The 234,492-nt window shown below is 42.5% G+C and overlaps 2 protein-coding genes across 7 annotated transcripts; both read left to right on the plus strand.

The window, feature by feature from the left end:
- The first annotated feature begins 470 nt into the window (after positions 1-470).
- c7h8orf34 (chromosome 7 C8orf34 homolog) lies at positions 471-126,805 on the plus strand. Of its 4 annotated transcripts, none has more exons than XM_070553371.1 (15): positions 471-889; positions 28,997-29,141; positions 34,228-34,359; positions 37,981-38,100; positions 43,739-43,767; positions 44,690-44,853; positions 46,969-47,135; positions 73,315-73,441; positions 80,554-80,639; positions 80,740-80,816; positions 97,296-97,422; positions 108,196-108,665; positions 112,486-112,582; positions 123,001-123,039; positions 123,767-126,805. In XM_070553371.1, the coding sequence occupies exons 1-15, from the start codon at positions 821-823 to the stop codon at positions 123,772-123,774; spliced, it is 1,857 nt and encodes a 618-aa protein (XP_070409472.1). In that variant the 5' UTR covers positions 471-820; the 3' UTR covers positions 123,775-126,805. The 4 variants fall into 4 exon arrangements, with proteins under 4 accessions (XP_070409472.1, XP_070409471.1, XP_054607134.2 ...); XM_070553370.1 differs by having other exon boundaries at positions 472-889; positions 73,315-73,450; positions 123,767-126,804; XM_054751159.2 differs by having other exon boundaries at positions 472-889; positions 80,743-80,816; positions 123,767-126,804.
- A 65,030-nt stretch (positions 126,806-191,835) lies between these two features.
- sulf1 (sulfatase 1) lies at positions 191,836-232,268 on the plus strand. 3 transcript variants are annotated; one of them, XM_054751154.2, is made up of 21 exons: positions 191,836-192,041; positions 207,146-207,450; positions 207,785-208,024; positions 208,452-208,603; positions 212,902-213,071; positions 216,078-216,228; positions 217,296-217,471; positions 217,588-217,716; positions 218,069-218,125; positions 219,597-219,723; positions 222,334-222,544; positions 222,995-223,241; positions 223,821-223,917; positions 224,006-224,097; positions 224,189-224,260; positions 224,879-225,051; positions 225,184-225,326; positions 227,456-227,579; positions 228,560-228,593; positions 230,109-230,159; positions 230,686-230,945. In XM_054751154.2, exons 2-21 carry the CDS (start codon positions 207,276-207,278, stop codon positions 230,717-230,719), a joined length of 2,655 nt encoding a protein of 884 aa, XP_054607129.1. In that variant the 5' UTR covers positions 191,836-192,041; positions 207,146-207,275; the 3' UTR covers positions 230,720-230,945. The 3 variants fall into 3 exon arrangements, with proteins under 3 accessions (XP_054607129.1, XP_054607130.1, XP_015810735.3); XM_054751155.2 differs by lacking the exon at positions 230,109-230,159; XM_015955249.3 differs by lacking the exons at positions 228,560-228,593; positions 230,109-230,159 and having other exon boundaries at positions 230,686-232,268.
- Positions 232,269-234,492: the final 2,224 nt, after the last annotated feature.

The raw sequence follows: 234,492 nt of genomic DNA on the forward strand, positions 1-234,492 counted from the left end.
TTAGCATCATCTTGTTTCCTCTGGCGTTGTGGGTTTCTGGTTCTGGCAAACGCACCTCAGAAGAGAGGGTTGAGTGTTCCATGACCGTGTTTGCATAGAAAACCTAGCTTGTTCTGTAGATTTGTTATAACAGCTTTAATGTCATTGAACCAAAAAGCCAAGATTCATTGGGGCTGTATGGTTCATGTGTGTGTTGAAAACGCTCTACTGTCAGCTTTTTTGGACTCGCCTCCATTTGTAGAACATTTAATAATTTATACATAAACTATAGTTTTTGTTTGTTCTTTACCGTGTGAATAAAAATAAAACGTGCCTACGTGGTTGGTTAGTAGTTCAGTGCTTATAATGAACTTTTAATTCATGTAAGTAATTAAAAGTAGTGGATTACTCAGTTTTGCTGGTGTGATGCCTCGTGTAAAGCTACTGCAGGAGTTACAGCGTCCATTCAGCCTTGTGTGCGGAGAGGGTCAGTATAAAAGCCGGTGGACATTAAATGGGAGTGGCGGAGTGTGTTAGCACCAGCAGCCAGTGAGCAGAAGATTTGTAATCTCTGTCAGAGCGCTGCGGTGCCATTGGCTTCTCTCCTCCTGAAGAGCCACCGGCACCGAGTCAGCGAGGGGGGAAGGTCCCGGGCTGGCTCTCCAACATGAACCGGTCTCCTCACAGCCGCCTGAAGAAGCGCGTTCAGAACTGATCCTGGCTCAGTTTCAGGGACATTAGACGCCTGGGTCCTGAAGGACGTATGACTCCACCGGCGCATCTCCTGTTCTCATTCTGCTAAAAGCTACTGGCAGTTTTTCCTTTTTTTCCCCCTTTCTTCATGGCGTCTCCTCAACAGTCAAGGATTCAGTCGTATCTGGAGAAGAATAAAATCGGACCCCTGTTTGAGGTGAGCGCACAAAACACCCAGAAGTTTATTGGCTGATTTGCGCCAAACTGATATTTATTTATAGTTGTGTGCTTTAAACGAGCAAACGCCTGCTGTCACTGATGATTTCAAGCAGGTCACTCCTCGTAGCCCGTGTGTTATAGGCGTTAAACAAATCTGCAGGTCTCATTGAAAACCGTGTGTTGTGGTGCACCAGGCTCTCCGCGTGAAACGTCCCACTGCGCTCCGTGCTGGACCCCTCTGCACTGGAGGCTGCGTTTACCTCCACCATCAGTCTGTTATCTGCATTTCACAAGATGGAGATGTAGCCTCACTGGCTGACTCACTGTTAAAGTTTTGCAAATTTTCTAGATTTTTAGCCAAAATTTGGTGTTTGAAGCCAGCCACACTAGTTGAAACTCAAAGCATTCATGACACCTACATTGTTTGCCAACACAGTCAAAATATCCAATTTCACAGGCTAACCTTTAACCTGAACCAGAAAAGCAAATTTAACAGTTCTTGAGCTAAAATTTCTTTCTCAGTAGCTGAGAATAATCTCCATTTTATGTTTTCAAATACTATGTATATGTATAGATTACGTGTAGTCCGATATATTGGTTGGCTGATAAATCAGGTTGATATTTACCATTTTTAAATACATCGGCTGAAATACCTCAGTAGTATGGCTGATTTAGAGTCAGGCACATTCAAGGGCAGGCCAGTGCTGCTATTTAAGTGTTTCCGTTCTTAAAATAAGTAAGTAAATAAATAAATAAATAAATAAAAAATAAATAAATAAATAAAAACCATACTTTCGATAAATGTTTTAAAACAATTCCGTCTTTTTATAAGAATAAAGTAGAATTAGTATGTGGCAAAATGAGTTGGCGATATAAATAAATTTAGGATAAAAAGCTTGCAACAACGCCACCCTGGGTTAACCCCCAGAGAAGGGTAGAATAAAGGCCCGTAGTTTAAAAAATAAATCACGACGGGAACAGATGGTGTCTTTCCAATGAAACAAATCTTTATTAAAATATCTCAGCTGAAAACATGAGTGCTCGGAATCCAATATCACCAGTTATTCCACGAGAAGTAACCACTTTGGCCCAGGGCCAACTAATACTAAATGGAGTTAAACCTACACAAATTAAACGCATGAAACGCACCAAATAATAATAATAATAATAATAATAATATATGAAACAGCAAACGAAATCTGGATACTTCCTTTTAAGCCAGTGGGCTTTCTGGTGGTTGCCCCGGCAACCAGGCGTCTGACGCCCAACAATTAATAAAACAAATCAATACAGATGAAACCGATCAATGCAGACGAAACAGATCAATACAGACGAAACAGCAGGGATGCAGCCCCCTGGGCACACCACCGGCTCCTGAGATGGAATTGGTCGTGGCAGGACGGCGAGATGGAGCAGCAGAGGGGCCGGTGTACCACCGACGACGTCAGACGCTCAGCTGATCTCGGTGGAGTGCTGCAGACAAAGCCGCATGACAAAGCAGCTCTTAAGCCAACCGCGCACCCATCCATTTTCATCCGCTTATCCGGAGTCGGGTCGCTGGGGCAGTAGCCTAAGGCGAGAGGCCCAGACTTCCCTCTCCCCAGCCACTTGGGCCAGCTCCTCCGGGGGAATCCCAAGGTGTTCCCTGGCCAGGTGAGAGACATAGTCCCTCCACCGTGTCCTGGGTCTACCTTTAAGTCTCCTCCTGGTTGGACGTGCCCAGAAAACATCACCAGGGAGGCGTCCAGGAGGCATCCTGACCAGATACCCGAGCCACCTCAACTGGCTCCTCTCGATGTGGAGGAGCAGCGGGTCTACTCTGAGTCCCTCCCGAATGGCAGAGCTTCTCACCCTATCTCTAAGAGAGAGCCCAGCCACTCTTCGGAGAAAACTCATTTCGGCCGCTTATATTTGCGATCTCATTCTTTCGGTCACTACCCAAAGCTCATGACCATAGGTGAGGGTAGGAACGTAGACTGACCGGTAAATCGAGAGCTTCGCCTTCTGACTCAGCTCTCTCTTCACCACGACAGACCGGTACAACGCCTGCATCACTGCAGATGCAGCACCAATCCACCTATCGATCTCATGCTCCAGTTTTCCCTCACTCGTGGACAAGTCCCTGAGATACTTAAACTCCTCTACTTGGGGCAGGATCTCATCCCTGACCCGGAGAAGGCATTCTACCCTTTTCCGAATCAAGACCATGGTCTCAGATTTAGAGGAGTTGATTCTCATCCCAGCTGCTTTACACTCGGCTGGGAACCGCTCCAGCGAAAGCTGAAGATCACGTTCTGATGAAGCCAACAGGACCACATCATCTGCAAAAAGCAGAGACCTGATCCTCAGGCCACCAAAATGGACGCCCTACACACCTTAGCTGTGCCTAGAAATCCTGTCCATAAAGGTTATGAACAGAATCTGTGACAAAGGGCAGCCTTGGCAGAGTCCAACTCTCACTGGGAACGAGCCCGACTTACTGCCGGCAATGCGGACCAAGCTCTGACACCGGTCATACAGGGACCTAACAGCCCGTATCAGAGGGCCTGGTACCCCATACTCCCGGAGTACCCCCCACAGGGCCCCTGGAGGGACGCGGTCAAACGCCTTCTCCAAATCCACAAAACACATGTAGACTGGTTGGGCAAATTCCCACACACCCTCCAGGATCCCCCTAAGGGTATAGAGCTGGTCCAGTGTTGCACGGCCAGGACAAATACCACATCGCTCCTCCTGAATCTGAGGTTCAACAATCTGACGGACCCTCCTGTCCAGAACCCCTGAATAGACCTTACCAGGAAGGCTCAGGAGTGTGATCTCCCTGTAGTTGGAACACACCCTACGGCCCCCCTTTTTTACACAACGTCCTGAGTAGAGGTCATCAGCACACCGTCCCCACTATAGATAGCGTTGGTAGCGCACTGCTTTCCCCCCTGAGGTGCCGGATGGTGGACCAGAATCTCCTTGAAGCCATATGGAAGTCTTGCTCCACGGTCTCACCAAACTCCTCCCATGCCCGGGGTTTTGCCTTGGTGACCACCCGAGCCGCGTTGCGCTTGGACTGCCGGTACCCGTCAGCAGCCTCTGGAGTCCCACAGGCCAAAAAGACCTGATAGGACTCTTTCTTCAGCTTGACAGCATCCCTAACCGCCGGTTTCCACCAGCGGGTTCGGGGGTTGCCACCACTACAGGCACCGACGATCCTGCGACCACAGCTCCGGTCGGTCGCCTCAACAATGGAGGCACAGAACAGGGTCCATTCAGACTCAATGTCCCCCGCCTCCCCCGTAACACTTTGAAAGTTTTGTCGGATGTGGGAATTGAAGCTCCTTCTGACAGGAGACTCTGCCAGACGTTCCCAGCAGACCCTTGCGCAGCCACACTGCAAACAAACAAAACTGGCATGTCTCCCTGGATCAGCACAACCCTCCCCAAGCAGAGGCAAGGACTTACGGTCATTGCGCCGCTGGATCAAATCAGCCTCATACGGCCGACACACCCACACGGGCAGAGAGCTGACAAGGAGTACCTGGATGCTGTGTTAACTCTCTAACCTCATGCGCAGCTCCATTCTGCAATTGCACGCTGCAAACAAATTAAGATGGAGAAATGAGCATGAACTAACGCCACACCGGCAACACGGAGGGAGTGTACTTACGATCGCAGCTTGCACTTGGAGTCTCTCAGTACCCCAGCACCTGAAGTGCCATTCCAGAGCTGTCATGCTGGAAGAGCAGACACCTGCCTTTTATTGGATGGCTCACCCCGCCCTGCAGTCAGCCTAATGTGAGCCACCTGGTTCTGTACTGGGATGGGACCAGACAAGATCTGTCTGTCCCATCACAAGTAGAAAAACCCAAATCCGGCGATCTCTACTAAAGATACAGGAAAATATCGATACACTGAAATATTGCGATATTTAACCCTTTGGTTGATTTTTAAAAGCAGTGTGTGGATTTTTTCTATTAACAATCTTCATGCAAACATTTAGTGTTTAAAACTCCTTGTTATGTTCTTTCTGTGTTTTTTGTTCCATTTCTGTTGGTTTTCTGTTATCTAACACACAGAGCAACAAAGTTTTTGGCCTTATTTTGCTACAGTTTCAGCTACTTCCAGTCGCCTTCGGCAGAGCTTTGGTGGTGTCACTTCTGTGGCTGTTTATCGATGGGCAGTAGTTCATGGGACTTTGTGATTGACAAGGAAGGCACGGGCAGTAGAGGGCAACATCGTCGACAGATGGATGTGACACCACCAAAGCTCTGACAAAAACTTTGCTATTCCGTGTGTTTGTAAGAACAGAAAGCCAGTGGATTTAGTGTGTTGTGTTTTGTGTGGTGCATTTCAAACTGTGACTGCTAGGTGGCAGCAGCTTGCAGCATTCAGATAGAAGAAAGTGATATAGCGATAACGCTGGAAGCTCTGGTTGGAGTTCTCCAACTAAATTCAGTCTTAAAAATTGTGAAATTTTACAGCAGGCATCACTAGAATCATTATTAGATTCAAATGAACACTGCGATCACCTGCACTTTTGTCTTTGCACACCTTTGCCATGCATGGAGGTGGCACACAGACAAACAGGCTGTGCATGTAAAACAGATGTGGGCTTGTTTCAGCACCCTGGACAGAGACTTGGTACAGAGGACGGTAAATCTTCTAAGTCCCAAAGCAGTCAGTGAGGCCAAACTGCTCAATAATAGGCCTCTGGTGTGTACTCTCCTTGTTTGTTTTTCCTCCATCCGTATTCCCCTTTCACCTGTCTGCCTCCCCTGGCCTCCTGTTTGTATTTCAGCATTATTTTTCCTCATTTTAATCTACACCCATTTCATATGACAATAGAAGATGATTAAACCAAGTGCAAAGGCGATGCAGTTAATGGTGATCAGAAGGACATAATGATGTTTGTAAGTCATCAAAGAGACGCTTTAGGATGCAGATCCTTTCTGAGTTGTTGTATGCTAAATGCCGTATCGTAGAGCTGTAGCAATATATGAACTCTTTTCGCACTCCTGAGAAAATGATATAGTTTCTACCCAGGTTACTGTTGTTCTCAAACAAAATTCATTAAGTGCATTCGACTGTAGAGAAAGAGATTTTTTTTCTTCTAATTAGAAAAATCCGGGAGAAGATTGTATTTCTGTAATTTCATCAGATGTCAGGTTTTGGTGCAGCAAAGGGAGCGATGCTACACAAAATGAAGAGAAGCTTGTTTTAACTGGTTCAAATGAGAGACTCTGTTTTATGGGACTGGCGTTTGCATCAATTTCAAGATGGGAAATACAGATTAGCCTAAATACTGTCAGTGATTTATGTGATTATAAGTTACCATTCCAACGTCTCAACCACCATGGGACATAACTACCACATTATATCCATATGCCCCAGGTTAAAGGTGCAGGAAGTGTAAGATGAAGTGTTTTTGCGTTGCCGACCAATTTAAGCAGTTCTGAACGTGGCAGTTTAATCAGTGAATGTTTAAGCTATATAAACACCTATAACTAGCCAGAAGAACTGCTTTAAAGTTAAAGTCCCATTATTCATCGTCACACTGGAGAAATTCATCTCCATATTTGACCCATCCACGTTTGGAGCCGTGAGCTGCAGCTGTGGCCGTGCTTCGGGAACTATTTGGAAACTTTAGTTTCCAGCTTGATTAGTAAAGATTATATATATATATATATATATATATATATATATATATATATATATATATATATATATATATATATATATATATATATAATTAAATGAATCCTGCCACATATGCATATAATTATAAAAGAGGAGATAGGGCTAAGAACACTTTTATAGGCTGTTAAATAGAACATCAAGAAGAAAAAGCACAAGAAAAAAATAAGTTTGCTTTTCTGTTGGCATCATCAGCCTGGAAGTAAAATGAAGAGAGTGATGTCTTTGAACATTGGTGCTTTCTACTCTCGTTGGCAGAATTGTACTTTCTTTGTCTACCACTAGGCAGAGAAGTGGAAAACTTAAATGAGTGTTACTTTAAGGCAATACTAAGCAGTTCTGGCATGCTTTTAACAGCCCCTGGTGTCCGTCAGTACAAACAAAAGGGAAACTACATCTTCTCGTTGTGCGTTCTTCTTTTTAACACCTTAATCTAACAGCTGAAATGACTCCTCGACCTTCATTAGTTTCTACAGGAGTGATTATTCACTAAATCAAACAAATCAGCTATGTTTACCATCTAAAACATGCGGGAATCAGGCTGGAAGCAGACTGCAGCACCAGGCATGTCAGCTCCACTCTACTAAGTCCAGCAGGGACAACTCTGAAGTTGCAAGTGTGGTATTCTGGCCACAGAGGGCGGTGGAGGTCTGAGGGACATTTCATTAACCCTCTAAAGGGTCATTTAGCACATGCTGGCTCAGGAAAATGATTTAAAAATATGAGAATGTTTTAGAGTATGCCCTTGATTAAAAAAAACTGTGAAAATGAGCATTTTTGTTTGCTTGCTCATATACGGCAAAGAGCAGAATTATTTTCTGTTCAAATATACGAATGCTTTTTATTTCAAAATGTGGTCCCTAAACTTCTGCCTCTCTTCCTAACCTGTCTGGACTTGATTTTTCTTGCATCATCTTGTCTAACCATTACCTCAGAATGTTCAGATTTTTTGTTGCATACTTAATTTTTGTATATCCAAAGCTCCAAGCACTCTGGTGCAGTATTAAACTGTGAGTTTCATGGAGTGGGGGGTTCATTTACTCTCTCTCAGCTTATGATTTACCAGCGAATTGATTTTTTTCCCCACTCTAATGAAATGGTTGCTCTGCAGAGATAGCAAGCTGAGTCAACACCAACGGAATATCTCCAAGACGTTCCTAATAACTGGAGTAATTGCACTCTGAGTTATTGTAACACGTTTTAGGTCAATTGATTTTTTTTTATACTTTTTTCATTTAATAACGGTGTCAGTGTTTCTTCTTTTGTTCTGGATAGAAAAAATGAACTGTGATATTTGAAGCTTGTAGTCAACAGAGAGCTATAACAAGCATCTGTTTGCTTTTGAGCTGCACAAAATGTCCCTTTATCCTGCATTTGTCAACATAACAAGACCACATGCCTCCATGTTTGTTTTAAAGCTTTATTTTTCTTACATTCTGCAGTTTTGTGATGAATCTGCAAGCGCGTGACATTTAAACTTATACAACGAGAGGAGTAGGTTGGAAATTGAGACGTCTATGCCTTCAACAGCACACGGTGCTCTCATGTTCGTGCCTGCTGTGATGTGACCATCGTATCCGAGGGAATGTAACGGTTCTGTTGAAACAGTCCACGGGTGGCTCACACAAACCTAAAAGAGATCAAAAAGAAATGTGACTGGACTGGACTGGTCTCATTTACAGCTCGCTTCTGTGAAATGAGAGATGACAAAACCATTTTTTTCCAAATTGCATTCAGTGAAGATCTGATTATGTTTTATAGATTTCAGGTGGGGACATGCTACACAACTCTCACAGTTCTTACAGATTTAGAGAAGGCCAGGAGTTCAGACTAGAGCCTCTTTTCCACTGGATGTGAAAGCCTCGCGAAACGTAGGCTAAACATACGCCGTTAGCGTGGACAGGTTCCTTTCCACCGGCAGAAAGTGCCACGGTTTGGACTCGTCTCAGAAGCGAATGGACGCTTTATTATGTTTTGAGTCTATTTTGTTATGCGCTGCGCTTCAAAAAGAGATTAAACATCACAGATTAAATCGGGCCAGACAGGAAGTTAAAAAACTGTGTAAAACATCTGGAAACTTTCAAAGTAAAAGTCACCTGCAGATAAACTTACTTAATTTCCTATGAAACCCACGCAACCGATGTGAATGCAGCTGTCTTTCCCATTGCTTGTTATTGTGTGGACTTCTGAAATCCCGTGTGATGTTGCCATTCTCCCGTGAATTTGTGACCTTGCGGTACCAGTAGCGTGAAACACCTTCGCTTCCATTTAGCATCTGAAACACTCCCGGTTGGTGCTTTACAACACAGTCATTCACCCAAGCCCACACACGACCATACACCGGTTGCGGTGTGCTACAGTTGCCCTGGAAGAAGCCAGGCTGCTGAAGACTGGGTCTACCAGTCCCTCCGACCAACACCAGGAAGCGGTGTGGGTTAAGTGTCTTGACCAAGGACACAATGACTACGACAAACTGAGCGGGGCTTAATCCTGCAACTGTCCGGTTGTGAGATGGCCCCCATCTCCTCTGTCACATCATCTCAATATTGACCTACTTTTCTGTACAACATTGCTTTAATTTAGTTCAGGTCTGCAAATATTTTAATTAATTTTCTAGCTCCCTTCAGGTCCAACCACATCATTTCAGTCAGGTTGGGGTCTGGAGCTTCATTCTTGGCTTTTTTGGCCGGTCTGTAGTAGATACGCTGCAGTTTTGGAATAATTGTTTCATGTTTCATGATCCAGTTTGGTCCAAGCATCAGCTGTCAGTCAGATGCTCAGATGGAAGTTAATGGTCAACTCAGTGCCTGCAATGATCCCAAACCATCAATCTTCCACCACCGTGCTGACTGCTGGTATGCTGTGTTTGGCATTTTCCTGAAGTGACCTTGTGTTGTAAGGGTAAACATCTCTGCGATGGTCTCACCTGTCCAAAGGACATTGTCCCCGATATGTTTTGGTTCATTCAGATGCAGCATTGCAATCCGTCATCATGTTCTTTTTTAATCAGTATGACAACTGTCTCATGAAGCTCATTCAAACAATGTAATTTCCCCCCTAATTTTACTGTGATGACCTTTGACCCTCCTAACTAAAGCCTGACATGTTACTCTTGGGTTTCTTTGCCGTTATTCAGTGTGACCTTGTGCTGAACTTGGTAAGAAGAACTTGGTGTCATTTTAATAACGTCCTGACCAATGAAACCCAAGTCTTCCTTTTTCCATGATTCTAATATTCTTCAGCATCACTCCACTTGATTCTACACGGAGACTTTCACCGGCTACTTCAGGAGGGACTCTGGTATGAACTGCATTTGCTTTTAGCTTATAATGTCGGCAGGAATCTTAATCAGCAAACTGCTCAGATTATTTCATTTGCGTTACTATTTATAGTAAAGTTAATGACTTTATCTCCGCCTGTAGACTTCTCAGAGTGATTGGTATTTCCATCCACGTGGAAAAGATTCATTTCAACCTGCAAGTTTTATTTTTTTTTCTTGTTTCCATCTGAGTTTCTGCACTGCAGCTATTCAGTGCTGCAAAAATCCAGGCAGCATTTGAGCATACACGCAAACAAGGACACACACATGCAGCAATCAGCCATAACACCTCCCTCATACTGATAACCCCCTCCTGTCCACCAGCACAGCTCTGACAAGTCAGGACAAAGAACATCAGAAAGGCCTCCCAAGGTCTCTGGTAGCGCTCGGTGATGTGTCCTCTGGGTTCTGTTGATTGGGGAGTGGGGTCTCTGATGATGAGTCTAACCTCCCACAGATTGCCATCAAACCCCTTGTGATTGGTTTCTGGGATATTTGGAGACTAGTCGAAAGCCTCGCTGCTCACAAGTGCTGATACTTTACTGAAGTTATTTTATAAAGTGTTACTAATATTATTTTGGAGTCTTATTTCAAAGTAACATCAAAGCATTGTTAAACACAAAGATGAAGGATTTCAGAGTATTTTTACTCTGAGTAAACCATGCAAAACTGCATTATTAAACAAACAAATTCCGCTTGAGGAGGAAAACCTCCGTCAAGCGTTAGAATAGACTCATGAACATAAAGATGGAGAAAAACCTGTCTCTTTAATCATCGAATAGTGGCATTGTCATGTTGTATGTTGAGAGCTAAATTCTGTCCAGTCAGCTTGTGGGGCTTAAAGGAACACGTAATAAGTTTCCCGCTTCTCCCCCTACTGGTGGAAATCAGAATAACAACAGATGTAAACAAGCTGCTACAGCCTCCAACAACTATGGAGGAAAAAAGTTTTTTTTTAATTGTTTATCAGAGGAATTTCCAAATTGTTTACATGGCAGAGGCGGAACTTGCATCTTATACTGCAGCCAGCCACTAGGGGGCTTTTGGGTACAACTTTCACTTTATATTCCTGTGTCGTAGTAATATACATATCAGTCATGTGTACCTTTTTTTAAAGTTGTAGCAATTAATACATATTAATTATGACCAATAAAATGTGATGATTTCATATAAATATGAAATATCAATCTGACCGATCTTAGAATGTTTAATCAGAAGATGCTAGGGTTCTTTGCTTCTTTAGTGACCATAAACACACTTCGTATAAATTCAGACAGAGTCAGTATTATAGTTTATAAAATTAATTTAATTCTTTTTCCTAAACTAATAATTTATACATGACAAGATATGAATAATGAGATGTGGTGTGGTGGAAGTGAGGTGTTGTGATGGAAGCTAGAAGTTGTAGTAACCGTTCTTTGTATCTGAGAGAAATTGTGAAATCTGGGTGTAAAAGAATTTGTTGTTTGGTTCTAAACTAGAGAGTTGTTTATTAAAAACTGCATCAGACACAATCTGTCGTGCCAAGTTACGCACCCTTGGTGTGGAGATTCTCGTTCAATTGGGGGGGTCGTGCTGGTCCCTGCCAGTGGAGTGAACCTCTGATATCAGGAACCCGTCGATACAGTAGATCCGATAAGACCCGTTCAGTCTGAGATCCCTCGAGGTGAAGGCAGGAAGCTGGAATGCTTTTTTGCGTCTAAGGTTGATGTTTGTTTGGCTCTTAGAAGAGCCGGTTGTCTGGTATCAGCTGCAGCGTTGCAGAGAGGTTTTGACAGGAGGTCAAAGGAGAAGATGGTTTCAAACATGCTTCTTTCCCGATTTGGTCGGTTCGAGGGTCAGCTGGAAACTGAATTACTTGGGAAGTAATTCTTGTTTTATTAAACTAGTTTGTTATGATTTCTGACCAAGTTTGGCCATTCAGAGTTTGACACGTTTCTGAGTATTTACCAACATCCCTCAGAAAGCCACGCCTTCCTTCAGACACAAGATTCTTAACACTGTGAATAAGAATCTTTAACCTTATGTGATGTGTATGAATGTAAACAATGATTAACTTGTTAAATCAAACACATAGTGATTTGTGATATAAATGGATCATTGTAAGAGCAATATTCATTTTAAAGCCATCATTGAATTAAGCACAGGTTAGTCAAACATTTCAATTAAACATCTTATTCATTCATCACATATGATCATGTAAGCTTTATGACCTGTAAAAGTCATGGATTCTTCCTTTATTCAGAGTGAAGAATGTTGACGTCTGATGTTCACACAGTGAGTGCAAGAACCTTGGGTGATTGTATTGTGTATTGTGTTCATGGCATGTAAACAAGCACTGCAGAACCTTCTGGGTTTCGAAGGCTAAATAGAAAGTGTAGATCAAAGGTCACTATGTTAGTCAATGTAGATGGTGAAAAATGGACCCTTTTGGACGTTACAAAGTGAAATGGTAGCAGTAGCCAAAAAGACGGACTAAATGAATGTTTGTACATGTTTGCATGCACAATTGTATTTACACATTTCTTTGTATTTACAAAACATTTTTCTGCACCTCCAGTTGTAGCATTGAAGTGAAAACAGGTAAAATAACAACATATGAATATATTTTCATCTAGGTGTAATTAATAAAGTTAAGTCCATTTTGAGCCTAAAAGACACAGAATTACATAATTCATATATATGAATCATTGCTTTATATAGTTGAAATGAGAAATGACCCTTGTATACTTGTATAGCACCTTTTTGAGTCAGAGGACTCCAAAGTGCTTTTCACTACAGTGTATCATTCATTCATCCATTCACACCCTGCTGGTGGTGATCTATAATGCAGCCACGGCTGCCCTTCCAAGCACAGGTGCCACCAGTTCCACCACCAGCAGGCAAGGCATTCTCTGGCAGGAGCCGGGATCAAACCCGCAACCTTCCAAATACTGAACAACCTGCTCTATCTCCTGAGCTTCTGCTGTCCTGATTAATAATCTATAGAATACTTAATCACAGAGAATCATCCAGCAGAATGTTTGCTCTGATGTGAACGCACGCCTTGGTGTGAGAATGAGTCGTTAGAGATAAACCCGGGAATGTGATGAAAGGCGATACCATGTTGGGAATATGAACACATCCATTGTAGCTGGAAAAATCCACTCCTGGTGTTTGGAGTTATTAACTAACTTTGCTTCACTATCAACTTTAAAACTAGATGGGATCGTTTGTAGTATTTACACAGATCAATTTTGAGCGATCTTGTTCATCGGTATACAGATGTGTGTGTGTGTGTGTGTGTGTGTGTGTGTGTGTGTGTGTGTGTGTGTGTGTGTGTGTGTGGTGACAGCAAGATGAGAGGGTAGTTTTGTAGTTTCTTTGTGTTTGTTTGGCACCAAGAGTCAGAGTAGCATTCTCATCGTAACTTCTGAATGACTTCACGTTTTTCTTTGTCCTTTCCTGTGGATTCCACTCCTGCGTGTCCTTTTTGTAGAGCTGCCGTGTTTAATATATAGTTGGCACTAAAACTTTGCTTCTGTTTATGCTGAGTCTGCCAAAGAATCGTAAAACGGTGTTCACTTCAGCTAACGTACTGCACAGGTACTAACCCCCAGGTGTCTGAAAGGCAGCTGTGGAGATATCTTCAGAATAATGAACTGAAACTCCCGTTGCTCCTCTTTCTAGGGGGCTGACAACACACCTCACTGCACCTGTGAGGATCAGCCAGATAAAGGTGTTTTTCTTACAGATGGCAGACATGTTGAAGTTCTGTTCAAGCATGATGCACTGTAAACGTGCCGGGATTGCATGAAAAGTTGCGTCCTAGACTTTAACTCATGGCTGCTTGTACCATTGTAGTTTGAGTCTTGCAGCCAGCAGAAAGCGTTGGCATGAGGCAGGATAGAGCGGTAATGTTAAATTATTTCCTGAGATATTCAGAAATAGCAATTGTCCTTCCATCCATTTTCTGAACCCGTTTTGTCCACGCAGGGTCGCGGGGGTGGGGGGCTGGTGCCTATCTCCAGCGGTCAATGGGTAATCAGGCGGGGTACACCCTGGACAGAATGCCAGTCCATCCCAGGGCAACACAGAGACACACAGGACAAACAATCATGCACACACACACACACACACACACCTAAGGACAGTTTAGACAGACCAATCAACCTAACAGTCATGTTTTTGGACTGTGGGAGGAAGCCGGAGTACCCAGAGAGAACTCACGCATGCACAGGGAGAACATGCAAACTCCATGCAGAAAGATCCCAGGCTGGGAAGCGAACCCAGGACCTTCCTGCTGCAAGGCAACAGCTCTAACCACTGCGCCACTGTGCAGCCGAAATAGCCATTGTGGTGCTTTGAATGTCATAGTTTCAATTGCAAACTCTTCAGTCGGTGATACAGATACAAACAGTTGTTATTGTTAACATGATGGGCAGTGTTTGTTGATTAGTTGCCTGCAGTATTAACAGGAGAGGACGTGCAAACACTGCCACTGCTGTGTTGAAGTTCACTAGTCCGGAGCGTGTCAAAAACACGACATTCACTTAGTTATCGCATGTTTTGGCGCAAATGCTTTTGTATTTTCATAGTGTTTCCGCCCTTTGATGAAATATCAACTTTGCAATTTGCCCTGTTGTCGTCCTTTCTTGTAACGTATAACTTAACTTTCGAGAGTTTGTGCCACTTAGGCGCCATGTTTCCTGCTGAGGAAATGCACAAGCTACGCAATGTAGCTTGCGTGAGCTACGCAACGTGCATGGTGACGTCATTTGTTCCAACTGGAATTGATAAGGAAATTGTTTCCAAAAGCAGTGAGAACGGTTCGCAACAAGACGGAATTTCCCAGAGGATTTTCCAGCGGGATCAATACTATTCTATCAATCAATCAAGAACCGGTGTTTAACTCTCACCCCTAGTTTTCCCCTTATAAATAAGATTATTTAGAGCAATTTTTAAAACCTTATTATTTGCATTTCTCTGTTTTGATAGGAGAAAACTCCTCAAATGAGCTCTTAGAAATTTTCTCCAGTGACACATATTGGTTTGGTGTAAAACTGCAGTGGGTCTATTGCATAATCATCAACATATATAATAATGGAGAAAATTAATGCAACAGTAATGGTTAAAAGAAAGAAACAAAAAAAAAACTAGTGGCTGGATGCAGTATTGCTTTGAAGTCCAGCGCTTGACTGGTAAACCAAGGGAATCGTTTCTTGATAAAAACACACTTGCACAGGTAGCGAGACTCGTGTTGTGATGGACCACAGTCACCAATTCTTGTCATGTGTCTTGCCCATGTATGTCTGATCTCTGAATTGTGTGTACTGAAACTCAATTTCATTTCTCTGTATGTCCTGTACATACGGTAGAATTGACAATAAAACTGACTTTGACTTTGACATCCTTTCTGCTGAATGCGTAAGCAGAGCACAATGTAATAGAAGCGTTTCCCTCCAAGGGGGGACATGCCCCCACCCACCCCCACCCACACACACACACACACACACACACATACACACACACTTTTTCCAAAGTCAGTTTTTGTCCCCTGCACTTTTCACCGTCCCAAAAAAACATTACGCTGTATTAATTGGACACTGGTTGAGCACTAGGACCAAGCGTAAAACAACCGCTTGCGTTGAAGCCTGTATCCCATTAGAACCATTCATTAGCTCATCTACTGGCTCTGCTGATACTTGCTAACGTGTGATTGGCCATTCCTGCCACCTGTGTACTTGACAGTTCTGCAAGATCACGTGTGATTTCGGTAGGATAACAAGCAAAGAGAAAGACTGCAGCATGTATCAAAAAGGTTTCACAGGTAATGACCTTTTTTTTTATAATTTAAGCAGCACGTGTCCTTTTTTGAAAGTTTCATGATATTTTACATTGTGTTTGACTTCCTGTCTGACCTAATCTGAACTGTTGACCTTTGTGCTTTCTAGAAGCGTAGCGTGTAAAAAAATAGACCTGAAGCTTCTGGTACGTGTCCAAAATGTGCTAAACTTCGTGGCGGGTGAAAACGCACCCATCCACTGTAACAGAGGTTAGTTGCTGCGTGCTACGCTGACTTTACTTAACGGTGGAAAGGCCCGGCTAGAATATTCTTATTGTTGTTTGTTTATTTTTAATTAGTAATTTGATGCTTATGAAACTGTTTGCCAGTGAGTAGTTTGGGGGCTTTCAGCATCCCATTTCAGATGGACTGAAGTTATACGTCTTATTTTCAAAAGGAACAATGGTGGAAACTTATTGGATCATATCAAAAATCTGTTTTGTTCAGTGCAAAACTAATAGAAATATTTGTTTTTCCATTGTGTCTCCAATTTAACTAAAGGCAAAAAATGTATAAGAAGCCTCTAACATTACACTATATTACTATATACACTTGAAAGCCAAGTCTAGACAAATTGTACCCAAGTACCTTCCAGCTTTACCACTAAACCGTCATGCCACAAGTTTAGCATCTTTGAAGCCAGTCTCCTCCCAAACCCTGCTGGGATCCATCTCTGGTCTGAGTCATTAGTGCTTGCATGTATTAGTACTGAAGCTCAGGTGGGCAGGTGACATGCGTTTTGAGCTAGGCTTTCCTGCATTACTGCTGCGTTTCCCTCTGGGGGCCTGACAACTGGTATCACATTTGCATTCAGTTCTGTGAATAAATCAAATTTATCATTAATTTCACACCTAAAAAGCAAAGAAAAGGCGTGTTTAACAACGCCGCTGCAAGTTGATTGTAAGATGCTCCAAGTCCTGTTGCAGTTTACCCTGAAATTCAGATACAAAATGTATTTGTTTTTTTTAAAGAAATGCCACTTTGTAGTTTTGTTTGTAAAATGTGTTCAAATGGAATCAGATTTCTGTTCAGTTCTTTCAAACAGATGAGACAAAAGCCACCTCAGGACAGCCGTCTAAAAAGTCAAAAGTCCAATTCAAATCCAGTTTTATTCAATTTAATTCAATCTTGACGTTATATTTCCAACCTCATGCAGGGAGTTCCTAGTGACATTTTGTTTTTATTGCAACCATTTTGTCTTCAGCTTTGTCTCTGGTCCCCTTTAGCTTCTCTCTGATTTAAAAAAATGTTTGGTAAAACGTTACAATAAGGGTCCCTTTATTTACATTCCCATTATTCTTAAAGTAATGATGTGTATTTTCCCTGGCAATAGGAGGCAGCACATACCTAAATCATTACAAGCAAGCGTTATTTTGTGTTTGAGTAATACCTTACCAACGGATGGACATTAGGGTCAAAAATCCCTGAGAGGGCAATTTTTGAACGAGTAGTTTGTCAGATCGTTCAAAATGACAAGTGCATCAGACTCCCTTTCATCACTGGCAACGAGCGAAGAGGTAAATGTGTAAAACAACATTTATGAATGGCAAACGTTGCTGTTTGTTACAAATCAGCAAATGTGTTTTGTCCTCATGGGCTCCTGTAGAAGGAAACATCACGACTAATATGGCGTTGCCAAGAGACTCATCCCAAAATCCACTATCTCCGCTCCGCCCCCGCTTTCCGCCGCCGCTCACTTCCGAACTCAAATTATACTATACCCGCTCTACAACGGCTCCGCTACGGTGCGGAGACCTGAGGTGCGCAAACAGGCATGCGTGGGATTTTCGAGATCTTGCAAGACAGTCCGAGCAATAAATGCGGAAGTTAGATCCAAACACCTGCTGTGTTAGCCTGGCAAGCCAGACTAAATAAATGTATTATTTAGTCTGGCCACGCTCCATTGACGGCTCTCGGTTGTGGGGCGGGTTCTACCGTTGTCTTTCGAATGATCTCCGCATTCTACTGGACAATGAATGTGGCATACTCTTGTTTCACTCTGTTGCATCATCCCACCCACCAGGCATATAGAGTGCCCTGATTGGCCCACAAAGCGGATAAAGCTCTGTGATTTGTTCACTAAGCAGATAGAGCACTTTGATTGGCCCACGATTATGGACCAATCACAGCGCTTTATGTGTTTGAAACCCCTCTAGAGAGCTGTGATTGGCTAGCCAGAGTCCTGGTAGGAGCTGCGGAGGTTCCAGTGGAGCGTGCCTAGACCAAACTTTGCAAAGAAAGAATTTGGTCTAGTTCACTAGGCTACTGTTGTGTGGGAGAAGCATCGAAATGAAATGTTTAATCTGCCTATCATTTGTGTTGAGAGATCAGCAGTGTTTGGATCAACAAAGGGTGACTACTTTGATAGTGGAAACTGTATTTATGGCTTATTTTTGTTTATTTTTATTTTAAAAGGGACCTTTATTGTAAAGTGTTACCAACATTTAATCTCATGTAAATGCAGGAGAGAAAATTCATTTAAAATGTTACCCTGAGAAGCACAGCTTCACTTACTTATAACTTTGGTTATCACAAACGTTTAAAGGGCGAAAGGTGGGTGATGTTTTAGTCTGTCTGCATGCGTGCCTGTTTGATATCGTTATATCTTCAGTTGACCATCAGTGAGTCGTGGAGGATGGCTGCTTATACTGAGCCAGGATCCTCTGGAGGTTTCTTCCTGTTAAAAGGGAGTTTTCCTCTCCACTGTCGCTGCATGCTTGCTTAGTATGAGGATTGCTGTATAGTCACTGACACTATTCAGTGACTTGATGCAATTTGCTGGGTTCCTTATATAGGAAACATTATTTCTGATTGGCTTAATGAACTGTGAATTGGAATGTTTATTATGTGAAGTGCCTTGAGACGACTCTTGTCGTGATTTGGCGCTATATAAATAAACTTGAATTGAATTGAATTGAATTGAATTAATAATGTGAACCTCTTTAAAAGCAGATGTTTGCTGCTCTGGATCACTCAAGCGCGTGTTAACTCAGTGTCAAGGTGGAAAGACATCAACAAGGAACTGGGAGAAGCATCCCTTAGTGCTCATCGGCCCGGGAAGGGTTACAAGGCCATCTGCGAGCAATTTAGTGCTTCGTGCGTCAGGTTCTAAAGTGGAAAGACAGTTGTCAGTCATTCCAGGAGTGGATGGCTCAGAAGGTTCATGCGGAGGTCAGAGAATGCTCACAGACATTTCAAAACTATAAACCTTTCCAGCCTTCCAGCTCCGTCTCAGCCTGCACAAGCCTTAGTCATTTCAATGTTAAAGTTCAGAGTAGAAAAGCTTATTTTTTTGTTGAGATTTCAGGAGAAAATCTGTTTCTTACAAGAATAAAGTAACAAGTCAGTTTGGCAAACTCAACTCCCAAGAGCAATGCTGTCTACAGGGATATGACCAAATGGGAGATTTTTAAACTCGACACAACAAAAACAACTCCAACCGTGTCGGGAAGTAGCATCAACAAATCAGCACCTTCTAAAAAAACCAAGCAAGGGCGGAGAAATCTCTTCTGTAGCAATGATCTCAATTTTGAAATGGGAGAGATGATGTGTGGTCAGGAGTGGGTTAACGCGCAGCTCTCCCTTCAGATGCAGTTGGAGTAATTACTACGAGACAGACAGCTGAACACGGCCCAAGGCTAAGATGGTCCTGGTGGATCATGGGAAAAAAGTGGGTGGAAGAATCCTAACCAGGAAGATCAGCCCAACCCTAACCCTGTGTTTGGGTTAACCCCAACCTTATGTTCAAAAACATAAATACATGCATTTTTAACAAATGTATAGATATAAATAGTTGTTCAAGGATAAATTCACAATTATGATTGAGTTTTATTTGTAATTGTAGTAAAACAAGTTCAAAGGATCCATTTTATCCTTTCTGAAATTCAACTGGAGTCACGATGAGAATTTATCATGCAGCCTGAGACGGGCAGATCAAGACTCAAGAACAACCTTTTGGGTTACTGACGGAAGCCAGAAAATTTAATCTCCCAGAACATCCTTGAGTGATCGAACATGATATTTAAAGCCTCTAAGAGTCGTTCTGTTAGAAGGGAAGGTCCAGACTCCCTGCTTGCAGAGACGGCAAAAGGACATGTTGTACTTAGCAGCTCAGAAAGTCATGCGGCTGCACAATATATATCGACATTTTATCATGATTGCATGTTGATATCACAAAAGACCACTTGGTGAATTTCAATAACCATGCTTGACCAATCAGATTAACTCTCACTGCTCTTGATTCTTGGCATAGTTATCCATCCCGCATATGTGAACATAAAATCTGGCCTCGACCCATAGGCAGAGCTGACAGTCGTAGACGTAGGGGTTTGCCTTTCAAACAGTCTCTGCACGCAGTGGGAGAACGCTAGGGCCAATCAGTGCAACAAACAATGTGACATATTCATCACTACAGAAACCAGCGTTTCTAACCCTAACCCCATTGGTTCATTCGTATGGTAGTTTGCCATACACTGCCCTTTTTAGAAATAAAGAAGCTCCTCTATCTGTCTGTCTCTCTCCATCAAAGGAAAGCCCAAATCAAAATCGGCCACATATGTCGACAAAGCTGTTTGAAACAAGAGCCATTCACGAGCTGCCACCGTCTTGGTTGTTTTGCCCCATCGCAGCTCTGCTGTAGTCGTAAAACAAACAAAAAGCTCGTAATGGTGCCAGTCTAAGGTCTCTCTAGCACTGTGACTGGCCGGCCTACACAGTCGAGCTTATGGTAGACCTGCTGAGACTACAAGGTTGTAACTGTCCTGACAAAGGTGACCATTACACACGCCAGAACTGTTCAACTGAAAAAAACGTAACATCCACTTTGACATGTGGGTTGCTTGTTGTCGTCGAGGTGGTTTATGTCAGACTATCTCTGAATCGGCAAACACGGCCAGGACATGCGGTCATGTGGTGCCTTCACTTGCGGCAGAGGGCAAGCTCTGTCCGAAAAGTGGTGGGACAGTTCAGCACTTTTTCTTGAAAACCTTAGTGGTTGAAGAAAATAATAGAGTGGTCAGAAAAGAAAATGCTGGGTGCAGCGCTTTCATTCTCACTGAGCAGATAACGCTGGCGGAAAAACGATGACAGCTCCTAGAAAAATACACGCAACAACATGAAAGCAGAAAGGACACGGAGGCTGAACAGTGGTGCATTTCATTTAAAACTTTATTTTGATGTGTTTAAGCATTAACTTTTAAAATGTTCATGTATTATTCTCGCTCTGTATGTAGTTCTTTCCTTACTCTAGGGTTGGGGTTAAGGTTACCTTTTTTCTAGGCGATGAAAGTAAAAGACAACACGTTAAAGGTGCACTTTACCAAAGGCGGGAAGAAGCATTTCTGCTCAATTTTCCTCCAACGATTTCCACTTGATCTTTTCTGCTTGTTGACTCAAAGTCTGGACCTCCTCCAGCAGCTTCGTCCTACATCACTTTCTCATCATGACACAAGACAGTTGATTCATTTCATCAGAGTTTCTTTATTTTTTCTGTAATGGCCTCTTTGACTGGAAAAATCACATCACACAAACACGGACGTCACCTCAATCCCATGAGATGACTTTGGATTCTTCTGCTTTGTTGATCAGAGCAACATCTTCAGATATTCTAACATTTTGCAATCTCTGAGGATGTTTTATTTTTTAGTTTGGTAAAAATGAAAAGGTGACTCAGCAACTGTCATCTACCAATGCATCCACAACAAAAAAGGCACTTGTTGTTTTCTCCTTGATGAGCTAAGCCAGCATCTCACTGGGCTGGGACTGTTGGAAGACATAAAACAGTTACATTTGCAAGAAATTAGTGCAAATGTGCACATTTTCTTGTGATTTGGTCACATAGTGTCCCAGTACTGCTTTTTTCAAGGGATCTCCGTTCTCCCGTGTGAGGCACAAGGCCTTTCTGCCATGACCCTTAAACTTTTAATATGTTTGAGAACAAATTTTCTTTCAGAAAATTCACTGAGAACAGCTAGCAGTAATAGTTTTGATTGCATCAAATTATCCTAATTTTATTTGCTGTTTGGTCAGCAACCCCTCTCAAAGTTGTCCCTCACCCCCAAATTCCACAACCTCCGCTCCGTTCCGCTCCACTCCGACATGAACGCCGGAGCAAAATCGGTCCCGTTGTAGTCAATCAGAGCAATTCCACTACTGCGGCCGTGCTCCGGCAGTGCGGCGCCGTGCGCTGCCCTCTGTTCCGGCATCCGGCAAAAATAGAATCGATCCTATTTTTGCCGGACGCCGGAGCACCTCCGCAGTAAATGGACAGGAATCACAACCGTCCAACAGGAAAAGGAGCAAGCACACTTTCCGTTTTTCACAATAAATCGATAAACAAAAGGCGTTTTTTTGTTTCATATGCACAGGTTTAACAACTTTTAACAACTATCAATGGCGGCTGAAGTTTAAATGCACAAATGTAAGCCATAAATACAGTTTCCACTATCAAAGTAGTCCCACTTTGTTGATCCAGACACTGCTGATCTCTCAACACAAATGATGGGCAGATTAAACAGTTCATGCCGATGCTTCTCCCACACAACGGGTGTTTGGATCTAACTTCCGCGTTTATTGCTCGGACTGTATCGCAAGATCTCGAAAATCCCGCGCATGCTTGTTTGCCCACCTCAGGTCTCCGCACCGGAGCGGAGCCGTTGTAGAGCGGACACCAGTAAAAATGAGTCCGGAAGCGAGCGGCTGCGGAAGGCGGGGGCGGAGCGGAGGTAGTGGAATTTGGGGGGTCAGTTCCCTCATAGGTGATGAATTGAGGAGAATTCCAGGTGCCCAAGAGACCGTTTTAGTTTGAAATGTGTCATGCATCCATCCAGTCAACTTCTACTTCCTGAAACAGGAGAACCAGAGCTTGTTTTTCCCCCACAGAAAACAACTAAGAAGGCATTAATTTATACTAGAAACCACACCAAACGTATTGAAATAGCAAGTCTATGCCCACTTAAGGTAAAAAACAGGTTAGGACAGGGGTCCCGTTCAGCTCCCGTCAGGCTCTGCAGCAGCCTGTTAATCACCAGTAGATTCAAACCAGGTGTGTTTAAGCAGAGAAACAACTAAAACCTGCAGGACAGCGGTTCTTAAGGAGCAGGATTGCCATCCCTTGGGTTAAAAACACAGAGGCAGTACTCTTCTGTCCTTCAGTCTGACAGTTATTTACTACCCTCAGAACTTTTCCTTGTTTGCTCGTCTCTTTTGGAACTTGTTTCCACCGTCCATTTGGGGGCCTTTGTTGAGGTTCAGCACAGCGTCAGACAGTATCATGACTGTCATTGTTCCCAGAGGGAGTCCTTCAGAGCTTTCAAGGACACGGTTTGTTTCTTGGCCGGCTGACAGCTTGTCAATTACCGGGACCAAACTGAACTTCCTGATGTCCGCAGACATCTCCCTTACCATCAGAGATGAACTGCAAGAGTCACCTTTTGACCTGCTATTAAGCCAGTGGTGCAAAGGCTCTGGCTCTTTGCCTGAGCAGACACAAAGGAAAAGGAAGCTGTTCTGCTGATATGATGTGTAGGGTACTGGAACACAGCCTTTTATATGTGCGGGAATATTTTAAACCTACAGCTTTATGTGATTATCAGTGAAGTGATGTGACTGTATCAAACAGGAACCAGGTTATAGAAAGCTTATAATCACCATGGGAATGGTGAAAGTTGCCTCTCTGTTTGTTGTGAAGGAATGAGCGTTTCTACGTCTTACAGTTCCTCCTCCCAAAGGTGCTGGACTGGATTGAGATCTGGTGACTGTGAAGACCGCTGGACTCATGTATACTCTTGATTGTATTCAGTAAAACAGTTTGAGAAGATCTGATCTTTGTGACATGGTGTATTATCCTGCTGGAAGTAGCCATCAGAAGATGGGTCCATGTGATCATAAAGGGATGGACGTGGTCATGTTGTGGTTCACAGATGGTGTTGTGCAGACCGTCGTTGGTGAAAATCCCAGTAGAATACTCAGACCAATGACCATGCCATGTTCAAAGTCACCTTCTTTCTTCTCCATTCTGATTCTTGATTTTATCTTCAGTCGTCTCGATTCCTAAATGCAGTTGCTTGCTGCACTGTGATTGGTTCATTCATCATTTGTGTTCACAAGTAGTCAACTACATGTACCTGATAAAGTGGCCAGTGAGTGCTCATGATCTTTGTCAAAACAAAATTTTATTGCAGATTCAAACTGTTTTTGGATTTGGGAACACTTTACAATAAGGAACCCTTTATTAACATTACTTAGTGCATTATAAAGCATTATTAAACTATTAAAGTATTAATAACTGCTTAACCATATAATGTCCTGTATTTCTAGGCAGACAAACACCCCTGGCACTTTGTCCTTACATTAAGGACACTTAATAGTTAACAATAATGGTAGCGTTAATAAAGGGACCATATGTTTATTAATGCTTAGGAATATACCGTACTTTCCAGACTATTAGTCGCACTTTTTTTCATAGTCTGGGCGGTCCTGCGACTTATACTCCGGAGCGACTTATATACCAAATTATGTAGGCTACACCATGCTGCTGCAGGCCGGCTCCGGACCAGGAATGAGCTCCCCTTCCCCGCTGGGAATAAAAAATACACAGCCATCACCTGCTGAAGCCTGTGGTGCACCATTACGCACCTGATCTGGCCCAGGAGTGAGCCATCACCTGCTGGAGACTGTGGCGTGCAGCTGCAGGCTGGATCGGGCCCAGGTTTCAGCTCACCTGCCCCGCAGCGAATAAAAAACACACAGCCATCACCTGCCGGAGCCTGTTGCGCACCATTGCACACTGGATCCGGCCCAGGTTTCGGCTTCTCTGTCCCGCCATCACCTGCTGCAGCCTGTGGCGCGCTGCTGCGGGCCGGCTCCGACCCAGGAATGAGCTCCCCTGTCCCGCTGGGAGGGTTTCAAACACTGCCATCCTCTGCTGGAGACCAAGGTGCGCTGCTGCGCCAGCGTTTATTCTGTTATTGTTACCGGTACTTGTCTTGCAATGTGAAACGCTTGGTCTCAGATTTTGTAAGAAAAATAATAAACTTCCCCCCCAATGCGACTTATATATGGTTTTTTTTTCTTCTTCGTTATACATTTTATGGCTGGTGCGACTTATACTCCAGAGCGACTTATAGTCCGGAAAATACAGCACTAAGTAACGTTAATAAAGGAACCCTTATTTTAAAGTGTTACCTTGTGTTGTTTTTATAATTTTTTTAAGCCTTTGGTAATGCTTCCTGTTACTGTCCCCTATTTACTAAGTACTTACATAGTAATTACATTGTAAGTTAAAGTGTATTATTGTGTAATTAAAGTGTATAATTGTATCAAAGTGTAATTATTGTGTAAAGCAGTATTTACTGGGAATGATTAATTAAAATTAAGACTAGAATTCAACCTGAGTTACATGGTAATAACTGTTTAAGAAACCAGAAACAATAATACACTTTAACTTACTATCCTAATTACTAAGTACTTACATGGTAATTAAAGACTGTAAACGGAAGCATTAACAAAGTTTTTTTTCTTAATTTAATAAACACGAGTCATGACTTAGGTTTTTATCGCTTGAGTCACAGTTCTGTTTTCACGTAAGTGCATGACAGCCAAACCAGTCAAAATGATGATGTCATAGCTCCACCTCCAACCACACATACTACCCATCTTCCCCCATTTTCTTAGAGTTTTTTTTTTTTTTTGTGGCAGCGTTACAGTGCCACATACAGGCCTGGCATATTTACTACAGTGTTTTGAGTCATCTTCATGCGGGTCAAGACATTTTGGGGATATTTTTTGGACAATTGTTCTTATTTTCAGGAGAATGATGCAGGTGGACTACCAATCTCCTTAATTTGTTTGTGTCTTTTCAGCTTGCCTTCTTGGCTTTAGGCATCCAAATCACAACTTTATTTTTCTAGTTTCTAGTGGGAAACATGAAATCCTCAGCTTAATGAAACTGAACAAATTATTAAGACCAGTTGTTTTACGCTGCTTACTTTTAAATGCATTAACTGTCATTTATAGACCATATATCAATAGATTTGTTTTATTACCTCAGGTGTCCAATGCATCTGAACTTATACCTTGCTGTAAGATGCACATGTGCACAACAAATTGCTCCTTTTGTCTAACAAGCAAGCTTGTTTTATCTCCTGTAGGTGTGGAAGGGATGTGCAGCTAGCAGGGAAACATGCCAACACACTGCCTGTTTGTCCATTCACATACTGTTTGCTGTCAGAGCAGCTGCGGCTGGGCAGGAATGTCCCCCTGAACAATTACCTGATTAGCTTTCTGTGCACAGCCGAGGCTAGCCAGCTATAATGCACCCTGTCACCCTCCCCTCCCTTCTCTCTCCACCCCATTCTCTAAAGTACACATATATGGATGCATGTCCACAAGGGCAAATGCAAAACCAGCTTCCTGAGCAAAAGGCTGCAGGATTCTTTGTGTCTTACAAACACAAATGATCATTTTCCTCTCAGATTCCTGCCAGCTTTCTGCAGCAACCTAATGGTTTTTCGACTCCGCTGCAACAGTCGGACTCTTCTGTACTGACTGGCTCCAACTGGTCAAGCAGAGTTCATTCTCATATTTTAAAATGACTCCCTCATTCCTTTTCACCCATCTGTTTCAGAAGGGCAGATGTTCAACATTCAATCATTACTTAGTCAGAAAAATAGAGAAAATGATTTGTTTTCTGATTACTTTCATATTTTAGTTTTTGTGTTAAGAAGTCTTGAGCTTGTTTGAGAAGGTTCAGCGGAGACATGATTGCTCAGCTGGTGTTGAATTCCTATAAAGCATTTTATGAATTTAAAGTGAGAAACCACCTCCTCCTTCCGCTCCAGTTACTGCTTTATATTATCCCAAACATTCTCTTAAATGTTCCTTATATACATTGTCAGTTAATTCTGTAATAAACATTTCTTCTGCCTCTCATATCACAGCATCTCACCACCACATGGTTTCATTACCTGCTGGTGAAATCTTAAGCTCATCAATGCGTCCTGGAAAATGAAAACCACAATAATAAACTAAAATCAATAAAACATTATTTAAATGCTTGTTTTATTAAATACAATTTAACCTCAATGTTGACATTATTTACATTGTAAGCTTGTAGATGATTAAAGCAAAGATGACAGCAATATTTTTGTCCTGAATTTAAAATTTGAGTACGGTGTACAGTTTAGGACATTCTCAGGTCTCAGACATCAGACCACAGAAAGGTCTCAGGATAAAAGCCATCAGACAACAAAAGAATCAGGAAAATTAGCTTCGAGAAAAAGTCAAACCCTAAGGTGTTAGGAAAAAAGTTGTGGTTTTGGTTTGACTATTTATTTTCTTGAAGCTGTTTTTCCTGAGGCTTTTTTCCTCTATGATCTGAGACCTGAGGAAACAAAAACGGTGATAATAAATACGATGAGATACCAAAGAAATCTCTATTAAATTTACAATTTTGTTAAAAGCAAACCTGAAATTAAGAAAAAGACCCTGGAAGAAATCTAATCAATAATTTGCATGACACACCCTAAGCAGAAGGTCTAGAGAGCATACACACTTCTTCATATTTTTATTGTATTCTATCTCTTTTATTTGCATCAGCCCACATGAATCAGATGGTGCTGAGTGAAAACCGTTTCCTGGGGCTGGAGGCTAGGAGGGAGATCCGGTCGTCCGGTTGGGGTCTGGGGTGGTGGGTTGCTGTGCTCAGAGTTGGGCGGGGCAGCCTGCTCATCAGCACCCCAGCAGAAAGGGTCGAACTCTGGGAACCGGTGATGGTTGTACCCCATGTGCAGCAGTACTGGGACCAGAGTGAAAAGGGTGTGAATGGGGAGCATGAGGGAGGGAGTGTGTGACTGTGTTTGTGTATGACTGTATATGTCAGGTGGGGCTTTTGACTCCTCTCTTCTCCTGGGACTTCTTTTGATGATATAGATCTTCGCCTCCCCTCTCCCTGCCACACCTGGTGTGGAGTGCGGTGCCTTGGTCTGCCTGGGTCGTGGCTCCCTGGTCAGGGGTTTTAAGATTTTTGGCGTCTGCCTGACCAATCCCGGTGGCTGTCTGGTGGAGTCTGGGTCCCTGGGCTCTGCTGGGTCCCCGGCGGGGGTGGTCGCTCCTGAGTCCCGGGTCGCTGGGTCACAGGCTCGGCCGGCTAGGGGGTGGGAGGCTGCGGGCGGGCCTGTGGGCTTGCCGCCAATATCTCCGGGGAATCGGTCAGCTGCTGGTTGTGGCCCCCCGGGGCAATCCTCTGCGCCTCTCGAGGGGCGGGGGCTTTTCTGGTCGCAGTCTCCTTGGAGTTCCTGTGCTCTGGGGCAGCTCCTGGATCTTTGGGACTTGGAGCTCTCTCCGTCTCCTGCACATCTTTAGGGGGCAGATCTGTGACCCCTCACACTCTCTGTTGGACGCTTTTATAGAGAAACCTTACATAAACAAGCGCATGTACACACAGGTGCTCACATGGTGCTCTCATAAGTATGGACTTGGGCACGTTCAACACATGTCTTAAGGCTGTCGTTGCCACTAAATGCACCATGATTTATTATCGTGTGATTGGTCAGTTAAACAATGTTGTTTATATATCTCTTCATCAAGTTGACAGCGATAGCTTGATCTTGTTGTATTGTTGTGTGTCCCTTTTTTTCTATTTCTCTTTCTGCAGGTCTAGAAGCAGACTCTTGTTCATTATTGTTTATTTTTGTGGACCCCCCCCCCCAACACACACACACACCTTTTGTCTCTTCCTTTCTCTTTCTCTTTCACCTCTGTCTCCGTGTCTGGTCGGAATTAAAAAGCATTCAAAAACAAAGTTTTAAGTATCAGGCGTGACATTAAAAGCAGACGCTTTGGTGCTCCACCTGAGAGTAAATCTGTAAGGCTTGTCACCAGCATTCAGACATCAATTCTGTTTGCTTCACAGCCAGACAGGACACGGGGAAGAAAAAAATAAATAATAAATCAAAAAGATTACCGCTTTGGAGCATCACTGAGTAACCAGATGCTGCCATTCTTGTTGATTTTGTTAACATCTTAGTTTGAAAAGAAGGGAATTTCAACCATCCATTGAGACAAACTGTTTTCTTGTTTGTTTGACTTTTCTGTTTTTAACTATGAGCCTGAACCAGATGGATTAATGACTCCACCACGAAGACCAACAATCTCAGAGGAGTCAGCTGTAAAACCAAACCACGTAGAGCTACATTAACTTCCTCTGTTTCACTTCACTGACCTCTCACTTCAAAAGCAACTTTTATCTGGTGTTTCTCTGCTTTGCTCGGCTGCTGCAGGAGTTGATGACCAAACTGATAACTGAGACGCCGGACCACCCCATCCCCTTTCTCATAGATCACCTGCAGACCAAGCAAGACAGCCCTGGAAAACTGCACAGAGCTTTCTCTGGTTCAGCAGCTCTGTGGGCTCAGAGTTCTCCAGGTTGGAACACACACACACACACACACACACACACACACACACACACACACAATTTTTGACAATGTTAGATTCAGACTGATCTTTACTCTTTGCTTTTTGGTAAAGCACATTTTACCTCATATGTTTTATTAATTAAGCAAAGACTTACTTAGAAAAAACTTAGAATATGGAAATCTTTGAATAAAACGTAAAACATTAACATTACTAACAGGCCAAATTTCTAAACATAATGCCTTGAACAAACGGAATACAAAAGTGTTTTATTTTCTAGTTTACTTGCAATTAGCTGCAACAGCTGAGCTAAACTGTCTTTGTTAAGTAAATAATAATGTAAGATGGGTGGTGTCAGATTCTTCCGTGTAAGGCTTAGACATGTGAGAGATTGTAGCTCTCCTTTTGGAGAATTGCTTGTAGACCTTTACTAAAAGGTTGCATCAAGACAAGGTTTGGTGCAAGGTGCAAAGACATTTCTGCAGATTTTAAAGTACTAAAGAACTATTTTTCAAATATGAAGGGGACTTATTATGCAAAATGAACCTTTTGCGTACTGACCTGTGGGTCTCTACTGACTTTATAACACTCCATACCTTAAAAAGTGTTTGGTTTTAGGACTTTAGGTGTTTAAAATGTGTGATATTCATCGACATATAAATATTGGACAATGGGTTTCCATAGACTCCAATAACACGTTTTTGAAGGTAAATGGGAGGTGGCCACCACCGCCATTTTGACCGTGTCACAGGTTCCGTCAAGCTCAGACAATTCCACAAAAGGGAAGAGAGGTGGAGCTGAGGGTGGGGCTGTAAGGCTGGGATCGACTGATGACACCCGTTCGAACTAGCTACAAGCTAACCTGAAGCTAACCCAAAGCTAACGCGGGGGTGGGAGCTAAGCTAACAGATGTAGCAACCTAGCTACAACCGGAGTTAACTGTGCACAACACCAGAGCTTCTGAGTCAGAGATACGCCGGGCTGACCGCTGGGTAAAACCGGGTGGAACACAGAGGTCTCCCGAAAGCTGCTGAAAGCCGGCAGCCGCACAGCAAACAGAAGCCGTGATCAGACAGAGATGCACCGAGCTGTGGGGAGGGGAGAATGGGTGGAAAACATCGGTCTCCCAAGATCTCCACAAGCTGATAGTCGGAACCCAGCTCCACCAACATGATATATTTCAACCCATTATCTAAAGTGCAGCATTATGTTAAATGAACTGGGTTTTACCCTATTACATTTAAATTTCATGGTTAAACAGTACATGTTAAAATCTAAGCTCAGCTCGGCAGTGACCTAAAATCCATAAATATAATTTTACTTACCGAAAAAAATGAAGTGGAGACTCCTTGGACGCTCTATTAGTGCAATTAATACCACAGCAAGTCATTTTGTCCAACAATTGCACAAAAAATATCCAAAACAGAATACACAAACACAGAGACTCTAAATCCCGGAGCAGTTTCCAGGCCAGACCAAGGCTCTACTGAGGCCTTTCCACGGAGCTAGCTCTGTGGTCACGTGGGTCTGATGCTCATTAATTATACAGAATTTTAGGCTTTTAATACACTTAAACAGAAGAGTGAGAAAAAAATTCACCCCCCTCAGAGTTGTCATGAGTGTAAACTAGATCATTTAAACTACAAACATGTTTTGGTACCAGGCCGTAAACATGTTTATTTCTGCTGTGAATTTGATATTTTTAACATGGGAGTCAATGAGGATTTGCTCGCTTCTGACACCAGCCCCCAGCGGATGAGGGTGGAACTGCAATTTTTGGTACTTCCGGGTTGGCCTCAATTTTTGAGCTGCATTGCGGGGGCTTGGTGGTATCACAAATAGAGGAATTAGAAAAGAACCACTTGCTGCTGCAGGAGCAGTGGCTCACCTCCAAACCCCTCCCAGATATCGGAGCTTTTCAGCTTATTGACCCTTTGCACCGATGTAACCTAATCACATGGGTCCACCATGGTGGACGGCAAAACAGTGAGCGACACAATTACAAAACAAAGGGAAAAGTAGAGCCTGAAATTGTTTTTGCGATCAAAACAAAACTCCAGCTTTGCTTCAACTAGTTCATGCCCAGTTCAGTTATCAGAAGAATTAGCGCATCTAGCGGGGGCTCATAGAGAGCGGTATGTTAACTAGCTTACCAACGTTAGCTTACGTTCTCTCCTCAGCTGTTCACCAATGTAAACATGTTGCTGACTTTGCCTAAATTCACCCCTCTGGATTTATAACTTTGTTATAAACAGCGTTTCACTTTACACCGAAGCTGATTTTTAAAAAGTCCGGATCCCTACCAGCTCCTGTTGCTGGTGGTGTTACCGGGTTCAGCTGCTGCTCTCACACCGGAATGAGAAGATCTCTGAACGGCGACGCTCATATAAATAAATAAATAAAGTAATTTTAACACACGTAATCATACATTGGAGCTTTAATATTGTTAATAATTATCTCGCTTTACTCTACAGTGGATGGCGCGCAATTTACTATCAATAACTAGTAACATCACATTTATCCCTGTCCCTGTTTTCCTCGTGAAATAAATGAACGTTAATCTTACCCGGTAAAAACGTGTTCGCTGCAGATCTGAGGGCTGCTAGTCTGCTTGATTGATCGCTGCAGTTCATCACCGTCCTCAGTCTCCATCAAAGTTATTAAAAAGACAAAACGAGTTGAGTTTACATCCTTGTCTGTTAGTGCAGCCAACCACGCAGCAAGCTAAAACCATTTTACTGCCAAATCAACTAAATAAAAGCGATAAAAGGCTACAAACTGGCTTGTTTTGACTACCTTCACTGGAGTTTCAAAAGGTGTAAACGGTCTTTTTGCCGCCCATCATGGCAAAGGGGGCGGTCACATGAGTGGCGTGACGTCACGTGCAAAGGATCAATAGCAGCCTGAGTGGGGGGTGTGGCTCGGGCCAGCTCCAGCTGGTTTTCTTAAAGTGATAGAGCCCTGAAACAGCTCATTCTGGAAGGTATTGAAAATGCCAAAAATAAAACAGCTTTAATTGCTTTGTGTGAGAGGGATTTTAGTGCAAGGAACATTATTAACATGTTTTGAATCGACCATAGTACCATTATAACTTATAAAAAGTCAAATAATGTCTAATGTAATTGATTTCTAAGTAAAATGTTAGCATTCATGCTGAGGAAGTAGAGATGAAGAGACTTGGTTTCAAGTGATCAGAAATTAGACTAATTTTCCTTAAAAAATATAAATGAACCACCAACTAAACCATTCAGGACACTGAAAGCTGAAAACTCAAGGAAAAATCCCGAAATCGCCTTAAACAACGCTGACTATGATAAAATACCCTGATATAATACAACAAAGGTTTAATCAGTCTGGAAAAGAAACCAAACACCGAGCCTCACCTCATTAATTCAGTCCCTTACAGTCAAACACGAGGGGTGACGGGAGGATGTTGGGAGGTTGTGCTGCTGCTGCTAAATGAACAAAGATAAAGGATGAATGTGGAACAAAAAACCTTTCCAAGGTGCTGGGAATCTCAGGCTGGGGCAAAAGTCTGCTCTTAAACAAGTCAGCATCCACAAACATGCTGCCAGCAATAAAAAAGCCTGCTTCAAATGAAGATGGGGACATCTTAAGTGACTCATCTGGAGTCTGGACCAGAAGCCAGAGAATCCACAAACCCTGATGATCCACATCCAGCCTCAGAGCGATGGAGATTCTTCTGAGGAAGAGAAGGATGGAAGAAATATCTTTGATTTTTGCTCCAAAAAGACTCGTCTAAAGAACAGGATAAAAGATTCTGCCGTGATGGACTTGTTTAAAGGTCTAGGGTAGTCTAATTTAGGTTAAAACTGAACAATAGAACGACATTTTTACTCTTTCTGTTATCTTTGATATATGATGAACACGCATTCGATTCTGAAACCAATTTGTTTTTGTCCCATAAATAAAATCCTTTAATTTTCATACTCATTACACTCTCTGGGCTAGTATGCATTGCATCACATTTGGAAAGCAAGTAGCCACTGTTATAGCGGATGGGTGTGCTTCCATCAACTATAAAGCATCATGCTTTGCAAGCGCCCCAGAAGCATCGAGATGCGGCGCTGATGTCCAAGCCTCCTTTCCACTGGACGTGAAAGTGGCGTATAATGAAACAGAGGCGCTTGACTCGCGAGCTCTCTTTCAACCGGGAGCGATTCTGCTACAAAACGGGAGCAACAGCGTTTCATCAGAACCTATGAGGTCACAAGATCACAGGAGAATCGTCAGATCACGCGTGATTTCGGAAGTTACAAGCAAACAGAAAACCGCTGCATGTATCCCAAAAGGACTGTGGCTTTTTTTTCTGTTCTGTTTGCATCGGCTACGGGGGTTTCACAGGAAATGACGTACGTTTATCTGCATCTGACTTTTATTTTGGACATTTCTGGATGTTTTACACAGTTTGTTTTTTTGACTTCCTGTCTGGCTTGTTCTAAACGACATGATTTGGAAGCATAGCGCGTATAAAAACTCTCACAGAGAAAGGAACTCATGGCTTAAATGCATCTTTTATATTACGCGCCACCTACGCATGCGGTGGAAAGTCGGGATAACGTACCAGAGAGATCTGCTGATAGAGGTGCCATTCAGCCCCTATCAGACATTAGAGCTTCTCAGCTTACAGCAGCCTGAGCGGGGAATGGGTGGCCAAAGCCAGTTTCAGCTTGTTTTATTAAAGTGACAGAGCCCTGAAATGACTCATTCTGGAAGGCACTGAAAATGTCATGTATAAAACTGCTCTATTTACTTTATGTGAGAGGGATTTAGTGCAAAGAAGTTCATTTGCAATGACCACAGAACAATTATAACTTAATATGTCCCTTTTAAAAGAAGCATAAATAGCTGTGAGATGGCAGCTGGTGGTAATTCACTTTGCTAGTGGCTAGGTGTTAGCTTTTTTAGGCTATTTCACAAAATGTGACATTCAGGAAGCTCCAACTGGTGAGATGGACGTTTTTTTCTAAAGTTTACACAGAGACACATTTTAAAATCATTGAAATTTTCTTTTTTAACTGCCTATATTTTTCAAGATTTTTATTTATTTTTGACACTTTTTCTTTCTTACCAGAAAACAAGAACTCTCGCAGGGAGTACAGCAAAGTTGAGAAGCCATGGCAAATTACCCCGAAGAAACCCAAGAAGTCAAAAAGTGACCTGGCTGTTTCGAGTATCTCTCCACCATCACCAGAATCCAAGTCCTGTAAGTTTCACTTGTGCACAGGGCTGACTGCTTCTCTTTTATCTTGATCACACAGACATTCCCAATCCTCTCCAGACTACGATGCTGCACCGTTTTCAGACCTGTTGCATCACTTGTTTCCCAATTACAGGCTCTATTGACTTTAATCTTTATTTTAATTTGATGTAATTATATCTAATTAAAGTTAGTCACAGTGCCCTCCTTCCAGCCTCCCAGAGCACTGCAGATGAGTTCATTAGAACGTGCCACTTTCTACATTTAATCTTGCTTTACACCGGAGTGAATTATTCACAAGCTTCTGTCATACATGTAGAACAGATGGAGAAACTTTTTTTGAAATAAGCGACCCAATCAGTGATGTTGGGGTGAAGCATGAGCCCAAAGGCGGTGAGTTTGGGTCAGATTGGGAGGAAGCAGAGCCAGACTGTTTCAATAATTCAACACGCAATGATCTGTCACTGCCACAGACGGGCTATTTTAGGCTGTGGTCATGATCAGGAGGAAACGTGTGAGGGGATGAGCAGTTGAAAAAAGGAAATAGTAACCCAGGAGAAGTAGGACAAAAGACACTGAGGTGTTCTTAAAGGTGTGGAACACAGAAAACCCGTTTTTAATGATTATTTCTGATCGGTCACTCTTGAGTTTCATGCAGGCTGAACATGTCCTACACCTACCTCCTGCATTAGCTTCTGATGGAAAACATATGTTGAAACTCAAAGTTTAGAAAAGCCTGACAGATCTACGTCACACTGCCGCTGACGACGGGTAAGGCTGTTGTTTTAACATAAAGGATTCAGCAGCGAGCATCCCGGCTAGTTTAAGCTAGGCCTTTACTATTTTTAACTGACGAGGGACGAGAGTGCTGGTTACCTTCTTGCTCCCAAACGTGTTTTGTGAATGTTAAGGAGCATTTTGATGCTTTTTTTCAATGTAAACCTGTGAGGCCTTTTACATTGTGTTTTAAAGTACTTTTTAATGGATAATTGGGAGTTTAGTAAAATTTTAAATCCTTTAATATTAAAACAAGGGCTTGAAGTTTCCCACCTTGCACATGCATGCTCTACGCCCATGTCCTTAAAACTTTCCACCGTAACGGGTCGTAACACATGTTGCAAGTCAGTGGTTCAGCCAGGTTGCTGCTATCCAATCCGAGGCAAGATCCTGCCGCCTGAAGCTTCGCTGTTATGTGGCTCATTTCTAGTTCCTGGAAATGGTGCACCGGTATATTTTTTCCCCTCAAGAACGACTTACAAGACATTCATTCCTACTAGAGACCACTGCAAATGTATCGATTAAACGAGCGAATCACACCTTTAACTTTACTTCTGTCTCTTTAGAACAGGGGCCACCCTGTGTGAAGCGGAGAGTTACTTCATGGATACTGAGCTAAACGAAGGGCTACCAGGTTGATACAGTACTGACCTTTGAACTGGAATAGATCAGAGTTTAACTAAACTTCATGAATATTAAACATGATTGATTGTTTTTAAAGAATATTGTAGTGTTTAAATCTAAATGAATGCATTTGGGATTAAAAAGATGGCACCAGATTTTTTTTTCTTGTGCAATTTGGAGAAAAGGCCGGTGGGCACCTTATGTACTATCCAGCAGGGGCGGATTTAGGACTGAAGAAGATCCGGGGCTTAACACACACACACACACACACACACACACACACGTGCGCACGCACACATGCACACACACGTGATACGCACTAGTCAACATCATATATATTTGTCTTGTACCACATAATGTTTAATCTGAAGCTACACATTAAGCATATTCAGGGCAGAGTATTGTTCCTGTTAGTGTTTAGTGTGAGACGATAGTAAATATTCCCGCGTTCTTTCTCCAACAACTTTACCTGATAGTAAGCTAACTTTAGGCAAACCAGCAGCACAACAAATATTTTCAAATAAGACTCACAAACCTGAGTCAACACCAGTCTCATCAAAGCTGGGGTTCTGTTGCGGTACTTTTGGTCTAAAAAATGTCCTTTTGTCCATCTTCACACATACGTTTCAGGCAGAGACTGTAGAAGAAGCTGGCTGCTGAAGGGCTTCTTCTTCAGTGGTGGAGGCTCAGGCAGGCTGTATACAAACTACTGCCAGCTGCTCCCTCTCTGTTGGACTTTGGTACTGCATGTTACATCCGCGATTTAGAACCGGGGCTTTTCATAAAACATTCGGGGCTTGAGCCCAAGTAGCCGGGCCTAACGCCGCCCCTGCTATCCAGGTGCACCACGGTGCCCGCAGACACCAGACTGTAAGACAAAGTCAAAAACTTGAAGTCACAGGACATTAAATATACATATGTGAGTTATTTTGGTGAGCAGAGGTCATGGAATCTTTAAGAATCCAAAGAACTTTCTTTAAAGAGCAAGTCACCCCCTACCAGATTCTTACTCAAATCCCACTTCCTGTTTAAAAAATGCAACAAATGTTGTTGCCTAGCAGACCGAGAGGGTGGAGCCGCTAACAAATACACACACATAGACTCACAATGACATTGTGACATCATATGGTACCATATAACATCATAGTGTACCTCTTAGCCAATAGCGACATCAGATTTTACTTCAAATGCAGTGCTGAGTTTTTACCTGACGACGGTGCAACACTGACAGTTTTAGGCGGAATATTTAAATTTGAACTAAGATGCACTAAAGTGCCGAATTACTGACTACATTTGTCTGCAGCACGATCAGACACTCATTTATATCAGCAAAATAAATGTTGATTTGGAGTGACTTGCTCTTTTAGCAAAACGTATCATCTCTCAGAAACACACCAAAGACTCTGAATCAGTTATTTGAAAAATGACTGCACCTCTCTGTCCTTTAGAGTTCTGGCTTCTTGACTGATGCTTTAAATACTTGAACCTGAACACTTAACCTCTGCAATCAAAAGCACCAGATACAGCGTGACCTATTTGCTGCTGCAGAGGCGAGGAGAAAAGCAGAAAAGCCCTTTTTTTTGGTCAGAGTTAAGGAAAGGATATTTTTTCTTTATCGGAGTGGATTTGGCAGAAACATTTGCTCTGTGTTTGTGGTCGCTTTTAATGCCAAGCAGCTTAGTCCGGGTAAAAAGGGCAGGGGAAAACAGGCTGTAGCAGCTGTGTGTGTGAAGGTTAATGTTTACTTTCTGCACCTGTCAGCTGATGTTTGTTTCATTTGCATTTGCAAGAAAACGACTTGGTTGTTTTCTGTGTCTGTTTAAGCAGACATGAGAATAAGAACGTTAGATACGGGCGAATGAACCACTTCCCTTCAAAGATGGTTGCTCTTTGCTCTTATTAATAGTGTTTGAATCAAATGACGTGTAAATGAAGCATCATTTCAGAGCGGCGGGTGGCATGAGAACACAGTAGCGGAGTATGTGGGTCATTTCCTGCTCCTCTTTGAGTTGTTTTTGCGAATCAAAGAGATTGACAGACTCTGTCCTCCTGGCCTCAGACCAGTGAGCTCTGTGCCTCTGGAAGCAGTGTGATGACTTCTCTGCCAGTGCTCTATTTCTCTTCATCCTGCGGCAGAAGCCCCAGAAGCTGGAACTTCTTTTTTTTGTGTGTTGTTGTTGCAGTTTCAGGAGTTCTGATGTGAAATGTTCTGTTTGTGGCGTGCAGTGCCGCTGTCTGTTGAGTACCCGTCCTGGGACTGGAGGGAGAGCCGCGACTTCGATGAGCTCAGCCACATTCTGCAGGAGAGCAAGAAGCTGGGCAAAGCCCTGGAGAGCCTGTCGCGCAGTGAGTTTGAGAACACCCTAACAAACTGAGTCTTTGATCCAAAAGAGACAGAAATCATCCTCAAATTTGTGCACAGACTTGATACAAATATGGACTTAGCTACTGGTGAGGAAAGCCAAAAAAATAAATAAAACTGCCTGGTTAAATTCTACTGAGCTTATATTTTTGTCAAAGTTATTAAAAATATTTCCAAAGGCTCTTTTGGTAAACTGGTTTGGATGCTGTGCTGCATCAGTACTTTCTGCAACAACTTTGGGTGTTTTGTTTTGATGCTGTGTAACCATGGAAACCGCGGGGTTGTTTACATGCACGAGAATCTGACTTGAGCTCGCCAGCTGTTACCTGAATCTCCGATGAGTTAATGAAGAGAAGTTTCTGATGCAAGGTTGGGGTTAACCGTAACCCTGGGGTAAAACAATAAAACACAGAGGAGGTTTAAATGTGACAAATAAATATGGAGCACTGAGGAAGACAAAGGCAGAATATTAATAACACTGTATGATGCGTTCCACCACAACTTGGCGGCTGCAGCATCTTGCTGCTCAACTTTCAGACTCTGGTCACACAGGAAAGCAGCTGATGGCTCTTCTATAGACAAAGGGTCATTTCTGCAGCAACAGAGTTTACTCTTTATTTCAAGTTCTGTTTTGTTCTTTTTATTAAGAGATTTTCTCACCTTAAAATCCTGCATTAATTCCAGAGTTATCTCAGCATCTAATTGTCATGGTTTGTGCTGAGCTAAACTGGTTTTGTTTTCCTCTGAGTGCCGTCTGCAGGTGGGCGTGCCCTGGAGAGCACAGCTGTTTCTGTTCAGCCCATCAGTGGCCAGGGTATTTAAGGAGCAGCGTGACAACTCGCCTGTGCCGGATGATACTCCGTCTTGGGTAGTTCCAGCCGCTACCAGTCCTAGCTCTTGTCATCTCAGAATACATTTTTGTATTTTTTTATCCTGACTCCGCATTTATCTGATCTGTTCTCCTGACCCATCCAGATTTCCCTCCCCTGCAAAGAACATCACACTTCAATAACTTTGGATTCACTCAAGCTTTCAGCCACGTCGTTCACCTCTGACCACCAGCTCTCCACCGCCTACCTGCTCACCTGGACACACCTGCAGCCAACTCCCTGTGCTCAGCTCCCAGCTCAGTGGCCTAGTGGTAGAGTGTCCGCCTTGAGACTGGGAGATCAGGGTTCGATTCCTGGTTGGGTCATACCAAAGACTTTGAAAAAATGGGACCCAAAGCCTCCCTGCTTGACACTCAGCATTAAGGGGTTGGATTGGGGGGTTAAACCACCAAATGGTTCCCGAGCGTGGCTGTGTCTGCAGCTCACAGCTCCCCCAGAGGATGGGTCAAATGCGGAGAACAAATTTCGCACACACATCAGTGTGTGTGACAACTAATGGGACTTTAACTTTGGTCTCTCATCTCCCGCTCAGCCAGATCTGACCTGCCTCCCTCCTTGGCTTCCCAACTTCCTGAAGACCAACACCCTGAAACTCCTCAACCCTCTGGATCGTCGTTTTTTCTCTCCTCCACAAAGAATTTAATAAAATGCATAGAAACTTTTACTTACCTCTGGTTCTGTGGTGATTCTTCATGTTGTGGGTCAAAAAACTACCCTCTAACATGACAGGATCATCCGGCCAACAGTCTGACCCCATTGCTGAATCACTTCCGCCTGCTTTAGCCACAATGTTATCCCAGCACGACAGCTCCATACAGACCCTCACTGATCAGCAAGCTAACTAATAGGCATCTTTTCCAGTTAGAATCCATGATTCGACAGATGAATGACTGACTCTCTGTTCCCGCTGCTCCTGTTCCTCCGCCAGCCGCTCAACAACTTCCGGTTCAGTCTGGTCCATCACATCCTTGGCATTTCTGAGTCGCGGACTCACCACCTTCCGACACCTTCTGCTGTGAGTTCGGCAAAGTCCGAGGTTTTCTTCTACAATGCTCATTGGCATTGGAAAGATCCCCAGAAATATTCTCCAGCGATCCTGTTAAAATCTCCTACATGGTTGGTTTACTCCGAGGTCGGGCGTTTCAATGGGTGGAGGCTAAAAGCCGTGACACCAACTTCCTTAAAGGGTCACTAGCAAATTTTCTTCTGGATTTTAACGGAACGTTTGGTCAATCTGAAACTCCTGCTGAAATAGCCAAGTCGTTGTGGAACATGAGACAAGGAAAAAAAAACGTTGCTGATTTTGCCATCGATTTTAGAACTCTAGCCACAACCTCAAAGATGGATGCCAATTCCTTATAGGGAGCTTTTTCTCAGGCCATGAATGACCAGATCCAGGATCAATTAGCCCTTTGTCTCGATATGAAGGATCTGGAGGACCTGATAACATTAGCCACTCGTTTCAAAAAAAGATTAAAGAGCCGTCCTAAGTACGCTAAACCATGTTTTGTGTCCACTATGCCCAGCCAGTCTACCCGTCCCGCACCATCTCCTGTGCAATCACCCATTCTGTCCTCAGCCACTGTCCTGTCTGATGAACCTATGCAGATAGGCCGTGCCAGTTTAATCCCAGAAGAAAAACAACACAGTTTTTCTTCCCGGTTATGTTTATACTGTGGTAACCCAAGTCATTTTGTGCCTAACTGCCCAGTTCGTCCAAAAGGGAGAGCCCACCAGTGATACCTGGGGTACTGGTGGGCAGCAGCATGGACCATACAGCCTCCCGATGTTGACTTTCAACCAGCAGACTCACCCTACTACAGCCCTCATAGGTTCTGGTTGCGAAAAGAACCTACTGGATCAAACCATCGTTTCCCAGCTGGGAATTCCCACAGTACCTCTCATCCCCTCTATTCGGGCCTCGTCACTGGATGGAAACTTGCTGACCACCGTCACTCATCAAACTGTACCCATCAAACTACAGGTTTCTGGAAATCATCATGAGGTTATCACATTTTTTGTTTTTCCCTCTCCTCAGTCCCCCATAGTTTTGGGAAATGACTGGCTGGTTACCCACAACCCTCACATCAATTGGGGAGCTAGTCAGCTAGTGGCTTGGAGTCCTTTTTGCCTATCCCATTGTCTACTGTCTGCTACTATTTCTGCTCAGGTTCCTGTGTCCAGTCCTTCGACGCCACCGGACCTCTCTGGAGTCCCTCCGGAGTACCATGATTTACAAACCGTTTTCTGTAAGGACCGGGCTGCATCTCAGCCACCCCATCGGCCATACGATTGTGGTATCGATCTGCTCCCGGGGGCTACTCTTCCATCCAGTCGGTTGTACAGCCTGTCTAAACCTGAACGTGAGTGTGTGGTCACCTACATCTCGGAGTCCCTTGCATCAGGTATAATACGGCCTCCCACCTCACCCCTGGGCGCAGTTTTTTTTTGTGTGTCTAAGAAAGACGGCTCCCCGAGTCCTTGCATAGATTACAGAGGGTTGAATCAAATCACCATCAAGAACAAGGATCCTCTGCCTTTGTTGTCGTCTACATTTGACCCTGTACAGGATGCCACCATCTTTACCAAACTGGACTTCTGAAACGTCTACCATCTGGTCAGAGTCAGGGAGGGTGATGAGTGGAAGACGGCCTTCAAGACTCCGCTGAGCCACTACGAATACCTTGTCATGCCTTTTGGCCTTACCAACGCCCCCGCTGTCTTCCAGTCTCTGGTAAACTCAGTTCTAAATGATTAGATCCATAAGTTCGTAACTGTATATCTCAATGACATCCTGATATTTTCCAAGTCCCTTCCTGAACACCATCAGCATGTCCGAGCAGTCCTGCAATGCCTTCTGGAAAACCACCTCTTTGTTAAAGCCGAGAAATGCGAATTCCATGCCCCCTCTGTGAAGTTCCAGGGATTCGTCTTGGAGAGTGGGCGGTTGAAGACCGATCCGGAGAAGGTAGACGCAGTCCGTGAGTGGCCAACTCCCAAGACCCGCAAACAATTGCAACGCTTCCTTGGTTTCACAAATTTCTACCGACATTTCATTCGTAATTACAGCCTGGTAGCATCTCCCCTGACTCAGCTAACATCCACAAAAACACCTTTTGCTTGGACAGATGAAGCCAACAAGGCTTTCCTCGAGTTAAAGTCCCATTTTATCCGAGCCCTCGTTTTGTCTTGCCCTGATCCCTCCATGCAATACACTTGAAGTTGACGCCTCGGATTCTGGTGTTGGTGCTGTTCTCTCTCAAACCTCCCCGTCTGACAACCTGCTCCACCCTTATGCTTTCTTTTCCAAGAAACTCACACCAGCGGAACAGAACTACGATGTGGGAGATTGAGAGCTGCTAGTTGTGAAGTTGGCCCTAGAGAAATGGCGCCATTGGCTAGAAGGAGCTGAGCACCCTGTCATAATATGGACAGACCATAAGAATCTCGCCTACCTCAAGGAGGCCAAGAGGCTCAATCCACGACAATCTCGTTGGTCCCTGTTCTTCACCCGTTTTAACTTCGTAATTTCTTACAGACCCGGAACCAAGAACATAAAACCAGATGCCCTGTCTCGCCAATTCGCCTCTGACAAAGACCACGAACCTGCCACCATCGTCCCACCATCCTGAGTGTTGGGGTCCATTTCCTGGGACATCTCCCGTAAAGTCCTGGAGGCCCAAAGACCGACCCTGACCCAAGTAATGGTCCTCCCCGCAAGTTGTATGTTCCCCAACTAGTCAGAGAGGCAGTAATACATTGGGCCCACACCGCAAAGTTTTCCATCCACCCAGGGGTTGGACGACGCACCCTCGCCCTGATCCGGAGGTCATTCTGGTGACCCTCTATGTTCAAGGACGTCAAGGAGTAACTCACCGCCTGTCAGATCTGCGCCCGGAACAAAGCCACCAACCAACCTCCTGCTGGTCTGCTGAAAGCTCTTCCCATTCCCTTCCGTCCATGTTCCCACATAGCCCTGGACTTCGTTACTGAACTGCCTGTCTCTAAGGGTTTCTCCACTATCCTCACCATCGACAGATTCTCCAAAGCCTGCCATTTTGTCCCTTTGAAGTCCCCCCTGTCCTCCACTGAGACTGCCAACCTCCTGATAAAACACGTATTCAGACTCCACGGCATCCCATCCGAGATCCTGTCTGACCGCAGCCCCCAATTTCTTTCCAAGGTTTGGAAGGAGTTTGCCACCACATTGGGGGCCCGAGTCTCCCTCAGCTCTGGTTACCATCCCTAGACGAACGGTCAGTGTGAGTGGCTCAACCAGGAGTTGGAAGCCATGCTTTGTTGTGTGTGCTCCTCAAATCCTACCAGCTGGAGCACCCAACTTCCCTGGATTGAGTACGCTCACAACACCCACATCTCTTCCACTACTGGACAGTCCCCGTTTGAGTCCTCCCTTGGTTTCCAGCCTCCCTTGTTCCCGTCAGATCTTCCTGCTTCCATCACTGTCCCTCTGGATCTCCGTTTGATGGATCCTCCACAAAGACTTTAATAAAATACATAGAATCTTTTACTTACCTCTGGTTCTGTGGTGATTCTTCATGTCGTGGGTCAAAAAACTACCCTCTAACATGACACTAATGTAATGGCGCTTGATAACTTTTCTAAAATATGGTCCCACTAAATTAAAGGTTTAAAGGTTGGATGCTTGAGAATGTTTCTGCAACATAAAACCGTTTTGTTTGTAATATATTGTTTTTTTGACCTTTCTCTGCAGGCATTGCCATCTCTGATGAGCTTGACCAGGTATGCACTTATATTTAAACTCCTTTACCTTGTTGTTGCTGGTGAAGGTACTCAGTCATCAGGTCATGGTAATCCAAAAGGCTTCAGATGAAGGCAACTGGACTACTTTGGTTTCTTGAAGATGTTTTGTTTATCATCTGAGGAGCTTATATAATTGATAACTGAGACGCCAGACCACCCCTGTGTTATAAACTGTTTATACACAGTTTATAACTGGATACCGGCCCTCCAGGGCCAGGATTGGGCACTCCTTATTTAAAGGAAACAAAATGAAAGTCTTGCAAAGGGGGTGATTATTTTTTATATTCACTGTAGAGGCTCAAAGAACAGTTTTCAATTCTGAAACCAACTCCTTTTAGGACATCTTTAAAAGCTTTATTAAGCCCCAAAAGCTCTGCAGTCATAAGAAAATAAACTTGTCATGTTTTCATTTCACTACACCAGATGTTCAACAGCAGCACAGCTCTTGAACTTCTTTAGTTATCTCGTGGGGGTGGAATGAGAGATTTTTCCACTGGCCTCGCTGCTTCACTGTGTGTCTTACCCACCAATCTCCGAGTCTTTGTCCTCGTCGGGTCTCAATTCTCTCTAGGCACAATAACGCAGCGGCTGCATGAACAGAAGCTGCACAGACCCGTTTAGAAATGATGGCTCAGGATGAGGAACGCAGCATGTGTTTCAAGCAAAGTGGAGCAAATCATTTCCTACTTAGTTTTCTGCAATTTAAAAAAGAAAATTCTAACAAAGAAATCAATAAAAGGAGAGAACATGCTTCAATCATGCAAGTCTGCAGGAGTTCCAATGGAGATCTTTTAGTTTTTTTATGTGGAATCATGTGTAAAGGTGCAGTAAATGTAATTAGCATCATTTCACAGATAAAAAATGTTTAATATCCTTCATGTTTAAACTTTATTTTTTTCAGTCTTTTTTGGGATACAACACAGTTCTGCGTCCTCGGGTGGTGGGGGAGTGGATCGGCCGTGACGACAACGATGCAGACCCACTGGCCGCGGAGATGCTGCACCCTCCGGTCCCTCGAGCCAAAACTGAAGCGTGCTGGAGCGGAGAAAACAGCCCAGCTCACAGGTTAGCCACTCTGTTACTAGTCTTCATAAGCGTATGAAGAAATGTATGAAAGGACAAAATAAACTTCCAAAGCTTCACACAGCTGTTGGCGGTTGTACAAAAAACCCAAGGAGGTAGAGCTCTGACTCCTGCTGCCTGAGGAGTGCCCGTCTGAATGGGTTTGATAATCCCATTTCAAAGGCGCCATCAAACATGCTTGCCATGAAACCGCCTCAACCCAGTTTCAAATTAAAGCTAACCTCAAATCTGTGCACTCGGAGACAGAAGAACTTTGTGCAGGCCATAAAAAAGAACTATAACTCAGGGGGTGTTTGGAAATAGTATGCATGTTTTAAATTCATGTTTGCAAAACTATTCATATGTGTGTGTGTGTGTGTGGCGAATTAAAGGAGGCGAGGATATAAAACCATAAATCAAGAGCAGGCCGGAGCTGACACACGCACAGTTAATCTCATTAGATTACTGGATTTCTGGATTATTAGAAGTTAGGATAAACTTTGAGATGTAGGCGTTTGTGGGCTCTGAGTAGTGTTTCAGGAGACTCCTGCTGCTTTCTTCATCATTATTCAGGCTTATCAGATCATTTTGATCAACTCTTTATTGAGTTTTTCTCTGTAAACTTGCTCATTTATTAAAAAATATCAAGTTTCAGAAAAATTAAGTATATTTATTAATCCTCAGAGCAGGTTTATAATTCATAAATAGGCTAAATTTGACCACTTGGATCAAGTGGAGGCTGTCCAAAACCACCTAAGTAGGTCATTCTTTCTGGTGTTTCACTTTCAGACTCAGTTCTGGAGTTCATTTGAAATTTTTAACCTGTTTGTCAAATCATTTCATCTTCCTCATTTGACTTTTATAGGGTAGCTTGTTGCTTTTGACTTTTTATTACAGCGCATCTTCACCAACGATCACAAGAGGAGGTGACATCGTGCTCTGAAGCGTTTAGAAAAATCAACACGAACTTGTCATCCAGCGTCTGTCAGAAACCAACATGAATATGTTCTTGGTTTAAACATCGTAAGCTTTCAGATGTTTTAGTTAGTTGTAACTCAAATAAGTTCTGCTTGATTAACAGGATCACACTTTTTTTTCTTGTTCTGTTCGATTTCTTTATTTTTAAGTTCTCATTCACTCGTTTTTCTTTGGCTGTGGTCTCTAGTGTAAATGAATGCCTTGTGAGACTTTCAGTGGAAAAAAGCTCTGGCGCTCCTGTTTCAGACGCTAGTCAGAGGAGTGAGGGGCAGAAAACGACAGGAATTTGAGTCTTACTCATTAATAATCATGATATTCAGACATGCCACCTCTGACTGGCTAAGCAGCATAACTCTTTTGCTGCCTTCATTCGCTCTGCGACGTTGATATTTTATCTCCACAAAAAACACAATCCTAAAGGAGTTCTGCCATGTTGTGAAAGTGCTAATGCTAACGGTTAGCTTCTACTAGCTAGACATGCTCTGCTCTCTCCTGGGTGCTAAATCAATAACAGCCTTTCTCGAACACGATCCAAAATAGGGGAGTCCACAAATCCTAATTTTCTCTTGGAGGTTAATGCAGGAAATGGGGTAGAAGACTATTTTCACATTCAACCTGCATGTGAAACTCAGTAACCAATCGTATTTCAAAAATGTAAGTGAACTTGGCCTTTAATCTCACTATGTCTCACCTTTATTTAATGTTGAAATATAAAATAAATGTGAGTCTTCTGTTACCGTTAAACACTAAAACAGCTTATGGAGACACAAACTACCTAATGTAATTAGAACAAATATCCAGAGATTAAATAACTGCATCAGTCATCTTTGACCCTTTGTTGTTGGCTGGAAATAGAAGTCATTAAACAGCGATTAGCATCAGATGAACACTCCTCCGGTCCTACAATCCACACGCTCAGAAAATGAATTTCCTCACCGTGTTGGGAATTTAGAAGCCAGTTTACTTTGAAACTTTAAGAAAGTTAGCTTTTTGACTCAGTCAGGGACAAAATGCAACCAAAAAAGAACGCATCCATCTTTCTGATACTGAAATTATTGAATAATCCAGTTTTTCAAGGAATAAGAAAGTAAAAAGTTAAACTTTCTCACTTATTTGGATTATTGTTTATATTTTCTTCAGTCTGAAGATGGAAACAAAGAGCAAAGGGTTAAAGGAGCAGCAGCAGCACCACAAGAAGCTCCTGGCAGCCATGTTGTCCCAGGACTCCTTTGATTCTATCAGTAGCCCCGCCCACTCTGTCCTGGAGGAAGAGATTGAGGATGAGGACGATGCTATGGAGCTTCTGGGTAATATCATCTTATGCTATTGAAATGTTTTTATTTTAATTTTAAAAATATACATTTTTTTCAGTTTTTACACAAACACCTTAAAGAAGACATATTATGATTGCTTTTCTTAAGTTATAATAGTTCTATGGTCAATATAAAAGATGTTTATGAAGTTCTTTGCACAAAGTCCCTCCCACATAAAGTGATTTCCACAGTTTTTTCTTCTTATTTTCAGTACCTTCCAGAATGAGCCATTTTAGGGCTCTGTCACTTTAAGAAAACAAGTCGGAGCTGGCCACACCCACCTATCCCCCTCTAACCCCCAAATTCCACTACCTCCGCTCCGCTCCGGTCCGCCCCCGCCTTCCGCAGCCGCTCGCTTCCGAACTCAATTTTTACTGGTACCCGCTCTACAACGGCTCCGCTCCGGTGCGGAGACCTGAGGTGGGCAAACAATTGCTTTGCTGACTTTAGGATTAATAGAAGTAGTTTGTTGTCTGTTGTCTCTGCAGACACGGGACACAGTTACCTCATTCTGAATCAGACCTGGTTCCTAAAATAAAAAGTGTCCAAACGCTCTTTCAGTTTCTTTCACTCGTTCTTAAGTTTCTTCTCTTTGACGAGGTAATGCTCATCAGCGGGGGTGAATTTCTTAATTAAACAGCTTGGCGTTTCTCTGCCCAGCAAATGCTCAAGCAGCAGGTGGCACAAAACGCAATTTAAAGCCTAACTGAAAGTTCAGCTGTTTTACAGGCTGACTCCCTGGTTAGCTAACAGTGGCTGCCTTGTAGAGGAACATCAACCCACAGCGAGCTCTTTTGGTGTCTAACACACGCTCCAATTATAGCGCCTCGGTGTCGATCAAGCAGCCTCTGTTGTGTTGTTGCTCCGCTGTGACACACGATGAGCGCGTGTCTTTGTTTCCTGCTCTTGTGTCACAACCCGTCTGCTTGTTAGCTGAAGTTTTTCTCCACTGACACATCTTCAAAGGTGTGTGACAACCTCAACGTGACATCCTTCCTGATTGTTGGTACGGTTTACAGCTAAACATCCTAAATCACATCCGAGGAAAATTCTTTATTTTTATCATATCTGAGTTTGTTCCAACCTGAGGGATCTTCTAAAGTCAACATGTTTATGTGCTTCAAAGTAATACAAGAGTGGGAAAATGGGCTCCCAATGGGGATGTCTCTGGCTTCCATTATGTCCCAGTGAGGGTGTCTAAAACATTAAAGTGTAAGATGATAGCCAAAGCGAATACTGCTTCAGTTGTATAAAAATGAAGCTAACAGGAACTGCCACGGTGTTATACATTCTAAGTCCCACCTACACGCATGCACACATTCACGATGCTTTTATAAACCATCAGATTACAGATAAATACATTAGGACATGAATGTTTGAAGAAGAAGCAGCAAGGTGTGTTAACCTTAGGAGTCAAAACCTGAAAATCTGACGTATGTTTTTGGGTTAAAGGACATCTTCAGTTGTTTTGGACTGAATGTGAGGTTTCTGCATGTCAGTCCATCGCTGCATGTTTCTGAATCAAATGTAAGAATTGCAAAAGTTTAGCCTCAGGTCAACTTTCTCTTTTACAAAGTTCTGGAGACGTCTTCTCAGTATATAGGCTATAAAATAATATATAACATATAACCGCTGTTCTTTTATTTTCTACTAACTTCTAGCTGAACAACTAAAGCAAATCGATGGTATAAAAACAAAATATCAATGACTGATAATTAGAGTTTGACTGTTACGGATTTTTAACAATCTCCAGTACTGGTGAACTTCTATCGCTGCACCATCGAGTGTATCCTGACCAACTGTATAACAGTCTGGTATGGGAACTGTTCCGCCTCGGATCGGAAGGCATTACAGAGGGTCGGGAAAACTGCCCAGCGCATCGCCGGTGCACCACTTCCTGCCATAAAGGACATCTACAGGAAGCGGTGTCTGAAAAGGGCAGGGAAAATCATCAGAGACCACAGTTACCCATCACATGCACTGATCACCCTGCTGCCCTCTGGGAGGCGCTACAGGAGCCTCCGGACTAAGACCACCAGGTACCGGAACAGTTTCTTCCCAACAGCTGTCAGACTCCTGAACTCTGCCTCCTGACATATGACCTACGTTAAACTCATGGACTGCTTGTATTAACTACAGCCTGTACATACTTATAGTCATAGAATACTCATAACATACTTCATACCCTGTACATTATAACATATGTAATAGATCCATTTCTGTAATATACTTACACATCTATATTATTACTAATATATATTGTAATACATCTATATCACGGCTAAAGCACTTCTGGATGGATGCAAACTGCATTTCGTTGCCCTGTACCTGTACATGTGCAATGACAATAAAGTTGAATTCTATACTGATATGAAGAGGTCATGGCTGATATGCGCTGATGATATTTTGGGTAAATCTTCATGGCCTATATTTAGACGTTTTCCACCTTAGTTTAATGCTAAATAGTCAGTAATAAAAACAGTGGTAGATGAACAACACTTCATTATAAGGTTCACATTATTAACGTTACTTAGTGCATTGTTAAGCATTAATAAACTAAGGGTCCCTTTATTAATGTTACTTAATGCATTATTAAGCATTAATAAACAAAGGGTCCCTTTATTAACTCTACCATTTTGGTAACTGTCAAGTGTTCTTAAGGACACAAAGGGGCAGGGGGAGGGTGTCTGCTAATGGATTGCATAATATGGTTAAGCAGTTGTTAATACTTTATTAATGCTTGAAAGTGTGACATTAACTTGTTAGCTTATTGATCCTTACACCAGTGTGTGAATGGGTGGATGACTGTGTTGCAAAGCACCTTGGGGGGGTTCCATGACTAGAAAGTGCAATATCAAATACATGCCATTGGCCATTTACTGTAAAGTGTCGCTGGCATTTCTAAACCTGTCACTTTTTGAGCACTGAATTTAACCAACTGGGCCTCACCACTACATATTTTAAATACAACGAAGGTTTCTAAAGACAAAAACATGGCTGCGCCATGGGCTCCCCCATGTCACCTATTGTAGCCAACCTTTACATGGAGGAAGTGGAAAGAAAGGCTCTTGGCTCTTTTAAAGGGAGAGCACCCACCCACTGGTTCAGATATGTGGATGACACCTGGGTCAAAATCAAAACACAAGAAGTGGCATCCTTCACTACGCACATCAACGCTGTGGACAAAAACATCAAGTTCACCAGGGAAAACATAAAGGACAACTGCTTGCCTTTCCTGGACTGCGCTGTGCACTTTGAAGAAAATGGCAACCTCAACATCGAAGTGTACCGGAAGCCCACACACACGGACCAGTACCTCCTCTTCGACTCACATCACCCTCTGGAACACAAACTTGGAGTAATCAAGACCCTACACCACCGGGCAGAACATGTTCCCTCTAAAGGTTGGTTTATGCTTGACGCGTCCGCGAGGTCCGCACGGCTCCGCGCGGAAAAGTTGCGTCATTTTGCGTCATTTTAACAACCACGCCCCTCCACCGCGTCTCCGCACGGCCCAAGATTTCCGCAACGCGCACCTCGGAAAATTTCTAACCACGCGGACGGTCGGACGCGGAAAAACATGGCGGACCGGCACGGCAGAGGTTCGTAAATACAGACATTTGTATGATTCAGCTCTCAGAGATCTGTCATGCCACCACTCCAGCCAGGCCCGGTTTCCCCAGCAACCACAACCAGCTCATCATCTACCTGATTCAAACCACCTGTCTCACATTAACTCATCAGCTCCACCTGCAACCACCTCTATATAACATCAGGAGAAACACCAAGCCAGTGCCAGATTTTTGAAAGCATTTGTTAGTAGATTATCCAGCATTCTAAAACCCTGCCTAAACCTCAAGTTCCTGACCTTGTTTCTGAACCTCGACCTTGCCACCTGCCTGCTCCCTGACTGGATTATCTCACAGTTTCTGATCTTCTGGACTCCTGACCTTGGATTTGTTACATGGACTCTGCCTCTGGATTTCCCCTCCTGACCAAGCCTTCTGCTACTGCCCTTCCTACAGACTGGTAACACTCCCCTGTGTGTTCTCAAATAAAAACTTTAAAGCGTCTTACTGTGTCTGGTGCTTTCACGGGTCCTCCAGCCCTGGTTGTTACAGAAAAATCTGGCCACCATGGACCCAGCACCGACACAGGAATGGCAGCTCGGTGTGGAACGCTCCATTTCTGGTCTGGGAGACAAAGTAAACGAACTCCTGGATCTGCTCCGAACCGGTGACTCATCTCGTCATGTGACCGACGTCCCGATGGCTTCCGCATCCCCGGTCCAGTTCCGGGTCTCCCCTGTCCACGAACCTCGTCTTGTTCCACCGGAAGTTTTTAAAGGTGAGCCCAAACAATGCCGCCCCTTCCTCACCCAATGCGAGATTCATTTTGAACTACAGCCTTCATCGTTTCCAACCGAACGCTCTCGCGTGGCTTATGTGATCTCGTTATTGTCGGACCAAGCCAAGGTTTGGGGCACCGCTGAATGGGCTAAGGACTCTCCTATCTGTTTTAATTACCGTGCTTTCTCGAATGAACTCATTCGGATTTTTAACCCTGTTTTACCAAGTAGGGAGGCCACCCGAGGATTATTGATTTTGGAACAAGGAACCCGGAGGGTTAACGACTATATCATCGACTTCCATGCTGTGGCTGCAGGGAGCGACTGGAATGAGGCAGCCCTCATGGACATGTTCTATCAGGGTCTCTCGGACCGGATCAAGGATGAATTGGCAACTCGAGAGTTTCCTAGAAGCCTGGAGGACCTCGAGAATCTCGCCACCCGCATCGACCTCCGACTGTTGGAGAGGCGGAGAGACAGGTCCAGGAGACCCATGCCACCTGTCAGTCCCCGCTCTGCGCCCATAGGTCCGGCAACTTCACCTGGAAACGCAACTGTGAGTAACTACAACACACCACAGTCCTCCCATGATGAACCCATGCAAATCGGGAAGACCAAGCTCACAGAAAAAGAGAGATCTAGACGTCGGTTACTCAACCTGTGTTTTTATTGTGGGGGCTCAGATCACAGCGTACGTAACTGCACGTTAAAAGGGCATGCTCAATAGAGAAGGGGAGGGCTCTATTGGGTCGTTTGGTTCCAAAACCCCCCGTACGACCTTTTGCCTCTGCTACGTTTTTTTATGCCAAACAGGAGCACAGCTGTCCTGTGTTTATTGACTCTGGAGCTGACACAAACTTTATGGACATTTCTTTTGCTGAGTCTATTGGCCTGCCCCTGCACCCCATCGCCCGGACTCAAGAAGTGCAGGCTATTGATGGACACATCATTTACCAAGCCACCCATGAAACTGACCCAATCACCATGAGGCTTGGGGGGAACCATGTCGAAACCCTAAATTTCCTGGCCATCCCCTCTCCTAACATCTCTGTCATCTTGGGAATCACCTGGTTGCGCACTCACAATCCACAGCTGGATTGGCGTAAGGGGGAGATTTTGGGATGGTCTGACCAGTGTATGTCCCAATGTTTGACTAATGCCTCTCCTAGTCTCCTACGTACACCTGACTCATCGGAAACCTACCCGGACCTCTCAAAAGTCCCTATTGAGTACCATAACCTCAAGGAGGCTTTTAACAAGCATCGTGCTACCAGGTTACCTCCTCATCGCCTCTATGATTGTGCCATTGATTTATTGCCTGGAACTTCACCCCCTAGAGGGCGTCTGTTTTCCCTTTCTCTTACAGAGCAAGAAGCCATGAGGAAATACATCCACGAGTCCCTACAATCAGGAATCATCCGCCCCTCCTCTTCTCCGGCTGGTGCTGGATTTTTCTTCGTGGGGAAGAAGGATGGTTCTTTACGACCCTGTATCGACTACAGAGGACTTAACAACATTACGGTAAAGAACCGCTATCCTCTCCCTCTTATCAACTCTGCTTTCGACTCCCTTCGAGGTTCCCAGGTTTTTACCAAGCTTGATTTGCGCAACGCTTACCATCTGGTGCGCATTCGAGAAGGGGATGAGTGGAAGACTGCTTTTAACACCCCAAATGGACATTATGAATACCTGGTCATGCCCTTTGGCCTCACCAACGCCCCTGCTGTTTTCCAAGCCCTCGTCAATGATGTTTTACGTGATATGGTGGGGAGGTTTGTGTTTGTTTACCTAGATGATGTCCTTGTGTTCTCTCCCGATCTGGACACCCACAGAAGACACGTCAGAGCAGTCATTCTCAGGTTGCTGCAAAACAACCTCTTTATAAAAGCAGAAAAATGTGAGTTTCACAAGGCCTCCATGTCATTCCTGGGATTCATACTCTCCCCCAATCAGATCTCCATGGACCCCACCAAGGTGACCGCTGTGGTTGACTGGCCCCCTCCGACAGACAGAAAGCAGCTCCAACGCTTCCTGGGGTTTGCTAATTTCTACCGGCGGTTCATCAAAGGTTACAGCAGGATCGCTGCACCTCTCCATGCCCTCACCTCTAACAAGGTCAGTTATGTGTGGACTGATTATGCTAACCGGGCATTTCTCAAACTCAAAGAACTGTTTACAACCGCTCCAGTTCTCCACTCCCCGGATCCTGCACGCCAGTTCATTGTAGAGGTGGATGCCTCAGCTGTTGGTGTAGGCGCCGTTTTGAGCCAGCGCAGCTCTGATAACAAGGTTCACCCATGTGCTTTCTTTTCTAAGACCCTATCTCCAGCTGAACGAAACTACGACGTGGGTGACCGGGAACTGTTGGCGGTTAAGCTCGCCCTGGAGGAGTGGAGGCATTGGCTTGAGGGGGCTATCACACCTTTTCTGGTCTGGACTGACCATAAAAACCTGGAGTATCTACAGACAGCCAAGCGTCTCAACCCCCGTCAAGCCAGGTGGGCCTTGTTTTTTAGCCGTTTCAACTTCCACTTGTCTTACAGACCTGGCACCAAGAATACCAAGCCAGATGCTCTATCTCGGATCATGGAACACCAGGTACCTGAACCCAACGCCTCCACGGACTCTACAGTCCTCCCCAAGGGGGTCCTGCTGGGCGTCTCCCGCCTAGCTCTGGAGAACAAACTCAAGGAGACAGAACATCTCTACCCAGCACCTCCTCAGTGCCCGCCTGGTCGGATCTACGTTCCTGACCACCTACGGACAGAGGTATTGTTATTCTGTCACAGTTCTCGCCTTTTTTGTCACCCAGGCATTACCAGGACTATAAACGTGGTCAGAAGCAGATTCTGGTGGCCGGCGTTGGCCAAGGACTCCCGGGAGTTTGTCAGGGCCTGCCCCGACTGTGCCAAAGCAAAGGCCTCTCGTAGACCCCCTGCCGGTCTTCTACGACCTTTGCCCGTCCCACACCGGCCCTGGTCTCATCTGAGCATGGATTTCGTCACAGGCTTACCTCCATCTAACTCCTTTAGAGTTATCCTCACAGTCGTGGACCGTTTTTCCAAGATGGTCCATCTGGTCCCCCTCAAGAAACTCCCCACCGCATCTGACATGGCTGATATCTTGGCACGTGAGGTCTTCCGCCTCCATGGTCTTCCACAAGACATCGTCTCGGACAGAGGACCCCAGTTCGTGTCCAGGTTCTGGAAAGCTTTTTGTGCCCGGTTGGGGATTCAGGTGAGCCTCTCCTCTGGGTTTCATCCACAGACCGACGGACAGACGGAGAGACACAACCAAGAAATGGAAACCAAGCTACGCCTCTTGTGCCAGGACGACGCCACAACCTGGTCCCAGAACCTGCCTTGGGTGGAACACGCTATGAACTCTCTACCCACTACTGCGACAGGTGTGTCTCCCTTTTTCACTGTTTTTGGTTATCAACCCCCTGTGTTTTCCATTCAAGAGACCCTGGCCCACGTCCCCTCTGCCTATGCCGCCGCCCTCAGATGTCGCCGTGCCTGGTGGTCCGCTAGGCGCCATCTCCTCCAAGCCTCTGCAGTATATGCCCGCTCGGCCAACAGGCGGCGCATTCCGGCTCCCGCATATAGGGTGGGTCAGAAGGTCTGGCTGTCGACGGCCGATATCCCGCTCAGGGTGGACTGCAGGAAGTTGGCTCCCCGTTTCATTGGTCCCTTCCCCATTTCCAAGGTCATCAACCCTGCTGCTGTTCGCCTCCGCCTTCCCAGGGCCCTTAGGGTCCACCCCTCTTTCCATGTGTCAAAGGTGAAACCTGTGGTGTCCTCGTCTCTCGTGCCCTCCTCCGGGCCCCCTCCGCCCGCCCGGCTCCTTCCTGGTGGTCCGGTCTGGGCTGTGCGGCGGGTCCTCCGTTCCCGGCGCCGGGGCCGTGGGCTTCAATACCTGGTGGACTGGGCTGGTTTTGGTCCTGAGGAGCGGTCCTGGGTTCCCGCTCGCCGCTTCGTCGACCTCTCTCTCCTCCGGGACTCCCGCCGCTCCCGTCCTGGCCGGCCGGGTGGGCCGTCCGGTGCCGGCCCTTGTGGGGGGGATTCTGTCATGCCACCACTCCAGCCAGGCCCGGTTTCCCCAGCAACCACAACCAGCTCATCATCTACCTGATTCAAACCACCTGTCTCACATTAACTCATCAGCTCCACCTGCAACCACCTCTATATAACATCAGGAGAAACACCAAGCCAGTGCCAGATTTTTGAAAGCATTTGTTAGTAGATTATCCAGCATTCTAAAACCCTGCCTAAACCTCAAGTTCCTGACCTTGTTTCTGAACCTCGACCTTGCCACCTGCCTGCTCCCTGACTGGATTATCTCACAGTTTCTGATCTTCTGGACTCCTGACCTTGGATTTGTTACATGGACTCTGCCTCTGGATTTCCCCTCCTGACCAAGCCTTCTGCTACTGCCCTTCCTACAGACTGGTAACACTCCCCTGTGTGTTCTCAAATAAAAACTTTAAAGCGTCTTACTGTGTCTGGTGCTTTCACGGGTCCTCCAGCCCTGGTTGTTACAAGATCATTGTGATCAACATGTTGTTAATAATTCTTGGAGAGAAATAGCTCGCACTGTCGGAAAAGACGAGAACGCTGTTAAAAATGCTGAAATGCCGTGTTGTAAACAGTAATTTCTACTTCTATTATGGTGTAGTGTTGGATGCATGCTGTAGAGCTCCATGCTGCCCCGTTCAGTTTGGGAGAATATTGGCTCACCGCAGAGACGAGCCGCACAAACCATAAACACTGCGAGTTGTGAAGCGCGTTCCATCCGCGAGCCGCATCACCGCGCGGAAAGTGAATGCGTCAAGCATAAACCAAGCTTAAGCCGGAAGGGAAAAAGAAGGAACACACACATATAAAGGAATCACTTAAAACATGTGGCTATCCTAATTGGGCGTTTATAAAGTCAGCAAAGATGCAAAGAAAAGAAGACCAGACACCAGCGAGGGAGGATAAGAAAGACAGACGCAGCAACCTTGTCATGCCCTATGTAGCCGGTGTATCAGAGAAACTCAGGAGGGTTTTCTCCAAACACAACATACCAGTGTACTTCAGGCCCAGCAACACACTCAGACAGAAACTGGTTCACCCAAAAGACAAAACTCCTAAACACAAACTGAACAATGTGGTGTACGCTGTACAGTGCAGTGAAGAATGCCCAGACCTCTACATCGGAGAAACCAAACAGCCACTTCACAAGCGCATGGCACAACATAGAAGAGCCACCTCCACGGGACAGGACTGTTGAGTGTCTGACCTCATGAGGAAATTACTATGCAGTGATTTTCTCCAAAATGACTGTGCTTAAATTGCTCTGAAAAGCAATTAATCATATCAGCGCCAAGAAACTTCATTTCCCATGATGCTTTGTACACGGAAGCATTGGGATGATGTCACCGCCTAATACCAGAAACACGTTCTGCGCATGTGCGGGAGGCCGTGGAGCTTTTCCCGCGAACTAAGACCATAAATCTTCAGCAGAGACAAAGAAACCTCGTTCTTTTGCCCAGGATACCTGGCGGTAAGGACACGCTTGTCGAACGCTCCGACTCCCTTGAGCACGCGGAAGCTCTAAGTGCCCAAGTTGAGCCCACGGGACCGCTGGAAAAAAACTAAACTGCACGCCCATCAGATCTGCTCGTTTCTGCTCCCCTCCAGCTGATGTTTGAGGACACAGAACTGCGAAGGAAAGCAGCAACTCCATCCAGCTCTCAGAGACGCTGTAAGTTGTCAAACTCAGCACAAAAGAAACTTCGTTCTCTTTGTGTCCAGCCCGTGGAGAAACACTCACGGAGAACGCCAAACAACGGAGAAAGCATCAAACCGACGGATGACGCTGAAAACTGCGGAGAAACACGGAGAACCGTCAAATCAAACAGCGGGGGACGCCTTGCTGTTCTGGTGATCAGAAAACTCATTTCTCTCTCTCCTTTTCTTCTCCCGTTTCCTCTATAGTCCAGAATAAGCAATAAAACTGCGCTATTGCTTAAAAAGTAGCTTCGTGTCTTCCTCTTTCGTTCCCAAAACACGTCCGCCGGGTCATTTTGAATAAATAAACTGCTTATTGATCATTGTTTGGTATCTTTAAATGTTTTCTGCTTGGCCACGTGGTTAAACTAAAAGATATTATTTGTGATTAATCCTTTGTGTTGTTTCATGATCCTTTGAAATGTTTTGAGTGAATTTAAGGTTAAGTTACTGATGATTCTAAGTGCCTTGGAAGTTAAAGTGCAAGTTGCCACTCACACTTTAGCCAGACAAAGGGGTCAGCCATCTTGTATTCAAGACTCCATTTTGAATCCATACACATGCACACACACACTACTCCTTTGTGAGAACAAAGGACCCCATTCATACATCCTCCATCACACGCAAACACATCCATCTTCAATCATATCACATGGTTATTATTCATTTATGCCACTGTTTATTCATTTGACAAATTGTTAATTAAACGTTATAAAATTCAGATTTTCGTCTCCAGTAGCTTTGTTGTGTCGAAAAGAAGTCTCTGCTCCGAGGATTCTACGAACTTCAAGAAAGACTGATAAGAGTTTTGGATTCAATTTTCCCCCGGTTAAAGGGGAATGGTGCCCCGTATATCTAAGAATATCTTAATTAATTAATAAATCAGTAAATATTCCCATATTTACAGAATTTATTGAAGAATCCAAAAGTAAGTTAAAGCTTACGAATTGTTCGCTCCTAATAACCCCAACAGGACTCAGCAGTTCATTTGCATCTAAAGGACAAAGGTCATACTTTCGAGGATGCCAACGTTCACATTTTGGACAGAGAGGACAGATGGTTTGAAAGAGGAGTAAAGGAAGCCATTTATGTCCACTGTGAGCAACCATCTTTGAACAGAGGCGGTGGTTTACGACACCAACTGTCTGCCATCTATAATCCAGTTTTGAGATCCCTTCCTAGATGCCTCAACGCCCACGCATATCCTGGGCCATCTGACCTCAGGAATTCACATGATACGGTGGGGCCAGGCTTCATAATGAGCTCACCCGAAACTCTGGCTGAATAGGACCCACACCCACCCTCACACCTGGGCTCATGTGTTTATGTAGAAGATCATCAGGGGGTCTTTTGTTCCCTCTTCAGGGGGAAACTCCCACTGGGTGTGAATCTGGGACTCTCCACCATTTGACCTAAGAACTGAAGAAGCCTCTCGGATGAGAGGTGAAACGTCTTCAAGCAACTCAAAGAAGTCCAGACGCTTTTCTTTCAAAGCTCCTTAGACTACAATGACCTGGATGACTGAGAACCTTCACAGACATATTGAGCAGTATTGGACATTTTAAGCCCCTCTTTTGTTAGTTACTGTATTAATGATTTTCTGTCTTACAGTTTTAAGTGAAAGACGCCTTCAAAAGGCAAAACACCAAGGTTCTTACATCAGCATCACAGTGATGGCCCAACACGACAATAAATAATAGTGTTGAATACAACCCTAAAAGTCGGGCGGACACTGTGTAACTTTTTCACTCGTAGCACTCAGCTTTAGCTCAAACTGTACGACTTCTTCGCAGGGCAGATCTCACGAGCTCACACTGCACGACCCAGTTCTCGGATGCAATCTGACTGCTCACACTGTACGTCTGGTAGCAACACGTCGGACCTAAAAATATGCTAAAAATAGCAGTTTTTACACAACACGTCAGACTTTTTTGTCTTGTTTTGCCTGCTGTCCTTCAGGAGTGTTGCAGGAGGACACACAGGGATTTATGGGGGTTGGATGAGGAAAACGAAATAAAGAAAATAAATCTGTTTTGTGATCAGTTTAATTTGACATAAACACGACAAACACGCTTTCTTGACAATCTTTGAGTAAAAAAACGTGTAGAAACAAAAACGAACAGCGTGTGTTATTAGGGAAATAGCGGGCTAGCGGTGTTGATGCAGGATTGCGCATGCGCCGTGAGCAGTTCTGATACTTTTTGGGTCGCAGCTGCTCGCAGTGCCGCTTCAACAGTGCGATACCCTCACGAGGGATGTGCAAAATATTAAACACGCCAGAAGTTTGTGCGAGCTCACGATTGCTGACCGGTAGCTGGCCACGTGGTGTTAATCGCCTCTCGTAACCCCCTGTACACTACACGACGCTCGGCGCAAAACTCGCCCCGATCTCGTGGATTCTCGCACGAGTGGAAAATCGGCTCAAAAAAGTGAAAAACTCGCACAGTGTACGCCCGGCTTTAAGCCGGGCGTACACTGTGCGACCATAAGTGGGATGCTGGTGGTCTGTGATAGCCGTCCTCCATCATAACTCTAAGACTTGGGTTTATTCTCCCTCGGCCTTTAGTCCACTGTCCAGGGCTGTAATTCCAATGAAACAATGCCGCGAGGTCATTTCTGATTCTCAGTCACAAAGCCCTCCAGAGAGGCTGCTCTGTGTCTCGCTGCTGGAGGATTTATGAAAAGAAATATTACTGACATGTTCTGTGAGATCAGAATAAATACTCTAGTCTATTTTTTCCCTGTAAATCTTAGGTTTTATGGACAAATGGGATTGGGATTAAAGATGGCTGTAACCTTATTTAGCAAACTATTTTATTACAGGCAACATATTGAGATTTTTCATCCCTTCACAACTATGGTTCTGAGTAAAAGTCAGAAATAATTGCTTTTCAAGTCTTGGCTAGCTTCCTGAATTGTTTTGGAGGTCACATCAGTACTGATGAGCTAGCGGCTAATGCTAATCTGGTTCGGCCAAGTATTTAGCTGCCTTTCACCAAAATTTAACATGTATTAGATTACATTTGCACAGAAAGACACTTCAAAAGGGCCAAAATGTGGGGTTTCTTTTACGGCTCAGTGAAGTTGATCCCAGCTTCCTTTTGACAGAAAACCAAACTCATCTTTGGCAGCTACTCAAATTATTCAAGCTTATCTTACTAAACCTATTTATTTTTTACTTCTTTATTTTAGATTTCAGAATCCAATTTTTTTTTATTTTTTTGTAATTTTTGGTTTCTCTAATTTCTCTCGCTCTCAGAGAATAAACTTGTACACTGTAGGTCACACGGGTACTTTTTAAATCCTATGTGTATAAGTGAACATGAATAGTTGACAAGTTTGTCTTCTCTACAAAGGATAAGAATATGTGATGAAACTGGCCTTTCCCTTTCAAATCTGGCTTAGACGGACCTCTAATGGTCAACCTGTTGAGTTACAAGAGCTCAGTGTGTGTGTGTGTGTGTGTGTGTGTGTGTGTGTGTGTGTGTGTGTGTGTGTGTGTGTGTGTGTGTGTGTGTGTGTGTGTGTGTGAGAGAGAGAGAGAGAAAGAGAGAGAGGCATTGGAATGCAGCTGGGAAAATAAAGGACCTCTGATGCCTGAATGACTTTAAAAAGAAACATCAAAAGCTCACACCAGATACGAATCACAAGAGTCAATCAGTGGTTCTTCTGTCGTCACTTGGACAGAACGTAGCAGACGCCACCTGCTAATTGGTTCCTTGTTGGAGCTAATTGCTGTTTCAGTCAAACCCCAGAAAACGTGATCCAGTGAGAAGTGAAAACAGCCTGTGTTTGGCTGTGATCAGTCATGATCATCCAAGAAGGGAGCCACAAACGTGTGCCAAATTTCCACTAGGTGGCAGGAAATGCACACAAAATGGTTTTAATGTACAATAACACGTCTAAGGCTTAAAGATTTAAATGTTATAAACTCCATTTCTGTAATGAGTTTGCCCATTTCATGTTTTTGCACACTTTTATAGGGTTTAACGATGAATCTGGAGGCATTTATGGTGCATTTAGACAAAGTTTCCTCAGTTTGAACTCAAATCTAAACCCATTAACTTAGGTTAAAGTTTGTTCCTCTCAAAAGTTTCCAAAAATTCTAAACACCAGGAAATCAGGGGTCAGCTCCTATTCCTTTTCCAGTAGCTCTCTGGTACACATGACACAGTGATCCCACTTGCTTTTATTAGTTCCGCATTTAATATTAACCGCAGTCAAAGCCATGCTGAAAGTCAATATGACTCACGTGTTGTTATAAAAACATGGAAAATGTCAGGATTTTTGCTTCAGCTGGGTGGCGGTGAGACGGCGGGAAGACATTTATCTCAGACTAGAAACAAGCAAAGTTCAGAAACTGGCCTTGCTGCAATATTTTAGGATAAGGTGCTGCTGCAAAGTGACTTCTGTCCTGCAAAGTGGATATGTTACCAAGTAAATGTCTAGGTTTGCCATAAGCTATATCTTCTAAAGCAGCAATGCAAAACATGCTAAGAATGTTGATCTTTCATCCTTTTCCAACCTTTTCTTGACTTTAAATAAGATCTCATGAGAGGATTTATGCAGGACCGCTCTCATGTATGCATATTTATTTTTGTGAACGGTAACAGTTTCTTCCATTGTGGAGCGACAGATCCTCCTCCAAACTGCTGCAGCGTGTTAGCTCAGTCTGGCTCGAGTCCTGAAACAGGAGAAGAAAATGTAAGAGCAGCAGAGATTTGATGGAGACAAGATGAGGTTGGAGATAAAGCTCTGTCTGATCTTTGATACATGCAGCGTAACACCAACAGCGCCTGGCGGATGAGTTACATTACCTGTGTGTGGCTCTTTTGTGGAGTGCGTTATATCTCTCCTTGATCACGCATCGCCTCCAGTGTGGTGCAATGCAATAGCTGGGATATGGAGTAAAAGGGGAAAGCGAGACCTTTTTTTTAATTTCATTTTCTTCCTTTAAGAAATCCTTTAGTTTCTTTGCCACTGTGGAATTTAACTGAAAAGTGATCTGTGTTACACACCATGGCCTCCGAGTGTGGGTTTGAGATTCGGCGTATGGATCTCTGAGAAACTGAGAGAAAGCATTTAGCAGATAAAAATTCATTCCAGCTTTAAAATTCAACCAGGTATCCAAAATGTGTCCTCCGAGCTCCCTTTGACAAATTGATTCGATTGGACGGAACTTTGCCAGTTGGAGGGATGTTGAACTTGGATGTGGTGGTCCCTGACCGTCACATCACCCCCTCTGAGTTTCTGACTAATCAAATGAGATGTTGACATATTTTAATGTTGAGAGAATCTTTAACTCAAAGATGGAACAAAAATGGCTGTATCTGCGTCATTTATCGACAGGGTGTTAAAACTTGCATGAATGGCATGAATGATGGGGACATGTGGGTTTCTACTGCCTCTATAAACATAAAAAACATGAAAAACCGATCCACCCATTTTCTGTCAGTATTTGGTTTTAGGAATTATGCACCTAAAACAAGCCGTTTCAAAAAGTCCCAGATTGTGATGTCACAAACTGGAAACTTTGAATAGAACCACCTCTCATGTGGAAGAGAGAACTGCTGCAGGAGGAGCAGTGACTCTACTCTGAGCCAAACACTAGAGCAGTGACTCTACTCTGAGCCAAACACTAAACTACAATATCCAACAGCCAAGCTAACACTAAATAACTATGTATAACACTAAAAGCTATGCTAAAGACTAGGATATGCTAATGCTATATGCTAATACTGAACTACCGCTAACCATCCTACACTCGCTTGCAAATCCAACTCCCAACTCGCCACAAGACGTGGCCGAGACTCTCGTTGCTTTTATAACTTTGACACAGAGCTGCTACGTAGTACTCTACTGGTTTACGTAGTATCTTACTCTTTAGCCATTGGCTAAAATTTATTCAAAATGACTCAAATTCTATGTTTTAAGCTGAAGGTGGCGCTATACTGTGGTATTTAGGCAGAATTTATAATTTTTAAAGAAAATGCACCAAAATGCTAAAATAATGAATACACACATTTAAAACACTATTAGACACTCATTTATACAGTCCATCAGCAAAAACAAAAAAGTTGATTTAGACGTTACTTGCTCTTGAAACTGTGAAGAATAAAAATGCTGAAATTGCTTTATTTTGTGTAAAGAACTTCTGAAAAGGTTTTGTATTGACCATAGAACTATTGAAACGTCAGTAAAAAGGCACAATATGTCCCCTTTAAGAATTACCAGACTTATTTAGAGTCATCACACCAAGCTATTAATATTGTGCAGTCATTCCCCCTTCTGAACAATTTTAGGTTGTAGAAAAACCAAATAAAAGTGTGATCTTGGTTTAATCTGTATTTAGGACTTTTAAGCAGCACATTAAATGGCTACAGTCAAGCTGAACGCTGAAACCAGTGAACACCAAATACTTTTGAGCAATCAGCTTCTGTAACGCCATTTGTGGCTAATTACCTTCTTGTATCTTTAAATCCCTGCACGTGTTTGGTGATTGCAGACAAGCGGTGAATTTCTTGACGCCACACGTATGCTCCTCTCATCTCCATTGCCTTCTTTATCGTTGTCCAAACACTATAAGACACAACAGTTGCTGCGGAAACGGTGTAAACCGACACAAACAAAGCTGTATCTTCATTGAGAGGGAGTGAGGAAGGAGACGGGGAATATTCTTTGGTTTGACAGAGACAAGAACCTTCAGGAGCAAAAGTGGTCAGTCTGAATCATGTAAAAGCCTCCCTTGTGCAGGTGGATACGTAATCGCAATCATCTAGTATTACAATGGTCTCGCTGGAAGGAATGGCCGCTGTGCTCCTTACCACCTCAGATGCACTAAAAAGATAGGTTGCAGGGCCTGAAAGGATAGAGATGCTCTATTTAGGATATTGCAGACAAGCAAAAGATAGCAGAGTTACACAAGTATGTAATCTGTAGTCTTGGTATCTAGAGCCACAGATAAAGAATGTGTGTGAATAGATTCTTTATGTTATTCTGGCTCATTTAGATGCTGACACCATTATTTTGTAGCTTTTGTCTGTTTTAGGACTTAGGAAATGCAATGACCCTGTTAACTCTGTTCACTCAATAATGGTTCGATTAATGTTTAAATGATTGCAAAGCATTAGATCAAATCTAGTCTAATGATCTCATTAGTGTTTCCCGGCTCTCCTTTTAGCGTCGGAATCCTCCAAAACTGCACAAGTTGTTGTTTTAGACACCAAGTTAGCTGGTGCGTGAGACGCCATTTTTCTTTCAGCGCGCTGTCTCTGCTCTCACGTGACGACATCACGTTCCTAAACTTTATGGTCTCTAAAAGTTGGACAAAACATTTTAAACTATTTAAGTAAAACTGAAAATCCAACCACGCTTCTGTTTTATACATTAAATGACTTTATTACATTGTTTTAATCCTTGTCTCCTACGTGCACGGTTTTTTCATCACGGTATTGCAAATAGCTTTTTAAACATCGTCTTGTTGGTGAACCGGATACACGTTCACTGGACTAATTAAATCGCCCAAATTGGCCACTGAGAACACGTGATTTTTGCATTCATCACTTTTGGGCTAGGTTATCGTAATTTGATCTATGCAGGGATGAGTCAGGAGGATATTGCAAGACTTGATATGGTTCAGAACAGTGCAGCAGATTCCGGCAGGCGGTTGTTGGCATGAATATGTTACCCTAGTTTAAGCAAGACTTCACTGGCACATCGCTGCAAGATTTTTACATATTGCTTATGAGGTCTTGAAATAGTGTGACTTCCATGTACTCGAAAGACATGTTACACCGATATGCGACGCGCTTTATTTTTATATATATATATATATACGATGGCTTTTGCATCAAGCATGTTGGTCTCCCAGTTGGGCGTACGAAAGTGCTCTACAAATACAACTGAATTCAATAGTAAATAGTCGAATTCAGTCATTGTAATATGTGATATGCGTAATCACTTTTGCAAACTGAGCGATCTGATTGGGTGTTGAAACCAAAGCATTTAAAGTAGAAATCCTGAGTTTTTCTAAGGGCACCATCTAGAGGCAAAATAATGCATTGCACCTTAAGCCGCTCTCCCTACATCTGTGATTACGGCTGGAAGTAAAGCCTCTCGTTCTTGAATGAGCGTCTCTAGCCGGTCAACAAGGCCAAATTCCATTGTTTTTCTCATGTTACATAGTTTTAAAGAATTTGGAGGTCAAACTACTTGTCCATAAGAAATGTTGTCAACTCTGCATGAGTCTAGCTACTTCTGCAAATGTGTGCACACTCTATGATTGACATCTGTGCGTAAGTGGAAGTCCAACGCTATTGGCTAATGCTGAGCTCCACTCAGTTCAAATTTCACGGGGGATGGGCTTAGTAAGAAATGTTAATGTATTTCCTACATTGTATCAAAGTTACAGGGTAAGACTATCGCTTTTATACACAATACCTGAAAAGGGGAAAATTCTTGGATTGCTGCTTTTGAGCTTTGAAAGTGAAAAAATTATTGATTTATTTACACTTTTAGCAGATTTTCCAGTGACGCACGTCTTGTAATAAGTGGTGCATTTATGAAAAAGTCACTTTATATTTCATATTAGAATTTAAACGGATTTGAAGGTTTAAGCTTTTAAAGACAAAAATAAGATTTTATTGCAAATTTCTTTCAGCATTTCCAACGTGTGCTTTTGATCTAAATCTGTTCTGTTAAAGTAATAATGCTGCAAAATAAAATATTTTAAATGGTCCTAAGTGTGATTTTATTTTCCCGGAGTGCCCCTAGTGGTCCATTTTGCAGATATTATTCATGCAGCACAAATAAGTGCATAAACAAGATTTTTGGTAACACTTTACAATAAGGGTCCCTTTATTAATCTTCCTTAGTACAATATTAAACACTAATAAATTAGTATTAACAACTGCTTAATTACTATTATGTCATGCATTAGTAAGTGGACACCTCACCCCTGGCCCTTTGTCCTAATAGTTAATATCGGGAACATTAATAAAGGGATACTTTGTTAATGCGTAATAATGCACTCTGTAGCGTTAATAAAGGGACCCTTATTGTAAAGCTTTGCCAGCTTTTTTAACATAAAAAGCTCCACAGCTAAATATGATGAGTGGCTCAGTAATGCATCGATATATCAGACTGTTGTCTACAGCAGCGTTCTAATTTTGAGCCGAATTTGCGGTTAGAAAGAAAGTTAAAAGGAGGTCTGTGATAAGACTTTCCTCAAACCTCAGAGCTGTGATGTTACCCCACTCATGTGTGTTCCCATATGATTCTGATCAGGGTTTTTACGGCTGCACGCAGAGCCGAGAGGGCCTCGAGCTTTACAGCCGTATTCTCGGGGGGTGGGGGGGTTCAAAGTCAGGGTGCCATTGAAAGCTGAAACATAATTATGATATGTAAGTTGGAATATTGTTTTTACTACCAAGTCAAACAAACGTGTCCCCGTTGTGAGTCACATCAAACAACGTCTGTGTGACGACAAACCGCAGAGTAGAGACGACGTCGTCTTTGAGGCCCGTAATGAAACACAAATGCTGCTTGTGTGTGTGTGAGGGCAGTGAAAAGTGTGGGGTCTGCAAGTGTCATGCCTGAGTGTGCTGCTCACACGTGCGGGTCCCCCACAGTGTGTGTGTGTGTGTGTGTGTGTGTGTGTGTGTGTGTGTGTGTGTGTGTGTGTGTGTGTGTGTGTGTGTGTGTGTGTGTGGAAAGTTTAGTGCAAAGCATCTGTCAAATACACACTATTAATTAGAGCCCAGTGTTTTGTGGGTTTGTGTCGCCGCTGATCATGAAAGAATGGAAAATGCAATAATTTCACTAAGATGAGACGCAGTAAATCACCGCACTTGATGAAATGTAGTGGATCGGACGCGCGTCTCCCCTCCACCCCTGTCTCCACGTGTGCGGTGCGACCTCGGATGATTCCACTCCGCGTATATCTGTCAACGCGTCCTGCAAGAAGGTGTCCATTAAGTTATCTGTGAGGCTAATTATGACTTGTGCTCAGTTTTCCAGCTTTGTGAAGAGCGGCGGCGAGCCAGTCAGTCCACCGCTCTTCAAACAAAGTTAAATTACACAGAAACTAGTAGAGTCTGCTCTCTCCTCCTGCCGGGCTTTTGCTTGTGAGTGAAAGATTGCGGCACGGAATTCCTCATCGCTCAGGCCTTTTGTTGGGAATTGCATCGCTTGAATAGTTACCCCCCCCCCCCCCCCCTCACTCCCCTATCTGCTCACCTACCTCTTCATCACAGACTCGTTTTATTTATCTACCTCGTCTTAGACACAAGGAGCATGCATGGCTGCGCCGATGCCCGGAGAGAGAAAATGTGCCGGGCTGAAAACGGGCGAGTGTGGACAGACGTTTGTTGTGTCTAGACTTGGGCTGGGGGTAAACTGGTCTCAGGGGAGTCGTACTGTAAATTTATCGTGCTGTTATTGTGTTAGAGACATACTGAACTCCATTGTGAGCCCGGAGAGTGTGCACACTTTGTGTTTGACTAAGCAGACGGAGGAAAAGAACACTTACACAAAGCAAACATTGTTTGTTGACAGCCTTTCATAGGAGCACGGATTTGGGAAGGTGCACATGAAAAGATGGCTGAGTCTAGTTTACACAAAGTATTAAAGATGAATCAGTTTAATTGCTGCTACATTTGTTACATGTAACCTAGACGACATCAAAACATTGCCATGTTGAATTCATCCCAATTAGCTTTGGCCTTAACCGTAGTTTGACCAGGAAACCAACACATCCACCCTCAGTGCTTATGATCTTACTCAGAGCAATCTGACAGGACACAAGAATCTTTGGTATCACATTAAGAGCCATGTGGATACTCTTGAGGGCTTATGTTCGTGGTTAGGGTCATTTTTCTGTGATCTTTAGCAAAAATATTCCATACGAGTGCAGTGGCGGTTCTACATCGAATTACTCCCCGGGCGAGGCCCCCTTTGAGCGCCCCCCCCCCCCCCCCCAACCGCCCCCCCCACCACCACCACCACCACCACACCACACCACCTGCACGAACACACGCATGTTTTCTACAAACAGGCATGTTTTATTAGAACGACTATTGAAAATTCATTTTTCTAAGTTGCACATATTTACATTAATTGCTATGAAGTTGTCAGACTGTAAAGCACTATACATTATATACTGTATCAAAATATATAGAATCTAATATACAAAAACAAACAATAACTAAATATTAAGAATATATGAACATAATAGATAATAATAGATAATAAATATTCTAAATATCAAAAATATTTCACACATAACAAACTAAAGATAATCACTACAGCATTGCACTTAGAATAGAAAACACAAACTAAAATTAAAACCTAACCTTGATGCAACGTCATCAATAATGTCATCATATGAAATCTGCTCCCCTACTGAGTGATTGATACTTATCAGAGCCAGGTTAGTGAGCCGCCCCTGAAACATAGGTGACCTCAGGTATGACTTGATCAGGTTTTGAAAAGCTCCTCTCAGCTTGAGCCACAGTGACTGGCAGAGCAGTCCAAAAGTTGGGGTAGATCTCCAATAGATCTCATGATCCATAATATTTTAGAATTGCCTCTGAAATTGTAATTTAAACTGACATAAAAAACTGTAGACTACCAAAAATGCCAACTTTTACAGAACAAATCATGTAAAAATAATCAGTGCAGCCATCTGCAATAAATAAACAGGATAGTTAGTGGTGACTGGGGAGTTTTCTTCTGCTTGTAGAGTTGTTTTATTTATTATTATGTGAACATGATCAACATGTGTTTGTTGTTGTTCAGGCAGGCCACAGGCTGCAGTGAGCATTTAACAAATCTTGAATCAGTAAAAAACGATTCAAGGACTTTTTTCAAACCATTTGAATATTCGTTTCAATATTTCAGCCCTATTAGCTCTGTTAGCAATTAGTTGACCACATTTAACCGTTAAAATCCCAGTTAACTGGTTCAAAAAATTGAAAACATGCATCATGAGAGCTACATACCTTTATCTTTCTCCTCTTTTCTCCTTTTTCCCCCTGAATGGGGCACCTGGTGGTTTTAGCCTTTTTATGTTCATCTCTTCTGTTTGGCTCTTAACTCAATAAGTTTCCTTTAGTCAGGACTAAACTATTTGACCTTGATGGGGGGGGGGGTGACCACAAAATCGTTTTGTTTTTCCTTTTTTTATTCTGCCATTTCACACAATTCAGAGAAACCTGAAAGAATGATAGGCCTGTGTTTATGATATTATGAATGAAATATGGAAGAACGTTAAGATGTGATTGACTTTAGCCATGTTAATACAGTTGATTCAGCCCCTGCACGCTCATTTCATTTGGGAAAGACGCAGAGGTGAATTCCCCCGCCGCACCCCTCCCCTTCCTGTTCTTCATAGACACACGGTGCACGTGAACGTTCTCAGTCAGCAAGAGCGCCTGCAGCTGCAGGGGGCGCCAACTTGCAGTTTCCAATCCAGACACTGTCATATGACAGATAATAGAAAACCTCGGTGCGGCGCAGATTTCCCTTTTTTTTTTTTTTTTACTCAGCGCTTGTGCGCCCCTTTTGTGTCATGAAAAAATGCCGCCCCGGGCAACTGCCCTGTCTGCCCGTGCCTAAAACCGCTACTGTACGAGTGGATTTCAGAGTCAGATTCAGCGATCAGCGATTTCAATGAAATTTAAAGGGGACATGTTATGAAAAACTCACCTTGCTGCCATGTGGGTCTCTGATGCCTTTATAAATACTCCAAACATGAAAAATAAAATATCCACCTGTTTTCTATCAGTGTGTGGTTTAGGAATTATGTCCCTGAAATAAATCATTTCAAAAAGTCCTCGTTTGTGATGTCACAAATGGTTAAATTTGCATAAACCCCCCCTCACCTCTCCAGGCTACGTCACACTGTCATTTAACGTTCATGGACTCACCCTCTTGAAATGCGATGAGGAAGGCTGTTTTTGTTTTAGCGTCCAGGAATCAGGAGACTGTCTCGGTTAGTAGAAGCTAACCGTTAGCATTAGCTACTCCATCACAGAAACCTGCTGCAAACTTAGCATTCAAGTCACCTCATTTGGTTTTTTGACAAAACCTTTAGCATCCTATTAAAAAATAAATCAAGGACATGTCAGTTTCACCATGTTTTTTAACTTTAACAGAGTATTTTGACTTTTATTGCACATTGTGGCTTTACGTGAATTTTAAGATAAGGCAATGCACGTTTGAAATGATGACATCACACAGAAAGCACGCTCATCATGTCAGCTTCATAGGGAGAAGCACCCAGATGTTGCGCTGGTGGAGATGAAATCTAAAAGACATAAACAAGTGTTGGCTTTAACGGATTAAATCCAGAACCTACAGAGAAGTTGGTATTATTCAGTTGTCAGATATTTTTATGCCATCTACAAATACTCTTCTTGGAATATTTTAAATTACATTCATTCCTTTTTGTGGGACTTTAGTTTATTCTTTTAGTCACTAAGGCCTTTCTCTCATCAGTGTGTCGTATTGCCCCGAGTAGAAAGCAACAAGTCAAAAAGACAAGGCAGGAGTTGAGGTGACAAGCAGCTGTGCACACTGAGGTTGTGTTCATTGTCGGGGTCAGGCCTGCTTCGTGGTTTTTATTTTTTTCCCCTCTGGGCTATCTCATGAAAGCTGCAGCCTCACAAGTGAATGTTTCAAAGTGTCGAGTAATGATTTGTGTCTCAGGCTGTGACCCAGAGAAAATCCGGCATGCCACATTAGCGAGTCGCCAACAGAAGAGGGTAGTGGCCAGAAGAAGGAGAAGTTGGAATGGATCGGAGAAAACCGGAATAGGAGGGAAGGCGAGGAACTGAGCAGTTCCCACGACCAGAAAACGGTCCAAATTGCTGGTGGCTCTCTCTGCCCCCCCATGCATTCCACGATGAATGGGACATTTAATATTGCCCTGCTTAAGGGCATTACTGAAACGTAGCTTATCTGTCCTCCTGGAACAGCCTGGCTTCGGAGGGGGTGTTTACTAAAGGGACACTATTGTTAACAGTCTAAATGTAGGAGAAATCAGGAGTGTCCGTGTTTTAATCAGGTTTGATTTTATGTAATCTGAAAGTAAAAATGTAAATGTCCTGCAATTGCTTTTGAGTCAGGTTTTGCACAAGACATGACTGTCTGATGTGATATTTAAAGGCACGATGGCAAATTTGGAAAACAAATTACCTTAAAGGGACAACGTGTAGTTTTTACCCTCTTCACCCATTGCCAGTGTTCAAAGGGAGTCTGATCTTCTTGTAATTTTGCTGGAGGTTGCACTTCCAGGGATTTTTGACCTTAATGGCCATCCGTTGGTAAGGTCTTACTTGAACACAAAAATATACCGCTTGCTTGCACTGATTTAGGTATGTACTGCCCCCTATCGCCAGGGGAAATGCACATTGTCACTTTAAAACATATTTTTTCTTACCTCTTAACAACATTCTAACATAAAATAACTATAAATATATTGTGGAAATAAAAAATAGTGGTTCTCTCGCATTTTTCCAAAAACCTTAACCAATAACACGTTTTGGACCCGAGAGCAACTTTTGGACCACCCGGTTGTTGGTGTCCTCGAACTGCCGCACTTCCCAGGGTCTTCCATTCATAACGTATTTAGCAACAGAACGTCACTTGTGTGAGAGCCTCGTGGCTCAATTATGTCAGAGAAGGAGAAACAGCCGGCTGCTACCACTTCAACATTAGGACAAACTACTAGAGTCCAAAAAAGAAAAACACCATTTGAAGTCCCGGACAGCATAAGATGTTCGGACCTAGAAAGCAGCGACTGGTGTTTAGCGCTATCTCGTTTACTCCAACAATGCGGGTTTCCCGTTCCGGCAGAAGCGTCTCAGGGAACATACCCGTGAGGAGGGATGAGTGTTTGCATTCAAAACCTAGCTTGCACTGTAAAATCGCTAAAGCGGCTTTAATTATTACACGTGTACTAAAAATGTGTTTGTTGTGCAGCTTATTTAAATTCTTCTTGCACTGTAATATAAATAAATATAGTGCTCTTTAAAAATAAAACACCCTTTATCTGGGATTTTGTGATTTAATGTGTGGCTTTCTAGCATTTAGGTATCTGGTCAGAATGATTTTCTATCATCTGACGGAGACGATAGACGAGAGGTATTTTTTTTTAAAGATCCGTGCCACGGTGATGGATGGATGGGAGGGAATTTCTCATGAGCAAGTGTCATCTAATCTAAGCCAGGTGATTTGTCATGCATTCTCCTCTTGCAAGGTGTGAGACCCTTTTCTTCCCCCTCCCTTCTCCATACCAGGGGCTACGTAATCTGAGTGCGAAGGGAAAATATCAATGTTGGTTTTGAATAACGTGTCATACTGAAAGCCAGACATGCACGGCGGTACACGTAAGGTGAGTCTGTCCTGAAGATGACCCTAGACTGGTTTAACAGCACACTCCCTTCCACTGTGGCCTCTTTAAAAGGTCATTTATGCCTAAAAATAAAGCGATGAGCTTAAAAATCACTCTGTGTGAGAGGAATCCAGCAGAGAACATTGATTTTGTATTAACAATATAGAATCTGTGGCAAATCAAATGTGAACGTGTGTGCTGGATGATGTATTGATGCGAAGAATCTACAATCCTGATGGGACATCTGATCCTCTTTAGCCTTGAATCACGTTCAATTGTCAAACTTTCAATCATCAGACGTGGACGGACGGCATCTGAGCTAATAGAGAACAGCTGCACTACTTTGAGATAAAGCAGGTATTTTAGAAAACTGAGGAAATGCAGACATACATAAAATGTAAACTGTTAAAAAAAGAAAGATTCCATGTGCAACTGTCAACCCAAACCCGTTTCAGCCGTCTCCGGTCGTCATATTTTTGTTTATATTTTCTCACCTGCTTGTTACCCTCTCCTGTTTCTGCTCTGTCATGATGTGGCGCTCTGGCCGACTCCCAGAAACAGTCTTGTGGTGATGAGAGCTGTCTGAAAAATACAGAAAGTTATATTGACAAGAAAGAGACTAGAGGATGATTAATGTGCTGCTCCTTTTCCCTTCAGAGGACCTGGATGACCTGCGGATGGAGGGTGTGACGAGGCTGGCTCCGTCCGGCAGCAAGTTCAGCCAGGGACGCAGCTCCTACCAGCCTGAGCCCCAGGCCAAAGTTACTCTCAACATCTGCTCGAGGTGTGCCAGGTAAATGTTTTCCGCCTTCTCTTATCTGGCAGGCTGCAGCTCTGCCAACATGCCAACACTGACTGTAGCATTAAAATGATCTCTTTTTTGTCTTTGTTGGTGTTTTGTGGAGCAGCTATCGCTAGTCCATGGCCTTCTTGCAACAGACAGCAGTCAGGATAATCTGGGTATCAGCTAATCTCAGATTGTATTTATGTAGTTTTACTATCTATATATAAATGAGGATTAGCAGGATGCTGAAGTTGGTTGTGAATAAAATGCAACATTCTGTTAAAACTTTAAATTCAAGTTGATTGTAACAGCTAAACATGTAACATGTATTTTTTTATTTAACTTGTGTTTTTTCAGGAGGATAAACTGCTTGAGATGTAACATCTCGTTTTTCAAGCAGGTCCTCATTCAACTAAACCAATAAAGAATAAGATGGCAGAGTTAATTGATCACAAAACTATATAATAACAAATCAAACTTCAGAAATAATAGAAATACATTTTAAAGATAAAAATGTAATATTTAACTGCTGCGAGTCACTCCAAGAAAAATAAGGGCATTACACTAACATCAAATATAAACACGAAATAAACTTACATCCCAATTAATTGACAATAATTGCATTGGCCTTGTTCTTATTAGCCACTAGCTTAATTCCTTTTTGAAAGTTTCTCCTTAATTGTCAACCCCGGATTTCCACTGGATGCACGACCAGTGGGTGACGTCCATGAAGTGTAATAGTCTCCGTTATGGTCAGTGGGTGTGTTTCCACCATGTGCAGACTTCCAGTTGCTTAAAAATACCTTATTACACGTGAACCCTCTGTGATCAAGGTAAAAAGAACAGAAAGTAAATCACAGACCTTCTGGATACATGTTGCCATCCTTCTCCTTACTTGTTATTGCATAAACTGCCAAAATCACATGTGACCTTGCAGTTCTCTGGTAATTTCGTGACCTTGCAGGACCACCATTTAATGCCCATTTGTGTCTGAAACACTATCGGTGGAAAGCTTGTGGGTAAAACGCCCCTTTTACATTATCTGCCGCTTACACAACCAGAGGAAAGCCTGGGTAAGAATGTCCTGACAGCCCTCTGCTGCAGGTAAGGAACTGACTACCCACAAAAACTCAGAGAACCTCTCTACAAAACCAAAACCGTTCTTTTACTAATGGAAGTAGTACATGCCATGTCCTAAATCCATTCCACATTTTTTCCCATGACTTTTGCTTAAGTAATCATATCTTATCATCGCGTTTATCACTGTTTTTTCCTTGAGCAGCGCTCCATAATCCAGCATCATCCAGCATCGAGCTGGATTTGGTCAGGCAGGTGTGGACAACGTTCTTTTGTGATGCCAGTCGGAGATAAGTGTGTTTCTTCCTGAGACGCCAGGCTCACCTCTGGCTCTTCAGCCTTTACTGTTTGGGATTTGTTTCTTCTTACATTCCTGCATCTTATCAGTCCTGCTCCACACACAGGCTGCGGGATGCTGATGAGGGATGAATTGTGTCCCAGGATTTTAGGACAGTTTATTTACTTGATGTTTATACCCTTGTTACGTGTTTACATCAGTGTCATGAGTTGTTGGATTTTGTGGTGCTTCCCCCCCGTAATTGAAATGTTCCCACTCTAAAACCTGACCTCTAGATCTTTCAGTGGCCTAGTGGTAGAGTGTCCGCCCTGAAACTGGGAGATCAGGGGTTCGACTTCTGGTCGGGTCATACCAAAGACTTTGAAAAAATGGGACCCAATGCCTCCCTGCTTGACACTCAGCATTAAGGGGTTGGATTGGGGGTTAAATCACCAAATGGTTCCCGAACGCGGCTGTGTCTGCAGCTCACCACTCCCCCAGGGGATGGGTCAAATGCGGAGAATAAATTTCGCATACACACCTGTGTGTGTGACAACTAATGGGACTTTAACTTTCATTTGTGTTGCCATTAAGGGAGTTAAGGATGCAGAAGTTTGGGCAGACTTATTAATCTTCATGATTTTCCTGTATAAACCATTAGTTATTACAATTTCTGTTAAATATTTTACAGAAAATGCACAATAATTGTCTAAACAAAACTAGGCAGGTGCATACATTTGGGAACTGTTGTCATTTTATTGATTCCAAAACCTTTCAAACTAATTACTGGAACTGAAAATTGGTTTGGTAAGCTCAGTGGCCCTTGACCTCCATACACAGGTGAATCCAACTATGAGAAAGAGTATTTAAGGGGGCCAATTGTAAGTTTCCCTCCTCTTTGAATATTCTCTGAAGGGGTCTCAAAACAACTCTCACATGACCTGAAAACAAAGATTGTTCACCATCTTGGTTTAGGGGAAGGATACAGAAAGCTGTCTCAGAGATTTCAGCTGTCGTTTGCCACAGTTAGGAACATACTGAGGAAACGGTGATCACAGGCGCAGTTGAAGTTAAGGCTCTAAGTGGCAGACCAAGCGCAAACAGAAGTGAAGAATGGTGCGAACAATCAGAGTCAACTGTAGCGGTCACACTTTATAGTGTGACGACTGCAAATTAATTATGACCAATAAGATGTGATGATTCCATATAAATATGAAATAGCAATCTGACTGATCTTTGAATGTTTAATCAGAAGATTAGTTACTTTTACTTGTTCAGGGACCATAAACACACTTCGTATTAATTCAAACAGTCAGGTATATAGTTAAAAAGGAATTTTATTCTTTTCTAAACTAATGATTATGACAAGATACGAATAATGAGATGTGATGGAGTGGATATGCGGTGATGGAATGTGATGTGTAGGTGGTGTGATGTAAGCTACATGTTTATCAGAATCTTTGTTTCTGAAAGAAATTGTGAAATCTGGGTGTAAAAGAATTTGTTGTCTGCTATAACTAGAGAGTTGATTATTAATAAAACAGCATCAGACGCAATCTGTTGTGTGTACAAACCCTGGCGGAGACCCCCAGCAGATCCGGACTGTCAGAAGTCGAGTGGACCTCACGGCACTGGGATTTCGTAGATTAGCTCCGACATGACCTGTCCAGTCTTGAGATGTCTCCAGGTCACAACAGTAGCTGGAATGCTTGTTTGCATCCAAAGTGGATGTGGCTATTAGGGAGCCGTCTGGCTGTGTCAGCTTGCAGCGTGCAAACAAGGTTTTGACTGTATGTCAAAAGAGATGTCTCAAGGATGCTCGTTCCAAATTGGCCGGTTTGGAACTTTGTGTCATGACTTCCTATCCTTCACCCTCCTCTGCCTCTTCATTCAGCTCACCTGGTCCCTTCACCTAGCTCCTGACAAGCCCTGTTTCCCTGGCAACCACAATCAACTCCATTCTTCTCACCTGTTCCTGTCATCAGCTTCATCCACTTCACCTGCTCCTGACTCCTCGGCACATCTCACACACCTGCTTCCCCTGCTATAAAAGAACCATCCTGCTATCCAGTCTCTGCCAGATTATTGAAAACTTTGTGCCAGTAAATTCTCCAGCCATCCACCCTGCCTGATCTCTGCCTCCGGACCTCATTTTTCTCCTGACCCCTGCCTTGTACTCTGCCTGCCATTTTGACCTTCGCCTGTCTCCGACTCTGTCTCCAGCCTCACCCATCTGGTAACTCCACCAAAAATAAAATACTTTTTTTTTATATAATTTAACTGTGTTTGGCGTCATTACGGGTCTTCTGAGTTCTGATCATGACACTTTGACTGAATTACTCGGGAAGTAATTCTTGTTTTATTAAACTACTTTGTTATGATTTCCAGCCATTCTGGCAAATCAGAATGTTCCATTTCTGGAAGACTTTACCAAAACATTCCTCAGAAAGCCACGCCTTCCTTCAGATACAAGATTCTTAACACTGTGAATAAGAATCTTTAAACTTTATGAGGTGAACCTTAACCTTAATTTGTTTTTTATGAAGATGTGTATGAGTGTAGATAATGATTAACTTGTTAAATCAAACACATACTGATCATAAGATCTGCAATGGATCATTGTAAGAACAATATTCATTTCAACTTCATTGATTTAAGCACAGATTATTCAAACATTTCTTTTAAACATCTTGTTCATTCAACCAAATGATTAATTAACTTGTAAGCTGTAAAGCCTTGTAGGATTCATGTAGATTCACTTTTATTCGGAGTGAGGAATCCAGCAGTCTGGGGCAGAGAGAAAAGGCTTTTGCGGGAGACCTTGACAGTTTATTCATGTCCGCGTTGAAGAACAATGAGTGAGCAAAAGGTTGATTTGTGCATCTGAATCCTCCAGCTGGTGTAACCTTGACTTTGCAGCTCTGGCGTGGATGAAAGGTTACTGCGTCAATTCGATGGTGAAAATTGACCCTTTTGATTCATTACACAACCCACAGACCAGCACCAAAGACCTACAACATCTTCCAGCAACAGATGGAGTCACTGTGCATCATTCAACTATCAGGTACACTTTACACAAGGAGATGCTGTATGTGAGATTGGTGCAGAGGAAGCCTTTTCTCCACCCACAGCACAAACCGAGCTGCTTGAGGTATGCTAAAGCACATTTGGACATGCCAGCTTCAATTTGGAATAATTTGCTGTGGACTGATGAAACTAAAACTGAGTTATTTGGGCGTAACAAGTGGCGTTATGCATGGTGGAACGCGAACACAGCATTCCAAGAAAAACGCCTGCTACTTACAGTAAAACATGGCGGTGGCTCCATCATGCTGTGGGCTGTGAGGCCAGTGCAGGGACTGGGAATCTTGTTAAAGTTGAAGGACGCATGGATTCCACTCAATATCAGCTGATTCTGGAGACCAATGTCCAGGAATCAGTGACAAAGCTCAAGCAGCACCGGGGCGGGATCCTTCAACAAGACAATGACCCTAAACACTGCTCAGAATCTACAAAAGCATTCGTGCGGAGGAAAGTGTAGAACATTCTGGAATGGCCATCTCAGTCCCCAGACCTGATTGTTATTGAAAATCTGTGGTGTGACTTAAAGAGAGCTGTCCATGCTCGGAAGCCATCAAAGCTGAATGAACTGGAGATGTTGAAGAAGAATGGTCCAAAACACCTTCAACCAGAATCCAGACTCTCATTGGAAGCTGAAAGGCCACCCAGCCTCTTTCAACCCCTGCAGCCAGAATATTCCATTTGCAACTTCAGCCTGGCGGGCCGCTCTGTTGGGAAGAAATGGAGCCGACATACCTGGCGCTGCAGTCTGGTTGCAGCACGTTCTCTGCATGTTTTAGATCATGAACCCAGCTGATTTGTTTAATTTAGTGATGAATCACTCCTGTAGGCCCTAAGGAAGGCTGGGAGACATTTCAGCTGTTAGACAAAGGTGGTAAAAGGACTAACGCACAGCGAGGTGATACGTTTTACTTTTGGTTCTACTAAACAAACACTAGGGGGTGCTAAAAGCAAGCCAAAACTGCCTAGTTCCTCTTTAACTGAAATCTCTACCATAACAACCAATGATCTATAGAGGGAAATCATTAACTTTTGCATCCCACTGTATCCTCACTGCCTCTCTGCTCTGATCTGACTGGCTCAGATGTTTATAATCAAAATTGTGTTTCTCTACTGACTTTGCTAGTTTATATTAGACAGGAATTTAATTTATGTCTTTTCATCAGTATATAAATCTAGTTTAAATCACATACAAAGGCAGTAGAGGGTCACTTGGCTCTTTGTGGAACTGACTCGAGTTTGTTTGACCAGCATTCCTCACATGCCATCACCCCTTAGACAAACACATTACATTTTCTGTTCTACTTACAGCCCAGTGATTTTTGTGTGTTATTTGTTGAAATACAGCGCCATCATTCACGCCATCAGACTGCCTTCGAGTCTGAACCTCTTGTTGCAGCGCAGCGCTGCTCTGTGCTGGTTAGGTCGAGCGTGCAGCGCTCTGAGGCCTGTTGTGGCTGTGCCTCTGTATTGTGGTCACATCCACTCTCTTTAATGCACCCAAACAGTTCATTTAAATGGCATGCTCTGTGTGCAGACACATCACAGATCAGGAGCCGTTCCTACACTAGCCTCCTTTTTGGGCTCGTAGCTCTCATTAAATTAACTGCTTTCATATCAGGAATGCACCGAGGGGATGCTAGTCGAGACCCGGGGCTACGAGCTGCTTTTGTTCCTAGACTGAGAAGGACTTGTGATAGTCATCTTGGGTATATTTAATGACCTTTTAAAGGCCATTTAAAAAGAAAGACAAGGGGATGGATGTTTAAAACAGGAAAAAGAAATAAAATAAACTTGAAAAAGTTTTTTTTAAGCAGAAATTACAGAGAGAGAAACCAGGAGACCCAACGACGGAGAATGCTGCTGCTATAAAAGTTAAGGGATTGTACCGATGGCATGGGAGGGGCATGCAGCCAGACTACATCTAAAGCTAATTTCTTTGATGATTTACTTTTTATTGTCATACTTTTCAGTACAAGAGTACAAACGTAACTAAAAGCCACGTGCAACATTACTTTGTTTTTAACACACGGTTTCCTTTGCCATCTTAAGTTTTCAATTGCCATAAAGACAGGCAAATCCCACAAACCTGTTTCTGTTTTTTAATCCTAAATTATAGGAGTTTGGAAAACATAATGATAAAGTACAGCCAGAAAACGTCTTAAAGAGAAACAGAATGGCTGTCTTTTCTTTTATTTCTTTAGGAAAGCTGCTGGTTTTTGTGTATGAGTTTATGTTGGAGCACTGCTGTCCTCGGAGCCCCCATCCAGCATGGTGATCATCTGCTTCAACACACCTGATTTTAATCAGTAGGCCATTAACAGGCTTCTGCAGAGTTCCATAACCTTCTGAACAGGTAATTCCACCACTGAATCAAGTGTGTGCAGAGAAGCAACATAAACATGCTGGATAGGGGATCTTCGGGATGAGGTTTGGACACCCCTGTACTAAAGAAATCCCGGTTTCAGATTTGTTTTAATCAAGGTGACAAGCTTTGATGAAACGATACCCTCAAATTAACCACAGCCGTCATTTTTCACCATCTCACGTTTATTAGAGGAGATTAGGAACTTGGTAAACTTTTCTTTCTTGCATCGTCACCTTAGACGGACACGGATGTCTTTGTGTTTTTCCTCTCAACTGGTATGTGAAGTTTTGTGTTTTGTGGTGTCTCCAGGTTGCAGGGGGACACCTTATCAAACAGCCGATCTGAGGAAGAGCACAGATCTCACATATCTGAACAAGCGGTACCTGACATCACCTGTAAGTTTCAAATCAAAGTATTTTTTTTCTTTTTGTTGCATGCCTGTATGTTTTTGTTTCACTCCCCGTTGTTATCCTCATTTGTCCGTGTCGTCTGGAGCAGCGCAGTTGCCTGGGGTGGACGCAGTGGCGGGCCGACTGAAGGAATGCGAGGCCTTATCTCAAGTGTCTGCCTCTGTAAGTGTCCTCCCTACATCCATCAACAAACAATTAAGGTCACTTTACCGCCATCAATTACCTCGTGGCTTTCTCCTCTGCAGCTTTATTGTCTGAGATTGAGCGAAAACCACCTCAAGCTTCTTGTTAACAGAACTAGACCTGATTCACCTTCGTGTGGGAATTTCAGCTCTCACAGAACAATTGGGGACGATACGGCAATTAGAAATCCACCTGCAGACCTCCAAGAACCCTTGAGTTCAGGCTGAAGCGAGTAAATTAAAGTCCCATTTACAGGTCATTTGGGGACAAAAACTTACACTTTTTTTTAGCATTTCCAAAGGAATCTCCTAAAACAACAAAAAAGGTGCATAATGTCTTTGATTAGGGTTTATCATGTCTTCCTTTTTTTAAGATAATTACTGTCAGGTTCTTTTGTTCAGACATGTAAAAACTTGGCCTGTCATTCGACAAGATTTTTTTTATCTTGATTAATCTTATGAGTTTCATAGTTAACCCAGGATTAATCGTGATTAATCACATAGACATTGCACATTAAAAGATGACCTCACTTTTGCACTTATAAGCTTTATGAGCAGAAAACTATACTTCCTTTATCCCTCGCACTGTCTTTATGGGGGACCCCGCGAGGAAAGCTGACCATTGAGCAGGGTTGATGGTTTATCCCTTGAGGTCCACGTGGCAGGGGTGAGGTGGCGCCCACTCCTCACCCCTGCCACATGGACCCAAGGGGTAAACCATCAACCTTGCTCAATGGTCAAATTTCCTCGCGGGGTCACACCCATTAGGACAGTGGGAGGGTTAAGAAAATGTATGTTTCTTATTGCAACAATCCAAAGCAATGATAAATATTGTCCTAAACGTTCTACAGAAACATTGTATTGTAGTTTCTTTTCTCCCCTCCTTCCACCAGAGGTCTTGCTTTGGTGATTTGGATAAAGGATGTCAGAGAAAACCACATCATACAGCACCAGAAAACGAGGCATACATTTGATAGATTGTTTATTTTTAAGGGATGTGTTTATTCATGCTTTCGTTCTTTTTTAAACACAGAAACAGTTTTGTTTACCTGTTTGTAGCTACAGTTTTGCCGACAGCTGCCGGCTTCTTCAGGCTGACGCTGATGGTGGCGCATCACTTCCTTCTCCGTTTATCTGCGGGCAGCAGAGGACGTTGTCGCCCTCTACTGCCCGCTCTCCCCTCTCCGACGATGCAGTCCCTTGCGTGGTCCAGCGTGTAAACTCCGTCGTCCCTGTTCATGGTCCCACATCCACGTCTCCTTATCTCGATTGCTTCCTTGATCCATCTTTTGTATTTTTGTTGTTCAGTGGTTATGATCCGTGTGCTGTCCCAGTCCATTATATGGTTTTCTCTTAAGCAATGTTCTGTTACGGCTGACTTTTTTATTGTACTTTCTGCTTCTTCTTTTGCTGCTCTTGTGTGTTTACGATTTGCCTCTTTCTCGCACTCCTTTCTGTGTTCTATTGTCCGTGTATTGAGTTGGCGTCCGGTTTCTCCTATGTATGTTTTATTGCATATTTTGCATGGGATTTCGTAGATGACTCCACATTTTTGTCCAGCTGATATTTTGTCTTTTGGGTGTACTAGTCTGTTTCTAACTGTTGTGTATGGCTTTGTTGGTGCGTTTATGTTGTGTTTTTTCATTGTTGCTCTTATTTTTTCCGTTATGCCTCTGATGTATGGTAGGGTTATCACTGGTTTTGGTTCTTGTCTTTCTGGGTTTCTGGTTCTTTTTTTGGGTTGTTCTTTGCTTTCTGTTTTTGTTTGTTGTTTTCCTTTGTTTATTGCCCATGTCGGGTATCTGCAGGTCTTTAAAGCGTGTTGTATGTGTTTGTCCTCTTGTTTACGGTCTCTCTCTTCTGTTATTATGTTTGCTCGGTGATATAATGTTCTGATTACTGACATTTTGTGTATGGTGGGGTGTTCTGATGTCCATAATAAATATTGGTCTGTGTGTGTTGGTTTCCTGTATGTGTTTATGTTTAGGGTCCCGTCGGTCTGCCTGGTGATTTTCATATCCATAAATGCTATGCTGCCTTCTGTTTCTAACTCATAAGTGAATTTTATGTTGCCCGTGTCGTCAATATTGTTTAAGTGTTGTGTTAGTGTTTCTGTTTGACCTTTTGGTATGATTTCCAGTATGTCGTCTACGTAGCGTTTCCATAGTTTTATTTTGCAGTTTGGGGGGGCGGTGGCTATGGCTTTTTGTTCCAGGTCTTCCATGAAAAACTCGCACAGTGTGGCTGATAACGGGTTACCCATGGCGAAGCCTTCCAGTTGTTTGTATATTGTGTTGTCATGGCAAAAGATATCAGCAGAATCATCAGCCCGTTATTAGGAAATACAGACCAACACTGCAAAAATAGTATAGAATTGGCAAAAGAACTAAAGGAAATTACAATAGAAGACAACGACATACTCATCTCACATGACGTCACATCTCTGTTCACAAAAACACCAACCCAAAAAACCATAGACATAGTAGTTAACAGAATCAGACAAGACAAAACTTTACATAAAAGGACAAACCTCACAGCAGATGACATAGCACAACTGATAGGACTGGTAGCTAACTCCACTTACTTCACATACGACAACACAATATAAAAACAACTGGAAGGCTTCGCCATGGGTAACCTGTTATCAGCCACACTGTGCGAGTTTTTCATGGAAGACCTAGAGCAAAAAGCCATAGCCACCGCCCCCCCAAACTGCAAAATAAAACTATGGAAACGCTACGTAGACGACATACTGGAAATCATACCAAAAGGTCAAACAGAAACACTAACACAACACTTAAACAATATTGACGACACGGGCAACATAAAATTCACTTATGAGTTAGAAACAGAAGGCAGCATAGCATTTATGGACATGAAAATCACCAGGCAGACCGACGGGACCCTAAACATAAACACATACAGGAAACCAACACACACAGACCAATATTTATTATGGACATCAGAACACCCCACCATACACAAAATGTCAGTAATCAGAACATTATATCACCGAGCAAACATAATAACAGAAGAGAGAGACCGTAAACAAGAGGACAAACACATACAACACACTTTAAAGACCTGCAGATACCCGACATGGGCAATAAACAAAGGAAAACAACAAACAAAAACAGAAAGCAAAGAACAACCCAAAAAAAGAACCAGAAACCCAGAAAGACAAGAACCAAAACCAGTGCTAACCCTACCATACATCAGAGGCATAACGGAAAAAATAAGAGCAACAATGAAAAAACACAACATAAACACGCCAACAAAGCCATACACAACAGTTAGAAACAGACTAGTACACCCAAAAGACAAAATATCAGCTGGACAAAAATGTGGAGTCATCTACGAAATCCCATGCAAAATATGCAATAAAACATACATAGGAGAAACCGGACGCCAACTCAATACACGGACAATAGAACACAGAAAGGAGTGCGAGAAAGAGGCAAATCGTAAACACACAAGAGCAGCAAAAGAAGAAGCAGAAAGTACAATAAAAAAGTCAGCCGTAACAGAACATTGCTTAAGAGAAAACCATACAATGGACTGGGACAACACACGGATCATAACCACTGAACAACAAAAATACAAAAGATGGATCAAGGAAGCAATCGAGATAAGGAGACGTGGATGTGGGACCATGAACAGGGACGACGGAGTTTACACGCTGGACCACGCATGGGACTGCATCGTCGGAGAGGGGAGAGCGGGCAGTAGAGGGCGACAACGTCCTCTGCTGCCCGCAGATAAACGGAGAAGGAAGTGACGCGCCACCATCAGCGTCAGCCTGAAGAAGCCGGCAGCTGTCGGCGAAACCGTAGCTACAAACAGGTAAACAAAACTGTTTCTGTGTTTAAAAAAGAACGAAAGCATGGATTTACAAAGACACAGCAAGAACACACCTAAGATGTGTTTATTCATTTTTCCCCATTTTAACTTTTTTTATATTTTCATTGTTCATTCATAAAGTCTGGGGTGAAAAAATGAAAAGAGGCAATTAAGATAAAAGAAATAAACTTGATGAAAATCCACTTTTGAAATTTTTGGGATAATCTTTTGATACATTAATACATACATAATCATAACGTGTGACAGTAAAACTTCCCAGCTTTAAATAATTGATGTGTTAACGCTATTTTAACACTCAGCTTTTGGTGTTTTGGCTTTTTCAACTGTCAACTGGAGCCCTCAGAAGTAAGTATTCATGTCTTCTACCACTATGTCCAGCATTAGCTGCCGATAGAAAATAGACGGGGAAACACTTGGATTAGAAAAGCCAGACAATTCCACATCAAATTAAAAATGAGCATACGTGTACTCACCCTTATTGGCCCACGACAGGGAAGGTTGTTGTTAATTTAGCAACCAGGAAAGAGCAGAGCATTTCTTGGCTAGTAGAAGCTAACTGTTACCATTAGCATTTACCACAACATGGCAAAATGCCTTCAGGCTTGTTATTTTTGCAGATAAAACCTTGACGTTGCAAAGCAAAAAGAGCAAGTAGTAGAGTTGCGTTGCTGTTCGCCAGTCAATGTCGAGATGTTTGAATATCAGGAAATAAAACTCCAAATCCTGCCATCCACGGTTCCCGACTCCACTAGCTGACGTGTACTTCCTGAAACAGGAGTGCTAGAGCTTTTTTCTACAGAGATCGTCTCACAAGGCATTTATTTATACTAGAAAATGTGTTGAAAAAAGAAGTGAACTTGGTCTTTAAGATGGAATCAACAACGTTTATTCTTGGCTGCACTCAGCCTAGCTGTTAGCTTATCAGTTCTGTAGAAGTTATGATGAAGAAATGGTCTTAAGTGTAATTGAAATAGAGTGCAATAACATTTACCTTTTAGATAAGAGTGTTAACTATCATTTTGCTAATTTGTGTCAAAAATTAGTAAAAAAAATATTTTTTAATGCTTGAATTGGATTTTGGGAAAGGTCTGACAATGCTGAAGATAGCATCTTTACACAAGAACAAAAAGTTTCTTTTTCTTTCTTAAGTGTTCGATCTGAGTGTTAGACAAGGTTTTTTATGGTAGGCTTTTTAAAATGAAAGGGGTTTGGATTCAGAGCAAGGCTCCGTGTGTGGAGCAGATGCAGAGTGGCTCCTCGCTAACTGGAAGCAGACTTTTGTTGTTGGGAACCACCATCCTGTACTTAAAGACGCTTGGACTTGAACATTAGAGGATAATTTCCCACAAATGTTAAAGTTCTTTAAAACTTAAAGTGAAGATTGCACTTTCTAAAATCCAAATCTAAAGCCAAATTAATTAATTTAGCTTCCACTACTGGAAAGTAACTTTTGATGGATCTTCATACATTTCTTTGTTGCACAATCAAAAGAAAATTACCATTGTGGTCACTTGATACCTGCAAACAAGCTGTCTCTTAGTGCTGTTAAAAAGGTTTATGTGTAATTAGTCATAATAGGTCATTTTAATAGGTAAATGGGGTTTTTAATAGCTTACAATTTTCCATCCATCCTAGATTTTAAGCTGCAATAACTAAACATTGTAGAAGTAAAAACTTTTATGGGGATTTTTTCTTGTTGAAAACACAAATGATCTTTGCATTCGGAGAAAAAGGTCAGTTTGTTTCCTCGCTTGCAGTTTTTGGCCGTTAAGGAAAAAATGCACATGATTTTTACTTTTGTCTAAGTTTAGAAGTTTGGGTCAGACTTTATTATATCCATCTTTATGGCGGTTCATAAATGATGCATGCCTTGTACTGTCGGCTGTGCTATTTTGGGCTGTAAAAGCCTAGTGATGCTGGAAAGTAAACACTGTTAATAGTTATTATTATTAGTCTGATAGACCCCCTGCCTCCGCCAACTCCTTCAGGTGATAATTGGCCCATAAAGACCGTTACGTTCCTAAAGCAATAGCTTGAGCAAATTCACCAATTTCTACGACCTCCTTTGTAAAAGCTGATTTATACGTTTTTATCGTGTTTGGCTCTGAGTGGCGTGGCTGTTTCAGTCGTTAAACCTGCACGAGGAAACTTTTTGCTTCTCTGATAGAATCAAGATAATTGGCGTGATGCAATGCAATGTGCATGATAAAAAACAGAAGCTTTCTGATGGTTTATTTCTATTTCCAGAGGGATTTTGGAACAGTTTAGGGTGATACGCTGTGTGGCTTTTTGTGTTTGGCAACATCATCTTTCCTATACTCATACAGTTGTGCATGAGTTAGACTCGCTTGACTTTTGTTTCACAAGGACTGGGTTGTCTTGAATCTTCAGGTTATTCAACTATACCATCAACAGCACTGAGGAAAGCCTGCATCACGACACAGAAGTGACCAGAAGTCTCTAATCAGGATCAAATTTGCATAAATGACTGTGTGAATGGAAAAAAGGTGAATTAGTATGATGAAATTTCTTCAGAACTTAAAATGAACACAAATTCTGACAAACTTTAGAAAAGTACAAAAAAAAATTATTATTTAGTAAAATAGCCATGATTGAGATAAAACAATATTTTTGATGTATTCATATCCAGTGTTGGGCAAGTTACTTCAAAACTGTAATGCATTATTTATAAAGTAATTCATTACATTACAATATTACTGATTTTAAAATGTAAGGCATTACACTACTTTTGCATTACTTTAAGTTACTTTCACCAAAACAACTTCAGTATGAATCTGGTAATCTGACGCTCAGTGAGCTCATGACATATATGTGGAAGGTGATGTGGTGTCTGAGCTAGGATTGCTGTTAAAAACAGATATGATAACAGTGCTTTAAAATGATTGTTTATTAAATAAAAGCAACAACAATCTGTACTCTCAGCACGCTGCCATCTTACAGGGCCATCTGAGCAGGGAGTGGGGTGGTGGGGGCTCCAAGCCTATAATTGCCTTGGTCCCCAAATGCCTTGATACGGCCCTGGATGTGGAACTGACTTCTGGGGTGATCTGATTCTATCACATGCATAAATATCAAATGCTTATATATTATTGCTTTTCACTGGTAAAAATGTGTATTGGGGATAAATCTGCCTACTTTTTTTCTTTTCAAGCACTTTGTTTTGTTTTCTTGATTTTATTTGAATAATTTCCTGCCCTTTCTCCCTCTAACCTTCCTGCATGCTGCATGTTTTCTCCGTCTTCCAGAAAAACTGTTTCCTAGATTTCCTAGTTTCTAACTAGTCAGCCAAAGGGATCTACCGAACGCAAAAAATAAAATACAAAAGCTTAATATGCGCTGTGCTCCAGCAGCAATGAGTTGAAATCACCGGGGCACAGATTATGAACTCATCTGAAAAGTACATGAAGTACGAGAATAAGGGCTGATATAAACGATTGCAAACGAATGACTTTGTTTTGGTGGAGCAATTTTGTGAATATAACAGCGGCCGCGCGCAGGATGCAGCTGGAGTATTTGAGCCATTACCGTTGCGTCCTCTCTGCTCATAGAATGCCCGCGAAGCTGAGTCCATAAATGACGTCATATACTGGATCTTGTTTCAGGCTTCCTGCCATTTGAATTTTTAGGAAACCCACATCTTGATTCTGGGTTTAAAAATGTATTGTAATTACCGCGTTACTGACAATTGTACCGAGTAAATATTACCATTTTCTTTCCCTGTAATGCCGTACATTACCACATTACAGCAAAAAGCAATGCATTACAGTAACTAATTACTTTTGTACCGCGTTACTCCCAACACTGTTCATATCTGCTTGTGTTCATCTATCCATCTGTTAGTTAATGCTTTGTGTCTAATAGGACGGCAGTACCTAATGTGTACTTGGACCGCTTGAATGAAAGTCTAACGGTGTTATTGCCAATATCCTGTTTCTTTTTGGCGGCGCTGAGCCTGAGTTTTGTACACAAGTCCATAAAACCCATTAAGTAATTCTTCTGCGTGCCAAAACAACAGGAATTCATTATTGCAACCTCTTAGATCCTTTATTTCCTCATTGCTAAAAAAAGAAAAAGGTACTCATTTCAGAAATTGTATGGCAGGAAATAATGCTTGTTAGTTTTAGGTTTCTTGGTAAATAAATAGTAAAAGTATAGAAGTTAGTAGTGATAATTTGCTCTAATAGAGCATCTCTTTCATTGTGTCAAAGTTTGACTCAAGCTTTCTGCAGGGCTGCACATTATTTAGAAAATGTTCTGTAATCTCTATCAATAACATACTGCAAAGGATTATATTAAATCTTTGATTTTAACTCCATGATAAAACAAATTTGGCTATCAAACTGACCCCGTTTGAAAGGAGTAAGGAAAATGTGGTTTCATCTCAACTGAATTTTTAACCTGATCCCGAATAAGAATATTCCCCCTAATATTTAAATGTCCATGTTTCCTGTGTGGTCCATAAAACCACTTCTGGCTGGTTTCTTCTCAGTAAAGTAAAAACTATAAATGTGTTTACTAACGGTGAGCGTTTGTGCTTTAGAAGAACCTAAAAAGCCTTTGCTGTAAACGCGGTTCTCATAGCAGGATTGTTAAATTGTCAGATTGATATAACTATTTTAGTCCTACAGTGTGTGGCAGAGGTGTGGACTCCAGTCACATGACTTGGACTCGAGGCATTATTTTTAATGACTTCTGACTTGATAAAATCTATAAAGACTTACGACTTGACTCGGACTTGAATGCCAATGACTTGCGACTTGAATCGACTTGCATCTGTTGATTTGACAATGACTTGAGCATATTTGATATTTTAGCACAAAAGTGGCACGACATGGACAAAAATCATGAATCATTCTTCGTTCTGGGTTTGATCTTGTTCTGCTGAATGCAGCAGCACTTTGTTTATAACCAGTTTGAGTTGCACTTTCTGCTTGTTTGAGCAAATAAATGAAGCTTTAAGAAGCTTTATTTCTGGAATTTATTTATTATCATTGTCATTAAATTGAAATTGGACAGATGACTTGATTATGCCTTGAAAATTCAAAATTAAGGACTTTGACTTGACTTGGACTTTAGACTTGGTTGTCTTTGACTTGAACTTGACTCAAGACTTGACTGGAAAGACTTGTGACTTGGTCACACCTCTGGTGTGTGGTGTCTGACCACACGACAAGTACCACTACAAGCTACCGGTTTCACACACGAACATTCCACAGTTACATGGAAAATCCCGCTAAACCTCTTCAAATGCAATGTGACTCCAGAAGTGAAGGAGGAGTGTGTAGTGTAATTCTGTCATCTCACTTTCTGATTGGCCAGATGTCAAACTCAACAGGATGCAAGCTCGTTTTTCTCTCAAAAGACGACACAATCTAACACGTTTAAAAAGCTCTGATTGGTGGAAGTGGTCCTGATGTGCTTTCAACACCACACATGGCAGGAATTTCTGATGAGCCACGGTAAAGCCTCCTTTCCACCAGGCGTGGAAGCGTCGTGAAACGTAATTCGCAGCAATTAGACGCCATTATAGTGGACGGGTTCCTTTCCTCCAGCAGCAAAGTGGAATCTAAAAGCACCTGAGTTTAGATTGGGCCAGACAGAAAGTCAGTGTAAAACATTTGGAAACTTTCTAAATAAAAGTAATGTGCAGGTAAACATTTCCTGTGAAACCCCCGTAGCTGAAAAAAAAAGGGCAGAAAGTAAACCAGACCTTTCTGGATACATGCAGCTGTCTTTGTCCTTCCTTGTTTTTGTGTGGACTTCTGAAATCACGCGTGATGTTCAGGGGCGGATTTAGGACTGAAGAAGATCCGGGGCTTAACACACGCGCGCACACGCTTGCGCGCACACACGTGACACGCACTAGTCAACATCATACATATATATATCTTGTACCACATAATTTTTAATCTGAAGCTACACATTAAGCATTTTCAGGGCAGAGTATTGTTCCTGTTAGTGTTTAGTGTGAGATGATAGTAAATATTCCCTTTCTTTCTCCAACAACTTTACCTGATAAGCTAACTTTAGGCAAACCAGCAGCACAACAAATATTTTCAAATAAGACTCACAAACCTGAGTCAACACCAGTCTCATCAAAGCTGGGGTTCTGTCGATGTACTTTTGGTCTAAAAAAACGTCCTTATGTCCATCTTCACTCATGCGTTTCAGGCAGAGAGTGTAGAAGAAGCCGGCTGCTGAAGGGCTTCTTCTTCAGTGGTGGAGGCTCAGGCAGGCTGTATACAAACTACTGCCAGCAGCGCCCTCTCTGTTGGACTTTGGTACTGCATGTTACTTCCGCGATTTAGATCCGGGGCTTATCATGAAAGATCCGGGGCTTCAGCCCAAGTAGCCGGGCCTAACGCCGCCCCTGGTGATGTTGCAATTCTCCTGTGGTTTTGTGACATTGCGGGATCAGCGGTGTGGAATGCTTTCGCTCCCGTTTGTGCCTGAAATGCTCCCGGGTGTAAGGGAGCTCGCGGGTAAACCGCCGCTATTACGTTACACGTCGGTGTCACGACCAGTGGAAAGGAGGCTTAAGTGACGGTAGATCGGACTAATTTGAATGTATTTTTATTTTATTGTTGAATTTTATGTCTGTCTGCGTAAGTGCTTTGTTTTTGCTTTATTGGGCAAATTAACTGCAAATGAAGTTCCTAATGAATAAATTAAATTTAGTTTGAATTTAAATTAATTTTAAAGCCACTAAAGTAATCTGAAGCACAGTGGCATTGCAAAGCTGGGCTCCAGGGAAAAAGACCTGCTGTTCAGCACAGAGAAGGAAGTGTGTGAACATTGTTCTTCAGGGATGCGGGTCGTTGCGGCGCCAGCTAGATTCACCATCACAACTGTTGGGTTTCTGACTTGTTTCGTTTGTCAGCCCTCTGCGGGCTCCCTACGGCCCAAGCAATTGCCTGCCCATCCTTAATGTTGTTTGAATGATGTCAAAAATCATCATAATTATCTCGCCATGTGAGCTGGGCCTTGGGTGTAGGTTTTATGAACCCACAGAAGATCAAATTGGCCAAAAAGCAGAAATGAGATGTACTGGTTGGTCCTGATCATGTTTGTCCATAAGTGTGTCCTTAATACTTCTAGTTATTGTTGGTTTGAGCAAATCCCCAGATTGCGGCAATCATTGCTGCTTACCACACATATAGTAGCACACATGCTCAGTATACTCTTATTTAGTTTTTTGCTTTTGTTTTCAATCCACATGTCTTTTTCACTTTAAATGTGGAATGAATTTGTGTTAAAACAAGACCCATACTTGTCGTTTAAGGCAGAAGCAACTCAGAAGGTTTCCCCCTTTATGTCTTTTTGTTTTCTTTCTTTTTGAATGTTGCAATATTTGAAAAGAGGATCATAAAATTTGGGTTTTTCCACCACTGACACAAATATACTCAAAAGTCAAAGCAAAAATCATGTTTTTTTATATATTTGGAGATGACAAGGCATTCCTCCTTTTTTGTGTGGATTAAAGCATCTAAAGTTAGTATCAAAGCAAATGGGGAAAGAGTTCGTCTCGAATGCTCCTATGTCAACCACGGATGTGGGCAGGAACAATAGCTGCAGCTGAAAACCAAGATCGCTCTTCATCACTTCATTATGTGTTTCCAGGATTTAATCAGATCTCTTATCTTTGAATTTCATCTCCAGTTTCTCAGTAAAAGTTCTTATTCATCATTATGATGTATTTTAATGTTTTCCATGACATGGCTTCTCCAAACTCAATGAACTCACAGTTGCATTCTGATTGTGGTGTTTGTTTATTCACTGATGTTATCTGAGGAGGAGAATTGGTTACGGTCTCCGTATATCCGGGCTAGATTCACCCTCCAGTCTACAGTCCCCAGGACATAAAGCACGGTCCAAATACACGTAGAAAAGACGAGGAGCTTTTGAGTTAACGTTATGCTGTTTTAATCTGCAAAACAAATGTTCCACTGATGCAAGAATTGGTATCTGGGACCAAACAATAATTGCATCCTTAATAAAATTGTCAGATCTGGAACTGGTTTTCCAAAAGAATTTTGGCTGCGATGTCTTAAAACGTAATGATTTAGAGGCCAATAATGATTTTTAAGTCTGTAGGAAATTAAAAAACAGGGATTTGTTGGTGGCCTTGTTTGCAAGAACTGAGAAGAGCCAGAGCAAGAGGAGAAGAAGATGATGTCATGCTGTTGGATTCGGGGAGATACCAGCAGAGAAATAAAAAATAAAAAAAAACTTGGGAGTGGATTCAGCTGTGATGTTCAGCTCGCATCGCTGCTTTTTGAGGACTGTAATTAGATTTTGGTTTGTGGCATTGTGGTTCTGCCACAAAATGCTTCATGTATCTGACAGACATGGAGACCGATGCCGTAGACGCAAGGTTTCATGGTCAGACGTCGAGAAATAAAGACTTTCCTCGTTTTTTCGCTCGGTCTAGTTTACGCTAAAACCAAGCGTGTCTGTGCTCTAAAGAGATACAGTTTTTACAGTATATCACATTACATTAACTATTTGACTTTAATACTATAATGTTCCCATGTGAGTCATAAAATCAACTTCAAGGCAACAAAAAGTAGAACCACCTGCACTGAGAATTTACATGATTTAATTGTCCCTTTTTCTGTTTTTATGGCCGATAAAAGTTGTTCTTTTCAGCTGTAGCAGCGATGTTTCTCCAAAGTGCTCCAAAGCGTTTCTGCTGGACTAAAGTCAGGACATACTTGATCAGGTCATGGCTTTCTGTTTTTTTCTTCTTCAAATAAAAACAGATTTTTGCTTTGTGGTGAAGATCATGTTGGAAAAAAAAATATTGTGTCTGTCAAGTGTCTTCAGGCTGGGAGTGATCTTTTCATTTAGCGTTTGGGCATTCAAACTTAGCTTCATAAATCAAAACGTAAATATATTCTTTTGTCTTTTCGTGGATGCAGCTGTGCAACAGAACAGATGGAGTGTAGCAGCAGATAATAAAGTTTAATCTGAACAATAATTCTTGGTGTTTTGACACAAACTACCATGCTCTGCAGTGTTGGCCAAAAGAGTAGACATTGACCCAAATATTAATCACCTTAAAGTTTGCTGCCTCCGTTTTTGTGATGTCCACCCAACCATTCCGCTCATCACCCTGAAAATGTTCACCAGCTACAAGCGTTTCCAGGGCAACGTGGAGATAAAATCCTTCCAGTGTGTACTGGGTCGACCAGGGGGTCTCCTCCCAGCAGGCCATGCCTGAAAAACCTCCGGGACCAGTATGGCATCCACATTACTGCAGACGTGGCCCTGATCTGTCTTTCTCTTGCTCCTCCATTCCCTCATAATAAAGAACTTGAGACACTAAAGGTGCTTTTATAAAACACACCATGCCGGCAAATCGGCGTAATATTACCGCAATGGTATGTTTATAAACGGGCCATGCCGGCATGGTGTTGCGCGAATATTGCGGCATTCGTTCCGTGTCGCTTGGTAGTAATATTGCGGTAATGGTCTGTCGTCTGCGCCCTGGTGCACCAGAGGCAGATGTCATGATGACGTGGGGAGTTATTGCTGAGCTCCGGCTGGCAAATTTTTTGAAAATGAAAGTAAACACAGGCAATAAGGTTTGCTTTTTGAACAAAATCAGCTGACATGGCAAACTGGAGCGCCGCAGAGCTCCACGAGCCTGTCTGTTAAAGCTGAAGCTCAGATCACCAGAGACTGCACAGGGACTGATGGGGACAGACACTTTTAGGAGCTGCTTGTTAAAAAAAACTTAACGATCACGGCTTCAATTGCAATAAAAAGCAAGTTATGTCCAAGATAAATGGAGGTCTGCGGCAGCGCAGAGACCACCCCATACCCCCCTTCATGCCGCCATCACCTAATCTTTTATAAAATTGCCACGATTGCGCCACATTACCGCCACGGTCTGATCTTATAAACGACCTATATCCTCCCCAGGGAGCCGCGGCAAATTCCGTTTTGAAAACGCTATGGTCCTGTAAAAACAGCTTCAAACTCATACTTAAGAGAGGACTTCTCCCCTGACCCGGAGTTGGAAATCCACCTTTTTCAAGTTGAGAACCACGGCCACTAAATTGGAGCTGCTGATCTTCATCCGAGCCACTTCAAGCAGCAAGAGTTGAAGGTCACTGTTTGTTGGAGTTAAGAGAACATCATCCTCAAAAAGTGGAGACAAGATCCTGCTGCCACCAAACAACACTCTCCACCCCATAGCTGCACCTAGAGATACTGGAAAGGCCAGGGAATTGGTCTTACTACTGGCAACCTGGACCAGACTCCCACTCTGGTACAGGGACTGAATAAACCTTAATAGAGGACAATCCACCCCATACTTGTGTGCCCCCCAGTTAGGACTAGAGATGCACCGATGGATCGGCATTTGATCCCAATCGGCCGATAGCGCCCCTATCGGTTTTGATGGGAGTTTTCAAAATAGATCAAAGCAGACCGAGACCATTTTAGATTAGGTTACATTTCCTTTATTCCCAGATTATGTAGTTTGTAGCACTCATTATAATGTTGTAGAAAATTTCTGGCCAATCCACGTGATCGGTATCGTGATCAGCATTCCTTGATATCGGTATCGGTGATCGGCAGCAAAAAAACCTGATCGGTGCATCCCTAGTTAGGACTGGGCGATTTGGCCTAAAATCAATATCACAATATATTGAGGATTTCACCTCGATAACGATAAATGGATGATAACTACAGGTATGCGCCAAAAGAAAAGTTGTCCACTAGATGGGGCTGTCACATGTATTATGTTGAGTCACACTTTTACGTGACTCAAGGTGTTACAGCTTCTTAAAGGGACATGAACGTTGCCAACCTACACACATCTTTTCATTTTATTTAATTTATTGCCAAGGGAAAATTCATCTCAATAAGCGTCAGAAATTATGATAACGATAAATTATCGCTACCCCCAGTGTACCCCTGGGGACATGGTTATAATCCCTCTCCAGATCCACAAAACACATTTAGACTTGTCGGGGAGAACTTCCATGCCCCCTCCAGCACCCTAGCAAGGGTATAGAGCTGGTTGAGATGTCTGTTTGCAGAAACTTCATAATGTTTTAGAGTCAGCAGATGAAGCCGCTCATAGTGAAAAAAAAAAGACAAAGAAGTGAATCCCAAAGTGCTTTAGTCCTTTGTCATGCCAATTATATCCTGACTATTCATATGCAAAGTTTCTCCTCAGCCAAGGGAGTGAACTCCCTCACATTTTAGCGTCAAAACAGAGCCATGAATAAAGACTGGTAACTAAACATCCTCCAAGCGGAACTCCGATCAACCATTAAAGAAATTTTGTTTCCAGCATAATCGAACTTCATGACGATGCTAAAGGTTTAACTAAGCGACTTGGGGAAGAAGGAATCAATATTTTTTGTCCATGTTCAGGAAACAAAAGTTTGAGAAGAGGTTTGCACTTGTAACATTAAATTACTGTTAGTTGCATTTAATGATGATGGTGCCACGACTGCTGGGAGGCATCAATAGCATCAACAGATGAGACGCTGAACCGCGTAGAAATGGCCCACAGAAGACATTGAGACATATTGGAAACTCCCTCATGAAGTCTTTTTGTTTTAGCTGTTATTGGCTGAAATAAATTTATCATCCTTAGATTTTGTTCTTCGTTTTGCGTAAATATGGTCTTCCATGCGTACCAACCACAGAAAGAGATTCAGGCCCTGTTACAATGGATACAAGTGATGTAACCAGGTGTTAGCCACAACTTCAAATGACTGCACACAATAACTCATCTTCATTGTAAATCGTACTGCAGAGCATAAATATTGCTCTACATGTTAATCCCCAGATGTCTGTGAACCGTACTCCGCATCAGCACTCAGCCGAGTCGACTGTTTCTCATTAAAAGCTTCACATATCGAATGATGTAAGCGCTGGCATCGGAGGCATGGTAACTTATCTGGTGTGAACTAAACAAACAGGTGGTGGAACTGTAGCTGTTAAGTTTTATATCTCACCTGTGTGTGCGCTCGGAGCTAACGGGCACTTAACTCAACGGATCATCTGGCCACACAAAGAAATAAATTGTGTGATCAGGCAAGCTGCCATTTAGGACTTGGCCATGCTTTGTGTGTATAACACATTTTCTTCCTAATTGTACACTTTGTTCAGGAGTGGCATGAGCACAATTGTCAAAACATAGCTTGCTTAAATGTGCTTGGGAATAATTTCAAAGATTGTGTACACTCAAGGGAGCAATTCAGAATTCATTGCGGCTTTACTGTCGTTGCACAATTTGCTGTTGACAGGCTCTTTGCCAACACACGAGTCTGCATGCAAGCCCCTGCTGATGGTTATAAAAATGTCCTGAACCACTACTGACTGTCTCGCTGCTCACATTCACTTAACAAAGTTCCCTCCATGGCTTTCATCTACACTTGCTGTGGTTTCCCGTTTTTCTTTAGCCCATAAAATAATAATTGGCTTTCTTTTTTCAATAGATATGGCTCAGAACATTTCATCATTAGCTGAAAATTATATAAAGCGCTAATTGAAGGGTCTTTCTTCTAATGTGACTGACTTTTCTTTTTTCCTTTTTTTTTGGTTCCCCTAGCGTCAGGCTGTCTGGGACGCTGATCTGAAGGCTGTGAGAGGTGGGAGCTCTGTGGGGCAGACGGGATCACTGCTCGGCGACTCCCTCTTTTCCAAAGAGCTGGAGAACATGGGCAAACAGCTCGCTGGTAGGTGTGTGTGTGTGTGTGTGTGTGTGTGTGTGTGTGTGTGTGTGTGTGTGTGTGACAGAGACAGACTTCTATTAGTGGTGTTAATACAGAATAAATGCTCTGCACTCATTTAAACATGTGATTTGTGAACTTTAGATTATACCAAGGAAACTCAGCGTTTCATCAAATAAGTGTCTTGCTTAAAGCTACAATCTGGAGTTTTCACCTTTCCAGAAATTATGTATACGTTTTTTTTTTTTATCTGTAAAGGTCAGTCTTAGCCAATAGCGTTATGTGTTTCTTTCGGCCATAATTACAGAGACGGTGAGAACAGCTAAATCAGTGGGTGTTTCTCAATGCCAAGGAACCTTACCTTGATGTCTTTTCCCCACCCCGGTTGCCTAGGAGATACGTCATCGCCAAGACGTGTTCCAATGTTCATGTTCTACCAAGGCGTGTGTTCACCAATTGTTAGCCATTTAGCTAGCTGAGCGAGGATACACGGGAGGTGTCTTGTAGCCTAGCCTTGGTCGAAAATTACCCAGAATGCATGGCGGTATTTTCAAAAGAACGGCGGATCAGAAGCCGGCAGCTACTTCGGCGGCAAATTTCAAGTTTAAAAGTAAGTCAACTAATTTAAAATGTTTTTTTTTTTTAGATCCAAAGAAGTTTTCTATTGTTGGTTAGTTGCTTAGTAGTTGCAGCTTCAGTGGCTAGCGGGTACTAACTCATATTTTTAATTTAATAAACATATGCACAATTTAAAAAGTAAAATGCTCGTTATATATTTATATTGAAACTAATACATATAAAATATAACATTATCGCCCGTGTCACGTGACGTTACATCACCACCGTGGAAGCCGCGGTCACTTGATACAAATCTGTTCCATTTAACTGTTTTCTTTGACCAAGAAAGGACGTCAAGGTGCCTTGACATTGAAAAACACCCAGTGACTATGTGTAAAATGAACAAACCCTCTACGCCATCACCTGTAAGTTTCAGAAGAGCTGAATTGATGCCCAGTGGGTGGTTCCCACTGCTGCCATCTTGGTCACGTGATGCATTCCGTAAAATACAAAAATGCAGCTGAAAGCAGGGTTGCGTGGGTGGGGTCAGATGATAGACACCTATAAAACTCTGAGCCAATGTAGCTATGAGCTAACTTAGCTAACAAAAGCTAACAGAAGTTGGCGGGTGCTTGTAGCCAGAAAAAGACAGTTGAGCGACTCTATTTCCCTTTGCCTTCCAGGCTGTTGCACTTTTTTCCTCCTGTAAAATTTTTAAAGTGAGCCACAAGCTGAGGCCTCTCTTGGAGCAAGCAGGGTGACAAACCGCTAGCACTGACGGCTCATCTTCCACCTGTCGATCAAAAGGACATGCCCCTAATTATTCATAACTTCAAGCTTTTATTGCATCTAAACGGATGAGTTAAGAGTTGCCATGATGGTAAACTTGAACTATTAAACCATTAAAATATATGTTTTGTACCAGGCTGTAAACATGTTTATTTCTGCTGTGTAGATGCTCCTTTCAGAAGCCTGCCCCTAGTGGATGTTGGGGGAAACAGCAGTTTTTGTCAGTTCCACTTGGCATTTTTCAGCTTCAAGATGGTATAGTTGGATTAAAGAAATTCTGGATTCTAGCTTTAACTAAGACATGTTCTAATTTAATATAATTATATTTTTGTAGGACAATCAAAATGTTTTTGATATTGCAGCTGAGTTTTGTTGTTTCCAACTTGAAAACGTCAGGGAATTCTAAATGATAAATGACTCGCACTTTTATAGCGCCTGTCAGAGTAAGGACTCCAAAGCGCTTTAAACTACAGTGTATCATTCATCCATTCACACACACATTCACACACTGATGGTGATGATCTATGATGTAGCCACAGCTGCCCTGGGGCACACTGACAGAGGCGAGGCTGCCAAGCACAGGTGCCACCAGTAGAGGTAATTTTTTTTGGAAAACTTCTTTGATTTGCATTTTTCCTGTTTGACAAATTTAGAATGCAGAGAAACTGAACGGGAACCGTGACAGCCGCTCTCATAATGTTTTTATAAAACCTCTTTGATTTTATTCTTCTAATAACAGCAGCTGCTGGACAAAGAAGTAAGCTCAGGTTCCACAGCTTCAAAGCACAGTGAAACAAAGCCATAACATCCAAATGAAAGTTCCGTCTTTCCCATAACCGACCCAATGCAAGTCTGATGATTTGAGGTCGAACGTGTTGAGTCTGATTACGGTCAGAAACGCTGAATCTTGGGTTGAACAGAATTCTCAGATCTGGTTTCCATCTAGATTGGGATGTAGAAAATATTCTGACTGTTCTTGTTATCTCATTCAAAGCTGGAATTTTCTTTCTTTTGTTTATTTTTTTGCAATCCAGTCTATATGAATTAAAGGTGCGGAACACTCAAAAAACTTTTTTTAATGATAATTTCTAATTATCATCGTTCAGTCTGAGTTGTTCATGCAGGGTGAACATTCTCCTACGCCTATCTCCTGCATTGGCTTCTGGTGGAAAATAGATAGTGAAACTCTAGGATTTGAACATCCTCACAGATCTAAGTCACACTGTCACTCTGTCTGGAGTAGAAACATCCAGAGCCACCGTGTACAGGCGTGTGCAGGAAATGGACTACAGGTGCCGCATTCCCCAGGTCAAGCCACTTTTGAACCAGAAACAGCAGCAGAAGCGCCTGACCTGGGCTACAGAGAAGCATCACTGGACTGTTGCTCAGTGGTCCAAAGTACTTTTGTCAGATGAAAGCAAATTTTGCATGTCATTCAGAAATCAAGGTGCCAGAGTCTGGAGGAAGACTGGGCAGAGCGAAATGCCAAAATGCCTGAAGTCCAGTGTCAAGTACCCACAGTCAGTGATGGTCTGGGGTGCCATGTCAGCTGCTGGTGTTGGTCCACTGTGTTTTATCAAGGGCAGGGTCAATGCAGCTAGCTATCAGGAGATTTTGGAGCACTTCATGCTTCCATCTGCTGAAAAGCTTTATGGAGATGAAGATTTCATTTTTCAGCACGACCTGGCACCTGCTCACAGTGCCAAAACCACTGGTAAATGGTTTACAGACCATGGTAATAATGTGCTCAATTGGCCTGTCAGCTCTGCTGACCTGAACCCTGGAGAATCTGTGGGATATTGTGAAGAGAAAGTTGAGAGACGCAAGACCCAACACTCTGGATGAGCTTAAGACCGCTTTCGAAGCATCCTGGGCCTCCATAACACCTCAGCAGTGCTACAGGCTGATTGCCTCCATGCCACGCCGCATTGAAGCAGTCATTTCTGCAAAAGGATTCCCGACCAAGTATTGAGTACATAACTGAACATAATTATTTGAAGGTTGACTTTTTTTGTATTAAAAACACTTTTCTTTTATTGGTCGGAGAAAATATGCAAATTTTTTGAGATAGGAATTTTGGGTTTTCATGAGCTGTATGCCAAAATCAGCAATATAATATTAGAAACAATAAAAGGCTTGAACTCCTTCATTTGTGTGTAATGAATGTAATATATATGAAGGTCTAATGTTTATCAGTGCATTACAGAAAATTGTGAACTTTATCACAATATGCAAATTTTTGAGAAGGACCTGTATATATATTTCCAACTAGTCCAGCTTAACTGACATTAAATGCCATCAAAATATCTTTGCTAATAAAAAAATCTCCCAGATCTTGAAATTTTATCCCAACTCATGCAAACGATCGGCTCTACTTCCTCTCACTTGACCTGATTAAAACCCATATATTTTGTGTGTGGGTGTGATTATTTGGACGTTTGCGTTCATCACTTTGTCCGCTGCTCATCTTTGATGCACGTAATGTCTGGGTGAGTCAGCGACTGCGTTTGTTTCATAAAGATCGACGGTGTTCATGTATGAATCAGACGAAAGTCTGGGGCGGAGGCCAGAGGGGTCGGCGCCGTTCTGTGTCATGTGTCACACACTTGTTTGTTTTAGCATTTCTTTCTTTTCTGTTGGACTGGATCACACTGTGTACAGGCTTCACATACCAAACTGATGTGAAGCCTATCTAGCCAGCTTTTCAATAAACAGACCAGCAGGAGTTTTTAGGAGAACTGAAGCTGAAATACACTAAATTTCCCCACAGGAATTGTTTCACACAGAGTTACTGAATTCAGGGTTCTTGTCGTGTGGGTTTAGGCTTTAGAGAGTAAGTGGTAAATGCAAAAAAAAAAAGTTTTAATAATAAAGGACAACTGCAGAAATGAAAATCCTGCATGGCTGGAGCCTGATGGGGTTGCTATAGGAACTCATAAGGAAGTAAAAAGTTTGATCTGACTGGAAATGTGTACAGGAGCAAGTGTAAGACCCCCCCCCCATCCAAAATGGGGTCACTAGAGATCTTAAGGCCAGGTAATTCGGGTCCTGGAGGGCCGGCATCCAGCATGTTTTAGGCCTAGTCCACACGTAGCCGGGTTTTTTTAAACGAATATCCGCCCCTCCGATAACTTGCATCCACACCACCTCGTTTAAAAAAAAAACTCTGTCCACATGTACCCGGATAAATACGTTGTTAAGGACATGCCAGACCTGTAGGCGGCAGTACTTCCCCCGTTCTTAACCTCGTCCTTCGTCTGTGGTCTTCCGCAAGGAGCAGTAATTCCGCTTGCAAAAACAAACAAGCAAAAAGCGCTTGGACAATTGATAAAGCGAGCGCAGCTCTGAAGGCTTCCATGCTGTCGGCTAGTGTAAACACAGGTCGCACACGTGATGTCAGCATTTTTTTGTCGCGGAAAGTGACGTTGCGGACCTTAAAACTCCGGTTTTGTCTGTCCACACGCAGACACCCAAAACTGAGAAAACGCAGATCTCCACTTTGGCCGGAGTTTTTAAAAAGATCCGTTTTCGTGTGAAAAAACTCAGTTTTCGTGTGGATGACAGGCCAAAACGTAGAAAAATATCTACGTTTTGGCAGATCCCCGGCTACGTGTGGACAGGGCCTCAGTGGCTTCAACACACCTGATTCAGCGGTTGAGTCACCTGTTTAGCAGCTCATCATTTTATGTCGCCTTTATTTAACCCAAGAGAACTCAATCTCATTGATGACGATCTGGCCCAGAGGCAGCAGTAACAGACGCATGATTAGCTTTACAGCAAAGAAAAACAGATGAGATGAAAACAATCACCGGCTGACTGAAATCTGGTGCGTTGAAACTAAAACAGGCTGGAGACCGGCCCTCCAGGCCTGGAATTGAATACCCCTGTCACAAGGTATCTTATCTCATCGGTGCTGAGGCTGGGAATTTTCCAAAATTATATTTGTAAACATTAAATTTATGAAAACCTAATAACACAACCTACAGTGTAAAATAAGGGAAATGACCTATTTATTTATTTATTTTGCCAATAAATGTTCTGAATGAATGAATTTAATGTTTTAGGGTAGAAGTAGGGGTGGGAAGGCCGGTTTCTCTTGGACACAGGAAAGGCAGTCCTTGTGGAAAAAAGGTTGGGAATCATTAATCTGAAACAATGAAATTAATTCTTTACTTTCTTCAAAACCTTTTGCAAACAATTAAGTGTCTAACTGTCCAAAAGTCACAGCACTGTGAGATAACGGTGAGATCACCCATCATAAAAGATTAGTTTAGTAATCCAGTTTTGTTTTCACTCTATAAAAATGTTTTTAAGAGATTTAGACACAACCTGGTGTCACATAATAATAATCTAGTTTAATAAAGAGGAGAATTTGCTCAAGATTGCCTGTTTTTTTAGGTGATTAAAGCTGCAGTGGAGCATGGATGAGTGCCAGAATAAGTGCACACATGTGACTTAGGAAGTGCAGAGTATTTCTGCTTTTTTCTTCATTGTTTTAGTTTACTTTTCAAATCAGCATTTCATGTAGTTGCAACCCTGCAGGGAAATTTGTCAGTACTGGTCTTGTTTATTTTCAGACCTAATAAAGATTGCATGATTTCTTAATAGTTTTATAGCATGCTGTGGCTGTGTTCGCTCTCTCACCACATGTTTCTGCTTTCTGATCAAAGACTTTAATAGATTCGGCCTGTTTCTATTTCTTCTTGTCTCCTCTCGGTCCCATCTTTTCCTGTAAACTTTCTACACTGATGTTTTTTTTTTATTCCCTTAATTTCCAGGAGTCATCTTGTTGCACCAGTGTCAGTGATAATCAACAAAATACATTTTTTTCCAGTGAAATCTGCATCTGATTGGCTGCTGTTCAATGTCACAAAGTCAATAGGACTGGTTTATTAAAAGATCAGCAGTGAAGCGACCTTTTTTGGAAGACAGGATGATTCAAACGGCCTAAAACATGGTGGTTTTTACTGGAAGTGTAAATATGTGGAGCTGAGCAGATCGACGTTACGGGAACAAATTATTAATGAACATGGCCGGTTTGCAGCAGAAATATAATAATAACGTAAGACATGGTCAATGTGGTGTAGGTGGGTTTGAACTCGTTAGAACTTTTATTTAAGTTTCACTTTGGTTTTTGTTCCCTGCAATTAGTTTTTGGTCTTAAGGTCAGGGGCAGTGCAACAGATTGAGCTAATTGGGGTGAAATTACACACAGCTGAAAGATGATGTCATGATATCTGCTGAACAGCCAAAGTTAAAGGGACAATGTGTAGTTTTTACCATTAATCTCAGGAATATTCACCAAAATGTTGGTGAAAATGAATTAAATGATGCCCAGTTGTTGAAAATATTTGCAGCTTCATACATATGACCATAAAGATTGGGTCTAAAATACATGAGAGCGGGTCTAAATCTCTAGGCGACGGCATGTTTCTTTCTACGGGAGCCTGTTGTCACAAAACTTTTACCATTCGTAAACATAGTTACCTCTTTGCTCGTTGCCAGTAATGAAAGCGAGTCTGATGTCCTTTCATTTTGCTGGAGGTTGAATGATCTGACTAAGTACTCTCCCAGGGATTTTTGACCCATTTGGCCATCCGTTGGTAAGGTCTTAAGCCTGATTTATACTTCTCCGTCGGCTCCACAAGGGAGGGACGCAAACGCATCGATAGAGACGTTTTGCTCTCGGACTAATTTGTCACCTGGGGAATGTTGCAAAGCAATTCTCTGCCAGGACAGCAGAGGGCGTAGCGCTTTTCTGGGGTATCATGCCACCATAACACTCATGTATCCAGTCAACAATAGTGTATTTATTAATTTATATATTTCAGAGACTTTATAACACGGACTAATTTGTCCTTCAACACGCTAAACCCACGTTTCCCGTCATGTCCGTCCACAAATAAAACACTTGCTCCATATCTTTGTACTCCTTCAATCACAGGTGAATAAATGTTTATATTTACAAACTTTTTCCACGATGCGTTCTTCAATCTGTTCCGTGTCTGCCGCTAATTATCTTTTTACTTTTTGACGAGGCAATAGCGGTGCTGATGACAAATTTCAAGCAAGCGGCATCCTGACCAATCACAAGATTGCAGTCTCCATCACTTTCGATGGATATTTAAAAATTTGGGCATGTCACCGTCACCCTCTGTGAGCCTGTCAGAGAGCTCTTGCACATACTGTAATGGAGTTGTGTGTCTCCGTACCGACGGAGAATAAATCAGATTTTACTTGAACACAAAAATACTGCTTGCTTGCAGTGATTTAGGTATGCACTGCCCCCTATCGCCAGGGAAAATACACAGTCACTTTAATTATTTTATTTGCATTTATGCAAAATAAATAAATAAATAAATAAAAGGTAATGAAGACTCAATTCAAGGCTGCAGCTTCTTTAAAGAAATATGGCTTCATAATTAGAGGGGCTAAAGCATAAAGTGTCATTGTATTGTCAAATAAATGTGTGTATTTGAATATTTAGGAATGTTCTGCGGTTAAACAGTGAAAATGAACTTCTATGCAATATTTAGAGTTGTGCTGCAGAGAGTTTTCACTTAGCATTCTAAATGGATATTTGTCAGCCAACAGGAACATGTGGTTCAAATTATTGCATGGAAAAAATGTTGTTTGTATGGAAGCGGAGCACCATTTGTTCAAAAACATGGAAGTCAAGGTTCATGAAATACTTGTCGTGCTTGCTTTTGTTTTATTTGACGCCACACATCCACCACTCTCCAGAAAGACACCCCCCCCCCCCCCTCCTCCTCCTGATGACTCACTGGTGGAATTATGCATCTCAGATGATAACTCCCACACAAGTTTTGTTGAACACACGTTGCCAGAGTTTGGAATGAAAGCAAAACAATTGAAGGAGAAGGAAAAAGTTATCCAGATGTTGATCGGAGGAGTTGGGAAACAGAAATTGTTGCTCAAACTACCGGAGAAGCAAACAAGCTTGTTTTGTGAGGGAAAACAGAGGAAATAGATGTCACACTCCGCACTCACTGCGTGTCAGCTTGGAACTTTTCATTTCTATTAAGGGAAACTTGATTCATCACATTTTATAAGGTCTATAAATATTGTCACCATTACCCAGAAGAAGGATTAAAGCCGAGCAGTCACGCCCACTTTAATGCTCTGTAAAATTTGTGAATCATCTGTCCAGCGGTATGCAGACCAGCTTCTTTTCATTACCTCTGAATTATGATCAAAAGCAAGCCTGATGTTATGCTGGAGTCATGGAAGCTAATCTGGGATTTGTACAAAACATTACAAGCAGTGTCACGAAAATATAAAAACGCAGTTCAATCACTGTCATTTCAATCTGTCAAGAGGAACAAAACTGGAGAAGAGAAATCTTAAAGGGAAAGTTCAATTTTTTAATGTGACGTTTTGATCTATGGACCTGTTTCCACTATCGGAACGTCCGAGTAATTTTACCGGACCTTTACGTGTCTGCATGTGTATCCAGTTCACTGGACCTGCACAAAGGATCACTTTTTGGACCATTTGGACCATTTCAGGAACCAGTCGAGTACCTGAACTTTGGTATGTGCTCGGAAATGACGCACTAGCTTAGATGGGTGGGACTTGCGGTTAACTCATGCTAATTGGTTGTAACTTGTTAGGAAAAGAAATCACCAGACGTCACCAAATGACCAGCATTTGTAAAATATGAAGAGTGGCTGGTGAATTGGAGGAAAATATTGCAAAAATGCTGCTTTAAAATGCCCATTTTTAAAAACCTTTAACACCGAAAAATGTGTTTTTTTTTTACGTCACAAAGCTGCTCTCCTCGTCCCCTGAATGGATACAATTATGGTGTATTCCGACAGAATCAAACTCTTGTCTTTTTGTAGACTAAATGGTCACGATATGCTGGCATGTTAGAAATGTCTTGAAAGGGCCAATTTTTTTTCATGGAGACACAAGGACCGAGCCAGCATACTTTTCTTGTTACCTTCCACTCTCCCAGAAATTTCTCAGAATGCCTCTTACTGCTATAGAAAGGCTTCAGTTTGGAAAAAAATTAAGCTAACATCAAATCATTTTTGATACCACAAAAACACCTATCTTAACCCTCCCACTGTCCTAATGGGTGTGACTCCGCGAGGAAAGTTGACCATTGAGCAGGATTGATGGTTTATCCCTTGGGTCTGTGTGGCAGGGGTGAGGAGTGAGCACCACCTCACCCCTGCCATGTGGACCTCAAGGGATAAACTATCAATCCTGCTCAATGGTCAACTATCCTCGCGGGGTCACCCTCATTAGGACAGTGGGAGGGTTAAAACCATAGTATGCCAATATTTCATATTTTTAAAATCATTTTCTTGAGCCAGTATGTGCTAAAATGGCCTTTTCAAAATGTTACTGAAATGTTACTCAGACCTAGTCTAGTGAACTAGACCAAATTCTTGCTTTGCAAAGAATGGTCTAGGCATGCTCCATTGGAACCTCAGCAGCTCCTACCAGGACTCTGGCTAGCCAATCACAGCTCTCTAGAGGGGTTTCAAACACACAAAGAGCTGTGATTGGTCCATAATGGTGGGCCAGTCATAGTGCTCTATCTGCTTAGTGAACAAATCACAGAGCTTTATCCGCTTTGTGGGCCAATCAGGGCACTCTATATGCCTGGTGGGTGGGATGATGCAACAGAGTGAAACAAGAGTATGTCACATTCATTGTCCAGTGGAATGCGGAGATCATTTGAAAGACAACAGTAGAACCCGCCCCACAACCGAGAGCCGTCAATGGAGCATGGCCAGACTAAATAATACATTTATTTAGTCTGGCTTGCCAGGCTAACTCAGACCCCCACCGCCCCATGTGAATAGAACACCGCACTTAGATTAAAGAGTAACTAAACCCCAAAATAACATTTTTTTGCTAATTAACTGAATAACTGGGTCTTTACAAATGCAATCTTTCTGTTTCTGTGCATTTTTGACATGTTTGTGTAAACTTGATTAAATCTAGAATCTAGGACTAAAAACGTCTTAATGCTGCCCCCTGTGGCAGAACAGCGGCTACTGCATTTTAAACTTGTGATTGACTGGCGCTGGAACAATTTCACGTCATCGGTACAGTCTCCTCCCACCCCGCCTCCCTCCCAGGATGGAAATTCCCCACACTTGGCCATGCCACTCTATGCCTCCAGGCAACGCCCACTTTCATAGCATTTTTCAAATCTTGACTGGGGTGGAGTTACGTTTTCTGATGGTGTGCAGTCCCTCTTTAAGGTGTTAAAAAGATGAATACACAGCGAGGAGATACGTTTTCCTTTTGTTTTTACTAATGAACACTACGGGGTACTAAAAGCAAGCCAAAACTACTTAGAATCCCTTTAAAAGGCTAAATTTTCTATTTAGCTTTAAAAAAAATGTGTTTAAATAATCATACTGACATGTTATCCTCTCTCTTCTGCAGAGGTTGAGAAGGACTTGGCCAAACTGGCAGAAGTAGGAAAGATGACCACTCGGAGCTCCAATAATCCACACAGCAGTCTCCACAATCCTCTGCGCCTTCGAACACTACCTGGCATGCTTCCTCTCCAAAGCCTTGTCTCCAGACCCCAGTCCCCCAACTTCTCTAGCATCGGCCTCCCCTTGCATAATCCCAAGCCCACTTCCTTGACCATGGGACGGACAAAGTCTCCCAGCAACCCTGGGAGTAGGACTCCAACCCCTAGAACCCCTAGCAGACCTGTGACCCCTACTAGCTTACTTACACGCTCTAGTTGTAACCCTGGATCTCACAAAGAGGTGACCTTCAGGAGGTCACGAAGTCGCCCTGTGACACCCACAAGTCAGCCGATCCTCACTCGACCTCTGCTGACCCCTCCAGGACTCAGTACTACAGACAGCCTCGGTGCCAGTCTTCGGGCGTATTTATCTGAGGTACGATTTTATGACATTAGCTTTAAGACATCATTTAATAATGGATCTTTGGTGAATGCAAACTTACTTAACCAGAGGACTCATTGAGTTTGAAAGGACACTGCGTTTTCTTCAGCTGAAAACACAAAAAATGCTGTAGTGTGGCTCTTCAAAATAAGAGCTCGAGGTTGTTTATCATTACCTCTTTTCGCATTTTCATTGTAGGTTTTAGTATATTTTGATTCAGAAATATATTAGACCAATTGGCTTATCCTTGAAAACATGAAGTTTCCTGAATATATAAAGGGAAACCTGTTTTAGGCATCTGCTGTCACATAAGCTGTTTTTACAGGACCATAGCGTTTGCAAAACGGGATTTGCCGCGGCTCCCTGGGGGAGGATTTTGGCATTTATAGTAGCAAAGCTGAAGCTAAAATAAACCGCCATCAGGCACCTCTCAAACCAAGACGGGATAAAGGGAGGTCGCTGGGTGGCCCCCCGCATGTGACGTACAGGGTCGTGCATTCAGCGTCAGACTGAAGACACGTCAGACTAATGAAATTTCTTTTTCAGGACCTTTAGCTTTGATGTGACCTGCTTTTTGTCCCGCTTGACGCCCCACTCAGCCAGTGTTTTCACCACTCTGTCGAACAGCTGGCTGTCTCTCACCGTCCCTGTAAAAAGGCGACTAATCTGTTCGTCCGCTCGCACGGCCAAAAGCTCCATGGTCTCCGCGTACGTCCAGTTTGCCATGTTGTTGGTGGTTGAAAGATACGAGTGAGAGGCCATGTTTATCTGTGTTTATATCCCTTCCGGCCGGCACTCGGCGCACAGGATACGTCACTAACGCGACCACCCTCTTTTGGGGGGGCCTCCCACTGTCGCTCCGAAGGAATTAGCGGGGCTGACACGTGTTTAGCCGTCAGAGGCGAGGGGCTCATGCGGAAATATTACTACGAGGCTAAGTGCATCAGAATCGACTTTTATCACCTTTCCCCTTTGCTCCTTGCTGCATTTACGAAACCCACAAATTCGGATTTATCACTCTGTAATGATGCGATGGTCTGTCATATAAAAGAGGCTCAAGTTATGCGATTGGGTGGCGGAGTTGAGTATGGGGGGAAACAAATCATGGAAAGGCAGCGTTGCACTCATCCTGAGTGCTGAATAAAACAGAGAAAAGCTGCTACAGAAGCAAATCGCCTTATATAGCATCACTGGTGTTCTATTTTATTTTTGTAGAACAGGAAAGTGGCAAATTTGTTGCAGATTTACTTAAAATTTTGTTCCCCTAATAGTTTTTTGAGTCACTTCAGCAACTGTTTGATTTAGCGTCTGAACCAAAAAGGTCATTAAAACACACTAAGTAGCGTTTTATTGCCATAAAACTTAAAAAGTAGAACTTTTTTTTCTTTTTTTTTATCTTTTTTGAGAATATGTTTTTATAAATATATTTGTCCTTTTAAAAAAGTAAGTCGAAATGTGATGGACTGCCAGACTTTTTTTTTTCTTGAAATGATGGTTTTTTGGCTTTGCACAGTGATTGCCTGGAGGTAGTCATCACAAGCATGGGCCAGGCGGACGAACAACCCAGCACATAAACCACAAATTGTTATTTTTGCACTTACTTTTTGTGTATTTACTTAACCTCTAGACAGAAACAGTCTAGCTGCCTGTGGAGCAATCCAAAAGTCTTTGTCTCCTGCTTTTAGCTCCATATGTGGCAGAAGGATCCTGCAAGAAAAACAGAAAATATCCTGTTTTAAATGGAAAATCATACAAAAATAGATCAGGCTTACATAATTTGTTTAAAACATGGGGCAAAACTTGTAGAAACTCACTTTAAAAAGATTTTGTATAATGAGATATAATGTGCATTCCCAGTAAAGCTGGCTGTAGAGCACGAGAGCTTTTACAGACAGATTAAGTGTGAGCCTGTGCATGACCTACCGAACACACACTTCGTGTGGGGTTTTAAGGGGAGTCGTGGAGGTCTTTACAGTAGGATGTCATTTCACTGTGGAAAAATGAGCCTGGCATTAAAAAGGGGTACTTTCAGAGGGATCTCTTTTCATATTTTCCTTTCATGATCTACTTAACGGCAGCCCCGTTAAATACGAGCCTTTTCCGAAGGCTCTCTTAATGACTGGGAAAGAGCTTCACGGTCCCTTTGTATGCTTTTATCGACAGTTTTACCAGGTGACACCTAGCGACATGATCCAAAACATTGTTCCAGTGCACACAGTCTGCTTTAATCGAGGTCACCTGTTGTGCTGCTAAAGGACTGGTTGGACATAATGAGACTCTTCAACCACATTTTTGATAGAATATTATTGGTATGACTGGTTAAACATATTTTTGACACTTGACTAGTTTGGCATTGGGACAATTGAAAATGAAGGTATCGGGCTAAACTTTGAAGTTAGGAGATTTGTAGTAGCTGAGAGTCATCCCGAACGTTCAGTCTGATAGCTAACAGATTTTGTGATGTTACATCAGATTTGGCCTGATGTGTTTGCATTTTAAGGTGCTTTTCTTCATGGAGTAAAAGTTTTGTCTTAATAATGAATATTTTCTTGTTTTGAATGTGAATTATTTTTCTTATATATGTTGTTTTACCTTTTGCTGTCTTGGATTCAGATTCTCAAATGAGGCCAAGGGGACACTATGCTTAGGAAAAGGGAAATTTCTCAGATTTATGTTTTTGATTGTATTTTTGTATCATTACTTCCAACTATAGATATCATTCAGGATAAAAGTCACCTCCAGATGATTTGATTTTCTTCCATTTATTGTTTGTTGAACAAATATTTGATATTTAAAGAGCAAGTTCACTGAGAAACCGTTTTCTACTTTTTTTTTTTAGGCTAAATATGAAAATAGTGTTCTACCCCCATTTCTCCCACATTAGCTGCCAATAGAAAATTGGAAACTCTCGGGTCAGAAACAGCCGGAGATTTATTTCATGCTGTAAATTGACATTAATGGACTCACGATGAGAAAGGCTGTTGTTGGTTTAGGGTGCAGGAAACAGAAGAGAATGTCTCGGCTAGTAGAAGCTAACTGTTAGCATTAGCAACCTCACGACATTTCAGAACTCCTTCAAGCTTGTGTGTTTTGTGGGAATTAAACATCAACATTACAGAGCAAACGGGGTCGGGGGTAAAGTTGTGTTGCTGTTAGCCAATCAAAAATGTTAGAATATCAGGAAGTAGGTCTCCAGAGCATGCTGTGTTTTGCTCCCCACTGCTCTGGCTTACGTATAGTTCCTGAAACAGAGGTAGAATCACAAGGCATTCTTTTATTCTAGAGACCACATCAAATGTGTTGGAAAAATTAGTGAACTTGGTCTTTAACATTTATTACCACTGAAAACACATTCCTGTCTGGCTATATGTCATCTGCTACACCAGGGGTCACCAGCCTGGTGCCCAGAGGTCTTTTCTCCTTATCGCACAAATCAACAATAAACAAAAACATTTCTGCCATCTTTGAACCCTTATATGTCCTAAGTGCATATTTTGTGCTAGAACACCAGAAATGTTAGAAAATTAAAAGGTAATATAAGGGGTAAATCACAAATGCATTAAATATAGATTTTAAAACTACACTATTCTTTGAAAAAAAAACAGTTCATTACACATGAAGTTTAGTTTAACTCTGGTAGCCCTGCATATGGCTCAGTACCCATAAAGTAGCTCTCAGCTTCACAATGGTTGATGACTTCTGTGTTAGACTATTTAAACAAACTGATAACTCAGCTGTTAAGTGTCTTTTCTTGCCTTAACTTCCACCGGTTTTCTTTTTATCACCTTTCTGACATGTTCTTTTCTCATTTCAGGATGAGTTTTACCAGCAGTTACAGGCCATCAGACAGCCTTGGCACATCCCCAGTGACACAGACAGCGACATCCTGGAACCTCCTGAACAGGATAAGAGTGAGTCATATACCTTCCTGCTGATTCACGTATTTTTATTCAGTTTGACCGATCCGGGATGGCGTTACAGCTCTAAGCTTTTATTTACAGCTTCCCTCAGCTTCTCTTGGGTGAATCCACAGCTCACAGATCCGTTAATGATGTTACCTTCCTGAAACTTTTTTTTTGTTTTTGGTGAGATTCATTTCACCAGGTCACCTTAGCCAAATAAATCATGACTGAGTTAAAGTAGCTAAAGAAAATGGCTTATCATAAAGTTTTCAGCTGGAACAGAAGGGCAGAATATTTCCATCTTTCACTGTTGGGTGGAATCCTTGTGGGGTTCTTAAATGGGGAAAAGTTGTCATGTAAAATTTTCTTTCCTGGCATCATGTGAAAGATAAATCTCTGATGGGATTTATTCGATTTATACGTGATTGATTGTTATTGAACACTGTAAATCTGTTCACAGAAATGGTCTGGCCGCAATGCAATAAACATAATACTCCAACTTCAAACATGACAGAATTAGATCATTGAATGTTCTGGTTTGTAAATCAAATTAATGCATTTGGCTGAATGGGCCGATAATCAGAACCTCACTGCAGGGAAACTAAGTACTTCTCAGTTCACTGAAATCCACTACGGAGCTGGCAAGTTTAGGAGGCTTAATATTTGGTCAGCTATGCTCGCAGCTCTGATCACGTTAAATGGAACGTTGTCAACAACCTGAAGTACAAAATTCACAGATATACTGGGGAAAACAAAACACACAAAGACAATTCTATAGTAGGTTTCGAGTGTACTGTTTTATTGGGGTTGTGTGGAGTATTTATGAGCAGTAAGCGTCTTACCTGCAGCAGACAATTTGATAAATTGGGAACATTTTCAGATAGGTTTTTTTGTAGAAGAGAGTCTGTTTGAAAGTGGATATGTATTGTCTGAAACTGGTCAAACTCAAACATTTTCTTGCAGTTTACACAAACACAAAAGTATTTACCCAAAGTGACTCACAGTCCATGAATAGGAAAAACTTAAAAAAGTGATCACAAAAGGGAGATTCGTTTGGCTTTTTTAAAGGTGTGGGACACTGAAAACCTATTTTTCTAATTTTATTTTGACTGTAATTGGTCACTCAGAGTTTTCCATGCGGGCTGAACATGAAAATAGTCTCCTACACCTATCTCCTGCATTAGCATTTAATAGAAAATACACGGTGAAACTCTAGGATTTGAAAATCCTGACAGATCAATGTCACACTGTCACTTAACATTCATGGACTCACCCATCTTGACTCACGTCAGGGAAGGTTGTTGTTGGTTTAGCATCTTGGAAACAGAGAACTTCTTTCCCCACTGAGTACAACTTCCAAAACTTCTTCGTCTTCGTCTTCGTCTTCCTCCGCTTATCCGGGTCCGGGTCGTGGGGGCAGCATCCCAACCAGGGAGCTCCAGGCCGTCCTCTCCCCGGCCTTGTCCACCAGCTCCTCCGGCAGGACCCCAAGGCGTTCCCGGACCAGATTGGAGATGTAACCTCTCCAACGTGTCCTGGGTCGACCCGGGGGCCTTCTGCCGGCAGGACATGCCCGAAACACCTCCCCGGGGAGGCGTCCAGGAGGCATCCTGACCAGATGCCCAAACCACCTCAACTGGCTCCTTTCGATCCGGAGGAGCAGCGGTTCTACTCCGAGTCCCTCCCGAATGTCCGAGCTCCTCACCCTATCTCTAAGGCTGAGCCCGGCCACCCTACGGAGGAAACTCATTTCGGCCGCTTGTATCCGTGATCTCATTCTTTCGGTCATTACCCAAAGCTCATGACCATAGGTGAGGATTGGGACGTAGATCGACCGGTAAATCGAGAGCCTGGCTTTCTGGCTCAGCTCCCTCTTCCCCACGACAGATCGGCTCAGCGTCCATATCACTGCAGACGCCGAACCAATCCGCCTGTCGATCTCCCGATCCCTCCTACCCTCACTCATGAACAAGACCCCGAGATACTTAAACTCCTCCACTTGAGGTAGGACCTCTCCCCCGACCCGGAGGTGGCAAGCCACCCTTTTCCGGTCGAGAACCATGGTCTCAGATTTGGAGGTGCTGATCCTCATCCCAGCCGCTTCACATTCGGCCGTGAACCTACCCAGCAAGAGCTGAAGGTCAGAGCTGGATGAAGCTAGGAGGACCACATCATCCGCAAAAAGCAGAGACGAGATTCTCCTGCCACCAAACTCGACACACTCCACACCACGGCTACGTCTAGAAATTCTGTCCATAAAAGTGATGAACAGAACCGGTGACAAAGGGCAGCCCTGGCGGAGTCCAACCCTCACTGGGAACAGGTCCGACTTACTACCGGCTATGCGGACCAAACTCACGCTCCTCTGGTAAAGGGACTGAATGGCCCTTAACAGAAAGCCACCCACCCCATACTCCTGGAGCGTCCCCCACAGGGTGACCCTGGGGACACGGTCATAAGCCTTCTCCAAATCCACAAAGCACATGTGGATTGGTTGGGCAAACTCCCATGCCCCCTCCATCACCCTTGCAAGGGTATAGAGCTGGTCCACAGTTCCACGGCCAGGACGAAAACCACATTGCTCCTCCTCTATCTGAGATTCAACTATCGATCGGACCCTCCTCTCCAGTACCTTGGAGTAGACCTTTCCAGGGAGGCTGAGGAGTGTGATCCCCCTATAGTTGGAACACACCCTCAGGTCACCCTTCTTAAAGATGGGGACCACCACCCCGGTCTGCCACTCCCTAGGAACTTCCCCCGATGACCACGCAATGTTGTAGAGACGTGTCAACCATGACAGCCCTACAACATCCATAGCCTTGAGATACCCAGGACGAACCTCATCCGCCCCCGGGGCTCCGCCGCTGTGTAGTTGTTTGACTACCTCAGCAACTTCTGCCCCCGAGATCGGACAGTCCATCCCCAGGCCTCCCAGCTCTGGTTCCTCCTCGGAATGCGCATTGGTGGGATTGAGGAGCTCCTCAAAGTATTCCTTCCACCATCCGACTATAGCCTCAGTTGGCGTCAGCAGCTCCCCATCCCCACTGTAAACAGTGTGAGCGAGTTGCTGCCTTCCTCTCCTGAGGCGCCGGACAGTTTGCCAGAACCTCTTTGGAGCCGATCGATAGTCTTTCTCCATGGCCTCACCAAACTCCTCCCACGCCCGAGGTTTTGCCTCGGCAACTGCCACTGCTGCACCCCGCTTGGCTATCCGGTACCTGTCTGCTGCCTCCGGAGACCCACAGACCAGCCACGCCCTGTAGGCCTCCTTCTTCAGCCTGACGGCTCCCCGAAACTCTGGTGTCCACCAGCGGGTACGGGGGTTTCCACCACGACTGGCACCGGCCACCTTACGACCACAGCTAGCAACAGCCGCCTCGACAATCGCAGAGTGGAACAAGGCCCACTCGGACTCAATGTCCCCCACTGCTCTCGGGACGTGGTCAAAGCTCTGCCGGAGGTGGGAGTTGAAGACCGTCTTGACAGGTTCTTCTGCCAGGCGTTCCCAGCAGACCCTCACTATGCGTTTGGGTCTGCCAGGTCTACGCGGCATGTTCCCTTGCCATCTGATCCAACTCACCACCAGGTGGTGATCAGTTGACAGCTCCGCCCCTCTCTTCACTCGGGTGTCCAAAACATACGGCCGCAGGTCAGATGATACGACTACAAAATCTATCATCGACCTGTGACCTAGGCTGCCCTGGTACCAAGTGTACCGGTGGGCATCCTTATGTTCGAACATGGTGTTCGTTATGGCCAAACTGCGGCTTGCACAGAAGTCCAATAACAAAACACAGCTCGAGTTCTGATTAGGTGGGCCGTTCCTCCCAATCACACCCCTCCAGGTCAAGCTGTCATTGCCCACGTGAGCATTGAAGTCCCCCAGCAGGACAATGGAGTCCCCTGATGGAGCACTATTTAGCACTCGTCCCAGGGACTCCAAAAAGGGTGGGTACTCTGAACTGATATTTGGCCCATAAGCACAAACAACAGTCAGGACCCGTTCCCCGACCCGAAGGCGCAAGGAAGCTACCCTCTTGTCCCCCGGGGTAAACCCCAACACACAGGCAGAGAGTCTCGGGGCTAACAAAAAGCCAACCCCAGCCCTCCGCCTCTCACCCGGAGCAACTCCAGCAAAGTAGAGTGTCCAACCCCTCTCCAGGTCTCGGGTTCCAGAGCCAATGCAATGTGTCGAGGTGAGTCCGACTATATCTAGCCGGTACCGCTCAACCTCTGCCACAAGCTCCGGCTCCTTCCCCGCCAGCGAGGTGACGTTCCATGTCCCAAAAACTAGTTTTCTTGTCCGGGGATTGGACCGCCAAGGCTCCCGCCTTGGTCTGCCACCCGATTCGCATTGCACCGGACCCTTCATGTTCCTCCTGCGGGTGGTGGGTCCACAGTTGGACGAGCCCATGTATCCGGTTCGGGCTGGGCCCGGCCGGGCCCCATGGGCGAAAGCCCGGCCACCAGGCGCTCGCTCACGGGCCCCAACCCCAGGCCTGGCTCCAGGGTGGGACCCCGGTAACCCTCCGGGCCGGGTACTCCGACTCTTCGTTTTAACCGCCATGAAAGATCCTTCGAACCGTTCTTTGTCTCACCCTTCACCTAAGACCAATTTGTCATGGGAGACCCTACCAGGGGCACTAAGTGGCCCAGACAACATAGCTCCTAGGATCATTAGGGCACTCAAACTCCTCCACCACGATAAGGTGACGGTTCAAGGAGGAGAACTTCCAAAACATTATTTCTTACTAGAGACCACTGAACATGTATTGATTAAAGGAGTGTCCCACACCTTTAAGGAAGACGAGATGATTTCTGTCAGGCCTGTGATGAAACGAAGCCAAAACACAGCAGACAGATGACACATCCAGAGTAACTCCTCCATAGGAATTTCTCCTTGTTCCTTTAACTCCTTTTACCTCAAAAAGCTCTGACTGGTCTATTGCAGGTAAGATTCTGACTACTCATAACTACTCAATAGAACCCCTCTACAAATACAGATGGATCCATTAAAATCATATAAACAGTTTTTATATTTTATTAGTATTTGAAGAACAAGTAGGCTCGTGAAATTCCTTGACACTTGATTAAATGGTACTTTTACTGAACTATATAAGTAAGTATTAAGTAAATTTTATTTATATAGCACTTATCACAGATATAGAATCACAAAGTGCTTCACATAGATCAAAACAAAATAAAACAAAGTCATAAAATCATAACGATTTCAAAACAGAGTTAAAAATAAGAAAATAAAGGTTTAGGTAAAAGCAGCTTTAAATAAAAGGGTCTTTAGCTGTTTTTTAGAAGTGCCCAGACTGTAAATGCTGCATAAGGATAAAGGAAGATCATTCTAGAGTCGGGGTGCTACAGTCTGGAAGGAGCGATCACCTCGACTTTTACATCTGGTCTTTGGAACTTCTAGAAGGTTCTGGTGTGTGGACCTGAGGGCTCGGGTTGGAGCATAATGCTTTAACAGTTCAGTAATATAGGGAGGAGCTTGACCATGTAGAGCATTGAAAGTTAAAGTCAGGATTCTAAAATGAACTCTAACGTTAACGGGTAACCAGTGCAGAGACATCAGAACAGGAGTGATGTGAGCTCTTCGGTTTGCTCCAGTTAGGAGCCTCGCAGCAGAGTTCTGGACCAACTGAAGGCAGCCAAGTGCTTTTTTGTTAAAACATGTGAAGAGTGTGTTACAGTAATCTAGACAGGAGGAGATAAAGGCATGGAGAACCATTTCAAGTTCATGTTTTGACACCAACCTTCGCAGTTTGGAGATATTTCTTAAATGATAAAAACAGTTTCGGACCGATGTCTTTGAGTGACCTTCAAGAGACATTGATTGGTCAAAAATAACACCCAAATTCCTTAAGTTTGTCTTGATGGCAGAGGATAAATGATCAAGTTTTAGACTAATCAGTCAATAATCAATCAAATATTGTTAGCTAAATGCGTTATTAGACCACCGATAGAAAGCTAAAAGACATTTGACATGAATATATTGAAGACAAAAGTCAGTGGAACATTTTTATTTATTTATTTTGTGTCAACAGAAAATTCTGTGGAATCTGTTTCTTATTTTCTCTGAACTCAGATGTACTTAAAGGAGGAATTACAACCCTATCAAATATCAGAACCGGTGTCCATACTCGTTTAGCATTAGCTGTCAACACCTCCTCGTCTTGGAACAGTGTGCTCTATTGATGGTCATATTTCCTGGCAATCAGCCAGACCAGCTTTTCCACATTTTCGTTTGAGTTGTCACTACGTATCCCAATCTTTGTTAGAATTGGCCCAAAAAATAGATTTAGGCTTAAATTAAGAATTGTTCTCAAATTGATGCAACTGATGCTGTTTTTACAGTAAACAATCAGCATCTGTTACTCAAAGTGAAAACTAACTGCACTCGGGATTCAGAAAGTCAGCTTTCACTGATCTTATGACACAAGAGTCTCCATCAAAGCAAAGATCAAGCTTGCGGATGGTTGTCACATGGAAACATAACCCCTCTGACATGTTCCTCTAGAGAGTCGTAGTTTTGCCAAATGTGTATTTTGCACAATAAATGGATAGGTTTCCCTAATAGCCCCTAGGGGCCTGCCCTGAGTCTTGGCAATGCTAATGGCATGCTGAGAAAAGGATATGAAGCACATATTGAATTAGACGTGGCTCAGAGAGTGGAGCGAGACAAGAAAGGAGACCCAGCAGCCACTAGACGTGACAAAGCACTTTCTGGCATGAGAAAAGGCCCACAGGACTGATCGCTAGAATCTGGGTTGTGTGTTGTGATGTTATTAGTCAGGGTGAGATGTGAGCATTTCCCCCCTTTAATCAGATATTTCAGTGATTTCTAGGACAGTTTTTATGCCTTTGTGGCAGCGACACCCATGGCTAGAGGCTCTGATTCTGGTTTTCGGGTCACACGATTGTGTTAAAGGATAAAGACATGATGTGATTACATCTTGCTGGCTGTTATTAAATGAAGTACTTAAGGGCTGAGAAAAAGATGAATGAAAATCAACATAATGCAATACATTGAATATTATGAATAAATGCTGCCAACGAGGTCCGTGAGCATGGGGTTCACATCATTAGTACAGTCAAACCTCTGAATCACAGCAGATGTGTCTGAGCTGAGAGCTACATAATAGGGGAAAATCCTTAACTATTTCCTGTTATTCTATAAACTTCCACTAAGCGTCAACCACACATTCCTCTATGCAGATGAAAGTTGTTCTTGTTCTCTCTTGCTCTGTCTAAACCCTGCTAATACTTAACACCACACTCCTGAATTTGACACAACCGGGTGGACGCACTGAAAAGAAATGTCTTTGGTTAACGGAATATTTGTGGTATTTGTTATTTACAGTTTTCACAGATGGTTTGCACCATTTCGGTTCCATTTATCAAAAAAGTAAAATAAAAACTACATTGCTAGACATGTTCTGAGTGTATATATTTTTGGTGCACTGTTTTGGATTAAATTCAGCAAAAGGAAATGTGTTGAGAAAGAATCTGCCTGTGATGATTGATGCCATGCTGATGCTTGCTTATTTTTGTACAAAAGTATGGGTTTCTAAGCTGTGGGATTAGCAAAGGCGAGTCAGCTTTCCTCTCTTATATCTCCGAACAAGATAAACAATGAAACTTCTCTACAGTGATAACTATTTTTTTTAAAGGAGAGTTATTTTTTCCCTTTGGGGTTTTGGGGTTAAATGATTAAATGTTGGTATCTTACTTTTTCTGAATCAAAGTCATAATGTATGTGGTAAGAATCAGAGAAATGCAGATTTCTCATTATTCTGATGCAGGAGTAATCTGCACAAACTTGAAACCATCTTTGATACCATTTATCCTTTTTTTTCCTTAGTATTGAAAATCATTGACAACTAGATTTCTGCAGAGCATACACATATGCAACATTAAAGGCACAATATGTAGGGATTTTACAGTGAAATAAGCACAAAACAGTCTACTATTCCAATCATGTTGGAAAGAATGTTACATAGAACCAGATTTCCTTCCCAGCCAGCTGGAGGGTTGTCAGTTTTTCTCCTTTCAAAAAAGCTAAAGAGTAGTGATGAGATGTTCACGAACGAATCAAATCTTTTGAACGGGTTTTCTAAGTGAATGATGAGAGCTGAGTCCCTGTAGAGAGCCGTTCATCTTGACTTCCCGTAGCAAACCTCCTCGGAAGTCGGTAAAGCGCATCCGCTGACCCGCTCAAAACCCACCCACCGCTGTGACGGACGTAGCAGGAACCCTAACCAACCCCGTGCGCCTTCACGGACACCGCAGGAACACATTGCTCCTATTACCCCCCCTCCCCCCAGGAGCGGCGTTAGGCCCGGCTACTTGGGCTCAAGCCCCGAATGTTTTATGAAAAGCCCCAGATCTAAAACGTGGAAGTAACATGCAGTACCAAAGTCCAGCAGAAAGGGAGCAGCTGGCAGTAGTTTGTATACAGCCTGCCTGAGCCTCCACCACTGAAGAATCCCGTCAGCAGCCGGCTTCTTCTACACTCTCTGCCTGAAACGCAAATGTAAAGATGGACATAAGGGCGTTTTTTAGACCAAAAGTACCGCGACAGAACCCCAGCTTTGATGAGACTGGTGTTGACTCAGGTTTGTGAGTCTTATTTGAAAATATTTGTTGTGCTGCTGGTTTGCCTAAAGTTAGCTTACTATCAGGTAAAGTTGTTGGAGAAAGAAAGGGAATATTTACTATCATCTCACACTAAACACTAACAGGAACAATACTCTGCCCTGAATATGCTTAATATGCAGCTTCAGATTAAAAATTATGTGGTACAAGACAAATATATATGATGTTGACTAGTGTGTGTCACGTGTGTGCGCGTGTACGCACGCGTGTGTTAAGCCCCGGATCTTCTTCAGTCCTAAATCCGCCCCTGCTCCCCCAGCTCTCTTGGCTTCACTTTGTTCAAATAAGCCAGTCTTTTGAACGACTCTTTGAGGTAAACAACCAACTAATGAACGGCTCCCATGGAAGAGCCATAAATCCCATCACTACTAAAGAGGGACGTATTCTGTGGGCCCGTCAGGTTGCCGTGTCTCTGCCGAGCTAACGCTGCAGCACCAGCATTTGTAATTCAACACCGGCAGGCAAAAAGCTCTTTTAAGAACTGAAGCCAGTAAACAGGAGCGACCCAGAAGTTATTTCTTGTACCCCAAGAAGCGCATTCATCTTTTTGTTTTATGCTAATATCGGGTGAAGCAGGTTCGAGGCTAACGCTGAGCTAACATTTACCATTACTTGAGGCATACTACCGTAATAAGTGTAGTTAGTGCTCACTACTGTAAAAAACCAGAGTACTAGTTATACTTAATAACAGTTGTTAAAAAACAACTCAATGTACAATAATACCAAGGTAATCCACAGCAAGGTTAACATTTTATTGACTTTTAGCCTGAAAGTGGACAACCAAGTCAGACTTCAGGTCCTAATTCATGTGGATCCTGGTTGGTCCATAAGACTTGCACCATTTATGTATTCTTATGGGACAGGGTATCCGCGGGTCCCTAAAAAGTCTTAAAAAGTCTTAAATTATATTTTCCAAATTTAAGGCCCTAAAAATTCTTAAAAATTACAAATAATCCTTAAATACAGTTTCCAAAAGTCTTAAATTACCAAAGACCCAATAAACAAGATTCTTTTATTTCTATAACATTTTGTGAATTTCTAGCTAGTGTTTTTGAGTATGATATTGGCATAAGCGGAACCATACACATTCAGTTGGTTGTGAAAGGGGACCATTTTAAATAAGCGCAGTAGCTGATTAAGCTAGTGGGAACTTGTGCCATGGGGAAGTGCAAGTTTAATGGTAACTGGATGGTTAATCCCACGTTCGTGACGTGGCTAGCACCAGTTCCAGGAAATAACTGGAAATTATAGCTTAAATTTTATTTTAAAAACAGCTTAAATTTGGTCAAAGTGGCCTTAAAAAGGGTCTTAAAAAGTCTTAAATTTGGCTCCCTTAAACCTGCAGATACCCTGTGGGAGAGCTGAGCTAATGTAACTAGCTAACAGCTTCTCAGATTGATTTCAGTCATTAAAACAAATCAAACCCTCAAAATGTAATATTTCTACAATCAAACGTTTGCAGCTTTTTTCCTCCGAAATACTTTTAAGTTGAATATTTAGCTGCATGGCTCATGGAATGTATCTTAGTGGGAAACTGTGAAATGTCTATGTAATAAATAATTAGATGCTAAAGTGATGTTTGATTTGTTTGACATCTCCATGAGAACGTTTCCCTGAGTCTTCTAACTTAGATCGTTCAGGCTTTTATCTACTGCAGGTAAGATACTAACCACTGCTAATTTTCCCACAAGAACTAGCTTAAACATATCTGAGCCACCCCTTTAAGAGTCTTGTGTGTTATACTCTGTTTTTCACAGGTGGTTCGCGGGATGGCAACAAGAGATCTGTGTTTTCAGGTAAGAATTTCTTTACATTAGATCAGTGTTAGTAGCTCTGCTATGGTAAGCAGAGGCTTAAAACTGAGTGGGCCTTATTGTTTTTACATGACCTCATTTGTGGAGCCATAACATGTTACCAAAGTAACACCGCAGAAGCCTCCGCCTTCATTTATGGCCTGGTGGATTACCGTCACAGGCTAAATGGAGGGCACCACGTCTCTGAACTGTGATTGGACGAGGCTGCTCATGTGTGGAGACGGGAACGCTGAATCCCAGTTCCATTAAGTCACTTGGGTTTCAAGTTTACAGCAGACAGCGTCAACTTACAGCATCAACATTTAGGAGAAGGCGAAAGCCTGTCTGGTTTGAGGTCGTCTGTGGATCTCCTTCTTGTGGCTTCGGAGGTGCCCACAGTTCCCAGTGAGCGTGTGCCAGTCTGGAGGCAGATCTGAGAGGCTGCTGATGCTGTTACTACTGCTGCTTGGCTATCACAGAAGCCAAAGCATCGCCACGGCAACCAAACTCAAAGCTCACTGCAATCCAAGAACTCTCCCATCTTATGAAATATAGTGATTGGAACCTCCACGGGGGCTGCCTCATTTTCCACCTCGCATTTTTCTTTAACGTGTTCAAAATGTTAAGAGAGCGTTTGGTAGTAATTGCCTCAGATATTATTCCTGTTGGTGGTTTAACGTCTGATTTTTGTTACTAGGACACTGATGTTTTTGTCTTTCGTTCTTCACAGGCCTATAATGACGGAGCCCAGAGACACTGATCCAATCAAACTATTATGCAAACCACTGGACATTTTCAATACGTGTACAAAGACGATTATTTTTATAAAACAAACAAATAAGGAAAAAAATAGGATTGTATACTTTTTTCACCAATATTTCATACACAACGTACTGTAACTGTATTATAAAGGGAGAACATATTACTTGAGAGTATTGAATATGCCTTTAAATCTTGTTTGCTCTGTAGCATGATGTTAAAACTCCACAGCGAGACCAGAAAATATGCTTTTTGCTGTTAACTGACCCTTCTGCAGGCCTAGTTCATATTAGAATTGTGGGGACAGCACATCCGTTTAATGGTGTTTATTGACATGCACTGTTAAGAGTTGTGGAGGGAACATATGGAATGTTGTTTAATTTATTAAAATGATTTAATGCAGTTGTTCTGTTGTTGATTAATGGACTCTGTTCTTTTGAATTTTGACCAAGAATGTCAACTTCTATACGACAGGAGAGTTCTCCAGGGGATTTTTGGTAAATGTACTCTTTCCACATTTAGCTTTGTTGCTCATAAATGCAGAATTTTACATCCGTTGTCTTCTGCTTATCCGGGGTCGGGTGGCGGGGCAGCAGCCTAAGCAGAGAGGCCCAGACATCCCATCAGTCACCATTCCATCAGTCCCCCTCTCCATCTTCCACTCGTGAACGAGACCCAGAGATACTTAAACTCCTCCACTTGAGGCAGGACCTCATCCCTGACCCGAAGAAGGCATTCTACCCTTTTCCGACTCAAGACTACGGTCTCGGATCTAGAGGAGCTGATTCTCATCCCTGCTGCTTCACACTCGGCTGTGACCTGTTCCAGGGAAAGCTGGAGATCACGTTCTAATAAAGCCAATAGGACCACATCATCTGTAAAAAACAGAGACCTGATCCTCAGGCCAAGTTAAGTTACTTTATCATAAATGTGACTAATCAGGCTCCTCCAGCTGTACAAAATACAACACCAAGGAGTTTATTTTAACTGACGGCCTCCAAACAAGGTCACAGAGTCATTGGATCAACAATCCCTCAAACTCTTTCTCCTCTTCTCCCACCAAGGTGCTGACAGACAAAGAAATCAGTTATGTCTATGACTTTAGAGCTCCTGTGTGTTTTCCTGGGCGTCCATCTGTTAAACTGTGGTCGTCTGAGCAGCCAACGTTAGCTCCAGAGACGCACACACACACACATCACGGACACGGTCTGATTCCAACACTCAAACCCTACTGAGTCTTGTGGTGAGATACACCCAGCCATGCCAGCTCTCTGAGATCGTCCCTGGAGATGTGGTCAACAGAAAACTCAGATCTCATTTCACCACGGCTGATTATTGAAAGGATGTGTGAGAGGACTAATCACTTAAAACTCCATTCTGTAAAACATGGTATGTAGACTAATGTCCCACTTACTTGAACACATTTTGTTCTCATTAGAAGAGGATGTGGTCAGAAGATATGCGCGGGAATCAAGACACGGTATGATTTAGTCACAGCGGTGCCTTGATATAATCTTTATAGCACCGTAAACAATATTTTCCTGTCAGTAAAGGGTAATGGCTAGCTTTTCTTATGACATTTGCATATTCCTTTTTTTGGTAGAGCTGGGAGGCGCTGGGGTGACCGCCATCTGTTGTTCCGCGGATCTCTAGCATGCTAACTCCTGTTTTCTGTCAAAATTGTATGCAAGTTCATATGTTTTCTGTGGATTTTCATTTTATGTGTTTCAGCTGAATATGAAGAGAAGCCAGGTCAGTTTTAGAGATGAAGCTGTACGATCGCAGATGTCATGCATAGGCAGAAATGTGAAACTTTTTATTTGTTTCTTAAATTCATTGCTGGGACACCCGTTGTTCATTTCTTTTTTACAGGGATGCTTACTGGTTATTTTCTGTATGTATGTAAATAAATTCTTGAATGTGTCATGTAAGAAACGGATCAATTTAATTTCAGTTTTCTTCTGGAGAATGACCTGCAGCATCTTCATACACCAACGACTTTCAAAGCCACTGTAGGGACCACCCAGAAAGAGGGTCAAACATCAGTGTGCTTACTGGGAGCTCTGGACCACCATCAGTGGTCATCTGCTGTGGTCAGCTGAGATTCAGTCCAACGGATAAATGTATGGTGGATTTTGAACGGAATAAATGGTCAGTACCATTGGTATCCCAAAGGTATATTTTGTGTGTTTGTGTGTGTACCGGTCTACACATCAAAGTGAGGACCAAAAGAAGTTGTTTTTTTTTTTACCAGCAAACTGATAACATTTTGCTGGTCCTCACTTTGGTTCAATGTTACAGAGCTCTACTGGTTAGTTTTAGATGTATGGTGTGAATTAGGTTTCTGTTAGGGTTAGGGTTAGGTGTAGACTGGTTAGGGTTAGGCACAATCCAGTCACTAATATGAAAGGAAGTCAATAACGGCCCTCACAACGAATGCTAGATTAGTGTGTGTGTGTATTGAATCAACTGATCTGGGCACAAAACAACATTTAGAGATCAACTTTATTCATCCTCAGTAGTCTCCAGTAGAAATGAATGCCTTGGAAGTTGTTCCCTGGGGGCTCTGGAGCTGGAGTCAGCTGGAGAAGAAAGTGGAAAGTGGCAGAACATGGCAGAATCTTATGGGGTCTTATTTACTGATATTTGGACATCTCGCCTCTGATTGGTTAACGGCAGTGTGACTCTACCAACGACTGTCTGCTTTGCAATGTTGATGTTTTATCTCCACAAATGACCCAAGCCTGAAAGAGATCTGCTGTGTGGTGGAGTTGCTAATGCTAAAAGTTAGCTTCTGCCAGTCGAGACTTTCGCTGCCATATCCTGGACGCTAAACCGACAACAGCCTTCCTGTCGTGAGTCAAGATGAGTGAGTCCATGAATGTTAAGTGACAGTGTGACATAGATCTTTCAGACTTTTCAAACCCTAGCATTTCACCGACCATTTTCTATCAGAAGCTAATGCAGGAGATAGGTGTAGGAGACTATTTTCATGTTCAGCCTGCATGAAAAGCTCAGAGGGACCGATTATAATAATGAAAAATAATTTTAAAAGGTTTTATCTGTGAAGTTGAACTTTGTGTTGGAAGTCAAAAGTGCTAATTTATTCTGATCCTTTCTACTTCTCCCAACAAACTGCAACCATCAATAATAATTTGGTTTCAATTATAAAGACACTTCTTATGATATAAGGAAACAAAATGAGTGTAATCAGAAGTAAACTACAGTTTGAATATTTTGGGAATAACTTTCTATTGAAGCCCTCCTTCAGTAGATTAACCCGATGATATCTACATGGCTCTGTTTTATCGGGAAAAACAATCTGGATTTTGTCACGTTTGCTCTAAGATGAGAACCACCCACGCTCACAACAAAATAGCCCCTTTTGTTCCTTAACTTGTGTTTCTTCATGACTTTCATCAGCTGGACAGTAAAGTACCATTTTAGTCTCATTTTAGGCCAAGCCAAAGCACTTGTCAAGAGCATTTTCATAGTTTTGTACAACTGTAGTAAAAGAAGCACTAAGGATTGAATCGCTCCCAAACACCAAAAGGATTTAGTGTTCCCACTCTGGGATGTATTATGTTTGTCTGAAAGTTTCATGACTATTGGCGCAACTGAATCAGCACCCAAAATATTTCTACAAACTTAGATAAAAAAAATGATGCAGCCAGTGCTGTTTCTGGTAGATCATATAATACGGAGCATATGTTCAAATAAATACGTTTAAAGAGGTATTTTTGGCTATTTTTAGAAATGCTTTTTGTAAAGGTTATAAACAAATATCTTAGAAACTGTAGATAGCTTCTTGAAAGACATCTGCTTAGAGAAATTGACTGATGGTGACAACCCTGTTGATAAAGCAAGAAATTCCACTAATTAACCCTGATAATGAACACCTGTGGGACGGAAACCATTTCAGGTGACTACAGTACTCTTGAAGCTCATCAGGAGAATGCCAAGAGTGTGCAAATCAGTAATCAGAGTGAAGGGTGACTATTTTGAAGAAAGTGGAATATAAAACATGTTTTCAATTATTTCACCTTTTTTGGTAAGTACATAACTCCACATGTATTCATTCATAGTTCTGATGCCTTCAGTGAAAATCTACTAATGGAACTGGTCATGAAAATAACAAAAACACATGTATGTATATATATATATATATATATATATATATATATATGTATGTATGTATGTGTGTATATATATATATATATGTATGTATGTATGTATGTATATATATGTATGTTTGTATGTATGTATGTATGTATATATATATATATATATATATATATATATATATGTATGTATGTATGTATGTATGTATGTGTATGTATGTATATAAATATATATATGTATGTATATATATATATATATATATATATGTATGTATGTATATGTATATATATATATATATATATATATATATATATATATATATATATATATATATATACACACATACATATATATATATGTATGTGTAACCCAGAAGCTAGAACCTTAATGAGGTATTAACTAATTGGCTTACTAATATGATCCATCCTCAATTTAGATAAAATATAAAATATAAATTAAGGAAATTAACAATACTAATTAATAGATATCTAATTAACTAATAGATAATTTCATAATGAATTATTGGAAGGGTGAATAACTAAAATAACGAGTTTAATATTAAACATCGGTTAAAACAAGAATCTTGAACATCACTAACAGAAACAGAAGAGGAAAGCTGTATACTATTGGTCCAGGTGGGAATCTGAAATTTCATTGGCTGAGAGAAATAAGTCCCGCCTCCGCGAAATAAAACCGTGCGACGCAGCTGAGCGAGAGGAGAGACAAACGGCTGTGCAGCACGCAGATACAGAAAGCAAAGACTGAGCGGTTAGAGAGAGAGAGAGAAAAAAAAAACAACGGTCGAGGCCGTGAAGAACCCTGATTTGGGTGCCGCATAGATAGAGGGAGAGGCGGACTTGACTCCTTCTAATAAGAGCTAGGAACTTGGAACCAACGCGATTTGTGTGGAGACGACAGAGTGAACCAATCCTCTGTAGGAGGGAACCGTTGGAGCGCGTTGGCTGGGTTTTTTTTTTTTTTTTCCTTGGGTTTGATCCCGACTCCTATGATCACTCACTTGGAACGAGAACTGGATTTCTTCCTGACGAGGGAGATGGCGAGCCTTAACCACTGAACGAACCAGGACATCTCAAGTAACTGAAGAGCAGACTGCTCTCTTCTGTGAACAATCTCAACGGTGCGGTAGGAAAAAATCGCACCACCGGACTCTGACTTTCACCCCAAGCGTGGGGATTTGACTTGACGCCGGCTGACTTGTGACTCATATGATCAAATCTCATACCGAGCATTTTACTATTGTCGATTGTTTTCATCTGTTTTTGTGTGTTATCTTTATGTGTTATATTTCCCATTATTATTAAAATTTAGTATATAAACCGTTTCATGCTATACCCGTGACTCCAGTCATTCTTAAACAACCTCCAATTCTCCCCGAACCTAATTATTGGCCCAGTTGTTTATTTTTTCTTTTAATTATCTTATTGTATCCTGTAATCCGGTTACATAAAACTTGGCGAGCCAGCCAGGAGAATTGTAGAGTTGTTACCTTAGCTAACCATTGACTGACATCATAAGAGTGCCTGGAGGTCACAGTGGTTTGCCATTTTGGCATTATTGGTACTTTTGAGTGTTTTAAAATGGAAGTTGTGAAAACAGAAAAGGTCAAAGTTTCAAATGCTGTTTTAATCAGTGGGTTAACTGATACAGACCTTGATAACGAAGTCTTTGGGTTTATGGAAGGATTCGGACCAGTTAACAGGCGCATTAAGTTACCAAACTGTGATCAGATTATTGTGGAGTTTCAACATGAAGCCACTGTTAAGGAATTAAAGAAACAATGTTTACCCTATGACAAACCTTGTACTAGGAACCCAGATGTTTTCTTCCATATTCAAGACCTAGCCAGCGCGTACAGTCTAGAAACTAGCACATCTGCCACTGATGCCTATCTGTCAGAGCTCAGGGACATAGCTGCGCGTAGCAATCAATCATTTAAAGACCTTCTAATGGAGGAACTGGCAAAAATTGGGGAATCTTTAGGAAGGGATACCCATGCATCTGAACCAGTCACTGAACCAGAGCCAATGCTCCATAGTGACCAAGTTACATATTCCCTGCCTTTAACACCAGAAGTTAACTATATGAACAACTCAAAGGACAATTGTCCACCTACAGAGACTGGAAAACAAAACCCTTGCATTCCACCAAATCTTTTAAACACACCTGAGGTTCAGCGAGTTATTGTGGAACACATTGTTAAAAGCAGTGAGGTTATCCCTCCGCCTACTTCACAATACAGACTAAAACCGTTCTCAGGGCGAGTTCCACACCCTTCTTTTGAAACTGACTATGATACTTGGCGTAGTAGTGTAGTGTTATGCATAAATGATCCTTCACTCACCAAGTCCCAAATTGTACGAAGAATCGTGGAGAGTCTGTCAGCCCCAGCAGCGAGCATCGTTAAAGCTCTTAGTCCAAAATCCGACCCGGAAACGTACCTTGAACATCTCGATTCAGCTTACGCAGCTGTCGAAGACGGCGACGAGCTCTTTGCTCGCTTCTTAAACACAAACCAGGACAGTGGTGAAAAACCTTCCGATTACTTTCAGAGGTTATACACCTTGTTAAACCTAGTTATTCAGAGGAATGGAATTTCCTCCAGTGACGCCGACCAGCAGCTGCTCAAGCAGTTTTGCAGAGGCTGTTGGGACAGCTCGCTGATTTCAAACCTGCAACTCGAACAAAAGAAAGACAACCCGCCTCATTTTACAGCACTTCTCCTCAAACTGCGCACTGAAGAAGACAAACAGGCTACTAAAGCAGCACGCATGAAACAACACTTAGGGGCACAACGAACTAGAGTGTATTCAAATGTGCAAACAACATGCTCTCAGAGTAAAAACACTTGTGAACTGGAAATAGATGATAACTGTGATGACTTACGCAAACAAATCGCTGAGCTCAGGAGCCAAATTGCACAGCTTAAGGTTAACAACACAGATAAAAAGGCAAAGAAAACTCAAAAAGAGTCAAAACCCCGTGTGGGGACTAAAATTCCAGATGAGCCCAAACAGATTCAGCAGATAACAGCAGTGGTGCCCAGACCAAAGCCTGGATACTGTTTTAAGTGCGGAGAAGATGGGCACATAGCTTCTAGCTGTAGCAACGAGCCAAATCCAGCACTAGTTGCAACTAAAAGACTTGCTCTTAGACAGGAGCAGCGCGAGTGGGAGATGTCAAAGCCAATTGCTCAGTCTCCTCCTTTAAACCGGTAGAAGCTCCTATCGTGGGACAGATAGGTGGTAAAGTAGAACCAAGTCCCTCTAAGGAAAGGACAGAGAGACTTTTTTGCAAGCCAGTTCATGCTCATTCAGTGCCAAAACTTCCCAAAAGATTAGTGGGTGGGCGATGCACAGCTACAGTCTCAGTTAACAGTGTTGAATGTAATTGTTTACTGGATTCAGGGTCCCAGGTAACCACCATTGCCAATTCTTTTTACCAAGAACACTTACCTGACCTCTCAATTAAACCCATCAGTAATCTGTTAGAAGTCGAGGGCGCAAACGGTCAAGCAGTTCCTTATTTAGGATACATAGAGATAAGTGTCACATTTCCAAAAGAGCTCGATCAGTCTGGACTTGAGTTACCTACCCTTGCGTTAGTGGTTCCGGATATAAGCTCAAACTCTGATACACCACTACTCATTGGCACAAACACACTCGATCCTTTGTATGAGCAATTGTCTGCCAATAACTTACCTGATTCCAAGGCACTCTCTTATGGGTACCAACACGTGCTAAAAGCCTTAGCAGTCAGAAAAAAACAAAGCAAAGATGGACGAGTTGGTGTGGTGAAGCTTCGAGGGAGAACCCAAGAAGTTCTCCCTGCAAATAAAAAACTGTTACTAGAAGGGTTTATGCAACCCAGCCAAAACAAGCATGAGCCTTATGCACTCATTGAACAACCCACCAATGGTTCTCTACCAGGGGGTATAATTGTAGACTGTTGCCTCATTTCCTTACCTTCACATGGTCCATACAAAGTACCTGTTGTACTAAGAAACGAAACTAACCATGACATCACATTACCCACTAACTGTGTGATCGCTGAGTTAGTTAAAGCCGATCGTGTTATGCCATATCCAGAACCTGACAAAAGTGATCAGAAAGTACTTGCGGCGTGTAGTTCGCAGCAACAGACTTCACCTTCAAACCCTCCTCTCAGTTTTGACTTCGGTACTTCGCCCTTGTCCGAAGAATGGAAAGGGAGGATCACCAACAAACTTAACACTTACTCCGATGTGTTTTCGCACCACGATCTTGATTTTGGTCATACACAACAGATAAGACATCACATCACCTTAAAAGACGAGACCCCATTCAAACAGAAATCTCGGCCGATCCATCCACATGATTATGAAGCCGTGAGAAAACATTTGTAAGCCCTCTTGGAAACCGGTATAATAAGAGAGTCGGAGTCTCCATTTGCCTCACCAATAGTGGTAGTTCGGAAAAAGAATGGTGAGGTACGTCTATGTATAGACTATAGAAAGCTTAATCTGCAAACCATTCGCGACGCATATGCCCTGCCTAACTTGGAGGAGTCCTTTTCTGCTCTCGCTGGATCACAGTGGTTTTCTGTGATGGACCTCAAGTCAGGTTACTATCAAATAGAGATGTGTGAAAAGGATAAACCTAAAACTGCTTTTGTTTGCCCGTTTGGGTTTTATGAATTTAACCGTATGCCACAAGGAATAACAAATGCTCCAAGCACTTTCCAACGGGTTATGGAAAAGTGTATGAAGGACATTAATCTGAAGGAAGTGTTAGTTTTCCTAGACGACTTGATCGTCTTTTCCAACTCCTTGGAAGAACACGAAACCAGACTTTCTCACGTTCTTGAACGGCTTAGAGAATACGGACTCAAGCTATCACCAGATAAGTGTCGTTTTTTCCAGACATCTGTGCGTTATCTTGGACATATAGTATCTCGAGATGGCATAAAAACCGATCCAGATAAGGTGGAAGCACTCAAAACATGGCCGAAGCCTCAGACTTTGAAGGAACTCCAATCTTTCTTAGGATTTACCGGTTATTACCGACGCTTCGTTAAAGATTACTCAAATATTGTCAAGCCACTAACATCTCTCACGGCTGGTTATCCACCCAAACGGAAAAACTTTAAAACACCACCATGTAGATCAAAGTACTTGAACCCCAAAGAACCCTTTGGGAATCGTTGGAGCCAAGACTGTGAGAAGTCCTTTCAAACTATTATTGAAAAACTTACCACTTCGCCAGTTCTTGGCTACGCTGACGCAAAACTCCCATATCTAGTACACACAGATGCTAGTACGACCGGACTCGGTGCAGCGCTATACCAAGTGCAAAACGGTGTCACACAGGTAATCGCTTATGCAAGTCGCGGTTTAAGCTCTAGTGAAACTAGGTACCCTGCGCACAAGTTGGAGTTTCTAGCCTTAAAGTGGGCCATAACAGATAAGTTTCATGACTATTTGTATGGGAACACATTCACTGTCATTACTGATAATAATCCGTTAACTTACCTCTTAACAACGGCAAAACTCGATGCAACGAGCTATCGTTGGCTAGCTGCGTTGTCCACCTATAATTTTGACATCAGATACCGTGCAGGTACACAGAACGTTGACGCGGATGGCCTGTCTAGGAGGCTGCATGATAAACCTGAAGACAACTCAAAATTCACTGAGGAATGCCAACGACTAGATGAGTTCCGATCTCATCTTTTATCCTCTGTCAAAGAAGTCGAGCTTCAACTTCAAGCCGAAGCAGTGAAGGCAACATGCCAAAAGCACATGGTCTTGGATGAGACTGATTCTCCTTGTGGTTTAGTTCAGTCACTTGCCATGTCTGCAGCGGCCATTCCAGACCTATTCCAGTTGGAAGACAATAGTGACAGTTTCTTTGCTGTGCCCAAGTATAACCATGCTGACCTTGTCTCCTTGCAGAGGAAAGATCCAACCATTGGCCGAGTCATTCAGCTGCTTATGACTGACAATAAACCGCCAACTGATACTATTGCAGAACCCCCGGTGGTTCTTAACCTTTTGAGAGAGTGGAAACGGTTTGAGTTTCAAAATGATTTACTGTACCGGAGACGCCAATTAGGACCAGAGACATCATTGCAGTTAGTCTTGCCTGATTCATTACGTTCAACAGTCATGCAAAGCCTACATGATGATATGGGGCATCTTGGGGTTGAACGTACGACAGATCTCATTCGGTCCCGTTTTTACTGGCCAAGAATGGCTAGTGATATCGAAATCAAAGTTAAAACTTGCGAAAGATGTATCCGTCGGAAGGCCCTCCCTGACAAAGCTGCTCCAATGGTGAGTATTACCACCACCAGACCTATGGAGTTAGTTTGCATGGATTTTCTCTCCATAGAACCAGACAGTAAGAACACTAAAGATGTCTTAGTGATTACAGACCATTTTACAAAGTATGCAGTGTCCATCCCAACCAAAGATCAGAAAGCCACCACCGTCGCGAAGAACCTGTGGGAACATTTTTTAGTCCACTACGGGTTTCCTGAGCGTCTTCATAGTGATCAGGGACGGGATTTCGAATCACGTACAATCAAGGAACTTTGTTCTTTACTTGGTATCCGTAAAGTCAGAACGAGCCCTTATCACCCTCGTGGCAACCCCGTTGAACGGTACAATCGTACATTACTCAGCATGTTGGGAACTTTACAAGCCACTGAGAAACATCACTGGCGCGATTTTGTAAAACCACTTACTCACTCGTACAATTGTACAAAAAATGACTTGACGGGATACTCTCCCTACGAGCTAATGTTCGGTAGGCAGCCTCGGTTGCCTATAGATATTGCCTTTGGGTTACCGCATTTGAACAAGCCCTCTATAACTCATTCTCAGTATGTTAAAGAACTGAAGAGTCATCTGGAACAGAGTTATGACATTGTCATAAAAAACTCTCAAAAAACAGCGAGGAAGAACAAAGAACGGTTCGACAGAAACATTCGTGAGTCCACACTAGGTGTGGGAGATCGTGTTTTAGTCCGAAATCTTCGCTTAAGAGAAAAGCATAAATTAGCAGACAAATGGGAGCAAACAGTGTATATAGTTCTCAAACAGATGGAAAACTTGCCAGTATACACTGTAAAACCAGAGAACGGAGAAGGACCCAACAGAACACTCCACAGAGATCTTTTACTGCCTTGTGGTTTTCTCTCTTCATTAGAAAATGAAACAGAACGCGTTACGAAACCTAGCAGACCTCATACAAGACAGAGTTCAGCCTTAGAACCTGACCCAGATGAGCCACTTGACGAAGAGGTAGATGAGTTTTATTACTCTGATCTTCCACAAGTGCTAAACCGGCCATCCTATCAAATAGCGGTCACCTTGCCAAATAGGGAACTCATAGCAGATTCAGGACCGGTAAATAATATTCAACAACAAAACACACTATCCTTACACACAGGGGATCGCAAGGAACCAACCTTAGCTGGTAATGAAAATGCTGAATTGTCCTTACTTGACAAAGGCATCAACACCGAAACATTCTTACCTGACAGAATGAGTGAAACTGCGACATTCTTACCTGAAAGAGTGAAAGAAGCAGCAACATACTTACCTGAAAAAACGAAAAAAAACGAAGTATACTTACCTGACGTAGAAACGGGGGATGAAACTAACACAAACCTACCTCAATTGGATGGTGTCCTAAAGTCGCAGCAACGTGATGTAAGTTTTGAACCCATCATACACGATCAGACACATACATCTGAAAAGACCAAAGTCTTAGAGAATAGCTCATCAGCTCTGTCGGAAACAGAGAGCTCACTTCGTCCTGTCTCAGTTGAGAATCAAACCGAAACGGATGAGCATGATACTGTGCAACCAGAGATGTATGTCAGGAGATCTGAACGAAGTAGTCAGCCTCCTCAAAGACTAACTTACTCTCAATTGGGCAATCCACTAGTGACCGTAGTTAGGTCCCTTTTCCAAGGACTTAATAAAGCTTTTATTGACTCTCTTACTCAAGAAGTTGTGTACCCCGTAGAAACAATGCACAGGGACGTGCATGATATTTAATGGGGGAGGATGTAACCCAGAAGCTAGAACCTTAATGAGGTATTAACTAATTGGCTTACTAATATGATCCATCCTCAATTTAGATAAAATATAAAATATAAATTAAGGAAATTAACAATACTAATTAATAGATATCTAATTAACTAATAGATAATTTCATAATGAATTATTGGAAGGGTGAATAACTAAAATAACGAGTTTAATATTAAACATCGGTTAAAACAAGAATCTTGAACATCACTAACAGAAACAGAAGAGGAAAGCTGTATACTATTGGTCCAGGTGGGAATCTGAAATTTCATTGGCTGAGAGAAATAAGTCCCGCCTCCGCGAAATAAAACCGTGCGACGCAGCTGAGCGAGAGGAGAGACAAACGGCTGTGCAGCACGCAGATACAGAAAGCAAAGACTGAGCGGTTAGAGAGAGAGAGAGAAAAAAAAAACAACGGTCGAGGCCGTGAAGAACCCTGATTTGGGTGCCGCATAGATAGAGGGAGAGGCGGACTTGACTCCTTCTAATAAGAGCTAGGAACTTGGAACCAACGCGATTTGTGTGGAGACGACAGAGTGAACCAATCCTCTGTAGGAGGGAACCGTTGGAGCGCGTTGGCTGGGTTTTTTTTTTTTTTCCTTGGGTTTGATCCCGACTCCTATGATCACTCACTTGGAACGAGAACTGGATTTCTTCCTGACGAGGGAGATGGCGAGCCTTAACCACTGAACGAACCAGGACATCTCAAGTAACTGAAGAGCAGACTGCTCTCTTCTGTGAACAATCTCAACGGTGCGGTAGGAAAAAATCGCACCACCGGACTCTGACTTTCACCCCAAGCGTGGGGATTTGACTTGACGCCGGCTGACTTGTGACTCATATGATCAAATCTCATACCGAGCATTTTACTATTGTCGATTGTTTTCATCTGTTTTTGTGTGTTATCTTTATGTGTTATATTTCCCATTATTATTAAAATTTAGTATATAAACCGTTTCATGCTATACCCGTGACTCCAGTCATTCTTAAACAACCTCCAATTCTCCCCGAACCTAATTATTGGCCCAGTTGTTTATTTTTTCTTTTAATTATCTTATTGTATCCTGTAATCCGGTTACATATGTATATATATATATGTATATATATATATATATATATAAAGGATGGGTAGTTTACATCTTTCTTATGAACCATAAAATGTGAGATTTCATAGAGATATAAATCTGATGGAACTTTGACCATTTTAACCAGAAGATCAGAACTTTTTATTGCAGGGATTACTTGACACTTCGTATTAACTCCGAGGAAAGAGAGACAGTCAGGTTTATAATAGTTAAGAAATGTATTTCTACACAATTTAAACAAGACTAACTTAAACTCTCTGTGTACTGATGGACTAAGGTGGAGTGAGATGTGAGAGGATGGTGTGTGTGTGGAATGGGATCAGAACCTTAGGATCCGGAGAAGCATTTAGTTTTGAGTGGGAGTGAATGTTTTGCTCTAAATTTTAGTAGGAGATTTATAACACACATGAGACGCCATCTGTTGGTCTACGTACTCCAGGGGAAGCCTCCGTTCAGATCCAGAATGTCGAGGTCCTCTTGGACTCTCCTTGGAACTGAAGCCGGTAGAAAAGCAGCGGTGCCGACCAAACTAGTCTTGGAATGCTTCCAGGTCATGACAGGTTATCATTGGCATCAGCGAGACCCTGAAGGGGTTGTGAGGTTCAGCTTTTATTCTGAAGGAACCGTTGAGGTCAGGTGTGACGTGCAACAGATTTTATCCAGCTTGTCGAGGTTCTTTTGGCTGAAGAGGAAGTCCGGATGGCCTGTACAAGGCTTCTCTAGAACGCTTTGAACTAAAGAAAAGGTGGCGTGAAATAGTTTTTATAATTGTCATATTTTGGTTTACTGGCGAATCAGAATTTGACATGCAAAAGAGGGTTTATACAAACACCACATAAAACCACGCCTCGCGTCAGAAACGAAGGTTCTGATTGGATCAGACAAACAGAAAGGTGTCGTGTGACTTAAGCATTACTCTGTGTCATCAGTGTCTAGTGCAGCTGTCCAAGATTATAATTACTTGTAAAATACTACTGATCACAGGATTATAATATCAAGCAATAACAGTGTCATTTCACAGACTGATTGAACATTGGGCTCACATTATTATTGGTAATAACAAATGTTGTTGGATTATGTATTTATCAAGAGAGTTCTTCATCTTGAGCTGTAAAAGGTGAAGCAGTTCAGATGAGCAGAGGGCATGAAAGACCTTGGCCAATTTCTCATGTACATTGGGCTGCATATTGGGGGCTTTTTCCCCCCAAAGGAGATTTGACCGCATTATTTGTTTGTCTTATCATAAACGTGCAATTCCATGACTTTCATTAGGTTGCATTTCTGGATTATATTACCTAAAGAACACTGTAAAACACACCTTTTATAGATCTTAATATTGCTAAATTAAAATGATTTGTAAATGTGGGGTTTCTACACTTTTTTGTTTTAATGAAACATGTCGAACCTATCTTAAATCAATTTGATATTCCGTTCTAATCTGTTGCCTGAGGCAGCTGAGTTGAAGCGGACTTTGGCCATCATCGGTACCACACTAAACCAGAACATATCCATCATCGTTGCGTGGAAAGTTGAGGCTTCTGGGTTTGGCCAGACGTCACGAGTGCTGAGGGACTTGCTGTCTGAAGAAGTACATTGCTGTTTCCTAACACATTCAGCTGTTTATTGGCCTCCCTTTACATAGTATGTTATTGCAGAAAATCATTATCATAATTTTGCTAAAATCTAAGATTTTCTGATTAACAGCACAAGGATGATTCATCTCTCTTAGTAAGTCGTTAGAGAGAAAAGATCAGAACCAGAGGTAGTAAATTATTTTCAGAGCTGCTGGAACATCATCACGTGTAACGTTGTTTCAAAGAAAAATCCAGAGGGATTACATAGTGGATGGATGAGCATAAATCCTGTCGTGATCTCTGCCTGATTGGATGGCTTTGCTGTCAAATCTCAGGGACTCACAGGCGTTTGAGAAGAGACTGACATCACTTTGCACTTCAAAGGTACATTTTAAGACTTCATTTAGCTAGAATAGCAGTCTGAGCTGTCTTGTCTGTGTTTTTGTTTCTTTCTCACAGACTAATTTATGTTTTTTTCTGCCTGACCATGATGTGGTTGGGATTCCAGACACTTTAGGGATCATTTCAAAGACTTGGCCGTGTGTGGGTTACACATTTTAAGTCCTTGCGGTGGGTGAAGCTTAGACCTGGATCAGATGACTCATCTAAACTGTCTGTCTATGCGTTCGGGGTATCTTGTGCACGTATTGTGTTCGTAATCTCTCAAGTACAGAGATCTGATCCTGTTCTAGTGGTGCGCTGTGAATTGGAAATATTTGGTGTAAGTGTTTTTATTTTTTAATCCAAGCCTGACAGCAGAGTGAAACCAAATATAGTGGCAGCAACACAAAGAACTTGCTAACCTGATCATATGTATAATATACTGTCAAATTTCTTTTTATTGTTATCTGCCAAATGTCCCTCAGGGTATTTTGGAACGTTTCCACCGCAGCAGTTTATCTTGGGTTCCCTTTTTCCAGAAGCACCAACAAACCGTCTGGATCCCTGCTCTTTTGTGTTTCCATTTATAATATTAAGTTGCGGGAAATTTACTGAGTCCACACAACCGTGATTTATTGCACTTTCTCGTGCTGCTTTGTTCCAATTGGCTGCCAGAGTTCCAGTTTGTGTTGTCACTCGTTTGTCTCCTGCTTGAGTCTGCTGGTGCACAGCTGGGAAACATTAATCTGTGGGGGTCTTATAATTTGGGTCTTAACAGATGTACCCTCTGTAAATTTTTACTTTATGTAAATTTTTGGCATTTCACTTGGCTTGTAAAAATACTTATGTGAAGTCTTTGGGGATTGCTATTCATGCAGCCCATAAGTTGCTTTTCCCAAAGTTCAGTAACACAACCGCATTCTAACTGGATTCCTATTAATGTATTTGATATTTGATATATCGGCCATCTAGAGTCCTGGAACCCCCCAAGGTGCTTTACAACACACTCAGTCATTCATCCATTCACACACACATTCACACGCTGGTGGGGATGGGCTACGTTGTAGCCACTGCTGCTCTGGGGTGCACTGACAGAGGCGAGGCGGCCGAGCACTGGTGCCACCAGTCCCTGTGACCACCACATTGGTTAAGGGGGTTAAGTGTCTTGCCCAAGTACACAACGATAGCGACAGACTGAGCGGGGTTCGAACCTGCAAACTTCCGATTACGGGGCGAGCACTTAACTCCTGTGCCACCATTGCCCATGCATTATATATAAATACTTTACAGGTGTGGGTGACTGAAAAAAAAAATTTAAATGTTTTTTTTATTATAATTGTTCACTCTGTTTTTCATGCAGGCTGCACCTATCTCCTGCATTGGCTTCTGATAGAAAATAGACATTGAAAATCTAGGATTTGAAAATCCTCGAAGATCTACGTTGCACTGTAAATTAGCATTCATGGACTTACCAATCTTGACTCATGGCTGTTGCTGTTTTAACGTCCGGTAATCGGCAGCCAACGTCTTGGATAGTATAAGCTAACTGTTAGCATTAGTAACTCCACCACACAGCAGAAGTCCTCCAGACTTGTGTTAGTTGTTGAGATAAAACATCCATGTTGCAAGTCAGTGGTAGAGTTGTGTTGCTGTTATCCAATCTGTGGCGAGATTTTCAAATATCAGGAAATAAGACTCCAAATTCTGACATCTGAAGCTCAGCTGTGATGCCGTAGACTTGGTCTCCTGAATCACGGGTTTGTGGGCTTTTTTGTGCCCTGAGTACTGTCTGCGAGGCATTCATTCCTTCTAGAGACCACTGCAAATGTAGGGTGTTTCTCAATGCCAAAGAACCTCGCCTTGATGTCTTGTCCCCACCCCGGTTGCCTAGGAGATACGCCATCGGGAGCTGCCAAGAGTGTTCCAATGACCGAGACGTGTGTTCTCTGTTTGTTAGCCATTTGGCTAGCTGAGCGAGGATACACAGGAGGTGTCTTGTAGCCTAGCCTTGGTCAAAAATTACCCACAATACACCGCAGTATTTTCAAAAGGACGGCGGATCAGAAGCTGGCAGCTACTTCGGGGCAAATTTCAAGTTTAAAAGTAAGTCAAGTAATTTGAAATGTTTTTTAGATCCAAAGAAGTTATCTATGGTCGGTTAGTTGCTTAGTAGGTGCAGCTTCGGTGGCTAGCGGGTAGTAACTCACTTCTGAGTTCATACCCGCAAAGTGCCTTGACATTGAGAAACACCCGTATTGATTAAAGAAGTTAGCCACTCCTTTAAAAAAAACGTTGTCATGTTTTTCTATGAGATTCTTTTAGCCTTTCGCTCTTTTTTGATCTTTAACACCTTGATCTTTTGAACAACCTTAATTACCACTTCAGGTTACAATTTAATTTTAGCTGTAAAAATTATGCATATCTTTAACTGGTTTTCCATTGTATTATATGCAGAAACATGGTGGCGTAGGACTGAATGCTGATGATGTTAGGAGCCATTTGGGAGTGAAAAGTAGCTTGATCGGCCGTTTGTATAATCTCTAAAGTATCTCTTACTACAGATAATGTCTGTAGTAATGCCAGAAGAAATGTGATCTTTCAGCTGCTTCACACCTGTTACTCCTTTTCTCCCTTTTCGTTTCTTCTTCTCACTTGGAAGGTATTATCTCCCGTAGTTGGCACACAGTGTGTGAGCGTCCTTTCTGCACGAACATTGTCATCAGCTTCAGTCTCATTCAGTTACAGTTGAGGGCCACTGGCTGTAACTTTGTAAATAGCGAAGGACAGACTGATTCTCACGGAATGAGTAATGTTAGAAGTGTTTACTTTTATTTCTCCCCAATCACTAAGACGATGCTGTTCCCCCTCATCAAAACCAAACGCTGCCAAGAGTCTGATGTCAGTTTCCCAGCTATGCAACGAGAAGTGGAATTAGTTAGATGGCACGATATGGTCCTGCAGGCTTGAGGGAACGAGAACTCAGTGCAAACTTGTTTTCACTGACGTTGTCATGATTTGTTTAGGATGCTGACCAGAAAACAATCCTTCACTTTTATGGCTGTGAGTAATAAAGATTTTTCATCTGGCTGCACAAAATGCTTTTCTTTTAATGGGTTCTCTTTTATGGTCCGGAACAAAGAACGATTAGGTGTCTGTTCAGCTGTCCCAGAACATTTTCCTTCCCTGAATCCTGAAGTCCAGTCAATTCTCATTTTTACGTGGGGCTATTTACTGTAAAAGTTTTGTAATGTAATGTTTATCCACGTTGAGTACCTCTGAAACCACAGTAAGTCATTTGAACCACAGGGAGACAGTTGAGTCAAAGAAAATGTTGCATAAGATTACACAGCAGGTAGGCTACCTCAACGATGAGGTTTGGAACAGAGCAGCAGCCACAACGTCTTTGTAGAAACCAGATATTTTGAGAAATCACTGAAGAAAATGGGGAACATCTTTTAAAATTGAAACTCAGGAGTTTGAGCCATACTGTACTTGGTAAAAGTTAGGGATAGCCACTAATTTGTGGAATGCAGAACTCTAGAAATAAAATAAATATCCCTGAAAAGCATTTGTACTTTAAGTATTTTTGTCAGACTTCATCTCATTGTGAATAGGTAGGGAATGAATGATGAGAAATGATTCACAACCAAGAGATGTAAGTGTCTCGCCAGGTATTAACAGCAAGTTAGCTCATAGTTGGGCTTGAGTGTATGAATATAGCACACAGTTTAATAGCTGCAGACAAACAATGAGGTTTGGGTCAGAGGCTTGCTGTTCTGATACATTTCCATTAAGCTGGCATATGTTTAGGATTTTCCAGCTGTTTGGAAGAAGAAAAGAGGCTCTATTAGAAGAAAGATGTTAGGGCTTATAGGGTTAGGGTGAACACATGTCACCAGCAGCTCTGTGTACTTTTCTTGCTTTGAATCAAATAGAGCTGAAGAAGTGTGAGGGGGATGAACTGTACCATCCCTCCACAAGAGGGCAGAGACGATATTGGTGAATGAGGTCAGCCCGATTTCTCTTTTGTTGTTTTTTTAGTCCGAACCTTTGTGTGGAGTTGGTATTAGCTGGTATTGTTTTGACCATCTAAAGCGGTGATTGGCGCGTTTGCTTGTTTTTGATAGTCGTTGGATTTTAGTTGTACAGAAAATGACCACTAGTGTTTGCAGATGGCTGGACCTGCACTTGAAGTTGGCTAAAGTTCATAGATGATATTTTTAGGCACCCCACACCCAGGGGTCTATGTCTATCTCTGTTTCTGCTCAGTCTGTGAAAAAGAATTATGAAGTGATCATAATGCTTTCACCTGCTCCTCATTGTTGGTTGTCAGACATCAACGCAAAAGAGCCTTGAGGGTTTGATTTACAGGAACATGTGGTCTGGGCTGCTGTTTGTCCTTGCAGTCGGTGTGCCGTTACAGAGCCTTTGACTCTTTAGAAGGCCCCATATGGTGCAAAAGTCATCTGAAGTTGTCTCTCTGGGATTAATTTGGAATGCCAAGCTGGTTGAGGGTTTTTTTTTTCTTGTGGGGAATAGAAATTTTTATAGACTTAACTTAAAATCCATCCATCCATCCATTTTCATCCGCTTATCTGGAGTCGGGTCGCAGGGGCAGAAGTCCCTCCACCGTGTCCTGGGTCTACCTTTAGGTCTCCTCCTGGTTGGACGTGCCCGGAAAACCTCACCAGGGAGGCGTCCAGCAGGCATCCTGACCAGATGCCCGAGCCACCTCAACTGGCTCCTCTTGATGTGGAGGAGCAGCGGGTCTACTCCGAGCCCCTCCCGAATGACCGAGTTTCTCACCCTATCTCTAAGGGAGAGCCCAGCCACTCTTCGGAGAAAACTCATTTCGGCCGCTTGTATCCACGATCTCGTTCTTTCGGTCACTACCCAAAGCTCGTGACCATAGGTGAGGGTAGGAACGTAGATCGACCAGTAAATCGAGAGCTTCGCTTTCTGACTCAGCTCTCTCTTCACCACGACAGACCGGTACAACGCCTGCATCACTGCAGACGCAGCACCAATCCGCCTATCGATCTCACGCTCCAGGTTTCCCTCACTCGTGAACAAGACCCCGAGATACTTAAACTCCTCCACTTGGGGCAGGACCTCATCCCTGACCCGGAGAAGGCACTCTACCCTTTTCCGAATCAAGACCATGGTCTCAGATTTAGAGGAGCTGATTCTCATCCCAGCTGCTTCACACTCGGCTGTGAACCGCTCCAGCGAAAGCTGAAGATCACGTTCTGATGAAGCCAACAGGACCACATCATCTGCAAAAAGCAGAGACCTGATCCTCAGGCCACCAAAACGGATGCCCTCCACACCTTAGCTGTGCCTAGAAATCCTGTCCATAAAGGTTATGAACAGAATCGGTGACAAAGGGCAGCCTTGGTAGAGTCCAACTCTCACTGGGAATGAGCCTGACTTACTGCCGGCAATGCGGACCAAGCTCTGACACCGGTCATACAGGGACCTAGGACGCACTGCCCCCCCCCCCCCCCCCCCCCCCCCCCCCCGAGGCGCCGGATGGCGGACCAGAATCTCCTCTAAGCCGTACGGATGTCTTGCTACATGATCTCACTAAACTCCTCCCATGCCCGGGTTTTTGCCTTGGCGACCACCCGAGCCTCGTTCCGCTTGGTTTGCTGGTACCCGTCAGCTGCCTCTGGAGTCCCACAGGCCAAGACTCTTTCTTCAGCTTGACAGCATCCCTAACCACCGGTGTCCTCCAGCAGGTTCGGGGGTTGCCACAATGACAGGCACAGACGATCCTGCGACTACAGCTCTGGTCGGCCGCCTCAACGGGTGGTGAGCCCATGGGAAGGGGGACCCACGTTTCCTGTTCGGGCTGTGCTCGGCCTCCATGGGTGAAAGCCCGGCCACCAGACGCTCGCCAACGTGCCCCACCTCCAGGCCTGGCTCCAGAGGGAGTCCCAGTGACCCACGTCGGGGCAAGGGAACACGGTTTCCATTTATATAATTCATCATAAGAGGTCTTTGGGCTGCTCTTTGTCTGATCCCTCACCTCGGACCTGTTTGCCATGGGTGACCCTACCAGATGCATAAAGCCTCAGACAACATAGCTCCTAGGATCTTTGAGACACTCAAACCCCTCCCCCACGGTAAGGTGGCAGCCCAGGGAGAGGCTTAACTTAACTTAAAATCCTTTTATCAAAACAGGTTTTTCACCACTTTGCTTACAATTGTTTTGAATTCTGACACGTTTTAAATAGATGGTTAGAATTCCCATTTATGTCTGTCTAATGCCATTAGTATCTTTATTTTTCTATTGTAAGCCTAATTGATGAGCCTACAGGGCTGCAATGTAAACAGACAGCTGGTGGGAACCCAATGTGTCTTGGACAGAACAACCACCCAGTCCATAATGTACCGAAGTTTGAATTGTTCAGTCCTTCCTCTGTGGCTGTCGGAGCTGAACTGAGGCGAGGACATAACCACACAAAAGAAATATTTGTCCAATCTGTCCAAGCAAACTCCCCAATTGAGGGCTGAACTTTCCCATTGCATTGCTATCTCTGTGTGACAAGCAATTGAAATGGGGGCAAAAGTGCTTTGAACCAAACAGCTGGCAACCTTTGAATTTAAAAGCAATTGTGAAGGTTCATGGATTACTTATCCAAATGTGACTTTAGGGTTTGACTGTCCAACCTCAACATATGGCATAATACATTGAGGTAGTTAAAGTACACAATTTTTTGATAGAGTTTTGGGTTTTTTTTCTAAACCAAGCATTGTGGAGGCAAGTGAAACATTGAAAATGACACAAAAATTCATCTGACTGTATAAATTGTTATATGGAAATTCTTTAAAGGTTCACTAAAAAAACATTTTCAATGACAATTTCTGAATATAATCTTCTCCAGGCTTGTGTTATCTGTGGAAATAAAACATAAATGTCGCAGAGCAAACAGGGTTACTGGTAGAGTCGAGTTGCTGTTATCCAATCTGAGGCAAGATTTCCAAATATCAGGAAAGACTCCAAGTCCTGCTGTGTTAAGCTCTCCTCTGATGTGGCATACTCTTCCCTGTTGATACAAGCATTTCTGGGCTTTCTACAGCTTGCAAGGCATTCATTCCTATCAGAGACAACTGCAACTTTATTGATTAAATGAGTTTGCCACACATTAAATCATTGAAAATGATTAAAACAACTTTAATGTCCCCATTATGTACCACATTTAACATTTTACAATCTGAGCAGAATGGTGTTCAAAGAAACGTGTCCCAAGCAAATCAGAAAATAAGGTCCTCTTCTTTTTTATCACCAAGCTTCTTAGATGGCTTTGCCAGTGTGAAGTGAAAAGGGTTGCCAGGGTGGTGAATGCTTGTTGTTTGCTCATGTCCAGACCTGTAGAATGGATGGGGACACAGATGGGATTTCTCTCTGGTTGACTTTTCTTTGGACCAAGCTTCTCTGTGTTTGGACAGACATGGAATGGGAATCTCCGCTAGAATGAACAAGCAGCTCTTTGAATTGGGGGGGGGGGACTAAAGACTTAAGACTTTCACTCAAGGTGGCTTGAAAAGGATATGAGAGATGGGTAGCGAAGATGGGAGGATCGTTGAGAAGAGGTCATAGTGACTCCTCTGTTTAGTTGCAGTTTTTTTTTCTCTAATGATCAGAAAACACAATTTAAGACCCGGTTGGCCATTAGGTTCATGAGTGTGTGCAGAGCATGTGGGAGATTTCTGTTCAATGACAATTCAAGCAGCTTTCAGGGTTTGCCTTCAGAGGCTCCATAGCACTATAAAACTTCAAAGCATGGACTCGGAGTATCATGTGGGCTTGTTTGCATCCATGTGGACTTGTTCTTTTCTTTGGAGAACTCTTTAGAGATTCATTAAACAGCACACTTTCAAAAAGAAACAAATAGTCCATCCAAAAAACACAAGTTTTGTTCAAATTTAACTTGCAAAGTTTTTTTATCACAAGTTATAACTGATAGGAGTGGCTGAAACACATTTAGGCATGATTGGTCTACTGAAGTCTCCAAACACAATTTCTATATAAGTGAAGATAGAAGTCTAACGTTTCACACTTCACAACTAAACATATTTGCTTTTGAAAAGATCCCCATCCACTGAAGTATCTGCTGATACTGCTGGCCCAAGTTTGCCAATGAAATGATTAAATCAGGAGAAGAAAAAAATTGAAATGCTTTAGAAAAGAGAAAACTTTTGTGTATTCATCTGGCTTCAGTATGTTGATTTTTATTGACTACCTGGAAAAACACCAAAACCTATTGTTTGGGGAAGGAAAATCCAACATGACATGACGCATCTATTTATCTGTTAGCTTTTATCAACATCCTTTTATCTCATGCTTTTATTTATCTCTATGTATATTTGGGTTGCATGGGTCCATGATGCTCTACCTTCCGTTATGCGTGTACAGCACTTTGGTTTGCCAACTGGCTGATGTAAAGCGCTTTATATATGTTGATATGTACCAAAGTAACAATGGAGTCTTACAAAAATGACTATTTTGATTACTTTGTCATTTGTGGGTACTTCAAAATAAAACATTTAGCTTACTCATAGGAAAAGTCAGCGATCTGCACAAATTATTTTTGATTGCCAGGATTCAGGAAAGGTATGATGAAGTACCTGGTTAATTCAGATTAGTTAATAAAATTTACTTTTTCCCATTTTAGACAATTATAGTTAGTCCAAGAACATATTTGAACAAATCTCTGGACAGAATTTAAACTTCATTTAACATAATATACTTTTCTCTTGATGCTAACAAAAGCAAATTAATATTTTTTGCTAGTCAAAAAGAACTCAAATAAATCAGTTTGTTGAATTTTTTACCAACCAAATGTTTGGGAGATTATAAGCTATTTAATTGTAAGATTATGATGCCTACAGAAGAAGCAAATACTTATCTATCTATCTATCTATCTATCTATCTATCTATCTATCTATCTATCTATCTATCTATCTATCTGTCGGTCTGTCTGTCTGTCTGTCTGTCTGTCTGTCTGTCTGTCTGTCTGTCTGTCTGTCTGTCTGTCTGTCTGTCTGTCTGTCTGTCTGTAGATAGATAGATAGATAGATAGATAGATAGATAGATAGATAGATAGATAGATAGATAGATAGATAGATAGATAGATAGATAGATAGATTAGTGGTGTTTGAGATAAAATTGAGAGGTCTATGTGTTATTTGAGTTGTACATTAGTATGGAAGGAATATTTGCAGCAGGAAAATTGAGTAACATTTTGCAATAAAGGTCCCTTTACAAATGTTACTGATATTGTTAACCATTAAGTGTCCTTAAGATTACAACAAATGGCTGGGGGGTCCGCTTATGCATTACACAATATGATTAAGTAGTAATGTCCTATTTAACGTTAATAAAGGGACCCTTTTTGTTCATTTTTACAAAAAATTGGTCGCATGAGTGAAAGTTCAGTGTAAATAAGCCTCTGTTTTGATTCTGGTCAGTCACTTAAAAGTGCCAAGTAATATATTTTACATGACTAAACTAAATCTGTCTGTTTTCTTCAGCAAGTTTCAAACATGTGGACTATCTCCGAACAGACTTGGAGCTTCCTGAAGGGTGTTGGAACTTTGTAAAAGCTATCAGGTTGCCATTTTGGTGGTCACACACGTCTTCTTCCCGCTGTGACAAGCTATAACATGTGTGACTACATGTACAAGTGTATTCTTTCTTGTTTAAGATAGGACTACTTAAAAACTACATTTGACAGCAAAGGTGACAGAGGCTAGGCATGTGTTAGGCCCGCTGGAACAGAAATTTGATTCAGAAGCACAGAAGGGGAACATTAACATCGGGTTAAACCAACATTGGGAATGGGAGTGAGCCAAGACCATTACAGTGTGAGGGAGACTGCTGGGCAGGATCAGATTGCGTGCTATCGGAGCTAGCCTTACCCTGAACCTGTCTGTCACAGAAGGACGGGAAGATTGAGTGACACATTTTGATACAGGCTTTGCTAAACAGCCTTCTTTCATTTTGGCACTGTTGACTGGGCTAATACGAATCTAAACCTCTCATGCATGATGTCATTGAGGAGGACATTTTGAAATTTGAATGGCTATACTTTGCCAACTAGCCGAAACTCCCTCCATCTTTTAGAGATTTCAAACGTTAATTCTGCTCGACTGTCGTAAACGTGTCATGTTTTACAGAAAGATTCTCAAACTGTTTAAAATATCCTCAAAAGTAGAAGACAGTCCAGGAATCTGTAACATCACTACTTGATTTGGTTGCTCCATTGCAAACCTCTGGCTTCTTCCTTGGTGTGCTAAGCGGACTGGGGCACATTCTTGTTCATTGGCTGCTTCCTCTTGGGAATATGCAGACCTTTTGGTCAAAGCTTTAAGCTCACGTAAATGATCCATGTTGCTGTAGAGGCCAAAGGAAGGGCTCATGGGGAATATAATGAAAGACTGGCCGTTACTCAATGAGTACTCGTCTGAGCATGTGTACTCACATCCTTATGAAACGTCAACAATGGCCCAAGTACTGTTCTAATCCTGAGTACGAATCATCGCAAATTTGCTCAAAGTTCCCGGATGTGTTCTTGCAAAGTTTCCCATAATGCGTCTTGTCTCAAGTCATTATACTCCAAACGGTAGAGGAGAAATTCATAACTGTAGTGTTTTTTAAATCAGAAATACAAGTACAGAAATATGAAGTTGCCTGTTATTTTAAATAATTGTGTGTAACCTGTAATTTTTGCTGTGTGTTTGTTTTTTAGACTCTTCACAATCCCTCAAAATGCTAATTAGACAACCCACTATCAAAATAAAAGCACCATTGCCTTAAATAGCTCTGTTTCAATGAAAAAGAAACTTTATTTTTTCATTTAACTGCAGGAAACACTGGTATTTTATCAATGTTGATCAAAAGTGGACCAAATACAAATATATGTATCAATTGTCATTTTGTCATTTAAGGGACAAACTAGACTTTTATTTTTATATCAGGTAATTTTTTTTATCCATAGCCATGACGCAAGAGGGTTTTGTTCCAAATGCTGTCCTTGTCCTCCCGTACTCGGTAGAATGGACTTTATGGTGTACGTGCCAAGAACATACTTGTCAAGCACACAAGAACATACTCGTGTACTTGGGTATTGAGAAACAGCCATTATCTATCTACCTTGTATCATAGACCAGGGTCAGATACGATTTAAGCATTTTAAGTTACTTTAAAAAAGAATTCAAAATCTGTGGGTATTTTCTTTAACAGTGCGGTGACGTGTCTTCATCAGATCATTCAAACTGGATCGAACATATCTTTCACGTACAGCAATTTTGTGATAATCCCGGTAATATTGCATCTAAGTGGAAGAGCGTTGAGTCAGATTTGTTACAGTCCTCTGCATTCAACACTGTGGTGTCTGTGGCCTGGATGTGACATCATGCAGGGAGGTGAAAGCCAGAGTCACTGCAGTCGCTGGGAGAAAGTAAGACTGTTGAGAGTCAGAAATATAAGGGTGGAGCAGAATCTCCCCCGCTTCCACCAGCTGGCTAACAGATGGAAGAACCCGCTGGCCAAGATAGTTGCGGCGAAGATGGGAATGAGGGAAAGGCGGGGGGGGGGGGGGGGGGGGTTCACCACCAGATCTGTAAAATTATTAGCAAGTTGGCAGATGTTCAGATTAGTTAGTTATGCAGAGTTTATGCATCTTATAGGGGCTGCAGCCTGAGTTATGCATTGGAGTGTTTTGTTTATGAGGCTTGGTAAATAAGGGAAGTCATTGGTGAAGGAAAGGTGATGAGAATATCAGCAGAGGAGTAAGTGAGTGGGTAGCTGCAGGACATGCAGTCCTAATGATTGTGTGTGTGTGTGTGTGTGTGTGTGTGTGTGTGTGTGTGTGTGTGCGTGCGTGCGTGCATGTGTGTGTGTGTGTGTGTGTGTGTGTGTGTGTGTGTGTGTTTGTGCGTGCGTGCGTGTGTGCGTGTGTGTGTGTGTGCGCGCATGTTTACTTATGTGTGTTTGCATTAGTGGTCAAGTCACACAGCAGTCAAAGTTATCTCTACACTGCTGTTATTTACCTTCCAAGATTTTCAGAGGAAACTAGCGGGTGTGGTGGGATCAACAGGGACTTGTCCTGGTGGATTTATACAAACACCACCTCCTAAGATCAGCTGAGGTGTTTTGCTGTCAGCATGAGTGCTGGTCTTTGTGTGAATTAACAAGTGCTGTATGCACAGGTGCAAGTCATGGAAAAGAAAGTGGGTTTCACGTTTTAGTGCAGTTTCAGTGGATTTCTCTCTTTAAAAATATATTTTGTATTTTTTTAGACACTACAATTCACTTTAAAAAGTGTTTTAATACCATGCTGTAGTTCTTTTTTTTAAAACACAGAACAGTTTTGTTACCTGTTTTCCCGCTACGTTTCGTTTGTGGCTGCAAACTTCCTCAGGCTGACGCTGATGGTGGCGTCACTTCCTTCTCCGTTTATCCACCATCAGCGTCAGCCTGAGGAAGTTTGCAGCCGCAAACGAAACGTAGCGGGAAACAGGTAACAAAACTGTTCTGTGTTTAAAAAAAAAAAGAACTACAGCATGGAATTGGAGATACGACACAGCAAGAACACACCTAAAAAGTGTTTTAATAGTCGGTGAATCGTTGAGTCAAATTTTTAGGTTTTTGTTTTCCACCATAAAACAAAAGTTGCATTTTATTACACATTTTTAAATAAATCAGAATGTTAGAAACAGCTGAAGAGATAATATTTCACTTAGGTCAGCAAACATTATTGTTTTATCTGCTCAGCTTCTCCATTAAACTAAACCATCTGTTGCTGATTAAGACCTCTCTCACATACTTAGCTGATGTGTTTGTTTTGGTTTCATGTAAAGCTCCATCATCGTGTGTTCTGCCTGTCTCCATACCTAACACTCATTCACACTGGTATCAGGTAGATACCAAGGCAAGGTTTAACCATTTAGACCCAGAATGTCTGACTTTAAGCCTACACCTGAATACTGATTTTGTTCTATATGTGGTGTGAGTGACGTTTATTTTTATGAACTGATGAAAGCAAGTTTTTGCTGCTCATTTGACTGAATCTTACTGCTTTATTTGATACAACGGACCATGTGGTGTTGCTCCATCATCTTGAACATTATGTTGGGCCTAGCTTTGACTTGGTTTAGGTCTTATCTGGCTGACAGGTTTGTGAAGATGGGTGGGTTTTCACCACACTATGGTGTCCCACAGGGCTTGATGCTGGGACCCTTGCTATTTTATATTCTCCCTTTGAATGATAACCTACATTGGTTTCCATCTATATGCTGACAGCTCTACTTACCTCTGGTTACGTCAGGTGATCACTCTATAAAAAACCTCTTGGATTGTATGGCTGAAGTTAAGATATGTCTGAAAACTTTTTGTGTCTTAATGAGAGTAAGATGGAGGCAGTGTTGTTTGGCCCAAATTGTCATTTGATGCCTCTACGGTTGACTGTGGTGATTTCAGTTCCCAGCTGAGTGTATCAGTAGTTTATCTCTGATTGAAGATTGATAATGTTCTCTGATTTGACGGTCACATTAATAAAGTAGTGTCTTCTTCTTTCCATCATTTACAAGACTTATCCAAGTTAAACAAATCCTGTCAAGACATGATCTTTACACTGTTATTCATGCATGTGTTACTTCACACCTGGACTATTATCACTCCATCCTATATGGAGTTAGTTTGATTGCAACTTGTTCAGAACGCTGCAACAAGGTTTTTGGAGGGCAAGCAAAGTTTAAACATGCAAAACCGATTCTGGCAGCTTTATATATTGTAATGAAGTTTTAATTACATTTAATTAAGGACCATAATACATTAAAATTCATATTGATTATGAATTCCCTCTTATGGACACTGGGTTATTTAAATCAGAAGATTGGATCTTTTTATTGCAGAGATTTAGAAAACACTTTGTAATAACTGAGAGACAAGAGAAGAGAGAGAGACCTTCAAACGTTTAAGGACATTTATTACTAAATAATTTTTAAACAATTTAACAAGACTAACTCTGTAATGATGGATGCTCTGTTTGAATGAGGTGTTAGGTGGTTGGTGTGTGTGAATGAGTGTCATTCAGAACCCTCGCATCCGGAGAAACAAAGTCTGAGTGGGAGATGATGTTTTGCTCCTAACTGATCAGAGTTTGAGACTCGTAGTCATAAACACATGAGATGCCATTTATGTCGCATCCACATACCCTCAGTGAGACCTCCGTACAGATCCGGATGCCAGGTCTGCGCCCCCCCTCTGGTACTGGAGCTGATGAAGCAGTGTCGATAGTACGACAAACCAGCCTTTGCATAGTCTCCAGGTAAAAAGCGACAGGTGTTTCACAGCATCAAAAAGGGGACCCTCCTTGGGTCAGCGAGTTCAGCTTTTATTCTGAAAGGTACCGTTGCTTGGTTGGTAACAAAACAACAGAATTTTCCCAGCTCGAATGGTTCTCAGCTTAAAAAGAGAAGTACAGATGGCCGGTCCATACTTCACTTAACATGCGGTGAACTTCATGGGATCTTGAGAACGAGATCTTGAGAACAAGATCTTGAGAACTGAACTTAATATGGCGTTGGAACTGTTTTATTAATCTGGATGTTTTTGATTCTGGACGAATCAAAGCTGACAGATTTACAAACACCACAGAGACTATGCCACGCTTCAGACTAGGAAGGTTCTGATTGGATCAGTACAGCAATGTGTCATGTGATTGTTTTCCATAAGTGTGTCAGTGTGTCTAGTGACTAGATTAAAGAGCAAGTCACCCCCAAATCAACTATTTTTTTCTGATAAACTATATAAATGCATGTCTAATCGTGTTGCAAACACGTGTAGTCAATAGTTTAGCACTTTAGTGCATTTTAGTTAAAATTTAAATTTTCTGCCTGAAACTGTCAGTGTTGTGCCGTTGTCAGGTAAAAACTCTTTACTGCATTTGAATTTAAATCTGCCACTGCTATTGGCTAAGAGGTATGCTATGATGTAAACTGGTACATTATGATGTCACAATGTCGTGAGTGTGTGTATTTGTTAGTGGCTCCACCCTCTCGGTCTGCTAGGCAACAGCATTTGTTGCATTTTTCAAACATGAAGTGGGAGTGAAGTATGCTTCTTGTAAGAGGTGACTTGCTCTTTAAGTCATATTACTTATTAAAACATATTAATCATAACATTGTGATTTCACAGATTGGTCACATTGTATTATTGACTAACAGTTGTTTTGATTAGCTTTATTGAAAATAGAGTTCTTTGATTTAATAAAAGAAAAGAGTCTCTTCATCTTCTGTCTTCATTGCAGGAAAGTAAACAGTTTAGAAGCGAATGCATGACCTTGAGGCTGTTTCATGCACTCTGGCGCTGTGTCAGAGGGAACTGTGGAAACGGTTAAATAACCTTGGAGGAATAGCTCCTTCATCACGTTACAATATTAATGATGGTAGAGTCTGACCACTGTGCAAAGTCTTCTCCAGCACTTTCCAATGATTCTCAATGTGGTTAAGGTCTAGACTCTGTGGTGGCCAATCAATGTGTAAAAATGATGTCTCATGCTCCCTGAACCACTCTTTCACAATTTGAGCCCGATGAATCCTGGCATTGTCATCTTGGAATATGCCCGTGCCGTCAGGGAAGAAGGAATATGCTGGCCATTCAGTATATTCAGGTAGTCAGCTGACCTCATTCATTGAGAACATACTGTTGCTGAACCTAGATCTGACCAACTGCAGCAACCCCAGATCATAGCACTGTCCCCACAAGCTTAAAATGACCAGAGAGATAACAATGCCAGTGACTGCTTGACTGAAGCCGTAGCATACTTTCAGCTTCCTGCCTTTCTCCTCTTCATTAGTTTCTTTTCCCTGTTTTTCATCCAACAAACGACAATAAAAAGCAAATTTAGTATCTTTCTGCCTTTCAGTGCAGCTGATCTTGGAATATTATGGTTGTGTATGGGCTGCTGCTCATCCACGTTGGCATTGAGAACATGGTCATCTAAATGATTTTTTCAGGGCTTTTCTCTCCACTTGATCCATGATTTATTCAGTTAGAAGTGGAAAAAGAAACAATTTACTGTATTCAGGATTTATTTATCATCTCATAATTGCACCAACAGAGCTCTTGCTGTTGTCTGCTTTTAGAAAAATTGCCCCAAAACCTTTACATCACCTGACTAATTTGAACTACCTTTTAGAGTCAGACTGAATGTAGCTCTGTGTCTGAAAAATGAGACTTTCCTTTGTTTTCTGCCTTTTTGATTAAAGAGTGCTGTAAAGTATTTTATGTCTTGCCCTAAAATGTGAAAAAGGTGTAAGGGAATGCGTTTTAATTCTGTAAAATCTAAAATTGGACGACATCCTGCTGGGCTGATTGACCCACAAACGTGTGGAGCTTAGAAACCATGTGCTGAATGTCCTAATTGTTTTTGGTGCTAATGTATGCAGACCGTATACTCGCTTAAATTGATGTCTGAGCCTTGGGATTGAAGTTAACCAGGAGAATATGCTAAAATAAACAATTATGATTCCTTGGGGAGTATGAAAGTTCACCTACTACTGAAAAGTCCTTGTTTCTTGTGGTAAAACTGAGTTTGAGGTGGGGGAGAAACCAGTTTTGTAGTAAAGGGCTGTATTCGTTAGGTATTAAGTCTTTAAGGTCTGTAAGTTTTTATCAGCTTCATCGGTTCACACTTATGTTCAGTTAATTTATAATTCTTTAATTATCAAAATGCTTCAATAACATTTAAATACAAATTAAGGTCTTACTATTAAACCTTTAAACATTCTTTAATGTAATTTTAAAGCATTTAGGACAATACAAACACCTTACCTTTTTATAAAGTTGGGTTAGAGTGTTTCTACAGTAAACACACTTTGTCGTAACAGGAAAACCTCAAAAGTGTTAGAGCAGGGGTGTCCAAAATGTCCAAGATGAGGGCCTGAATCATCAAATTAAAAGTAAGATGTGGTTTTTATTTTTATCAATGAACAAAATAAATGAAAAGCTGTTTTTTACCTGCTATTTTCAAACACGAGCAGTCACTTTCACATGCAGGCTGAGCTTGAAAATTGTCTTCTACCCCGTGTTCCTGCATTGAAGTAACACAGAGCAGATTCCTTCTCCTCCACCCTACTGGTTGAAAGTTGAATTACAACTATCATAAACAACCCTGCAGTAGCCTGCTGTAGCTAGCGCTACCAACGAGCTAACACTCGCCCATATTGGCTCATGACAGAGAAGTCCGTGTTAATTTTTACAGGCAGACGAGAGCAAAGCGTGTCTTGGCTAGTAGAAACTAACAGTTAGCATTAGCATCTCCATAGCACAGCAGAACTCCTTCAGGTCATGGACGTAATTTTCACTTTAGAAGTGTGTGTGTGTGGGGGGGGGGGGGGTATGGGGGGGCACGGGGGTGGGGTGGGGGGGTCTTTACAGTATGTTCTAATGGGAAACAGGCTTCAATACAAATGGTTGTTTTCTGCTTGGTCCCAGAGCTCAACCAGTGTCAGTTTAATATAGCGCAATATTGTTTTTGGATGGTAAAAAGTGCAGGGGTCAAAACTTGACTTTGGAAAAAGTGGGGGGGGGACATGCCCCCCCCCCCCCCCCCCCCCCCCCAAAAAAAATTACGTCCATGCTTCAGGTCCATATTACAGTTTTTCTCAGTCGCTTTGGTGCGTTTCTCAGATCAGAATTAAAATTCTCATAACTATTAGTTCAACCTCCACAACATTTAGTCATTTGTGCACATCATAGTAGCAATTTCTCCTTTCTCTGAACAAACTGCAAATGATTTTGGACATGTATCAGTTGCTTTCATACATTTCTCTGCTGTTTTTTGACATTTCCATTTGCTTATGTCATGTCAGTCAAAATGAATTATACTTATGGATGCTGAATAGTCACTCTCAATAAAACTAATAGTCTTACTTTCATTGCTTGAGTCATTACACACAAAATTGTTGAACTAGTTATCAAATGTCAAATATCAGTCATCTGTCAAGCAAATTCTATACCTTTCTTTATCATTTTATTCTGGAAATGTCTCCTAAATTGAACAATTGATCACAGGTGAATTTCATCTGTCACTCATGAGGAGGTGAATCCTCAACTGGCAAGCATATATGAACTGAGCAGGAGCTAGTGTGTACCATTTCTATACTTCTGTATGCTTCTCCACTCCAGGAGATACTTTCCTCGCTGCATTGCGAGGTATGACATCCATTGTGATGTAGATGAAAATATGTGGCCAGACAGACAGGAACGTCTGGATGTTCCAGAATGATTTACTGTACCTGTACGTTACAGTACTGTGCAATACTGTATGTACTGTTACATGTACTGTATATTGTTCACATTTGTGCACAGCTCTACCAAAAGGGTGATTTTTTGTTTACATGTATTCTACAGTAAACAAGTGACTGTAGCATATTTTCCTTTTGCACAATGCTGTAGAATTACAAACACTTCTATACAGTAAAAATGTAAAACGTACGTATTCAGTGTCTCAGTTACTCCCAAAACTCCCATAACATCTACAGTAACTTTACTGCACATTTCAAATGGCTGTACAAGTAGGGCATAGTGCTGTCTTGAGCATTAGCTGGTGTCACCAAATATTCTTGCAATGGAAAACACTGAAATTATAAACTGTCGTAGTGAAAACATGACAAAGCCATTTGACTATCTTGTTCATAGAGATGGTGTCAAGACTTTTCATTTTGATGGCACCGACAGTTTCATTGACATGAATACTTGCTTTTGAGGAATGGATTATCAATTTTGAGCATGTGACGTGCTTTTGCAGGCTATCCACTAGGTTTTGCAGTTTGCACTAATTGTTTTGAGAAATGCACTAACTGCTGTGCAAATGTTAATAGTGTTCTGAGAAACGCACCAAAGCGACTGAGAAAAACTGTATTTGTGGAGATGAAACATCAATGCTACCTAGCTAGGTGGGTCATTGAATGAGTCATGCTGCTGCTAGTCAGATGTTTTAATATCATGAATTTTAGCAAGTAAGTTTCCAAATCCAATAAAAATGCTGAATAAACTAGCCAGTGCCATCTAATCAACAGATTTTAACCATTTGAAGACGGTGTTGGTTGAAATGGATCCTCCAGTCTTGTCTTGCCTGGTCTTTCTCCCAGCCGTGCTAATCAGAGACCCTTCTGTTGGCCTGTCTGGCTTTTTCACAGCCAGCCTGGGAACTCTCTTAATTTATGAGTCATTTCCCAAGTAAAACACAGCACCTCAGCTTGCCCTGATACAAGGATACCTATGGGTGGGGGAATTTAAGTGTAGTCTGCTTGCTGGGAGGGTGAAGGGATACTAAAAATGACAAAGAGAAAGCACAGGGGACGAGAAAAAAGGGAAATGAGTAGCAGCACAAAACACGCAAGATGTAGTGACTTGGCTCACTGTTTCATTAAAAAAGAAAAGATTTTAAATTATCTGTAGGTGATGAATGGCTTCATTTTACAGGGACTCTATAGTTCTATAAGGATCCCAAAGTCGATGTAAAGCATTCTTAGAGGTTGAAAGATAATATGAAAGCACAAGTCAATGAATTATGTGTCTAAAACAAGCTCACAAATGGGGAAATTACAATAGAGCCATCTTTCCCCATTGGGCGCTGGAGAGTGTAATTGCATCACCGCCATATTGGGTGGGTTCCTCACTCTCCAAATCCAACTAGAGATATGCCAATTTTTGTGAAGCCTACGGCTGAAACAACCAACGCTCTGTTGAAAACAGATCGCATGGGGTTACTACTGACAGTAGAAATAAATACACAGGGGGCGATTGGAGACCCATCCAAGATGGCAGCCCGCATCTACTGCACCTCCAATAGGCAGCGCCAGTCCAAGGGGTGTCTACTATATCATGTATGTACTTATAGCAGCCAGAGCAGGGGAGAAGTGGGCATGGCAAGCCACAGCTTGTTTTCTTAAAATGACAGAGCCCTGAAAATGCTCATTCTGGAAGGTACTGAAACTGTCAAGAATAAATCTGTTGACATGTCTTTTGTGCAAAGGATTTAGTGCAAAGAACTTCATAAAATTGTTCTGTATTGACCATAGGACTATTGTAACTTAAAGTCATATGACTCCTTAAAATTATCTTAAAGGCACAGTAAGTGTTAACATTGGGTCGTGTGGTTCTAACACATTTTCTTTATGTTGTTTTGCGTTGATCATTTTTTGTTTGTTTGTTTGTTTTTTGCTTCTTAATCTTTGATGTAAAATTAAGTCCATTCAGGGAGTTTTAGACCAACTGTCAACGGTAATTAATGATGCCATCTCTACCACCCTCCACACTGATCTGGCACACCTGGAACAACCAGGTACATTTGTACCTCCACAAGGCTGAGTGCTGAGTCCCTTCCTGTACTCCCTGTACACACATGACTGTAACCCCACCCACAACACCAATACTATCATTAAATTTGCTGATGATACAACTGTGATGGGCCTAATCAGCCAGGGAAATGAGCCAGCGTACAGGGAAGAGGTGCACCAGCTAGTGGACTGGTGTACAGCTAAGAACCTGACCCAGAACTCCAACAAGACCAAAGAACTCATCACTGACCCAAAAAGCAAAAAGGTGGAGCACCAGTCACTCACAATAAATGGAGAGCAGGTGGAAAGGGTTTCCATATCAGAGGACGTCACATGGACCCAAATGTCTGATGAAGAAGGCACAGCGACGGCTATACTTCCTGAGGGTTCTTAGGAAGATCAACCCGCCACAAAAACTGCTGGTGTGGTTTTATCACTGCTCCATGAAGAGTGTCCTGACCAACAGCCTCCTGGTGTGGTACAGCAGCAGCTCTGCAGCAGATAAGAATTCCCTACAGAGAGTAATCAAAACTGAAGAGGAAATCACAGACACACACCTGACTGCGCTGGATGGCATCTTCACCACTGCCTTCGAAAATCCTCAAGTATCCAAAAGACTCAACCCACTCAAGGCTCGATTATATTTTACTACCGCTTATGTGAGCTGTCTTCAGTGAGTGCAAAGTAAAGTTTGTTAATATTCAATCTAATTTAGGTTTTTAAAAGAGGCTCTGAGCCTTAGCTTAATTTGACTTTCCTCCTGTATTTCTTTGACGCATTTACCTCCATCTTGCACCCCCTCCTGATTACCCGTTCAAATCTATTTTGAATAAATCTGAGCAATCTTTCAGCATTTTCACACCCAACGGTTGCAAAAGAAAACATTTCCAAATGCCAGCATTGCTTCTCTCCAAGCCAGATTTTATGCATAGTATACTTGACTCTGAGGCAAATTTTACTGTCACAGTTGAAAGAGTCTCTATATTAACAGGTGTGTTATATATCCGTCTTGTTAATTTGTCAGAACGATAACGTTCAGTGCATTTTGCTCCAAATAAATACAGGAACTGTCTATAATTTTCTTCTAGGCTGTTGTGAATCGAGCTGATTTATTGGCTGTAGGTTTTTGATTGGCTGTCTGACTTGTTTAATTATTCGGCTTAAACAAGTGCTAATCTAGTAAATGAGTTTAGGCAGAAATCTGGATTTGTAAATCCCACCAAGGACCCAGTTTAAAGAGAGGAAGCCATCTTGGTAGCTAATGCTCTGCACAGCTCAAAAATATTGTCTTTCTATCTTGAATAAATACAGTGAATGGGTGTCACATGGGCAGATAATCCAGATGTTTCCGCAAAGCTTATTAAACACTGAACATATTGTTGAAGAAGCGGTAAATTCTTGAATGGGAAGAAGAGGAAATGATCTTTTCAGATGGCGGTCAAGAAGGTTTTAGTTAAACACCGCTATTCTGAGAAGTGCTCCCATCGCAGCACTTTGTACTTTAGCTGCAGCCTTGTTTGAAACCTGGAATAACGGGTGTTTTTCATCCGTGTCATTCTTAGCACGGTCTTTTAGTTTACTGCCAGCCTGCTACTGTCCTCCTGCTGGGGCGTGATGCCTTGGATTTGTGGTTTTCCAATCTCACCTCCTCACGAATGGCCTGCTTTAGCTGTTTTATATCTTCTTGGTCTTCTTTTTCCATGATAAGGTAACAGATCTGCAGAATACAGACACAGGAAACTTTCATTCTCCTTGTGGGTTGCCAGGTTTCTTATTTTTGCCTCATCCAGATTCAATCATCACAGCATCATTCAATGACATTCCAATGGTGGTTTCAAAACTGGCTTGAATTTGCAAAAAAAAAAAAAATAATAATCTAAACAAATATTTGCTGACAGTTTGCTCTGATTGCAGATACAAAGGTGTGTTATGCACTAGTGTAAATTTAATGGAGCAGCCTTGTTAAGGGAGGGGTCAAGATACAGACGTGAGTTCATAGAGTTTATGAAATGGAACCTCCCATTGCAGATGTTTGATTTAATGACACGTGACATCATTCTCAACTCCACAAATCAAAGTCACTAATGTCATGTAGATTTTAATTCCTGATGATGCTGATGTTACTTGTTAGAAGAGTAAGGCTGCAAATAATTAAAAGATGTTTTAAAGAAGAAGAAGAAGAAAAGATCATTTCTATAGCGCCTCTCAAGATAAAAATCACGAGGCGCTTCACAAAAACTAAAAATATAAAAATATAAAAAAGAATTTAGAAAATGATTAAAAATATTTTTTTAATGGGCAAAAAATAGACAATTGTGATTAAAAATGTAAAGAAAGAGAGAGTGAAAAGGAAAGAGGGAAATCAGTAGATCCTGAGGAAGGTGGAATAGGTAGGGAGAGCAGAATAAAGAGAGGGTGATGAAGGTCACACAAAAGCCAGCTTGAACAGATGAGTTTTCAGCTGTTTTTTAAAGGAGACCATTGAGTCCACTGATCTCAGGCTCAGGGGGAGAGAGTTCCAGAGTCTGGGGGCCACAGCAGCTAATGATCTGTCAACTTTGGTCTTTAGCCTGGTGCTGCACAACCAGTAGGCTTTGATCACTGGACCTCAGGGACCTGCTGGGGGTGTAGGGACTAAGAAGATCACCAATGTAAGATGGTGCTTGTCCATGTAAGGCCCTATAAACCAGAACCAGGATCTTGAAATGAACCCTGGAGTTGACTGGCAGCCAGTGAAGCTGGAGGAGAAGCGGGGTGATGTGGGTGTGTTTGGAGGACTTGGTCAGAAGCCGAGCACAGGCATTCTGAACCACCTGTAGATGGTCTAGGGAGGTTCTGCTCAGACACGTAAAAATAGAGCTGCGGTAGTCTAAACGTGAGGAGATGAAGGTGTGGAGAACTGTCTCAAGTTCAGAGAGGGACAGAATGGGACTCAGCTTAGCAATGTTCCTGAGATGGAAGAAGGAAGAGCGAACAAGAGAACTGACATGAGAATCCAGGGTGAGAGCTGGGTCAAAGGTCACACCAAGATTCCTGACGGAAGGTTTGGTGTGAGAAGCAAGCTGACCAAAAGAGTCTCTGACTTTGGGAACCAGCTTGTCTGGACGCTAAAATATTTTTACCTCCCAGAAAATGCAGAACCACCAGATGTCAATGAAACTAGTGGCAGTTTTTGTGATTATTTGTGAGTTTACATATATATATATATATATATATATATATATATATATATATATATATATATATATATATATATGTATATGTATATGTGTATATATATATATATATATATATATATATATATATATATATATATATATATATATATATATATATATATATATATATAATACAAGGCCATATTCTGGTATTGTTTTGAAATAAAGAATTTCATTGTTTCTCCAGTTATGACAGCAAATTCTATTCTGTTATATAACACGTATTTCTAAATCTGTTGTTGATCCCCATTATTCCCTATATAGTGGTTAATGTGGGTTAATGATTAGTGACATTAAAGTATGATGCAATTGACATCAAATAGTCCAAACAAGCTTTAGGTGATTTATGAAACCTCAAATATGTCCCATGTATTGGTTACCATTGAGCTCAGCTGCAAATACGAGGCGACGTCATTCACAGAGCAGTACGTCCCCCGTACTCCTTTATAATGTGGTGGGAACAGCATCTTTGGGTTTTGATTGATGATCTGAAGGAGTCACAAGTAGCAGATGGTATGCTGATTCCTTGTTTTTGGTGAGCTGTTAAGTGCAACAGCTGTGAAGTCTGTGCTTATCGTAGCCTGTGGAGCATGGGGCTGTCATTAGAAGTACTTTGTTGAAGAGATGGACTGCGATCTCTCCTGAGTGCCTGGAAACAAGTCCATGACTGTTTCTGGTGGACTTAAGCTGTCCACTGATTGGCTGGCAGATTCTTGACGAGAACTAAACGCAAAAATGTGATTGTGACGTTTCAAAAGAACTCTAAAGTGGCCTTTAATTTAGTGATTTGATCCTTTAGAGAGACAGGAAGTGTTTAGAAAGAGACTAGGAGAATGAGTTTCAGCAAATGTCGTGGCCTTTGGGAATCAAAACAGGGTCTCATTGCATGGAGCATTAGCAGCCATGTGGTACGTATCCTAACCACTCAGTCATTGAGTTGTCCTGAGAATGAGTCTTTATCCTGGAGACATGAAAGGACTCAGTAATTGTTGTAAATTGATCCATCAGTGTGTGTTGTCTCACAGGGCAGGGGTCCTGATGCTGGCATTAGGAGCCATTACTGTTGTCTCAGATGGAAACCAGGCCTTACGCTCTGACTGCTTATTGTGTGTAACACTGATTAGCACTGCCACCACCGAAAACCTTCAAAACTTTAATAAACTGAAACTTGAGTGCATCACATCAGCAGAAAGCTGTAGATGAAGCGGTAAATAAGTCCTGACGGAATTTATTACGGATAATTGGATCTCTGCCTGTGTCTCTTGTCTTGCATGGGTACAGTCAGCCTTTTGCTCTCATTTTTCATTCCTTCATTTTTTGACAAAAAGCCAAACATAAGTTCTGGATCAAAGGCTAAATGATTATACCGGAGACCGGTTGTTTTTGGCTTCTTGATATAATTTGGATGTTTTAGCCATCACTCTTTGTTAGACATATGGCTCTGAGCGGATGCTAAAGGCAGATTGGTGTTCATAAACTGGAAATGAAATGTTGCCGACCCATTTAACTGTAGCATCAATAAAGCCAACCTCCCTTTGGTCTGATGTCTGGAACACAAACACATGCTGAGACTGTAATAGGGTTTGTTTATTTACTCGGATAGATTAATTTTCTCTTCCAATGATGATTTCCTTTTCCTTTAAAGCTTTATTTGTTTTGTGAAAGATGACAGCCATCATCTCTCCTCTTATTTAGATTACATTCAGTAATCTGAACTAGTCTGTGTACGATTAACTATTCTGTCATTAGATCTGAGCAGGTTATAGATGATCAAATACCAGTAACTTGAAGTATTTTTTTTAACTATTAGAAGCTGTGTTTGCACATTATGTGTCACTATAAATGAGTAAAAATGCTGTTTTTGCCACGGCCATGCTGCTTCTCTTCCTCTGGGCTCAGATTGCAGCTCCCAGATGGTTCCTTAATCTGTAGGTCCCGCTCAGGTCAGCCCAAGCAGAGCCAGGTAACACAAGCCAAACTCATAATTCAACCATCCTCCAAAATGCATCCACAGAGACCGAGACCGATGACTTTAAGGCGTTTGCCTCTTCTGAAAAACCAAGTCGCAGGGAGCTCTCTGAGCTATTATCAAGGGGTGGCCTAACAGAAAACTATTATCTACAAGAACAGCTGCTGTGAGCTGAAATCCTTTCTAGCTGTGCGCTTTTTGATGACAAAAGCATCTAATCTACACCTATTTGTGAAAGAACTTGAACATGACCGTGGTCAAATTACCTAAAATGTCACCTTATGTGGTGTTGAAACGGCTAATTTTCCTTTCAGCAGCTACCATAAATCTTTGACTTAGAATTTCTCATGGTCTTTGAACGTACTTATACTGTTCTCAGGGGCAAATCCCGCAGAATGCATGGCTTGTCAAAGCCATCTGAAGAAATTACAGCACTCCTCAGAGGGTTTGATCTCTGGCCAGATAAGGAACTGCTTCACGAGAGTGGGCTCCCCCCTCCTAACCTTCAGAGAACAACCACAGTTGGTCCTGAGTGTGATAAAATGCCTCTCTCTTGGAGTTCTCCTGTCTTCTCTTACGTGTGATCTACAATAATAATTCCCATGCTTCAATATCAGTTGACTTGACAGTGTTTGGATAGATTGTCGTAGCAAAGCTGCAGCTGGAAATATTTTGTGGGCCAACCTGGGGGGGGGGGGGGTGTGAAGAAGTTGACCCTCAATTTCCTGCTGAAGCTTTAACTGTTTTGAAATGAAGAGCTTTTAAATCTTTAAGTTTTGTGTTTCATCTTATTTTGAAAGAGACTTCCCCAAAAGATATAATAATCCTACGGAGTATAATAAAAAATTATGAAGCGATGTCAGCAGTTTTATCTTTCAAATTTTCAGTACCTTCCAGAATGGTTGGACAGTTTCTGGCCAAGCCCACCAATTTAGGCTGCTATAAGCTTAAAACCTTTGATATCTGGGAGGAGCTTAAAGTAGAGCCAGTGCTGCACCAGCCAGGAGGGATGAGAGGGGGTTCTTGTGACATCACAACAGGGACTTTTTGAAACGGCTTGTTTTAGGCATCTAATTCGTAAACCAAACTCTAACAGAAAATGGATAGATGTGTTTTTTGTGTTTTTAGAGTCAGTAGAGACCCACTGGACAACACAAAATAATGTAAAAGACGAGTTTTGAATTTCAGATCCACTTTCACGCTCAAAAAATTCGGAGTCTTAAATGATAAATGACTCAGGCTTGTATAGCGCCTTTCAGAGTCAGAGGACTCCAAAGCACTCTACACTAAAGCGTATCATTCATCCATTCACATACACATTCACACACTAGTGGTGATGAGCTACAATGTAGCCACAGCTGCCATGGGGCACACTGACAGAGACGAGGATGCTGAGCACAAGCACCACCAGCAGGCAGGGTGGGTTAGTTAGTTAGTTAGTTAGTTCTACGTCACACTGTCACCTAACATTGACAGACTTACCGATCTTGACTCATAACGCAAAAGGCTGTTAGTTTAACATCCAGGAATCGACAGAGCACGTCTCGACTAGTACAAGCTAACAGTTAGCATCTGCCACCACATGGCAGAAGGTCCTCCGGGCTTGTGTTATTTGTGGAGATAAAACATCCACGTTGCAAGTCAGTGGTAGTCATTTTGCTGTTATCCAAACTGAAGTGAGATGCCCAAATATCAGGAAATAGGACTCCAAATCCCTTGGTCTGAAGCTCAGCTGTGATGCAGCTTTTGCGGTTAACTCGTAGTGAATGGTTGCAAATTGTTGGGAAATTATTTCAGCAGATGTCACCAAACAATGTTTGTTAAGTTGGAAGTGTTGCTGGTGAAGCAGAATGTAAGTAAATAGAAAAAAAGCATCAATGCTGCTTTAAAAACTCCCAATGCCGGAAAAACGCTGCAGAGATCCCTTCTCTACAGCGTTGCAATGTCTGTTGGTTTGCTGTCTTCTGATCATTGAACGCTTCTCCAAAGCCACTTACACCATTCTCCCCATTCTCCGAAAGTAATAATTTATGGAGTATTTGATAGAATCAAACTTTTTCAACATTATTAATGTCCGTTGAATCCTTACGGTGCTGATCAGTGACATCACTCAGTACCGAAACGGCCGTGGTATACTGTCTGAAAAGGACCAATTTTCTATGGAAACACAACGGTTGAGAGTACCGAGCCGTTGCATTTCCCCTCACACGTTCCCCTCTCCCAGAAATGTAGAACCTCCATAGTGGAAACGCGGATACTTTAAACAGGACTTTTCAGTTTAATGTTCTTCAGTGTCTGCTTATCTCAATAATTAATGTTTCACATTTAGATTTTTTTCCCTAAAATTAAAGTGAACATCAAGGGAGATTCCTGTTGCAGGATAAAGAGTGCTTTTGCTTCATGACTTCTGTGTATGTAACATTCACTTGTGCCAAAAATAAACTGATCCTTTCCCCCCTAGCCTTTCTCCGGACACCATAAAACACCTCTTAAGATAAAATTTGTAGTACACAGGGTGTGCTTTCACTAACATAAACTACAAATGCCAATGACTCATGGGAGAACTGGGTCTTGTTCAGGAAAGTGCTTCGCCTTTTTTAGGACTTTTACAGGTGATTTTTAGTAGATGTTTGCCGTCTAACTTAACGAGGGGAAAACACTGCTGACGGTATTGTGAAACACATCAAGGTTGATTTTTATGGGAATGCGCAGACGTTTATGCTTGTCAACATGTGTTTTCTTTTTTCCGCTGCTCCTCAAAAGATTCCAGTCATCCTAATGAAACCAATTTTCATATAAAGGCGTCTTTTAGCTTCAGGGTCTTTGCGTGAGGGCAGTAGCATTTAGTACAGATGCTTAGAGGGGCTTTGAAGTAGCCTTTGGTTATTTTTCTGCTTGACAGATCAGAGCAACTGTGCTGGAATCAAAAGGGAAGCACCCTGCAGTCCCAGGTAACGGTAACTGAACACTGAACATTTTGGAAAACTAATATCGCTGCTGCTGAGTTGGGGCCATCTGGACGATGTTCCCGTCATCCAAATATTTCACATTTTAATGTTTAATAAGGAAGATTATGTGCTACATTTGTGAGAAGATTTGCGTCAGACGTACGTTATCACTTGGCAAAAAAAATAAAAAAATAACACTGCTGCACATGTCAGATGACTGAGATATGGTTTGGCGTTGCTAAGGTGTTGACCAAAGCTATCCAGGCATGTCCGACCAATCTCCGCGTACAACAGCAGGAATGCAGGTGTGTGGGACTTTTTTAGACTCTGTGGATCCCAAACAGCACCTGGTGGAGTTCACCCTCCCCATGGGAACAGTAGGTACTGAGGGATGAGGCACGGTCAATTTAGCTAAGTGAGATGCACTTCCCTACCGTGGGTTTTGTGCTCCATTATCCAGAGCTGTAGGGGTAGGGTTTGGGCGGGAGGTATCTTAACAGGACTTGCATTTCATTTTGCAGTCCCCCCTTTGGGTGTCAAAAGAGGGGAAAAAAGTCACAGAAAGCTATTGAACTCCAATGCATGCCTGAGGAAATCTGCTTCTCATTGGAGCAAATTTTAGGTCAGGGTGAGGCTTACCAGGGAGCTAAGATTTGAAAATCTAGCTGCAGACATTAACCCTTTGATGCATAATGGTCACTACAGTGGACAGGTACTTAAAATTGTAATTCATTTATTTTTGCTATCAAGCACAGCTATTGAAGACTTTATTGCATTTGAACCCCTCCATTTGTACTTCAGTAAGTCAAGCCAACATATTTCATGTTCAGATTGCACACTGTCCACTGAGGTGGACGTGTAATAAATTATTTGTAAATTAAATTTTACAAAAAATATGTAAATATGAAATTTGTTTCATTCACACCTAAAGATGAATGAAAAAATTTGTTAAAAAAAATCATGGTTGAAGATTTCATAATTCATGCATCAAAGGGTTAAAGCAGATGTACAGAACTTAAAGCTGAGTGTAGATTCAAAAGCTACTACTTGTTGTTTTTTAAATGTAATTGATCACTCACGTAGTCTTCTACCCCTATTTCCTGGATTAGCCACAGAAAGAAAATAGACTGGAGAACGATCGGGTCAGGAAAAGCCACACAGATCAACGTCATACTGGAAATTAGCATTCATGGGAAGGCTGTCCAGGAAAGAGCAATGTCTCGGCTAGTAGAAGCTAACCGTTAGCATTAGCAACTCCTTGACATGGCAGAACTTCTTCGGGCTCATGTTATTTGTAGAGATAAAACATCAACGTTGCAGAGCAAATGGAAACGGTGGTAGACTCACATTGCTGTTAGCCAATCAGAAGTCATATGTCAGAATATCAGGAAATAATAATGAGCAAGACTCCAATCTTCATTTTTTCTGCTCTCCTCTCCACCAGCTCACTTCTCTGTATTCAACTGTCTCTTGGAGCCAACTCAAAAACACTGGACCAAAACTGTTTATATCATTAGAGAAATATCTTCAAACCGCAACGGTTGGTGTCGACACATTAACTTCAAATGGTTATTCATGCCTTTGCCTCCTTGTGTCTAGATTAGTGTAAGACACTTTTCACATATTTTAACAAAAACCTCTTGACTGCCTTCAGTTGGTCCAAAACTCTGCAGCGAGGCTTTTATCTGGAGAGGCTGGAAAGTCTCTGCACTGGTTACCCATTAACTTTATTCATTTTCACGACTCTGTGGTCATGCTCATTGGAACTAACTTAAAAAGTAGCTTGAAATACTTTTAGGGCTGCCTACTTTTTCTAATTCACAGTTGGCTAATGTTGAGCTAACAATGCTTTTAGCCTCTTAGAGTAAAACAAAAAGATGTAGCTTTTTAGGGGCACAAGAAACTACTTCTGGATCACTCCTGTTTACTGGCTTCTAATTTGTCCATAATGCTGCTGCTCTTTGCCGGCCGGTGTCGAATTACAAATGCGGGCGCAACCCCACAGGCTAAAATATAATTGGCTCTGAAACCCGGAAGTATGGTGAACAGATCGGAAACAAAGACTACATCCCTCTCCCGCCAGCTGGAAAGGAAGTCTATTTCCCAATAACCTTCCGTCCAACGTGATTGAGACATTCAACTGTTTTGTTATTATTTCACTGTAAAAGTTTGACCAATTGTACCTTTAAGACCATAATATTGAGGACTCCGTAATGCCTTGAGAACATTTGGAAGCACACGTTTTTTATTTTTTTGGAAAACTATTAGATCTGGTGTTTATTCTACATGTGGTTTCCACAAAAATATATTTGCTGTTGATAATGTCGGGCAAAATCCACATGCACTGAAACTGCCATTGTCATACGAACAAATCATATCTCAAAGAAATCTAAATGATTCAAGTGTGTTATTTATTACCATGTGTTTGAGTAGCTGTGTGGCCCCGCTGCTTCTAGTCTTTAAAAACTTTTCTGGGTTTCTGACCCACGAAATTGCCGCCAAGTCACATGTTCCCCCAACATAAACATCAGAGGAGAAAATATTTGCTTTTAAAAATGTTTGCTTTATAAAATCAAAAGCTGCAATAGAACTTTTTTTGTGTAGAGGGCAGCTGCAAATGTATATAATTGTATTATCTTGAGTAAATTTAGATAATTTAATATCACCAAAAGCTCTCGGATACATTTGTTTTTGGTATAATTTATCATTCAGATTTTTGGACGGTTGTTTTTCTAGTCCAGGGGTGAACAAGATTTAGTGTTTTCATATAAAGTCTGCAGGGCTAAAGGAGACTGGGAGGTCTGGAAGAAGTGGAACGGACTTAGGGCACAGATAAATCAGCATCCGCGCTCATCTTTCCAATTTGACTTGAGCTTCCCTAAACTCCCAGACTCTTAAACTTTAACGAGAAGTCCCACATCAAACCAGCTAACCATGGAGGCTGAGTTTACAGTTTTGGGGTTATTTTTACATCTGATATGAATCCTCTATTAATAGGGTGAAATTTAAAAGTACACAAAAATGTACATTTTGCTTATCTAACCACATTTTCTTTTGGGCATGCTGCTTTATCCAAGTAACCTGAGGATTTTCTTGTGCTCTGGTCAGTAGCAATAGCAGCAAAGTTTACCTCTCTGTCAGAAGTTTGAGGTTTAAACATGTTTATGACACATCCAAGGTGCACAAAATATTGGTCAGAACGAGTCCCCGCACCATGTGAACAAACATCTCAGCTCTAAAGCTGATCTTCATCCACGTACGTCAAACGTCACGTGATCAGGAAGCAGAAAACCCATGTGTTAGGACAGGGGTCTGCAACCTGTTCCCATCAAAGAGCCATTATTACCCGTTTCCCACAGTAAAGAAAACACTGGGAGCCACAGCAGCCGAGGCGTTGTGGGCGGGGCCTACCCTCAGACAGCAGAGAGCTGCTTTAACCAATCACAACAGGTGACAGCAGCCAGTACCGGTCGCTCGTGTACGTCAAAGTTATCTTTCAGAAGACGATAATCAATAAAACGATTTATATAAAATGGATCCAGAAGTTGTAGCCCGTCTCTGCCGACAATATTTTGATATTTTTCACCCTGTTGATGGTTTTACTGAGGAGGTGCCACTTTTGTCATACGTTTCTTTTTAAAACATGTTTAGACTGTTCAGAATACAAATCCAGGCTCTGTCACGTTTGATTGTTGTAATTAAACTTTGTAGGTGGGGAAGGTCAGAAAAGGATCCGATCATTTTGTTTTTCCCTCATTTACAGTGACAGAGATAACGGCGCAGTGCTCCTGGCTCTGGTGTTAATCAAGTAAAATTATATCTCTTTGCAACAATTTTCACAAGAAACAGAACAGTTAAAAGCAGGGCTTGTGTTGACCGGATAGTTCCCGTATTTGACAGTTTATTTTGATGGAGAAAGAATAGAAAGAATTACCCCGACGCATGCAGACGAACTGACATTTTATTCGTTTTGCACATCGCAGATGTAGCTAAATCACTCAAGAAATGATTCCCATCTGAACATCTGAGCTGGACACTGCTCAGCGCAGCTCGCTGTCAGCGCGTGCGTATGGTGCACAGCGAGCTGAAGATGTGGAGAGGGGCTTGGAGCGCGTCGCAGAACCAGAGCGCATGCAGGAAGATTCCTCCGACTGAAGCGAGACTTGTCACTTAGAAAATGTTCCCTGATTATGAAACTTTGGCTGAATAGCGCTTGTTCCTGTCTCCAATGTGGCGACACATCCAGGAGCCGTCTGAGGAGAATCCCAGAATCTCACATCCTCGTCAGCTCAGAAAGCGCCTATGATTACGCACAAGCGTGACCCGTCAACCCGGTCTCACAGTAAGACCGGGTCGGAACTGTTCAGGTTTACGCAGACAATCTTTACATTTAGAATTGACATACAATGTAAAATTAATGCAGTAAAATATAAAGCATTTTATTTAAATATCCATTCATTATTTTCCAAGCACAGAGAGCCGCATCAGATGGATGGAAGAGCCGCATGCGGCTCCAGAGCCGCGGGGTGCCGACCCCCATGTTAGGAGATCGTTTTGGGTCGCCGCTGTAAAAAGAAGTGAGGCGCGAACTAGAAAAGCTTGTGCCGATCACTATTCGACAACAGATTATGAAATAACGGATAACGCTCAAAACATGCGGATTCTTCCTGATGTAAGAGGGAGTCTATTTTTTGTTTTGGTAGTTTTGGCGTTGATATCATCCAAGTGCGCAACGTTCTGTGACTCTTAAAAAAAAGTAAAAATGGTGAAAAATGCTGGCAGCGAAGGGCTTTTTTTGATTAGGAAACGGCTGGCAGTGAATGAGTTAGTTTGTTCTGAGAAAGCTGGTTTAACACATCATACGCTTAGACACACACCCTTAAATATACATGTCTCCACCCACTTCAGCGTTGGCAATATATACATTTTGGTTATGGTAATGCTAACCACAGAACAACGCTAGCCAGAGCTAATGCTAACATTAGCCAGAGCTACCGCTAACGTCCTTGTTGAATGAGAGGAAAACAACAAAGAAAAATGCTGAAACGTGTAATTTTCTATAATGTACTGGGGATATCAAGATTTTGAATGAATGGCAGATCGAACCATAGCTTACCTATTGAATTGTCCAGATACTGAACACGGCCTCTAGCTACAGAGTTTAGCTTCAGGCACTGTCATGGGGTAAACTGGCCAATGAGCATGCAGCTTATTTAATTTCCTGGCTGAGTGGGAGTGGCTATCCAGTTATTCCGTTGAAGGGGTTTATTGTTGGGGTGTAGTTGGCCATTTATCAAGGCTCATGGGCAAATTTGAATCCCAACAAAGTTTCATGTACTACATAAAGTCTCTAGGAACCGTTTCCTGTAAAAATGGTTGTTCTATGACCCCTTTAATTAATAAGGTGTTTTGTTTTTTGATGTCATAACAAAAAGTGGGTATACCATTTTTAATTTATTATTATTTTATTATATATTTGTTTTTCAGATTGAATGCTGTTTACAATTCACCAGGTACTGTTAGCACAGTTTACAGTCTTAACAGACTTTCTGCCATGGACCCCTGGTCTGATACTTCCTGACATTTCTGGGCCACAGTAATGTTACTGTTCTCCATTGCTTTTTTACGCTATTGCTGCAGGACCTGCCAAGGATAATGAAGTACATGGGGATAATCTAGGCCACATCTAAGACGCCACAATCTAATAAAGACAACAGTTTTAAATCGTATGTATGCACCTACATTCATGACTGTGAAGGTGAGCTAAGAAGCTTCTGCCTTGGATTGTTAAATGATACATGCTAGCTCTTTACTAGCACAGTGAAGAAACAACACTAACGACATAGAGTTATCGTTTCATCTCTCTGATAACATTGTTAGCGTTGCGTCAACACTGTACTTACTTTGGCTAATAAAGAGCTAGCATGTATCATTATTTAGCATGCCAATGCATAAGCTTGTTAACTTACCTTCATAGGGTAACACATACTATTTAAAACCTCTATTTTTATTGAATGTGGCATTTTTGTAGCCCTGGATTATTCTGTTGACCGGCATTCTTGGCAGGTACTTCAAGGTTTGCTTACAAAATGCAGTAGAGAATAGAAGAGGTACGGCAACCTGGATGTTTTTTGGCTGGCTAAAAAAACATCAGGGAGCGTCGTGCCAGGGGTTTGTGCCATAAACCCTGTTGAAGGCACGTATGCTTATTGGAAATAGTTTATTCTTTAAATGTAGCTCTGTGTGTTTGTTTGGTAATCTGGTCAAACCAAATTTAGAGTTGGGATGTACTAACAGCTCATATTTTTGGATCTACTGCTCCCATGTCAGGCAAACACAAAAGAGAAGGATTTAGGGAAAATAGTCAGATTTAAAAGTACTTGGGAAAAAAAGACTTGAGTCTAGATTTTTGTGTATGCGTGACTGTGTGCCATTAAGCCACTCCTTCCTTGCACTTTTATCCCTCGAACAAAAGCACATCTGCTGAGTTGAAGATTAAAACCCCTAATATTTTTGCTAATGTACTAAATTGATTATTAAAGCAACTCAAAGGTTTACTGCAACTTCAAGAGAATTTCGGTCAAACCATTCCTTTAATAATTCCCTTCACTGGAACAGATTACAGGCTACCTGACTTGCCTCCACCTACATTCAACAGGACTCATTCAGGGGGATTTAGAGAGAATCCCTGATTTAAGTGTCATACCCTTCTAATCCCAGACCTCTGACTTCTCAAGTTCAGGTCAAAGGTTGTGTATGCTCTAACTATACACAGCCACAGCTTAATGTTATAGGTGGAACAGGATGTTTTCCCGAATCCTGCAGTGAAGCAGTAAGTACTGCCACAAAGGCTCAACATTGTTGAGGGATTATCACTCTGATTGTGTGTTGTATTTGTTCTATTTTTAGCTGTAAATAGTGGAATTTCTGCTCCTTTCCAGATGGCTTGAATGGCTAAGACTCGCATGTCCCGTACAATTGACTCCAAAAGTTTGGCTTGTGCACTGGCACCATACACACATCTAAGCCAAGGGCTCTATTCGCCTGGTGAGTGCCTGCTAGTGATTTAAAGCACAGCGGTCTTGTCAGTCAAAGGCAGTTCACAAGGCTCTGCTGTAGGTGTTTCTTATTCTGTTGTGCATTTTTAATTTTGTAGTTGTTAAAACACTAAAGTAAAAGGCCTTTGACTTCCTCTTCTGCCCATCTGCAGCACCAGCAACTGATTTTTTGTTGACTTGGATGAAAAACTCAAAGTTGTGATTTGTGTTCGGCCGACAAGGCGAGAGGACCGACTTGCTGTTTGACATGGAACGCTGTTGTGTAATATCACAATGGAAGATGCCAAGACCATGGGGTTCTTATAGCAAACCTAATGTGGAAAGTGAACGGAGATTAAATTATAGTCACTTTCATATACACTTTGACTCCACATATTTGTGGCACAGTTTAGAGACCGTTTCCCCAAAAAGGGTTTGAGACAGCTTCCCAAAACAAATGTTTTTTTTTTTTTTCAGATTTGTTCAATTTTGCTGCATTTGCTTTTAAAAGTGTTGGAGTTGGCAACCTATATGTGAACTGAGGTGTGTATCGAGACGATCGAGACTCATTACTTTCTACGTAAAGCATTGGACTTGCACAAGAATTAGGAAAGTCCAATATTATTAGGTCCACCATTATTATCGGTCTATTTTGGGATTAAAATGCTATGTCGGAAATTTTTGACATCAGTTTTAATGACACAACAATGTACCATGCACATACACATCAAACTCTTCAGCTATGGCTCCTCCCACTCAAAATTCAATCAATCAATCAAAGCTTTATTTATAAAGCGCCTTCCGCAACCCTGTCAGGAAGCCCAAAGCGCTGAACATGGTTCAGTTGAAGGTAAATATATTGAACAAATCAAAAATAGAAGCAATTCAAATTACAAAATACAAATAACAAAATTAGAAAATTAGAAAATATGACGAATCAAAAGGTATCGTTTTTTTAAGTAGAAATTTACCCCATATATCGTTATTTATCGTCATTTATCTGGAGAATGTGATTCAGCTGACACTTTTTCCCATTGCCTATCATAAATTGAAATAGTTGTCATATTTTGCAAGTTTGAGAATAAATGATAGATGTGTGATGTTAGTTACCGAAAAAAATAAAATTAAAAGCCAGCAAATAGCAAATCTGCAAAACAAGCTAGCTTAAAACATGTTTGCATTCATTTTAACAATGTTCTAACAGAGCTATAAATATAAAGTAGAGTTTTAAAAACAAATGAAAAAATTATTGTCTAAAAACCTCCACCAATAGCATGGTTCGGTCCGAAAGCAAAGATTGGACCATCAGGTCGTCAGTCTCGCCGAACCGCACTTCCATGGGTCCTCCACTCATTATTCACTCACGTATTTAGCAACAGAACACCGCTGGTGTGAGAGGTTCTCTGCTCAGTGATATCAGAGAAGGAGAAACAGCTGGCTGCTACCACTTCAACTTTAGGATAAACTTCAAAGGGTCTCAAAAAGAACAACACCATTGAAGTCACGGACCACTAAAGACGTTTGGATGTAGAAAAGATTGACTGGTGTTTAGCTCTATCTCGTTTAGTCTGGCAGTGCGGGGTTTTGATATCAGGTGTAAGTGGTCAAGGGGTGATAGTCGACAAGTGGGGAGAAAGTTCTGTGACTGTGTTTAAAAGCTAGCTTGTTTTGCAGATTTGCCACTGCAGCTTTGAAATCCATCCAGTGGTTTGTGAGACAGTTTGCTAACAAACAATTGATTCCAAACAGTTTGCCAAAACATTTTAATAAAAATCTGCACAATGTTTTGTGCTTAAAGATAGCTTCTACTAAACCAAAATTTAGCTCGTTAAAAGAACATTTGACTAAATGAAAGCCATTTTTGTGTTTACTATGGTTTCTCAGCAGGGGAAGATGTACTGAATGATGGTTGTAGTTGCACTTGGAAAGCACATTGAATAGCTTTTGTGTGTGAAATGTGCTTTATAAACAAAGCTACCTGGCCTTGTATGTGCAAAAGTAATTTTCTGGGATTCAATTATAATCAATCAGTGGTTAATGGAAAATCACTGCATTATTATTATTATTATTATTATTATTATTATTATTATTATTATTATTATTATTATTATTATTATTATTATTATTATTATCATCATTATCATCATCATCAAAGCAATATTATTACAGTTTCAGGCTACATTATTTATGACTTTAAAAAAAGTCTTTCAAAAAATGTTTTGATTTCACCACATGCTCAAGTGCTTTATCCAATGTGAAAAGGAGCTCATAAAGCATTCAAAGTGTTTTACTTACTTTTTTTCTTCATTTTCTGGTTGCAGCAGGTCTGACACCAAACTAAACACATTAATCGTTCACCATAAAACAAAGAAGGTCACACAGGAACTTTAAATCGTATTCATCTGCTGAATCAGAAGAACGTGAGATTTCTGAACAGCTGTGGTTGTCTTATTCAATATGTCATCTCTATAGCATGCCTTTGGTGAAAGAAATACAGCCTTTTCCTCTTAGGAAAACGAAGTTGGAGATTTATGCATAGAAGAAACAGGACTTGTACTGGTATTCCGGTCTCTTTACCTCAAACAATTCCCCCTGCAACAACCTACGCAGAAGTCTTTCATCATAAAGTCAAAGTTTAAGCTTAATTTATTGATCTGCACTCAGACAGGAACAGGAAATAAAATAGTAGGAAGAAGAAGATTTTTTAATAAGACAAAATTCATTAACTATACAGCAGAAAGTGTGTGTGTGTGTGTGTGTGTGTGTGTGTGTGTGTGTGTGTGTGTGTGTGTGTGTGTGTGTGTGTGTGTGTGTGTGTGTGTGTGTGTGTGTGTGTGTGTGTGTGTGTGTGTGTGTGTGTGTGTGTGTGTGTGTGTGGACTTAACTTGAACTTTGACTGAAACGATGTTTATATTGTGATTTTTCACAGAAACAAGTTTCAGTTTATTTCTTACAGCTGAGCATCTCATTCTGCTCATTCAGCTATGAAGGTGAGACAAAATGACGTGAAAGGTTTTTCTCTCATATATTTGGACCTTTTTTTTGCTGCAAAATGTGTATACTGGGAAATGTGTGGCTGCAATGAATCTCTTTGCCCCAGCTCGCCTCCTGTTCTTCATGTCGGATCACAAATGGGACACACTGCAAGAGGCTGCAGCAGCCTCATAATCATTCATTTGTACATTGTGAAAAATATAGATCAAATCAAGATATTAATTATTGTTTTACAACAAGTTCCATTATTATTTGATTTCTGTCTGCACTTTCTGCATTGCAAAGTAAACACTGGTCAAAGCTGGTCTTGGGCCCAAAAGCTTGTCAACAAGATATGTAAATTACACTGGCTGTGTTGGAAACTGGGCACTGGCTGATTGAGAGGGCAATGACAGATTTAAGGGATGGAAATGGGAAAAACGGTCCCTGTTGTGGGAATCCGGTCTGAAGAGATTATTTAAAAACTGATGGTAAGCCTTAGTGGAATTATAAAATGTGTTTAGTCAAATGGGGGTTCCTAAGATTATTACGAATGATTACATTTGATGAATAATTTTGATTAGGAAAAAAAGATGCATCATGTTTCTTCCCTTGTGAAAGCCAAGCAGATGTTGGGGGAAAAAAACTGGCATTGAAACTGGTAACTGGGACCGTAAAGTGGTGACTGGAAGTAAAACAAAAAGTGTCCAATGGGATTTGAAATGGCCTCACCAGTTAATCTGGTGGAAGACTAGCGTTTAGTTTGAACATGGTTCCCGTTTCTCTGTGGCGTTCTGCTTGTCATAAGATTATAAAGCCAGCTGTAGGACCCTGAAGAGTGAAGAAGCCCTTTTGCTCCTCTCATGCATATTCAAGCACGTGTGGACTCACTCTCACTCTCTGTGAAAGGCATCTTGGCTGCGGGTCAAAGGATCCCTGCTAAAACCCTGACAAGAGGGCTGATCGCCAGCCAAGCAGTACAGTTACAAAGTGGTGCACAGGAGGCCCTGTCATGTTTGCAAAGATCTAAAGCCTTTCTCTTTAAAGCTTTCTTTACATTTTTTTTTCATTGCAGTTACTGGGCAGTGCATAGAAAAGCCTTTTCTTTCCCTTCCTCTGTCCATCGTTTTTTCAGTTTCCCTGTTTCGGTTGATTTCTGACAACTGATCCACTTCCTGTGTACTAAAGGAAATGATGTGCCTAATTGGATTATTGGGAGTTTTATTCAAATAGATTCCAACCCACCCACACAGCTCCAGACCCCTTGGGATGGGGTTCTCCTCTTTCCAGACTTTAAAATGTGCAGAATGAGCAATAAACTCAAACCTCCAGCTGTGTCACAACTTTTGCAGAACGAGCCTGGCGAGCCATCCCATGTATCGTCTAGTTATGACCCACAACGCTTAGTCTAGGGTCCGAATCTACCGTTGTCTTTTTAACACTCTCTGCATGCAGCTGGACAGCCCTAGGACCAGTAAAAGGAGTGAACAATGTGACATATTCATAGCAACATCAAAATCAGTGAATAAAGCACTCCACCATACAATGTTGAAGAAGTACTTCTGTCTGCTCGTGTCTCATAGACAGGCTTGCCTAAATTGCCCAAAGCTGACGCTAAAGCAGTTTCAAATGAATGCCGTTTCTGAGCCGCCACCATTTTTTCTTGTTTTGCGACTCTGCTGTCATTGTAAAAAAGCCGACCCAATAAAGCAAATGTAAAGAATCGATTCAATTCCAATTCTCAAGGGTTAGAATTGATTATCACATCCGATCCAATTCATTCTGTTCCAGTTCGATAACGATATGGGTCCGTGGTATTAAAATGTTTTTTGAACTGTTAATATGCCTGTAATTCAATGATGCAACACTGGCTGAGTTGCATGCAGTTCACCAGGGGAAACTGTATTAACCTTAAACCGCTATCTGGACTTTTCCTTCCTCTTTTAACTGTGAAGAGACCAAAGTTAAACAATTAAATGGATTTTTAGACACATGAATTGATTGAATTTTGACTTTTGGAATTTTATAAGAATTGATTCAGAATCAATTATTTGATTTTATCAACACATGTCTCTCTACATACAGCGCTGTGACTGGCCCGGCCAAAGGTAGACCTGCTGAGGCTACGATGGAGCATGGCAAAACCGTCCTGAAGCGCTAAATCTTTTACTACGGTTTGTCTAGATTTCTAGGCTAATGCCGAATGGAACTAGGATTGGGACAATATTACATGTAACTTTTTTTTAGCATGTAATTCTTTTTTGTAACGCGTAACTTCCATTTTGTAACTTGTAATTCTCGTTTTGTAACACGTAACATTTGGTAAGTCACAACATGACACTTTCATTTTGTAACTTGCAGAAAATAATCAATGTACATGTTTCAAATCACAACTCTAAAAACACACATCTCAGTCCACAGTTACAAAATTCAAGTCTAATAGTACAAAACATTTTGTCCCAATTCTAGCTTCCTTCCCAGAGAACCAATGATGACCTTTGTCTGATATGCCAATCAAGAGTCTTGGATTCCTGTCCAAGACAATTCCTGTTGGAAGCAAGCTAGAATTGGGACAATAGGTTTTGTACTTGTAGACTTGAGTTTTGTAACTGTAGACTGAGATTTGTGTTTCGAAAGTTGTGATTTGAAACTTGTACATTGATTTTTTTTCTGTAAGTTAAGTACCGAAGTTACATGTTACAAAATGAGAACGACATGCTACAAAACTAAAGTAACCTGTTAGAAAATGAAAGTTACGTGTTAGAAAACAAAAGTTACGTGTTAGAAAATGAAAGTTACGTGTTACAAAACATGAATTACATGCTACAAAACTAAAGTAACCTGTTAGAAAATGAAAGTTACGTGTTAGAAAACAAAAGTTACGTGTTAGAAAAAAAAAGTTACGTGTTAGAAAATGAAAGTTACGTGTTACAAAACATGAATTACATGCTACAAAACAAAAGTCACTGTTACAAAACCTTTTGCAAGTTACAAAACTTGGTACAAGTTAAATGTAATATTGTCCCAATCCTAGTTCCATAATGTAGGATGTCAAAGTAAAAGACTATGAAACAATTTCTACTGAAAGATGAAAGCAGGTGTCAGACATCTCTGCCTTCAACATGCTACTTGGCAAAGTTTTACAGAGACACGGCAGTCTCCCAAGTGTGTTCAGGCACTACTGGAATTTGCACCTGTTTGAGACCAACTCCTTTGGGTTTTTCCTCTTAAAGGCAGTGTGTGAAATTACCCATGTCTCTCAGAATGTCTCTAAAACTGTAATCATGTATGTCTGAGTAAATCTAACAAGAAGAGATGGGTAAAAGGGGGGTTTATGATCCGGAGGCCCGGAGGATGAGGAAGCTAAAAGGGAGGGTTGTGCTCTCGTACCTATTCTCATACAAATGATCGCTTGCACTATGTGGCCCTCCATTGAGTCATAAACATCCCAGCAGTTAAGCCATTCATGTTGTTGATTTTCTCCAAGTGAGAGGAAACAGAGACCAGGGCACAGATTAAAAGGCTTCTCTTCCCCGCCCGCGTGTGAATCACAAATCACATGGAGCCTCGCTGCTTCCCCCTGTCCTGGAACCCAACAAACACCCTGTTAAAAGCCACAGCCCCATCCCCGTGTTTCTTCTTACTGGCCACAGAAAACGTAGTTTGTATTCTAGTATGTGTGCCAAGTTTGCCATGTGAACTCCAGCGCAGCAATGCATGTCAATAAAAAGTCCGTTTTCACTTGCTTGGTGAGATTTATATGTCAGTATGGTTTTTAGTTATCCTCGTCACAGCACAAGGAGCTTTAGGACAAAAATACTGCCGTTTTCTGGGTCTTTTATGGTTTAACGGTTTTAGCTGAGAAAAAATAAATCCAACACTTTTGAGACTTTTGGTGACTCTGGAGTAAAGTCAAATCCATCAGAGCTATAACCGTAGTTTAGTTTAGAAGAAGACGAGGTCCATAGATGGACCTAGCATTTAGTTCTGTCAAATATCCGTGTTCCAGCAGAAGCCTCTCAGGAAAGCTACCCGAGCGAGTGACCGTGTTTGTGTCAAAACCTAGCTTGTTCTGTAGACTTGCTATAACAGCGATAACAATCCTTGACTCTTTTATTAAAGGTGTCCCAGACCACATTTACCTTGTTGTTGTTGAGGCTTCTTGCGGTGTCCATTGAGGCATACCAAAAATCCGGTGCCACCTCTGACCTGCTTTCCTAAGTGTTCATTCTCAGAAAAGCGTGTTTGACACATCATGAGCTTTGACTCATCCCTATAGGCTAGCCTATTTTTGAATCCCAGCACCCCTGAAAGTGATTTGAGGAAAAAAAAAAAGTCACACTTATCAGAGGAGCCCTCAGAAACAGACTGCAATATACAAACATTGGTGGTTGCTAACCACTGAACAATGCTAGCCTGAGCTAGTGCTAACGTTGTCCCGAGCTACTACTAATGCTAGTCTGATCTACCGCTAGCTTGAGCTACTGCTAACATCCTTGTTTGAAGAGAGGAAAACAAAAACGAAGAATGTTGGAGCAGTCGCGTCACGTTCCAGGATGTACTGGGATGAATGCCAGATCCATAGCTTGTGGTCCGGTTTTTGCCCTCTTCCCTGCTCTTACAGAAATATGCTTTAATGGACATTCACTTGCTCATTTGTAGTCATAAAGACTCGCGCGTGTGTTGTGTTCTGAACCACTAGGTGGCAGTGTAGTTCTTGTACATTTATAAAACAAGAAGAAAAAGAGATTTTTATAAAATCTAATAAAAAAAAATCATGAAGCGCTTCACAAGATAGAACATTTAAAAAGTAAAAATTTTAAAACTATAATAAACAAAGTGGGGAAATGGAAAGATTTACGTTTAGAGGAAAAAGGTAATTACAGGATACTGAAAAAGACAGAATTGACAGAAATAGCAGCATGAAAAAAAGTTAGCGATGAAGAAGAGGATGAGTAGGTTACACAAAAGCTGTTGTGGGTGTAGAACAGCTGTGACCAACCCTGGTCCTGAGATCCCCTACCCTATGAGGTTCCAAATGTGCCAAAAATGTGTCTATGTATTTCTGTGCGTGTCTATGTATTTGGACGCACACTGCACTGCGTTGCTGTAATGTGTGTCTATGTATTTATATGTGTCTATGTCTATGTATTTAAATGTGTCTATGTATTTAAATGTGCTGTCACAGCACGTAACAACAGCACGTAACAACAGCACCAGACAACAGCACGTGACAACAGCACCAGACAACAGCACGTGACAACAGCACCAGACAACAGCACGTGACAACAGCACGTGACAACAGCACCAGACAACAGCACGTGACAACAGCACGTGACAACAACACCAGACAACAGCACCAGACAACAGCACGTGACAACAGCACGTGACAACAGCACCAGACAACAGCACCAGACAACAGCACGTGACAACAGCACCAGACAACAGCACGTGACAACAGCACCAGACAACAGCACGTGACAACAACACCAGACAACAGCACGTGACAACAACACCAGACAACAGCACGTGACAACAACACCAGACAACAGCACCAGACAACAGCACGTGACAACAGCACCAGACAACAGCACGTGACAACAGCACCAGACAACAGCACGTGACAACAACACCAGACAACAGCACGTGACAACAACACCAGACAACAGCACGTGACAACAACACCAGACAACAGCACGTGACAACAACACCAGACAACAGCACGTGACAACAACACCAGACAACAGCACGTGACAACAGCACCAGACAACAGCACGTGACAACAGCACCAGACAACAGCACGTGACAACAGCACCAGACAACAGCACGTGACAACAGCACCAGACAACAGCACGTGACAACAACACCAGACAACAGCACATGACAACAACACCAGACAACAGCACGTGACAACAACACCAGACAACAGCACGTGACAACAACACCAGACAACAGCACGTGACAACAACACCAGACAACAGCACGTGACAACAGCACCAGACAACAGCACGTGACAACAGCACGTGACAACAACACCAGACAACAGCACGTGACAACAACACCAGACAACAGCACGTGACAACAACACCAGACAACAGCACGTGACAACAACACCAGACAACAGCACGTGACAACAACACCAGACAACAGCACGTGACAACAACACCAGACAACAGCACGTGACAACAGCACCAGACAACAGCACGTGACAACAGCACCAGACAACAACACCAGACAACAGCACGTGACAACAACACCAGACAACAGCACGTGACAACAACACCAGACAACAGCACGTGACAACAACACCAGACAACAGCACGTGACAACAGCACCAGACAACAGCACGTGACAACAGCACGTGACAACAACACCAGACAACAGCACGTGACAACAACACCAGACAACAGCACGTGACAACAGCACGTGACAACAACACCAGACAACAGCACGTGACAACAACACCAGACAACAGCACGTGACAACAACACCAGACAACAGCACGTGACAACAACACCAGACAACAGCACGTGACAACAACACCAGACAACAGCACGTGACAACAGCACCAGACAACAGCACCAGACAACAGCACGTGACAACAGCACGTGACAACAGCACATGACAACAACACCAGACAACAGCACGTGACAACAGCACCAGACAACAGCACGTGACAACAACACGTGACGACAGACTGAGACAATACATAGACACATTTTTGGCACATTCGGAACCTCATACTACCCAGCATGTCTTAGAAGTTTTCCTGTTTCAACACACCTGATTTGAATCAGTGGTGATTAGCAGTGTTCTGCAGAGCCTGTAGCTGTTGAACAGGTGATTCAGTCACTGAATCAGCAGGGTGAGTTCAAAACAAGCTGGATCGGGCATCTTGAGAACCAGGGTTGGGCACACCTGGTGTAGAAGAAGGTTTCAGAATGCTGCTGAGAATGAAAAAGGATGCTGGGTGATTGTTCCTCTCCTGCGATAAAGGCCAGTATGGGTGAAGTTACTACTGCTTTTCATACCTACTTCAAAACAATGAGATGTTTGCTTTTAGTACAAAGTGAAATAAAACATTTAAGAGTCCAGATTGTTCAAAAGAAATCTGATATAACGTTTTGTTTCACCAAGGTGGTTGTGACTTTTTAATTTATGTATTTCTGTAAGTAAACAACAATTTTGTTTTCATTTTATGCCACCGGCCCAAAAAGTTTCTATGGTGGAAATGCATTAAAATTTGTAAACAAAATAAAACAATTGTTAAAGGCATGATTATGATTATGTCATAATTTTTTTATTTGGCATGTTAGGGGAAAATACACGTATTTGCTCAGAAGCCAAACAAATCAACACATGTTATGAATCATTACTTTAACAGCTGCCGCCCTGCAAACTTGAACCTTGTTTCCAGTGATGTGTAAACGTTACCAGGTTAAGCCTAATAGAATTGGTTTTGTGATTTGTTGCTGCAGCACAGCATGGGGGCTCATCCAGACACCACAGCCACATGTTGAGACATGTCAGAGATGTTATCTATACACTTTTCCCTTTTTTACTGCCTTTTTTAGCATTTTAAAGCTGTCCAACCCGTTTTACTACAAAAACAGTTTTACAGGATTACTGCGTTGCTTATTAAAAGCAGAACGTTGACTGATTTTTGTTGAAATATAACAACAGTTTTTATCCCAAATCTCTTGTCATTCTGAAATTTGTGGTGATTCCGCAAGACTGCTTGTGTCATTTATTTTAGTCACCTTTTTGGAAAAGAGAGGATATGAAACCTTTTGGACCCCAAATACCTCCAGGCAGGATGATCTATGTCTGTTTGCTGTATTTATCTCATCTATAGCTTGCAGCTGGTTCCTGGCCTTTTACTAAAAATCTATTCTGTCATCTTGTGATTCAGCAGACTGGGGAGTGATAGAATAGTTTCTTTATTGCAATCTGTTCATAATGTTGTAAAAGCTTTTAGAAGGCTCTAGTCCAGCTTTGTTGGTGGTCTGAGAGGTCTGAGAGGTTTCAGCTGTTGGTCATTATCTCTAAACAAAACTGATTAATATGGATTTTCCCCATACTGTACACCGGGGCTGGTTAGGTACGATTATCTGATAATGGATTTAACTGGACTAAAATTGTGTTTTTTTTATTTTATTTGCTCCTATAAAGTGTGTGTGTGTGTGTGTGTGTGTGTGTGTGTGTGTGTGTGTGTGTGTGTGTGTGTGTGTGTGTGTGTGTGTGTGTGTGTGTGTGTGTGTGTTTATCCTGATACACGTGCCTTCTGAACATCCCAAGATTAGATTATTTGATCTACACTTGAAGATAGTCTCTGGTTGTTTATGTTAATTGTTCGCTTCAACATCTTAAAGATAAAACCCTTCCCGAAGCAGGATGTTATGATAAGATCTCTAATCAGCCTTAATAAACACTTACCATCAGGTTAGCGTAAATTAGTTCAGAGTGTGTTAATTAGTGTCTTTTGTTGACCTGCAGCACCACCTCTCATCCTTTTGACTGAGATGTCAGCCTTGGTGTTGGCAACACAATTAATGGGTGCTGATTTTAATTTTAAATGGTCTTTTGTCCTTTCTTGTGAATGGTAGCCTTGCAAGCAATCCTGTGGTATCTATAGTGTGGCCACGACTCATAGCGAGAGCTCAGACGAGGGGTGGAATCAATGGTCGTCTTTCAAATGGTCTCCACATGCAATTAGACAGTGCTAGGACCAGTGAGAGCAATGAACAATGTAACGTTTAAATCGCTACAGAAATCGGTCATCGGAGCAGTCCACCATACAGCATCAAAGAAGCAGCAGCAAATATATCCTGTTTCTGAACTACCTCTATCAGGTCATGTCTTAAAAAGTCTAAATAGTCCAAAGTTGCTGACAAATCCATTTCAAATGAGTGGTATTCCTGAGCCAACACCATTGTTGTTGTTTTCTTCATCACATCACAAACGCGACGGGAGGAAACGCGTTGTGCCAGAGCGTCTGTTTCCGAAGCCCGCGAGAAAACACACAGTTCACCGACATTTAACCTCTAACCTCTTGCTATTTAACCTTCCCCTCACCCCCATCTTAACCTTAACCCATTTTCTCGTTCTAAACTTCTCGTTAACCATGTCTGAGACAGACGATACAAAGTTTTGCATGAGCAGAGGATTTAGGTTGGGATGGGGGTGAGGGGAAGGTTAAATTATAAGAGGGTAAAGGTCACAATTTGATGAAATCTCTAGTTTACAGCGGGCGTCGTAAAGTGACACGTTGGGTCTCCCAACACGTCGGAAACAAACGCTTGGTCACCCCGCATCAGTTTTAGCCACTTCAGGCGTTAGAATGTGTACATTTCTAATAAAATTGAGTCAGTTGTTAACTAAATGATAATTTATGCACTTCCCCAAATTGTGTGGCGTGTCCATCTAAAATCCTTTAAGTACTAAATCAGTGTGATTATAGCTGAAGATAAGTACTACTCTTACTAGGTGCTAGCAGTCAAAGCCCAGTTAGTGAGAGGTTAAAACGGAAGTGGCCGTATTTCATAATGCTACATCTCCGCACTTCAGCTTTGGCAGTCTGTACCGACACAAGCAGAATCACAGCTCTGACAGCCTTATGTATCTCATTCAGCCAAAGAGAATGGGGCTAGTGAACCGAGGAGCCCCCCAACACTGGCCTCTGCCTGCACCTGCAAGCCCAACTGATGCTGGAAAGCTGGAGGAACGGGGGGAAGTGAGACAAGTAAAGAGAGAAGAGGGTGGAACTGAAATGAGAGACACACTGGAATAATATAAAACAGAAATTAAGATAAACTGTTAAAATAAGGGTAATGCATGAGTTAGATTGCCATGTGATTTGTTTTTAAACTCTTTTAAAGTAAGCATAAGGAGAAGGAACGTGAGTGGGTTACCGGAGAACCACTATCCCCCCTGCAGGCCGTTTTTAGAGACCTCCTTCTGCCCTTGCCTTGCTTTTGTGTCCGTTAGTGGAGGTGGAAATGGAAATGAATTAGTAAGAAGTTTTCAATCCGAAGTCCTTGTTCGGTTGATGTAGATTTTTGTCTCATCAAAACACACTTTGATAACCTTTTCTTGTCCATTTGGGTTTAAGATGTTTAGATATGTGCTCAGCTCCTGACAAAACAGCCCTTCGCCCCTTAGTGGGCCAGCCATCTTTAATCCAGTAAAGAGACCAGAGATTAGGCCGCCCCTGGCCTTCCCGAAGGCCTTTTGGAAACCTCTCGGCCGTGAGAATGAGGAGTTTGGGGTTGGAGGTGTGCATTAGGCTGTGTGTAGCCATGCAGGAGGGGCTAAGGACAGTCTTTGTGAATTTGGTTAATCTAATTTGAGCACTCTCCCCCTAAGGCCCTCACTCGTTCTCACCACTGCCTCTATTTCAAACATCAGTCCAAGCTGCTGACAGTTTCATGTGGTCTTGTTTAGTTTAACGCACGCCTAAAGGGAACCGAACTGGGAGCATCCACTTCAGAAACACGACTCTATCTTTGTGCGTTATTTTCAAATAAAGCTAAGAAGCTGATCCACATGTGCGATCTGAGGGATGTTTACGCCGTAACATGAAACTTTTAAGAGTAAAGGGTTTTGTCCGAACACAATTAGGTCGATTTGGAGAAAAAGAACATTAAAGGCATCAATAATTACTAGACTTAATGGTATTTACTAAAGGACCAGTTGAAACAGAGGCCATTGTGTTCACACTGTTTACAGAATGTAAACAAACCTTAAAAGTCTTCCTTTGACGTTTCGCACCTCTGATTAACTCCCGCTGATGCTGCTGGTTATCAGATGGGAATTACCTCATTAGGGTTGGCCTTTGAAGTTGGACCCGAAATATCATCGGGTTCTCGTAATCCTCTTTAAAAGGATCAATTAGTAGGACAGTGGTGGATTCGCGCTAGAGCCTTTCCCACTCATTTCCTCTTGTTTTGGGTGAAGGGTTTGAAAATTGGCTGATTAGTTCAGGAAATGCGACCCTAATAAGTGCTGAAAGTAAATGTTAAACGCCTTATCTGTCTGCTGCCATCTGTAAACCAAGACCTCTCCTTATCTATGCTTCTTTCCCTCCTCTTTCTTTCCTCTTTATCTCATCCTTTTCCTTCGCTTTGTAATTTTAGCATCCTCCCCTCTGCCCTCTGTTCTGACTTAAGGCAATAGGTGGTGAAGGGCAGGAATGCAGCCTTGGGGACTGTGAGGATTTATCACACCGAGGTGTGAATGCTCCTGTGCCTGCAGATGTAACAGTTAAGTGCCAACAGCATTCTCACCATGGAGCCAATACAGAATTTTACTGCTTTTTAAAAAATTATTTGGACCACATACACCGTGGCTGCAGGGAGGAGCTGAATGAGTGAGGTCTATGTAGTGATGTTAAGTCTACGTGTCAAGGGTTGAAAGTCAGAAAATTGCTGTTTTAAAGTAATATAGGAAAGTTGAAGTGAAATTCACTTCCGCATTTGACCCATCCCTGTGGGGAGAGGTGATCTGCAGCTGTGGCTGTGCTCGGGAACTATTTGGTGCTACATCAAATACAGACCATTTACCACAGAGCTGCCACCATAACGTCACTAGAACCATCTATATTCATTTTGATGGCTGTATCTGAAGGTCAATAAGTTCACCTTGTAGGTTGATACTTTTAGATAATATTTAAATTAATTAGCTAAATAATCTCTTTCCAACCAAAAATAACACCCAAATGTTTCAGAACCCTGAATGTCCATGTTGTTGGTCTTTCTAATGGTATTTCTACGGTCAAGTTTCTTTTTCTCTCTTCCTTTATTATAAAAGACAAATAAAATTACAAGGAAGAGAAAAGCTGATTTAATGCTGGAGATGTTTATTTGCCAAACTAAAAATGATTTTGTTTTTCTTGTTGGTCTAACCACGCTCCATTGGCCCAAACAGTCTTTTGCTCTGCCGATCACAGCAGATTTATGTAGGAAAACAATAGCAGTCCAATAACAGCACTCTGTTGGTTTGGTTGGCCAATCGCAGCACTTTATCAGTCAAGTGGACGGGACGTTACCGTGGCTGAGTCAAACAAATATGGAGTCGTTTTGTTTGAAACACCTTCGGCATCAACTTTGGACTATTTAGTGGACATTTTGGACCATTTTTGTCATCTTCCATCATGTAATGGTGGACTTCCCCGTTGACTGACAACCTTTGTTTGTTGTTCAATAGCATGCAGAGACAGTTTGAAAGACAACTGTAGATCCCGCCCCACAACTGAGCCATCAATGGTTCGTGGCCAGACTATATAGGGATCCTAAATCACTTCTGGACCATTTTCTAATTCCGCTTGTTTTGTGCCATGGATTTCACATGTGATGTCCATGAATTTTAAAGACACATTTTGATACCAAGAACGCGCTAATTTTCAAACTGGGGGGAACAATTTTTTAGGTTTTGTGTGAAAATAAGTCCAGGACTACAAATGTGCTTCACAAAAGTGACGTCATCGAACCAGACACAGAGAAAACTGAGGAAAAATGGCTGTAAGTAAAGCAAACTTCCCACAAGAGGAAAGAACCACCATAAATCTGGTTATTTGGTAAGTAGCAGCTATGTTAAGGGAGAGGAGATTATATGTGATGTGCCGATTTCTTGTTTAAAGTCATGCTATGTTTAAACTTTTACAAGCTAATAAATCTCAAAGTACATGACTGGCATGTTCAAAACACCCATCATTACTTTTTATTTTAATTGCAGCACACCATATGTGCGATCCAGGGCGTAAGGCAAAGCGGATTAGAAAATAGCGTTTTTTGCCTCGTTGACTTGCATTCATTTTCTCGTTCTTCTGGGGACCCGTAATGCGGAAGTAGACTTAGGCTCCCCATACTCGCATATATAGGATGACTTGCCAGGCCAGGAGATGCTCTTTGACTATAAAACTTGCATTCTATTTTCATCGTGCCCAGAACTGGCGAGAGACTCTCTGGCAGTCTGCCTGGAACAGAAACGGGTAGAAATCATCATATTTTGTCTCTCTACTATACTATACTACACTCTCAGTGGTTTCGTTAACTTCTCAGTGGCCTAGTGGCCTAGTGTCTGCCTTGGGACTGGGAGAATGGGATCCAACTCCTGCTTGGATCATACCAAAGACTTTCAAATGGGACCTAATGACTCCCTGCTTGACACGCAGCTTTTAGGCTTGGATTGGGGAGTTAAACCACCAAATAGTTCCTGAGTGCAGCCACAGCTGCAGCTCACCGTTCCCCATGAGCAAGGGCACCCCCAAGGGGTGGCCTCTAGAAAAGTGCTGTCCCCCCCCCAACAAGTCAGTGTTAATAAATCGTATTTATGTTCTGTCAAACCATATATTGGTCTTATTTGTTCAAGATGTAATTGTAAAACAAAATAAAAATAATACAATCAATAAGTAAAGAAATAATCAGAATAAATAAATACACGTTTCCGCTGCTCACCGATTAAAAATGTTTTTATCTCCATAGTTTTTGTGAACACATCAACAGGTGAATTAACCTAAAAAAAATTTAAATTACATTTGGAATAACATTTTAAGTGACTGAAATGCACTTTTGTGAAATGATTTTGTTTGTAAAATTTAAGTTCATTGTCTTGGATATGTACTGTATTTTTTTTTTTGCTAAAAAAATAAAGTCTGTTAAAACTATATTAATAAACTCTCCCAGAGTTGCAAGGACCAATCTGGTGTCCCACCCCAAAACTTTGTTTGGCCCCATCTGGCCACCCCTATCAAAACTTTCTGGAGGCGCCCCTGCCCATGGGATGGGTCAGATGTCCTTTCACCAGTCTGTGATGATGGTTATAGGACTTTAATGAAATGTAGCTGTTTTAGGAAAAGGCTGTAAAGTAATTAAACATGTAAATTACATAACAGTCCCTGCCATGACTTTTCTAGTGTTAAACACGCTTTTGTTCTTTTTCCTGCTCCTTTCTCTCCTGTTTCCAACTCCTTTCACTCTTCCTGTCCTGCGCTGCCTCTCAGGTTACGATGGCTGGGGGTTTTCTGCGCTCAGTTCGTAACGTGCGTGTGTGTGTGTGTGTGTGTGCGTGCGTGCGTGCGTGTGTGTGTGTGTGTGTGTGTGCGCGCGCGCGCGCTGCGCTCTATTAATGTCGATGGTTGCGCTCTGTCCTTGTCCCTGCCTCCTGGCAGCGAGGAGCCACCCAGCAGCCGGGCTGTGATTGGGCAGAGGAGTGGGGTTCTCGACACAGCGTGGTGCTGACTTCTCCGGGACGTGTTTCAACAGATGGTCGAGGTTAGAGAGTGTCATCACATCGGAGAGAGGATTAGAGGAGAGAGGTAGTCTTCCAGGAGCTGTGTGGTCCCTCCCTTCGCGCTCTTGAAACTGAAAATCCCAGCGCCAAGACGCAAACCCCTCCATGCGCAAAAAGGAAGATCCAGGGAAGGATACATCTGAGAGGAATCTTTAGCCTCTCCTCTTGCTCAGCCAACATTCTCTGCTGCCTTCCAGGTACTTCCCTGATCCTTTACTTCTATTTTTCTTAATTTCAAAGATTCTATTTATTTAACAGCAGTTTCCAAGTGTGCGCAGTAGGTTTATATCTCCATTAACAGAGATTTGCGGAGTTCTGCGCAGTTTTTGCAGTCCGTGTTGCCTGTAGAGCTGAGTGTGTGTGTGCAGGATTTCATAGTTTTCTCCCTGAATGACAGGAATTCCCTCCGTCGCAAATTCCTCCGTCTCAAGGGATTAGAGGGCACCGCATTCCATTAATGTCAGTTTTTTCCCACTCAAGCCATTCATTCACCTGTTGTTACTTTTCTGAATCCACACAAGAAAGTCAGCAGCACTTTTTGTAGATGTAGGAACATTGTCAGAGTCAGTTAAATGATAACATTTTAATATCAGTCTTCCTTGGTTTCTTAGACTCACCATAAAATTATGTTTTTCCACATTTTTTCAAGATTTTTCCACTTTTCCACATCCCCATGTAACCTCTAACACCCCCTATATTCATAAACCATCAGTTATTGAATAAATCTCATTCAGCGTTTACTTCTGTCAGATTGTGTCAGCAAAAGCTTAATGGGTGAGCAGCTGAAAAGCTTTTTTACGCATAAACTGTCAAAGAGGCAGAAACTCTGGGAATCTACACCTTACTTTAGCTACTTATGTCCGGTGGAGTGGGAATATGATGTACAGTGTTTATACTCCGCTCCAGGTAGAGTGTACGCATCTGAGGAGTTTGTAAATGGAGATCATCCAGCTGTGAGAAGCTTGGATGGGTGAGAGCTGCTGCTGTGTGAATTTGTGTTTACTTTCTGGTAAACCAGCCATGGCTACACTTCTATGTCCACCGATAGTTGATGAGTGAATGACATGAATAAGCAGATTGTTGAGAAAAAAAGACAAGAAAAAGGCATTTGTTTTATTTCGGCATGCTGGGAAGGTCTGATCTTAACTCTGCCAGAAAACTTTGATTTAGTTGCACGTGTATAGTTTAAATTTCTTTTTAAAGTCTCGATTTCATATAAATCAGTTCCTTACGTTCTGGCTCAGCATGTGCACTCACCGCTTCTCAAAAGCCAGAGCATCTATCCACCTGACCCAGTTTTCCCAAATGGCAAAATTATTGCGTGGCTCCATTCAAAGCCGACTTGCTTGTACATCAGGCACGATTACCGTAAAACAGCTGGCTTCTATTTCAATGCCCAAGTACTTTGGCGATGTCTGGAGAATAGCGCTTTTACTATAGAATTTACCCAGTGATGAGTCTGATGTGCAGATCCAACACCTTGGTCCCGGTTTCACCCAACATTGGCTGGACTGAGCGATCACCCAAACCTTGCACTGGAAAGCTGCTTCAGTGTGTTTTATAACTCAGTTCTCCCTGTGAGGGAAAAATGGATCCTTTAGAAAGTGTTAAGGTCCTCAACCAAGAGCACAGGCAGCTGCTGTAAATAATTAGATTCGGGGGGGTGTTAAGATGCTTGCCAAGACAAATGTTGTTTCAGTAGCAGCTTAGCCATCATTCGGATCTATTTAGGGGACGTGTGTGTTTGTGTGTCTGTGTGAAGGTTATAAAGTGAGGTAAGTTGTGTTAAGTGAAAAGAAGAAGAAGTTGGCATTATCTGTGGTTTTAACAGGATGTTCCCAATTCCGGTCCAAGCCAAGTCTCAATCTGATACCTGCACTTTTATTATACTTTTTCCTGAGTTATTTCTTATAACAAGATGGGATGGTAAACTATCTGTTGGTTCTTTTCTGTTCTGTAAACCTTTAGAGTTATCACCGTCCCCTGGAACCTTCTGTTGTCTGTAGCGTTTCCTTAAGGACGTGTTGCTCGAGCCCAGTTCAAACTGCAGGATAGTCAATCTTGGTGTTGCACACAACCACCATAATGGCTCTAAGGATAATCTTACAAGATAATCCCACCTTGTGTGGTGTGTTATGAGCGTATGGACATTTGGACTGCTTCGGTCATTAATCCGGGATTTGAAGATGAACACTCGTTTGACCAATACATTTGCAGTGGTCTCTAGTAGGAGTGAATGCCTTATAAGCTGTACTCGGAGGTGGGGTGGGGTGGGGAGGTATACCGGTGCACAATTTCCAGGAGCTAGAGATTACCCACATCACAGCTGAGCTTCAGACGACAGGTTTTGGAGTCTTTTTTTTCTCTCATCTCACCTCTGATTGGATAACAGCAACGCAACTCCACCACCTATTTGCAATGTTGATGTTTCATCTCCACAAACAACACAAGCTTGTAGGAGTTCAGCTGTGTGGTGGAGTTGCTAATGCTAACGGGTAGCTTCTACTAGTCGAGACATTCCCTGCTGTTTCCAGGACGTTAGTGAGTCAAGATAGGTGAGTCCATGAATGTTAAGTGAGAGTGTGACGTAGATCTGTCTGGCTTTTCACATTGTAGCATTTCACTGTCTATTTTCTATCAGAAGCTAATGCAGGATATTGGTGTAGGAGACTATTTTCACATTCAGCCCACATGAAAAACTCAGCGTGACAGATTATAATCAGGAATAATCATCAAATGTGGGTTTTTCAGTGTCCCACACCTTTAAGATGACAACGGCATCATGCATCAAAATCTAATATGAATGGTGTCATTAGTTTTATGCAGACGACTGTCCACCCTTTTGTAAGACTAAAGTCTACATAATTACAAAATAAAAGTAAACAAATCAATCTCCTTTATAATTTTTGGGAGATTGCAATCAATGAATGGTAATCCGTTGCACTAATGTTGATATATTTGTTTTTGAAGATTAGCTCTTGTCTTTTCTCTAATTTTTCCAGAAAATTACGCCAAAATGGCTTTAGTTTGTGTGTGTTCTCTTATGTGCCAGAATGTTAAGAAAAGATTTCCTAAACCGCCCTCTCTCATCTGGCACTTGTTTATCTCTTCAGTATAATGATAGCGTTCCTAGCCTGATTGCACACTAGCCCTGGAGTCGATTGTCCCATCCCATCCTATCCTATCGTATTTGGCGTGCTTTTATTTATGTGGGATCGAGACACTCTGTCTTTAGGTGAGTCAGACACTTTCCCAGTTTGCTCGTGGAACTTTTGAATCAAACATTACTTTTCAGATCATTGACTCAGAACGTCACCCTTGACGTTTGAGATACCGTCATGAGTATGTTGCACATATCTGGATATGTGTAGACACACGACATGGATCTATTTTGAGGTATTTGGGAGCTTACAATAGCTCCCCCATGTGTTTGCTCTGCCTGTCATTTGAGTGAGAAAGGTCAGGGCGTGCAAACACGGGAGAATTTCTAGCCTTCCAACCTTTGATTCATCACTGAGTACTCTTAATGTGTGTGTATGAAGTTTTATATTTTAGGGTTTTGTTTGGTTCTCTTTCTGCTTCTTTTTTAAACAAACAGTTCGATATGAAAACACAGGAAAGAGCCTTAACCTTTCATTTTTGGCTGTAGAGTTTACAGCGCAAGGCTTGATTGCTTGTTGTGAAACTTTTAATTGGAAGAATTTTTTTTAAATGATGTCCAGAGCAGCTTTTGTCCACACTTCACATAAACGCTGTCTAGACTTAAGGATGGCTGAAGAGCGGGAAGTGGAAATGGGATAAGATAATGAAGGTGTGAAGATGTGATAAAGAGACTCAGAAAGTTAAAGTTTCAAAAGGCCAAGGAAGATTTGGCAATGTTGCCTTGATCTCAGGCTAAGTAATGTGCAAGCGCAAGCTTTTGAACCACACAGGAACAAGCATAATCTCCTTTTGACAGAGACACGTATAAAAGAGGAACCTAGACAAGCCATGCATACACACACACACTATCCTGCTGCATAATGTGTGTGTGTGCTTGCTACACAAGCTTACCCCCTCTGTCCTCCGCCTCCTAGAGGGCTGGACTGTCCTTGCTTTGTCGTCTCTTGTCCATTAATCCCCTCCCCAGGGAGAAGCAATCTGTTTTAGATTTGAAAGAGAAAGGAATCAGCCTGTATCACGTACAATTAAGCAGCCGTCAGAATGCGTCGGCGCAACTTTGGTGGAGGGAGAAGTGTCGCCACTGTGTGTGTCTGTCCCTTTCATCCACCGCTCTTCTAGAATGGAGATAATGGGGTGAGATGGTTGGAGGGACGAGAATGGATGGAGATGGTGAAGAAAGAATGAATGTTTCCTCACCCTCTCGCTCCGCAGCCCAGCTAATAGAGGCCAGCGTGCGTTTGTTTCAGCGCCTCTGCGCCCTTTCTTTCTTTTCTCTCCCTGGAGCGGGCAAACACATTCAGCCTCTGCCAGCACCCCCCTCCTCTACTTGTGTGCTCATAAGTGTGGACTTGGCCATGTGCTTCTGGTAGCCTCTGGTAGCCTCTGGTGCTGTTTGTCCTCACTTGATCAACACAGCTTAGTCATGTGGAAGCAGAACAGCCTCGTTTTTGTTTATAGTGAGAAAGTCCAGTGTTGCAGTGCTTATCGTTGTCGCTGGATGCCATCCCTACATGCATTTCTCTTAAACACAAAGGAATGGAGCTGATTTGAAGGGAAAAGCTCCCTATGCTTCCCTCTGATTGGACTTTGTGCAGAAACAAAATATTTTACAGCCTGCAAACCTGTGAAATGTTTGCCAGGTAATATGAAGAAAAATTGAATTACAAATGATGTTACCGCATGCTTTGGAAAGCCAGCGCTGAGCCAGAGGCTATAGAAAGGAGAGCTGCCTGTGTACTAATTACAGGTTAGGTGTCTGTCTGTGCTTGAGTCTCCTCCTGACTGTTTGAGTGACTGCTACACTCAGAGTTCATGATATCCAGATCTACTCGTACATAAGTGCCCATGGGCACGTAGAGATGGGACTGCTGAACAGGCACAGGTGCAATCAGACAAATATACATTTTTATGAGTGGTGTCGTGTTTGCGTGTCACAGTGAAGTTTGTTTATGGCACCCAGGGTCATATACAGCTGGGTTCTCATGATCTATGTTTGTCTATGGTTCCTGGAGAATATGCATACACGTGCTCTGCATTTTAGGAGTATTTAGTTTCATGTGGCAGCAGCAGTGCTGCACTCGTCAGGAGCTTGCTGATTTGTTCATTTCAGTGTCAGTTTGGATTGAAAATAACCAAAAGTCATTTATAATAAAGTTTTAATATCTGATAGGACATTATAGCTGAATCTGTTCAGCTCCAGCTGTGAGAGTAAAACTGAGGACATCTATTCTTATTGCTTTCCAGAGAGGCAGAACATGGAGAGAACAAAAGGAGATTGAAATATAACTGAAGACAAATTCTGTTTTTATGATGTCACTAATTTGAATAAAAAAAATCAGCTGAATTATTCCCTAAAGAAAGATTTGTTCATTTGGAGTTTTGGCTTGCTTTTAGTACCCCCTAGTGTCAGTTAGTAAAAGCGATGGTGAACCTTATCTCCTCATTGTGAGTGTGCTCCTTTAACACCTTAATCTAACAGCTGAAATGTCTCCTCAGCCTTTATTACCGTCTACAGGAGTGATTCATCTCTAAATCAAACAAACCAGCTGTGTTCGTGATCTAAAACAAAAGCAAAACCTGCTGGAAGCAGACCACAGTGCCCACACATGTCAGCTAACTGGTCCAGCAGGGACCGGCCCGCCTACTCTGAAGTTGCAAGTGTGGTATTCTGGCCACAGGGGGCAGTTGGGGTCTGAGTGACATTTCATTAACTCTGTGAAGGGATTTTTTTTTTGCACATAAAGGTTCAAGAAAAGTATTTAAAAATTTGAAAAGTTGCATAATGTCCCTTTAACTTCTTGTTTTATTACTTAATTTAAATCTGGATTTGTTGTTTATTTAAATCTCCAAAGAGGATTCTTTCTGCATAGCTATGCACATTCCACTGTTGGCCTCAAACAGTTTTCATGTACCTTGTTTGCTGTATAACATTGTGTGTAAATGAGAAAAACTTTATTTGGTTATTTGTTCATCAGTGTAGAAATATTTAAAAAAATCATTTTTTAAAGGCCTAGCATTCCTTAATGGTCTGCTAACGATCGCATGCAGCCTTTAAAGCAAAAGTTTGAACCCCCCCCCCCCCCCCCTTCATGCATCACATGATCTTGTGCAACCAGTAAGGATTCATGGATCCTACCACCCTGTTTCAGTTATTTTGAAGGTGTGGTTCACCCATTTAATCAGTATATTTGAAGTTGTTTAACGTCTCTAGAAGGAAAAATACTTTGTAAGTCAAACTCAAAAGCTCTAATACACCTGTTTCAGGAAGTAGAGGTGAGCCACATCAGAGCTGAGCTTCAGACGGCAGGATTTAGTCTTGTTTCCTGAAATTTGAATGTCTCACCTCTGATTGGCTAACAGCAATGCAACTCTACCACTGACTGCATTTGATCTGCATCATTGATGTTTTATCCCCACAAATAACACAAGCCTGAAGGAGTTCTGCTGTGTGGTGGAGTTGCTAATGCTAACGGTTAGCTTCTACTAGCCGAGACGTTGTCTGCTGTTTCCTGGACGCTAAACGAACAACCTTCCCCTTGTGAGTCAAGATGGGTGAGTTCATGAATGTTAAGTGACAGTGTGATGCACGCTAACTTACATTAGGATGTCCCGACCCACTTCAACGTCAGCAATATAAAACAGTTAGTAATTGTAATGCTATCACAAATCTACGCTAGCCCAAGTTACTGCAAACAATAGCCTGAGCTACTGCTAATGTGAGCCTGAGCTACTGCTAACTCTAGCTCGAGCTACTGCTAATGTGAGCCTGAGCTACTGCTAACTCTAGCTCGAGCTGCTGCTAACGTCCTTGTTGGACGAGCAGAAAACAAACAGAAGAAAGACTGTTGAAGAGCACAACTCGCGTTCCACGATATACTGGGATGATTCAGACTATGAATGAATGAGGGATAAATTTAAAGCTTGCGTTTCTTGTCCTTTCTTCATCATCTGCAAGTCCCAGCTCTGCATCCTGTTGGACACTCACCTCGTTCCTCCTTCATCCACTCATTCACGCTAGTTCAGAGTGGTTTCCCTTTCAGCCTCTTCCTTACTCATCTGACTCCTTTCTTTCCCTTACTCTTCTGCAACCTTCTAGATTTGTAAATTTGCTTTTCCACTCCCAAAATGTAACTTCCCTTTAAGGACAAGGCTTCTGGCTGTGTTAGTATCTTTTTTAGCTTCATGTAATCCCAGAATGACTCAGTGACGTTGAGGTTTTTGCAGGAACAATAAAGCCTGTTGAAGCTCTTCTAGTTTTTCTTATTGCTAAAGATGCCAATAATTTCTTTATTCCACAAAAGAAGTTAATAAATAAACAAATTTGGAGGACATCGATCTTAAATTCCATAGCTTTTGTTTAAGCCTTGAACATAATTAGTAGATGTGAGTGATTCCAGTCCCACGTACTGATGCTGTGTCCAATTTATCAGTGTCAACCACATGACCCTTTTGCTTGGATGGAGAGAACCAAACAAAGCCTGCCCCTGGTTTAGCCTTGATACACACTATACCTACAGGCCAGACACCTTTCTCCACACACACCCACATACAAATAAATACAGTTATTCTGAACTGACCTGTTGTGTTTTTTTTTTTTTATTATTTCCTTCTTAGAGGGGTTTAAAACCACTCACAATTTCCCACAGGTCACCCCTTGGTCCACAAGTTATGCTCACTTTGAAGTAGTTTAAAACCAGGATTCATTTAATTATACATAAAGATGCAATCATCATATTGATGGGGTGGCCTGGCCACTTTGGCACTACAAAGGGTCTCTAACCAGGTCTGAAAGAAACACGAGAGGTTTTACTAATGGCCGTCGATGCGCCCACACCAGGTTCACATTTACTGAATTGAGGTCATTCTTCTTCATTATGGCGGCCTGTACGTATAGCACCACGAACGCACCACATGCTAGTTAGCAGGGCTTAAAAATCTACATTTTATAGTTGAGATGTGTTGTCAGAAATACGCTGGAACAGGGAGCCAGTGATTTCACCTCAGCGCCTTGTACTTCTGTTTCTGACTGGAACTTTGTCAGAGACCTTAAACCAGTTTGGTCAAACAAATCAGAGATGTTAAGAGTCTGAAAACGGCAAAGTCTGAGTTTTTACCCAGCACCTTTCCTGCAGCCAAATGAGTCTGCAGAGACAGAGCTCTCCTTCAGTCTAACCGTTCAACCAGCAGGCAGGTCTTGGTGGGCACGGTGTGCTAACCCTGGCTCACTGGGCAAAGCGGGCCCCTTGACACAGGCCCTTCTCAGTGTGAAACATCGCTGTTCATGGCAGCAGACCAGCCGAATTCCTTCAGATTACAGAAATATTTAAACACAACCGCTACATTAATTTAACACCTCGCTACAGTAATTCTTCTGTGAAATGGAGCTCCATCTTCTCTGTGGTGTTTCTCAGATCTACGGGCTGAAACCCTTGTGTTGCTGCTAGTATCCTAAACCCATCTCATCATGACCTGCAGATTAGAAACTATGGAATAAATCATTAAAGGGGAAAAAACACTTGGAGTACTACTTGCAAGGCATTCATTCCTGCCAGAGATGACTACAAATGTATTGGTTGAACAAGTGAGGACCTTAATTCTGCCCTTTTTGACCCTGAACCAATCGTAAGTGAAAGAACTGAGCAGGAATGAACTGTTTAAAGTGTTTTTATAATGCCTGTTGCTGAGAGCAAAGACGTTTTAGAAATGTCTCCGTTAGTAGAGGAGCATCTGGTTTGGGTTTGACCAGCATCCCGTTTCGACTGCATGAACTCACTCACCTTCAGACTTTCTGTTAACATGAGCAGGATCCTGTCCGGTGGACAGTTATACTGTACGCTGGAGGACAAACATGTTGCTTTTTAAGCCTTTGTGGATTCACGGCGGCCGTTCTGTGTTTTCACATAGACCCCTTTCATGTTTCTTCGTCTGTACGGTGACAGCTGATAAATTTAAAGCCTGTCACTGTTGACTTAACAGAAACTAAGCCAGATGTAGCCTGTTTGACATCTCTGACATGAAAATGCAGTCCAGTCACAGCCAGACCTTTTACAGGACTTCGTAGTTCTGTATTGAGCTCCTTTCATTCATTTTATCCCCTTTTAACCCGTTTGTGGCTAGCCTCTGGTTACTAGGGTTGGGTTAAACAAGCCACCATCAAAGCCATATCACCACTGGGGTCAAAAGAGGGCCAGGGCTCAGCGGAGTGTGCGGTTTGAGGTCCTAACTGGAGGGCACAGCTGCCAACCAGGCCAGCACTGCTGCCTGGTGTGGTTTCCCAGGCAGCCGCTCTAATGTTCGTCATCCTTTAGGTGTGAAGTACCAATGCTGTGGGTCCTTAACCCTAACCCTACCAAAGTGAAAGAGCTGTTTTTCCACGAGTAGCATAAACATGTATTATGAAATTATAGATTAGTCGGGTGTTGAGGGGTGCTAAAAGCCCCGAGCATTGATGGTTGTGGTTATTATTACATGACAAAGTGGCCTTTTAGTTTCAATCCATTTTACCTTTCCGGTATTCTTCCTGCAGCTCCCTCATTTAAGAGGTGATTACTGCTAATCCTCTGAAATGCAGAGGAAGCAGAAACGGCGTCTCCAGTCCTCTGGCTGTTCCACAGACGTACGGTACGCCGGTTCTACTCGTCTCATGCTGGATGATCTATATAAACTACTCACCCAAAATGAAAAGTTTACAGAAATGACACGAAACATTATTCTGACCTTTGACCGGGGGGTTGTGAATCTGGGGAAGTTAGAAGCAATGGCAGCAACAGAAGTCAGCGGTTTAATACATTTCAGATTTCACAACTTTCTCTTGTGTCTGCGGAGATAATTAACTCATTCGCTGTCAGGCATTTCCTGATCGGTAAACCCCTTCGCTGCCAGCGTTTCTCGCCATTCTTACTGTTTTTTTAAGAGTCACAGAACGTTGCGCACTAGGATGATGTTGACCCCAAAACAACCAAAACAAAGTGGAAACTGACCTCTTACATCAGGAAGAATTTGTGCGTTTCGAGTGTTATCCTTTCTTTCATAATCCATTGTCAAAATGGGATCGGCAGAAGCTTTTCCGGTTCGCGCCTCACTTTTTTTACAGCAGTGGCCCAAAACGATCTCCTAACACATGAATTTTCTGCTTCCTGATCACGTGACGTATGCGGATGAAGATCGGCTTTAGAGCTGAGATGTTTGTTCTCACGGTGCGGGGGCTCGTTCCGTCGCCCACACAGTAAAAACATGCAAATGACGACTTTAGTCGTCAATGGCAGTGAATGAGTTAAAGTGCCTGTTAGTACAGAGGGACCTGTCATGCTACTTGTCAACTCTTAAGAATGCCTGCAGCTGTATGGATAAACAAATATCCATCCACCCATGCTCTTCCACTTATCCGGAGTCGGGTTGCAGAGGCAACTACCTAAGCAGAATATCAAACTTCCGTATTCCCAGCCTCTTAGGCCATCTCCTCCGGGGGAATCCCAAAGCATTCCCAAGCCAGCTGAGAAACATAATCCTTACATCGTGTCCTGGGTCTTCCTTTGGGTCTCCTCCAGGTTGGACGTTCCCAGAAAACCTCACCAGGGAGGCATCCTAACCAGATGCCTGAGCCACCTCAACTGGCTCCTCTCCTTGCTGAGGAGCAGCAAATCTACTCCGAGCCCCTCCCAGATGACTAAGAGTTTAACCCTATTTCTGAGGGAGAGCCAAGAATATCACAGCGATCCTCATCTGTAGTCCTGTTCAGGATTGCCTTCTTAATCCCTCCCACTTTTACAGGATCTTCGACTTGTTACGTACCCTTGACTCCAGCATATTCCAACATCTCCTCATGATTTCCTGCTTTCATCCAATTGAATCATTAAACAGGTTCACAAAAAGCAAAACTGCTCTGATGTGAGCCTCTTGTTGCTGCTTGTACACTTGTTCCAAAGCCCATTTTACTAATACTTAAGTTAGCGGGACACTAGGACCAGTACTTTAATGATTTGATGATCATCTGCAACCATTTCCAGTCACTTTTTAAAAAATTGGTGATGACGACGATGGAAGTGGAGTGAAATTCCCACCCCATAACTGGACGGTTGCAGGTTTGTGCCTCGCTCAGAACTGTTGCCTTAAATCGGCTGAAATCATTTTTTAAAGATGTAAAAACTGGCTCCACATCCGTTCCACTGAAATGCAAGAAGTGGTTGAACGTGTAGAGTTAGTTGCTCAAAGCGAATTTCACACAACCTTGTGAGGAGTAGGACGAGAGGTAGCTTGGAGAAGTGGGTCATTTCGCCTGCTCGTCTCCTGCCCTCATCCCTTTAGTTGATCTGTGTGGTGCTTAATTAGCACCGCGATCTCAGTCATTTGAAACAAAGCAGCTTTTGACTCCACTGTAGCTAAACACATCAGCAGCACACGGTTTGAATCCGATGTAACAAGGAACTTATTGCTTGAAATCCTTGGCATGTAAAATTGAGTTTGTGCTGGGTGCTAAGATTACACCAGCTGGTCGACTGGCTTACGTCTGATTTCAGATCTGCAGTTTGACCGAAATAGAGCCTGGACGTTTTTCCCTTGAGATGACTTGTGTCTGTGGTTTCTGGGAAGCCTTCCCGTTTACATAGCAGGACTTGAACCCACATAGCGAGAAATATAGTTGTTTTTTATTTTGGAGGGGGGTATTTGTGTGAGTATTGTTTTACTTTCTGCATGGCAGCACAAGTTCGTGGACTAGTTTATGGTGTGTGTGTGTGTGTGTGTGTGTGTGTGTGTGTGTGTGTGTGTGTGTGTGTGTGTGTGTGTGTGTGTGTGTGTGTGTGTGTGTGTGTGTGTGTGTGTGTGTGTGTGTGTGTGTGTGTGTGTGTGTGTGTGTGTGTGTGTGTGTGTGTAGACGGTGCTGTCCGCTGGATGAGTGTTTGTCTAAATGGCGCCAATGTTTGCACAGAGCTGCCACTATGGCTGACTGGCTTCGCTCGGACTCTGCTCGTCTGAAAACAATAGACTGAAAGGATCATTTTTAGCAACTTAGTGGAGAATTAGAAGGACTTTTTCCAACTTTCTTATTGCTTAAAACGTAGCTGAGAGATGTTTAGAGTGATCTTTCTGCTACATGAATCTATAAGGAATTTGTTTAGGCTTTTCTGATGAAAACATTCTTGTGTGCCACAAAATATTGGAATTTTTAAAGAGATGTGTAGTTTTTACCCTTAATCTCTGGAAATATCCATCAAAATGTTGTTGAAAATGAATTAATTGATGCCCAGTTGTTGGAAAAATATAGGAGGCTTTGAAACATCCCAACATAAAAATTGTGTCTCTGGGCGACGCCATATTGGATGCCATGCTTCCTTCTATGGGTGGACAAAACGCATTTGACTGATTTTTAAAACACAGATTTAAAACCCCCATTCACAAAAGTTGTTTTGCACATTTACCTCCACTCGTTGCCAGTGATGGAAGGGAGACTGATGTGTGTAATTTTGCTGGAGGTTGCACTCCCAGGGATTTTTGACCCTAATGGCCATCCGTTGATGAGGTACATGTATGTAATGCCTCCTTTCGTCAGGGAAAATACACTTTAAACAAAGTGTTCCATAATAAAATATTCTTCATTAATCAGTAAGTGCACATAATGCTTTTGCATCCGACGGTGTTTGTTAGCAGAATTTTTATTAAACTGGTTGCCATGAAACTTAAAGTAATCATTAAATGTGCATTGTAATGAAGAGGACTTTCATTACTCATGTTTGTAAAGTATTTTGTCACTGATGTTTCTTACACTGTGAAATAGAAGCACAGTGGAGATGATTGTGGACTTCAGGAAAGTCACAGCCCCATCTCTCCCCCTCGTCCTGACGGACACCCCCGTCGCCACTGTGGACTCCTTCCGCTTCCTCGGAACCACCATCACACATGACCTTAGGTGGGAGCCATCCATCAGCTCCCTGCTCAAAAAGGCCCAGCAGAGGATGTACTTTCTGCAGCAGTTGAAAAAGGCCAAGCTGCCGGCCCAGATGATGGTGCAGTCTTACACGGCCATCATTGAGTCCATCCTCACCTCCTCCATCGCTGTGTGGTACGCTGGAGCCACAGTGAGGGACAAACATAGACTGCAGCGCATTGTGCGCTCTGCTGAGAAGGTGATTGGCTGCAGCCTTCCATCTCTCCAGGACCTGTACGTCTCCAGGACTCGGGGGCGTGTAGGTCGGATAGCAGCTGACCCTTCTCACCCGGGTCACAGACTTTTTGAGCCGCTTCCCTCAGGCAGGAGGTTACGGTCCATCCAGACCAGAACCTCCCGCCATAAGAACAGCTTCTTTCCATCTGCCGTTAGACTTGTGAATAGCTTATAAACACACAACCATGCTGGTCTTCTGTACTCGACACAACGTCACGTTATCGGCCATGTTACCATTACCTGCCATTTTTTTATAGCTGAAAGTTTTATTCTATTTTTAATCTTATTATTCATGTTATATGTAGCACATTAGTACCAAAGCAAGTTCCTAGTTTGTGAATTGTTTTTTCACTGACAATGGCAATAAACCTATTCTGATTCTGATTAACTTGACCCCCAATTATCACTGGGTGGGGGAAATATTCTAATGGGGTTTCTCTTATAGGTGTTTTAATCTGGTGTTTAGATGCAAATTAGGATTTTTATCATTTGTATTTTTGTATGTATAGGTAATGGGTTATGAAAATATTTGTATTTAAATAAAGTTGTGAAATACTTGGTGAGGGTAGCAGAGGAGCTCCCCTGGTGAGCTGGGCTAGTTGGTTTAGCCCTATTAGCAGCGGGGTATATAAGGCTGCATGTTTTCATGCTCATGTGGATTGTTGCTGCCTGTACCAAGACAACTAGTGGAAAATAAACCACTCTGCGTGACCTGCCAAGTTCCTGCCTCAGTGTCATTGCTCCTGAAATCCAGCCGTTTAAGGCCGTCTATATGACATGCATCTATGAAGGAACATACTGTATAGCCACATTCTAAAGTATTTTTTGTCAATAATTTTACTCCATATTATCTTTCATAATGCCTGATCAGTTTTTGGCAGACTTGGTTTTGTCTGGGTTTGGATGGCCCTTTTGTGGAAATGAGGGTACCGCCCCAGTCAGGCCCAGGTGTCACAGACCTGCCTCTTGTTTTCAGACCATTAACTCAGAATGGGGAGCAGAATGGTGTCACTCAGTGGGATTGCTGGCCATAAGGCACTTTTTATCCTGCAGTGATGGAGTACTCATTATCACAGTTGCATGGTTCATTCTACAGCCTTAAGCCATTTTTCCAGTATTATAATAATGCTGAAACTCCCTGCTAATTGATGTAATCTCCACATTTTTTACTTGATGTCCACATTTTGGATATTATTTAATACTGTAATAAATTGAATTGAACATGTTTTATCTAATCATATGTTGGACCAAATCCCTAAATACCCATCATCTTCTGGGCTCATGGGATGGGATGTGTGTGGTTTTAGACCAACCATGACTTGGCGAGAGCGAAGCCCCAACGTGTTGTGATGACTCCGTGGTCATCTGTGATTGGCGACAATAATGCAGGAGTTAATGTGGCGGAACCTTTCTTCCTTCCCCCCACCAGAAGTCTGCCATGCTTGACTCTCCAGGAGTGGTGGGGACGGTGGTGGTGGTGGGGGTCTGACGTTTGAGTGACAGGTGGGAGGTGGAACCCGATTGGCTCTCTCTGAAGAGCAGCTGCGGGCGTTTGAGTGCAGGCAGCCCATGGTGGAATCACAGCACAGTGAGCTGAACAACAGCTCTGCAGTGGAGATGAGGAATTTGTGTGTGGGAGTTTAGGCTGGGGGGGGGGGGGGGGGGGGGGGGGATGATCAAGAAAAACATCTAAAAAACTAAACTCATGGGATCCTCCAAGGTGAGCTGTGCACTTCTAGACCTTTGCAGAATAGAGAGGTTGTTTTTTGACCACCGTAAGCTAAATCTTACATTGCTTCCCTGTTTGTGTGTAAAAATGTTGTCCAAGTAAAACACATTGTGGGAAGATGCACACAATTTGTTAAGAGTGAATATATTTCCAAGTTCAAATTCCTTGTTTATTTCCCTTTTTCCTATCTTTTGCTTTAGAAATAGCCACAAAATGAGATTTCTTGGTGTAATGCTCCTTTTTTATTTCAGCACACACAGCCTGTGAAGGCCATATGATTGTGAGTGAGTGGCCTGGCCAGTCCTCTGCTCCCTCCCATCTCTCCATTATTCCTCCCACCGCCCCATCCAGTGGCCTGTTGGATCAGTTGGATCGGACACCATGCTGATTCTCTGGCTGTCCTGGTTGGCCTTGCTGTCTCTGGACTGGACTCCAGGCAGCTGGGCCTTTACCACCACCAGGGCCCAGGGGCTTCGGGGTCGCATCCAGCGAGACCGTAGAAACATCCGGCCCAACATCATCCTCATCATGACCGACGACCAGGATGTTGAGTTGGGTAAGGCAGATGGGCAAACTCCCTGTTATCCTCTAAACCCCAGTTTAGATGTAGTCCACTGATTATTTTAGTCTGTTTTTATTTTATTTTAATCTGTTTGATTGTGTTCCTGGTTGTTCTCATGAGGATTCATTCATAAATTAAATATTAAAAAGGACTGAATGGCCATCTGGTCTTTTAAGTGCCATAAAGTGGGATGAAGCACAACGAAATGATGTGAAACTAAAGGAAACTTTTCCTAAAAACTTGCATTTATTACACAGAGTTCAACTAGAAGTTTGTTTTATGAGCTTTTGTTACAAAAACAAAGACTTGAACCATTTTTGTCCTGCAGGTTCTCTACAGGTGATGAATAAAACTCGTAAGATAATGGAAGACGGTGGCACGTCCTTCATCAATGCCTTTGTCACCACACCAATGTGCTGCCCGTCACGGTCCTCCATGCTGACGGGGAAGTATGTCCACAACCACAACACTTACACCAACAACGAGAACTGTTCCTCCCCGTCTTGGCAAGCTCAACACGAGCCGCGGTCCTTTGCGGTCTACCTCAACAACACAGGCTACAGGACAGGTCGGTGAAACAAAAATTCAGGCTTTTCTAAACACTGATAAGCAAAAAATATATATTTTCAGCAGAAAGCTACTTCTGTTTCATATTCTTATGGTAAAATGATGCAGTTTGTGGTGATGGCTGACTCTAATCTCGCTTCAGAATGTAGTCACAGCTTCTTCTGGCTACTCTGTTTGCACATTGTTGAAAGGTTCATGCTTCGCAAGAATCCACAACTTTGCCTTGCTGTCTGCTGTAAGAAATGCAAACACACTGTGTATGCCAAGCAGCCGTTGCAGCTTATCAGCCTGTGCCTATGTGGGCAGGCGTTTAAGTGGGGTCCAGTGTGCATGGCCAGTCTTTCTTTTTTAAGAGTTTATCTGAAAATGAGCGTCTTGCATGTTCACAGGACAAAAACACCAAACATTCACTCTCTTCTTCTCTGCAGCCTTCTTCGGCAAGTACCTCAACGAGTACAATGGCAGCTACATCCCACCTGGGTGGCGCGAATGGGTTGGGTTGATTAAAAATTCCCGCTTCTATAATTACACCGTCTGTCGGAATGGTTACAAAGAAAAACACGGCGCTGACTATGCCAAGGTATGCATACTCTATTTCTCACTAATTTCTTTACTCTTTAACTTAAAATAAAGACTTCACCTGACAAATTGTAGGTTTCAGTCCCTTGTAAATATAGTATAGTCTTCACTTTTGTCATGATCTAGACTGGCAGGAATTCTGACATGAGAATTAAAGGGAATGAGCTGAGGTAAGGTGGCGTCTCCGTTCTGTGGCATCCCTTTATTATGACGCGCCTCTCGATATTTAGTCAGTTTAAAGTGGATGCGTTTTTTATGAGAAGCCATTGTTGCTTGCAATAAGTAGCACCCCGCGGTTGTTTTAGTCTACTTTTACTCTCCTTTTTCTGTCTCACTGCTAAAAAAGGAGTTTTTATTTTATAGAAAGGCAATAAAAATAGGAGAAGAAACTTGAAGTTAGTAAAAATTGGGCTTAGGAGATGAACGTTGTGGCTACACTGGCACAGCAGCTGCCTGTTGTTGCTCTGGACTGCCATGGCTCTGAATCTCCCACAAATATTTTTATAAGAGTTGTCAGTTTGTTTTCACGGCTCTGTGCCAACATGCTCTTGGGTTGTTCAGTCCTGGATACAGAAGAAATCAACAAGTAAGGCTGATCCAAAAGATGGGCCAAAAAATGTTTGAACTGTCATTTCTTTTTGCCAACTTGGACTGAGGTGTTAAAATTACCCACAAGCAGAGAGGCCGGGGTGTTTACATGACATCTACTTGGTCAGCAGATTGTGGTTTGAAACCAAATGGAAATGGTATTTGCTATTCTCTGACCAAAGTCGTCAACTGTAACCACTAAGCAAACAAAAAGTAATCAGATTCACATGGAGACTATCAGGGGATTCCGTGCTGAATCACACAGCTGGTTCATGAGGTCATTGCGTGTAAATGAGGCATTGGGTAATAAAAATCAATTGGGTCCCATTTGATTTTCTTTATTTAAATGGGAAAAAGCACGTTTTTGGATTTATTTTGAGGCAAAATCACAAAATACATGCTTTGCCCTTTTTTGGACATTTTGTCTTCTAGTTTCTCAAGAAAAATTGTATTTTTTTTTTTTTTGGACATTTTACTTTTCTGTTTCTGGTGCTGTGAGGCTTAGAGGATTTTTACTGCTATTTTTTCACATTTTTCACTTTTTCAGCATTTGTTATGATGCGTAACCATGGCAACAAGCAGGTTTACAATCGGGAGCAGCTAATTAACATTGGGAAGGCTGAAATAATACCTCAACTGAAGCCACAAATTGCAAATGAGCTAAAACACAAGAAGCGTGGGTGCAGAGCGGGAGCAAAACGGAGAAAGAGGAAATTCAAACCATCTCTTCCATCGATCATAATGGGCAATGTGAGACCACTGGCCAACAAGATGGATGAACTCCAAGCCCTTTCAAGGACTCAGTCAGAGTATCTGCAGTGTTATGTGTTTCACTGAGACGTGGCTGTAGGACCATATCCCCACTTCCAGCGTCTCTCTGCCCCCCCCCCCCCCCCCCCCCCCCGCTTCAGGTGTGTGACGTCATCAATGACTAGCCAAAATCAACTCGATTTTCATTCCTTGACTGTCGACTTTAAAAAAAATTAAGTCATGCAGCCCCTACTGCTAATATGACCCTGTGCTACTGCTAATGCTAGCCCAAGCTATGACTAACATTAGCTTGTGCTACTGCTAATGCTAGCTTGAGCTACTGCTAATGTGAGCCTAAGCTACTGCTGATGCTAGCCCAAGCTACTGCTAATGTGAGCCTGAGGTGCTGCTAATGCTAGCCTGAGCTACTGTTAATGTGAGCCTGAGCTACTGCTGATGCTATCCCAAGCTACTGCTAACGTGAACCTTATCTAATACTAATGCTAGCCTGAGCTACTGTTAACATGAGCCTGAGGTACTGCTAATGCTAGCCTGAACTACTGCTAACATCCATGTTGGATAATAATATTAATAATCATCGAACTTGTATAGCGCTTTATTAGGACACTCAAAAACGCTTGTGTGAACTCTTACATTCACACGCTGCCAGTGATGGTAAGCTACTACGTAGCCACAGCTGTCCTGGGACCGTCTGACAGAGGCGAGGCTGCCATTTGGTGCCTTCGGCCCCTCTGACCACCACCAACACAGGCAAGTTAGGTGAAGTGTCTTGCCCAAGGACACAACATCAGAATACCTCTGGTGGGAGCTGGAATCAAACCCATGACCCTCCGATCATGAGGCAACCCACTCTACCACCTAAGCTATTGCTGCCCCAGAGAGGAAAACCAGGAGAATAATATTGTAGTACACATAAATGGCTTGTATTGGCCATTTATCAGGGCTCCTGGGTCATTGTGAGCCCCAACTAAGAACAGCTTTTATTTGTAAAAAAAAAAAAAAAAAAAAAAGAACTTGTTCTAGAACCATTTTAGCTGTTAGTTCCATTGATTTGATCTCTGGAACCACAAATTGCATCCAAGACTCTCATTGAAATGCAACCATTTACTACCAAAATTAAATCACAGCCAATACTGAACAGCACCAAATGGGAAGAGAGCTACTCATCACGCCCTTGAGTGTTTTATTGCTGTTGACCACACATTCCCAATGACACTCTGATTTCCTGTTGACCTGCTTGAACCCTTCGCAGCAGCACCTCAGATTGTTGGATATTGCTGTGCTAAACAGCAATGCTGAGCTTTGATTAGTCATCACCCTCCGCGGGCCTGTTAAGATTCCTGGCCTGGCTATAAAAATAAAAAAGGAAAACTATTAATAGGAACTTTTGACTCAACCAAAACCAGTTCTGGCGTCTCGGGGAAATCACCTCTTTCATTCTCACCTGGCACTCCTTTCCATTTGTCATTAGCCAGGGAACAAAAATCAGCATGCCAGAATCTCAGGTAGGATAGTTGATGTATGACTGGAAAGTTGGCAATATTTAAATAGGCTCCAGTTTAAGTGGTAAAATGGTTTTCATAAAACAGCACTCCGGCTTGTTGTGACAGTTTTAGATTTCCTGAACCAAAAGCCTGTTTCTCAATGGGCTGCAACTAGTTTGGAGACATAAAATTGTTAGAAATTATTTTCAGATGGAATTCAACTGAACTGGTACATTGGGCACTTTAGTGCTTTGGGACCCAATGCCTCCTCGCTTGACACTCATTAAGGGGTTCGGTTGGGGGGTTAAACCACCAAAACGTAAATAGTAATAATTAAAAATAGCCACCAATAGCATCCTGAGCACGACCGTGTCTGCAGCTCACCGCTTGCCCAGGGGATGGGTCAAACACAGAGAAATAATTTCACCAGTGCGTGTCGACTAATGGGACGTTAACTTTATTGCAAAGAAATTGCAAAAGTTGTGAGTTTTTGGTCAAAATTCAATCATTTAATTGTTCTCGATTTGCTCTCATTTTATTTGCAATGTGGGCTCCAACTCTGTAAATGTTGTTCCAATTTTTCAGACTTCTGGAAACGGAGAACTCCAGAAGCCAACAACGACTGCTACAGCAGCGTGCTAATTAGGGAGACAGTCAGGCAAATTCATAAAAGTGTTCAACATTCCAGCAAAATGAGAGACTTGCACAAGCAATTAAATAACCTTGGGAACATTCTGAAACATTTGGAAACTACCTCATGTAGCACAATGAGACACTGGCTGCAGGTCTTTCTTGGTGTTCCCCGAGGTCTAAGTCTTTGGAGATGTTAGGTCAAGTTTGGTCTTCTATTCTCTCTGTAGAAAGTTCAGTTTGTGAGGAAAAGTAAAAGGGATAAGGCTGAGTTAAGCCAAGTGGCAGGAACAGAATGAATAGCCCAGAGTAGAGTGAAGGGTTGGAGCTGTCATAACAACATACCGTTTGAAAGCACCAAGCTACCCTCACCATCAAGTGGTGTCACATTCGATAGTGCAGGGATTCTCTGATGGGGGCAACAGCCCATATACAGTGTACACACACACACACACACACACACACACACACACACACACACACACACACACACACACACACACACACATACTCTCTCTGACTCAAGAACACACACTCATTTACACACACAGGCAAGCTGCCAGCTGTTGACTCGACAGATTGGTGCTGTACTGCACTCAATGGCCCCACTTCATATCCCCACCGGCCCCTCTTTATTTATTTGAAAATGACTGGACGAGGTAAATCAACATGTCACAGTGATCGGACCGCAAACGAGTTTGCATCAAGGCTTTCGCTGTTTAGCATATTTTCCCTCAATTGAACCTTCGTCTTTGGACGCCTCTAGATGTGGGTTGGAGCCTTGTACCACTTAAAGACTCTGCTTGTTCTGCTCTTCTTTTCAAAGGACTATTTCACGGATCTGATCACCAACGATAGCATCAGCTTCTTCCGCATGTCCAAGAAGGTCTACCCTCACCGTCCTGTGATGATGGTTATCAGTCACGCTGCTCCTCACGGCCCAGAAGACTCAGCCCCACAGTACGCCGAGTTCTTCCCAAATGCTTCGCAGCACATGTAAGTCAAACTAATCAGCTTCTCCTTCAGCTTGGGTACGGAATTGCGCACATGCGTTGACAGAGACAGTAGGTGTGTTTCCACAATCTGAACTTCTAGGTAATTTTACCAGAACTTCCCGCTTCACCAGGCTGGCCGGACGGATCTACTCCTGGGCCATTTTCAGGAACGAATGTAACACCTGAACGGGGGGAGGTACTGGGAATGGCCCAGTAGAGTTGCTGAGGGGAACCTTTAGTTGACTCCCTCTGATTGGTTGCAGCTCAGTAGGAGATGACATCAGCAGATGTCACCCAAAACAAATGGCAGTTTTAAAATGAGAAGAGTTGCTTGTGAATCAAAATAAAACAAAAACAAATAAGCACCATTTGTGTTTCTTAAAAAAAAAATCACCATTTCTTAACTTCCAACACCAGAAAACGCCACAGAATTCCCTCAAAATGACCTAAATCACTGGGCTTTGTGTTCTCTGGTCCACCATAGAGTATTTACTCTTGTGTGTGTGTATTTATAGTGTGTATTTCGAGACGTTTTAACACTTATGCAGTCGCCACCTCCAAACCCACATTTCCCGCCATTTCCTTCCATGAAACCCTAATCCAGGTATGACACCTAAGTTACCACATGCACTGATCACTCGTCCTGACATCCATGCTACTTTGACTCCTGCTTTTATTTGCTGTGACCTTTTGGCTCTGATAGTTTCTGGTGTTCATCCTGCCTTCAAACGTCCCAGAGACCAAACCAAATGGACTGTATCGTATCTGCAAAGCAAGCCCAAACAACAAATCCAAGTGATTACAGGTCACATGGAACTTAAGCTCGGTACCCCAGAAAATACCTAAGCTGTCCCCGTTCTGAGTGTTCAGACCTGTTTTAGTCAAGTGGTGAGAATCTTTTACTGATATTCATCCAGTGATCAAAGTTCAAAACACGGAATGTTTCCCCCTCCAATCACATCCAATAGTTTTAATGGTTGGGTGTGCCTAACATAATAATCAGCGTGCTCCTCAATCCCCAGAGATGACAGTTTTCGTAGAAGCTCTGAGGGCTGATGACATGCAATGCATGAAATCCAAATGATTTATTGTCCATGAAGAGCAGGGGGAACATACCGTAGAGCGGATCTGGGATGGCTCTGTGCTCGTGCCAACTCTCATCTCACCAGTCACGGAAGAGATAGAACTTCTTGGATCTCCCTATCTTCTCCTCCCCTGTGCTTTCAGCACTCTGTTTCCTCCAACCCCCCGTATATCTCTTACTGTCACTTTGTCTGTACTTCCTAGTGTCCTCTCGTCTTCTCGTCCCGCTCGGCTCTGCCCACTCCTTCCTTTCCCGTCCTGTTTAATTCACGGGGAACTTCCTGACCCCATCCATTTCAATCAGTAGCTTCTCCCCGTGGCTCCTGGGATGCAAAGGAATGCATTGTGTGCGCAGGAACACCCTTTGTGACATTATTAATTTATTTTTAGCCGGTGCCTGTTGTGACGGGGTGGGGCTGAGGCCTACGGGGATCTGAAAGGGTTGCCGCAGTGATGGTGTGTAGGTGCTCTGTGTGTGTGGAAAATGTGGTGAGGTTACTATGGAGAGCACAGGTAGTTTAGCATGCATGGGCGTTCTGTTGGGTGTTGACGATCCGCGAGGTAAATCGGTTCTTCCATTAGCACGTCGGGAACTCTAGTTTCTGGAACCGGTCCAGTTTGAGGTAGCTCGCAGGGATAAGGTGTCTAATAATGTGCACGCATTCATTTGGAGCTGTTCAGACACTTAATCACTGCAGCAAATGTCAGATCCAGCTGATGTGTGAAACTCTGCGAGGTGGGAAGAGACAGCGTGGCAGTGAAGGAGGAGCTGCCTCGTAAATCAAACAAGCGTCTGTCCTTTTGACAGCAGCAGGTTTTGATGTTGACATTATTAACATTCCTTACGGGAGGTGTTTTTCCCAGATCCTTAGATGGAGGCCAAGCCGAGACTTATTTAAATACTATACGTGTATTGCGGTTGCTCAATTGCATGTCTTCTGATAGTGGGGGAGTGATGATAATTCTTGTTGTAGCTCAACAAATTGGAAAGGGAAAGGCACTAATCTTCACGCGTGATGGATCTGTGGAAGGATTTTATTTACAGTCACGGGGAGGCATTCTGTGATGCATGGACACAGACCTACACACACCACTTGGCAGGTGGGACCTCTCCCAACGGACCCACTTCAGTCCTCTGACCTCTGCATTCCTGGTTCCCTGGTGCTCAGAGCCTCATGGCTTGGTGGCCCATTGCCCAGAGACAGGTCTCTTTGTGGGGCTTATTATACCGCCTGCTAAGTGGGTGAAGAGTTCACCTTCCTCACAAAGCAGGCCTGAGGGGATGAGGACAGAAGGGGGCTCTCATGGAAGGTCTTCATTACATATGAAAGTTTTGATCAGTGACTTAATGGTATCTGTTTTTGCCTTCATCTGTTTAATCCCAGAGTATTTACTTACAGTCCCTCTCGCTCTTGCTGTTTATCCTCTCGTTATCCTCCCTCTCTTAAATGACCGTGACTTATTGAGTTTTGGGTCCAGAGGTTATTGCAAGCTTGACTGTGTGGCTTATTATTTTCATAAGCGCGTGCCAGCCCTCAGACTTCTCGTGTGTGCCAGGAGCGCCGTCGCGCGAGGAGACTCGCGTCTCTGTGTGGAGAGGAGAGACGGTCGAGGAGAGGGTGTTGGAAAAACAGCGAAGGTGTTGGCTGAAAAGTATTAAGACGTTTCTGTCAACAAACAGGGTGCCGATCAGTGTGTTTCCAACACAGGGAACAACTGTGGCACCTGCTGTGTGCAGGAGTTTGTAAAAAGTAGCGGACAGGTGCTTTTTGGCATTTTTAACATGGTCTTGTAGCAGTTATGTACTCTGACATGTCACATGCTGACAAGGTTTTTCATATTTACATGTGAGATTATGTGCAGAGTTGAAATGTAAGTTCTGTCAATCCCAAATACTTTTTTTTTTATGTTTCTCCACTTTTAGAACCCCCAGCTACAACTATGCCCCAAATATGGACAAACATTGGATCATGCAGTATACGGGCCCCATGAAACCAATCCACATGGAGTTCACCAACTTTCTGCATCGGAAACGGCTGCAGACGCTGATGTCCGTCGACGACTCTGTCCAAAAGGTTTGCAAAATCATTAATGCGGTTTTACTTTAGAGAGAACCTTCACTTGTAAGTCGCTTTGGACAAAAGCGTCTGCTAAATACATAAACATAAACTGGGAAATGTAAAATACTTGTTTTTATTACAATATGCAAAAAAAATAGTCTTCAACCCCACGGTCTGCATCAGCTACCGAAAGAAAATAAACTGGGAAATGCTCGGGTCAAAATAACCAGACAGATCCACGTCACACTGTAAAATTTGCATTCATGAGCTCACCCAGATTGCGACCGCAGAGAACTGTGTTGATTCTGCAGCTAGGAAAGAGACTTGTCAGCTAGTAGAAGCTAACCTTTAGCATTAGCATCTTTACAACATGGTGGAGTATGTTCAGTCTTGTGTTATTTGTGGAGACAAAACAACAATGTTGCATTCATTCAACCCAAGAAAGAAGACAGAACAGAGGCAGTGGAAGAGTTGTGTTTCTGTTAGCCAATCAGAGGAGAGATGATAATGATAAATGACCCGCACTTGTATAGCTCCTCTCAGAGTAAGGACTCCAAAGTGCTTTACACTACGGTGTATCATTCATCCATTCACACACACATTCACACACTGGTGGTGATGAGCTACGATGTAGCCACAGCTGCCCTGGGGCGCACTGACAGAGGCGAGGCTGCCGAGCACAGGCGCCACCGGACCCTCCGACCACCACCAGCAGGCAAGGTGGGTTAAGTGTCTTGCCCAAGGACACAACAGCAGAATTCTCTGTCCAGAGCCGGGATCGAACCTGCAACCTTCCGATTACTGGACAACCCGCTCAACCTGTTGAGCTACTGCTGCCCCAATGTTTGCGTATCATGAATATCAACGAAAATATCTGAATCCTGCCATTTTCTGCTTCTCCACTTCTCTGTCCAACTTCTTCCTGAAACAGGCGCACCAGAGCTTTTTTTCCACAGTAAATGACTCACAAGGAATTGCTATACACTAGAGGCCACAGCTAGTTTAATAAAATGAGTGTGTGCCCACTTTAATTCTTAACAAATTCCTTAACTCGAGCTTTTGCCATTTGTTTCTTAATGCAGGTTTACGAGATGCTGGAGGAAACAGGAGAGTTGGACAACACCTACATCATTTACACAGCTGACCACGGCTACCACATTGGCCAGTTTGGGTTAGTCAAGGGGAAATCAATGCCGTATGATTTTGACATCAGAGTACCGTTCTTCCTAAGAGGGCCGAATGTGGAGCCAGGGGCTGTGTGAGTAGCTACTAAAATGTTATCATTTAAACACTCAAGCATTTATATATTTGTTTTTCAGGTGAATTTATTTTTCTCACTTTTACTGTAACTAAAATGGTGCATGCATTTTTCAGAAACCCTCATGTGGTGCTGAACATCGATCTAGCGCCCACCATTCTCCATATTGCTGGTCTGGACACTCCTCCAGACATGGATGGAAAGTCGATCCTCAAGCTGTTGGAACAGGATCGGACTGGCAATAGGTATGGGTCCATCATCTGTAACGGATATTTACAACAAGTGCAACAGTTGTCCTAACTGGTAGTTTACTACGTGCATGCACAGTTCCACAATCTAGGTGTTTGCTCTAGCTGAGCTGGAAACTGGTTTTGGTGGATTTTTCCTCGACTGTGAGATTTTTGGCTTTGAGTCACACGTTTCTCCTCAAACACGCTCTCCTGAAATGATAAAACGTGAATAAAAAGGATGTATTGTTGCTAAAACTGGACTTAAATGCTTCCAGCGGTGCCGTTCTCATGGACCTGCAGTGTTAGCTTTGTGCTAGACATGCTAACGGATTGAATCCTGTAAACTTTGTCCGTTTTGTTTCCTCAGATTTAAGCCCAACCGGAAACCCAAAGTCTGGAGAGACACATTCCTGGTGGAGCGAGGGTGAGCCACACCACAGACACGTCCGTGTCGTCGAGCCTCATGTCTCACGTAAACCTGACAGTCTGTTTGAGCGATTCCCAGTCCTTTTCTCTTATTTGTTATTTAGCAGACCGTTCCTGACCTCAGTCTGTTTGAACGGAAACAAATTTTTCTACGTTTGTTGATAAAGCCTTTCCTGGATAATGACAGTTCACGCAAAGGGCGATGACATGTGTACAGGTCATTGAACCGTTTACAATCAAAACAAGCCCAGTCTTTGTTTTCTCCGAAGTCCTTGTAGGGGTTGAAGCACATGATGCTCTATTTAACTCTAGATGCGTTTCAGGAGCGTCGCCAAGTAGACCTACGCAAAGCAAACAAAAGCTTTCCAGACTCGGGATGATGTTACCTGAAGAATGACTAGAAATCTCACGTTTAATCCAACCACAGGACATGACACTGGCAATCGCACAGCTGCAAACACTTCCCCGATTCCCTGAGTCCTGTTTCTTTACCTCCATCTGATACTGCGTATGTTTAGTCACACAAACCCCCGTAAGTTCTTCATTTAACCTCTCTGCAGTGTCTAACAGACGTGTGGCATTTAGAGGAGAAACAGAATCCCATCCAGCCTGTCTTTACAGGATCCAGCCGACTATGAAACAAGTCCAGCCAATCAGGTTGAAGTTGGATCTTGCTGGCGGCTCGCAGAACAATCTGGTTTACTATAGTTTGTCACATATTCCCTTACAGCTACTGTTTTCTCCTCTATCAATTCCATGCAAACCTTTGAATCTTGTTTTAATTGCAGCCCCGGGCCTCTCATCTCCTCTCTGCACATTTTCTCAATCGCTAGCGAGATCTGAGTAGATCCCTGCTGGTGTGGAGCGTGTGTTTGTGCGTGAACCTCCCTATAAAGATGACAAGAGTGTGACCTTCTCTCTGTAGCTCTTTGAAGACGTTCCTCCATAGCCTGCACAGTTTGTAAAAGCTGTCCACGGCAACACGCGGAGCTAAATGCTTGGATTAGCCTCCCTCTGACCTCGCTCATGCACATGCAGCTCTCTCACTGTGGTTTATTATCCTCACATGACCTCACAGTACTACCTCACAGACTGGAAGGAAGCCATGACCAACCGTGTTGTTGTAGAACCCCATCATCTCAGTATGGTTTCTCCTCTGAGAGCTGCAAAGTTTCAGACAAGGATGAACCTCCTGGCACCAGTTGTGGAGTAGCTTGGACATGCTGGCAGAAAGTTGGGAAAAAAAGGAAATGACAGGGAGGTTGGCATGTCCAAAACAAAATAAAAATAGCACTGGTCTGCTCTAAGGAGGGCTGAATCTGAACTTTATTGAAAACTGATGTCAAACAGCCATGAAAGAGGAAGAGTTGAGCTCCACTTTTAGATTCTAAAGCACATTAACATCATGACATCACACATGCAACCCACTTAAATCAACCTTTTGACTGATGCAGTGTTTGGTCTCGTAGTAAGATCCTGAGAAAGAAGGACGACTCCATGAGCACTCAACACACCAACAGCCTTCCCAAACACAAGATGGTCAAAGCGACGTGCCAGCAGGCTGAATTCCAGACGGCATGCGAGCAACCGGGACAGGTAAGTCCAGAAGAGCATGTTTCCTGAACATCTTCTGGTATCTGCTAGATAAAAAGCTTTCCATGATGCCTGCAGAGCCTCTAGCCACTCCCAAATACATCAGTTGGGTTGTTGCAGTTTTTATTTATTTATTTTTTTGGTCCATTAATTTGTGGGTGAGTTTTCTTTTCATGTCTGCCCGTTAATTATCTGGCAGAACAGCAGCCAGATGGTTCTGAACGTGGCCTCGGCGCAGACAGGCCACACTTCTACAAATTGTTACAAATTTCAGGTAGTGCTTAATGACGAGCAGAGTTTCTACGGGTCGGACCTAATTCAGTCCAGATCCAGTTTATGACCACATAAATGTGTGCAAGTAGCAATCACTTATTAAAGGCAGAGACAGAGCGAGCTTTTGGTTGAGTTCAGGAGTGTGTGTGGAGCGTGCAGAATGGGAGAACTTTTACTTCCAACAAAACAAATCAGGAAACAGTTGGAAGCCAAATTCTCATCCAGTCAATCATCTCCCTCTCTTTGTTTCTCACTATTTTATTGTTTGGTTGCTGTCGTGATGCTCGAGTGCACGCTTCGTTTGCAGTAGAGCCAATAAAGTAGACCTGCAAGCCATCACATATGTGGGAATATGAAGTCTGTCCACGGAGATCAGTCATAGGGGCGAAATCTAAGGTTGTCTTTTAAACTGTCTTTGCTCCCAACTGGACAGCGTGAGGACCAATCAGAGCAATGAACAAGGTGACATATTCATAGCAATGGAAATGAGTCAACACACACCGTCAAGGAAGAAGAAGTACCTGTCTGCTCGACTTAAGGAAAAAGTCCCATGGTGTTTCTCAATGCCAAGGAACCTTGCCTTGATGTCTTGGCCCCGCCCTGGTTGCCTAGGAGATACGTCATCTGGAACCACCAAGACGTGTTCCAATGTTCATGTTCTACCGAGGCGTGTGTTCTCAGTTTGTTAGCCGTTTAGCTAGCGGAGCAAGGATACACGAGAGGTGTCTTGTAGCCTAACCTTGGTCAAAAATTACCCAGAATACACCGCTGTATTTTCAAAAGGATGGCGGATCAGAAGCCGGCAGCTACTTCCGGGGCAAATGTCAAGTTTAAAAGTAAGTCAATTAATTGTAGCTATCGGGCTGATATCTGAAATGCTTTTTTTTTAGATCCAAAGAATTTAGCTATGGTTGGTTAGATGCTAGTAGTTGCAGCTTCGGTGGCTAGCGGGTAGGAACTCAATTACATATTTAACTAATATGTACACAATTAAAAAAATAAAAGGCTCATTATATATTTATGTTGAAACTTCCACATATAAAATATAACATTATCGCCCGTGTCACGTTACATGACCGCCGCAGAAGTCGTGATGCAAGTCTGTTCCATTTAACCGTTTTCTTTGACCAAGGAAGGACAGTGTCCTTGTAAGCAAGGCGCCTGGCCTAGCAAGACATCGCCTTGCGAGGCCAGGCGCCTTGCTATTGAGAAACACTCCAACTCTACATCGTCTAGAGTTGATGCCAAAGCCGTTTCAAACGAGTGATGTCCTTCAACATCTTTGTAGTTTCTCTCCATCCCAACTCTGCTGTCATCATAACAAAAAAATGTCTGCCGTTATTTTTCTAAGCTTGTCCATCGTCCCTCTACAAACGTAAAGCGCTGTGATTGGCCCGGCCTAAATTTAAGCGGAGCCAATGGTAGACGTGCTGAGACTACAATGGAACATCACTTGACCTACCCGCAGAGCAAAATCGTTTGCTACTTCTACGGTTTGTCTAGATTTCTAGGCTAACAACAAAAGTAGGATTGTTTTCATCCTTCTGCAACAGTACGCACTTCTCCTTTGCCTCTTGTCTGACTAGCGATGCACCAACCAATGCAGTTGCTTGAAAGTGGCTTTACTGTAACTTGTCATTTCTGTTCACCTAATATTTTAGTTTTGTGATGATTTCTATTCATATATTTAACTTTTTATCTACCTCACAGTCTTTTCCTGTTGAAAGCAGAGAAGAAAATAAAATATGTATTCCAAATCATTGCATTTTTCTGTGTGGTGGAAGTATAGGTATCGGCAATCGGTATCGGCGAGTATTCAGATCCAAGTATCGGTATCACATTGGTTTGGGAAAAAGTGGCATTGTTGCGTCCCTATGTCTGGCATCAATGGTCTGCTGGTTCTGTAAGCTCCTCCAGAAGAACCCGATCTGCTTTACTCCTCTTTGTTTGGGCCCTCGTTCCCACACTTAACAGGATCCTCCCCAATACGCTCCACAGATGTGTGTATTTGGTTTTGTCCAGGGAGCCAACCAGCAGCAGGACTCACAGCAATTAGCCCTTTAAAGGCTGTTCTTCCTTGCTGTTTCCCATTGGAACGGCAGTTAAAAAAGATGCAGCTGATGTAGAAATGTGAGCGGTTTACACGCTTAGCGCAGACATGCCCACTGTGGGAGTATGTTTTACAGACACCAGACAAACCCAGTTCGTCTCACGTGGTGGTTTCTGTTCATCTTGGTTGATGCTTTTGGGGTCGTCCTTTCCCACCATTATTACGAGCTCTAACCATAGATCCATTTATGACGCAGTTTTCCTTTTTCCTGTTTTGGCTTTGCCGCACAGAAATGGCACTGTGTGGAGGAGATCTCAGGGAAGTGGAGGCTACAGAAGTGTAAAGGGGGGTCAAAAGACAGCTCCAGGCAGAGAGCCCGGAGCGCGAAGCCCCGCAGTAGCCATGACAACAGAGAAAAGATCTGCGACTGCGAGGAGATGCTTTACAAACCATCCAGGACCGACCGGCGCTCCCATCGGCGGTTCTCCTCACCAAACCAACGTGAGTAAATCTCCACCTGTTCATTCAGAATCATTAAACAACACACAACTACATGTACAGCTCTTTAAAAACACACTTCTTCCATTATCTTTTGATTTAATGCTGCTGGAAGAAAACGGTTGCAAAAGTTTTCATTTAATCAGTTATTTACGCTTTGAAAGGAGTCAGATGTTTGAAGAAAGACAAAAAAACCTCCATCATGCAACAGTTATGATGGTTACGTGTTAATGTGCATTCATGCCAGTTGTCTTAAAATGGTTTGGTGCCCTCTAGTGGTGACTGAATAAAGTGTAGCTGAGATCCAGATGCGACTCAAACTGATACTGAGTTTTTTTGAGGATGTTATTTTTCTTTTTTTATTATGTTTTGTATTCAAAGCTAAGCTTTAAATTTTTATCACCCACTGCCAAAACATTCTGATTATTGTTTTTGACATTTATCCTGTGACAGGTTACCGTCCTCGGTTTGTCCACACACGACCCGCCCGATCACTGTCTGTTGAGTTTGAGGGTCAGATATATGACATCGACCTGCAGGCTGATGACCAGTCAGGCATACGCCGACGCATCATCTCAAAGCGCCACCATAACCAGGAGGACCCCGAGTTTGACCTGGGCACTGATGACGGTTCAGAGGAGATGCTGGCAGATGATACCAACGCTGTGGGATACCCCAACTCTCTGAAAGTTACCCACAAGTAAGGAATCACTGATGCAATGATTTTTAATTATGTAGAAGCATCCGTTCAATGTTCAGTGTGTACAAGGCGTGAGGTGTATTTTTTAAATAAGTAAAGTTTCTTTAGATTGCTCGTATTACAGGAAAAAATCACAAAGTGCTTCAGAAAGAAAATAGCATCAAAAATTCAAACAAAATTAGTACAAGAAAAAATACAAAGACTACAAACAAATGAATAAAGATCATTTAAAACAAAAAAATCATTAAACAAATGAAAAATCATTAAAAAAATAAAAAGATCATTAAACAAATGAATAAAGGTCATTAAATGAAAAAGATCAATAAAGTACGAAAATTCATTAAAAAGTAAAAGGATCATTATACAAATTAATAACATCGTTTAAAACAAAACAGATCAATTAAAAAATAATTAGAAATGAAAAAGATCTGTAAACAAAAGAAAAATCATAAAAAAGTAAAAGGTTATTAAACAGATCATGAAAACAGAAAAAAATCATTGAACAAATGAACATAGATGGTTAAAAAGGAATGAAGATAAAAAATAAATCCTAATATGAAATGTGTGATTCTGTTCTAGATGTTATATCTTGACCAATGACAGCGTCCACTGTGAAAGAGAAATCTACGAGTCCTCCAGAGCGTGGAAAACCCATAAGACCTACATAGACCAGGAGGTGAGCTAGTTCATAAAGAAGGTGATTTACCATGAAAGGCAGCGAATAATTAACACCTCTGGTTTTGGTGTTTTTTTTTTTTCATTAGATCGAACTTCTTCTTGACAAAATCAAGAATCTCCGCGAGGTCAAAGGTCACCTGAAGAGAACACGACCGGATGAGTGCGACTGTGGAAAGAGGTTTGATCATTTCTAGTTTATAGTTTATTAATGTCAAACTCTGTTGGAATAAACAACCATACTTTCTATGTCCCTGCTCGTATAAAACCAGCTATTATGGCAAAGGACTGAGAAACAAGGAAGAGAGACTGAAGAGCAGGAACGATCAGCTGCATCCGTTTAAGTACGTTTCTCTTTCATTGTCTCAGATTTTGTGCCGTTAACTGTGTTTGAACTGGTTAGTTATGACCCCAGCATGGCAAGCGGCAACGGTTGTTTTCGTACATGGCGGATGACCTAAGGATCGAACGTGTGTGTGGCGTGATGTGTTGTTACACTCCCAAGTTTCCGAAGAAGCGTGCACGCTATAACTTTTATTGAATGTTTTGCTTCTCAAATGGAGTTTAAATGGCAAAGCAGATGTTTGGCGGTGGATCCGTTTTGTGTGTGCCTGGAAGTGATCGAGTCGCATGGAAAAATGGAACAATTGAACCGAGGGGGAAGTCGGCGAGTCCTTCAAAAGCAGTGATCGGCTTGCACAAGGAAACGCTGGGAACACAGTCACGCCAACACAAAACAGCTGCTTTTCAGCCGTGTCTGCTGTTTGTTAAGGCAGGAGGGAAGAAAGGATGGTGGCTAGGATGTCATCGAAAAGAAAACAAGTTAATGGAAGATTTTAAACGTGAAAGCAAACGGGCAGAAAGTCCCTTCTGAATCTAATAAGACCGTTTCCTGCACAAGAGAGGGCGTGGTCATGTGTTCATCACAAGATGAGAAATCCTGTCGTGCTTCTGTGTAACAGGGAGGCCGTGCATGAAACTGATGGGAAGGCGCAGCTGTACAATGAGATTCGCAGGAGGAAGAAAGAAAGGAAGGAGAAGAAGCGTCATAGGAAAGGAGACGATTGCAGCCTGCCGGGCCTCACCTGTTTCACCCATAACAACGACCACTGGCAGACCGCTCCCTTCTGGACACGTGCGTAGAATCACCTCGAGCTTCTCAGTGACACGTGGAACTCCTGTGTATCACTGCTTCTCGAGCAATTGATTTCACATCTTGTATGCATTTAAGTGAATAGCCTCCAAAGAAAATGTCTGATTTTTGTAGTGGGTGGATTCTGTGCATGCACCAGCTCCAACAATAATACCTACTGGTGCCTGAGAACCATCAATGAGACCCACAACACGCTTTTTTGCGAGTTTTCTAGTGGCTTCCTGGAATACTTCGACCTCAACAGTGACCCCTACCAGGTGGGTATTGGGTATACCAGGTGTATTCAAAAGATTCCAGAGATAGGATATACATTGCAATACAGGAGAGATGACACAATATAATGTGATGCTGGGAGACAATACGATATATCTCAATACGGGGAGACGATACGAGATATATCACAATACGGGGAGACGATACGAGATATATCACAATACGGGGAGACGATACGAGATATATCACAATACGGGGAGACGATACGAGATATATCACAATACGGGGAGACGATACGCGATATATCACAATACGGGGAGACGATACGCGATATATCACAATACGGGGAGATGATACGCGATATATCACAATACGGGGAGACGATACGAGATATATCACAATACGGGGAGACGATACGAGATATATCACAATACGGGGAGACGATACGAGATATATCACAATACGGGGAGACGATACGAGATATATCACAATACGGGGAGACGATACGCGATATATCACAATACGGGGAGACGATACGAGATATATCACAATACGGGGAGATGATACGCGATATATCACAATACGGGGAGACGATACGAGATATATCACAATACGGGGAGACGATACGAGATATATCACAATACGGGGAGACGATACGAGATATATCACAATACGGGGAGACGATACGCGATATATCACAATACGGGGAGACGATACGAGATATATCACAATACGGGGAGACGATACGAGATATATCACAATACGGGGAGACGATACGAGATATATCACAATACGGGGAGATGATACGCGATATATCACAATACGGGGAGACGATACGAGATATATCACAATACGGGGAGATGATACGCGATATATCACAATACGGGGAGACGATACGAGATATATCACAATACGGGGAGACGATACGAGATATATCACAATACGGGGAGACGATACGAGATATATCACAATACGGGGAGACGATACGCGATATATCACAATACGGGGAGACGATGCACTATATTTCATTGCTTTGTACTTGTGACATGTGCAATGACAAAGTTGAATTCTATTATATTCAATATCACAATACAGGGGACACGGCACGATCCAAAATATATCGCAATACAGGAGAGGAAGTACGATATATATCGCAAAACACGTAGACAATTCAATAAATTCTGAAACTGGATATAATACAACATATATCACAATACAGGGGACACAATGTGATATAACTCCATACAGGTGAGACATGGTCCATTTAAATCTGAGACCATGGTCTTGATTCGGAAAAGGGTAGAATGCCTTCTCCGGGTCAGGGATGAGGTCCTGCCCCAAGTGGAGGAGTTTAAGTATCTCGGGGTCTTGTTCACGAGTGAGGGAAAGCTGGAGCGTGAGATCGATAGGCAGATTGGTGCTGCGTCTGCAGCGATGCGGGCATTGTACCGGTCTGTTGTGGTGAAAAGAGAGCAGAGTCAGAAGGCGAAGCTCTCAATTTACCTGTCGATCTACGTTCCTACCCTCACCTATGGTCATGAGCTTTGGGTAGTGACCGAAAGAACGAGATCACGGATACAAGCGGCCGAAATGAGTTTTCTCCAAAGAGTGGCTGGGCTCTCCCTTAGAGATAGGGTGAGAAGCTCGGCCATTCGGGAGGGGCTCGGAGTAGACCCGCTGCTCCTCCACATCGAGAGTAGCCAGTTGAGGTGGCTCGGGCATCTGGTCAGGATGCCTCCTGGACGCCTCCCTCGTGAGGTTTTCTGGACACGTCCAACCAGGAGGAGACCTAAAGGTAGACCCAGGACACGGTGGAGGGACTATGTCTCTCACCTGGCCAGGGAACGCCTTGGGATTCCCCCGGAGGAGCTGGCCCAAGTGGCTGGGGAGAGGGAAGTCTGGGCCTCTCGACTTAGGCTGCTGCCCCCGCGACCCGACTCCGGATAAGCGGATGAAAATGGGTGGATGGATGGATGGATGGATGGATGGATGGATGGATGGATGGATGGGTGAGATATGATATAAATCGTGATACAGGGAGACGATTCGAACTCAACAGAAGGTTCTCGTTTTGTTTTGTATTCGTCTTTGGTATTAAACACTTGTCTAGTTATTGTGTGTGCTACCTAGCTCAAGATATGTGTTTGTGTGTGTGGCTGTGTTAATTTTACAGCTGACCAACGCAGTGTTTGCCGTGGATCGTGATGTTCTGAACTCACTCCATGTTCAGCTGATGGAAATGAGGAGCTGCCAGGGTCACAAGCAGTGCAACCCTCGTCCTAAAGGCCTGGATGCAGGTGAGAACCATCCTCTCTAACTCTGTTTTTTCCCCTCAAATGACTGAAGCGCATTCTGTTCAAAGAGTCCGATATTTCTTATGTAAAAAGAGTGTTTCACTTGGAATTGTGTGTTTCTTAACATCCCTGCATGCTGCATGTGTTTAGGAATGATGTACACTTCAGGCCGAGGTCTCTGAATGTTTCCTGAGATTTTGTTCACTATAACACACTCGCATACACACACACACACACACACACACACACACACACACACACACACACACAAAGATCACTGTTTCAGCCCTGGATCTTTTTCTGTGTGGGAATTTTCTTCCTGATTTCCATTGGCCTTGTGCCAAATAAAAAGTCTGTTACGGCCCTCCGCCCCCCCACGAGTCACCAAGCCTAAATATCAGTTTAAGCCTGTCATCACTATTTTTTTCATCCTTTGAGTCATGTGTCATGTCTGTGATGGAGGTGGTTTAATGACGTAAGGCCTCAGTGGGTGTGTTTGCCCTGACCTGGCTGTGCTCTTTGACCCAAGAATAACATTTCAGCAATTGCCAGTCTGAGATGCATGAGCGGAGCGCATGAGCAGCCAGATCACACTCATGTTTAAGTCTTGGCGTGTTTGGATCTGTCATGAACACGCCAACACGTGCTCCAAAACAGCCTAAAATCCTTTCACTGGCTCTTTGAACCGGAGAAACTGTTGCTGTGGTTACACATAAGGGTGTTTTACGTCAGAGGAGACAGAATGCCGTGTGAGAAATCCTTAAATAACCTGTTTGCCTTGAAGGGGGAACTTTCCAGTTTGATTCCAAATCACTTCTCCTGTTTTCTTCCTTTCATATCCAAATGTCCGTTCCATTCCTCTCCTCCATAGTGAGTAGCAGCAGTGCATGAAGACAAACCTCCGTGTGACTGACCTGCCCCCACTCCTTATCCCTTTGAATCAAAGCATTAACAATCGATTGCTTTTATTTTTGTCTGATCAGGAGGTAAAGATGGAGGAAGCTATGAGCCACACAGGTATCCGCCAAGTTTTGTTGCTTTGTTCCTCTTCAGTCAGCAGCTTTTTTTTTTATTTCTTTAACACCTGCATGGGCCAAATTGTCTCATTCCCACTAATCCATCCATCCATGGACGCTTCCTCTGTGGCTGCATGCTGGGAACATGCTAACACAACGTAGCAGGGCTTCTTTTGGTTTACATTTTTTTCTTTCTTCACCTTTACCTGCTGTGCAATGTGACTCAGCAGCCATTTGGACTCATTCACTTCATTTATTTTTTTATTTTGCATCTTTGCTTTCAAGTACCACATATCATCAGATATTATATACTAATAGAGGTGTGGAACACTGAAAAACCATATTTAAAATATTATTTCTGATTATCGGTCACTCTGAGGTTTTCAAGCAGGCTGAACACGAACATGGTGTCCAGCACCTAGCTTCTAATACAAAATACAGTGAAATGTTGTTTTTTAACGTCCAGCAAAGAGCAGCAGACGTTAAATGATAATGAATGATAAATGATCCGCACTTGTATAGCGCCTCTCAGAGTAAGGACTCCAAAGCTCTTTACACCACAGTGTATCATTCATCCATTCACTCACACATTCACACGCTGGTGGGGATGAGCTACGATGTAGCCACAGCTGCCCTGGGGCGCTCTGACAGAGGCGAGGCTGCCGAGCACAGGCGCCACCGGTCCCTCCGACCACCACCAGCAGGCAAGGTGGGTCAAGTGTCTTGCCCAAGGACACAACAGCAGAATTCTCTGTCCGGAGCCGGGAAAAGATAACCATTAGCATTAGCAACTTCACCACACAGCAGAACTCCTCCAGGCTTGTGTCATTTGTGGAGATGAAACATCCACGTTGCAAGTCAGAGGTAGAGTCGCGTTGCTGTTTTCCAGTCCATTGCGAGATGTCCAAATGTCAGGAATTAAGACCCTAAAACCTGATGTCAGAAGCTCAGCTGTGATGTGGCTCACTTCTAGTTCCACCAGTGGTTATTTTTTGTTTGTTTTTTTTACCTGAGACCACGGCAAATGTTGAAACGAGTGTTCCACACCTTTAAAACAAATATTCCAAAGGTTCTGATAGGAGTGCACACGAGTGGAAACGCATGATTCTACATCATTTCCCAGATTTCATTAAAGGTTAAAGGAATAGTTTGGCACTTTGGGGAATAATACATAAGCAAAATGAGCTCTTTAAAGGGACATTTCACCCATTTTAAAGTCTGTTTCTGTGTAAAAGCTCACCAGCGTGTATTTTGATACATTTACTAGATAGGAGAGGATTATTGATCGTCTCTCCCAACTTTTTACAAATCCAGCTCCCAAAATGCAAAACGACTTCCTCTCACCCGTCGTGTAATTCCAGCCGTGTCCAGAAGCAAACATCTCTCATCTCATTTTGACCCAACATCCCAGAGTAGCTCTCATATTCACCCCTAACGATCTTCTAGTGGTAGAGGCGTGTCTCTGTCCACCCTGCTTAACTCTGAACTTTTGACCTCTCTGGCACCTGCTTACCAGGTGGCAGCAGCATGGAAAGTGGTCAAAGAGGAGACCCGGCCTCTCTTTCCCGTGAGTCCCTCAGCACCTGTCCCATCACCTGCACTTAGCTACAGGGTCACATGAGGACAGGGATCCTAAAGGCACTGATGCACACGGTTCTGTTTCACTTGCAGATTTCCAACTAAGCCTTTTTATCATCATTATTATTATTTCTGCTTTTGCTGCAGATTTTCTTTATTTCTTCCCCTAATAGCGTTTTTGGTTCTTTGTTCCTTGGGGACGCACCAATCAGCTACAACCTTGTTTTCTTCATTTTCTAAGCATTTTTATTCCTTTGCTTGTTATATTCCAGGTTACCTGGGATTTATTTTTTAATTTGATGATATTAACTATTCCATTATCTACTGAATATGCGGTGGCTTGAGCTCAGTGTGAGTGTTTACTCAGTGGTGTGTGTGTGTGTTGCTTGGGGCTACAGACTCGGTTCAGCTGGCTGCCGTAGTCAGAACCAGACGCTGGGCACAGCTGCATGAAGAGACCCTTGTTCTGTCTCCTTCACGTCCCTCATGTTTTTCTGTCTCTCTCTCTTTGGCAGCATACAGCCAGTATGGGAGGGACGACAGGGTTAAGCTGCCCAACCTGACCGATGAGGAGGTGAACTGGCAGGCGCTGGAGGACTTGTACAGCATAAACGAAAGCCTATATGAGTGTAGGCCTGACTACAGCCCCTGCCCAGACAACTGGGCCAACTTCCAGAAGGACGTTGATCAAATGTTTGCACTGAGACTCATTTTAAACCAATTGAACCAAACCCAAAAGCTTGATGACTCCACCCTGCCAGAGCTGGGCTCTGGGGCCGGGGGTGGGAGCCCTGAAGAGGGCAGCGGAGAAGGGCTGGCGTCCAGCAGCGACGTCTGGCCGGGCCTGTCCGCAGAGACCCGCCTCGCCACCCCCGCCCCCAGCAGGCCATCAGCACCACCCACACTGGAAAAGAAACTGGAATCTGTCACGAACGACCTCCCCGAGAGCGCCGCCAGTGGAAGGTCTGTTCGGCGCGGCGGAGACGAGGCCGTCTTCGGGAGCGACGCGCGGGCGTGGCAGCTGGAGGAGGTGGAAAGGGAAATGTTTAGCGGGAACGGAATGACGGAGCTAGAGACGCAACACGACAGCCTCATGCGTGCTCACGCCAGCCTGCAGGCCCAGTTAGAACCCGGCCACGTCGGGGCCAAAGGTCCAGAGGAGGACATTTTCCAGGCCCAAGGCTTCATCCCTTTCTCCCCACAGACTCTGAGGCCAAAGGTGACAGCCACCACCTCCATCCCGACGATGGGAGTGACGCTGAACACCCTCCCTCAGCCGTTGCCGCCCCTCAGCGTGGAATACGAGGGCAGTGGCTCCCTACTCACCAATCAGACCCTCTGAGGAAGACTCGCGCTCTGGCCAATCAGCCAGAAAGCTCCCGGCTGCCATAGTGACACAGACACTGATAAAGGGACGAGCTCTGCAGGAGCTAAAGGCCACCTCAGTCAGTCAGAGCTGTACGATTATTAAACATGTTTATTTTTGTTACTGGTGCCTGCATTTATTGGTAAACATTACTAATAAATGTAAACAAGCGTTTTTTCCTCTGCTGTATATAAATAAATAAATATGAAAAAGGCCTTCAAGCAGCTGAGCTCGTATTAAAGGTGATTATTTCCGTATAGAGACATTGAGTGTTTTAATATTTAATATTTTTTTATGTGAAACAGTGAGTGGTGAAACCATCAACAGCTGAATGGTGAGGTGTTTGAACCCGAAACGACACGGATCCTAAAGGCACTTACGGACATTTCCACTGTTTTCTACAAATCAAAGTTTTACAGCTTTTGTGCAACAAGATGATTTTGAAAGTTATTTTTTCATGGTCAAGACAATCACAGCTGCCACAAACATGAAAATAATGTTTTTCTATTCATCACACTTTACATGCTTTTATTTTGAAGTTTCAATGACCGATAAAAAAACAAAACCTAAATGTTTTTTTTTTTGATGATGTAAGACTTGAATAATTTAGAGTGCAACTTGTCATAAGTGTACGGTTTGTAAAATTATCTGCAGCTTTATTTTTGTTCCAAAAAAAAAAACATTTTCCTCTTCAAACTGTCTCAATAAAGCCAACATGCTACGTGTTTCAAACTTTGTCCTAAAATACTTCTTTGTATTTAAAAACAAAACTCAAACAAGTGTTTTTTTTCCCAGTTTTAATGACAAATATCAAGTATTCAACGCATTTGTAAACCAAGTGTTCACAAATATGAGTTGGATTTCTGCTCTTGAGGAACAAACTGAGATGTATTGAAGCAACCCTTGGGAGTCCAGACACGGTGAACAGGAAGGAGAGGAACTGTGCAAACACTCTCACCTGTTACCTGATTCTTTAACTCAATTTGCTCATTTGTGGCAAAAGATCAGCTTATTTTTTAGCTCTACCTGTTGGATTGAAGGGGCAGAAAGATGAAGCTCAACTTCATACTTTCTACATATATATATATATATGGAGAGAGAGAGAGAGAGTACAGTAAAGGAGTCTGTACCAGGTGTTTTCAGCAGCATGACATAAACTCACCTTTTGTGCTGCCTCTGTAAACACCCCAAATTTGAAAAAAGTAGTACATTTATTTTTATGTCAGAGCCTAAGATGAGCCGTTTCAAAAAAAGTCCCCATTTGTGACGTCACAAAAGGGGAAATTGGCATATACCCCCTCTCATGTGCAAGAATGAGCTGCTGTTGGAAGAGCAGCTCTACTCCAAGCCCTTCCAAATAACTGTCAAACATTGTTGGTATTGACCATAGAACTATTTAAACTTAAAAAGTGTGCAACACTCATTTAATCAGTGTGTTTGCAGTGGTCTCTGATAGGAATTAATACCTTGTAAGTTGTACTCTGGGGGGCAAATAACACAGGTGCACCATTTCCAGGAAATAGAAGTGAGCCACATCAAAGCTGAGCTTCAGATGGCAGATTTTGGAGTCTTACTTGCCGATATCGGACATCTTGCCTTGGATTGGATAACAGCAACGTGACTAACACTGACTTGCAACATTGATGTTTTATCTCTACAACACATGCATGGAGGAGTTCTGCTGTGGGGTGGAGGTGCTAATGCTAAAGGTTAGCTTCTACTAGCAGAGACGTTCTCTGCTGTTTCCCGGACGTTAAACAACATCCTTATCTGTCATGAGGGAAGATGGGTGAGTCCACGAATGTTAAGTGACAGTGTGACGTAGACCTGTCAGGCTTTTCAAAACCTAGAGATTCACTGTCTATTTTCTATCAGAAGCTAATGCGGGAGATAGGTGTAGGAGACTATTTTCATGTTCAGCCCGCTTTAAAAACTCAAAGTGATCTATCATAATCAGAAATAATCAAAAAATGTTTTCACAGTTCCACACCTTTAAGAAAGGAAGCCATATGTCCCCTTTAAACATTTCTGGTAATAAAAGCCCAACTCCCTTCCAGCAGGAAATAATATTGGCCCTTTTCACATAGATAATACTGCTCAAGTCTAATTTTTACCTACAAAGCCTTGGATTAGTTCATAAATACACTTCTAGCTAGGTGTGAGCTCTATAATATGTTTCAGTTGCTTTTAATTATTTACACAATCATGAACATGTGCTTTGATTAACCTTCGACACGTCGACATTCAAACACTTTTCAATGCATTTGAAACTCCTTGTTTATTTGCTAAATTAATCCAAATTTATTCAGAAGTTTGATTTTAATGTCAGAATTTTGACCCCACGGTCAGAAAAACAAGAAAAGGCGTTTAGAGGTTTGAAATGAGCTGATATGACTTTACCAGCATGATCAGAACGAAATATTTCAACACTTTGCTGGCAACAAAATTAAAAAAAAAACTATTTCACACAAAGTTAAATAAAAAATGTGTTTAATTAGAATTTTCCTCTGAATTTAAGTCCATTTACCTTCTACTCTTTGTCCACCAGATGGCGCCAAACACTCAAAAACTGGCAAAAGTTTTAGATCTAGACGCGCATCTGATGCACAGAGTCCTTTAATTAATAAGCTAAGATATTTTTTTCTTTTATTTAATAGCCTGAAGATGTTTCTTAAGAAATAAATACAGTAAACCTCATTTTTAAACCTTATTTCACATTTTAGCATTTACAGTAGATTCAGCGCATCATCAGGAATAGTTCCTGTTTGCCACTTGGTTTAATAATAATAATAATAAGTGAAATAACAGATCCTTTGCACACCGATTGTACCACAGGTCTGCTGTGAGCTACGTTGCAAAAGGCCGGCGTTTATAACTCAGGGTCTGTGTCGATGCTTTTCTGTAGCGAGCGTTAACCCTGACAGCTAGCGTTGTGTTCTGGACTGACAGAAAACTG

Source organism: Nothobranchius furzeri, chromosome 7, assembly GCF_043380555.1.
Source record: "Nothobranchius furzeri strain GRZ-AD chromosome 7, NfurGRZ-RIMD1, whole genome shotgun sequence".
NCBI classification, from domain to species: Eukaryota; Metazoa; Chordata; class Actinopteri; order Cyprinodontiformes; family Nothobranchiidae; genus Nothobranchius; species Nothobranchius furzeri.

Coding starts and splice junctions, on each gene's coding strand:
- c7h8orf34 (XM_070553370.1), top strand. CDS start 821: ATGGCGTCTCCTCAACAGTCAAGGATTCAGTCGTATCTGGAGAAGAAT. Junction 890..28,996: donor AAATCGGACCCCTGTTTGAG/GTGAGCGCACAA, acceptor CGGCTGCTGCAG/GAGTTGATGACCAAACTGAT. Junction 38,101..43,738: donor CCTGGAGAGCCTGTCGCGCA/GTGAGTTTGAGA, acceptor CTTTCTCTGCAG/GCATTGCCATCTCTGATGAG.
- sulf1 (XM_015955249.3), top strand. CDS start 207,276: ATGCTGATTCTCTGGCTGTCCTGGTTGGCCTTGCTGTCTCTGGACTGG. Junction 208,604..212,901: donor ACGGCGCTGACTATGCCAAG/GTATGCATACTC, acceptor TTCTTTTCAAAG/GACTATTTCACGGATCTGAT. Junction 217,472..217,587: donor AATGTGGAGCCAGGGGCTGT/GTGAGTAGCTAC, acceptor TGCATTTTTCAG/AAACCCTCATGTGGTGCTGA.